Genomic DNA, 249,354 nt, shown 5'->3' on the forward strand with positions numbered 1-249,354 from the left:
AAAATGCAATACTAACTCTTTCTCTCTTAGGGTTAACATCTAGGATGTCATCCCTAATTATTCAATTAAGTATTTCGTAAACAAAATAATTCCTTAACACATAATTACCTATTTACTGTTATGCTTTGTAATGCCTATATACCATTGCAATTGGTAAATCTATCATATCTTCTTTTGTATTGATTTTACTAACTTGTGCACTTACATACATCATCCTAACATTGTTTAATGTCTATAACCAACTACGCATGTGCCAATAATGCCTTTTCTAACCATACACATCAAAACTATCTCTAATCTGTTGGATAACTAACTTGTACTTAGACAAATTTCCATGTCTAACTAAAAATATTAATTTGTATATAATGCCTTAAATGACTACACTTACTTTATTCCAACTTGTCCTACTTAGCCAAATTTCCAACAAAAAGGACCTGATCACATGTTGTCGAACTTGGTATGATGGCCTGACCTATTCCTTAGAACATCCCAATTTAGTACAAGATCTCCCATCATGAAATCTCTTGTCCTTGACTTATTGTCAAAATTCCTCTTAGTTAGGATCTACTATTATTTCATTCTCTTCATAACATTGTCTCTTTTTTCTTCCAACTCCTTTAGTTGAGTACATTTCAAGGTAAGAAGATCAATTTTCACAAACAAAACTGGTTGGCTAGCAATATATGAGGCTAGTAACTTAGTAGAAATAGGTATATTTACCTCCTTACCATACACTATTACATAATATGAGTTCCCAATCACCTTCTTAGGTCTAATCATGTCTGCCTATAGAATGATCTTCAAATTAGCATGGCAATTCATCTAATTACTTTGAGGTGTTCTTTTGATAATGTTAATCAGGTTCTTATTTATGGACTTTACAAGTCCATCACCCTAATGATAATAGTTTGACATTATGTTCAAGTAAATTTCATTCTTTAATGCCAAATCAACAACTTTCAAACCAACAAATGCAAGAGCATTATCAAAAATTATAGAGTCTGTGACCCAAATCTAGAAACAATATCTAAATAGAAACTTAGAGAACTATTTTTTCATTAGCTTCTTTGAAATGAAAAGCCTTTTTCAATCATGTAATTTATTATCTATATAATAAACTATTGACCTACACTTGAAGGCAGGTTAATTTCCCCTATCAAGTCAACTCCTCACTTTATAAAGGGTTATTTGGATTGGCTACAAAGGTAAAGAAGCAAGCTTCTCTTTCTCCAAAAACAAGGCACACTTGGAACATTTTCTAAAATATCTATGCATATCCTTAAATAGATTAGGCCAATAATAACCTACCCTTAGAATTTTATATGCTATGGTCCTTGCAACATAATCACCTCTAGAAAGTCCTTCATGGAATTTATGTAATACTTGATCAATTTGATCACTATCAACACACTTATGTAGCACTCTACTATAATCCTTCCTATACAACACATTATCAATCAAAATAAAAGGAATAGATTAAAGTCTAAAGTACCTTCTTTTAGTCTTTCTTAGATTAGGTGGGCATTCCCCAATTTTCAAAAAATGTAACATCTCTTGCAATTAGCTAGTATTCCCAGTGCTTGTTGTCCCAACATTCACTAGACCTAAATATTTTCCTTTCTCCACTATCAAAACTTATTCCTTAGCCAACTATTATCACAAGCCTTTTCTCATCACCAACTTGATAACATCAATATCTACATCATACTCCATTACTCATGTAATCCATTCAACCCACTTTTCATTCAAATCTTTGATTAGTAAAATCTCCTTAACGTTGGGATGTGCCCCTTGTAAATGGATTTTGTGTTTGAATTCTCTAAGGCTCTTTACAACAACCGACACATGATTTTCAACAAAGGAGTACCTTTTCTCATAATCTTCCAAACCCTTGCTGAAAAATGTAATGTGTTGTTCCAAACCTTTTGCATTCCTTTGTACCAATATTATTGAGATAACATCGAAGCTGCCAAAAGCATACAAGGTAAATCCTTGTTGAAATCAAGGTTAACTAATGTTGGATTTGATGCTAATGCCTCCTTAATTAGCTAAAATGTGTCATTTACTTCTCAAGTCCATTTAGACTATGTATTATTTTTTAACATAGCTATAATAGGCTTTAACAAGGTTTCTATATCAATGAGGAACCTTCTAACAAAATTAATGTTCTTAATAGAGCTCTGAAGTCCCTTCTTATGCTTAGGCAAAGGCAAATCCAAAATGGAAACAACTCTTTCAGGATCTAAAATGGTTCATTTCTTTGACACCACATAACCAAGAAGCTTACCTTCATGAACAAGGAATACAAATTTCTTGGGGTTCAATGAAATACCAAACTTCCAACAACACTCAAAAATGCCTCAAGTGACCAATGCGATATGCTAGCCTCTTGGAATAAACAATGATGTCATCAAAGAACTCTAAAACAAACCTATACATTAAATTACCAATATCCATGTCCATATCCCTTTGAGAGGTTTCTCAAACATTAGACAATCAAAATGGCATTTTCTTAGATGCCATTGTATCCCACTTTTTGGTGAATGCGGTCTTAAACCTATCTTCTTTTCTTACCAATATCTAGTTATAATTAACCATAATACCCATCCAATAAAGAAAAACATTTTGCACCTGATGTGCATTAAAGAATCTACTCCCTAGATGGAAGATGATTTTGTCTTTTAGGGAAGCCCTGTTCAAATCTCTTAAATCTACACATGATCTAGGATCTCCATTCTTCTTTCATAGAGGGATTAAATTTACAACCCAACTGTTATGCTTGATAAGAAAAACAATCCCACTCTTTATGAGTCTAAAAACTTATTTTTGTATTATTGGCTCCAACTTGGGATTAGTTGGCCTCTATTTCTACTTTATGGGTTTGGTTCTTAGTTCCAATTCTATTGTGTTTTCTATGAGCAATAGGTCAAACCCCTTCAAATATTTGTACTTTTGGACAAATACACCAATCAATTCTTTAAATAATTACAAAAATGACTACTATTCAGCAAAGGAATTTTTGTTCCCTATCCTGAGGCTCTTTTTCAAGTGTAATTTCTAAATCTTCATACTAGTTTTCTTGAACCAACAATTTGGCTTTACCACTTTTGGCTTGATTGTCTAAATTGAAAACACTTTCTAAGGTAACCAATCCCTTAGGTAATTTATTGTTCTTTATTCATTAAACTTGGTCTCCATACTTTTGTTTAACTCTTTCCTAGTTTGATGCTACAAACACATCCTCTTCAAGAAGAACTTGTACGATTTGTTCACCATTTTCAAGAACCTACCAATTAATATTATTTTCAAGCACTAAAGGTTTGATAATAACCTTGATGTGTTGTTGATCACACCCCTTCTTTGTTTGAAATATCAAATTGAGTTCTTACAACTACTAAGTTGTTAGCATGTTGATTCTTACTCCCTGGGACAGCAATAATATTGAAGGCTTCAAATTCTTCAAGGAGGTTCCAAACACTATGCTTTCACAAATTGAGAATATCATTTTTAATGACATTCATGCCCCTAACCTAATTTACTTTCAATTCACTATCCCCATGCACCTTGAGAGACTTGAGTCCACATTTCCTTTCCCAGTCAAACCCATGAATGGGACCTTCATACTTTGCTATGTTATTTATATATGAAAAACCAAATCTAAAAGTAGCATAATATCTATCACCCTTAGGAGAAACCAATATTATGCCCCCACTAGCATGATACCTACTTCTTAAACCATCAAAAATGAACTCTAAACTTCACTATGATGTTTACAATCAATTTTTAACTTTTAAACCAAATTAGGCATTACCAAACCAACTTCTTAAAACATGTATTTTCCCATACCAACATCCAACACCAAGTCATTTTTAGCATTAGGACTATGGTATATCACCAACTCATCTAAAATTAATATTAAGGATATCATTAATGGTAGTATGAGGATCAGGGATAGAAGCATGCTCATCTTGTTAAAAAACTATGCAATTGGGATTTATTGCACTAGATATATAAGGTTCCATATTGTATGTTGCAAGAAATTCATATTTAATAGTTACTTCAGTTCCTTACCTAGTATGGAACAACATGTGAGACCAATCAGATGAGAGATAACCTCCTGTCTTAGCTATGAACTCTCATGACAAGCATAATCCAAAATAAGAGGCAAATTGATCACATATAAATCTTGGGAGATAGAGAAATTTGGGCAAGCATGCAGTGTTAAGATAGCATCTTTAATAAGACCTACTGAATTCATGGATGAACCATTGAGATGAACCACCCCTTTCTATATGGGATCATATTTCAAACTTATTTTATCAAGTATTTTTTTAGGCATTATAAAACAAGTAGCCCCACTATACACCATACAACTATGAAATAATATTTTTTTCCAATGATCAATGGAACATAGAATAGAGGAGATCTTACATTCTTAGCTTGAAATGTGGAAAGTGGGTTTTTTTTTTTGCATCATTCATTTGATCAACATCGATCAACATGAATTTTCCAAGATCACCAACAACATTCACCTGTGTATCTTCTTCAGTCAAAGCCTTCTTCAACATATAATCATGTATGGGGATAGATAGGGAATACCACATAGTCATGGTCACATTCATCTTCTTCAAGTTATCCATTATGTTGTAAAGCACAACTGAATGCACCTTCTAGTGTATCTTAGAAACATACAACTTTATATTATTGTGAGATTGGTTACTAACTGGTAAGGAAAACGCTTTATTTTTCATGTTTGGTATGGGTGTTGATGATGGTTTGACAGTTTTAGACCCCTTTCCTTTATCATTTTTTTCCTCCACTTCTAGAGCTCTTTTCTTTTCTTGTGTATTAGCTGCAATTGCTAAATCACTATTTACACCACATAACTCTTTCCCTTGGTAAATTAAAAAGGTATTCTCATTAGGATGTTCATCTAGTTATTGTTCAAGTATGCTAGGAGGTACCTGTAGTTGTAAACTAACAACATTCTAGACCATAATTGTTTGATTAATCACTCCATTTGAACAAGTTGCCTAGTCATGTGCTTGATTACATGGATAACATCACACCTACTCTATTACAAGGTTATTCTGAGTTATAACTATATCCTTCATCATATTAACAACATTAAGGGGTGCTAGATTATATGGCCAAAATGATATTTGATTTACATTATGTCTCTACCCTTGATAAGCACCTTGATAGGCTTGCCTATTTTGATAATACTGATACCCTTGATTTTTATAAGGTTGACATACCCCTACCCCTTCTTATTCATTCTATTATTGAAAATTTAGTTTTGGCCCTTATCATTGCTTCTTTATGTTGATCCCCATGGTCTACAAAATGCACTCTATTTTTTGTTGACCGGATTTAATATCCTACTACCCATTTGATGGCCCAACTACTCTTACTTCCTAATTCATAATACTAGGAAATGTTGGAACAAAAAATAAAGGGGCTAAAGATAGCATTTTCAATGGCATGTTTGGTTGTATGTCAAGGAAATAGTGCATAGGAGGCCTAGGAGCTATCTTACCCGCCTGAATTAGATTATTTTCTTCCCCTATAGCTTTACCATAAGCCTTCAGTAATGATGCACCCCCCATGGAAAGTATCATGAATAATATATCTTTTTAAATAATATAAAAATGCATAGTCAACAAAAGGTATTACTATAATAGGTATTTTGTTCCACGTCTTTTCAAACCGGATATTGAAATCTACAATTTGCTCTTGTGGGGCTCTTTTAATGGTGATTAATTATTCTACCAATGAAAAATGACCAATTTTTTCTTCAAAGGATCTAGTAAATGAATCTCCAAGCTCATCCAATATAGAAATAGAGACCACAAGAAAACTTCTTAACCATACCAACACCTTCCTCTATTGAAAGATACAGCCAGCAAACTTATAGCCACATGTTCTTGTGTTACATGATGCACATTGTACAACATTTCTTTATCTTTGATATGCTCAAAAGGATTAATTTTCCCTTTTTCTTGTGAACTCTAGTTGTCCTTTTAAAGTAGCCAATGGAATATCATCATATTGTGCAACATTTAAAGGACTTCCCTAATTAAAATGTACAAAAGAAAAAGCTCTTGGTAGTGTCATTGAATCAAAATGTGTGGATATGATTGTTGAAACAAAACTTGAATTGGATGGTACTGAACTCAAAATTGATGAAAAGGTGCTTCTGCTTGATGAAAAAGTGCTTATACTTGCACAAATTTTTCTTGCAATAGGAGCACTTCCTTCAACAAAACTGCTATTTGTTGAAAAGTTGAAAGTCCCCAAAGAAGAGGTGGAAAGCTTTGTTCCAAAGGTAGGTGATGTTGAACATCTAACAAGAGGGTCTCTCATTATTCTCCTTCAGTATGACAACAATATTTTATCACAAGCACCAAGAGGTTTTGACTAAAACTCTAGAGGAAGGATCAGTCCTTTTGAGTGCTCTCTGGTTTCTTCTTGGAGGAGATAACTATAGAAACTCCACAAATGTTGAACTTACGATTTCTATTATTCTTCTATAAACAAATGCATTAATCCTTTTTCTCCACATAGAGTCACCAAATATGCTAGTAAAATAACCTCTACAAGACTATTAGCTCATTGTCAACACATCAAAATAGCAAGAATTAATAAAAACTTTGATTCTATCCCATTAGGCATACCAAAACTATTAGTTACCAAAATTATACACTTGATTCCAAACCATAAAAGCTCAACAATTCTAGTAAAATATTGGATTCACTTCTATGTGGGACACTTGGAATGAAGTCAAACCTCTGGATTCTAAGCAATCTCTTGTTTGATATAATCATTTGAATTTTCTTGAATCACTCTATAAACTTGAAGGTTGAAAAGGATAGAGAGAAATTTGAAGACAAATAACTAAATACTAAACTACTCAAGGTGATACATCAAAAATATGATAAGAACTTGACTCAACACACACCACAGTATGAACTAATAGTACCAAGTATATAAGAAACACAACTTTGTGGGTAAATAACTGAATAAAAATGCTTCACAAATAGGCAACACACTATTTTAGAACCTTATATTAGTAGGAAAAATGATATTTTCACAACTAACTAAACTCCAACTAACCAAAACTTCATAATTCTGCAACCTATTCTACTATGAGATCTTCACTTAAAATATGATTTGAAGACATCACAAAGTAGGATTAAAAGAAATCTCAAAATGAAACATCATGTTGAGATTAGAAGTACACAAAAGGGAGTCTCCATGGAGGTCCCAAAATGTTTTTATTATCAAAGTGATTGTAAGGGTATAATCAAAACACTATGTGTTACAACTACAAAAAAGACAAAAAAAAAATCTTCAAAGAACTCTCGAAAGTCTCTCCCCATAATGAAATATAACTAAACTCAAAATAAGCTTCAAAATTCATAAGTACATTCATCCATCACTCAAGGTTGGATCAAGGATAATAGACCTCAAGAACAAAGTCAGAACCACCCAAAAATAGGAGAAAATGGTTGAAAAATACTTTTCAACCCTATAGGTACATGACACCTTCCCAAAACTGCTTCCCACTCACTCAAAAGAGCCAAAAAAGAGTTTTCAACCCTATAGGTACATGACACCTACCCAAAACCACTTCTTACACACTGAAAATAGCTAAAATCTCTCTTAAATGGTCATAAAGAAGACCAAACCTATCTTTGACAGAAAATGATGCATCACCCCTATATCTTCTCCTAATTTCTTCTAACTTCTAAGAAGAAGTAAAAAATGGTTAAGGATCACTCAAGGGGCTTAAATACCCTTCTAGAAACAACAATAACTTCATATTTCTCCCCTTTACAACTTTAACAACTATGATTAATTAAAAGAAAATAATTAACCAAAGTTATTAAACTACCCTTACAAATAAACAAAGGGGAAATAAATCCTATGTACCCAGCATGATGAAATACCCAAAAATACATTGCATCTTATTTGATAGCTTAAAAAACCTCCAAAAATTCCATCAGACTTCAAAAGTTTTTCCAAAATATTTGAGGGCAGAAAAGATGTGATAAACTATAAGGTTCATCATTTGATTTCATTTTGTAAATTTAAAGAAGAAAATGTGGTTTTTGAACCATAACTGCCATCACATCTTGGATGCTCAATTATTAAAAACATAAACTACTATAAAATTCCCACCACAACTGGTAAATTTTATTTGCACTCCATTTGCAAGTTAAATTAACCATTTTTGCATAAAAACATCAAAACTTAGAAACTTTGTTAACTATTTTTGGCTGTCATTTGTTGTTGAGAATGAACATTGAAGATTTTTGGAAATCTCCCTTGCAGGTTGTAAGATGAAACCTTTTTCCATCTTCTTGTTGATCATCTTGTTAATCACTAAGCAAGCATTTTTTGTCATCGTATGTCTTCCATCTCTCAATTACAAACTCTACTTTTTCATGTTTACTTCCTTTTGATGATAAATGTTACACATAATTTTTGTTGGTATTTTTCTTTTTGTTGTTTAAAGTAAGCCATTGTTGAAGGATTTCTTCAAAAATACTTAATCTCCCCATTATCGTTCCTTACTTTTGTTACTAGATGTTCCTTTTATTGTAAAGGGTTCCATCATGATCTTTGATAAAGCTCTAATAATTCACTGAGGGTTTCTTAATTTTATTTATAGTTTTTTTTCAAGAGTTTGAAAAGGATATGGACTTCAATAGTTGTATTGAACATTCTTCGTAGGAATAAATGTTGTTTATTCTTTTTCATTCCTTAATGTTTCTCTATTTCCTTACTTGGAAATTGACAAGGTCATTTTTCATATTTTATAGAATTTTGTGTGTCAATTGATTTTGAATGTGATTTTGTTTTAAAAGAAAAATTTGGAACAACCGAGTTATGGCTTTACTTGTTATTCTACTTTCAAAAACCATTCATACATTTCCTCCTTGCTACAAATTTGGCACTTAAATCACCCTCAGATTTAACAAACTAATCATGAAATGTGTTCTTTCATTCAATTGAATCACTTTAATTAACATATTTACTATTTGTTTCCTTTTGATAAGGAGCATTGTTGACTTTAATAGCTTACTTCTCTTTAGATATAGAATAATTTGAAATTCTTGTTAAAAAGAATAGTGAAACTTCATGAATGGGCGCTCTTTCAGAATTTGAATTAGTTGGATCGCTTGCAGGTAGGAAACTGGCCGAGGAGAATCTAGCTAGCGGTATTGACCCTAGGGGAATGCCAGAGGATGCTGAGAAGTTTATGAGGTCAGAATCTTTGGTTGAGGTGGACAATGGAAAATCCTCGGGCGATACTGAACTTTTGTGTGGGGTCCGTGTCCCACCTTTGGGATCCCAGTCTACTTCTCATGTGTCAGGACAGGATCTCAAGAAGGAAAAAGAAAACGTTGTCTCTTTCAAGGAAAAGACATTTGGAGGAAAAAAACAAGGAGCCTCAGAAGGAAAATCCTAGTCATCCCTGTTTGGCAAGAAACCAACTGGAAAGTCTCTCTTCTCGTCGGTGACTGCGAAAACCTGCTAGGAGAAAGGTGAGTTTCAAGGTTTTATCCCAGACCCTTTCGTTGATTTTTTCGTGTCTTCCATGGATTTCACTTTAGTGGGCAAATTTTTAGGCGCTCGACCTGATCTTGAAACTCTTAGAAAGATGGTGAAAAGGAAATGGGCTATTAAAGGAGAGGTAGATGTTGCCCCCATGTTGAATGGCTTCTTTTCATTTATCTTCAACTATAAAGAAGACATGGATAGAGTTCTTTGTGGAGGGCTATGGTCTTTTGGCAAAAGTTCTCTTACCATTAAAAAATGGGAACCCAATATGGATCTTTCAGACTCATTCTTCTTAACCACTCCCATTTGGGCCAGACTCCCTAGACTCCCTCTTGAAATCTAGCATGAAGATATCTTTAAAGGTATCGCTAGTTCCTTTGGTGAACTAGTGGCTATGGATAATGCTACGGCTTCTAGATCCAAACTTCATTGTGCCAAACTTTTTGTTAAGGTGGCAAACTTGAATCACCTCCCAGAAAAGGTGGATCTTATCTCTAAGTTGGGTAAAAGAACTCAAGAAATACTTTTTGAATATTTTCCTAATTCATGTTATGCTTGTAAGAAGTAGGGGCATTTGGTTAAAAACTATCCCTCTAAAAGTAAAAATTAGGCTAGTAGTGGTTTGGAAAGGAAAAAGAACAAGATTCAGCACAAGAAAGTTTGGAAACCCAAAGAAGGCCAACGTCAAGAACAAAAGAGCAATGGAAAATTTCAAGCTCAACAGGCTGAGGTAGAGAAAGAGCTCGCTTCTAAGGAAGCCAACTCTAAGAAAGAAGGTCCCAGTTTACAATCTGAAACAAGTTTACCTAAAAAAGAATTAGAAAATTAGGCAAATATCTCTAAACAAATTGTTATTTACCAGAGGATAGAAGAACAATGGGGAGATATTGATGACAAAACTATGCTTGAGCATGGTGAAATCTTGGTTGATATTGGAAATTTACCTGAGGAAGGAGATCTTCCTTCTTCTTAATCTAGGGAGATTCAGATGCAAACCCAGGGAGAAAATGACCCTTCTATGGTGGAACCTCCTCCCCTGGATGATGTGAAAGAAAATGGCTCAATTCATAAACCAATCCAAAGGAAAAGGGCTGAAAAAAAGAACAATACCAAGGGGGTAGAAACTAGAAGTAGAAAAATAGATCAACATATCAAGGAAAAACCTCCTGTTTCTAATTCAAAAAAATTGGGAAAAGAACAGATCAACACACTAAGGTAAAATCGGATGTTGGATCCCTGGGTAATCCTGGAAGAAGATCTACGAATAAATCTAGAGTTAGAAAGTATGCAGAATATTGCTGATGGTAGGCAAGCAACTATTTTGGATTTTTTTCCTAAAAAATGAATATGAAGATCATAACCTGGAATATTAGGGGCTTGAACAGTACTCATAAACTAGACATTGTTAGGAATTTTGTTAGAGAACAAAAGCCTGATTTTCTCATGCTTCAAGAGACTAAGATGAATAAAGAGAAAGCAGAACAGATTAAAGCTTTTAAAAACTATTCTTTAAATGCTAGCAATTCAGAAGGGGCATCAGGGGGAACTTTGATGTTATGGAAGAAGAATTGTTTCTTTGGAACAATTTTATTTGCTAGTAAACACCTTATAATAGCCAAAATTTCTAGTTCAGACCAAAAGTTGTGAATATTTATGCTCCAAACTCAAAGCTTTCAAGGAAAAAGGTCTGGGATTTTGTTTCTAATTTTAAAAGAAAAAACTATTCTAGCCGATGGATCATTATGGGAGATTTTAATGTCCCTCTTTATGACCATGAGAAAATGGGAGGCAATGCTACTCAGTTGGAAGGAAGATTGGATCTAAGGGAATTCATAAATAATGAGGGCTTAATGGATTTGGACCTCTATGGTATCCAGTACATGTGGAGCAACAAGAGAGTTGGTAATGAATGTATTCAGGCTAGGCTTGACCATGCTTTTATTTCTCCTGATTGGTCTAAAGACTTCATTTGTAAACTGGAGCTTTGTCAGAAAATCGGATCGAATCATTTCCCTCTTAGATTCACTGTTGAGAAAATTAACCTCAAGAAGAATTTTCCTTTTAGATTTGAGAAGATCTGGATGCAGCACCCTTAGTTTGAAACTAAATTGAAAGAATGGTGGAATATAGAGTTTGAAGGCACTGTCCTCTTTAGAATTGCTTCCAAGCTCAAAAATGTCAAAAGGGAAGTCAAAAAATGGAACAAGAACAACTTTGGGAACATTTTTGACAACAAAACTGCTATTAAGGAGGAAATTCTTAATATACAGGAAAAAATACAGAAGGAAGGTTATACCTCTGATCTCCTCCTTGAAGAGAATGAAAAGCTTGTCCAATACCATTACATCATCAATAAAGAAGAAATCTTTTGGAGATAGAGATCTCGATTGTTATGGTTGAGAGAAGGAGATAAAAATACTAAGTTTTTCCATCTCTCCACTTTGAAGCCTAGGGCCAAAACTCGCATTTCATATCTTAAAATGGGTGATGTGAAAATTGTTGAATACAAGGCTATCATGAATGACATGGTGACTTTTTTATCTTCCCTTATGAAGGCTGATTCTAACATTAATGTGGAAAGTCAGGCTGAATTCCTCAAAGTGATTCCTCCACTGATTACTAAGGATCAAAATAAAATGTTATGCTCAATTCCTAAGGATGATGAAATTCTCAAGGCTGTTAGCTCTCTGGGAGGAGATAAAGCTCCTGTCCCTAATGGATTCCCCATGTTCTTCTTCCAGAAGCTTTGGAAAGTGGTTGGTAAAGATGTATGTGATGTTGTTAAGGAATTCTATGGGGCTAAACAATTGTTTAAATAAATCAACTCCACTTTTCCGTGCTTTATTCCTAAGAAAGTTGGGGTTGATTCTCCAGATCAGTTTCATCTGATCAACCTATGTAACTTGTTCTATAAAATTATTTCCAAGGTTCTCACTTCCAGACTTGTTCAGGTGATCCCATTGATTATTGCTTATCAACAGAATGGTTTTGTCCCTAGTAGACAAATCCTTAACTCTATCATCTCTACTCATGAGAATATTCATTCCTTGTCTTGTTCTAACAATCAGGGCTTCATTATGAAAGTGGACATTGCTAAGGCCTATGATAGAGTGGATTGGTCTTTCCTCTGTAATATTTTTCTTGCCTTTGGATTTGATCATAAGGTTGTGGGTCTGATTCGCCAATTGGTTTCTACTGTCTCTATTGTGGTCTTGGTTAATGGTAGCTCCTCTCCTTTCTTTTTTCCTTCTCAAGGGATGAGAAAAGGTGATCCTTTATCCCCCATCCTTTTTTTTATTATGGTTGATTGTTTGGGGAGATTCATTGGGGACTTGGTCCTAAGAGGTTTGCTCAAGGGCTTGCAACCTTCTTCTCAACCGTTAATGTTCTCTCATGGACAATTTGTTGATGATACCATCTTCATGGGTAAGGCTAAAGTAAAGGAAGCTAGGATTTTAAAGTAGGCTATTAACTTATATTCTGTTGCTTTCGGTCAAGGGATTAACTGGAGCAAAAGTGTTGTGTTCTTCATTAACACCCCTATCCAAAGACAAGTTAAAATTGCTAAAATCTTGGGATGTTCTATAGGATCTCTCTCATCCTCTTACTTGGGGCTCCCCCTAGGCTTGAAGGTCCCTGATGCTTTTTAGGAAGATCTTATTAACAAATTCAACAAAAAGTTAGCGAGATGGAAAGGAATTCTTGTAAGCCAATCTGGTAAGTTAACTCTTCCCAAAGCCTATCTCCAAAGCATTCCTACTTATGCATTAAGTCTTTTCAGAATTCCTTTTAAATTTTCTGAGTCGATTGATAAAATTCAAAGAAACTTCTTATGGACTAGCTCAGAGGATAAAAGGAGAATGCCTTTAATTTCTTGGGATCAAGTTTTTAAACCTCATAATGAAGGGAGATTAGGAATTTGGAAAATCAGTAGTTTGAATAAAGCCCTTCTAGCCAAACAGGGGTGGAGAGTGTACCATGACAATAAAGAGTGGAGTTCCATTTGGAAACATAAGTATCTCTTCAATGCTTATTCCCTTCCAAATTTCCTTGAATCTCCTGATGTTATTCACTCTTCCTCCATATGGGGAGCTGTTCAGGGGACCAAGAAAACTTTTTAAAAAGGATGTTCCTGGAAAGTTGGTAATGGACTTAAAGTGAAATTTTGGGAAGATATCTGGCTTATGGACCACCCTTTGATTGAAGATTTTAATGACAAGGTCTTAATTGATCGATGCAAGAAGAGATTTGGCCTTCTTGTTTGTCATTACTGGCAGAATGATTCATGGGTGAATTTAACTGATGTTAGTCATGGCTTCAGTAATATCCAATTATCCCTTAATGTTGTTTCTCTTTACCCTTATTTGGAGGATGAGATTATCTGGTATGCTAATCCTAGTGGGAAATTTAAAGTCTCTTCTATCTTTACTCCTAAGGATAAGAGTAATCAACCTCTCTGGTCTCAAGCTTGGATTAAGGGTCTCATTCCCAAAATTAACATTTTCTTTTGGACTCTTCTCCAAAACAAAATTCTGACTCTTGATAACTTGCAAAAAAGATGTATAAATTTGGTTAGCAGGTGTTCTTTATGCAAAAAGGGACTTGAAGATAGAGATCATATGTTTTTGAGTTGCATACCTAAGAAGTCTAGACTGAGATTTTGAAATTCTGGGGCATGACATGGGTCCATCAAAACAATGTGGATCTTTCTTTCAAGAGTTGGAGATGCCCCTCAAAGGATCCTGATGCTCAATTTCTTTAGAAACTAACCCTCCCCCACCTTTGGTGGGACATATTGAAAGAAAGAAATAATAGGATATTCAGAAATAAAGATCTTCCAGGATGGGTGCTTGGTCATAATATCATTAGAGCCTTCAAGGAGAATTTTATGTCCCAGAGGGAGTCTGCTCAAACCTTCCAACTTGACTACGCTTTAAGATCTCAAGGGTCTATGTTGAAAATCGATAATCCTAGATCGATTATAAAGTGACTTGTTCCTCCTAGTGGATGGATCAGAGGAAATTTTGACGCAGCAGCCAAGGGTAACCCGGGAAGAGCAGGATGTGGAGGTGTTCTTAGAGATCATATGGGAAATGTTATTGATGTTATTGCTATCCCTATTGGTCACTCGAATAATCATATTGTTGAAGCTACTACTACCCTTTATACCACTATTTTAGCTGTTGATTTGGGGTACTCCAAATTATGGTTGGAAGGTGATTCTTTGAATATTATAAATATTCTTAATAATAAAAATTCTATCTCTTGGTCTATAGAGGCAACGGTTATGAAAATCAAAACCTTATTTCAAAATTTTGAAAAGGTGGTCATTTCCCATACTTATAGAGAAGCCAATGGGGTCGCTGATTGGATAGAAAATCACATAGTTCAAATGGGGCAAAAAATGAGGTGGATCAATGATTTAAACAAACATGTGGATCTTAAAGCAATTATTAATTATGATGTTATTCATTCCAGAGTGGGAAAGATTTTCTTGGATTAGAAATTTAATGATCTGCGAGAGTGGCCTTACGACTATCAGATTATATTCCCAAGAAGGTACATTCATGTGAAGGCTATGTGTTATCTGCATGTATCCTCAAAAAGGCATCCTCGATATCATTTTACAAAAAACTGGTCCCACTTCTACCTCTCTGCTATTGATATCTGGGTGTCTCTGGTTTTTTGTTTGCTCTGCAATATGGGAGGTGAAATGAGGAAGCAAGGACCCAAAAAATGTGATGATTGGAAGGCTAGGCAGACGTTTGGAAGATTCTCTAGAAAGAGAAGCTGGTCAACTACCTGGAGTGGTTGCATGGATTCAAACCCCATGTCACCACTGCCTTCTTCAAAAACTAGGTGGATGACAAAGTTACTTTACATGGAGTGTCTGTAAAGCTTACTGAGGAATTCATTTCCGAGGTCATTGGTCTCCCCATGAAAGGTACCAAGTTTTCGAAGCAGACCAGTATTTCCAATGCGGCCTACAAAAAAATCTCGAAGACAGAAGAAGAGGAGATGCAATTGGAAAAGAATGGCGACTTCTTTGATGTGCAATAGATAAAAGGTATTTGGCGTGATGTGCTTGGTTGTATTCATGAGTATTTCATCCTTGATGGAAGAAATAAAAGGGTGCACAAATTCCACTTTGTCTTCCTTAACCGTTTTAGGTACAAGGATAGAATTTCCTTCCCTTTCTATTTGCAGTTTTCTTTGCTCCAAAGTTTGAATGCCCATAAAAAGAAACAATCTTGACCCATATTACATGAAGGTCTGATTTTACTCATTGAGGGTTTTTGTAAAAATAAGTCCATTGCTTCATCTCCGTCCACTAGCAAGCAAAAGATTCCTAAACCCTTAAAAGGTAAAATGGATGAGAGTGTTAAAGAGAAAATTAAGGCTAAACTGAAACCATCTACCTCTCGAAGAAAAATTGAGGAAGAGGATACAGAGGCAGAGAGCACTAAAGGCTCAGATAAGGATGCCCCTGAGGAAGAGGAGGGGATGGATGCTGGGGAGTTTAGCTCTAACTTGGATGGTTACTCGAATTTGAAAGACAAAAAGGAGGAAGGGAGAGAGGAAGATACTACTGAGGTGAATTTAGAATAGAGCAAGTTTGATAATGAGGATACTCATATCATGTTTGGGGGAGGAGATAAAGAGAAAGAAAATTTAATTGATGATCTAGCCATTTTGAGTTCCACTCCTATAAAGGAGATTGAGGGACATGATAAGGAGGGCCAAAGCCACCATATTCAAGTGAAGTCTGGTGAGGAGGAGCCGTTGGATGGGGGGATTCATATTGATAAAGTTAGTCCCTTACCACACACCACTGCTGATGACGCAGGTGACTCCTCGGTGAGGGAAACCAAACTTTCCTTCCTTCACTCTGCTAAACAAAAAGTTGACTCTTTCCTTCAGGTTGACTCCTAGTTATATAATGAAATAATGGGGCTGAAGAAGAAAGTGGATACCTTGCAACAAAACCAGAAGGCTGACTTGGCTATTATTCAAAACATGGAGGTGCAAATAGGAGATATCCCAAAAAAACTAAAGGATTATGAGCAGAATCTTAGAGTGCTCATCAGGGAAAGTGGAATAAAAATGGAGCAAGTAACCTCAAACATATGTGTAGCTGCAGTGACATTGGGCAAAAGAGTTAATGAAGGCACCATATCTTCAGAGGGCCCAAGCAAGAGGATAAGACAGAGTTCGAGGAAGAAAGCTTTGATTGTTGCTACTTCTTCGGCTGCTAACTCCATCCAGGACATGACTAAGATTGGTAAGGAGGCTGTGAGGATGATTATGAAACTACAATAGTTTCTTGGGTCTTCTTTTCTAGTCGGGTTCCTATTCAGGTCCTATTTGCTGGCTGTTACTTCTAGTTCCTATGTTTGGTCCTTTTTTCTGGCTTTTAGTATTTAATTTGTACTGACAGTTCCAAGTCCTTGTAAAAGTTGGATACTTTATTTGGATTTTATTAGTGGTTTCAGGTCCTTGTAAAACCTTATTTTGGTTCTACTTTTCAGTAGGTTTATGGGCTCTTTCCTGTTGGATGGCTTGTTTTTTCCTTTTTTGAGGATGTGAAAGGGTTTTGGGGTCCCTTCAAAACCTATTTTTACCTTAATCTAAAACAATGCCTTGAATTAAAAACATCTAAAGCATTCATCTTCTTCATGTTTAATATTTAGGATTACATTTTTCTACACTCATCCTTTTCAATACTTGAATTCTACCCAATGCTCACCATTACCTTAGGGTTATGATATTTAGAATTCCTAGGCCCTTCATTTGTAGACCTCTAAACAAGTGAATCGAAATAATTGCAATGAACCTAAAACCACGTTGTTCTTAATTGATAACAAAAAAAGAACTTCCTCATACAATTATTTTCCTCATCCAATCTATCAAAAAAATTTATTTTCATCCATTCATTCATGTTTGTTTTAAAGATAGAAGATGTAGGATGTTTTTGATTAAGTAAAATAGGTTTTACAAGGATCCTGAAACCCAAAATTTTTTCCATAATATGTGAAATAAAAATAATAAGTAAAGTCCAACTATTATGCATTTGCTTCTAAAAAGCCAAAACCAAAAGACAGGCCCGTGGCTAGGAAACAAAAGCCAGTAACCCTAGATGAGGATAAAACAAAAAAAGAAAACTAAAACTATTAGTTCTCCCTATCTAGAACCTGCAGAGTCTCTGCAACTTCATTGACCCTCTGGTTGTCCACACCCACTTGGTCCTAGTTTTGATCATCCACCAATCCCCTGGTCTCTTTCATTTCTCCCTCAGCTTGCCCAAAGTCCATACTGGCCTTATCTTCTTTTTCCCTGCCAAATCCAGCATTCTTCACTGATTCACCCAGACTATTGATATTACTTGTCTATTGTGAGGATCTTTATTCAAGGTCAATAGTTCTTCATTAGAATTTTCATTGATTGTTGTTGTAATGGTTATAATGAAAGAATTTTCATTAGCATGTACTTGCTTCTTTACTTAATCTCTATTGACCATACTACTAAATTGCTTTCTCAAAAAATATCATGCTAATGATATGCATATTGTGAATCTTTAAAAGATCATCATCATCATTTATTTTTTTCTCTATGTTGCACTATCAATTTACAGTTAGAAGTTTTTACATGTTGAATGTCACTTTAGAGCTTTACTATTGTATCTGGGAGAAAAATATGTTGTTGACTCGAAAAGCAATTGTTGTTATGATATTTTCAACCTTTTGTGCATTGTTACGTACCTCTTTTCTTGCAATTGTTTGTTATTCTAAATATTGAAAACTCGTGAGGAACTATTCTTTGTTCTTTATTTCTTGTACTATAGATATCTTCATATGAAATGTTTAAAGTCCACTTGAATTATATTTCCATGCTTCATGTTGTTACGTTACTCACTGGCAGTATACATATCTAGGACATATAATAATTTTTGTTAGGAAACTGGATAGTACATGAATTCTAATTGCATTCTATATTGATATTAAGGCTCATTGCATTATGTTTATGATCCACATACAAAATAATCCCAATTTGAAATACTTTGATTTTTTTTGTTCACTTAAGTCACTATGTGCTCCACAATGAAATTCTCCTCTTCTTTGAGCATAACTAACAATCCCTTTATAAACCTTTGCTAAAAAAATTTCTTAGCCAATTGTTTTGATGTCAAATCCACATCAGCATCTACCACATTATTACTACAGTAAAAAATCACTCTTTTGGTTCAACACTTCACACATGTTTTCATGATTTAGAAGGTGTTGATGTGGTTCTAACATTAGGAAGCTTTTCCTTATTTAGCATGAATCCTAATTTCATTTTAAGTATCATTATTTTTATTGCCACCATTATTATAACCTCAAAAAAAAAAAAAAACTTGATCACTCCTTGTTTCTTATGTGGCTATCCATTAAACTATAAGGTTTGAACCATAAAAATATTTTCAGCTTACTTTGACTGTGATTTACATTTCAATATAATAAAAAGTTTCATGTAATAAGTTAACATGTTCATTTAATATTATGTCTCTCTTGCTTTATGTATGATATATATTGATCAATATCACATTAGGCTTAAACCCATGTGAGATCAACCTTTACATCTATGTGTCATTATTTTTTTTTCCTTGAACATAACACAAAATGGTTAGAAAGATAAAACAATGTTTGGATTTTGATAATATGGATGCTTGTATGAGATGTAAAAATGATAGGTTGGTCATTAATATGACCCACCTAGATCTAACTCTAGTTTTTCTTGTCATTGTAGTATCTTGCACTTGGAGAGTGAGAACTGGGAGAAGTTGGAGCATGCATGGTCAAAGAAACAACAAGTTTGCTAGTCATTCAGGTAATGACTAACCCCTATAACTCTTATGCCTCAATTTTCTATTTTCACACATGTATGAAGCACTTTGAAATTCTTTGATGAATAAGATTCACATTTTCATAAAAGATATTGGATAGTGCATCAATTTATATAATGTTGTTTCTCTTTTCTTTAGAATACATAATATCTATACATGACTAGGATCAAATTAACTGTCTTCATACTATGGCATAATATACTTAATCATATTTTAAAATGACTACACTTTTGCAAGGATGGCTCTACTTGATTTGAACCTAGGTGAAAAATGGGTATCACTTTCATCAACAAGATTGCACCCTCAATCACAATTTGGGAGATTTGGAAAGAGAGTAATTCCAAAATTATCCAAGAGAAGAAATTTGAAGCTAAGAATCTAATCAACAAGATTAAAGAAAGTATAGTAGAAGTCACAAATAATTGTTTAAGACAGATGAAATCCTCATACAATACTTTCTCCCATTGGGATAATGAAATTAGAAATGTTTGGCATAACCTTAACATCCCACCACACTATGGTAAAGGAGGTAAGGACACTTTATCAACTAGACAAAAAAATTCAGTGGTCCCACGCTGAACTCAACTAGCATAAATTGAACTTTGATGGGACCTCAAGAGGCAATCTTAGTTAGGAGGGTATTGGTTGCATAATCCACAGCTAGAGTAAGAAAATATGTAAGAAGTTAGCTAAACCTAATAGAATTGCTACAAACAACATAGTTGAGCTAGAGGCCCTTATCAAGAGGTCTAAAAATATGCAAATACTTGAACATAAAAAAATTAGAAAGAGAGTGTGATTCTTAGATCATTATCAACTCCATCTAAACTAGCTCCACCCCAAATTGCTTAATAGATTCCAAACTGCAAAACACTTTAGGATTACTAAATTCTTCAATAACATCAGTATTAAACATATACAGAGAGAAGGTAATACTGAAGCAAACAAATCAGCCAATCGACGAGTAGATGGATCAAATATTTATGAAGTCATCTCTGCCCCCAAACTACAAAATAATTCCAACTTATAATTGAAACATCCTCTTTAATAACTGGCTAAATTGTGATTACTTATACATAAAACATTATAAGAGAAAATTTTGTATAATATAGACCAATATATAATCTAGTTGCAAGATAGCTATGAATGAATAATCATGTGATTAAAGTAAGATGGTTTTAGATATGATTATATGTTCATATCTATCTTAGAATAGATATAGATACTGACCTGAATATTAGACAATATATGTTCTTACTCTTATTTATGTATAATTAATCTTTGCATTCAGTTTAATCCTTAATTCATAGTTTTTTTTTAATACATTAATATAATTATAAACACATGCATACACGCACATACACACATACAAACTTAGAATAGGAATACATAATTACATTATTTTAAGTCAAATTGACATATAAATTTTCTTAACCTATTTTAATAGTAAGAGTCCCCTCATTGAGAAATGATGACTCCTATATCAAATATAAATTACATTAGGATTACTAGGATTAAGTATGAAAAATGGTTGCATTCATTTGAACATCATATAAGCATGTTCTAGATACTCTCAAGTTTGGAAACTTTAGAACTTGAGATTTAAACTTTTTATAGTATTGAACTTTGTGGTAGAATATAGATTATAGGCTCAAAGATTAAATTGTATACAAATCTATAAATACCAATCATTATGAAATCACAAAAGCTAATAAGTAGGGTTCCTCTTAGAATCTCTTTGTTTCAAATTAATATGTTATTTCTAACAAATATCAACAACACTACAACAATACATGGCTTTTCTAGGAAGTCATTGCAATTGTAAGATTTCAATTACCCTTTCAAGAGATCCACAAACATCATTCTGGTAACATGCTATTTTACTTTATGATTTTTCTCTAACATTCATAAATTTTTTGGTGTTAGTTGGTTCATATGTGAAGAATAGAGTGTCAAGATCCCCATAATCTTTTTATAAGTTAACGACATATACACAAGGATTACTATATTATTCAATGTTTCTAAATTATTGTATCAAGGGTATGCCCTTGCATGAGTATATGTAAAAGAGGAACATATCAAATGTAAATGTAACTAGGGTATGCCCATGTAACCCAATGTAAAATAGAAATAAGTGAGGAATGCCTAAAATAGTTAATGTACTAATGTGCTAGACAAAAGTCTCGAGAAATACTAGAGGTTGCTTGTATTTTTTCCTCTGGTGCCCACATTGAATGCAGAAACATTGTATCAATTATTTTATTAATAAAAGACTTAGCTATTCACTTATTAAAAAAATACATAAAATAAATCTTGAAAATAAAATTGATTGAAAACTTAAATTTTAACACAAATAAGAGGTTAAACAACTTACTTCTTTTATTGATTTTGTCCTCTCATTGTCGTAGAGGCATCTTTGATGTAAATTGGAAAATATAAATGCAATACAAGGTGTGTACACACGTTGGGAGGGTTGTTTTATCAAAAAAATAATGATGGTTGAAGTGAAAATGAGATTTTGGCTACGGACTTTGTGATTTTATGTTTTTTAAATAGCGCAAATACACTATGTTTTGAATTACTTGTGTCTGTGGCTCGAAAAATCCAAGCCAAAGATCATGTACACTATTACTTGGATGGAGAAAAAAAAAGTGGTGACTTTTTGGTCTCCCATCTTTCTCCACTTACCCAAGGTTTGTCACCTTAAATTATATGTTTCATTCATTCATATTATGTTTTTTTTGTACTAAAAGACTTTTCAAAATATTTATTCCACAATGTTCATTCCTTCCAATTCTACATATGATCTCTCTAAAATAAAACCTTATGCTAGCAAAGTACACTATTTAAGTTATTTCTTTGTAGATTTTTATATTAATTTTTAAAATATGACACTCTTTTTATAAACATGCTAGTTTGTTTGCATCCAACAAGAACCGTTTTCTTTCATTGCAAATCTGATGGCTTGAATTGAGTAATTTAAAAACAATAAGCATAATTAAGTTAATTTTGGTCCTATTTTGATGTAGGAGAATTCTTTAATTTGTTCCCTTAATTAACCTATATGCAGCCCTCCATTTATGTCCTTAAAACCTCCTACTTATTTCACTTTCTTAAAGCTTGATTCACTACCACATTCATCCAAGAGATAATTTTGCAATCCCTTATTTATGCCAAAAGCATTCATGGGTATGTGCGGGATCATGGTGTGCCAAAAAGTGGTGATATGTAAAATTATAGTTTTGAAACATTTAAAAGTGTTTCAAAATCCATTCTGACATTTTCCCCACCCATCCTGATACCAAACCAAAAAATTAAACTTCTTGTTACATCCCAAATTTTTCCCTGATTTTTAATTTGATCATAACTGTTGGTTTAACGAATTATTTCTTTTCATGATCATGTGAAATGAGTTAGTTATTTATATATGTTGTAATAACTGTTGATGATATGGACGGTAATAAATTATTCTTTTCATGATCATGTGAAATGAGTTATTTATTTATATACAATGTAATAACTGTTGATGATATGGCCAATAATGAATTATTCTTTTCATGATCATATAAAATGAGTTAGTTATTTATATGCATTGTACTAACTGTAGATGAAATGGTTAGTAACCTATAACTGTTATTAGATAATTAGCAGTTGTTGATTTAAATTAGCAACTAATATGTTCTATTTTGAATTAATATGGAATTAATATTTTGGCAAGAATGTTTTACATGGGTGATTGTAGGAGAAGATTGAAGAGAGGAAGAGCATTTCTAAACGGGATCAATGGATTGGGATGTCCATTTGGTATGACCTTAGACTTCCTTGGAAGGGATACGATGAATTGTCCACAGGTTACATTATGGGACCCGCATGAGCTATTAAGGAAACAATATAGGAAAAACATAAAATAATCTAAATTAAAACATAATACATACCTTAAGAGATTGTTTATTAATTTTCATCATATCATTATAATAAACACTTACATATGAACACATAAATATAAAAATGAAATGGCACCAAGAAATTATAATAATATAATCTAATGATGTCACCTCATTAATATACTTATGTGAACGTATATAAGAATGTATTATAATAATAAAATTAAAATTATAACTCTTCAACTCCTCCTTTTGCTTCCTTAATTGTTTTCCCTCTTTATTTTCTTCTTTGTCAAATCGAATTTATGTTTTTGAAATTGAATGGTCATCTTGGAAACTGATAGAAGTCGAGGAGTCTTAGATAGCCTTTAAGAAGCTGTCAATCAACCAAGGCAAACATCATCCCCTCTTCTTCTCTGATACATCTACTTTCAAGCCGAGTATAACCATTTTCAGCTAAAAACAATCTTTCTAATTTCACAAACCAATATTGCCTTGTTCTTTCCTTAATCTGCCAGTCTAAGAAATCTACAAGACAAGTCTCAGCTAGTGGGTGAAACAAATATCCAACTAGAGTTCCAACCAAGGATAGGAGGAGCCATGCCAGAGAAATCTCAAACCACTCTCAAGTCATGCTTTTGTGTTTCTTAATTCTTTTCTTTCCCAAGCTTAAAATTGACTATAGTCGGCTTCACATTATACACTATATGTTTCATATTCCTTCCTTTTTGAAGTTTAAGTCCAACTGCAGTAGGATATGCATTGCTAGGACTGTGAATAAGATAATACATGCATTTGTATATCTTGAATCTTCTTTTTTTGAGTAGAAGTTCAAATATAGCTAACTATACTTTGTTTAAAAACAAATACCTTGTTGTTAATCTCTTGCAATCCCATAGAGTCAATGGGGTCTTCTTAGTATTACCCCTATGAAATGTAATATCATTTACGAATTCAAATGGTAGCTATAGAAATTTAAATGATTATATGAACTAGCATCAAAAACCATGCTATCACAATTTCTGAACAAAGATTAGAATTCTATAGATTCTCTAACACCTAGGAATTCACTGGCAAAGATGTCATGAAATGGTGAAGAGGTGTAAAATAAATAGAATGATCATAATCTTTTAGGCACCTAGGATTCACCGGCAAAGAAGCCATAAAAATGGTGAAGAGGTGGAGTTAACCTAAAAGAACCTAAAAATGAAATCAGATATGTTTAACTAAGAAATGAAACACTTAATAGCTCATGCTTGTCCTAGAAATGGAATCTGTTGTCAAGTCAAGTGGTGGTGATCGGGTCCATGTACCCATTTTAAATCCTTGGCCAAGGTAGTTTATAGGCATATGTGCCATTCTATGATCACTTGATGTCTATAGACGTCAGTTATATAGGTATAACTAATTGGGCACTCCAAACCACCCAGGAACTTGGATGGTTGGATTGAAGAACATCCCAAGCCCAATCTCGAGGTAGGGACAATCATTCTAATATGTTAGAATGTGTGGGGATAAGTATGGTCTGAGGTTGGGAGGTTAAGCCTATGTCAATGCTTCTCCTCTTACCAATGCCAAAGCTTGTACAACCAAATAAAGGATCCTACAGTTAATCTTTTAGCATGAATATTAGATAGTCTTTTTATTTCAATTAGGGTAGTTAATTGCCACCTAAATTTGAATAATAAATTGTATATTTTCAATTAGGTATGAACTCAGTTAAGAAAGATAGTTGTTACTTTATTTTTTAGTTGAATATGATTTTAGTTAGGAACATGTTAAAATTGTATACATTGTATTTGTTTATTCATTGTTTTCTTTATTTCAGTTGAACATGAAATACAGTTAGATTAGTAATAGTTGCTTATCATAGTTATATTTTGTTAATGTCATTTGAAATGGAATCAATTACTTATTAAGTTAGGAGAGAATAGATCTTTAGGTGTCTTCAAATTGGTTATGAAAATTCAATTGTTAAATATGGTATCAGAGCACTAGATTCGACATTGAACCTAGGGCACACTACCTTCTATGTAAACCTAAAAGTTCTAGACTAATTGCACAGGATGCAAGTGCATAAAACACCCCACAAGAAGACTCGACATCCCATTTTTCCTTATTTAATTAAAAACATGCCTAAATATGACTATACCTATTGCTCCATACCCCAAGACAATGAAACTTTGAAGCAAGAAATACAACGGATGAAGAAAGAAAGAGTCAAATGGACTCCTGCTAGTAAGGAAACATATAGGAACAAGTTGATTCAAAACTGGAACACTTGACAGGGAAATTCTCTTTTATAGTTCCACAGATCCTAGATGGTGTGGGATATGCACCAATCTGAGCCAAAATTAAGTGCTATAAAGAAAGATTAAATATTTTGATGTAGATATCCTCAAAAGAGAAATTTTTTTGTAAATAAAGTTTCTCTAAGTGAAGCAACAAAACGTTTAGTTAATTAAATTATTAGTTCATGCATTTGCAAGCACTTTTCTTTTCTTTTTGTGGAAATTTTTAAAAACATGAATAAAATCCACTTAATTGACACAAATTTGTAAATTAACAGGTGAAAACAATAAACTTAAAATGAGTAGCAATGAGAACATTGTAGATCAAGGCATAATTCAAGAAATCACTCAATCTTATAATGACTTGTTACTTTAGATCTTGCAAGAAATGCAACTAAAGTTGGAAAACATGGAAAGAAGAATGAATGAAATGGCAACCAAAATGGGGTAGAATCACAAGGAAACTCAATCATCACCTCCTCCTAGAGCACAGACAAAAGTCTCCAGGCATAACAAAAAAACTCCTAACCCAAACAATCAGAAAAACAAAAGAAACAAGAAATAATGGTTGATCTATTAGCAGATATTAAGAAAATCAAACAACCCAAGTTTTTTGGTTTTGAATCCGAGGAGGAAGTAGAAGCTTGGTTAGCTGAAATGGAACAATATTTTGAGATTAGGAATTTCTTTGAAACCTCAAAAGTAGTTTGGGGATTATATCATTTCACTAGAGAAGCTGCAACCAGGTGGGGAAACACCAAAGTTGAACAGAACATAAAAACTATTGAGATTACTTGGGGAAAGTTTGTAACCATTTTTAGGAACCGCTAGCTATCCCAAACCTTTTATGATTAGAAACTTCTAGACTTCCAAAACTTGAAGCAAGGAGATATGTCGGTACATAAGTACTAAGAGAAATTCATCTGATTGTTAAAGTATGTACCATCGTATCAACAAGATAACAATTTAAAAGTGAGGAAATTATTTATGGGTTTGAAAAATAGAATATGTGGAGTAGTTGATGTTCTCACTCCTTGAACCATGAAGGAAGCTCTAGAGAAGGTTGTTTGGCAAGAGTACAAAATCAAGAGGGATGCTCCATTTGAGACAATAAGAGGAAAACACTTGGAATTCAAAGGATGTTTCCTTTGGACCCCAAAAAAGACAATTTAAGGACTTCAAGTACAACAAACCAAAGTTAAATGGAAATGGGGTTGAGGATGTTAAAATTAATTTCAATAAAAATAAGAATAATGAGAGGAAGGGACCATTTCATGGATGCTTCACTTGTGGAGGAGATTATTACGCTATTAAATGCCCCAAAAAACCTAACATCAATCAGCCACAATGACCACCTCTTCCACAATAACAACGAGGTTTTCAGTAGAGGATTCATGTAGCCCTAGATAATAGGCAAGTAGAATAGCAGATAGGCCCTATTGAAACTCTAGGTGCAAAAACCAGGGGTGGTAGAGGTAGGACCACTTAGAATATTCAAGGTGCATAATATACACTTACAAAATTAGGAGGTGACTCAATGCAAGGTCTAGTGGAACCAATATGCAGAAGATAATGCGACTTGGGAGGATTATCATGAAATTTCCCAAAAATACCCTCATCTTTTCTCTGAAACTAGAAACTTAACATTTATTTTCTTCCTGTATAAACTAATTAAGTATTGTTTTAAGTTTTGTTGTTATATTCATCAAGAACGATGAAAATTCTAAGGGGAGGGTATGTTACATCCCAAATTTTTCCCTAATTTTTAATTTGATCATAAATATTGGTTTAACAAATTATTTCTTTTCATGATCATGTGAAATGAGTTAGTTATTTATATACGTTGTAATAATTGTTGATGATATGTCTGGTAATAAATTATTATTTTCATGATCATGTGAAATGAGTTAGTTATTTATATACATTGTAATAATTGTTGATGATATGCTCGGCAATGAATTATTCTTTTCATGATCATGTGAAATGAGTTAGTTATTTATATATGTTGTACTAGTTGTTGATGAAATGGTCGGTAACCTATAATTGTTATTAGATGAATAGAAATTGTTGATTTAAATTAGTGGTTAATATGTTATATTTTGAATTACTATGGAATTAATATTTTGGAAAGAATGTTTTACATGGGTGATTGTAGGAGAAGATTGAAGAGAGGGGAAGCATTGCTAAACGGGATCATCGAAATGGGATGTTCATTTGGTTCAATCATCAGGATCAGCAGGTATGACCTTAGACTTTCTTAGAAGGTATATGATGACTTGTCCATAGGTTACATTATGGGACCCACATGAGCTATCAAGAAAAAAATATAGGAAAAAATAAAATAATCTAAATTAAAATATAATACATACCTTAAGAGATTTTTTATTAATTTTTATCATATCATTATAATAAACACTTACATACGAACACATAAATATAAAAATGAAATGGCACCAATAAATTATAATAATCTAATCTAATGATGTCACCTCATCAATATACTTATGTGAACGTATATAAGAACATATTATAATAACAAAATAAAAATAATAACTCTTCAACTCCTCCTTGTTGGGTATGTTCAGGATCATTCTGTACCAAAAAGTGGCGATGTGAAAAAAATAGAGTTTGAAAATGTCTAAAAGCGTTTCAAAATCCGCTCTGAGTTCTTTCCACCCATCCTAATATCAAAGCTAAAAAGTTGGGAACAAGCCTTATCAAGTATCTAATTTCATATCAGATACCTGTGACTTTGATTTTAAAAAAAAACCTGAGCATTGTTCACAGTATGTTTTTTTTTTCTCAGAGCTCTGTTATCCAATCAACGAAGGAATATACGATAGTAGTGAGTTTATTTTTTTTAATGTTTTCAATGAGTTTTATTATAAATTAGTTATTTTTAATTGAATTTGTTAAAAATTAGGTTTTTTTAATAGAAATTGTTGAAATTTAGGTTGTTTTTAATAGAAATTATGTTTTGTGAATTAATAAGTATGGCTAACTGAAATGATGATGCTGAGGCAAGAAATAATGTTCCTCATAACCCCCCCACCAAGTGATCTAGTGCCCCCTCAAAATTGTCCACCAAACAATCCCCTACCCCCTCAAAAACCTCCTTGAATTGAAGATTTGATATTTGAAAATCTCATTGAATTGAGCGCTTTGCAAACCACATATAATATTGTACCCGCATTGGCTCCTATGTTATCCACGTTAAACACGATAGTGGATAATATTGAAACACCTGCCAATGAACAAAATTTTGCTCTTTGTTGGTGTGACGAAATGCATGCCATGTTTAATGATGGGTTGGACTATGATGAGCTTGCAGCCCTCAATATAAGTAAAGATGATTTGGTTGCCCTTTTTGCGAACCCAAAAATTGGTTTACAAGTTGACCACAAAAAGTTGAAACTATCAATTAAATGGTGCACAAATGATATTATAAATGCAAACTTTTGGGATCGTTGGTGGATGGTTTTTGACATCCCTCCACACAGTAATTTAGAGGTGACATTTTATTTCCTTAGAAAATTGTATGTAGAATTTGTGTTTGGCCTCAAGGTGAACTATTGGAGCATGAAGCCCAAAATGGGTGTAGGAGGAGGAGCTCCTCGGGATAGACCCTTTGCCTAATGGAAGAAAGTTGGCATTTTTGTCCCCCCTATTGATGTCTCCCCCCCTCCTTGAGTTCAACATCCTGATATCATTGCAGAGGCTAGCTCTCAGACTATTAGAGCCATCCATAGATTGACTAGCCTATTGATATCCTAGACTAGGTCAGTGATGCCTCCCCGTGTTGATGATGCTAGTGTGATTTTATCATCAGCGAGCTCATCACATGTTTGTGTGCCCCATACTTGCATAACGTGCAAGAATATTTGTCAGAGTCCCATAGGTGATCTTTCTGAGTATCAATTCGTATTTGGCAAAGATACACCAGACGCGCATACAAAGGCTACAGACCCTGACATGAGAGAGGAGGGGCATACAGAGGCATGGACTCCTCTTATGTTAGTATGTGTATACATTTTTTTGTTACAACTTATGTGATTTATAGTTAATCTCTATAATAGAGTAATTTTAGTTTTTAAGCAATACTGACTTATACATGTATGTGATCTTCATTCATGTTTAGTTGATGACTGAGGAGGAGCTTAGACAAGTTGATGATGCCACGCTCTCCACTATTTCATTTGGCCTTGAGACATCTATGGTACATTATGTTGTGTTATCATTTTTTTTTCTATTTGATATTGTAGCGTATATGGTTTCTAATCTTTCTTTTTTCTTGCAAGTATCACCTGTCCCTAGGGGACAAAGTGCGGCAGATGAGGTAGGACCCATTAACAAGGGAAAGGTAATTAGGTGCTTTCTATTTGATTAAATATTTATACATTCTTTTAAAATGTTTGTGGTAATGAAAGTTAATTACATTATTTATTGTATAGGACGTGGCTACTGGTGATGAGCCCATGTAGATTCCATGTCGTAGACACTTTCCATTCACACTGAGAACCCCATTGTATGTATAAGTATCAGTTATTTTTTATTTTCCTTATTTTCATAGATAAATTCGGAACTAATTTATGTGATATTAACAACTAATATTTTGTATCTTATAGGAAACACCTAGTGCACACAAGGTTAGATGGTAGAGTTTTGTATCTTTGCTGATGCGGCCATTATATCCTGAAGAGGAGTCGACACAGGTAAGTTGTAGTTTGAATTCTTGATTATATTTTATAAATTTAGCATGTTATGAATTATAATGTTATAGTTTAAGTTGTAGATTCATCTGACAAACATATTTGAACATACACAAGGCACAATCAATGAGGTACAAGCATTGTCGAGGACATATGAGAGGACTCCTAACCAGCATAGGAGGTTGACAAGAGAGATATTTATGATGAAAGTTTAATACTATAAATCTTTATTAAAAAATATATCATTATGAATTTGAGTAATTCAATGTTAGATACAAAGAATCATATAAATTTAGTAGTCTAACTTTTTGCTTTCCTTTTTTGTTTATGTAGGAGGCATCTGATCCACATAGTGTAGCGAAGACGTGGCATTTTGATCATCCACCAATAGCCTAGGATAGTATAGTTGTCATAGGATGGGTCATGAGACATTTTGAGATGGCATATGTCAAATTATTTACATAAACATTGATATTATACACATTTCGATGGCATGATCAGCCACATTTTGTATATGGATATGTACATTTTGATATACATTTGTATAATTTGTCTATGGATACATGAACTTTGATATATATTTGTGTAATTTGTCTATGGATATGTATTTTGATATATATTTTTGTCATTTATGTGCACAATTATATACATATTAATTTAGTAAAGTATTGTTCAATTTATCGTGGATCATGTGTATTGTTCATGTTTATGGAATATCATTCATTTTGATCATGTTTGTTATATTTGATTCAAAAGCAATAATTTGTGAATAACATTTTAACAACCTTTATTACAAAATTTTGATGCAATTTTTAATTTGAAATTCTATCATATATGTTTAATTTGAAATAATCTTTGCAATCCACCTCCTTTACCCTGGTACATCAACTTTACAAAGAAAAATGAGAAAAAGTGGTATTATGAGACTTTACTACACATTTAGCTTACCAAGCCCACATGACATTTTGGTAACGCAAGAAAGAGTCAAGGCTTCTATCAGCATCATGACATTGATATGTATGAGTTTGGATCAACCAACAACTCTAAAATAACTAAAAATCAATATCTCAAACAAATTTCAACTAGATGTTGTTGTTAGCACATTAAAATCACAGTCATGGCAAGGCCATTTGACATCTTATATAGGTGTTTCTAACCTTGTATGGTCATGCTCAAATCCCTAACTAACTCTTTGCACTCATTTTCACTTTGCAAGAAAAAGTTGCAAAATTGCAAAATTGCAATTTTGAGCAATTTTTGCTATAACTTAAAATTCTTAATTAGACAAGTTCATCAAACTTGTTAAGGGGTCCTATTAGGTTGATTTAGACATTTCAAGATAGTTTTTGACCCTTGGTCAACTTTATTACTAATTTGGTCAACCTAACCCCTATTGAGCAACTTATGGGCATAACAACAACCTAGGAGCAAAAACCCACTTAGCAACTAAGTTAACCTTACCTAAGGACCTAATAGGTCTTATTAAACCACTAGAAATGTGGCTAGAATAACTACAAGCCAAAATGACAAGAAAGAAGCACTAGGTACAAACTAGACTACCTAGGTGCTCCTGCACTAAGGTGGTCACGGACGATGGAAGCTCTCCACGGCTAGAAAAAGGGTGTCAATTGGGTTCACCTACCCATACAGAGCTAATGGCACTGATGATCCAATATCAAGAATAGTGGTTTCAAAGTTACACTGTGATGCACCTATGAACTGAGGAACATTGCGAGTTTTGGCATCGAGCGAGATCGTTGTGTCAAACCCAAACGGAATGTGATCTCTCAAAAATGAGATAGGTTATTTCAGGCCATGGTATGACTATCATGTGGCATTTGAAATTTCATCGATATCCCTCACGAGCTTCGAGTTACAACTCTTGGAAGATCGACCTCAATACGCACTTAGAGCACCTTGGAGACTCTTCGGTACAAGGTGGTCACGGATGATGGATGCTCTCTGTGGCCAAAACATGAGTGTCACTAGGGTTCACTTGCCCATCTAGAGCTAATGGCACTGATGATTTGATGCCAAGATTAGCGATTTCAAAGTTATGTTGTAATGCACCTATGAACTGAGGCAAACTACAAGTTTTGGCATCGAGCGAGATCGTTGTGCCGAATCCAAAAAGAATGTGATCTCTCAAAAATGAGATAGGCTATTTTAGGCCTCAGGATGACTATCATGTAGCATTCAAAATTTCATCAATGGCCCTCACGACCTCTGAGTTACGATCCTCAGAAGATTGATCTTAATACGTACTTAGAGCACCTTGGAGACTCTTCAGTATGGGGTGGCCATAGATAATGGAGGCTCTCTGCAACCAAAACAAGGGTGTCACTACGGTTCACTCACCCATTTGGAGCTAATGGCACTAATGATTCGATGCCAAAATTAGGAGTTTCAAAGTTGCATTGTGATGCACCTATGAACTGACGCACGCTACAAGTTTTGGCATCGAGTGAGATCGCTGAGCTGAATCAAAACAGAATGTGATCTCTCAAAAATGAGATATGTTATTTTAGGCCTCACCATGACCGTCCTGTAGTATTCAATGTTTCATCGATAGCCCTCATGAGCTTTGAGTTACGACTCTCAGAAGATCGACCTCGATACGCACTTAGAGCACCTTGGAGACTCTTTGGTATAGAGTGGCCGCAGATGATGGAGGCTCTTCATGGCCAAAAAAAGGGTGTCATTAAGGTTCACCCACCCATCTAGAGCTAATGGTGTTGATGATTTGATGCCAAGATTAGCAGTTTCAAAGTTACGTTGTAATGCACCTATGAACTGAGGCACACTACGAGTTTTGGCATCAAACGAGATCATTGTGCTGAATCCAAACAGAATGTGATCTCTCAAAAATGAGATAGGTTATTTTAGGCCTTGGAATTACCATCATGTAGCATTTAACATTTCATCGATAGCCCTCATGAGCTCCAAGTTACGACCCTTGGAAAATCAACCTCGATAAGCACTTAGAGCACCTTGGAGACTCTTTAGTATAGGGTGGCCACAGATGACGGAGGCTCTCTGCAACTAGAAAAAGGGTGTCACTAGGGTTCACCTACCGATCCAAAGCTAATGGAACTAACAATTCGATGCCAAGATCAATGGTTTCAAAGTTACACTGTGATGCACCTATGAACTGAGGCACATTGTGAGTTTTGGCATCAAGCAAGATCATTGTGCCGAATCCAAACGAAATGTGATCTCTTAAAAATGAGATAGGTTATTTTAGGCCTCAACATGACCATCATGTAGCATTCAATGTTTCATTGATAGCCCTCATGAGCTCCAAGTTACAACCCTCAGAAGATCGACCTTGATACGCACTCAGAGCACCTTGGATACTCTTTAGTATGGGGTAGTCATGGACGATGGAGGCTCTCCAGGGCTAGAACAAGGATGTCACTAGGGTTCACTCACCCATTCATAGCTAATGGCATTGATGATTCAATGCCAAGATTAGCAGTTTCAAAGTTACGTTGTAATGCACCTATGAACTGAGGCACACTACAAGTTTTGACATCAAGTGAGATCGCTATGTCGAATCCAAATGGAATGTCATCTCTCAAAAATGAGATATTTTATTTTAGGCCTCACAATGATCATCTTGCAACCTTTAATGTTTCATCGATATCCTTCATGAGCTCTGAGTTACGACCTTTGGAAGATCAACCTTGATACGCACTTAGAGCACCTTGGAGACTCTTCAATACGAAGTGGCCACGGACAATGGAGGCTCTTCGTAGCCAAAACAAGGGTGTCATTAGGGTTCACCCACCCATCCAGAGCAAATGGTACTGACGATTTGGTACCAAGATTAGTGGTTTCAAAGTTTCATTGTGATGCACCTATGAATTGAGGCACACTACCAGTTTTAGCATCAAATGAGATCATTGTGCCGAATCCAAATGGAATTGATCTCTTGAAAATGAGATAGGTTATTTTAGGTATCACCATGACACTATAGTATTCAATGTTTCATCAATAGCCCTCACAAGCTCTGAGTTATGACCCTTAAAATATCAACTTCGATATGCAATTAAAGCACCTTGGAGATTCTTCAGTATAGGGTGGTTGCGGATGATGGAAGCTCTTCACAAATAGAAAAAGGGTGTCACTAGGGTTCACCTGCCCATCCAGAGCTAATGGTGCTGACAATTCAATGCCAAGATCAGTGGTTTCAAAGTTACATTGTGATACCACTATGAACTGAGGCACACTGCAAGTTTTGGCATCGAGCGAGATCATTGTGCCGAATCCAAACAGAATGTGATCTCTCAAAAATGAGATAGGTTACTTTAGGCCTTTCCATGACCATTCTGTAGCATTCAATGTTTCATCGATAGCCCCCACGAGCTCTAAGTTAAGACCTTCAAAAGATCGACCTCAACACACACTTAGAGCACCTTGGAGACTCCTCAGTACGAGGTGGCTACAAATGATGGATGCTCTTCGTGGCTGGAACAAGGGTGTCACTAGGGTTAATATTAAGAAAAAATATATTTTTTTACCTCTCTCAAGTTTTTGGTATTGGGCACAGTGCAGGTTTGGTGTTAGTATGTATTAAAATCAGCATTTTTTAGGTCCCTCCACATAAATTGTATTAAGTAAAATCATCTTTGTTTCTTACATTGAATCAACAAGTTTACATTTACAATATCTCAAGTGTTTCATCATTATTACATCAATACACAACCACCAAAAATCGTAGTGTCAAAAAGAGTAGTGTCAATAAAAGTATTGTCAAAAATCATAGTGTCAAAAATAGAATAGATTTTTCTTCATTCTGCTCCTTATTTAGTTTTTTATCTTCATGCATGGCTACTCTTCATGATGTACCTACATTCTAATATCATAAAAAATATTAATAACTTATTGTATTAAACAAGATAATCATCGGTTCACTGAATCATTATGAACAAAATAACATAAGAAGTAAATGTACCTAATCGAGTGTTCCAGGAGGGTCATTTCTTTGTTTTAGGGTCTCCAATAGGACTTCATGATCAATATTAGTAATAGTAAAAAGTTCTTTTACTTTTGGTCTTCTTTGATGCTTCAACAACTTTACATTTGTTGCTATAATAAGATGCGAATATATGAGAATTATTTTATGCTTCTAATAGTCTTTGAATGTAGGAATTTCATTCCTTCTAAGCATGTATGTCTGCAGCCATGTTCCAGTGACAACCACTAAACTAGTAGGATGTGTGAATCCATCATCATCTATGATTGATTGTGCAAGCTTATTTTTACCTCTTACACAACATGCTAACTAATAATCTAATTTCTCATCATTCTCTTGTGGTGCAACCAACGCAAAGGCATGTCCTAGCTGAAGAAATTCTGATAGATGGTTATGCTCAAGTGAACTTACCATTTCATCATTTCTAATAGAGGGTATGATAGACAATAGAGTAAGATAATGTGTAGCCCATGTGTCCACCCACTCACTCAACTCACAGTGATCCCAATCACACTAAAAATAACTAGGACAAAAGCAAGCTAGCTAACATGTCCAAATGGTCCATGTACTAGAATCAGAGCTCCTGAATGAATGCATTTTTGATGACTCTCACACTGTAGCACAATCTAATCTATCACCTATGGACCCTTCCTCAACCAAAAAAAAGAACCTGCGTACTACTGAATCAAGAGTCCCCCCCTGTGATAGTGTTGAACTACACCAATCAACAATGCTACGAGCACTAAGAAGCTTTGCTCTTGAAATCTTCAATTGCTCCTTAACTAGAGCTCTCTTCACACATGCCCCTACTCCATCATGTTCCTCTTTCCCATGGCTAGACTTAAAAAAACTCCAATATTGAGGCACCCCCCTCTCTACGTGCATCCTACACAATCAATAAAACATGCGAGCATTCTTGAATTGACCTATACAATTATCTGACCAAATCATATGTCTATCTATAGCAATTGCATGCTCCTATAAGAAATCAAAATAATTCTCAAAACAATGTTGCACAAACTCATGAGAGTGAGATTTATCATCACTCATATAAAAATGGTACCCTCTAATAATCTTCCAATTATCTTCTACACTATCAAGGGCATGTCTATATGCTATGTGGACAAAAATAGCAATCTGAATGGAGTTGTAATACTAAGATTGTGTCTCATTTTAAGACTGCAATGTATAGTTCTCAACAAAGTCAACAACTAATATAATAGTGCCAATAGGAAAAGTTTCCTTACACATTCTAAATTGTTGATCAAACCACTAAGGCCTGTGACTATGTTTTGCATACTTGTAAAAAAGATTTGTCTTGAAATTTGAAATACAACTAGCCACACTAATTTCTTTTGCAACCAATTCACATCTAGAGCCCTCACCTCCACTCTTCAATGTGTATTTCACTGTTTCATATACTTTTTTTTTACTATTATCTTCCCAAGATCTTGTTCGTACCCCTCATGGAAACATGTGTCAAACTTGGATAAGCCACCACATTCTAAACACTTTTCATTTAAGCAATCATTTCTATAAAAAAAAACAGCCATCAACTCTATGACATAAAAATTGATTTAGCAAGTCTCTTGATGATTTTGGAAGACCTCTAGCACCACAATTCTTCAAGATTTCTTTACTATGCAAAGTAGAACGGATGGAGTGTAATAGTTCATGGTGCATAGAAAACTCGACATGATATTTGTAACAACGTGTATTTAGAATTTTAAGTGGCACACAATAAAATGGCTTCAAAGATTCAAAAGCCCTTTGTGATATATGAAAACCTGGATGACTTTCTCTAAATTGTTTGAACAACATAGTTTGACTTACCTCCAAATAATGTTTAGGATGTGGTGTGCAGTCTCTAGGGTCAATTCTCAACTTTAACATGTCTTTAGCATTGGGTGATACTCTTGAGCTAGAGTGCCAAAATTGTGTAATTTTTCTTCACATCATCAGATAGCTTCTTATCAAAAAGTGGAAGTCTCCCACCAAAAGCTCATGTTTCATTTTGAAGAGGATCATCAATTCTCTCTCATCTACTAAGTGATCTTCTCAAAGTAGTATGATTTAGGTTCAAGTCAATACATGTTTGTCTCGTATATCTACCCTTTCTCAAATGATGACTTACCAAAGAGGTTGTAATAACCCTTCGAGCAGCTCTCTTATCCTTCTCCTTACTATTTTTCTTAATGCTATTGAGAGCACTAAAAAGATTCTTCACAATAAAGGCATTTCTGTCCAATTTTTTATCAACACAAATCTTCAATTTGGAAAGCATAGGTCTCATCTTTTGCATCTTTAATAAGTGCATAAAAAGTTGACATTGCTTCACCACTGTCTTGTTGAAAGACATCTTATATAGCCTTGAAGCCCATAACCAAATGGTTCTTTCTAAGTTTTTCCCTTCCAAATTAGTAATAATCATTTCATCAATTCCAATTATCCATTTTGGTGTTCTAGAACCTTCATGTCAATTATAATTAGGAGATATGTAAGGTTCTTGTGCATTATCATTTTGGACATGGTCAATCATGCAATTTACATTATGACCTGGTAGCATTTCATTCTCTAAATTTTTATTTTCTAAATTTTCAATTCCGGCATTATCGTTATCAATTGGTACATTTTCATTCTCCAACTACACATATTTATTATGTAACTACCAATAAATCGTCAACTTGACTCACATTTAACATAACTTGTCTCTTCCTTTGGTGATTTAGCTTGTCCCTTTCCCTATATACTACAATGTCTTCATTTGATACCTTCCTTTTGCGTTTAGCCTTTCAACGACTACTGCTCCCCATTCATATGACAATATCAGACACCTAATAATATATTATCGAACCTTTTTTGATCGTATAGGCCCCAAAAAGTTAGTTTACTTCAAATCCGTGAAAATGGCCCACAAAAAGATTGATTGTCAAATCTATAGTGATAGGAAATATGTTGGAAAAATCATGCCAGTATTATCGAGTACCCGATCTCATATCGAATATCCGATATCACATCAAATATCTAATATCAAATCGGGTACCCGAAATTGATTCTCAAATTTTGGAGGGAAGTGAACAAATTTTACAGGCCATGTAAACAAATTATATATATATACACACACACATACATACATACATACAATTTATATATGATTAATATTATATTATATTATTATGATTATTATATTATATTATTATTAAATATAATTTAGTAATTTATGTTATTATTATTATTATAACCTATATATATATATATATATATATGATTATTAGTTCCTGCCTTTGGTAGGAAACTAATGGAATCAACAATTTCCATATTAGTTCTATAATCTAAAATTTTCATTGATATACCAATGTTTGCAAAAGGTTTATTAATTTGCATATTTTTTTGAAATTGAAAAATACAAATTTTTTAAAACTTTATTGGTTCATGATGAAAAAGGCAATGAAAAAATTCATTTTTCTTCATAAAAATACAACTATTTTTTTCAACACCTCTATTAATGCAAGCATTAATTGCAACCTTATCTTTTCTTGTGACAAGTGGATAAGCTTTTTTTTTAAATAAATTTTTTTCTAACACCTCTATTAATGAATGCATTAATTTCAATTTTATCTTTTCCACATTTGTGACAAGTGCATAAACTTTTTTAAAAAAAGACTATTAGTTTTAATTGATGTTTATCTTTGTAATTTGTAAAATGTTATTCAACTATAGATATTTTAATCAAATATAGACATTTTAACTCTTTTAAATTGTCAATTTTCAAAAATTATTTTTTATATAGTTTAATTTCATATTTATTTTAATTTTAATTTGTATATAAGTTTAAAATAGAATTTAATTATTTTAATTTTTACATATCTAAACCAATGCTTTTAATACATTTTCTTTTATTTTTTATTTATATATATAATTTTATTAGATTATACATTTAGTTAACATATATAATTTTTAATTGACATTAGATTTCCATAATCCATTGATAATATTCTGGAGTTTTTATGGAATTTGATTGTGTAGCATTTTTTAGCATCAACGTTTCGGATCACTCACAGTGATCCATCATCAGGATGACCAGCTGGAGAATAGATCAACCAACTTATTGTTCTATTCTCCAGCTGTTCATCCTAATGATGGATCACTGTGTGTGATCCGAAACGTTGATGCTAAAAAATGCTACACAATCAAATTCCAGAAAAACTCCAGAATATATAATTTTACTATATTGATATTTTTAATTTATACTTTAAAATATATAATATTAATTTTGTATCAATTTTAATAAAGTTCAAATTATTTAGCTTGGTATATTATCAACTTTATTTATTATAAGTGTGTTTGGTTTTTTTAAAGCATAAATGTTATTTTTAAATTAATTTATGTTTTTTTTTTATGCATTATATTTAACCTTAAGAATATTGTCCAGCTTCTGTAATTGGATGAATTTATCAGTTGAACAAGATATATCAAACAATTTAATAATTGAAATTAATCAATTTAACTCTTTTTTAAAAAAAATTATACAATTTTATCTATATCTCATGTATAATTAGTTGATAAATATCTTTGGTATGATAAATGTTCTTTGGGATGTCATCTAATTTTAATTTAGCATGATACTATAATGTTTATTTATATATTCTTTTACTATTTTAATCAATATACATCATTGCAGTTATATAATTTAATAATATACTAACTATACTCGTAATTTAATTTAGTTTAGCACTATAATGTTATATTTTTTCATTACTATTTATTTGTTATTTTATTAAATTAAATACATTATATTTTAACCAAAATCTACTTCAATCAACCATAAAATCACGAAGGAAGGAACTTTGGCGCATGTGCCCCTTGTTATATTATATTATTATGAATTTTACTATTATTATGAAATATAATAACGTAATATATATTATTATTGTTATTATTATTATTATGAACTATAAATATAATACATTAATATATATGTATGATTATTTTATATATATATATATATATATATATATATATATATATATATATATATATATATATATATATATATATATATATATATATATAATTGTTATTATTACTATTGTGACCTATGATCCATTCGGTTGGTTTGAATGCATAGAGAGGGGTCATAGGTTAACCTATGACCCCTCTTTACGCATTTCATGACAACGTATGTCCCTAAGGGCCAAAGGGCCCCTAGGGACGCATTTGGTTGGTTCAAATGGGTTGAGAGGGTCATAGGTTATATATATATATATATATATATATATATATATATATATATATATATATATATATATATATATATATATATATATATATATATATATATATATATATATATAATTGTTATTATTACTATTGTGACCTATGATCCATTCGGTTGGTTTGAATGCATAGAGAGGGGTCATAGGTTAACCTATGACCCCTCTTGACGCATTTCATGACAACGTATGTCCCTAAGGGCCAAAGGGCCCCTAGGGACGCATTTGGTTGGTTCAAATGAGTTGAGAGGGTCATAGGTTAACCTATGACCCCTCTTGACACATTTTATGACAACATATGTCCTTAGGAACCTATGACCCCTCTCGATGCATTTCATGACAACATATGTCCCTAGGGGCCCTAGGACCCCTAGGGATGCATTTGGTTGGTTCGAATGCATCGAGAGGGGTCATAGGTTAACCTATGACCCCTCTTGATCTTTTCATGAAAATGTGCATTTGGTTGGTTCAAATGCATCGAGAGGATCATAGGTTAACCTATGAGCCCTCTCGACGCATTTCATGAAAACATATGTCCTTAGGGGCCCTAAGGCCCCTAGGGACCCATTTGGTCAGTTCAAATGCGTCAAAATGGGTCATAGGTTCTCAACATATTTTATAAAAACATATGTCCCTAGGGAAGAATTTGGTTGGTTCAAATGCGTCAAGAGGAATCATAGGTTAACCTATGACTCCTCTCAATGCATTTCATGACAACGTATGTCCCTAGGGGCCCTAGGGCCCCTAGGGATGCATTTGGTTGGTTCAAATGCGTCAAGAGGGGTCATAAGTTAATCTATGACCCCTCTCAATGCATTTCATGACAACATATGTCCCTAAGGGCCCTAGGGGCTCTAGGGACACATTTGGTTGGTTCAAATGCGTTGAGAGGGGTCATAGGTTAACATATGAACCCTCTCAATGCATTTTATTATAAGATATGTCCCTAGGGGCCCTAGAACCTCTAGGGATGCATTTGGTTGGTTCAAATGCATCGAGAGGGGTCATAGGTTAACCTATGAACCCTCTCGATGCATTTCATGACAACATATGTCCCTAGGTGACGTAGGGACCCATTTGGTTGGTTCAAATGCATTGAGAGGGGTAATAGGTTAACCTATGACCCATATCGATGCATTTCATGACAACATGTGTCCCTAGAGGCCCTAGGGATGCATTTGGTTGGTTCAAATGCATCAAGAGGGGTCATAGGTTCACCTGTGACCCCTCTCAATGCATTTCATGACAACATATGTCCCTAAGGGCCCTAGAGATGCATTTGATTGGTTCAAATGAATCGAGAGGAGCTATAGGTTAACATATGACCCCTCTCGATGTACTTTATGACAATGTATGTCCTTAGGGGCCCTAGGGCACCTTGGGACGCATTGGGTTGGTTCAAATGTGTTGAGAGGGGTCATAGGTTAACTTATGACCCCTCTCGATGCATTTCATGACAACGTATGTCTCTAGGGGCCCTAGGACCACTAGGGACGCATTTGGTTGGTTCAAGTGCATCGAGAGGGGTCATAGGTTAGGGCCCCTAGGGACATATATTGTCATGAAATGCATCGAGAGGGGTCATAGGTTACCCCTCTTAAACTATGACCCCCCTCAGTGCATTTTATGACAACATATTTCCCTAAGGGCCCTAGGGCCCCTAGAGACACATTTGGTTGGTTTTGAATGCAACGAGAGGGGTCATAGGTTCTGGTCGCATTTCATGGCAATGTATGTCCCTAGGGCCCCTAGGGATACATTTGGTTAGGTTGAATGCGTCAAGAGGGGTCATAGCTTAACCTATGACCCCTCTCGACAAATTTCATAACAACATATGTCGCTAGGAGCCCTATGGCCCCTAAGGATGCATTTGGTTAGTTTGAATGCGTCACAAGGGGTCATAGGTTAACCTATGACCCCTCTCGATGCATTTCATGACAACATATGTCCCTAGGGGCCCTATGGCCCCTAAGTACCCATTGGGAATGCGTCAAAAGGGGTCATTAGGGGCCCTAGGGACATATGTTGTCATGAAATACATTGAGAGGGGTCATAGGTTAACCTATGACCCCTTTCGATGCACTTCATGACAATATTATATTTTAAAATAATATAATACTATATATTTTAATATAATAATAATATAATACTATACATTTTAATGTAATAATAATATATTACTAGATTATATAACAATAATAATCATATAATATTACTATATATAATAGTAGTAATATAATATTATAATGTATAATAGTAAATATAATCATATATAACAATAATAGTTAATAATAATAATCATAATCATATGTAGTAATAATGCCCACACTTCTCAATTTTTCAAATTTCGTTTGCATTGGAACCAACCAAATCAATCATTAAGGGCCCTAGGGCCCCTAGGGACATATGTTGTCATGAAATGTGTCAAGAGGGGTCATAAATTAACCTGACCCCTCTCGATGCATTCAAACAAACCAAATGCATCCCTGGGGGCCCTATGGCCCCTAGGGACATATGTTGTCATAAAATGTGTCGAGAGGGGTCATAAGTTAACCTATGACCCCTCACAATGTATTCCAACCAACCAAATGGTTTACGTATGTCCCTAGGGGCCCAATGGGTTACATATGTCCCAATAGGTCAAACTATGACACCTCTGGATGCATTTGAACCAACCAAATGGGTTATGTATGTCCCTAGGGGCCTTAACGCATCTAGGGACCCATTTGGTTGGTTCGAATGTGTCGAGATATCCTATGACCCCTCTCGATGCATTTCATGACAATGTATGTCTCTAGGGGTCATAAGGCCCCCAGGGATGCATTTGGTTGGTTTGAATGCTTCGAGAGGGGTCATAGGTAAGTTTATGACCCCTCTCGATGCATTTTATGACAACATATAACCTTAGGGACCAATTTGGTTGGTTCCAATGCATCGAGAGGGGTTATAGGTTAACCTATGACCCCTCTCGATGCATTTCATGACAATGTATGTCCCTAGGGCCCCTCGGACCCCTAGGGATGCATTTTCTTGATTTGAATGTGTCGAGAGGGGTCATAGGTTAACCTGTGAGCTCTCTTGACACATTTCATGACAACGCATGTCCGTAGGAACCCTACGGCCCCTAAGGACCCATTTGGTTGGTTCGAATGCATCGAGAGGGGTAATAGATTAACCTATGAGCCCTCTTGACACATTTCATGACAACATATGTCCCTCGGAACCCATTTGGTTGCTTCAAATTCATCGAGAGCCTATGACCCCTCTCGACGCATTTAATGACAACGTATGTCCCTAGAGGCCTTAAGGCCCCTAGGGACGCATTTGGTTGGTTTGAATGTGTCGAGAGTCATAATAGTTTAACCTATGACCGCTTCTCGATGCATTTCATGACAAAATATATCCCTAGGGCCCCTAGGGACTGATTTGATTAGTTTCAATGTGTTGAGAGGGGTCATAAGTTAACCTATGACCCCTCGTGACACATTTCATTAAAACATATGTCCCTAAGGGGCCTAAGACTTCTAGGGATGCATTTGGATGGTTCGAATACGTCAAGAGGGGTCATAGGTTAACCTATGACCCCTCTCGACACATTTCATGACAACATATGTTCCTAGGGGCCTTAGGGGCCTTAGGGCCATAGGGCTCCTAGGGACGCATTTGGTTGGTTTGAATGCATTTAGAGGGGTCATAGGTTAACCTATGAGCCCTTTTAACGCATTTCATGACAACATATGTCCCTAGAGGCCCTAGGGCCCCTAGGAACCCATTTGCTTGGCTTGAATGTGTTGAGAAGGGTCATAGGTTAACCTATGAGCCCCCTCGACGCATTTCATGACAACATATGTCCCTCGGGACCTAGGGCCTCTAGGGATGCATTTGGTTGGTTCAAATGTGTTGAGAGGGGTCATAGGTTAACCCCTCTCGATGCATTTCATGACAACGTATGCCCCAAGGAGCCCTAGGGATGCATTTGGTTGGTCGAAATGTGTCGAGAGGGGTCATAGGTTAACCTATGACCCCTTTCGACACATTTCATGACAATGTATGTCCCTAGGGGCCCTAGGGCCTGTAGGGATGCATTTGGTTGGTTTAAATGTGTCGAGAGGGGTCACAGGTTAACTTATGACACCTCTCGATGCATTTCATGACAACATATATCCCCAGGGGCACTAGGGCCCCTAGGGATACATTTAGTTGGTTCGAATGCATCGAGAGGGGTCATAGACGTATTTCATGAAATAGTATGTCCCTAGGGGCCTTAAGGACCCTAGGGATGCATTTGGTTGGTTCCAATGCATCAAAAGGGGTCATAGCTTAACCTATGACCCCTCTCAATGCATTTTAACCTATGACCCCTCTAGACGCATTTCATGACAACATATGTCCCTAGGGGCCCCAGGCCCTTAACAATGCAAATGTTGGTTCCAATGCATTGAAAGGGGTGATAGGTTAACCTATGACCCCTCTCGATGCATTTCATAACAATGTATGTCCCTAGGGCCCCTAGTGATGCATTTGGGGTGTTCCAATGTGTCAAGAGAGGTCATAAGTTAACCTATGACCCCTTTCGATGCATTTCATGACAATGTATGTCCCTAGGGGCCCTAGGAACCCTAGGGATGCATTTGGTTGGTTAATGACAACGTATGTCCCTAGAGGCCCTAGGACCCCTAGGGAAACATATGGTTGGTTCAAATGCGGTGATAAGGGTCGTAGGTTAACTAATGACCCCTCTCAACACATTTCATGACAACATATGTCCCTATGGGCCCTAGGGTCCCTAGGGACCAATTTGGTTGGTTCTAATGTGTTGAGACCTATGACCCCTCTCAATGCATTTTCTGACAACATATGTCCCTAGGAGCCCTATTTTGTTGCTTTTAATGCGTTGAGAGAGGTCATAGACCTATGACCCCTCTCGACCTATTTCATGACAACATATGTCCCTAAGGGCCCTAAGACCCCTAGGAATGCATTTGGTTGGTTCGAATGTGTTGAGAAGGGTCATAGGTTAACCTATGACCCCTCTCGATAAATTTCATGACAACATATGTCCCTATGGGCCCTAGGGGACCTAGGGACACATTTGGTTGGTTCGAACACGTCAAGAGGGTCATAGGTTAACCTATGAGCCCTCTCGATGCATCTCATGACAACATATGTCCCTAGGGCCCCTAAGACCCCTAGTGACACATTTGGTTGGTTTGAATGTGTCGAGATGGGTCATAGGTTAACCTATGACCACTCTCTACACATTTTATGACAACATATGTGCCTAGGGAAGCATTTGATTGATTCAAATGCATCAAGAGGAATCATAGGTCAACCTATGACCCCTCTTGACGCATTTCATGACAACATATGTCCCTAAGGACCCCCCTAGGGATGGATTTGGTTGGTTCAAATGCATCAAGAGGGGTCATAGGTTAATATATGACCCCTCTCAATGCATTTTGTGACAACATATGTCCCTAGGGGCCCTAGGAACACATTTGGTTAGTTTAAATGCATCAAGAGGGGTCATAGGTTAACATATGGCCCCTCTCAACACATTTCATTACAACATGTGTCCCTAGGGGCCCTAGGACCCCTAAGGATGCATTTGGTTGGTTCAAATACGTCGAGAGGGGTCATAGGTTCTTGATGCATTTCATGACAATGTATGTCCCTAGGGGCCCTAGGGCCCCTAGGGACACATTTGCTTGGTTCGAATGCATCGAGACAGGTCATAGGTTAACCTATGTCTCGACACATTTCAGAACAACATATGTCCCTAGGGCCCCTAGGGACCCATTTGGTTGGTTTGAATGCATCTAGAAGGGTTATAGGTTAACCTATGAGCCCTCTCAACGCATTTCATGAGAACATATGTCCCTAGGTGCACTAGGGCCCATAGGGATGCATTTAGTTGGTTCCAATGCGTCAAGAAGAGTCATAGGTTAACCTATGACCCCTCTTGATGCATTTCATGACACCATATGTCCATAGGGGACCATATGTCCTTAGGGGCCCTAAGACCCTTAGGGATGTATTTGGTTGGTTTGAATGCGTCGAGAGGGCCCCTCTCGATGCATTTCATGATAACGTATGTCCCTAAGGGCCCTAGGTCCCCTAGGGATGCATTTGGGTGGTTTGAATGAGTTGAGAGGGGTGATAGGTAAACCTATGAGCCCTCTCGATGCATTTCATGACAACATATGTCCCTAGGTGCCCTAGGGACCCATTTGGTTGCTTCAAATGTGTCGAGAGGGGTAATAGGTTAGCCTATGACCCCTCTCGATGTATTTCATGACAACATATGTCCATAGGGGCCTAGGGACCCTAGGGATGCATATGGCTGGTTCAAATGCGTCGAGAGGGGTCATAGGTTAACCTATGACCCCTCTCGACACATTTCACAACAACGTATGTCTAGGGCCCTTAGGGATGCATTTGGTTTGTTTGAATGCATCAAGAGGAATTATAGGTTAACCTATGACCCCTCTTGATGTATTTCATGACAACGTATGTCCCTAGGGGCCTTAGGGCATCGTCGAATGCATTTGGTTGGTTCAAATGCATTGAGAGAGGTCATAGGCTAACCTATCACCCCTCTCAACGCATTTCATGGCAACTTATGTCCCTAGGGGCCCTAGGGCCCGTATGGACGCATTTGGTTGGTTCAAGTGCGTAACCTATGACTCCTTTCGACACATTTCATGATAACATATGTCCCTAGAGGCTCTAGTGCCCCTAGAGATGCATTTGGTTGGTTTGAATGCGTCAAGAAGGGTCATAGGTTAACCTATGACCCCTCTCAACACATTTTATGACAACATATTTCCCTAAGGGCCTTAGGGCCTCTAGAGACACATTTGGTTGGTTTTGAATGTGTCGAGAGGGGTCATAGGTTAACCTATGACCCCTCTCAAAGCATTTCATGACAAAGTATGTCCGTAGGCACCCTAGGCCCCTAGGGACACATTTGGTTGGTTTGAATGCATTAAGAGGGGTCATAGCTTAACCTATTATCCTTCTTGACACATTTCATGGCAATGTATGTCCCTAGGAGTCCTAGGCCCCCTAGGAATGCATTTGGTTGCTTCCAATGCGTCGAGAGAAGTCATAGGTTGACCTATGACCCCTCTCAATTCATTTCATGACAACATATGTCCCTAGGGACCGTAAGGCCCCTAAAGATGCATTTGGTTGGTTCACATGCATTGAGAGGGGTCATAGGTCCCTCTCGATGCATTTAATGACAACATATGTCCGTAGGGCCCGTAGGGATGCATTTGGTTGGTTTAAATACATCAAGAGAGGTCATAGGTTAACATATGGCCCCTCTCGACGCATTTCATGACAATGTATGGCCTTAAGGCCCCTAGGGACTTATTTAGTTGGTTCAAATTCATCCAGAGGGGTCATAGGTAAATATATGACCCTTCTTGTCGCATTTCATTACAATGTATGTCCCTAGGGTCCCTATGATGCATTTGGTTGGTTTGAATGCATCGAGAGGGGTCATAGGTCTCAATGCATTTCATGACATATGTCCCTAGGGGGCCTATGGATCCTAAGGACGTAATTGATTAGTTTGAATGCATCGAGATGGGTCATTGGTTAACCTATGACCCCTCTCGATGCATTTCATGACAACATATGTCCCTAGGGGCCCTAGGGGCCCAAGGTACCCATTGGGAATGCCTCAAAATGGGTCACTAGGGGCCCTAGGGACATATGTTGTCATGAAATGCATCGAGAGGGGTCATAGGTTAACCTATGATGCCTTTTGATGTATTTCATAACAATATTATATTTAATAATAATATAATAATATATATTTCAATATAATAATGTATATTTTAATGTAATAATAATATATTACTAGATTATATAACAATAATAATCATGTATATTAATAGATATTATAGTTAATAATAATAACTATATATATTATTATATATAATAATAATCATATAATATTACTATATATAATAGTAATATAATATTACTATGTATAATAGTAATTATAATCATATATAATAATAATAGTTAATAATAATAATCATAATAATATGTAATAATAATGCCCACACTTCCCAAATTTGCATTTCCCTCTAATATGGGTCATTTCAATCCAAAGTTTTGTTTGCATTGGAACTAGCCAAATTGGTCATTAGGGGCCCTAGGGCCCCTAGGGACATATGTTGTAATGAAATACGTTGAGAGGGGTCATAGGTTAACCTATGACCCTTCTCGATACATTTTATGACAACATAGGGCCCCTAGGGATGCATTTGGTTTGTTTGAATGCATCGAGAGGGGTAACCTATGATGCCTCTCGATGCATTCAAACCAACTAAATGGGTTACGTATGTCCCTAGGGGACCAATGGGTTACATAGCTCCCAATAGGTCAACCTATGACCCCTCTCGACGCATTTCATGACAATGTATGTCCTTAGGGGTCATAGGGCCCCTAGGGACGCATTTGGTTAGTTTGAATGCATCAAGAGGGGTCATAGGTTACCCTATGACCTCTCTCGATGCATTTCATGACAATATATGTCCCTAGGGGTGCTAGGGCCCCTAGGGACTGATTTGGATGGTTCCAATGCATCAAGAGGGGTCATAGGTTAACCTATGACCCCACTCGATGCATTTCATGACAAAGTATGTCCCTAAGGGCCCTAGGACCCCTAGGGACGCATTTTCTTGATTCAAATGCATCGAGAGGGGTCATAGACCTATAATGCCTCTCGACACATTTCATGACAATGTATGTCCGTAGGAGCCTTAGGGCCCCTAGGGACCCATTTGGTTGGTTCAAATGCATCGAGAGGGGTCATAGACCTATAATGCCTCTCGACACATTTCATGACAATGTATGTCCGTAGGAGCCTTAGGGCCCCTAGGGACCCATTTGGTTGGTTCAAATGCATCGAGAGGGGTCATAGATTAACCTATGAGCCCTCTCGATGCATTTCATGACAACATATGTCCCTTGGGGCCCTAAGGCCCCTAGGGACCCATTTGGTTGTTTCAAATGCATCGAGAGGGGTCATAGGCTAACTTATGAGCCCTCTCGATGCATTTAATGACAACGTATGCCTAGGGACGCATTTGGTTGGTTCAAATGCATCGAGAGGGGTAATAGTTTAACCTATGACCCCTGTCGACTCATTTCATGACAATATATGTCCCTACGAGCCCTAGGGCCCCTAGGGACTGATTTGGTGGGTTCCAATGCATTGAGAGGGGTCATAGGTTAACCTATGACCCCTCGTGACACATTTCATTACAACATATGTTCCTATGGGCTCTAGGAAACCTAGGGATGCATTTGGATGGTTCAAATGCATTGAACCTATGACCCCTTTCGACGCATTTCACGACAACGTATGTCCTTAGGGGCCCTAAGGCCCCTAGGGACACATTTGGTTGGTTCGAATGTGTCGAGAGGGGTCATAGGTTAACCTATGAGCCCTTTTGATGCATTTCATGACAACATATGTCCCTAAGGCCCCTAGGGACCCATTTTCTTGGTTTAGATGTGTCGAGAAGGGTCAGGTTAACCCATGAGCCTCCTTAGTGCATTTCATGACAACATGTCACTAGGGGCCCTAGGGCCTCTAGGGATGCATTTGGTTGGTTCAAATGCGTTGAGAGGGTTCATAGGTTAACCTATGACCCCTCTCGATGCATTTCATGACAATGTATGCCCCTAAGGGCCCTAGGAATGCATTTGGATGGTTTAAATGCATTGAGAGGGGTCATAGGTTAACCTATGACCCCTCTCGACACATTTCATGACAACATATGTTCCTACGGGCCCTAGGGACGCATTTGGTTAGTTCAAATGTGTCAAGAGGGGTCACAGGTTAACATATCATGCAAATAATTTTTTAGTGTTAGTTTCTATTTAACATGTTTTCATATTTGGATACCCATTTGGGTAAAGTAGAGATTCCAACTCTCATAGTTCCATTATTATTTTTTTGGGTTAGAGTTTTTGAGCACCTTGGGATATGTGCCAATGTAGAAAATAGTTTATTTTGTAATTGATCCATAATTATGATGAGTTAGAGTGTGTAAGTTGGATGGATGATTATAATTGTAATTTAAAGCACTCCAGAAAAAGAATCAGGGCAAAAGGCTTTATGGTTTGAAAGTTATTGTAGTTTTAAGTTGCTTGGAGAACCCTTAAGAGCACTTCAAAGTCAAATTTGAGGCATTAAATAGCCTTTTACAAGCCCTAAAAATGGGGGACAAGCAAAGTTGGTCCATAGGGCTATAGAGCGCTTGGAGAGCTTTCCGAAAATGTAAACAGTTTGTCAATCGAAGTCTCGGATCAAAAGTTATGCCTCCTAGAAGTTGGACTACCATTTTTGGATTCTTCTAATTTTACACCAACTTTTGACGAGTTTTCTAAAACCTTCTATTTTGGCGATGGATGCCAAATGGCATATTCTAAAATCTATTTCTAACGCTAAACCTAATTCGGGTTACTTAAGAACATTTTTGGCATTATAAATGTAGTTTTTGATGGAGTTTGGGAGAAGGTATTGGAGGAGGGTTTTTCTCTAGAATCAAAAAACATTGTAAGCCCTAGGGCATGTCATTGGGTTTGTTTTTATTGTACTGAATGTAATAGCATATCACTTCTGATAATAATATTCCCCTTTTCCTATTGTGTTCGTTTTGGTCTTGGATTGTGCCCTCGTCAAATATTTTATTGGGACAACCATACATGTATCAGTGCCATGAGGTGAATGAATCTAAGACAAGAAGTTTCATAATCAAAATGAATGAACAGAAGTATCGAATACCAGAGGTGAGTCATGCTCACTTCGCATCTCTGATTAGTGCAAAACAATGTAGAAGATTGATTTCCCAAATTAGTACATTTGTGTTATTAATGATTCATTCCGAGGATGAGAAAAGAATGGTATCCCATTCCCATACCACCATGTCCATCACAAAAAAACATCTTTGTACATGGGATGAAAGTCTTCCTTACGTACAACATAGCTACAAAAGGGCAATTGATAGTTCAATTGGTCATAGCCCCTTTGAAGTTTGTATTGGATATCAGCCATTGACACCAATAAATATTTATATCCCATCTATGTAGCTTGATTGGACCTCATGCTTGGATAAAGAGAAGGAAAAAGAGATTAATTTCATTGATGGAATTCACCATTTGCAACAACAAGTTCATGATATTTTGGAGTAGACCACTGAGAAGTATAAACAAAGGCATGAAGAACATTGAACTCTTCATAATTTTCAGGGTGGGGATAAGGTATGGTTGCATTTTTAAAAGAGATTGCAAGGACCTCATAAAAAGCTTCATCCCCTTTGTTATGGTCCATACAAGATTATCAAACAAGTTGGTAAAAATGGACTTGAACTTAATTTGCCACCATTCTTGGGTATTCACCCAATTTTTAATGTTGAACTCTTTGAAGCCTTATTTTCCTCCATTACTAGACACTACAAGTGTTGTTAAGGAGATCAACCATACATTATTAAATATAGAAGTGGCTAATCCACTCCAAACTAACCAAGTTGTGAAGAAGTCTATGAAGAACTTGAAGAATTAGAAGGCTATTTACTTGTATCTTGTGGTGAAAGCAAGTTAGTTAGTTTATCAGGGGAAGTGGCTTACATGTGAACAAATTCAGATTCACTTTCCACACCTAATGCAGAGTGTGGATGCAATGGGACCCATTGCCTCGCAAGGGGGGAAGGAATGATCATAATATGATCCATGATGATCCAGAGGAGGCCGACAAAAGAAGAAATGATTAAATATCGAAATCCATTTTTTCAGTATTTTCTATGTTCTAGTATTTTGCATTTTTGGAGGCCTTTGGGGTATTTTTAGGTTTCGACAGGGCCATACACTATATGTAGAACTTTAGAAGATATTTCCAGAAATTCTGATGGTTTGTCATTTTGAGCTATGATTAGACAATAATGACTTCTACAAGTAGACACAAATTTTAATGTAGATTTTTGTAATTTTCTATAGTTGTTAGAGTTTATTTTGCAATTAATTATGCTATGGACTCTTCATTTTCATTTCCAAGGGATAGTGATGACCCTTGAGATCCATCAGATTTGTATAAACTCTATTTTTGAATTGAATGGATCACTTTTTGGCTTGCAGAAACATCTACTATTGCATTTTAATTGCTTTCAATTTAGTCACAATACCATAGGTTCTACACTAGTTATTGTAGTCTGAATTCTTAATTCAAATCAAGGTGATAGGGTATCTTATGACCCCTAGTAACACATGTTATCGTGTAATAGGTCAAAAGGGATTATATGATATACAACATATGTTCCTAGGGGTCCTAGGACCCCTAGGGACATACATGTGTTCTAGTGGGTTGAAATGGGTCATAGGATTACTTGTGACCCCCTTTGACCCATTACACGATAGCATATGTTCTTAGGGGTATTACAACCCCTAGGGACATACATATTGTGTTCGAATGGGTAGAAAGGGGTTAGAGGGTATCTTATGACCCCTTTCTAGTTATTACATGATAAAATATGTTCTTAGGTGTCGTAGGACCCCTATGGACATATGTGTTGTGCTCCAATGAGTTGAAAGGGGTCATAGGGTATCCTATGACCCCTTTTAGCTCATTGGAACACAATACATATGTCCTATGACCCCTTTCAACTCATTGGAACAAGACACATATGTTCCTAGGGATCTTAGGACATATGTTTGGCCCCTTTTGACCTATTACATGACAACATATGTTCCTAGGGGCCATATGTTATCATGTGATGGGTCAAATGGGTTCATAAGGTACCCTATGACCTCATTTGACCCATTTGATGACATGGTATATGTCCCTAGGGATATTTAAGATCCTTACAAATATATTTTATCATCTAATGGGTTAAAAATGATCTTAAGGTACCTTATGACCCCTTTCAACCCATTTGAACACGTGAGATATATTCCTAAGGGTTCTAGGACCTTGGGGAACATTTGTTGTCATCTAATGGGTTGGAAGGGATCACAAGGTACCCTATGATCCCATTCGACTATTTGAAGATATGATGTATGTCCCTAAGCGTCCTAATACCCATAAGAACTAGGAATACATGTTTTCATCTAATGGGTTGAAAGGTGGAAAATAGTATCTTCTGATGCTTTTCAACCCATTCGAACATATAAGATATGTTCCTAGGAGTCTTAGGAACCCTAAGAATGTATGTTATCATCAAAAGGGATGTAGGGGACCCTATGACCCCTTGCCCTTTTCAACCCATTACACAAAAACATATGTTTACCCTAATGACCCCTTTCAACCCATTACATGTCAATACATGTTTTTTTTATTAAGTAAAACAAGTTTTTTATAGGGGTTCCTGAAACCCACCAGTTAACAACAATAAAACTACTAAAAGTCTAGAGCTAGCAACAAAGAAACAAAAAAATAGGCCAAACCAAGCCACCAGAACTAAACAAAATATAAACAACCAAAAGCAAGGGAACAGACCAAAAATTAGGAAACCATTATCAGGAAACCATTTCTTTGACCAACTACGCATTCTTGAGCTCCAGCTCTCCCATGGTCTTTACCTCATCAGTCTTCAAATGACTATCATCCAAAGATACCTCCTCTTCCCTCTTCCTCTTATTTGATCTCCTTCTTATGCATGGCTCTCAACTTCCAAGAAGTCATCTTCATCTGCAACCTTAGTTTCCTCTTTGTCCTTTTCCTCCTTCTCCTCTTTGCTTTCCTCCATCATCGAGTGCAACTGAATGATATTGTCATTTAGCCCTTTGATTATGTTGAGGCTCTAGTTAGCTAAGCTATCGAGAGAGATCTCCATTCTTTCCACTCTTTTTCCAATCTTAGTAACCCTCGCATCCAACTTGCTAATTTTGACACTCCCATCCTCCCCCTCCATCCTTTCCTGCCCCTGTATCTTGAACTTAATCTCTTCAATTTCATGAAAAATCCATTTAATGGACCAAAAATTGTCCACCATATTATTATGGTCATTATTCAGAAGGTTCATCCCCATTTTCCTCGCATTATCACTTAGAATCACCAAAGCTAGGTTGATTACTTCTTCCAACTGAATTTTGTCATCCCTACCCTCCAAAACCTTTAGGTGGATATGATCTCTTACCACACACATTTTTGTTGTGCTTGAATGGAAGTTCTTCCATGTAGTTTTCTTGTCTTAGCTCCAAGAGTAATAGTGGTTTTTGCCGAACCATATTTCTCTTTACTCTCTTCCTGAGCTTCAAGAATGGTCTCCTTACCCTTTCCATGAGCCTTCTTAGCTTCCTTCTCTCCACCCCTATTCCTTTTGGTTGGGCTGTCATCCTTCCTTCTTTCCTAAGAATTACTAATGCCCACCTCTTTCACATTGTCCTCCTCATTCATTTCCATCCCCTTTTCCTCTTCATTGTAATCCTTTGCTGAGTTGACCTCTTGCTTTATCCTTCTCTCCATTCCTTTCCCAAACTTCTCCTTCTTCCTATCCATATCCTTAATTATTTTAGCCACCTCCTCTTCATCATCCGAATGCAGACCAACACTATCCTCTGTATCAAAAGGGAGGTAAGATCTCTCAGTTTCCTCTGAGGACTCTGCCTTATGGGCTACAACTCTTCCATGGGTTTTAGCTTTAAAATTCCCATATATGAGTAATAAAAGACCCTCATGGAAGGCAAGGTTAGCATACACTTTCTTCTTAAAACCCATGATACTCTTATTTGTAGAGAAAAAAAGGTAGAAGGGGATGGAGATTTTTGTTCCATACTTGAAATGGTTTAGGATAACGAAATGGTGGTTACAGATCTTGTCATACCTAGTGTCAAGCATTGTGTAAGAGATAATCACCCTTAGGAAAAACCTCCAAAGTTTCTTTATAGATATAGGTTCATAGTAGGCACCAGTCTTCACTAAATTCTTCAATTCCTTGGCATCCTTTACAAAGTCTTTCACTACATTTAGGGGTATTTTCTTATCTCAGTAAAATTTTATGCCCTGATTAGGAGAATCAATGACCTCTGCTATGACCCTTTCATTGACCTAGAAATCAATATCATCTATCTTCACCTTCCCATATTTCCATGACTTAACCATAAGGTTACTTATCGTAGGATCTTAGTCATGAAGTTTTAATGAAGGATGAGATGTCACCTTCTCTCAACTTCTCCCACACCTTCGATAACTCAATGACATATGTTCCTAGGATATACATGTTGTGTTCTAATAGGTCAAAAGGGGTCATAGGCTATCATATGACCCCTTTCAACCCATTTCAGAACAAGATATGTTTTTAGGGGTCCTAGGACCCCTAGGGACATACATGTTATGTTCCAATGGGTCAAAAGGGGTCATATGATACCTTATGACCCCTTCCAACCCATTACATGATAACATATGTTCCTAGGGATCTTAGGACTCCTAGGGACATACATGTTGTGTTACAATGGGTAGAAGGGGTATCCTATGACCCCTATTGACCCATTAAATGATAAAATATGTTCCTAGGAGTATTAAGAACCCTAGGGACATACATGTTGTGTTCCAATGGGTAGAAAGGGGTCATAGGATATCCTATGACCCCTTTTGACCCATTACATGACAACATATGTTCCCAACGATACATGTTGTGTTCTTATGGGTTGAAAGGGGTCATAGGGTATCCTATGGCCCTTTCGATCCATTACATGACATCATATGTTCCTAGGCATCATAGTTTATCATATGGTGTGTTGAAAGGGTTCATAAGGTACCCTATGACCCCATTTGACCCATTTGATGAAATGATATATGTCCCTAGGGGCCCTAAGACCATTACAATGATATGTTATCAACTAATGGGTCGAAAACAATTATAAGGTACCCTATGACCCCTTTCAACCCATTGGAACATACAATATATATTCTTAAGGGTTATAGGACCCCTAAGAACATAGATTATCATCTAATGGGTCAAAAGGGGTCACAAGGTACCCTATGACCCCATTCAACCCATTTGATGACATAATGTATGTACCCTTGTGACCCCGTTTGACCCATTAGAACGTATAAGATATGTTCTTAGGGTTCCTAGGACCCCTAGGAACATATGATATCATCAAAAGGGTCATAACAGACCCTATGAACCCTTTGGATGCATTTGAGCATATGTTATCATCGAATAATGTTGTAGCCAATATCATAGGGTATCTTATGACCCCTTTCAACCCATTAGGTCATATTATCTATGTGGTTAGCGGTCCTAGGACCCCCTAATGACACTTAATGTCATTGAATGGGTCAAAAGGGGGCATATGGTATCTTATAACCTCTTTTAACCCACGAGCCACATTATTTATGTGTTTAGGGGTTCTACAATTGCTAAGCATACTTAATGATATTGAATGGGTGAAAAGGGGTCGTAGGATATCCTAGGACCCCTTTTGACCCATTAGTTCACATTATCTATGTGGTAAGGGGTCTTAGGACCCCTAAGCATACATATAGTGATTGAATGGGCAAAAGATCCCTTTTGACCCTTTAATGGAACCATGATATGTATTAAGGGTCCTCGAGCGTTTGAAGAAATAGATATTAAGGGTCCTCAAGAATTTGAAGAAATAGATATTAAGCGTACTATATATATATATATATATATATATATATGGAAAATTGGGTATCTAATATGTATTAGCTACCTGATATGTAACCGAGTACCCAATTAGGCCTGGTTTGGATACCAAACCTACATGGTCAACACAAAAATCATCCCAAAAACATGTTTTTGTCCTATTCTTGTGTGTTTCTAAATTCAAACATGTATTTGATGACTTTTTTCACTCAAACTTGATGAAACAAAAAGGGTTTCTTAAGAATGTTCTCAACTTTCCATTGATGTAATGTCTATCAAATTGCGAATTTAGTAAGTAATTATTACTTATTTTCTAATGGAGTTACCTATAAAATTTTGATTAACACACTCATTGAAAAAAAATTAAACATTCAAATGGTATAACATTTTTGAAATCCAAAAGATGTGTCACATTCTATGCTTCTTCTACTATAAGGAAAAAAAATAAAAACCTAAATTTGTAAAGTTTTGAATTGGTTAAGGTGGTTAGACATGGTAGTTTGTTTAATCTGAAAATGTTATAGTATAAAATTTATAATTAATTATTAATTAGGAATGCAAATTCCCAAAAATATGCATCAGATTTAGGCATGAGTCTATTTATATCTAGAATCATATTAAAAATATTATTATTTGATTTTGATTAAGGTGGTCAGACATACACCTACTTCTTATTTTTATACTGAAGTTTTTGTACTACTACATTAAAATCTAAATTTTTGACCAATCAAATTATTATTTTCAGATAAGGCCTAGTAGTTTAGAAACTACATTCAATTTCCTACATATTCTTTTCTTACAACATTTTGATAGAAAATTCATAACAAGTTCAAAATTGCAGATCATGTTGACATAGCCCTAATTTGTTGATTTTTCAATGCCACTTAAGGGCATAGTTTGGTTGACTATGATCCTGCAGATACCCTCCTAGTAGTGCATTTGTGTTTATTTTGATTGCTCAATTGAGTTTTGATGCTAGATGAAATTTATGATGAAAAGGTAAAGGGAGGGTTAGTAGTTGATCATCCTAATTTTTATGCTCCTCAAAATTAAATGTAATTTAATTATAAATCATTCCATTTTTTAAAATAATAGTTTATTTAGGAAGTCCTCTCTTATGATTAAGGTTTCAAGACCACATTTATCGAAAGAGATCCTTCAAAAAAGTGATACCAAGTTTTATGCATCAAGTTATTTTTTATCTAAGAGATCCTCCTAAAAAGTGATACCAATTTTTATGCATTAAGTCAAAGTGTTTACCCCTCTTTTTAAAAAACAAATCAACAAATAGTATAACAACTATTAAAACTTTCTCAACAAATAGATTATGTGTCAGTATGAGGCAACAAGTTTAATTTGGCTAGAAGTACATAGGACATTATATATATATATATATATATATATATATAGTTTAACATCCAATAGAGAAAACCCATAATAGTCAAGGTAAAAAAAATGATAATCAAGATGTGGGGAAGGTTATGTTGTATCTAATGTGACTATAAGTGGATAAAACACATAGTATTACTAGCACTTTCATCAAAAAGAGGTACAATAATTACATTGAAAGTATGATATGATTAAATAAATAATATATGTAAAAGCACAATTTCGTATCACCCAAATTAATTATTTAACATATTGAACAATAAATAAATAAATAATATAACAACTATTAAGAGTTTGAAAAAAATTAGGTTATGTGCTAGTTGAAAAGTAAAGAATTGACATTATTTTTTCATGATTCTCTTTATTCATTTCTATTAGACTACAATCTCTACTTAAATATTTGTCCACAATTGTACATCCTCGTGTAGGAAGGCTTACATGGATGGGGAGAACAAGGTTAAAACATTGTTAACAGATCCCCACTTCAATAGTACAAGTTGTAAAAAAATCAGTGTTGAACATTGACTAAATGTAAATTGAAAAGTCTCCTTCGTTCAATGCAAAGATACCACAAAAGGCTATCTTCATGGAAGTGATGCCAAGAACAAAGTGGGCATGTCAACAACCAATAAAACATATGTTTAAATTAATCAATTTTTACACTCTACAAATATTCTTGTATACTTCACTTCTCCAGATGAATATGCATTGATTCATATTTGAATTTTTATGTTCACCAACATATGTTACTATTGACGTAACCATTGAACCTCTTTTTGGTGCAAGTGCACATATAGTTTATTTGCATTTTAAGTTATAATTATTTTTAAATTTTTTTTATTATAAAATATTTAGTGTATAATTCAATTGATAGTATGATTATTTGTGATATATAGAGAGATCTACACACATAAAGGAGAGAAGGCATATGAGGATAGAATGAAGAGGGAGAGAGGGAGAGATAGATGCCACCATTCCTTTTCTATTGCAAACATAAAATAAGTATGTTGATTGTGTAGTCTAATTGTCTTCTTGATTAAGAATGTTTGTTTCAATTATCTTCTTGATCAAGAAGGTTTGTAATCAATGATATTTGTGATATTGATTGTGTAATTTTTTTAAATCAATACAAACATCATTGATTACTCTTATAATTTATGAAAAACTAATATTTTTAATTAACAAAGTTTATTTCAATTATCCTTCAATTCTTATTTGAAACTATTCCTTTGAGAATGATAACTTTGTTTTGTTGACTTTTGAGATCTATTCAATGCACCCAACAAAGTACAATGGCAAGTTAAATAATAAATTAATTGAAATTGAATTTAAATATTATACTTAATTCGAGTGCGTAGACAAAGAAATAGGCTATTATTTATATGGCTGGTTGTCTCAAAAGAATGATATATTCTTTGATAACTTCCCCACATCATACACTTACATAGTCAGAACACAAAAAGAGCATAGGTATGCGATTTTGAGCATTAGAAAGGGAAGCCATAATGTGAATTCACGGGAAAGCAAGGCAAGAGTAGGCCCCTAAATACATTTATTCTTGTACCACCCGGCGGGGCAAAACGACTTTTTTAAGTGTAGGATGAGTTCCTCATTTGAGGCGCCCACCGAATCAGGTAAAGCAATCGCTACCGAATCTTTGAAGCAATGTAAACCCGTGGGACCCAGCATAGCTATAATGAAATTCCAATGCCTTTCTTGCTTCCTTGTAAAACTGCTTATTCAAGCCTCCATGGGTATATGTCACGTCAACTGTTGCGGATTAGCTAGCTTTTCAAGCTCAGGAGGAAAAACCATATTAGTTGTTAAAAGTAGAGCCTACAGCCTACAAGTAGACACCAGAGCCTGCTGCTGCTTATAAAGATACAGAGCTTGTATAATTTCCATTCTCTGCCACTCCACTAGTCCACAATTCATTGTGTAATGGAGAGCGGAGACGTGGTGTTGAGTGTTTTCGACAGTCATGTAGGCTTCCACTTTCTCATTCCATTGGCCGTTTCCCGTTTGTTTGTTGTTCATAATTGCTTGGAAGTCGCAAATTTAACAGTGGTTTTGTACAGGTGGTATTGGACAATGGTGTTGTAAGGGTGACATTGTCGAAACCAGGAGGGAGCGTGACCGACATTCAATATGGCGGTATAAACAATTTAATGGAGACTCTCAATCTGGAATCGCACAGAGGGTAAACGAATTATTTCTTCTTCTTCTTCTTCTTCTTCCTGTATAACTTTACTGTGGGAAGGGGAGGAACATGACGAGTAATGGACTGCCATGCAGGTACTGGGATCTCAACTGGAACGAACCAGGAGGTTCACTGAAATCTGATTTGTAAGTTGAAGAATTAACCTTCTTGTCCATTGAAATCTCTGATTTGGAAGTTGAAGATTTGACCTTGTAGTCCTCTGAAGTCTGATTTCTGTGTCGAAGCTTAACCTTTCAGTCCACCGATATCTGATTTGTAAATTGAAGCTTTGACCTCTAAGTCCTTTGAAATTTGGTTTGTAAGATGAAGCTTTAAGCTTTAAAGTCCAGTGAAATCTAATTTGTAAGTTGAAGCTTTAAACTTTAAGCTCTGCCTCAATCGAGGTGAAAAGGTCCGAATTTTATCTTGATAAGTCCATTTCGTTTCATGCAGGATCCAGGGAAGAGAATTTAATGTGGCTGTGGAGACACCAGACCAGGTGGAGGTGTCGTTTGTTCGAAACTGGGACTCCGTCTCTTCACCGAACACAGATATTCCTCTGAACATTGACATAAGGTATCCCTCGCTTGTTGCATATGCATGAAATAAAACGACTACGCATTCTAATGTACTCTGAAATGAAACGAGTTATGCATTATCATGTTTGAGATGAAATGAATACCTGTATGTTTGTACGCTTGACAATGAAAAATTTGTGGAAATTTTTGATTTGTAAAGAAGCATTTTGTGCATTTTGTGTTTGACATAAAATGAACTGTGCATATGTTTGAAATAAAATGACCTGTGCATTCTTATGTCTGGAATGGAACGATTTGTGCATTATTATTATGTTTTAATGAAATCATCTGTGTATTCCTACGCTTGAAAAAACAGATTGTGCATTTTCTTGATTGAAGTGAAACGATTGTGCATGCTCATGTTTAAAACGGAATGATTTGTGCATTATTATGCTTGAAATGAAATGATCTGTCTATTCCTATGCTTGAAAATGAAACAAATTTTGCATTTTTGTTTTGTTTGAGGTGAAACAATTTGTGCATAGTAATATTTGAAATGAAACGATTCGCACATTTTTATGGATGATTAAATGAAATCATTTGGCAATTCTTATTTTTGAAATGATTTGGCAATTCTTATGTTTGAAATGATTAGCCATTAACTGGACATTTGTACGTTACGATTTGCCTGTTTAGGTATATTTTACGGAGAGGGAATTCAGGATTCTACGCGTACGCCATCTATCAACGGCCATCGGAATTTCCTGATTGCGATCTTGTACAGACTCGAATGGTGTTTAGACTGAGCAAGGGCAAGTAAGCCTCGGCATTTCTCTGAATCTCTGCCTAGTTCATCATTGAATTTAGTAGTAGTAAAATGTATGGTGGGGTGTATGTTTCAGGTTTCAGTACATGGCAATAGCAGACGACAAGCAGAGAGTAATGGCGATAGAAGACGATAGATCACCGGCGAGAAGCCAAACGCTTGCCTATCCAGAAGCAGTTCTGCTCACTAATCCAAAAAACCCAGCGCTCAAGGGCCAGGTATGTATCATACAATGCACCAGTACCTACCTTTTAATACTCTACTGTCAAAGTCACGGGTACCTATTATTTAATTGAATGGCACTACACCATTAAATATTGTTGGGTTGTAGTGGCTAAATTTGAAATCAAGTACCGTGAACTTTACTTTTTTTGTTTTGGGGTCCACCGCGAACGTATTGTCTAATACACGCATGCGCACCATATAACTTCTGTTTTATTACATAAGATTTTCGGCGGGAATGTACAAGGAAATAGAACAGCAAAATTCCACGGCAAATACAATTTTAAAAGAGCAAAGTTCACTTTCCAAGGTCGTTACCACTATCTTCTGTACATTCTCTAACACACTTTATCGAAGGGTCTAGTTTACTTTAGTTACTAGTGGGTGCTTGTCTTTCGTCTAGTGGGCATGGTCTAGTTTAAGATACCATGCCCTTCTTTCCTAGTTATAATTTATAGTTAATTTAATGATTAATAATATCTTTTATTATTTTTATTACTCTTCTATTTTAAATCACAATAAAAATGTTATTTTATTGATCTATATTATAAATAATATGTCAAAAATTAAAAAATTATTTTAAAAAAAAATGTATTGTCTAAATTTTTTAACTTTCTATAATACCTTTATAATCTTCATTTAGAATTTTTCCAAAAACGACATTTTTGTGGTGTAGTGTCTATGAGAATAGTACACCTAATTTTTTTCCAATTAATGTGACTTTTTGGTCATGTTTACCCCTCTATAACAACTATAAAGGAGCTCCAAAAATGATAACAAATGTACCAATCACATGTACTAATAGTCACATGTACTAATAGTCGATTATTTTTAATTCTTTTGGTTGGTGATTGACTTATTTGGGCACCACTATTGGAGCATTTCATAAAGACTAAAAACCATTTTTTGACTACTTGTTGTTTGACAGTCTATATAAGATCCGTGAATACCTAGAAGATGAAACTTTTTCTTTAAGCAATTAACTAACATATGGACTTGTACTGAAAAAATTGTTGAAATTGAACTTATGGTTTAGGATCTATAGGTGCACAAAGTTAGCCTTTGCAACTACAGAGCCACTTTCCCTCCTAGTATATATATGTTTTTAATATTATTTTAGTATTCTTTGCAATATTTTTAAGATGCATATTTATTTATGTATCAATTTAAATAATTTTTAAAACTATTTTAATTTTTTTTATCATTTACTCATTCAATTTTTTTAAAACTATCATATAAAAAAAAAAAAAAAACTATTAGTTGTTATATTTTGATTTGAGACTTGATAAATAAATTAATTAATTATGATCGGTGAATTTTTTTTTATGACTGCTATGAATCAATAGGACCACATTATAGAACCCCATCCATGTAATGATATTTGCTAATGCCAAAGGATTAACACTCGCTAGATTTGTTTCCGTTGTTGGCTGTACCCATTATATCTCCTTTTCCTCATTTCTCAAAAAACTTCTTATCACTCCAAAAGTACATCCCTATCATTCCTCATGTCCTTATCCCTTCACAAGTCCTTATCTTTGCTTGCTTGGATCATCATGACATCCTTCTTATATCTCTTCATCCCCTTATTTCTCTGGTAGGCTCTTCTATTCCAACGTCCTCTTACCTCTCCACCCTATTTATTGCTCTATTTATCTCCCAACGACCACCTATTTTTGCCTTTAATCTCTCTGTCATTGGAGTGAACATCCTTCTCTCGTTGACAATAGTGCGCAGGACCCACCATCGTAGTTGTCCAAACTTTACCTTGTACTTGTTGGGCAATGGTCAAGTCAATGCTGATGTAGATCTGCTAGTAGTATGTGTATAATCCTCTAACCATCTCCCTTGGCATTCGAGCAGTGGGTATGGAGTGATTCAAATTTGTGTTTATCCACCATCAACAGGGTCATCCTCTAGATTTAATTTATTTTATTTAGTATTTAATTAAAAAATAAGTTTAAAATTTACAATTATTTATGCTTCATATGAAAATACAAATAATAAGTTGAATTTATTTGAATTAATTTAATTTAAAATTATTTATCATGTTAATTTTTTTTATTGTAATTTAATAATTGTAATTGTAATATTTAACTTAATTTATAAAAATAAATAAATACCTATATCAATTGGGAAGAAATGATTTTGTGATTAAATTGTTAATCTAAGAATTCATTCAAGTTTTACTATGAAAGATTATATTGCTTTAAATTTTATTGTTAAATTGAATGAATGAATAGTGTTATGTTGATTTCAATTCATCCACACACACACACATATATATTTATTTATTTGACTTTTTTAAAATACTAAATTATTTTAATTATATTTTCACTCCTTTTTCTTAATATTTGTATGATTTTGTTGATGTATTTTATTTTTAGATTATAAACCTATAAAGTTAAAAGCTTGATTATTTTTTAATCTTTAGACTATTTGGAAAAAGTATTGTTTTCTAACAAATTAGTAGGTAATTGGGGTTATTTATTTTTTGGTCGGCTTTGCAAAATAGTGTAAATTAGGTTTGTCCTTTAGCGACACTAATAAAATCTTCAAACTACCACAAACCATAGATGGACTACTCGGAGAGTACTCTTCGAGTTGCAACTTGACCAGTTTTTATGACTTTTACTAGTGCAAAAAACTTGCAAAATTATTGGCAAGAATTTGTTGAATACTTGCTGATTTTTTGTTAAAAACTCGGTCATAGCTTTATAACAGCACTTAAAGACAAAAAACAGCCCAAACCAATTTCATTTCTCATTTCTTCACTTGCATTTTGCTGAGAGGGGAAAAGTCTTCCAAACACTTGCAAATTGATTTTGATCAATTTGAAGCGGACTTGAGGTGGGTTTGAAGCACATTTGTAGTGGGCTCAAAGTGGAGTTTTTGAAGAGGATGACATCAATGATTTGGAGAGGTAGGCTATGGAAGAAGGGGTGGATTTGGTTTCACACCAGATGACATTGAGTTAAATGAGTAGTCATTACTAGTGCTAGGAAAAGCTAGAGGCAGAGCTATATCTAGGATTGAGGACGAGCCAGAAACTACGTTAGACATACCAAGCAGAAAGGCAATCATGCCTAGTGCAGACTTCTAAGATTAGACCCTCTAGTTCTACCTCTCCCTTAGTTATTATTAGAATTGAGAAGAGGAAGATGTATTTAGTTTTAGTTTTACATAAAGTATTTACTATTTTGCTTCCAACCATCAGTATTCCTTAAGAGAATGCGATTTTGTACCCACTTTGTGTTTAAATCTATCTAGACTAAGCTTGTTTGTTTTGTGTTCTCATTTATTGACCCATTGGATGCATCTTCTCATTGAATTTTGCAACAAAATGCATTTCTAATTAAATTTAAGCAATTTTTTAAGTTGTCATGTTTTTGTTGAAAACTGGTTGAGTTTTCCCCAAATTTATTTTTTAGACCTTGGCAAGTTTTTGGCTTTGGCGAGTTTTCCAACTATGCCACAAAAAATCCCACTATTATTAGGAACTTGATGCATTGTGTCTCTTGTAAATCATATTTGCTTCAAATTTATATTATAATTCAAATGGACTTGGATTGCCATGTATTCTAAATTTTGGAGTTTGTCTATATTAATTTCGTTTGTGAGTCAAGGTTTTCCTATTTTGTTCAAACTTTTTCCTTTCATCTCATCTCTACTCATCTTTTATGGGTTCCAAATTTGGAGTTGACTTTCTGTAGTTCGATAAGAAGAGAGTCGAGCCTTGTGCATTGGGTAAAGGACTTTGTTTTACAAGTAACAATGCCTTTTTCATTTAGAGATTGAATTTCTTTGATCTATATTGCTTAGAGAAGGGAATTGTTTTGCATAATTATTTTATAGTTGAAATATGTAACTAATATAATTGATTAAATTATAAATTATTATTTATTAGAATTTTGACAAGTGATAAGTTAAATGAGTTACAAAGTGTTTAACTCTTTTGTTTAATGAATAGTGGATTTGGATACGTCATTGTCAAAAAGTGTTTGATGATTGAATTTAAGAATTGGTTATGCATTCAAGGGCATGTACTTTATGGTTTTAGTCTTGTTTTGTAGAAGGTGCAATTTCAAGGATATGGGGATGGGTTGAAAATATCCCATTGTCATCTTCGATCATTAAAATGTTTGAGAATATTTTTGAAACCCTTGGTTTTTTATGGCGAGTGACAAGGGATGACACAGACCTCCTAAATTCAAGCATTGAATGTTTCAAAAATGCTCAATCATTAAAAAAGTCCATCATTGTATGCTCATGTTTAATCACTATACTGAATCATTTGGCACATGCCATGAAGAATTCTTTGATACATTCTCTTAAGACACATTATCCCTTGTATTTGTTAAATTGAGGTGAAGTGAACTAAGGCGAAAACAATATTTATAGTAGTTCTTTGTCAAAGGGACGGGGGCACAACTCCTCAAATTTATATTTAATTTAATTTAATTTTTTTGCCTTCCATCTTGAAATCTCTTGAGACCATTCTACATAGCTTTTGATTCTCAAGCAAAGGATGCACCTTTGAGTGGTGTTGATGGGGAAAGGATAGAGTTTGATTAGTCAATATGAGTTTGTTGGTTTTTGTTGTGAAGGGTTGGATGTAGGATTTATGTAAGGGGCTGAAATTTCCAATTATAGACTTGATTTGTTTTAAGTTTGTCTAGCATAATTTGGTTTGGGTCTTAAGGGCCCAGTGTTGGAACCAGTTTTACTTTGCAAGGATTTATGTTTCTCGACTCTAGATAGTTTAATTTTCATCAAGAAGAATGTTGGAAGGTCGATCTTACTTGTTTTTCCCAAGTTTTAATGATTGCAATATGAGAGAAGACTAGATCTTAATTTTGTGCTTTGCATGAGGATCTTTCCTTTGTTCTCAAATAACTACTAACCCTCTTGGGTATAACCATGTTTTGTTGTTATCAAGTCATTGCGTTCATCATTGTTCTCACTATTGTTGACAAAATTATCATTATCATCATTAATATAGGGATTTTCAAATTGGTCTTTAATCAAGAGATTCATTGAATGTATTTTGATTGAAAGGGTTTCCACAATAGGGTCTTTGTTTTTGTGTAGCTTGCTACATTGTTTAAATGCCCTGAATTTTAATTCAGTTTTTTCTTTTTAATTGGTTTTCCCAAAAGGGGAAACAATTATATATATATATATATATATATATATAACAACCCATGCTAATCAAGTGGGTATTATGTAGTGACTAACAAATATCTTTTGATAATTATATGCAAAAAAAACCATGGTTAGGGGTGAAATGCAAGGGATTGCCCACCTTTTCTAAATGTGCAAATTGGAAGGAAGATGCTCGACTAGGCTTAAAGTTAGTTTCAAGCACTAAGTGGGACAATGGGTTTTCCTTCATTGATTACGATAAAGAATGAAATGGAGTTAGACAAATGACCTAGTAATGCAAGATAAAAGATCCAATAAGCAAATATAGGCAGCTTCAGGAAAGAATGACTTGCAAAAAAAAGACAAGAAGTTGTAGTGACCTGAAAAGGAACTAGTAAATTGTATTGACTTGAGATTTGAATCTAAGGTGATTTTCTAGATATAAAACTCCTTAGACATTTTGTTCCTTGGGAACAAGAAGCTTGGGGCATTTTGTTCTTTGGGATTTTCCCAAAATCCTAAATGGATGTTTGCCTGGTTTTATCTCAAAATAATTTTCAGGAAACATAAATAGATGAATGATGCAAGGTAAACCAACAACATAAAACTGGTAGATTCTCGTTGCCTCAGAATATGTTATTGCATTATACATCAGTAACACAATAACCAAATATCAAGTCCAATCTTAAATACAGAAATACAATTAGATTGGAAATATAAGAAAGAACCTGTAAGCACACGTGAGACACTTGGTGTGAAGTCTCCACGAACAATGGGGTTGCGTCCACTGTATATTGGCACAACGGTTTCCGTCCTTAAGTTGGATGAAAGCTGAAGTTTAATAAATAACTATTTCAAGAGAGAAACGTAAATCTGAATCATAAACCAAGCATGCTCAAAATGAATGAGACTTCCCCTTTTGATGCTCAACTATGATTCTTCATATTCCCATTCTGTCTTTTGTCTTATTGCACCTTTGTCACATTTGCCCCTTGTTAATTAAAAGAGACTTTTTAAGTTTTAATTTAACTCTAAGGTCACTTTTAATTATTTTATAAGTTGGGCTAGATAATGACCCTAAAAAGGGACATTATAGTCCTCCCTCCTTGTGATTGCTTGTCCTCAAGCAATCAGTACCAGGATCCCCTATAGATTTGCAAGTAGCTCTATAGTCCAATTTGGAAACACATTCTGCCATAGTGTAAACAAAGCAAGGTGTCAAAGTGCATCCATCAACTAGATCCTTGGATCCCATGTCAATTTGTGAAGTACCGCATTGTCTATAGGTTGTGTGCATCTGGTCATGATTGCATCAAAACTCAAATTGTGTAGTACTACAACGAAATCCTTAAAATGCCATGCAAACATCAGTTCAACACTTGAATCACAAACCTTCCTATCAATACGGTCCTAGGTGGAGTAATGGATGTATAACAACCTATTGTCCTAGATCAGCCAGTGGAACAAATAGATCACCCAACCAAACCCACGAAAATTCATGAAGTTCAACTCATAAGTATACCACATATCGTTGTCATAAACAAGATCAACCATATAGAAGATGATGATGCTCTCACCTTGCCCCTGCATTGGAAGGGTAACCATCTCATGAGGTATGTGTCTCAAGATGAGGTATCTCCACGAATCAACCTGTAACTCGCTAACCTTAGGAGACTGAACTAAATGTGGAAAAATAGTACTAGGCCAAACGTAGAGCCCACTAACATCCAGAGTGTGCATAAAGATAAATATAACCAGCTAGCAAATACATAGCTGCCATCTCATGAAAACTTCGTGATATTTCTCTGGATAAGCGGTAGAAACTATCAGTATCACCATAAGTACGAACACTCAATTTGACATCTCCATCAATGAAATGGTCACCATGAAGTGAAATCTCTAAATTATTTTCGTTTGCTTCGTATCTATTCACATGACACTGTGAAGATATACCATTGTTGTCATAAAAATCAGAGTTCTCATGGTTTACCTTTTGCTGGTCCTAAAGTCTTCATCATCATAATGAACCTCATATTGATAAGGTGAAATGCATATATTATGCTCCCCTTCATTCTCATTGAGGGTATGAATTCCTTCTATTATTTGTATGTCTCCTTGGCCTTAGGTTCTTGATCATTATTTTGGTGAGTGACTATCCTAGAAATTTGATTTTCAGCTTGATGTAATGAGTATTGTATCATATTAAGTGGAAGACATAGCTCATCTATCCCCTTCTCTTTATCTTCAATGTGTTTGATAGCCATATCCCTCTCTTTGAGCAACTTCAAGTAGTCTAATTTCATCCTTTCCAATGCCCTCTTAAGAGTGAGAAGGTATGCACTATTGATTCCACTCCTTATTTCCCTTTTCCTTTTTAACATTATTAGCCTCCCACATGGCTTCTTCGATGTTTTCATGGATTTGGTCAAAGTGCACTAAGGCTGCAATAACCATATCATTTGATACTTTCAGCTTATCGTCCAAATTATATGCTCCAAAATCATCAACCTGAAGTGAGATATCTGATTGGTCCTTCAAATCAATCCCTATAGTAACATCATCTTGCTCTAGATTTTGAATTCTAGATTCAATTTCAGTTGTACTATTCTTAGAGTTTCCTTCTATCTACATTTGTATTGTCTCACTCTCATCAACTATTATGTTATTGTTTTCAATTCATCCATCCTCATGGAGAGGTACCTTTTAATTTTTAGGCACATCATGCAGATAGACATTCTCATGAAAGTGCTTGTTAATAACCACTTCCAAATCACCAAATAAAATGCTAGAACAATGCTTACCATTAACCATAGAGGAACCCCTCTCATTGTCTTCATCATGTTGAAGTTGGACTAACAAGTCTTCAACTTCGTTAACGCTGATCTACACTTCTTGAGCGGACTCTTCTTTCTTGTTTTCCTAACAAGTGTGATCAAGCAACTAGATATGCTTGCAAGTAAAGCAAATCTGCTCTTTCCTCATTTGGTTTTTGCTCATTTTCTGAAATTCTACTTGTTGTAATTCCCTTGCCCTTAATTCTTCTTTAGCCCACTGCCGTTTATACCACTCAGTTTTTGGTTCACATTGTTTGAGCACCTTTTTGACCAACTTACAAGTAGCTTTTGAAGCCTTTTATTCCTTTATTTGAAATCGTTAACAACATTTGTAGAGGTGGCTGGAAATGAGCATCACTCTCATTAATTGTTGTAACCATAATGTCTTCTATAGGAACAACAACATTTGCATGGTGTTCTTCTTTGGTTGTGCCTAATAGACTTTGAAACCCCAATGTATTAAATCATACAATTTCATGTCAAGCATAAGATTGCATAATCTGATTTTTGCAAATGACTTCAGTATAGCAGCCCTTCTAGGGAAATGATGACTTCTCTCCTTTTTTCAAATAAAATCTCCTTAGTCCAACAATATCTACAAATAAGATAATTTTTACCAAAATATATTTGGTTGTATATGCTCATTGTAGTGGAAGGAAACAAAAGGGTCCTAACTCGAAGTAGTACAACTCATTAAAGCTTAGAAATCTAGTTGACCTAAAAAAAAGATACGGATAATGCAAGAGTACTTGCACGAAGTAGGAACCAAAGGACCATTGGCCTTAATCCAAAGGTATATTTTAGATTTTTACCATACATGGATTTATCTTTTGTTGTCACTTCTTTTTAAGTGTCTCCTTGAGGATTACCATTGAAATTTACAAGTTGCATGTACAAACAGGTAGATGACAAGTACCAATATTCATTGGATAATAAAGATGGAGGAGTTCATGGATGGATTAGCTTTGATCCCATGGTTGGGTTTTGGATTATTTTTCCAAGTCACGAGTTTCGAAATGGAGGGCCTACAAAGCAAAATTTGACACTACATGCAGGACCCATTTGCCTTGCTGTGAGTGTTCTTGACTTTTACTGCTATTGTTGTGATATCTCGGGCATATCATAAATGTTTAGATTTGTTTCTTCCTTCTCATTTTAGTCTTTGTCTTTCATACTTGAAACAAGATATCTAATTTTAAAATTTTTTTGTTTCTAATTTAATCATTAGTATCAGCAATTGAAATTTTTGTGAAAAGTCTATTCTCATTTCTCCAGTAGAGATTGATTGTTTAGTGGACTAGATTTATCTCTTATGATTATGATAAAAATCATATTTAAAATTTGTTATGTTTTCCTTTTCTAGGTTATATTGAATTTTGGAAGCATATTTCTATTCTTATTTCTCTATTATAGGTTGATTGTAATCCAGTCCAATGTGAAACAGAGACTATGGTGGGGGCCAGCGATTTACTATCCAACAGTGATAGTAAATTTTCAGAGCATCATTTTATTGGAGGAGACAATTTGGTAATTGTTAAATCAATCAAGTGATTAGTCAGCCGTAATTATGAGAGCATAAGAATAATCTATGCAAATGAAAGGGCATTGCACTATTCAGTTTACATCCTCAAAGTTTTTGATAGATGTTGATGTAGTTGCCTTGGCCAAAATTTGACAATTATATTATTCTCTAATGATAGAACTACAAAGAGCAATATGGAGATTAGAGATTCACTGCCTCAGAAAATATAAGAGCAAATAATGCATCAGTTGAGATGGCAAAGTATGATGATTAAAAGTCAAACACTCTTCATGAAGAGACACGATGCCTATAACAAATCAAATGGTTATGGAATGGTATGGCTACATATGAAGGGATGTGGAGGTATAAAGGCATTTCCCTAGAATGCAACCAATCCTTTCAGTCAACAAGATACAAGAAGGTTGTTGATCTCTCTCATTCAATCATGGAATTTGAAAACTTGTATAACGGATAACCTGAATCATTTATTGGATCTGTTCAATTGAACAAGTGCCTGATTGGTATAAAATTGGTTGCAAGTATACAATAGAAAATTAGAGTGGCACCACTGATTGCAAGTGTAGATATTATGTATCAGAAACAGCATCAACCATTTAGTTGCAAGTTATTATATCAGATCAGACATAGGAACAATATCGCTATAGGTGATATCTTCTACATTGCATGTTTTAAGGATCATATTAGATACATCATATTCAATATTGCTATAAGCAATATCCTATCTCATTGCATACTCATTGTAATACTTGACATAGCAGAGATCATTGCACTTAGTGCAAATCATATCAATTTTACTTTTGGCATATATATATTATTGTATATATCAGGCGTAGCAAGTGATATATTTCATATTCTCCATAACTTAGTTCAATTGGAAGAATTAGATAGAGCAAGTTTGAGGAATTGAAGTAGTAGTCCCAATATTCCAAGATATAAAACAATTGGGACATTACAGTAGTTTTTATTGATTTTCAGCAGTGCTGCCTATATTGTTCAGATTTTTTTACGATCTTCTGCTTGTGAACTTCTGCCGTCTATACCAACACAGTAATGCATTAACATGCATAGAGAATGGTCTAGTCTAATATGAAAGGCAAAATATCAGGGCTATTGCTAATATCCCTTAATAAGTCTACATTTGGTGCCAAAATTTTAGCATTCTTCTTTATGATTTTGTGGTAGTATCTTGCATGACCCAAGAAAGCTTTCAAATTCCCCTATGTCTTGAGTTCCTCTCGTGACATGATCATCACAACTTCTGTTGAATCTACCTTCCATGCATATGGCATGTTCCAATTTTTTTCCAAAACATGTTACAAAAATGGACTTCTTTAGGTTTAGTATTATTTGCATTTGGCAACACATCTCTACCATTACTCACAATTATGCAACATGATACTTTACCTAGCCCAATACTGTTCAGTTGTACTGAGCCTGAACTGGCTCACTCTGACAATGCTTATTGTTGTGAATAGTTTTATGATTTTTTTTGGTTATGTATATATAAATGTGGATAAAATCATAGCAACCAAACTAACAATTCACACATTTTGCAAATATGGGTGAATTACAATGTTTGGCTTGTTCAATTCACAGCTGCAAACACTATCAAGAATTATGATTAAAATGACATTGAACCTGGAATGACAAAGTATGAGCAGGTGTCCAGCCTCTCCAAACCAAATTGCAACCAAGTAGATAATCACAGCAGCCCAAGTAGATACCAATCTTGGCGTTTGGTTGCAGCAGAAAGAAAGCCCAAGTGTGGGGTTGAAACAGACTCACCGCAAGAAGATAACAGGGCCTCCTGGATGCAGCCTGATCCTTACCAGGTGAAACGCCAAGTGCAGTATGGACTGACTGTTGCAGATATAACCATCCAGATATGCAGGAAATTAAGACACCAAATGGACAGCTCAATTAGATACTTAGCAGCAGATGTTAAGTCGACCAACAGCATGAATTAACTAGGCACTCACGTAAGACTTTCAATCACCAACAACAGGCAGCAAAATGCCTTCAAAGAGAAAATTCTCCAACACCAGATTATGCAGGTGGGGCATGTCCAACAGTAGTGAGAGTTGGATGCCCAAATTTCAGTATTCAAGAGAACCGCTAAAGATGAGAATACTACAAGAAGGGATGCCAAAATCTGAGATAATTTGGTGGCCCTCTAGTCACAGGAAAAAAACAGTCAGAGGCTTCAGCAAATCCCTCACAAATTCAATTCCAAATGGATGCCCCAAATCAGAATTTCCAAACTCAGGAATCCTTTAGCAAACCAACACCTCTCAGCCACAGTAGGAAACAGTAGAGAAGGTATCCAGAATTTAGATCTCAAACAAACAGATCAATCACACTATACTTCAGCAGTGGATTGATGCACAAATTCGATCTTCAAAACCCTCAGCAAGAAATTTTAATACCAATAGACAAATGGATGGTTTTTGGCGACTCTGCCCCCCGGGGATGTGACGCACATTCAAGAATCTCATGCTTTCGTTTGAAGCATACCCATGCCCTTTTTCATTGTAATTTTATTTCTTGTAGTTGTTTCATGTGTTTACCAAGGACATGTAAATGGCCCAAGGTCCTTGGGGAAATGCATTTGGTCCAGTGAATTTAGCTCTACCTCTACATGCTCTTCCTGATGGCTCATGGAAGAATTTTCCCAAGTTCTTTGGTGATGGACAACAACATCTTGACAAACATATTGCTACTTTCTACATTGCATGTGGTGTTCATGGTGTTGAATATGAGGACGTGTCTATAAGGTTGTTTGTGGAAAGCGTGGCTGCTGATTGGTTTTATCACTTACAATCACGTACTGTCACAAGTTGGGCTACTCTCATAGCCAAGTTTGAAGAAAGATTCAAACCTCCTGAATATGCTCACGCACTGTTGGCTCAACTCACTCAGCTAAAGAAGGCATCTCACATGCCCATGTGTGAATTTGCTGCTTATGTCAACAAATTGACACAGAGAATTCCAGTTGTTGATCAACCTACAGCTGCAAATTTGAAGTGCTTCTTTGTCAATGCTCAAATTCCTGAAGTTAGTTTTCTATTAAGAAGAGCAGCCTCAACCACTCTTGCCACTGCACACACATTAACAATTGAAATTGAAGATGACTTTATTCTTGCTGGGAAGATAAGCATTGAGGCAAGTAAGTTTAGGAAAGCTATCTTCCTTCTAATTCATTTTCTTCCATCACAAGGATAGATCCCATAGTGCAAAGATTATTAGATGAGTTACTTGCCCTCAAAAAGAAAATTCTCAAGGCATGTTTTTTGTTCCTCACGAAGATGTACAAAGGAGGCCTCTTCCAATTGTTGCTCGTAGTTCTATTGTTGGGAATCAACAAAAAATTAGTTTCACCATCGAAAAAGCTTGCAATTGAGGCACCATCAGTAAAGGTAGCGACACAACATCCTGTATCCGAAGCTAGTTATCTTGCTATTCTCTTCCAAGAAAAGGAAGAAGACATAGTTGGCGACTCTCATATCTAGTTTGTGCAGTCTCAAAAGGGTGGTGGTCAAAAGTTGATGAAGGAAATTTTTTCTTCCAATATTCAAGATAATCACGTTGTAAAAGTGGACATTCAATCAAGTCTTTATCAGGCTGAAAATGATGTATTTGTGTCTCAAGGTCATGAACTTGGGTGCACTTTGCACGAATGCCCCACCCCATAGCTTGAAAAAGAACTTCTCATAAATAATCAAGACTTTCCCAAGTCTGGAGTTTGTGAGCAACATTTTTTTAGGTTCGCGATGCGGTCATGTCATTACTAGAAACACATGAGAAAGGTTTTCCCAATCAGCTTGAGGTACAAGTGATTGATGAATGCATCAAGCAAGTTACATTTGGCAAGAAGAGTCCATAATTTGTTCAATTAAGGGGATGTCCAATCCAATATCTAGCTTGGGACAAATGGAAAGTTAGACTTTTCACATGTACTTGAACATGAAGACACAATTGAAGAAGAAGCCAAAGAAGCATGTTCAGTTCAAGAAGAGCACTTTGAATTCATGGATCTAGCTTGCAGTAGCAATACATATGATTCATCTCAAAAAGGTGAATTTGTTCATCATCAAGTGTTGACATCACTGCTCTAGTTGTTTGCGTTCAATCTATGTGAAGTTTTCTATGAACATGCTAGGTACTCCAAGCTGCTGAAAAAGGTAGCTATTTTGTTGGCTATTTTTCTTTGTTTTTAGTAAGTGAGCTTGCACAAGTTTGTTTTAAACTAAGTTTGCTTTGTATTAGTTGCGTTTGAGTCTTTTTGCTTTTGATCACTTGACTCTATAGCCAATGGAATAGATAAAGGCACTTAGAGGTCTGGATTCTACATCCCTCTTTGTTTCTAAAAACAAATGAGACACATTCCCCAATTAGAGTTAGCTGTTGTCCTCAATTTTGGGTTCACAAAATCGAGGCAACCCTACAAATTTTTCTTATGGATTCATAGGTGCATCCTCTTTGTTTTAATGCAACAATAAAGTATCATAAAGACAATTCATTATCCTTGAATTGTACTTTATGTAGCTCTATCAATGCGTTCTTTTGAAGGTTTTGATCAAGTTGAATCCCAAATTGTTTGCTAGTAAGAGTTTTTCTTCTCTGACTACAAACACTCGATTTTTGGTACAATTTCACACCTTTTCATTGTTTTTCTTTGTGTTGTAAATAGTTTTAAGTATTATTTTTGCCTTAGGTGAACAACACTTGGAATTCCACTTGTTTCAAGGTAACTTAGGTCAAAATCGGAGTTGTATAGCTCAAGTTATAGGGGAAAAAGTGGGGGTTTTCACAACAACTGCATATCTCAATTAAAAGATCTCGTAAAAGTGGGCTTTTTATTGGTGAAAGCATAGTTTAAAAATTCGGTATTGGTAGTATCTCAACCAACCCAATTTTTTTGAAAATATTAGAATTGGCAAAAACTCAACGAAACATTCAGCAATGAATCGATACTTTTATCAACATTTGAAAATATACAATTTCTTAAAATATTCTTTAAAATGCATCCATACACACCGAATTTGTAGAACATATAATGATTCGAGATATCTACCTTATATCAAGAAGAGTTTTGAGTTAAACAGTAATTCATAGCAACTAAAACTTAGTAGATTATTATAGTACTAGAATCATAAACTGAAAAACAAGTATAACATCAAAATATAAATAAGTTCAACACATATTGTAGTCAAACTCCATGAAACTACAACTTCTGAGTACATTTTAAGTTCAAGTTTCAGTATCAATGAAAACTAAAAGTAGCAATCATAAATTGTGTCTACGAGTAAAACTCAAAATAGATCGCTCTTGTTGGGTGAGTGGTGTTGAAGTAGTAGTTGTGGCAACATCCTCAATAGGTGCCCTAGTAGGTGCCTCGCTCTCCATACAAGCCTCTGATGAATGACCAAGCTCATGTTCCTCTTCATGTGCTGCCACATCCGCATCCTAGTCATCTGCCTCTATCTCAAACTTAGCTAGCTATTCATCTGTCAATAAAGGTTCACCCACATCCACATCTGCATCCTCACCATCAGGAGGAGCAATCCAATCTGATGAATATAGATCAATGTCATCCAAGTCTAGTGCTTCATATGAAGCTTGCCCTTTCACCTTCTTGTCGTGCAAGAGAAGGTAGTACTTCACATAAACCAAGTCATTCAAACGCTTTTGAGTCAACCTATTATGTTTCTTTGTGTGTATGTTTTGAAAAAGTACTCCAATTTCTCTTGCAGCCAGAAGCACTACAAGACTGCGATAAAATTCGAATGGCAAGCTGTTGAAGATTAGGCATTGTGGCACCATAATCTTCCTACCACAGATTTGCAAAGATTAAAAAAGAATTTATCATGTGGTAAAACTTCCAATAAACTTCACGAGCGAAATAAATGGTATGATAAAACTAAACACATTCTTTTTTACCTAGCTACAAGGTGTTTCTCCTACGTTTGCAATCAGGAGAAGAAAACAAAGGCCCCTCTTCCTTCTTGTAGCTCTGCAACTCATCAAGTATGAGGTCTTAGAGGTTCGTATCAGCAACCAATCTTCAAATACATGCGTCCAAAAAAATTTGAACCTCTACATTTGCTTTAAAATTGTTGGAGAAATAGTGCTTGGGGTTCAAGAAGTAGGCAACTACATGAATGTGTTGGTGGAGTTGTTGGTTCCACCTATGATCAATTATTTTCCATATGGGTCTATATTTGGTCTCATTTGACCTATACAAGTGCTAAATGGCCTCTTTTGCCCTATCCATGGCCTCATATAGAAATCCCATGGGGTTTTTATCCCCATCCACAATTCATAGAACCTTCACCAATGGTTTTGACACCTGGACATAATAAAACATATAAAAATCAGCCAACGAAAAATATTTCATAATTAAATACTAAATCATCAACGAAGACTTGAAAACTTACTTTGAGGATCTCCTCCATTAACTTTTCAAAGCTAGCATCAAAGACAATCCTCACAATCTTCTCTGCTTTAGGCTTCCTGGCATAAGGACTCTCTAACCATTTCTTATCAAGAAACATGTGCCTGAGGTCTAACAATGCCTCAGATATGCTTTGCAAATTTAGAAAATTAGTAGCAAAGTGTGTGACCCCTACTTGTACAAGATCCTTACCACTAGTGTGCTCTTTCATAAGACTCAACACCCATATGTGATTGTAGATGTACTTTGCAATATTTCTTCTATCTTAAACCACCTTCTCCGCCCAGCTCAATTTCCCTAGATCCTCAAGAAGCAAGTCGAGACAATGGGCAAAACAAGGGCTCCAAAATAATGTGGGATGTCTCTCCATCAGAAGTCTATTGGCTAACACATAGGCAGCCGCATTATGAGTCACAATTTGGATGACATTAGCCATTCCCACTTCTATTACCACCTCATCCAACATGTTGCACAAATTTTCTACATTTTTTGCTTGATCAGAGGCATCAACTGATTTTAGAAATATCAATTGTCCCCCCGAAGCAACTATAAAGTTGATGAGCGTCCTATTCCTAGCATCTTTCCACCCATGAGATATAATAGTGCAACCTTTTTGTTCCCAAACTTTTCTTTGCTCTTCCACAAGCTGATGACTTTTTCTTACTTCATCATTTAACAACGATCCACTCACCTCATAAGGAGTTGGGGGCTTGAACCCCTTACTAGACAAAGAAATTGAAATTACCACTTGATTCCAATATGGACTACATAAAGCATTGAAGGGAGTATCATTGCTGATCCAAAATCATGTAATTGCCACCTTTGTCTTCTCATGCATCTCTAACTCAAAAGTCTACTAAAGATCCACTCCCACTTCTCGGTCCTCGTATCCGAGGTCCAATAGAAGAAGAAGCCATTTTTACCACTTTGTGACCTTATAGAACTAAAAGTCGCCATTGGGGCTGCCATGGCCTCAAATGTCCTCTTTTTTGCTGCCTTATTTTGTGCAAATTTTTTAAGGCTTGTCAAAGCCTTTCTTGTAGCCTCTTTTGGATATGTTTCACGCGATGTAATATCATTGCATGGAATCTTTGCAAGATGGTATTTCAATCGGCTCACGCCTGATGTCATATGTTTATGGCAAAAGATACATTCAACATGTCCTTTGACTTCTCCTAGGATCCCATATTTCCATAATGGGTCCTTCTCTCTGCCACCAACCATCCTGATTCTAGTAAAGAAATAAGTAGAGTTAGACTATAATTATATAATACTGCTATAAAATAAAATTGTTATATATAATTATATGATACTGTTTATATATAGTTATATATTAAATACTAAAATCATAAAAAATAAAATAGTAACTAAATTTTTCAATAGTTACAGACTTTACAAGTATAAAACAAAAATAGTATAAAAATATCAGTTAAAATAAAATAGTTATTTTTTAATATATAACTATAAAACATTATAAATTATAATCATATAATACTCATTAAAAAATTAAAAATTATAAAATATAAATCGCATTTAAACTTAAATTTTATATTGCCAAACAAAGCCGACAGTTTACAATCTATAATATATAATTTTAAAAAAATGTAATAAAGTATCAGAGCTGACACACAATCTATAAATTTTTAAATTATATAATATATAATATGGTGAGAGTCAAGACAAGTCACGAACCTACCTAGAATTTGGATAACCTGGTAGTCTTAGACCAGTCTCATACAGAGTCGTCGGTCGATGTCTGTGATAGAACTTGGAAGTTGAACTCGCAGTTTGGTATCCTACTTCGGTGTTGTCTTTGCATTTGCAATCGCTACCTAAATGCGAAGTCAAAGTTGGATTTAGGTTATGCAAACCCAAATGCGTAACCTGGGCTCACAGTTGTTTTTTTTCACGCGGTCATCGTTGACTTCTTCAAGGTTTTTTTCCCCTTTTATCCGCGCGATATGGTGATTTTTTTGTTTTATAACGCCGTGATTTTCAGTGAAATATTGATGCTGCATTATGGGGCGATTATATCAGTAGAGATAATACTTTACGATATATCGCAATTTTTTCTGATTACTAGCAGTTTTTTAGAACTATGGGTGAAAGCATGATTTAAAATTATATTCGATATTTAAAGTGGATTTTTTAGTCCATCTTAAAATTTCAACTCATTCTAAGTTGATTTGAATATAGTTTTTTTATGTTTTATGAAAATAGCTTATTCAAGACTATTTTTCATGTTTATTAAAAACTATAGTTAGATATCAAATTTAATTGCAAATGAAGAAGCTTGGTTGAATGGATGAAGAGAGAGATGGAGGTGCCCTAGCTTGGTTGCAGGTTTGCATGCGGGGGTTTTGTGGAAGCGTTTCAGCAGCAGAGTATTTTTTGTTTATTGCAGTGGGTTTTGTTTCTATTTGGCGTCTATAGGGACTTTTTCAGTTTGCTGGTAGCTGTTTTGGTTTTTGTTTGTTTTCTTGGCTTCAATCTTTGCATAGTAGAGATTTCTATGGCATTAGTTGTGGATCTTTCTTGCATGGACAAGGCTCATAATTGGTCCTCTTCAAGCATGCATGCACAACAAGTAGATACACTTTATACGAGTGCTGGCCCTAATATGAAGAAGATCAATGGGTGTCTTCCTAGAACCTAGGATTGTCCAATTTTGGTCATTCCTCTTGATTTGGTGGAAGATGTCTCATATTGGAGTAGACATGCTCTAATCTATAAGTTTCTTCGTATTTGTAGTCCTTTGTCCACTCCTGAGGCTTGGATCCGGTGTTCTTGGCAGATTGAAGGAGATATGGATATTATGCTTGCGACAAATAGCTATTTTATGGTTTTTTTTTCGAATATTGCTGATCACAATAGAGTTTTTGAAGGTGGCCCATATTTTTATAATCAGGTTGGATTATTTATTAAACGATGGCATGCAGGTTTCAATTCAGCTGAAGAGATGCCTTCTCGAGTTCTTGTTTGGTTTCGTCTACCTTGCTTCCCCCTAGAGTTTTGGCTGAAGACATTTTACATAAAATTGCTAGTTTCTTGGGAAAACTTGTGGCAGTTGCTACACAAACCCTTTAATAAAAAGGTGATTTCTTTTGCCTAGATTTGTGTTGAGATGGATCTAAATAATCCCATGTCGGATTCGATAGAAATTTGTTTGGAATTTTCATCATGGATTAAGCAATTAGATTATGAATCTCTACCTTTTTGATGTCGGTTTTGTCATGAGTATGGCCATCTCCTATGACATTGCCCTAAAGTTCATAAGGAAGCTCATTCCCCCTCTTTGGCACCTCCTCCTCTGGGTAAAGAGGACAAAGGGAAAGCTCCCATGATGGTTGAACCTCAAGGAAAGGACAATGAAGGATTTGTACTTGTTAAAACTAAGGCTAAAGGAGGAGGTTAGAGGAGGTCATTCAAGGATAGACAGACAGATGGAAGCTTAATAGGTTTGAGGTGTTGGAGAATTTAGCTTTGGAAGAAGGGGTCCTGCATGTGGTCACTTCTAATAGTGTTGGGGTTAGTATGGAGGTTGTACTAGCTCTTGAACTTGAACCAGTTCAAGCTATTTAGGGACAAGAAGTGGCTCAGGTGAATTTAAATAATTCCATAGAGGATGACATTGTTTTGGCAGATTTAGCTAGAGAAGTTTTAGTTTCATCTCAAAATAAGGGTCCATCTCATAGATCGCGAGTGCAACATCGACCCCTTAAGAAAAGTCTTGTTGATAGCTCCTCAAAAGGGCAGAAGACAGACCTCGAAAAGATAAAAATGACTGGAGATTTGTTGGTGGAATCTGGGTTTGTTAAACCTTTTGATGCTCACTTTTCTCAAACCCCTCAATGATCATTCTCTCTTGGAATGTGAGGGGTTTGAATAGCACTTGTCGTCAAAAAGGTATTCATGATTTGATTGCAATTCATTCTCCGGACATCTTTTGTGTTCGAGAGACTAAGGTTTTAATTGAGGTTATGCATCAGCATGCTCCATGCATTTGGTATGCTCGTCATTGTCAAAGTATTAGTTCACAAGGGAATTCTGGAGGTTTGGCTCTGTTCTGGGACCCTCGAAAGATTTCTCCCCTTTGGCGGATTTCTAGTCATTACTCAATCTCTATGGTGGCTATTGCCTTGGACTTTGGTGAGACTATTCTTGTGACAAATTTTTATGCCCTATTGACATTCGTGGGAAGATTCATCTTAGGGATCACATTAGGTATGTGTGTTCTTTTGCTCCTTATTTTCATTGGATTTTGGGAGGCAATTTTAGTTCTATTTTAAGTCTTAAGAAGAAAAGAGGAGGTTGGCCTAGGCTTGGCCCTACTTTTGATCTTTTTCAAGCCCAGGTGGATGTTCTTTCTGTTATTGATGTTAAGCCTTCAAATGGGGTTTTCACTTGGAACAATAGACGGAGTGCTCAAGAAGCTATCTCAGAATGTTTGGATAGGTTTCTTGTTTCATGTTATTGGGTTGGCGGTGGCCTAATTACGAGTTCTTAAATTCTTGATTGGAGAGGTTCTGATCATTGGCTGATTAAGTTTTCTTCTTCTCCTGTTGCACTCCCTACGAACTCTTCTTTTAGATTCCAGCTTATGTAGCTCTGAGACTTGTCCCTTTATGAGTTGGTGGCTAAGTGGTGGAGAGAGGGTGGCCCAGCTTGTGGCACGACTATGTTTGTCTTTGAGCAGAAACTTAAATATGTCAAATATCATCTTAAGAGATGGAATACTTCTTGCTTTGGAAACCTTCAATCTAGAAAGAGGAATGCTCTAGATCATCTTGCAGTGATTACTCGCAAAATTAGGTACTCTGGGCTTATAGAGGCTCTTGGCAGGGTTGAATCCCAGGCTATGCGTAATGTGGAAGAATGGGAACTTTGGGGAGAGATTTATTGGAAACAAAAGGCTCGCATTGATTGGTTGCAGGAAAGGGATAGAAATACTGCTTTTTTTCATCATTTTGTTCAAGCTCGTCGTAATAAAGGGCATATTTCTTCTCTTGTTATTACTGAAGGACCTAAGATTTCTTCTTAGTTTGTTATGACAAGGAAGCCCTTCAATTTTATTCTAACCTTTTTACTAAGGATTCTTAGCCTGCAACTGAGTAGGAGAACTTAATTCTTTCATGCATTCCTTCTCTTATCACTAATGCTATGAATGATTCTCTTCTTCGTCCAATTTTGATATCTGAACTTGAAGAGTTTGTGTTTGGGATGAATAAAGGTAAAGCTCTAAAGCTCTAGGCCCAGATGGCTTCCCTGTGGAATTCTTTTAGGAATTTGGGAAATTATTAATATGGATCTCTTGGAGGTGGTTAAGGAATCCCTTTAGAATAAGCAAATGCTTTGTGCATTGAACTGTACTTTATTGACTCTTATCCCTAAGAAAGAAGGTGCTGAAAATCTTGACTCCTTTCGTCCCATTGCTCTTTGTAATGTTGTGTACAAAATTATCACCGAATTGATTGCTAACAGACTCAAGATATGCCTTCCAATTGTGATTTTAGAGGAACAAGGTGGTTTTGTTGCTGGTAAGCAAATTCTTGATGGAATTGGTATTGCTTCTGAAGTTATTCATTTTATGCATACATCAAAAGAGAGAGCTATGTTCATTAAGTTGGATATGGCTAAGGCTTATGACAGAGTCAAATGGAGTTTTCTCCAAAAGATCCTCTTGGCCTTTGGTTTTTGCCAATAGTGGGTGAACTGGATTATGAGTTGTGTTACTTCAGCTTATTTTTCTATTCTAGTGAATGGTGTTCCTTCAGAACCTTTTGGTGCCTCTAGAGGACTTCGCCAAGGGGATCCTATTTCACCTTATCTCTTTATCATTCTAGCTGAGGGTTTGGGCTGCTTTCTTAAGCTTCGTGTTCACCAGGGATTGATTCATGGGTGGAAATGGGGTGCGGGCTTGCCTCCTATTTTGCATCTTCAGTTTGTGGATGATACTTCATTTATGGGATAGGCCCATCTTTAGGAAGCTACTTCTTTTTAGGCATGCTTTGGATGTTTATTTTGCAGCTTTGGGATAGAAAGTTAATGAGACCAAATCCTCCATTTTTTTCTTCAATACTCCCCAGGCTATTTAGAGGCGTATTGCTGCTATTTTGAGGTTTCAGATTGGGTCTCTTCCCTTTGTTTATTTGGGTATTCCTCTTATTGTTGGTAGACATCCTAGATATTCTTGGCAAGTTTTGCTTGATAAACTACGACAAAAGGTTAATCATTGGACTCATCGATGGCTATCAACTGCTGCTCGCTTGACTCTATTAAAATCAGTTATTCAAGCCCTTCCTATTTACAGGTGTTTTGTTCAGGCTGCTCCTATGTATTTTCTTCAGGAATTTGATGCTTTGTCCCATCAATTCCTTTGGAGTGGGAACCTTTCAACTTCTAAATGGAGTTGGGTTAAATGGGAAACAATGTGTACACCTCAGAAGGAGGGTGGCCTTGGCTTACGATCAGTTATTTTAAATGGATAGGTTCTCGCTGCAAAACTTTATTGGCATTGGTGTACTAACCAAATCAACTTTGGGCTTGTATTCTCACCCATAAGTATTTTCCAGATATTGATGTGGTTGAAGTTCACTGCTTTCCTCTAGAAGGGAGAGGATCCATGATTTGGAATATGCTAAAGTTTGGAGCTCAGTTGGTTAAAGATCGTCTCTTTTGGATTTGTCATTCAGGACCACAAGCTTTATTTTAGCTTGACTCTTGGGATGGGCACCCTCCTATTCTTACCACTCATCCTCAGCTATATGCCCTCTATCAAAATTTTAGTGTTGCTGGTTGGGACACAGTTGATTTTTATAAGATAAGGTGTGTTAGAGGTTTGGCTCCTTCCTTTCGTTGAAAACACCCTTTTGAATGGCCTCTAGGAGGATATGAGGAGGATAAAAAGGAGTTGTTTCAGATTTTGTAGTCTCGTGAGTGTACTACTTTGGTGGGTAATGATGTTGCTTGGGACAACGAAGATTTGTCTGGAAAATTTTTAGTGTCTGCAAGATATGTTGAGCTTCTTCAGTAGACATTGGGGGACATTCAGATGCCTTGGTGGAAGCAAGTCTGGTACAAGTTTTCTTGGCCCAAATGTTATTTTTTTATGTGGTTGGTGGTCCATAGCCAATGTCTTACGTGGGATAACTTATGCAAGCGTGGCTTCCAAGGACCTTCAATGTGTGTTCTATGCCGAACTAGTGAAGAAAATATCTCTATCTCTTTTTCCAATGCTCTTTCACTAGACATATTTGGCACTCTTGGTGGAATGTGTGGAATCAATCCTGTTGGCATGTTTCCTCACTGGCAGAATTCTTTTCTCGCTGGGGTAAGGCTCCTATCAAGACTTCATTTCTTCAAGTTGCCTAGACTCTTGGACCCTCCTTTGTTTTTTGGCATATCTGGTTGGAAAGGAACCATCATATCTTTAAGGATAAGTTTTTAGAGGTTCCTCACTTATGGTGGAAAATTCTCCATTCTTTGGAGGAAACTGTTTCTACAAAATGTGACACTTCTGAGGCCATGGAACCAGGGGAGGATATTTTCAATAATCGTCTGAATATTCCCCCTTCACATGGAAAACTGCTAAGAAAGATGTGTAGACATCCCTTGCGAAAGATAAATAGGGTGGGGAAGTGGAGTGCCCCTCCGCAGGGTATTCTTAAAATCAACACGGATGGATCTTCCAAAGGAAATCTAGGCCCTGCTAGCATTGGTGGTGTTGGTAGAGATAGTAAGGGGGATGTCCAGTTTGTGTTTTCTATTCATAAAGGTAATCACACTAACAACTTGATGGAGGCCATAGCTATTTTGTATGTTGTGAAGAATGCTTGTGGCCTTGGTTGGAGAAGGCTTATTTGTGAATCTGCCTCACAAGTGGTGATACATCTTTTGAATCAGCAACATTCTAAAGTTGTCAGTTGGAAGTTAGCTTTGATTGTGGACCATATTCATAATTTGTGTACTTCTTTGGAGTCTGTTACTTTTGCTCATATTCTCAAGGAATGGAATAGTGTTGTTGATTGATTGGTGAAGTGGGCTTCTAACCATATGTGTAATTGGAACATTGTTGATAAGACTCAACTTCCGATGGGCTTGTCTAATCAACTTGATCACTTGGTTGATCTTGACAAGGCTATTTGATGCCCTTTCTCTGTTTGTTCTTGTTTCTCTTTCAGCTTGAATAAATTTCCACCCCTCCTTTATTTCAAAAATTTAATTGCAAATGACACTTAAATGCACTTTAGTGAGATTTTTATTACATATTGCATATATCCACATGCAAATGACTATGTGAAAACTCCCTTCCAATAAATTATAAGTCCCAACATTAATTTAAATGGACTTTTTATATCCAATAGCATGTTATAATGTGTTAAGTGGGTTTTTAATAGGGTTTTACATATTTTTAAACTTATTTAACCAATGTAAGTGGGAAAACCTAACTCATTTACATATGTAGTTACATGTATAAGTTTATTTTAAAATTTATATATATTAATGCATTTAAACGGGTTTTTCTAACCCATTACATATAAATCTTTTAAAATTGCTACTTAATATTCTTTTTAAGTTATAATACATGTTTTAATAACATGTAAATGCACTAAGTGGCAATTTTGGACCCAATTGTGTGTGTATGTAATATTAAAAAACCCATTTCATTTAGTGTAAGCCAAAGTGGCGTTTTTTGGCCCAACTACATGCATTTTAAATTTGTTCTCATGTTTTAAAACCCCATCAAGGCAAAGTGATGATTTTCTGCCCAATTGCATGTCTTTGAAATAAATATAATTAGTCACCAAAAGTGCGTTTAAGTGACTTTTAAAACCTTATAACTCAAGGTGGCAATTTTTGGCTTTATTACATGTATTTTAAAACATGTAAATGATCTCCAAAAGTGCATTTTGCACTAAGCCTCTCATTAAAAGGATGGAGTGACGACTTCTTCCCTCATTGCATATCTTTTAAAATATGTTTTTGCTCTCCCAAAGCGCATCTAAAGGCAGTGTTTGAATGCAAGAGGCAAAGTGGCGATTTGGAAGCACATTGCATGCATTGTACTATATGCATTTGCACAAGGAAATACCGTTTCTAACTTGCAGCCTGAATTTGGAGGGTTTTTGGGAACATTTTTCACATGCAAACATTCCAAAAAAGGGTGTCTATGTATTGATAACATATTGGCACATGTAATCCAGCAAAAAAGTCCTCTTTTTGATATAAAAAAAGACGTTTCAGGGCATTTAAAATTGGTGGTGAATTTGGGAGTGAAAGCATGTTCTTCAACACATGCATTTGGCCAAAAACTACCTGTCTAGGGCACATTTTCTACCATAAACATTGCATTTCTTGGTGATTTTTGGTTTCCAATCACCCCAAGAATAAGTCTAAGGTATGTATTTCGATTTCTAGCTTATTCCTCATCATTTCCAAGCTTAAAATGATGCCTTAGATGCCATTTCTGAATGCATTTGCATATGGTATTGATTTGGTCAAAGTTTGTTGCAAGTTTTGGGCATTTAATCTCTCCAACTATCTCCACATGTCTGAATTCAAATCTTGACTATCTTTAATGTTTGAAATTTGAAAACTATATTAGTCTTGTGATATTAAACGAATCTTAATCTAAAATATCTTGGATTTATCTTCAAATTTGTCAAAGATTTGTAAAAGACTTGTTATTTCGTGATTGGTGAAGAGACGTATGTTTTCCCCTTATTTTTCTTAAGGCATTTTGGTCTTGTTGAATTTCTTATTGCAAGTCTTTCAATTTCCTTTTTTTAGATTTGCATGTTTTTGTATAAATGTTTTCTCTTCTTTTTCTTCCGTCTTCTTCTTCAAGTTGCATATGCAAGGTCCCTTTTACTTGCATATGTGGTCAGGGTAAAATCCTATTTTAATATTGAAGCAAGTCCCTTATTTTCTCTTATGAGAATGCAACTGTAATTCACACCAACATGCACCCCATGAACCTCCATATGGCTACCCCATGGTTGAAAAAGAATTTCCCACATGCTTGCCGGATACATAGCACGACTTATGCCTATTAAAACATGCTATGTTTCCATTTTATTATACTTTACTCCTCATTTGCATATTTTTAAAGCTTGCTGTCCACATATGCAATCCACTCTAAAAAATTTGTTTTTGGCTATTCTAGCCATTTTTGAGCCATTCCAAACTTGACCCATTTGCTCTTTCGCACTCTCCGATCATCTCATACGCTTTTTCTATTCATACTTTGCCCGAATCTGTGTTTTTACACAGCAAAAGCTTGCTATGGACTCCTCAAATGGTGATGTTCTTGCACTATGGAACTTTCATATAACAATTGCATAGGTACATCACTTTGCAATGCCAAAAGAGCTTGCATCAGCAAAAAAAAAAAGATAAGAAAAAGATGAAGTACCAGTATGACCAGTACCACAACTCCATCCACTGTCACAAGTAACTTCCTATAGTGATGAGATTCAAGATACAGATGAAGCACACATGAATATGGAAGATTTTCTCATAAGAGTCAATGTTGAAGCCATTGAGAATATAACTTAGATCAAACAAAGTCATATTCATTTGCTACCTACCTTTTATTGTGGCGGCTCATGAACCCAAGTTCATCCTTGCATGCGCTAGACATTTCGATGCAACCTCTAGAACTATCAAGGACTAAGACAACAATACCATCATTAATCTTGATCCAAAGACTATTGATCGGATTTCTCATGTTCCTCAAACTCCATTTGTCACAAGCATCACTAGACAAAAAGCCTTGGAGCAGTGGAGCGAAGATAGTTCTTACTACATCAAATTCATTAATGACAACTGGCTGATTCAAAGGAGGCCTAATCTTTCCCTAAAGGCATGCGGAGGTCCAAAAGAGATCAATGATCTTATTGTTACCAATTTAACATGCCTTCTAAATTGTTATGTTTCACGCTAAAGTGATTATGTGTTATCTGCTATCTAAGTATGTTTAGCAGTTGAGAGTATATAGTACAGAATTAAAAGAATGCAGTGAGCAAAGTATAGAAACCATACAAGTACTGAAAATAATACTTTTTACTCAAGTATTCAAAAATATTTTTATAAAGTGTTCATATTTACACAGTACTTGAATACAATGCATTCAGATATTACTAGTGCTCTCAGCCCCTAACATTAATATCTGAATTAAACACATTGTACAAACAGAAAAGTACTGAAAAAGATAGAAAGGAAAGGCATCCATTGCCTGAATAGAAGGTTGTTGCATTGAACGCTGAAGGGTTGATCCCACATCTCCATTCGAGAGTAAAACTTGCAAAAAAATAAGGAAAGAAATGGATCAGTTCATACGAACTGAGCAATGGAAGACTTTTCTATCATCTATACTTTGCTGTTTATACAAAATAATCATCCAGATAACTATGCTAAAAGGCAAGAAGGCAAGAACAATCCAAAGAAAATAAAACCTGTTTTTTACTAATAAGTTTGTTCCATATGCAGATACAGGTATGAAGACTTGAGGCTATGGAAGGATCGTGCGTACATTACATGCATGAAGCCTTTTGGCTGAGATTGTTCGGGCAAAGACAGAAGATATTGGGGAGGCTGTTGAGGGGGCATACATAAATTACAAGTATGGGACCTTCCGGTAGAACCAATGAAGTTGATTGAAGACTTTGAGGAGATCATTGAAGGAACACGCATACATTACAGGCGTGGAACCTTTTGGTTGAATCATGTAGTGGCAAAGGACGAGAGGAGGCCGTCGAGGGGGCATACATAAATTCAGGTATGGGACCTTCCGGTCAAATCATGGAGGATGTGTATAGTTTCAAAGTCTGAAGTTAAAGGGGTTTGATTATTTTTGCAAGTACATTTCAGCATATATCAAGAAAAGTACAGGTGGAATCAGTCACAAGGTCAATCAGAATTACTTGTCAGTGCCAAATAAAATAAGGAAAAAATAGGAGTATCAATATCAGAAAATCATTAACTCATAATGTTGAGCAGACTGGGAGGGCAACGGAAAACAGGCACAACAACATATGAAAGGTGGAAAAATGATCATAAGTTTTTGAAAGGTTTCAACATAAATATGTGAAGAAGGGAAGCAAGATGTGATAGGTTTTAAATTGAAACAAAAGGTGTTATTCACAATTATAAACTATCTGGTTTTAAACCGAAACAAAAGGTGTTATTCACAATTATAAACTATCTCAATATCATATTAGCAATGGATCAGTAGTCATGCTACTTATCACAGGATTATAACGAAGTAACTTCTCAACCAGTGTAACATCATAAATGGACACAAGGAAATAGTTGCCGAGTACATCAAGCAGCCAATTGAATGAAATGACAGAAGCTCATTCTAAAACAAATTGTGTAAATACTCTGATCTACATAAAACTAATAGAGTCCAGTTAAAGAATATGACTGCTTATGGAATTTCTCTAAGTCGAAAATATAGAGTACATAATGGCAAGGGGTTTACATTCATAAATACTGAATGGAAATACTAAGAATCATAATCAGCATAAGCATCAGACAGAAACAAAAAATACAGGCAATGAATGAGTTCCTGTGTAAGATGCCATTATTGTTATCAAAATCCCACAGCTAGAACAGAATTAAATCCTAACAGCAGATTTAAAAGGAGCATCCAAACCCAAGAAGAAAGTGAATGACTCAGGTGATCATATCAATTATGGGAATGTCAAAGAGAAAATATTAACTGCTACTGCAAAGAGGTAGAAAATAAGAGGAGCAGCTGTTCAAGTTATTGAATCTTCAAAAGAATGTATTGGCATATAAAATATTTAAGAAAATCTAAAGTCAAGTCCAAAGAAGTCTCAACGAAAAAAGAGAGATATTAGCTCTTCATATTGTGTGAATATATCAGATTCTACAGACCCTAATACAGAACTGTCGGAGATTCCAGGTGTAACCAAACAAAACAGGGATGGTATAAACACATGGGTTTTTTCTCAACATTCAGAAAAATGCCAAAGAAGATGCTTATGATAGCATGGAAGGAGTATCAAAGTCTGCAACAGTAAGAATATACAAGCTTATATGAAGATTGAAGAGTATTATTTCACATCTTTTCCATATGTATAAGACCCACGAAATAAGGTTATCATAGATCACTGTCAGCAAATAAACAATCTCGTGGAGAATATTATGCAAATTCATCAGAAGGAAACCATTATTTGACAAAATCAGTCAAAGATATGCAAACCCAGATAAGCAAATTTACTAGTATTATCTCAAATATTCTTTCATATTCATAACAAACTATGCAATAGCAAAGGCTCTTACTAGTAAAGAATGATGTTCATCAACATAGCTGCCGTCCAAGATCAAAATCTGATAGTCCTCAAGCAAATACAAGCACAGAATGAAACATGGCATTTTTTTTAAAAACTCAGATCTGCAAGTGAAAGGTCGTTCATGGCACAATAAAACCCATATAACTCAAGACAAAATGCCATCCAAGCTCATGTATAGGAGAAGATCGCTGCAGCCGTTCAACATTTAGCTCTAGCAAGCATAAAATGGCGTCCATAAGCAGAAATATGGAACCTCACAGCAAAATAGTAACACCCAAGAGGGAAGAAGGAAGAAAACGACTTCATCCAGCACATGGCAAACAGAAAGAAGAACCCGTGAGCTCTCAAGAACATGGCGTCTCAAACCAACAGGGTACCTTGTCAAAGCATGCCGTCTCCAAACAAAATCCGCATGGTAATAACCAGCAAATAGAGAAAATCGCAGCAAATTTCTTGCATGCGGCTAGGGTTTGTAGGAAACCCTTCATTTCTTCCTAAAACGTGAGTGAGCAAATAGTGAAATAAGACTAATGCCTTCCTCTTGGTCTTTGGACGTATTTTATTTTTTGCCTTTGCTATATTACATAAAATTTCGGGTCCAAACCACAATATAAAGGCATACGTTTTTAATAAAACACTATTAGTTTTGTATATATGAAATTGATAAGTTATATCAATTATAATTTCATGCATATAAAACTAATAGAGTTTTTTAGAATATTATATTTTTCTATTTTTATTATTATTAATATGTTTCAAATTTTAATTTACAAACACATATTAATATTAATAAAATAAAAATACTAATGCCCTTTATTATACTTAATATTAACGTGTTGGTAAATCCAAGTTTGAATGCATTAATATTAAATAGAATAAAAGAAATAATTGTAAAAAATGATAAATCAAGTGATTATAATTATAAAATCATTGATTTTATTATTTAAAAGGGAATTAAGTGGAGTTAATTGCCTAAATGCAAGGAGAGCTATATCTGGAAGGGGAAAAAGACGTTTAGTTAACACTTGGAGATGAGACTGTTTGATATTTTTAAGCAGCTTATGGGGCAGTTAAGATCAGTTATGCATCAAGTTCATGTAGAGGGCTTATTTTATGCATATATTGCATAATTTAAAGCAGTTTCACATGCTATTTTTATGGTTCTCTTAGTACATCTGAGTTGGAGTTTTTGTGCATGATTTTGGAGAGTTAAAGGCAGTTCCAAGTTATCCAACAGTTATGTAGGTGGTTGAGTGCAGTTTTCAGAGGCTCTTTCATTGTTTTCATCATTTTTGGGTGATTTTTCCTAGACATGACTTTAGAATCCGAGTTAGGGCTATTCTTCTATATATTGTACTTCATCCTCATTACAAAACACCTTCTTTCGGATTCAAATTGTTTGCAGATTGCAGATTTTGAGTTGATTGTAAGGGCACTTGTGACAGAGATTATTCATCCAGCATTGATTATAGAGATACAACGGTTCCTTATCATAGATTCTTGTGCAATTTTGTGAATTGCTTGCTTTAATGTTGTGTTCGCCTTCATTATAGCTACATTCCTAGTTGCAGATTTGAATCGTGATACATATAATTGCAGGTCTATGTTTGTGATTATTGTTTTCTTGCAGAAAGTTGGTGAAACTTAGGTATCCCTTTCAAAACAAGAGATCCCAATCCTTACATAGAAACACTTTTGTGATTACGTGATTGTCTGATATTGTGAACCAATTGTCTTTTCGTAGTTTGTGCTGAAGTAATCAAAATTACATTCATAACCATTGGTGTATCACCTCAATTAGATTAGTTTTAATCATTCATTCTTTCATTTCTTACCCTTATCTCGAGTACAATTTAGGATTAGGTGATCACAACTTAGGAACCGGCCTAGCTTCTGGAGATTCTTCTCTCGTTTTAGGACAACCCACCATCCGAGAGAGTTTCCGCTGTTTCACAGGATAGCTTGATTCTATATCTCGCTAAAGGCGCAAATCCTGATTGACACTTATCACATTGCTTAGCTACTTAGCTAGGCTTAAGGGTTCAAATTCTTCATATGCTTTAACTAGTTACTAAATAGCCGTAGGAAGATTACATGTAAGAGCAATTATGTTCTAAGTACAAGATAACAAGCACTTGTACAATCAACTCATGTAGTCAAGTCGCAATTCTATTAGGTATGCAACTTTGAATAAGTCAAATTAGTTAGTTAAAAATTTGTTAGTGAAGAAGTCAAAGTGGTTGAGGATTTCCCCTTTTCCCTCCACCTTTCCTCTCCTATTTTCCTATATAGAGGAGAGTGCTCATTGTAAATAATCATCTTTTGGCTAGGCAAGAAAATTCTATCGGTTTATATGTGCACTCTAAGACTTCGTGCTTGGATGTAAATCTACATCGCTATCAATAAAAGACAATTTGCTTTCAAACTTTGTATTGATTCAAGGTGTTATATGACAACATTTTTTGGAGCTTTGATCAAGAAGGATTTGAATTTAATCGTGCAAACTTTAAGTTGCCTATTGCATTCAAAACCAATTTGAACTTTTGAAGACTTTGTGCTGCAAGAGGAAAAATTGTAACAGGTAGTAGTGGTTATAATCACTTAGAGTTGAAGACTTTGGGCTTCAGTTGTAAGTGTTTTTATTGAACTTGAGGGTATCTAGTAAAAGACTTTGTGCCTTACTGGTTATTCTGCTTGAATCCTCATTCAAGACAAGCATAGGAGACTTTGGGTTCCTGTTTTTTTTCACCAAATATAAAAAGGTAAATTGCTGCCTTTGGTGTTGTTCTTAGGTCAATTCTAGGGTCACTAGTATTATTGTAGCAATAAGACACTTTTTGTTAAGTTGGAAAGTTGTAGTTGTATGCAAATCATTCCTGAAAAAAGAGGAATTGATTAAGAGAATCATCCTTTTTGTAATGTCAGTTAAGTTCTTGTTGAAGCCACCTACAGTAAGAAGGGAGCCTCATCTATTGTTCAGAGGAGAGAAACATCTCATGAAATGTTGCCTAAAGTCACAATTTTGTAAGTCGTAGTTAGTGATGTACAAAATTTTGAGCCAACAATGCTCTATTTGCTTCGTGGAGTCATCTTTTTATAATGCCACATGGCTTCACCAACACACCATTAATTAGAAGCTTCCATTTACTTCTTTTGAATAAATAACTTTCTTTAGCACATGACTTCATGAAGATGCTTTTCACTTAAGAGGCTTCAACTTCACAACACCAAATTATAACATAAAGTACTTTATAGAAATGAAGCCTCATTAATATTTTTATTAATATACACTTTAATAATATACTCAACCATATGCATATGACAACTAATTGCCAATGCCACCACTTCCCTACCAAATACAGTAATGACCGATAATAGACTTACTATAAATAACAAGTCCACCTCAGAGACCCTCTAAACTCACTGTCAGCTCACGAGGTTGCTCATTGTAAATAATCATCTTGTGACAAGGCAAGAAAATTCTATCGGTTTAAATGTGCACTCTAAGACTTTGTGCTTGGATATAAATCTACATTGCTATCAATAAAAGAGGCAATTTGCTTTCAAACTTTGAATTGATTCAAGGTGTTATGTGACAAAATTTTTTGTGGAGCTTTGATTAAGAGGGATTTGAATTTAGTTGTGCAGACTTTGAGCTGCCTATTGCATTCAAAACCAATTTGAACTTTTGAAGACTTTGTGCTGTAGGAGGACAAATTGTAACAGGTAGTAGTGGTTATAATCACTTAGAGTTGAAGACTTTGGGCTTCAGTTGTAAGTGTTTTTATTGAACTTGAGGGTATCCAGTAAGAGACTTTGTACCTTACTGGTTATTTTGCTTGAATCCTCATTCAAGACAAGCATAGGAGACTTTGGGTTCTTGTTTTTTTTTCACAAAATATAAAAGGTTAAACTGTTGCCATTGGTGTTGTTCTTAGGTCAATTCCAGGGTCACTAGTATTATCGTAGTAATAAGACACTTTTTGTTAAGTGTAGTTGTATGCAAATCATTCCTGAAAAAAGAGGAATTGATTAAGAGAATCATCCTTCTTGTAATGTAAGTTAAGTTCTTGTCGAAGCCACCTGCAGTAAGAAGGGTGCCTCATCTATTGCTGAGAGGAGAGAGAAATCTCATGACATGTTGCCTAAAGTCACAATTTTGTAAGTTGTAGTCAGTGACGTACAAAATTTTGAGCCAACAATGGTCTATTTGCTTCATGGAGTCATCTTTTTATAATGCCACTTAGCTTCACCAACACACCATTAATTAGAAGCTTCCATTTACTTCTTTTGAATAAATAACTTTTTCTAGCACATGGCTTCATTAAGATGCTTTTCATTTAAGAGGCTTCAACTTCACAACACCAAATTATAACATAAAGTACTTTATAAAAATGAAGCCTCATTAATATTTTTGTTAACATGCACTCCAATAATATACTCAACCATATGCAGATGACAACTAATTGCCAACGCCACCACTTCCCTACCAAATATAGTAACACCACTTCCCTACCAAATATAGTAATGACCCATAATAGACTTACTACAAATAACAAGTCCACCTCAGAGACCCTCTAAACTCATTGTCAGCTCACGAGGGTCACCATGATGAACTGACCTAGCCATTTGTAGGCACCTACTAAAAATGGGGGCATTACATCAGTAATCAATATGCCCATAAGAACTCGTGAAGTCTTAAAACACACCACAACAATTTGTGAGAAGAATGCTAGAAAGTTTTTTCAATGTAATGGGGATCACATCATCTTGCTGTTGCTATCAGAATTCTATTCACACTTATTGAAAATTTTCCTTTTCCTTTTCATAGTTAATCTTTAGTTCCGAATGCTTTTAAATTTTGTCATCTTTTAATAAAATCATTGCAAATAAGTGCACATCATTATATATCCTTATAGGGATTAGCGAGGGAATGCATCCCCTACAAATAAAAAGGGTTCTCTCAATCCAACTTCACCTTGTCAATTTCTCCATTACAAATTGAAATTTACCTCCTGAGTACAACAAACATGCAATTTAAAGGCATGTCATCAATGTCCACCACAATCATTCCTGTATTGTAAAATGCTTCATACGCATGGCCATAACAATAGGATGCTCTCTACCAGCCCATGAAACTTTGGCAATAAATACCTTGAAAATCGAAACTTAAATCTTAAAAATGTTATGAAAGGGTGATATCTGGTATCAGGCACTGTTAAACTGCTATGTTTAGAAAGTTTAATTTTGTTCTTCATTTTCCAATGAGTTGAAATCTACCTTGAAAGGTGTACTTGTGTAATTAAAGTCAAATTTCGCAATAACCTAAAATAGTTAGTACTGTTGATGACTTAGCAGATGTTTCACAGTGGTCATTATATTGGTGACAATTCTTGCAAGTTCCGCAATGGAGAGGCATGGATGAAGGTTCTTGGTCCATTTTATGTGCACTTGAATTCATCGTCAGAAATTGTAGATCCATTTTTACTTTGGAGTGATGCAAAGCAGCAGGTACAATTTGTTTACATGAGTCTATGAAGTGATAATCTAAGCAAGTGATGATTCTTAATTATGAATCAAACATATGTTCAAACTTCTAGATCTTTACCATCTAATTGTTAGGGTTTAGAAGTCAACACTATTTAATGACAATGCCTATTTTTTATGCATTGGAATTACACAGAGGCTTTATCAAGAACAAAGTTGGCCATACTCTTTTGCTGCTTCCCCTAATTATCTAAAGAAGGAGGAACGATGTTCTATCTCTGGAAGACTTTTGGTTGATGATAGGTAAGTAGTGTTTTCTATTTTAAGATCTTAATAATAGATTCTGCAATATAAAAAAAGGCGGAATGATGATGGTATAATTAAGGAAATGCAAAAATCATGAAGTGAGATTTCAGCTGATTACCAGGGTTGATATTTGTGTTAATAACATATACTGAGAGGCAAATTTATATCTTTATTCTCTCTCAATTAATCCATTCTTGATTCAATTATGAGAAACAGGGAATTTTATGTAATAATGTTGTCCCTGTATTTATGTTGAAAAAAGGATCACATCTATAGTCTCATAAGTATTATCATGTTTCATATTACCCTATTCATTTTCTGGACCTTTATGTTCCATGATCACCTGTTTTCTTTGCTTTATTAATGTGAAGTACATTATCTTCTATTTTTTTCCATTAATATTGACAGTCACATTCTTTTTATCACCATATTATCTAAAAAATTGAATAGTTTGGGTTTGATATTAATCAGATTCCATGACTCATGCACAGAAAACTGTTACTGTCATGGCATCATTCCAAGTCAAACCTCATCACTGTCTTCTTGGTCTCAAAATCCTATCACTGTGGTTTCACAACTTTTATTTCTTTATCACATCCTACACCATCTGAAAATGTTCTTTACCCCATATTTCTCTACTCATCTTGACTTCATGACCAATGCAACTTGTTTCAGGTCTGCCATTTATGCGCTATGGTCTTCTGGATTGGTTGATGTGGAATAACGCATATGAATCTTCAAGGCTTTCCTGTGACTGTCAAGGCAGATCACTCCCCTTTATCACTTTCATGCTCTCTGTTCTGTGTCATATTGACCTCTGTCTTGATCTTCATTCAACTTCTTGTGAAAACACATCTTAGTCAATATGTGGGTATTGCAAGGTTTCTTATACCAACATTGATATAAAACAAAGACAGTCATGCTATAAACATGGTATCAAAGTAAGTGCTGCTAAATGTGCTCGATGAAGTTGTGCAGCTTATATTCTGGATGATCATTGTAGTGGCCTATGTTTAGAAAGGTGTGAAGATTAAGATGCTATTAAGGAGTGGTAGACATGTCATTTTTATTACCTAAAAGCTCTTCTACATGTTCAAATCAACATCACAAGTCCTTAATGTGTGGGAGACAAAGTTATAGAAGTTAGGGTTATAATGGCAGTTTGAGAAGGTGAACCAAGGACATATTTGCAGTTTAAACAAGTTTTTGACCCAGTTTGAAGACATTTATAAAAGAATTGTGGACAGTTGTGCTTTTGGCAAGTATTTAGGAGCAGTTTGGGAGCAGATTTAAGAGCCGATTCAGAAAATGCTGTTAGAAAAAGTCAAAGGCCACCTTCCTTTCCAACATCAATGAAGATTTTTTGTGGAGTCAAAGGAAGGTTAGTTCTCAGTGCCAAGATGGAGTCAAACCAGTCAGCTTGAAGCAATGAAATGTTCTAGTGTTCTTTAAGTGAGGTCCTACTTTTCTATCACTTGGGGGAGTTATAGTACACATAGGGAGTGACTAGTTCTTATTTCTTTCTTTTTGTCAGCTATTTCATGAGCTCTTTCAAGCACATGTAGCATTGCAACTCAGAAGTATGGGCTAGATTTTGTATGGTGCTGTAACAAGTGTCTTTTGATCAATAAAAAATATTTTTAGCCTTCTCAAACTCTTCATTTTGAGCGAGATTGTGAGAGTGATACATGTGATTTCGTGATATTTGATAAGTACTCAATTTAATGCCTCATTCTCAATTATCTTCATGTAGAAATACATACGAGTGCAGGTTATTGTTGATGTTCTCAAGCTATGATTCTTGTACTTCAGAAAAATATCTGATTTTCTTCTAAAATCTTCAAAAACTTCACCATTACTATGAAACACTTATGCAATTATGCCTAATAGTGCTACATGTCACAAAAAAATTTCTTCATTGTCCATTAGATTATAGCTTCTGTTTTAAGTCTTTTATTTTCCTTTTCTCAGTGTAGAAATATAGGTGAAGGACTAAAAGAGGAACCAACATACTCTAGAGATTCACTCCAACCTATAGGAAACCTACAAACCCAAGAGTGTTTCCATGTGTTAATGTATAGCTAAGTGAAGCATTTGGCAAGGGTGCATATCTGAGTGATAAAAAATAGTAAGACAAGAAGTGCTCCTTAGAATGTCACAAAATAGCTAATCATTTCATGCCACATAGTACATTAAATATAATGACCTAACAAACTAGTGCAAGTTATGGACTTAGCACTTTTGAGGTATTTTAGGGCAAACCAACGAAAGAATTGTTGATGTGACACCATCTTTACAAACATAGGTTCTTAACTTGCCCAGTAAAATGATTTGACATTATTTGATTTACAATTAAGAACTTGGTATGTAAAGTTAGCCTTAACTACTATGACATGCTCTCCTTAGTACTTTTTGGTATCTAGTTGGAGAAATCATAATGAAGAATTTGGTGAGCATTCACCAACTTTTTACTTTGTGGAGTTACTCATGAATTATCTTGTCTGTCAAACTCACTCTATTTCTAGCAATACTCGCCAAAAACTTGATAAGCCTGACAAAAAAATTGCGAGATGCATTAACATGCAAAATATGGAAAAAAGAAAATAGATAAGATAATTTTATTAATGTCCAACGAAAGACCACAAGGGTCTATGGGATTGAGAAGCATACAAGAGAGAAGACTGCCAACTACAAGACACCAAACTGTGTTTGGGAAATAGAGAAAACAGGAAAAACTAGAAATAAAAGAAATACAAGAAGCAAAGAGCCTACAAATGAGGCAAGGGCTAAGGGTTCTTCCTTAGTAAAAAGAAGCCAAGCACTGAAGGGTATGGGCTAGGGCGAGCAAGTGCCCCAAATCGCCATTGAGAAGTACTAGGAGGGTGCCGCTGATGAGTATACTCACAAATCTGGAGTGATTGGTGGTGGTGGCACAGGAAAGGCCGCTTTGTCCCACGCATCAGAGACGAGGGGGAGAAGAAAACGATAATAAGCTAAATCGAAGCCACTCTGTGGGGAAATTGGATCTGTAATGTATGGTTGTGGAACTACATAGTCTCTTTGAGGTACAATGCAAGGCATCTCTAATCCGTGTAGCTGGAGAAGGCTGCAAGGGAACTGCACTCCCTGAATAAGCATAGAATCTCCCACGAATCTCATAATAGGCAGGATAGTGAAAGATGAAATGGATCTCCATCTCAGTTGTACCCAAGGTACACAAGTGACAAGTATTGTCGTCTCCATCTATGTGGTGATTTGTTTGGATACAAAGCCAATGGGAGCCAACCTTGAAGGAGCCCAAAGAGATACGTAAGGCATGACACCAACTCCGAGACAAGTAGCTACGGGGCACAATAATACCATCCTAGATGACAAGTACTCAGCATAAAAAGCCATCTTCAGGTGCAACCCACTAGTAGGGTTACACCATGTTGTACTGATATACCTTATGTAAATGTCAAGTCTAAATATGCCCATTCAACTCTTGTTGTGAGGGGAGGAGGTGGGCGGGAATATTCAATGAGAGCTGGAAGGGAGGGAGATGGTCAATATTGATCCCAAGCAAGCTCAACAGTGAAGAAGCCTACGCAAACCAACAACAAGCCTGTGAGGTCGGGTCGGAATCCCTCACACTAACAGAAGAACAATAAGCCAAGTAGGAGTATATATGCTAGTCGCTTGCAGAGTCAGCAAAACCACGAAGATGGTGAAGAAACCAAATTAGATCGAAAATGGTGACCAACCTCAATGGATGGGCCCCAAACTCAGCCAGAATAATACTGTGGGGGGTGAGCTGATGACATCTGATAATGCATCGGAGTAACAAGGTTTGGACACGCTTGATGGAGGCCCAATCAGAGTCAAGAAGGGAAGGCCCCCAAACCACTGAGCCATAAAGAGTCGTCGGTTTGACCAAAGAGTCCAGGATGGACAACTTGGATGGAGTGTCTTAGAAGTGTCGTCTAAAGCACTGTCTCTCGAGCATGGCAATGGAGCCCATACCTTTACTAACTCTAGGCTGGATGGCAAGTCCCAAACTAAAGCAAGGTCTAGAGAACTTGACCCCAAGGTACACATAGGATGTGGTGATCTCAATCTAATGACCATGGAAGTAAAAGTGCAGATGAGATGTCTTCAAACAATTGAAGACCATGACCCGAGTCTTACCCAGATTCATGGAGAGCTAGTGCGAGTCGCAAAAGGAGGCCAAGTCATCAAGAAGCTTCTGAAGAGTCTCCGGAGAGGAGGCCAAAAGGATCACATCATCAACAATCAAGAGAATGGAGATCAAGACTTGCTGTAGGTAGCAACCGTCGACAGGGAGTGAGGAGTCTTTGAGAAAGGTCTCCAGCTCATCAATGTAAATACCAAACAAGGTGGGGGAAGGGAGAAAGCAAAAGAAAAGTAAAAAAAGTCTATATTCTATGGGGACACGTTCCCCCATAATATGTAGTTTTTGAGAATTGGATGCCTTGGGGACTAGGGATGCCTCCTAATGTTTCTCCACCACATCTCTACCTTCGCTACATTTCTTTTATGGTTTGGAAATGTTTCCCATTTTTTGCACACAAAAAGCGAGCCTTCTTTTAGTGGGGGTGCTTGGATGTTTTAGAGACTCGCAAATGCCCCTTAACAAGGCAAGGGATTCGCAAAATTTTCCCCTAAAATGTCCAAGGAGAGTTAAACAGCCAGATGGAATGTAGAGCCAAAGGAGCCAACACAAATTGATGATGATGCTACAAAGACAAGTCTAGTTAGTATTGGTATGAGTGGGCTTGAGAATGTGGGGTGTGGCAGTTTGAGTGGTGAGGACATTGAAAAGTTAGGTAAGGAGCTTGGGATTATCAAAGTAGTGAGAGTTTGCTTCTAGAGTTTACACTTCTAGTATTTTATATTTATTATTTTTCTTTTGAAGTTTAAAGTTGAACAATGTTGATAATGTGATCAATTATTTGTAATTTTGATGAACATTGGATAATGATTAATATGATTACGCAATGAAATATTTAAATTTTTTTAAATTCTCATTGCAATGTTTATATTTGATATATTCAATTTTGACGATTGTCATTTGAATACTTCTAATAGGCTCGAGTTATTATGTTGTACGTCTTTATTTTTTAAAGCTATTTTTCAATTACTAATACTAATGTGTTATGTCAACACCACTTTGTTGTCATCCCCTTTGCATTCCCAAACTTAGGCCCCAAGTAGCCCTATCCTCAAAACTATTTCCCCCATCCCCTTAAAGAAATGCCCCCAAATCCCCTAGATCATTGTAATCTAGCCATGTAAATGCATGGATGCTCGTTAACATAACACTTGTTGAGAAAATTCTTCACAAAAAAAAATCGCCAAAGACCTGATTTCTTAATTGATAAATTTGTGAAGATGGTTTGAGACATGTGGTTTCAAATGCCTTAATTTGAGGTTTGTGTTGGGGGCACAAACCCTTGACACCACTTTGTATTACAATAGAGAATGCCCCTAGGGCATTGCCTCCAAACCCCATGAGGGGCACTATCCCTAGACTCCTTGAGGGTTACTATTTGTTGACCCTGTTGGGGGTGTTGCCTACATACTCTCATGGGAGGCATTGCCCCTTAAACCTGTTGGGACCATTGTCCCTGAACCCCTATGAGTGACATGTTTGTTTAATGTCCTCAAATTAGGAGAACTTGAATTTTGTCTTAGATTATAGCTTTTGTATAAAAGCAAGTAGGATTTTGGCCATGGGGTATCTTTATGCTTTGATTGAGATCCTACAAGAATGTTCAGAAACATTATAATCATAATTAGTAATTAGACATTTAGACATTCTTGAGTTAGAAATAAAGAATATCTTAATAGATTGCTTGAATCAATTTTAAAATGTCCCAACCATAGATGTAATAAGGTAGGGTGATTTGATGAGGTTCCCAAGAGACCCCTACCCTAAGCCCAAGAGCAGATATACAATCCCTCTTGGCCTTATGTGGCCCTTTCCATACAAATGAGGTGGCATACCTAGTGTTCTGTCGTATCACCATTCTCCTCATACTAGTCACTTCTACCTCATGTCTATTGGTTGAACATCCGTATGCATTGGTTCACCTTGATAGAGATCATGAGGATCATTCACAACAGGAAGCCCAAAATGTCCCTTCTTCCTAAGCCCAAAGGTAGTCCCCTTGCCCCCCCTTGGCCCCATAGGGCTCCTTAGTCGCATTGCATAGGGTGACATGCTTAGATGGTGGCCTCATCACCATTTTCCTTGATGTGACAACCTCATTTTCCCTACCATGGTTAATTGCAGTAGAAAGAAAACATACTTGATATTTCACACATAAATTCATATTCAAAATGCATACAAATTCTAAATAGAGATCAGTCATTAAAACATTCATTATGCAATAATTATTTCATGTGACACTCCTGCCAATAAATTGCTGTTTTGAACTTATTTTTAAAATCTGTTTTTGATGTCTTCCTTTCTTCTCTACCAATGATTGACTTATTGAATGCAAGTTTGATAGGGTGATGCTTATATTGATGTCATTGATTTCTGATTCCAAGATGTGAATTGGCTGAAGATTATTTGATTGCTTGTTTATTTGCTTTGTTGAATTGAGCTTTCTAGAGTGAAAGATATTTTATTTAACCTTTCTGATACATAGATTGCTAGATTGTGTGATGCATTGATGAGTAATGATGTATTGATGTTTCCTTGGAACTATCTCCCCTTTATAATTTACAAGTGAAAGGGTCACCACTTTTCATAAGATTTGAGTCACCACTTTTCATTGTTGCATTTAAAATAATATGTTATTCTCCCAATTGATCTCCCTTTTTGATGTCTTATTCAAATGGAGCTATCTCTTCTTTAATTTCTCCTTTGAGTGTAGGGAATCACATCCTTCCATTTGTTAATGCCCTTATGAAAGGGTCATGTTGTTTGGTTCTCAAATCTCTCTTTACTGTTCAAATCTATAAAATATTCCATTTTGTTGCCCTGCATTTTGTCACCACAAAATGTAGGTAACAGTATAGAACTTTTTTTAAACTAGTTTCACATTTCTCTAAGTTGAATTTATTATTCAATTGCTTAAATTTGATAGATCAAACAACTCCAATTCACATAGCAAATTCTTTTAAGAAACTCTTTCCTCAAATCCTTTCCTTTTTCTATTTCCCGGTCTATGCTTTATTTTTGAGGCCTTCATCCTCCTTTTCTTTGTTTTGAGTGTGTGTTTCTTGGTTTTTAGTCCTTTGGTTTTTCTCAAATCATTGCTGTTGGTTTTTCCTTCAATTTGATCTAACTTGGGGCTTAATCAAAGTTGTCAGTCAAAATGTATGACCAATTTAGATCCCAAAAAGTGGACCTTTTTGATGCAACTGCATGAATTAAAAATATCATGTTATATTTTTAATTTGACATTCACTTTTTGAAAAATATTACTTAAATTCACTTTATGTTATGTTTTTAAGTTACTTTATTGTTTCAATTTTCACTTAAAGTAACTATAGTGTACTTTATGTTATATTTTTAAGTTGAGTTGTTTTTTGATTTTTCACTTAAGTGACTATATGAACTGTATAGTTCAATTTAATTTTTGATATTTAAATCAAATGCTCTAGTAAATATTACTTATTAAATTATATTTATATTATTAATATGATAATGTAAATATAATTTGTCCCACTTAAGTAATATTTTATCAAAATTAAATTGACGAGCTTGAAAAAATCACTTAAATGTGTAAAATCACTTAAAAGTGGACCTTTTTGATGCTACTGCATGTAAACTCACTTAAAATGTGCAGTGACATCAAAAAGTTGAGTTACATGTGTTATATGCATACGCACCAAAAAGGTGAGCTTTTGCCTTGAGTTGTGCATATGCATGTAACTTAAACATGTCTTTACACCAAAAAGTGTGTTTTGCACCAAAGACATGTATTTGCACCTCCCAAACCCCTTTTTAGGCAAAAAACATGTTAAACATGCATATGCACCAAAAAGGTGTGTTTTTGCCTTGGGAGAGCCCATTAAACATGTAATGGCTAAAACATGTAATGGCCTCTAAAAGGTGCATTTTGCTCCATGTTGCATTTTTCATATATGCAAACACCTCCAAAAGGTGTGTTTTGCTCTCAAACACATGCATTTGATCTTCCTAAACCTGTTTTTGAAAAAATTTAATGTAGTTGCCCTCCAAAAACCCGTTTTTCAATCAAAAACTTGGATTTGATCATGGAATGACTTGAAAATCTCAAAGAGGAGAGGCATTTTTGCATTTTTTGGCATTTCCATGCTATGGATGTTTGATTTCATGCTAAAAACGTTCCGTTTATGATGATTTGCAGTCATGCTTTTCATCAAAAACGTCCATTTTAGAGTCCTTTTAATCACGTTTTTGCTTGGAGAAGGGTTGTTTTGGCATATTCGTTCATCTTCAATACACCAAAGGGCACGTTTTTGCTTTCAAAGGTAAAAAACGACTTGTGAAATGACAAATTTGAACCACGTTTTTACCCAAAAATGTCACATGAATTTGCATTTAACAAAAACGGTGGTAAGTTTGAGAGAGTTTAGGGCACGATTTGGCATTGTCCATCAAAAATGCCTCATTTGCTGCCCCTTGCAGATTTCTCTTGCAAAGTTTGAAAGGATCTAAGTTTGTTGGAGAATTTTTCAATATTGGAGCTTTTCTCTCCATTTTTGGCACATAATCATCATGTAAGTGGACATTTTCCTTCTTGTTAATAAATTTGTGCTTATCTTGCTGATTTTGTGCATATTTTAGCTTGATGTTTTCCACTTGTTGATTTTGTTGTCATGGAAAGTGTATTTTTCCTTTTAAAAATAATGAAATGGTTCATTTTCATGTTTTTGATTTTCGCAAACTCCAAATTCAAAATTGCATATTGAAGTGCTTTGCTTGTTGACATGTTTGAGTCATTTGCCAAAGGTACATTCTTCTTTTGAAGTTTGTTTTTTTGTTTAGTGTGTTTGCTTTTTGGTTTTTCTTCATTTTTGGAAAAGTTGCAAGTTCTTTCCCAAGAACTTGGTCTTGTTTCACTTCACTTCAACTTCCATTTCATGCAAGAGCATCATCACATTCCATTTCCATCTTTCGATGCCACAACACTTCGCATCTCATTCGTCAAATGCAATTATACGTATTTCATTCTATCCATCATTCACATGTACATGTAATCTTATTTTCCATTTCCATTTTCATTCATCTCACTTTCCACATCCAATCGCACGACACAATTACATGACAAGTTTTACATGTAAATGCATCTCTAAAATCCCGTTTTTGAGTAAAAGTCACTTTTTAAAAGATCAAAAATGTCATGTGCATGTTGTCCCATGTACCTCACCTTTCCACGAAGACAATTATAAATTTCACTTCGCCTCAAGTTACATTGCATTTTCATCTTTCCATATGCATTTACACCTCCATGAAAAAATACAAGTAATCCATTTTCCGTGTAATAACATCTTGAAAGCCCTAGTCACTTTGTAAAAGTCAAGAATCTCCATTCGCACGCATTCCCATGCGTTCCACCTTCACACATCTCCATCTCCTTCCATTTTCCACTTTCATAATTCTTTCACTCTACCTTCCATTTCTATCTATTGCATATGTATGATATCTCTTTTGAGATTATCTCATCGGGTCTACAAAGTATCAAATCCATATTCGAACCTTTGTTGCTGACCAAGAATCAACCTTTATGGTGATTTCCTCTGATGATGTGTTTATGTTTTGGAATTTTTGTGTTGCAGCACAAGCACAAGAGATTCCCTCACCATCTAAATCTAATGGCAACATGAAATTCCAGTTTGATAAAGAGTTGGCTCATGCAACTCCATCTCAAGTCACATCCATTCTTGACGTGTTAGACACGAAGATCAGACACGTGGACATTGCTGATTTTCTGCAGAGAATAGAAACTCTTGTTGGTCACGAGATGAAACATATCAAGAGAAGTCATATTCACTTGGTATTTACGTTTTCCATGGCTGCCATGGACCCTGAGTTTGTTCTCGGATGTGCAAAACATTCCAGCCCAAAGTCAAAGACAATCAAAGATGTTGATGGTAGAGTTATTATTAGTCTTGATCTAGGAGTTATTGAACAAATTTTCAAAGTGCCCCATAATGCAAAATATGTAGCTTTGACCAAAAAATCATCTTTGGAAATATGGAATGAGAAAAAGGGAGATTATCATAAATATGTAAATCAATATTGGTTGGATACTAAGAGAAACAACTTCTTGAGATGGTCAAAGACCATTCACAGCTCTAATTTCAAGCAGAACTACAAAGATCTTATCATTCTTTTCAGCGGGGTTTGTGGTCTTAAAGATTCCATCGATTTTGAACCATGGATGTACAAATTCATTTTCCATATCATGGAGAATAAAGAACATATCTTTTGGGGAGAACTAATTAGCATTGCACTCTATCAACAATTGCTCAGTGTAGGCACTTCAATGCCTTTTTACATGAATTCCTACCTTGTGTACATTGTTGCTGCTATGGGATCTTTTTTTGGACTCTCAACCAAAAGAGATTGTCTTCAGATTCTAGTTTAGGATTATTGTGATCAGATCACTGTGGTAGCTAATAGTAAGTTCCATTATAGAAGAGTTCAAGATGCTTTCTTTGGGCATTTCTGGTGTCTGTTTGATAGATAGTTATCCATCAAAAGGCTATCTGATGAAGCTTGGGAAAAGGTAAATCAGTATGGTTCTATATTTATCCAGTTTCCAACTTTTACTTACTTGAGAGTTGGATACTTTAAAGGTGAGCCATGTACCTTACCTAGGTATGCTACTAATAAGATCATTTTGATGGAATTGGCCTAACAACTCATGGAAGTTCAATCTGATCAACATGCTTTGCATAGATCTAGTTTTGGTATTTCTTTTGCCAAACCCTTGGTAATTGGTAATTATTTGATCAATTCCGTACATAAAGCAAAAAAATGGAAGCAAAACTACAGCTGATCACTTTGAAGAAATTCAAAGCCAAATTTGACTTTGATTATAGAGAAATGAATTCTCAAATTAAGAGAGCTTTTACACATGTTCATCGCATTGAGGATGTTTGGATTGACATGCAAACAGAATTGGATATAATGAAAATGGATTATTGCAGATTAACTTTGTAGCAAATCATTGATCTTAACATGCTTGAGATTCCATCAGATTTCCAAATTGAAGATGATAGCAATGTTCTTGATCCCGAATATCATCAAGCAAGTTTTGATAAAAGGTGCCCTTTTCCCATTCAATGGCAGTAGAAGGAAGGTACATCCATCTTTGATAGATTTCAATCCATTTTAGCAAACACCAACAAGTGGCTGAAAATTAAAGACCTAAAAATGGTTAATCCAAAATTGGGTTTGGATTGTGGAAGCTTTGGTCCTCTTGGAAGGAAGTCACAGCTAGAAATAACATTTAAAGATGGAGCTTCTTCTTCTGATGTGAATAAGTCTTTGTAATTCAAGTTAAAGGGCGGAAAGGGATCTAAATCATCTCAAATCCATGAACTAGTTCAAGAGTTAGAGGAGTCAGAGGAATAATCAGAGGAAGAAATAGATGAAGAAGATGAGAAAGAAGAAGGGGAAGTAATGATCATATCTCCCCCAAGACCTACACAAACTCATGCACCATCCATGCACGAAGCACCTTTTTCAGATGAGATGGATGATGATGTGGATTCATTTTCCACTGTTTTCACATCTATTCTGGCTTCAAAAGTCAACACATTGGCTCTTCTTATTTCTTCATTAGCTCCTCCCATTTAAACAAATGAACAATATGAACACTTGGGAAGTGTATTCGAAGATTTTCCAACTCTCACGGAGGGTCAAGTTTCTCAACTTGATACATCTCTGACATGTTTTGAGTTATTCATGAGAGAATCCTCTCACCATGCACCTATGAATTCAGTTGTGCAAATTGAGTCTTGCTCAATTACAATGGAGATACAATTAGGATCAATGCCAATGGTCTCCACTGTACCTACTTCCACAAATGAAAGTTAGCAAAGTGGTTGTACCCCTAGATAATCTCCCTATAAAGAAAATTTAGTCCATATCTTTGAAAGATAAGATTGTGTCAAGGATCTTAGTTGATTCGGAGAAAACCAAACTTGTAGAAGTTGTTGAGCCATTGGTGGACAAACCTATTGAAGAACTTATCCGTTTTAATTAAAAGTTCACCAAGGTAGAAATTCGGAAGCAATCATTTTTGAGTTGCTTGCAAGATGCTCAAGATACATTAGCTAATGTGTCAAAAAGAAATCATGAATTGTGGGAAAAGAAGAATCAACTCAAATAAGAGGTTACTCGTTCAAATGAAGTCATTCGGCAACAATCTTCTCAAAATATTGTTATGTCTCAGACATCCAAGGAAATAAAGTTAATTGAAGCAGCCAAGTCCTTGATAGAACTCATTTCTAAAGGAGTCCAAGCCATTATAGATATGGTTAAAATCCTTAGACATATCAAAGATATGATTGAAATGGAGCAAGGCTTGATTTCCTCTTTGAATCAAGAAGCGGATGAAAGAGATTCTCAATGAATGGGGTGAGATTGATAAATTTGATTTAGATGCCATTGTTTCATGTGACATTCTTTTGTCATGTGAAATGTTCTTTAGATATCAATGGCTTATGGGCTACAAAGAAGAAACATGGAGGAAACTAATAACAAAGTTGCAATCAACCCTTGGAGATTGTCAAGCAATAGAAACAGGGATCACATGTGACTTAGAGAAAATGGGATGTTAGATTCTTGATGAACACGGTAATTTGATTGTAGTTGAAAGAATGCCTTCAAAATATACAATCAGGGTCAATGTTGATATAGATTCTGAAAATTTTGGCTCTCACACAATGAACAAGTTTGCTTCACATAAATCTTTGGCAAAACACGTGCAAGTTTCTTTGTCAACAAATTCCAAGTTTGTGTAATCAGCATATGAAGATGCAGTAAGAATAGAAGCAATACCAAAGATAGTGGAGATTTCAGATTTTTCTACAGTGTGTGATGTTATCATCAAATTCAAGGCACTAAAGAACAATATTTAAGATTGTTGTTTTTTTTAAATTTCTGTTTGTAGATCAAAGAGGATGCATTACATGAAAAGATGTAATTACATGTAACGTGAGTTACATGTAACCCATAATTTCTCTTGTTAGTTAGACCAGGTCAAAGTTGGTTGAGTTGCTTCCACTTTTTTCTCCATTTTTTCCTCACCTTCTTTGCCTATATAAAGGAGTGCCCTCTAATTGTAAAATCATCTTTTATTTTGTATGCAAGAGAGCTCTGGAGAAATTGTGCCAGCAGAACTTTGTTTATGTAGCACTATTTTGATAGAAAAGTGAACACAAAGGAGCAATTGAGACTTAATTTTGATTGGGCGAGATTGTTACTTGTGCATATTAGAAGCTTTGTTTGTGATTTGCATATGTTATCTTTGATTCATATAATCTTGTGTTCTTGATAATTGAGTGCGAAAAGAGTTAAGAAGCAATTGGATCCGGAGCTTTGCCTAGGAGCAATTCTAGAGATATATAGTTAGAAGCTTTGTCTGTAACTTATTTGTTTCTTGATTCACAAAATAGTTAAGATATCTTTACTTTTGGAAGTCTTTGTGCCCTATTAGTAAAGCTTATTCATATAGAATTACAACCGGACTTAGAGCCAAATCGGTACACTTTTGGCTAGCCTTTGAGTTAGTGTTGGTTTATTGGTATCACTGTTCTCAGCTTTTAGATGGAAGTGTAGTTAGAGATTTCACCTTGCCCATTATTCGCTCCATGGGTAACTGGATTCTTTCCTGAAAGTTAAGAGGAAAGAATATTTGTAAAATCCTTTTATAAAAATATCTCAACTTCTTGCTTACCTTGAGTTAATCCAAGGAACGGTGAGAAGGGGGAGCCTTCCCTTTAAAGTAGGAGAGACTCTGTCTCACACACTGTGGCTGGTCATCCTATTTTGTGATTGGATTTTACTCAAAACTGTCGGTTGCAAAATATCCACCCAACACATTTAAGATTTGCATATCCTCTACTTCTAGTTCTACATAACTTGTTTTCTTCTTTCCTTCTCAATTCTTATTTCAAATTCTTCCTTATAGTATTGTTGTAAATGTACTCTAGATCTCTTCTACTCCCTTTACTTCATTCCATTTGATCCTTCTTCCCCTTACTATGTTTTGGGAAGAAGGGTCACACCTCTTCACCATGTCTTCCCTTTTCAATGTCACACCCTTTCGTAGTCTCCACCTTTTGAAGAGTTGCCTTTTGAAAGAGTCACAACCTTCATCTTTTAAAAGAGTTACTTCCTTATTATCTCCCCTCTCCTTCCTTCTTCCTTTAATCCATCCTTAGTTCTTATGCTCTCTCCACTTCTTCCCTCCATTTATACCTCAGATGAAGTTCTCTTGTCTCCCTTTTATAACTTATGTTTGAGGGAGACACAACTTTTGCATTCAAGCCTTTCGACCATTTTTTTAACTTGACTAAATTTAAATTATTTTTAATTTTATTCTTTTATATTTCAAATTTTATTATCATTGCATATTATTTAATCCCATTTCAACAAGGGAACATCACAATCCCCAAGCCTTTATGAGGGACATTACTCCTCAACCCTATTGGGGTCTCCACCCCTAGACCCTCACTAGTTATTGGGATCTCTTCTCACATAAGAAATTTGATTACAACAAGGAAGTTTCAAAGTGGAGACCTGAATTGACAACTTAGACAACCATCTTTATCACTATCGTAATACAGATTAATGATGAAGTGTACCATACAATAAATATCGATGATTCAAATGCCATTATAATTTTAAAGTACAACACAACCTTTAGCTTTCTATAATAAAGGTAGAAAAATTAGAGTTCATTGATTTGGTTGAGTCAAGGCTACAAACATAGCCTTTAATCTCGAGCGAGGAGTTGCAACAAAGTGCAAGGATAAGAACTTTTCCCCAAATTTTGACTAGACTAGGGAAGAGGAAGATGCAAAACATTTGCAACATGCACATTTTGAGTCACGGTGATTAATTTCAAAGGAAATCATCATAAATTAATAATAGTTGCTAGTGTGGGCTAAAGATTTTGTGCGTTGTTGACCACAACTCACAAAATTGTAACTTTATTCAACATTTCACAAGATTTCTCTCTCCTCTTAGCAATAGGAGAGGCTCCCTTCTTACTGTAGGTGGCTTCAATAAGAACTTAACTGAAATTACGAAAATGATTGCTCTCTTAATCAATTCCGCTTTTTTCAGGAATGATTTGCATACAACTACAACTTTCCAACTTAACAAAATGTGCCTTATTGCTACGATAATAACTGTAACTGTGGAATTGACATAAGAACAACACCGGAGTCAGTGGTGTACTTTTTCATATTTTGTGAAACATAGGAACCCAAATTCTCCTGCACTTAACTCAAATGAGGATTCATGTAGAATAACCACTAAGGCACAAAGTTTGTAATGTTTCTGTCATAAAATAAATAAATAATCAAAGCATTGTTTATGGGCTAATTGATTTAGTGTTGGGTCGATTGTCTTTGTAAACCCTTGGGAGTTCCTCTGAAGGGTATTTAAGCATCACATGTAGGTAATAGTTGGTATGTGATTTGAATTATTTCTTTTTACTGCAAATACTTGTTGGAGTTCTGGATTGTTCGCCATTTCGAAAGTGAAAGATCTTCTCTATTTGGCTATTTCCAATTTTGTTGGGATTCAACCCTCACCCTATTCCATCAGTGTACTACTTGGCTCAGATTTGGCAAATCAGAGCATTAATCTTGTTTACTAATATCATTGTCTTCTAGAGTATATCTTTAATCTTGTATACTTCGGGTCAATCAGTGTATATTAGGTGATTATATTGAACTCTGTGGTTAACAATTGATTGTAGTCTTTGGATCACACAAACTTACGTACCCCTACTCCCTTCACCCCTTCCGTACACCCTCCAACATTGTCGCAAGGCCTTCACCCTTCCGTACACCCTCCGGCATCATTGTACAACCAATTCAGTTGGTTAGTTTCTCCACCTTGCATACCATACAACCTAAGTACATCCGTACAATTGCCCTTGCCATCATACGGAACAGTACCTCCCATGATTGGCATCTCACCATATGACCATTAACTAGTCGGAGGACAACAATTGGCAAAAACTATGGCATCAGAAGGACTTGGACTTGTACAACAAGTTTATGAATTGGAAGAGGTACATCCCGATGAATGGTATCAGGACATAATCAACTATCTTTTAAATCACCGATGTCCTTCACATTTGAACCCAATGCAAAAGCGGGCACTAAGATTCAAGAGCATAAAATATATGCTACAGGGAGCAATTTTGTACAAACAGAATCATGAAGGGGTATATTTACGGTGCATCGGAAAGGAAGAAGCCAAGAACATTTTGGAACATTTTCACAACAAATGGGGAACAAAACATGGATCATATTTGGCCACAGCACATTGGATATTAAGAGCCGGATACTATTGGCTGACTTTGTTCAAGGACACTCATGAGCATCTGAAGACTTGTCATGTTTGCCAAATTGCAGCGAAGAGACAGAGGAAGCCAGCGATGCCTTTGCGGCCAATCATCGAGGTGAGACCTTTCGCGATGTGGGGACTTGACTTCATTGGTCCCATCAATCCACCTTCCTTAGCACAACACAGGTATATTCTAACCGCAATTGACTACTGTACTCGGTGGTCAGAAGCTCAAGCTTTCAAGAATTGCACTGTTGAGACTATCATTAAATTCTTAGAGGAAAAGATCACCGCCAAGTTTGGTTGTCCTTCTACTTTTGTATGTGATAATGGTTTTGCTTTTACTTCTCTAAAATTGCATACTTGGGCATTTGACCATGGGATAATTTTAAAATTTTCATCAGGATACTATCCCCAGGGAAATGGCCTAGTAGAATCTACAAATAAGAACCTTTTGACCATGATTGGAAAACTTTTAGATAGGAACCCAAAAGATTGGCACACACAACTGAGGTACGCTTTGTGGGTAGATAGAACAAGATTTAAAGAGTCCATAGGAATCACTCCTTTTCATATGATTTATGGACAAGACCTGGTATTCTCGATTCAATTAAAAATCCCAACTTTAAGGTTCATACAAGAATACTATGATGAGGACGAAGATAGAGTCCAAGTTAGGTTAACTCAACTGATGCGATTAGATGAGAAAAGAGATGAAGCCCTAGAAAAATTTGCAAAACATCAAGGGGTAGTGAAACGTTGGTTCGATAGAAGAGCGCAAAACAAGGCCTTCAGGATTTCTGACTTGGTCTTATATTGGGACAAAGCCCATTAAAAGAAAGGACAACATAATAAATTCGACAAACTTTGGAAAGGTCCTTTCCAAATTGCAGAGATCATTGGAGATAATGCGTTTAGACTCAAGACATTCACTGGAGGAGATGTCCCATTGCCTGTCAATGGGCAATTCCTCAAGCATTATTTCCAAGCCTAGGACTCTGTCCGGAGTCCCTTTGTACATAGTTAGAGTAGGTTTGCTTTCAGTTAGTAGTTAGTTTGCTTTCAGTTCTTTAGAGTAGAGTTTGTCTTGGACCATTTGGCCCAAGGGTTAGAGTAGTTTCCCTTTCTGTTTTTTAGAGTAGTTTTCTTTCAGTTGTTTCGTTTAGGTGTTGCGAGGGAGCTCGAGTCTAGTTTGCCTCAGGTGATTTGACTTTGGATCTTTTTGCTTCCCTCAGTCGGAGAGAGTTTTGGTTTTGGGCCTTTACAAGAGCAAAAGGGGGTCCATGTTATCATTCGTGGGCGAGGTGTGTAGATTTTACATTTTTGGGTGACAAAACGGAGTCCGTCTTGTTCATTTTTCGAATACATTTAGCAAGGTTCAGAGATTTAAGGATGTGCTTAGTCATTGGTCTATGGTAGGACTTGTACTAAATTTGGGTTTAACTCAATAGAGGTTCTTGAGTTATCTCTGGCATGGTTACAACATTTTACTCACACTTAATTGCTTTGAGTTCTTGATGTTTCGAAGTGAAATTGGACTTAGTAAAAATCATACACCTGCTTCAGTGCCGCTGTGGTCTTCCAAACCCTCCACAAGCTTCATTGCCTGCCAACCAAACAAAAGATTGAAAGGAAAAGAAGAAAATGAGAAAATATCATATAGGGGAAAAAGAAAAAAGAAAAAAGGTTGTATCAAAGTGAAAATAAAGATGAAATTTGGTTCAAGGGTGTGCAATCATCTCTACCGGTGCTATAAAAATAATCACTAAAGGTAGAACCGTGATTGTGGTGCCACAGTGATAACTCCGTCGGGGCTATAGACGCCTGACTGGCAACGGGGCTCTATTCCGGTTGCTTTTGAGGTAAAGATATTATAATAGCTAAGTTCAAAAGATTTGAGGAATTGTCAAGTTCTTGTCGAGCGGGGAATAAATCATTTGCACACACGTGAGTAACTTATGGTTAGGGCGCTTAGGTTCAACCTGAAAGTTCTTTCCCTCGTTGAGTGCTTGTCCTTAAGTAGGTTTTCGGATAAACCATCCTGAGATTTTTGTTCTAAGTTGTTTTATTCTTTAAACATTCAGGAACATTTCACCTGTGGAGTCGCCAGATGTTGTGAGGTTCTCACACCATCGCCCCAAATTCTCTGGGGACTCCCATTTTTTTAATCGCCTCAGCAAATTTTTGGATTGCCCAAAATTTGAGTTTTGAAAATTTCACGCCCTGGCACCTTTAGGACAAATGTGGGGGAGGCTTAGCTTATTTTCACCCGGTTTCAACTTGATTTTCTAGAGCAACCAATTTCATCCTTAGGCCGAACAAAATTTTAAAGAGCAATATTTGGCAGGATAAAATTGTAAATTTGTACTTAGACATTTTCCTTTGAAAACCCGGATATAATTGTGTAAATTTGAATAATCTTTCAAAAGAGAAAAAAATTGTTAGACTTAAGTTTTGGAAAATCTCAATTTTATTTTATTTTTTGGTGAAAATTTTAATTTTGGTGAAATAAAATTGCAAAAATCAATTTTTGGCCCTAGAAGAAACTTTATTTTATTTTTGTCAAATTTTTTTTTATTGGCATAATAAAATCGATTTGGGTAAAAACTGCAAAAATTGGTTTTAAATGGATTAATTTGCCTTGAAAACTTTTAGCCTTTAATGAAATTAGTAATTTAATATTGAAACATGGCTTTTGGCTAGCCAAAATCTAAGTTTAATGACATATTAATTACTAAATCTTCATTAAATGGAAATATTTAACACCTTTAAGGCATTATTTATTTTCTTTTTGCAATTTTGGTCCAAATGGCAATTTAAAAAGTTAATTTTCATCATGGCAAAATTAATTTTAGCTAAGTATTTAATTGTGAGCCATAATTTTGCATTAATTATTTGTTTTTCTTGCCCCTAGGGTCCAAGTTGATTAGCTTGGGGGTAGTAAGAAAGTTGGGTATAAGAGGAGGCCTCTCTCCCATTTCTTCCTCACTTCTCACTTCTCCTTCTCAAGGTGTTGGTGATTTTGCAAGAGCAGATCTGCACTTTTCTTGCTTGATGAAATTTGTGGAAGGTGAAATTTGTGGGAGCCGAAATTTGTGGGGGCCAAAATTTGTGGAAGGCGAATTTTGTGGGAGATAAAATTCTGATCTTTGCAAGAAGCTACGATTTTTGCCCTAGGTTGGGTAATTTTATTTGGAGGTGAATTACATGATAAACTTCTAATTTGCAAGTGGATATGAAGTTCTTGAGGTCTAGTCCTCATTCCGAAAAGTGGCTGTTTGATTATTGGTTAAGGTGAATTTTCATCATCTAGAGTTGCAAGGGGTCCTTAAGCTGAGATCTTTCTTTCGTTCTAGTCGTAGGATTGCGTCCTTTGGTTCTACTTGCCTTCTGGTCCACCACTTTACCATCCTGTAATAGGGCGACGAGCATGGAGGATGTTAGTGCAAGTAAGAATCCCAAGCGGACAAGACTAAGAAAGACAAAGAGGATATGATGCCCAAAACGCCCTTCTTCTCGAAAATGAAGAGAATAATCGACACCAATATCGATACAGTGGACATGATATGGATGAAGGAAAGACTGAAGGACAATCCCCCTTGGCAAAGAGGATATCAATGAGACAGATTTTGGATCGAGGTTGGATGAATTGGGAAAGGTTGCCATTAGGAAGAAGCATTTGGGCACCCTTTCCTCTCTCAATGCTTTTATTGGATTTGCGAAGGAATATGAGAAGGATCACGAAAGGATACTACAAGCAGCAAGCAGCATGCCGAAGTCAACGGAACTCAAGGCGAAGCACACACCTTGTCCTCCTATGGAAGAAGTTAATGAAGGGCTAGCTAAGTTCATTGCCTTAGCTAAGAAAATGAAAGAAAAAGGGAAGATTTATATTAGAAGATCATTTGATGTAAGCCCAAGTGGCAATTTCCCTTTCTTCTAGAATAGGACAAGTGTTTATTTTTGATTGGCCACCATTTTGGTGCCTCCTCATTGGTTGCCACTTTTTGCACTTTTTTCATTGGTCCATTGATGAGGTGGAAACTTCTCATTGGCCGATGGGGTGGCAACCCTAATTAGGGTTTTGAGGATCCAATCTGAATCGTTGATCTTGTTTTGATCTCCACCATCCGTTGTATTTTTGGCCCCTATAAAAGGCCATTTGCTCTCATTTGTAAAGTGTTGGAGAAATTGTTGCGAAGATAATACCAAAATTGCTCTCTTCTTCATTGTTGCGATTTGCATGTTGATTAAGTACATTTGGTGTTATTGCATGTTTTCTACTTCCACATAGTTAGATTTCTTTTAAGTTGTTGAAGTAAATTTCATTTCAAGTTGTTTAAGTTGTTTAAGTGAAAGTAAAGTAGGTGGATAGTTGTATGGTACCATTTGTAAATGTTTGATAGGGGTCAATACTAGACCACTAGCATCCTAGCGGCTGGTTGGGAAGCTTTGTGTGGTAAGCTAGTTTATTATTCCTTTGAATCATTGCACCTGTGGAAGTGAGGCCATTGGTCAGCTCTCATTAGGTTTGATCCCCGTCCATTTGCTAACCTTCCATTCATAGGAGTAGGAGTAGAATAGTGAGTAGCTGTGTAGTCGAAGCTTAGAGAAGCAAGTTAGAGGAGTAAGTTAAGTATCAGAACACATCCATTCACCTTCCACCACCATTGCTTTGCCACCAATATCATCCTTGGCAGATACATCCTCCATCATCACCACCATCAATATTATCTGCCCCCGCACATTTCACAAACTGAACCACCATCACTTTCATCCCACCAAAGCCCAAGTCATCCTTGAACGAATAGCGTAAGGCCGCCTACGTGATTACCAACAAATCACATCGATAAAATTGAGCGAGTATCCACAAGAGTAAGGAACATTGGAGTTATTCTCATATCCCATGAGCAATAACTTTTCAAGAGAGGAATTGTATGTTTGATACTCTATCAAATGTTCAATTGCTAATATGTTATGTAAGTGATACAAAACTCGCATCAACACCTTGCCATAAGATGATTATTTACAATGAGCTCCCTCCTTTATATAGAAAAACGAGAGAGAAAGACGGAGAGAAAAGGGGAAACCCTCAACCACCTTGACTTATTCAAAAACAAACTCTTACGTAACTTTGACTTATTCAAAATTGCATGCCCAATAAAGTTGCAACTTGATTACATGTTACAACTTTGCATGTGATACTATCACATGCAATTACATATTGTTTTTCCATTACATGTAATATGTCAATTACAAATATATTATACATGATGAAAATATTCTCAGTGCCTAGCAAGACATGACTTCTATTACATCATCCTCTTTCTATCTTCATGCTGCTATAGGATGCTCAATGGTTGATGTGCCTAGGTTTAGTGGAAGCATCTTGATCTAGAACATGAACTTGCATCCTTAATTGCTTTGTAGTGTAATGGTGGTTGTCTCTTGAAAAATATATTTGTTTCTTTCCATCTCTATCTTGAAAACATTTTATGCATGTAATCGTTCTCTCATCTCATGGTAGGCTCCATTTTGTGATCATTCTTGTTTCGTGTCCTTCAAAACTCTTTAAATGGGAGAAAAACTTTGAAACGGTTTTTTTGGAAGCATTGCATATGGAGCACGGATGGAAACTTTTGGGACAACGAATAGATAGATGTGTTTAAGCTCAAATTATGTGCTTAAGCCTTATATGATGGAAAAACCCAAAAACGGGTTTTTAGAGGGCAATAGCATATCCAAAAAGCAAGCTTTAAGCGTGAAAAATGAATGGAAAGATGTTTGTTTCTGACGAGATTTTGTATTTTTGTCATAAACAAATGTGTATGTGCATGCAAGGATTCACCATTATGGGTTTATATGACAGCAGTATGTAAGATATGAAAGAATCATATGCAAGAATATGGGGCTTTTTTGCAAGAAAAGTATATGGTAAATGTGCTTTCCTTGTGAGAGTTATTTTTAAGAATAGGGTTTTTAATCCCAATTGCAAGTGCAAGCAAGATGAAGTGCTTGCACATGCAACTTGAAGAATGTAGACGAAAAATAAGAGTGCATCATATATACATGCAAATCCAGAAATTGAAATGAAGATACTTGTATAAACAAGATAGCAAATACATACAACAAAGAAAACCTTATGAAAAATATCAAAGAATCATATCTTTTCATCAAGAGGCAAGAGAAGAAGTCTTTTTTAACACTTCAAAAAAAATCTGAAAATGCAATCAAAGAGATTTCTTGGATTTAGAAAGATTGCAAGATGAAGTGTTAAACAAACTTTGGAATTTTACTCAATCCTTGCAAGAAATGAGTCAAAATTCGTACCTTGCCAAGTGTAGAATGTTGAAGCAAGAAATTGCATCATTTTAGAAACCGTTTTGACCAAGCAATGTGCAACATGTAAAGGATTTGCAAAATGGCATCTAAAGCATATCAAGTGATTTAAAAGATTTGAATGTAATCTACGAAGGATAGGAAATGCTTTCAAACTTACTTTGATCCAAACACTTGTTGTTTTGATGGTGCAAATTGCTCAAAATTAAGGTATTTTTCAGCAAAAACATGCTTTAGATAGGTTGAGAAATGAAGAAAACACTCAACAAACTCCCTTTTTGAATAGACCAATGTGATCCTTGGGTGATTTTAGGCAAGAACAACCTATAGATCATCAAAAACGACCAAGTAATGCTCAAGATATGAGCATTTGAAGGCTGCAAAACCTGTTTTTGGAGAAAAACGCCCATGAAAATGGAGTTATGAGAGTTAAAAAACATGTGTTTTTGGGCTAAAAATTGCCACTTTTGGGTATTTGATAAAAAAATCCTTATATTATGAAGTAAAGACTCAGTTTTGGGTGGCAAAAGCATGTGCTTTTGGACAAAAAATCGCCACTTTACTCATAACCATGTATTTTTCATTATAGATGGATTTTTCGAAGCCAAAAGCATGTGCTTTTAGGTTAAAAATTGCTACCCTCAAGCCTTTTAGTTATAAAATCATTAAAGACACTTTTTAGTTGCAAAAGAACGCGCTTTTGGGTTGGATTCCCCACCTTACGTGATTTTGCTTAGAAATACATGTTTTAAAAAAGATGCGCTTCTAAATGACAAAAGCATGTGCCTTGGACATAAAAATCTCCACCTTTATGCATTATAACACCAGCATGAGGAATGAAGTGCTTTTAGAATTGAAAAGCTTGTGTTTGGAGTTTAAATATTCCACTATATGCATAAACATGTCAAAAAACTCCTCATAAAAAAGTAATGATGTATTTTTGAGGAATAAAAACACATGTTTTTGCAATTACATGTGCTTTTGAGTTGAAATTCCTTGCCTTGTTTCTTTTCATAACTAAAGTTATCAAACACATTAATAAACTTTAAAAATACAGTAAAACATGCTTTTGGGTTCAAATTCCCCACCTTAAGTGATTTAAATGATTAAAAAACATTTTTTTGTATTTAAAAAGCCCACTAATATGCATTTAGGACTTAAATTTATTGGCATGGGGTTTTAAGAAGTGTTTAGCACATTGATATATGCTTTACCTGACAAAAACCCCACCTTTATACATATTTAATGTCTTGTGTAATTAAATTTTATTAAAATGACTATGGTCTTCAATAAAGTAAGATGAAAATAGACTCAAAAAGGCTAATTTTCTTAAAACATTAAAAGCTATGGTCAAATCAACTCAGAATGATGGATCATGGAGTGTGATCCGAAACGTTGATGCTAAAAATACATATACAATCAAATCCAAAAAATTATGTAATATCAACTCAAATAGAGTTAAAATTTAAAAATGAATACCAAAATCCACTTTAAATATTAAATATGATTTAATTTTATGTTTTTTTCCAATAAAAAGCCTACTTTTGGAGGTTTTTTAAGCACGACGTGCTTTTTGCCTAACAACCTCACCTTTTCCTTCATAATTTGAGCTAGACAACTCTATTTGAGATCTAAGTTCGAGGTGGGTAGGCAAGGTCTATTAACATAACACAAAAGCATGTCTAAAAACTATTTACAACAAGAGAAAAAACAAACAAGAGAAGTGAAAATTAACCAAAAATCAAGTCTTTGCAATTAGAGAAGAAACTTGTTTTTGTAAACTTTGGGGATTAAACTTGACAGTAACTTTCAAAAGAAACACATTGACAAAGCTACATAGAGCGCAATTTGGGGATAACAAATTGCCTCAATGATGCTTTATTAATATGTTAAAAACAAAGAGGTTATACCTACGAATTCATGAGAAAATTGTGTAGGGTTCTCTCAATTTTGTGATGTCAAAATTGAGGACGACAGCTAGCAAACTATTGTATTAAGATTCTACATGTTTATGCAATTCTGTATTCCTTATGTATTCAAATAAATTTTAACTTCATAGAAAATGGAATGTGCTCATTTATCGACTCACTAGATCTATTTTATCATAAAATTTTGCAAAAAGATATTTTTAGGAGAAATATAAGTAATGTTTTAAGTTACCAAGGTTTTCAAAATTCTTCATCAAGTTGCAAGTTTTAGGTCTATAAGTCTTTGCCTAGTCCAAATTTGCCAACTTTGGGAGAAACAACATTCAATTTCTATGGTCTACTAGTTAAGCGGCAAGCCCTTCTTAAGCTACTATGTTTTTTCTCAATAAGTACATTAATGGTCTTTTGATGTTAATTTGTAGAAAGGGCAGCTTGTTCTCTATAAGGGTTGCCCTATTATCGGATTCATTCAATGCATATCATCACATTGTTTATTTTAAAAAATTAATTATGTTTCACTAAATTTTTAATTGACTATCCAAATTAAGGTGTGCGATATGTTTGTAAATATTGACTACAGCAATAGCAATAAGCAAAGAGTTAGTCAATAAAAGGAATTCATAGCTCAGTTGATATACATGATAATCACAGGTAGAGATTGATGGATTCGGTATCTTAGATTTATGGTTCAAGAAAAAAATATTAATTTTTAATGATTATTTTTATGGCATGGGAATATTAACCTCTAAAATGTTGCTTTTTGATGAATGGTATTTTATAGATTTATTTCAACACAAGTGTTTCCTGCTGATTCTGCATACGTTGGGTTGGCTGCTCCTGGTGAGGCTGGATCTTGGCAAAAGGAGAGTAAGGTAATTTGGTCAATATATTGCAGTCCAATTTTTTTCTTTTTTAAGTTGTGAAGCGTGTCATTATCCATTGTAAATAAGTTTTGTGATTAGCGATCTGATTACTTGGTGCTTCCATTGTAACATAATATGTCGTAATGGATCTCAAAAAAATCATTTGAAATAAAGAATGGGTGCTGAAAGATTATTACCCAAATTTAATTCTTATGAAATATTGTATTTCAGGGTTATCAGTTCTGGACGAAGACAGATCAAAATGGATATTTTCAAATTGATAATATCAATTCTGCCGAGTATAATATATATGGATGGGTACCAAATGTTGTTGGTGATTACAAGAATGAGATTGTCCTTCAACTGTCCCCAGGTTCTCATTTAATTTATCACATTCAATTTCTTCTATAACTAAAACTGATTTCATGCACTACCCGTACAAATCAAGCTATGGTCTTTATTGTTGCTATGGTATTTGTTTTTCTCTATTATTCTTAACAGTTATGTTTCATAATTAACAAAAAAATTGATTTCATTGTGTGAAGACAAAAAAAAACACTTCTTCAGATATGTAGGCTAAAAATGATTAAAGAGTCTAATTAAGAAATGATTAAGAATATATGAGCTTAGGAACTGAAACAAATTCAAATGATTTAAGTGGAAGCATATTTTGATATCAGAGAAAGGAAGATTAATTTGAGCAAGACAGATCATTTCTTGAGATTTGAGACTAGATTTGGATGGAGAGGCTGTCATGACTATATTTTGTGAAATCTGGAATTGTATGTGAACTTGGATCAAACCCACACCGATGGCCTTGACCAGTTTATGAGGTCATAACTCTAATAGATTAGGGATTTTGTTTCTAAAAAAAGTTTTAATCTATATCCCTGCTTGCATTTGGAAAACCTAGTGGTGGAACTTGTGAGGTTAGGGATGGGAATTGACCAACTTCTGTTCATTCACCTGAGTTAAGGCCATTTGTTGATTCAAAAGAGCTTTTGTAAAAAATGAATGACACATGAAGAAATTTATTCTATGGATGCTTAGGTGGATGATAATGATATGATAGAATGATGCTAAGTGTTTAGCGTATTGACACAATGAAGTACAATAGATGCTATCGCGACTTTATGACAGAACTAGGATTATTTTTATTTGTTGATGCAAGGGCTAATGGAATTGAGACAAGTGATGAAAAGATTGAGTGCCATCAAAGGTGTGGATGTGGATTAAACCTATTGATAGATAGATATGTGCAGGGGTTGCTCTAAATATGGTTGATTTGGATAATGCAACTGGATTGGCTGTGATGTAATTTTAGATCCAAAATTGGAACTCTTTTTTGCACAAAAACTAAAATAACTACTAGGCAGGATTCAGTCAGCTTAGGGCTATAATAAAACTTGAAATTGCAAATTAAGGTCAAAATTGCATGCATAAATGTGGATGATGCAAATGGCTTAGCTGTGATATCATTTATACACATTAGATGCACAATTGGAACTCTTTTCTGCACAAAGCTAGTTTAAAAATAGATCATAATTAAACTTAATATGCAAATTATGGTCATGATCACATGTGCAGCCTGAGCTATGAAGGCCACATATGTGCCCTTGAATGAGATAGAGGATATAGTTATTTAAGAACTAGGAATGTTCTAAGCAAAGAGGTACAGTAATGTTTTTTGAGTGTAAGATTGACTTTGTGGTCAATGATAATCCCGAACTAGGGAAAATCATCTGCTAGGAAGTTATGAAACCAATTTAGAGTGCTGTAAAATAAGAGGAAAGAGTGCATCTGGTGCACTTTGCACACTTTCATACTTGATGAACACAATATTTTAGAAAAATAAATTACTTGTGGCATTGACCTAGTTGTTTTCCTGCTCTTCTATTTCTTTCTATTTAATTTTTTATTAGAAATGGTGTTAAAAATATTTTATTTATAGCTTTTAAAGTGTTCTAGAAAGTAAAAATTGCAATTACTTTGGATGCACATTTTTAGGTATGGAGGAAACAGGCTAAAAATATTGGGTATTGCTTAGCAACAATTTCACTAGATTATTGAACCCTTTGCTTTCCCCCTTATAAACTCAATATTTGAAAGCCCAAACTTTTTCTCTACAATGATCTTTGTGGGGGCCCCAACTATGGTGATTACATTGTTCAAAAAAGAATTCTATTATTATTTTGTGATTCACTCATTGTAAGGATAACTTCTACCCATCTGGTGAAGTAATTTGTATCAATTAAAATTCACTTGAAACCACTGCTTGAGTTTACTAGTATCTAATTGTATGCAAAATTAGTGGCAAGCAGAATAGAGTATTATACAATTAAATCTAATCTAATTTAAAAGACCCAATGAAGAATTGCAAATAAATAAACCAAAAATGAGACTTTTAGCTCAACTTCCAAATGCAATGTGCTTCCATTGTCCTTCTAGCTCTGAGTTCTTAAATTTGTGATCTCTCAGATTTGAACCAGCTCCCTTCTTCAAGATGCTTCAAGCTTTCGGAGAATCATTAATTCCAATGCAATTCTATGGAGTTGAACGTACAAATGCTTCAAAAACTATATGAAATGATGGATGAACTAAGAACCTAATGAAGCCATGATAACGATGCTATGAAAATTATATGCTAAAGGATGCTCTAGTTTGCTCAAGATTGCTAGAATGTTTATTGCTCAATATTTGCTAATTAACTTGTGAGTAGACATGAGGGTTCCTTTTATAGAGTTTAGGGAGGCCCTAGCCTAGGTAGTGATGGAGCCCAAATTTTAACAAATTAAGGTTTCCATTCGAGCTTTATCTATCGTTATTTTTCTAAAAAATTGCCTAGTCTATGCAAGGTGGTGATACACTTACTCAACTATATCACAACTTTCATACTGAATTTCAAACAAAGATATTGATCCTATAGTTTATGCAAGAAAACATTGGACCTCCATTTGAGCATCTTCTTGTACCTGCAGATCAAGATGAATCTTCTAGTGAAACAAGGAACAACTCCTAAAGGAAAATGTTCAAGTGGTTACACTTGCCTCAACCTGAAACAAATTTAGTCAACATACATTTCCACGTCATTCAAAGATAGTTGAGCACTTGAATGAAATGATTACATGAGCAACTACTATAAACATAAATATTATATAGGCAACACCTGGTGGCAAAGCAATCATTTAATCGCTTGTCTCATGATGAATCCCAATCACTTTCTTCACAATAGGGTCTACTATTGTCAGAATCACTTGGAGATGATGAATCATCTAGCAGAAGCAAAATAACCTTAAGGAAAAGTATGATGCTTAGAGATTCTATGAAGCAGGTCAGAGTACACAACACTACAAGTGTTGTGAGTGTTTCTAAACTTTTGTCCCCTGGGCGTGGAGCCAATTGATGGGAATATGCTTCAGGAAAAAAGTCGGTTCTTTACCCAACTTATCATGTCCAATCATTGACCTTTAGAAGCTATCTATGTTCCACCATTGACAATGATTTGTTTTTTTGTGGTGAATGCGAAAGAAGCATCTTTCACAGTTTTAGACATGGAAGATGGTAAATCACAACATATGTTTAAGGTGAAGGTCTACCCGCCTGGGTGTAGCGGAGCCTAAAGTGCAGGGGAATCAATGTGATTCTCGTTCGTTGGCTAGAATTGATTGTGGAATCCTATTGGAGAAGTGGCAGGCTATTGGATTTCCAATATGTGGTTTTGGGAACCAACAGATTGGCGACTTTGTTGGGGAGAGTTGTTCGCAATAAGTATTGTGTAGTTACCTAGAATTTCAAATTTTGTAGACCAAAATCAGAAAGCAATTCTATCAATTTGTTTGGAAGTGTACTTTGCTGGAAGTAGGAACTCGTAAGATCAACGAAATCAAAAAGGAAATGATTTGATTACCTAACATGGAGAATATGTACTATGATCAAGAAGCGGATTTATGTTACACTGTGGAGGAAGCGCACACACACCCTTTGGATGCATTTTTCAATTTGGAAAGATATGAAGGTGAATTTGCTGCATATTTGTTCATAAGGATGGTGATTATTTTTCGGGAAGTACCTTCAGACATTATGCCTCTGTGCAAGGAATTGATAAGAAAATTTCGTGAGTTGGGAATCTCACCAAATGATCCTGATTTAGAGCTTCTCTTTCAAATATTAGCAAAAGATGATGAAAGTCCAAGTTATATATCTCCTCTGGAAGCATTTTCCTAGAAAAGAAAGAAGATGAATCTACAATACAATTCTGTATGAGCATGTTTAATGCCTATCAAGAAATACCTTCAGAATACAGACCTCCATCCTCTAATCTTCTCAACAAAATGTGAGAACTAGGTCTCTTATATGATCATCAGTTCTTTATCTTTCTCAAACTTATGGATAATGAATTGGTTGCAAAGGAGAATGATAGGACTGAAGTAGCATATGAGTCAAATAAAGTTTTAGACTTGAATGAAGAAGAAATTTGTGGATAGTCTAAGTAGGATTGCAATTATGATGATATTTGTATGACAATAGATGCCAGCAAATGTAGAAATGAAGAGGATGATTCTCTTAGTGTGGAAGAAATTTTAGCCTTGTTAGATCTGGAATATCATAAACATGTTGAGTGAAATGGTCCAATTATTTTTCGCAATTCATCATGGTGAGGAAGTTGATGGATCAGTGCATTCTCAAGGAATATTGGACGAAGGAGATAGTAATTCACAGGAATCATATAGTGAAGATGAAATAAAATTGCATATGGCGTGTTGATTTCTAATGTGTTGATTTCCAAAACCGCAGATTGGAAATCCAAGAGCCTGCCACTTCTCTAATAGGATTCCGCAATTAGTTCTAGCCAACAAACGAGAATCACCTTGATTCCTTTGCACTTCAAGCTTCGATACACCTAGGCGGGTAGACCACCTCCTCGAACTGGATCACTTGGTTCAAAGCTTTTCTAAAGAAATTTAAGCTTTGGAGTTCTTCGGCTGGCAATGTCCTTGAACTCAATTGATATGAAACTGAATGTTGAATGTTTGAATTGTATGAACTGTATAATATTTTTAAATAATGGATTTGATGCTTGTAGGAAGTTCTAGATTTTCTGATTTCAATAATAAAAAGACCAGTGCCTCTGCTCCTCCGGAAATTTTCCCGTACAACTTTATAAATTTCTTATGCACTTGAATTGTCAACAATTTAATAATCAAGATGCGACAGACCAAATATTATGCAATCTTAAATTAGTCTAGTATGATTTTTAACTCTTCTAGTAAGGAGACAAAATGGATATAGATCCAGAAACCATTATATATTTCACTATATCTATGATGTCAAAATTAAAATGCTAAATGACCATGTCCACTTATCTGACATTAAAATTGTTTTCAAAATTTTTAAACATAATTATAAAGGACGAATCCATTGCAGGTTAAATCTCCATCCATTTAGAAATAAACAAAAGATATTTTATTTTATTATTAAAATAAAATAAATGAATTTATAGTATAAATAAATAAATGCCTTTTTTCAGAATTTGAATGTTCGAATATGTTTCTTTTTTCAAATAAGAATATATCTTATTTATATCTCAATAACAAGCTTTAAGAGTGTGGCTTTTCAAATGGATGTGACTTCTCTTTAAATATTTTATAATACAACCTTTTATTAAACATAACCTTTCATTTTATTAGTTTATTCATTAATATCAAACCTTATGAGATTTTCGGCGATGACATTCTAACATTCCTGCATCCATAGGGGCATTTGTTTTCATACTATTGCAAATTCACTGTTATATCACATAAGCATATGGTCTTATGCTTTCATCGTTGTCGTCACTGGTCAATGAATCATTGTGCATCAAATCTTTGCATCAATAGTTTGGTCTAATGTAGAGTCCTTTATTAGCGTTCAGGGATTAACTATCATCAAGCCCATCATTAAAGTTGACACCGGTTCTTCTATTGTTTGAACAATATTGTTTCATGAATGACACATATTTCTTTAATCCCACTAGCCTGGAGTTGTCATTTTCCTCCAAATGTGGAACTATGCCTCAACACGAGATGACATCCTTGTATTTTTATTTTCTTTCCTCTTTACACGTTGATTATTGTTTCAGTTCAAAACTTCAATTTTGTCGAGCACCTTACCATTCGTTGCCATCACTTGTTATTGCTCTTTGTCAACGATAGGGCCTTCTAGTTGTAGCTTTGCTAGTGGGAGTCCTCATTGGATACTTCATAGCTTTTGATATCGGCTACTTATATTCCTTTGATGCGTTTATACTATTTGTACCTTAGCGTTTGATTTCAGAGTCTCCTTTAATCTTTGACGCATGAAAATATATGTTTTTCATAAAACGATTATATTCATTTCAACGAGCCAACACAATGAATAATTGGTCAACCTTTCATGTGTTAAACTTCTCTTGAATCTAGTTATTTACTGATGAAATGGGAATCAATTTGTTGCTTCTGAATGATCATTACTGTGTGTGGGCATTCTGGAGTCACATATATATTCTATTCGTACATTGCAACCATTGCATTTCGTAGGTGATAATATCTATAAGGCATTTGGTTATACAAGCATGTTTGTTCATCTGATAATTGTACTCCATCTCTAGACTTGGTAGTCATAGATTTTCTCTACAAGATCACTTCAAATTTTACACTTGCAAGTAGCCTAGGCCAATCTTGTATAATTTGAGAATTATCAACTGAATGATTGCAGTTGGGACAAGTAATGCTGGCATCACTCCTCCAATTCTATCCTTCCGTATATTGCACGAGATTGATTAAATTCATATCATATACCATCTTGAGGTGAAGATTATATAACTCATAGAAGGTAACATAAATGGAAAAAAAGGACAAACAAGGTTAGAAAGAGTGTTCAAAATGGAGGTCTTTATATGTAAAAATTAGAGCTCCATCACGGTGTATGAATAAGAGGAAGTTTCAGATGAAAGTTCCATTGTTTGAAGAGGAAACAAAAGGAGATATGCTAGAGTTCTCTATGTTCTTGAATCCATTATTTGAAGAAGATTTTCAATGCAATCAAGTTCGTTAGTATTATGATGAAGATATCAGTCCTAATTTTGAAGTCTATGAAATTCATGATATGCATTTAGAAGGTGAGACATCTTTCAGTTCATCCTATGAATAGGAGTTGTGTAATGAGATGGAACCAGCCAGGCATGATAGGGAAGATACATTGAATGATAGTTCTGATGATTGCTCATCTGATCATACCCTTGATATATGTGAAGTGACATCTTCTAAATGTGGATCATCTTCAAAGTCTTATTGTGGAAAGGCTATGCATTTTAAGTATCAAGATGGGAAGAATTGTACACAAGAGAGTAATCAAGCAATGAAGATTGATCTAGATGTTGATATGATTTATCAAATGCATAGCAATCCTCTATTCAACAAAGACCACAATGAACCTGAAGATTTCTTGAAGGCCAAACAAAAGTTGGATGCCAAAGATGACATTGATGAAGCAAAAACAAAAAGGTATACCATGACCAAAAGGAAGAAAGTGTTACATGATCAAAACTATGTGTTTGATAGAGGAAAGAATCAATATTCATTTTTGGGGGGCCTGGGGCCTCCCAATTTCACCATGCATCATATTTAGCATGGATGCCTAGTTTGCTTCTTTAGAGATAGTTGGAATTTCATTATGCCAACAAGGGGCATATGTCCCCAATAAGAGCCATTGATAGAGCCCAAATTTTAACAAATTAAGGTTTCCATTCGAGCTTCATCCACCATTATTTTTCTAAAAAGTTGCCTAGTCTATGCAAGGTGGGAATTCACTTATTGAGCTATATCACAACTTTAGTACCAAATTTGAAACAAAGATATTGATCCTATAGTTTATGCAAGAAAACATTGCCTCTCCATTTGAGCGTTTTCCTATATCTGTAGATCAAGATGAATCTTCTAGTGAAACAAGGAACAACTCCTAAAGGAAAATGTTGAAGTGGTTACACTTGCCTCAACTTGAAACAAATTCAATCAACATACATTTCCACGTCATTCAGAGATAGTTGAGCACTTGAATGAAATGGTTATGTGAGCAACTACTATGAACACAAATAATATATAGGCAACACTTGGTGGGAAAGCAATCATTCAATCGCTTGTCACATGATGAATCTCAGTCACTTTCTTCACAATACGACCTACTATTGACAGAATCACTTGGAGATGATGAATCATTTGGCAAGAGCAAAATAACCTGAAGACAAAGTATGATGCTTAGAGATTCTATGAAGTGGGTCAGAGAATGCAACATTGCTAGTGTTGTGAGTGTTTCTAAACTTTTGCCACTCGGGTGTGGAGCCAATTGATGGGAAAAATGCTTTAGGAAAGAAGTCGGTTCTTTACACCCGAGTGTGGAGCCAATTGATGGGAAAAATGCTTTAGGAAAGAAAGTCGGTTCTTTATATGAACTTATCATGTCCAATCATTGACCTTTAAAAGCAATCTATGTTCCACCATTCACAATGGTGTGTTTTTTGCCGTGAAAGCGAAAGAAGCATCTTTCATAGTTTCAAACATTGTAATAACCCCCAACCGGTTATAACTTCGACAAACACCAAATTCTTTAATAATTCAGTTGTTTGACATTTCGTTAATAATTCAGTTGTTTGACATTTCGTCAAACACTTCGCAATCAAGCTTTGATACTACTGTAATAACCTAACTGGCTCGCACAACTATAATGTTTGATAAGATTGTTTTTGTTTTGAAATGTCTTGCAATCTTGTGCTTTTTTAGAATATATGAGTGTTTTGGTGTATATCAAATATTGGAATATGCAAGTAAATAACTCAAAACTAATAATGCCAAATATCAAATTCTAAACAATCTTGCAATTAATGACTTGCAAGTTTATTGCTTCACAAATTGAAAATAAGAATTGAATATAAGGGGAACCTGAAATGTTTGATATAATTCCAATTTGCAGCAGACTGAACACATTCCACCTTGAGCTTTAAATGACACCAATCACAACCTATATAAGAAAGACCCACATCCTTCAGTAGTCAACAACAATGCCAACAATGGCTCCAATACTACAGCCCTTTAAATGCCCAAATAATAACATTAAAACCAGACTTCCAATCAGTTTCTAGATGCCCATAATTGTGATTGTAGCAGCTTGGGAAAGCGCCAATAATGACATCTAAAAGCTTGAATTTCCTTCACAAATTCAGCCAGCTAAACCCTCTCCTTAGAAATAGTAGCAACAATCAGGAGGAATGACAAACTGTATACCTCAGCACAATTTGCCAACCAATCTCGGAATAATTCTCAGAATTGAATCTACAGTACTTCAGTTGTACATCTCAAACCCTTATACTTCAAAAAGGGCACAAAAATTAGAACTTCAAAAATGTCACAAAGACAACAAAGAAAGATGAGATAATTAAATAATTGGATGCTTTACTCATCAAATAGGCTCATATTTATAATCTCCAAATGACCCAAAGTTTCCCAAATGCAACTTCTCTTAAGAACCTTCCTCAACACAATATTAAAATATAACAAAATGCCATATGATATAATTATTAATTACTTTTAGCTCCCAAAAATGACCTTTTCCACCATTACTTAATATTTTGACACTCAAGGCCATTGTTTCTTGTGCTCATGATTTAAAACTTTTCATCCTGGTTCCAACGAGCCATGATACTGAGGTGACCAACATTAAACATCAACAAAAACAACAACCTCAACGTATCTAGATGAATAATAATAATTCACCCGTCTTGCGAAAACAACTAAAGAAGCATTAAAATCGAAATTTGACAACACCAAAGTGATCTTGATGATGGAAGATGATAAAATGAACTTGACGGGTTGACTTACTATAAATAGATGCTACCCACAAGACTCTTGAAGCCCAAATTGGAAACCCAAAATAAAAACTAAGAGCATCACCCAACTCCTCTAACTCAACTGAGCTCATCGGAATCAACAGTGAAATAGAGCAAAAACACACTATAGGCTGTTGAAAAGCTTATAACCCCACAACTAAGACCCTCAAATCCCACTGTCAGCTCACGAGGGTCGCGATGGTGAACTGATCAAGCCAACTGCAGGAACCTAGTAAAAATGGGGACATTATAGACATGGAAGATGATAAATCACAATATATGTTTAGATAGACACGATAATAGTAAATATTTATCATCCTTTACAAAGCTCCGATGGGAGGGCACATGCTAACGATGTCCATGCAAGAGAAGTGCTCTACAGAAAATAAATCTTTGATGATTACGACTATTATCATTTTGATGTTGTGATGAAAATTTTGACTTAGCAATGCCTCAAAAGATGTGAAGTGTATTCCAAGCATGCCACAGTTGTGTTTGGTTGTTCGAAATCAAATGCACATATGGATTATCTCCTAATCTTCGTAGAAGATAAAAAACACATCAAAATAAATTCCCAGGCTACCTATTAAATGATTGATCAACTTTAAGGTCTTTCACTGTTTGATTTAAATATAATAAATAATGTGATATGGTAATTATTTAGCAATTCGCAGATTGAGTTGATATATGTTTTCTATGCATACCAAACAATTTGTTGTTTGTTAGTAAGAAGTACATCAATTGGTGGTTTCTATGCACCTTCTCATGCACTTATAAATAAGGGATGTAAAACATAACCAACAAGACATTCGATATAACATTTATATAGGTATTTGTTTGGAGGAAGGGCTAAAATATGACTTTGTAATATGGATTCAAATATTTTATTTTAATTAAAATGTCTTGTTTTGTTTATTTTTATTGGAGGCATGGAGATTTAAACTCTAGTTGATTCGTCCTTTATAATCATTTTAAAAAAATCTCTAAACAATTTATGTTAGATAAGTGGACAAGGTCATCTATGGCATTTTAAACTTGATCATCACAGAGATTATGAAATATTTCATTTTTTTTCAAATCTGTGTCTAGTCTGTCTCTTCGACCTTAGGAGTTAAATCACAATGTGGACTAGTTTAGAATTGTGTATATATATTTGATTTGTCGCATCTTGATTATTAATTTGTTTGTAGTTTAAGTGCATAGAACATTATAAAGTTGTACGTTATAATTTTCGTTGTAGTTGACTCTGTTGCTCGAATAAGCTAAAGAACAGGTCTTTTTATCATCGAAGTATTGGATTTATATTTGAAGTCAAAAAATTTGTAACATCCTTCTTACAAACCTCAAATCCAACCTCAAAACCTTATACAAAACATTCATTTCATACTATCACATAACTCCATATTAATTGATTTCAAAGACCTTGGTAGCTGAAGAACTCCAAAGCATAAATTCGTTATAGAAAAGCCTTGAACCAAGCCATCAGCGTTTCAGGTGAAGGTCTACCTGCCTAGGTGTAGCGGAGCCTAAAGTGTAGGGGAATCAACGTGATTCTCGTTCGTTGGCTAGAATTGATTGTAGAACCCTACTGGAGAAGTGGCAGGCTCTTGGATTTCCAATCTGCGGTTTTTGGAACACAAGTAGCACCATTGAATGGTGAAGAGTGAAAGATGGACAAGTGTAGGGTTAGGATTGAATTGGTTGAAAGGATTGAGAAAAAGGGGTAATTGGATGGAATGTGAGAGGAAGAATAAGAGACATGTTCCTCTCATCTTGACACAAAGGTGTTTCATAGGAAGAGGGAAGACACATGTCACTCGTCTCACAAAGACCATTGAGAGAAGGGTGTTGAGACCCTACTCTCCATGAGGACTCTTCTAACAAGTGACCTATGAGTCACTTTTGACCTATTAAAGTGGCTTAACCAACCACTAGAATGTAGGGGATGGGGCAAGGACTTTGTTACAAAAAGGCAAGTGTCCCTAGGACCAAGTCATGTGAGGGCAAGTGTCCCTATGACTCATTCTTTAGAGGACACATAGCCCTCTTTGACCCCTTAGGAATAGGACACATGGATGATGACAAATCAAGTTAAATAATAACTAATTATTTGCAAAAATGTGAGGTGTCATGTGACATGGCATAGAGTATGGACTAGGAGACTTAGTTGCCTAAACAAGTGTGTAATTATGTAATTTAATAAATCAGTTGATAGGACTAATTAGTGGACTTAGGATAATGAAGATAACTTGGGTGAATTAACTTAATAAATTAAATAATAAGCTAATAGAAGAATAATATTAAAGCATTTAATTATATGATTTGACTATTTTTAAGTGTATAACTAACAAATAAAATCCATGCCCCGATATTAAAATAGGAGTCAATCTAATAAGCCTACGAGGGAGAGTTCTAGAAGGACCAAAGATCCTCACCTCATTGGTCATATCACCAAAAAAGAGGCTGTAATATCCTACTCTAATGTCTTTTGAGTAGTAATTTTATTAGTTAAGTGTCTTTTGAATCTATACATAGAATTTATGGTACTCACAAATAATCCCTTTTTTGTTCTCTTTATTTACACATTTCATTAGAGTCCATTGAGGATATTTCCATTCAAAGCCATCTATTGGTAGGATATACATTACTGTAGGCAATTGAGGTTCTTCTTTGTGACTTATACATCGCTTTAGGGCATGAAAGTTTCTTTAAGTAATAAATGATGTCCTTATAGTGTGGACAATATTCCAATCCATATAAATCTAATTTTTGTTTGTTCCTTTGTTTAATTGATGTCCAAAAACTCCTAAGGGATTCATCATTGTTTTTCTACCCTTGACTTCTCATTGGATTCATTTTTTTGGATGTCCATGTCAAATTCCAATTTTTTTAACTATTTGCCTGCACCTTGTCCTCGATGTTTCATGTTGGGTGTATGTTCCTATAATAACACAGTTTTTGGAACATATAAAGCAAGTTTAATACTTATCATGTATTATAGTGTCCCCATTTTTTCGGTCCAAGCATTCAGAGAGGACATAATTAAATTAAGTTGTCCAAATTAATGTTTTGGGGCAACTTTTATTTAATAATTATATTTATAGGGTTGGGGGCCTAACTCAATTGGTGAGAGCTTCTTGTGGTAAAGAGCTAGTTCGTGAGGTTTGGTCTCCCTCCAACTCATGTGCTATTGAAAAATGTGTTGCACTAGCATCATTGGTCATGTTAACAAGTTTACTAGGCACACTGCAGTTTATATGGGGTGTCCAGTCCAAAAAATAATACTTATATTGTAAGGTGAATATTTTATTTTACTAAAGTAATTTAGAGGAGCAAAAATAGAAAATGAAATAATATAATGTCATTTTTGAGAGGAGAAGAAAATAATAATTTAACAGTGATTTTATAAATAATTTTTCGAAAGATGCCAAGAGTGATTTTAATAAAAGGATTGTTCAAATTCATTTCATACTTTGAATAGTTTAGTTTGAAGAAACCCTTTGTGGGAGTTTGACTGTTGGTTCAACTATTCAACCTAGAATAAAACCCTATGGCAGATATTGGTTTTGTGGATGAAATCCATTTAATCAGCTTTTGCCAAATTTTATACGAGGTGGTTCGCAAGTGTCTATATTGATTTAGGTTTTCATAGTGTACACTGTAGAGTGTATCGACTTATCTTTTAGATTCGCTAGAAAACCAGAACTTTTCATGAGGTTGTGCAATGGGAACAAAACTTATGAATAGTGTTGTGTGTGTGTGTGTGAAAAAGTATTTTAAATGAATATATTAATATCAATCGATGCTTACACTGATTGTACCGCATGAAGAACCAGAAGTGAGTCATACACCTCATTTGTACCATTAAACGGAGGAAGCAATACATTAAGGAATATATTATTCTTATCACTTACCAACCCAACCTACATGAGGTCCAGAGCAGCATATGTAGTGGTCAGCAAGGTCATGGTGAAGCAAGCAAATTATTGCATATTTCAAGTTTTCCTACAACCAACTTGGTGTCTTGCTTTCACATATGAGTTGTACTATTTTTTGGGAAATAATATCCCTAGTTGGATATTATCTCAAAACCCTTAATGGAATTTCAGAAATTTTTAAACAAATACATATTACAATGTATTTCAGATTTCACTAACAAAACCCCAATAAACAACCAGATAAAAGAAGCCCCATAAAATTATTACATTATATCTCCAACAAAAATACATTTTTAGACTACTGATAAAAAAATGCATCTTTAGAATTAATATTTCATTGAAGTTCTTTAGTAAAATAAGCTAGAAATCCAATTGTAGATACAAAAACTACAAGAAGATTGGATAATAGAAGAGATGAACCTAGAATGCAATGTGAAACACCTGCACAATGTCTCCAATCGACAATGGGTTTCCACCCATTGTCCAAGCCTTAGGCTTTCCATCCTCTCATCGCTAACAACTTAAGATTTCAAAAAAAATTCTCCAAGAGAGAAAATGAAAATCCGAATCACAAAACCAAGTATGCTAGAAATGAGCTCCCTCTTCCCTTTTAAGAGAAAACAAGTGACTTTGCATTCCCCTTTCTGTTTCTTTGTTACCTTTTTAAAATAATAACTTTTTGCTTACTTAAGAAAATAAAGTGCCCATAGATAACAAAGTGATATTAATAATATGAGCTTAAGTTATAATGTCGCTTTATAATAAATCATTTAAATCTTCAGGCATTAAATTCTCTAATTAAATGGACTCAAATATGTGTGTGATAGCTTGCGGAAAGGTCTTGACAAGATGCTCCTAGTCTAACCCTGAAATGTCAAGAATATCGAGCCTGCTAACTAAAATAACAAGTATTTAGAAACTCAACTGAAACAGCTATGATTGGTTTGCAACTAAAATCATCTAGGCCAAAAATTGCTTTGATCGTGTACTAAACCTGGTTCTCCCATGGAACCAAGGCAAAACGGGCTAATGGTGCAACAAAACTCACTTGCTAGAAGGGGCCATGACAGTCCTCCCTTCCCAAAGATTGCTTTCCCCCGAGCGATTTGCATCTATAAGCTAAAACCAAATGCTTGGATCCCAGATTTGTCTCAAAGTTGATACTGTGTCCAACCATTGTACAACTCTAGTGCAAACATCTCTAACCCTAGAGTCATAGAACAACTCAACATGAACCTGAACACCACTGAACTCGATCTCCAACATCCAAAACATCTCATGTGTTTACTCAATCGAAACAACCTAACATGCACTGCTATAAAATGAAATGCTCGTTACCCAATTGAGTACCTTACCCCAACTACATTTACAGAAACCTCTGATATCATGAAGTGGTGGAAGCTCAACAATTTACCAATCATCATCAAGAATGGAGTGCAACAAATCACTCCTCCCAACTCCTTGATCCATAACCACCCATGTGCACGTTCCACTAGGATCCTAAGTGCAGTACCATGTGATCTCCCTGATATTAAAATCTAGCTCCTGTAATACATGTGCTAATAAGGACAATAGTTCCTTCCCAACTGACACAATCACCAAGCCACCATGCTGGAAATGGTGGGGCAATCTAACAATAAATGACAAAAGAGTGAACATCTTATTAGAGAGCACCTCAGAAGGCCAACCTGTCATACTTCCCTCAAAAGAGCAGGTATATATGCCATACCCACTATCTAAATCTCGCACACATGATGGATCCATATAAATCAAAATAGGCCCAAGGTCATCATTGGACTCTTGTTGCTCAAATCTGACCTCTTTGCTATGCTAGGAGTGGTGAAAGCCATTAGCGGAACCCATCCATGCTATATTGCTAACTCTACCAATACTTGAGTCTCAAAACAAATTGCTACCACATCGGCCATAAGGAGATAGAAACCATTAAATGAACCCGCAACCTCGCAACTACATCCAATCTTTGCAAGACCCGTAGAGATGTGATGACTTTGCAAGTTACCTAGCTGGTCACAATTGACTCCATAATCACCTTGTAAACTTGTACCCGCATGAGACTTCTATGACATAGAAGTAACCAACCCTTTTGGATATACATCACTATAGTAGAAAATTGTCTAGTGCTCCTATAAATGATCTCTCTTCATCACTTGATTTAGATACTTGCAACCTCTAATCCCATCTTGTGGAGTAGGTAGACCTCCATCCCACAATGAATGATACCAACTCTAAGCCAATCCACATCTGTGTCTCATCAAATCCTCCACATGTGGATCAAATGAAAAATGGTGGACACTCCTTATTGTATAGTTAGAATGCATTACCTCAAACTTAGCCAATGACTCATCATAGGGTACTGCGTTCCCCCTGAATGTGGATGAAACATGTCCATGTTGATCAACCCTCTCGCTGTCATCATTGTCAACCTTGTCAATTCCTACTCCTAAATGTTGAGCCAAGGTAGAGCATGCAAAATTTAATTCCTGATTAAGCTCAACAATCTGATTTCTGTCTCATGAAATACTGCTAAGGAATCCTTTGAGATATTCTTCGCATTCGTGCGCTCACAAGAAAGGATGTTCACTTCTTCCTTCTTCCTTAATGCCTTAGAATAGATCTTTGTAAAGTTGAGAATATGGTCACGATCTGAAAGAAGATGTAGATATTCTGATTTCATTGTTTTCATCCCTTCCTTTATCACATGCAAATATGAGAACTCTTCAAGTCCCTTTTGTCTTCTCTCTAATTGATCCTTCCAAAAATACTTTTCAACCATCTCATATATGTTATCAACTTGTGATAGAGTTGCAACAATTTTATTTTTAGTCACTTTCATTTGACTCTCCAAATAAGGTGAACTAGTAGGTGTATGAGATAAGTCAAGTGTTCATAAGGTGGGGAAGGTGTTTCATCATGCATATCCACATCATAGATGTCATCTTTCTTACCCAATTGTGGATAGGAATTAGGGACAACATTATGTTCAAAAGCAAGCTTTTCACCAAAGGAATCCATACCATATGTAGAGACCATTAAGTCGGAATCAAAATGAGTATCAACACTCACAAAAGATGTTGAGTCCTCATCATTGGCTGATTGGATAGTCTTCTCCAATGCCTTATCATGTTGTTCATCAAGAATACTAGTGTAGGAAGCCCCACAAGAAACCTCTATCTACATACTACCAATCAATAGACCTGTACCAAATTTAATGTCTTCTACCTGATCATGAAAAGGCTGCAGATCAGTGGTAGTTGGTTGCTTTTCTTTTTCAAGGCCGCCTATAAGTTGATTTTGGTCTGCTGAAAACTCCTCATATAAATTTTGGACTTGTCTTTTGCAAGAATAACCTAGACCAATTAATAATACTTCCTTTTTTCCATATCATTCTTGCTTTGTAGCTTTGGATGAAGGTCCACATAATCAATGAAGGGTAAATCTTTTTGAACCGATGGTGGGAGTTTGTTATACTCTTCATACATGTTAAGTATTTTTGCTCTTATATCAGGTTGGAAATTCAAGGCCAATGGCTGCTGCAACTTAACAAGATCTTTCCGAATTTTTCCCAAGCCATATGTTTTTACCATGTCAGTTTAAGTGATTATCACAAGATCAACCTATGGACTCACCGAACCAAATTTTTCTCTGTTTTGTTTACACCATTGTGTAATTTGTCAAATAGTTTGCAGAGATAATAAATCAAGTGTGAGGCTAACAAGGTCAAATTAAAAAAACCCTCCTCATAGTGGAAGGGTGCTTTGTTGCAACATTATACAGTGCCCAAGAAGCCCTCATCAGTGGTGGAAGTTCCCTTTGGAGCTATTGATGATCATCAAGAAGGTGATATTGTCCCTTCTCCTAATCATTTGGTTGCTAGTCTTGGTCAGGTGGATGTTGCTACTGTGGACCCTCTTGCGGCTGGCTTTGATCGTGATGGCTTTGGAGTTACTTTTGTTGTTGCTGATCAAAATAATGTTGTTGGCTCTGCCCAGCATGAAGTTGAAGAGCCTATTGTTGTTGGAAATGACCAATGTATTAGTATTGTGGCTTCTAAGGGAAAGTCTATGGTGGCTGACGTTGTCCTAATTGATAATGGTGGATCTAGTGTTGTTGGCTATGAAACAGTTGGCCTTGTCATTACAGGGGTTGGGGTTGTTGGTTCTAACAACTCTTCCAATTTGTTGGCTTGACACTCTGTGGCTGCCAAGATTGAGAAGAGATGGATTACGGTTAAAGGCAAACATTCAAAGAGGTTTCCATCCATCTCTTCTCCTAAAGCCCACAAGTTGGGGGCTGAGGGGACATCTTAATTTTGTCGTATGTTTTCTTTTTGGTGGGTGGTTAATTTATTAATGACTTATTATTTGTTGACCACCACTCTATGAGAGTGGGGTTTTTTGTGTTATTTGTGTCCCATTATGTCTATGCCCAGTTTCTTTCTGAAGAGCTTATTCTATATCTTTCGGTTTAGTTTGTAGGTTGTCTTACTTTGCACCTGCTTTGTATATGGGTTTCAGGGTCCCTTCAAAACCTATTTTCTTAATATAAATCGTAGAAACCCGAGCAACTATAGTCTCTTGTGGAGTATAGAATTGCTAAATAACAATGCCATGACCTTTAATTTTTCCAAAATCTATCAAGTGAGTGTCAACTTAAGAATCTCATAATAATATGAATTGTCACTAATAATAGCCTTTATACAGTGATGTTTCATAAAAGATCAAATATTAATTAACTCCTTAATAATGTTTGTCGCACCCCATTGTATCTTAGCCTTTATATTTCATAAAAGTTTAAGCCCAAAGTTTAGAATAATCGTTGTTGCTTGCCCATGAATACTATTGTGGGTGGCTATAGAAATATTAGGTAAGGCTATCCCAATTAGAATGCCCAATGTCTTCAATGCTTGGTACTATAATATTTGGAAATATTAAGACAATCGCTGCCCCAAGTTATAATGTTCGTTCAAAATTTTCGAATGATTTGATTCATATTATTAACTTCGCTGAATTCTTGGACAATCATTTGCATCCTCAACACTTTGGAAAAATATTGGCCAACATTAAAATATGAGCACTTGCCTTCAACTTTTAATTATTATTGCCCAATATTAAACTCTGTGGCAATATAACCCTTTTGAGATTAATAGACATCCTCTTTTTCTTCATATTTTTGAATAGGCATATGGAAATCTCGGGCAAATTTAAGTTTTCTGTTCAGAGTAATGAGACAGTAAGGTCACCTCAAATAGACAAGTCAGGAGTATTTAACAGAAATATTCATAATAAAATATCTGCATTTCACTTTTTGATAATGATAAATATCACCACTCTTGAATAACTCTGATAAAAAATATATTAACTATGTAAAGATTTTTCTTGAGTAAAATTCTTAAAATTTTAGTTTTGTACAAACTCCAGAGGATGGAAAGATTGATATTCTGATACCATTGTAATATCTCTAACTAGATATTATCTCGAAAACCTTAATGAAAACTCAGAAATTTTCAAACAAATATATATTACAATATATTTCAGATCTTACCAGCAAAAACCCCAATAAACAACCAGATAAAATAAGTTTCAAAATATTATTGCATTAAATCTCCAACAAAAATACATATCTAGAATTAATATTTCATTGAAGTTCTTCGGTAAAATAAGCTTGAAATCCAATTGTAGATACAAAAACTACAACAAGATTGGAAAATAGAAGAGATGAACTTGGAATACAATGTGAAACACCTGCAAGATGTCTCCAACCAACAATGGATTTCCGTCTACTATCCAAGTTTGAAGATTTTCGTCCTCTCACCTTCTAAAAGCTGGAGCTTTCAAAATAACTCTCCAAAAGAGAAAATGAAAATATGAATCACAAAACCAAGTATGCTGGAAATGAGCTTCCTCTTCCATTTTTAAGAGCAAACATGTGACCCTTCACAATCCCCTTTCTATTTTTTATTTCCTTTCTAAAATTATATTTTTCCCACTCTTAAGAAAATTAGGTGCTCATAGATAATTAAGTGACATTAATAATATGAGCTTCAGTTATAAAGTCACTTTATAGTAAATTATTTAAATCTTCAGGCATTAAAATCTCTCATCCAATGGATTTGGATATGCATGTGTGATAGCTCGTCAGAAAGGTCCCAACAAGACACTCTTAGTCCTACCTTGGAATGCTAGGAATGTTGAGCCTGCTGACTTCCTAAAATTAATAAGTATCTGAAAACTCCACTGAAACAACTCCGATTAGCCCACAACTAAAATTGCTCAAGCCAAAAAACTGCTCTGATCATGTAGAAAACCTGGTTTGCCCATGGGACCAAGTCTAAAAAGGCTAATGGCCAACAAAATCATTGGCTAGAAAGGGGACATGACAAAAACAAGTAGGCATGGTTGCTGATTGAGCAACAATAACACTATTACAAAGGTGAAGATTGAATATTGATTCAATTGTATCTTCTATTTAGCTCTAAAATATCAATGCTTGTAATATAAAATCTAAGTTACCGATTCGGATGCGGATTCCGAAGCGGATTTCGGAAGCGGATACGGGATGCGAGGATTTTTTTTTTTTTTGGATGCGGATGCGGGAGGAAACGTATATATATATATTAACATATGCAACGAAATGCAAGAAAGATACAAAAACAAATCATTTGATAAAGCATAATATGACTATGAATCTATGATACTTAACAGTTATTTGAACCCTTAAACAAAATTCAAGATATTTCAAAATTCATATGATATTCATATATCAATATCAATATGTGCTTGTCCAACATTAGCGTTTAGTCTTGACTCTTAAACAATAAGTTCAAATAGGTCATGTTCAAGATTCCAACAAAATAAAATTTAAAAACATGGTAAATGATTGAAGTCTGAAGATTCAATCAATCAGAGTCTGGCTCTGAATCATATGGATTTGCAAGAAAATCCACATTCTCATTGTCATCTCCAACTGCTGAAAGATCATTTGAACCAAGCATGGTTCCACTTATGCTAGATGCACCACGTGCCACACTAACATCATCACCGTCTCCAACTGTAACAAGATCATGAAGTGTTGCATCCAAATCTGCACACTCAGGGGCTACATCCCAAAGCTTTGTTGCCCCTTCCTTGTAATGATCATTCTTACGTGACAAAAGACGCAAGTTGGTGTGGACAAAGACCAAGTCCTCAGCTTTCTTGGAGCCTAACCGGTTGCGCTTCACTGAATGGATAAAGGAGTATGTACTCCAATTCCTTTCAGCAGCAGAAGAACTAGCAACCTATATAGTTGTCACAAAACATACAAATGAAAAGCAAATTAATTTTATAGAATGTGTGAAACACTAAATTCTACAATGCAAGTGAAAACATAAAAATTTAAAACAAATTTACAAAACAAAATAAAAAACTTACTTGTGATAGGACTTTGATTGCAAGAGGTTGAAGATGCTTGAAAGGTTGACCATACATGTACCACCATGTGATAGCTCCCATTCTATTTTGGTCCTTTAGTGCAAATGGAGAATGCTTTAACCCCGAAGCAAACAACCCAAATTCTTCCCTCACTTTTTCATGCATTTCTTCCAGTGGGAAGAGTCTTGAAAGGGCTTTGTGGCACCCCTCAGCAACCTCCTCATCCGCAAATGGTGCAACTCTATCCGGCATACCAGCTATCTCCTCACTATAGTACCTAGGAGATAAGGCATATGCAAGGAGGTGCAATGGGGTAGTCATCTTATTCCAGCGATGGTTGATAATTGCTTGCACTTGTTTGCATAAGGCTTCACATTGTGTGGGGTCACTCTCATGTGCTTGTATAGAATGTTTTACCTTCTCAACCATGGTGTCCATGCCATCATACACATCCCCTAAGCAAGGTGTATCTGTATCAGCAAAACGGAGCATGGTCATGATGGGCTCGGTGAAATCCAATACATATGCCACACGAGCCCACCAACTCTCATTCAAGATCAAATTCCTGATCCTTTGTGCTCTTTCTGAATTTGAGATCTTCCATACACCCCATTGATGACCGATGACCATTTGACTTAATGCATCTTTTACCTTGAGGAGTCGTCTCATAACGATTGTATGAGATGCAAAACGGGTCTCAGCAACCTAAGCAAGTTAACAATATGTCAATTGACAATATAATTATAAATTTTAATTTTTAACTAAATTACAAAACCATGAAACTTAGTAATTTAAAAAAATTAATTTACCTTCAGCAACTCCAATTTGGAGTATGTTCTAAAAATGGATTGTGACATGTGGTGGTTGGTCACAAACATCTGTATGTCCTCCCCCTCTTCATATATTTTCTTCACCCAATCTACTTCAGTGCCAATCCTCTGCATGATCAAGTTAAGGGAGTGAACAGTGCACGGAGTCCAAAAAATATGGTCATACCGACTCTCAACTAAAGCACCTGCACCCTTGCAATTTTTGGCATTGTCAGTGACCACCTGTACCACATTCTCACTACCCACCATCTCAATGGCCTCAATGAGAATTCTAGAAATGAATTCCGAATCCTTCACTTGCCCTTCACAATCAATGGCCTTCAAAAACATTGCCCCTTTGGGGGAAATTGCAATCACATTAATCAGTGGCCGGTTTCTTGTATCCTTCCAACCATCTGACACAATAGTTAGACCCGAAGTTTTCCAAGATTTTTTTATTGGTTGAAGGTCTCTCTCTCTATATGTGCCCTCTCTTGTTGCAATAAAGTTGTACGCACCTTTTCATAGCCCGGGCTTGTGTAGTCAGCTGGTGATTCTTTGATTGCTGCCACCATTTCCTTCCAATATGGTGATCTCACCAAGTTGAAAGAAAGCCCATTCGCAGAGAGGCAACGTGCAATAGCTTCATCAGTGCGGTCTCTTGCCCCCATTTTAAATGCGGTGTCCAATGGGCCTCTTTTACGGGTTGAAATTTCCACTTCTTCCTCGTCCTCTTCTGGCACAGGTACCTGCAAGAATGGGTGTTGGGAGGATGCCATTGGTTCAGTGGGTGTCTTTGGCTTGCTCTTTGAGGAAGGACCTTGATAGTAGCTTTTTTTTGATCTATTTATCAATGCATCAGCAGCTTCTTGTTCTCTTACAAATGAAAGTATTTCCGCACTAGTCATCTCAGTACCATTTTTGCCTTTGCACATTCCAAATCCTTTGCCTGCAGGGCCCATAAAATGAAGCTTCACTCGAGAATATGAGCTATTGAAAGGTTTGCCTTTGTTACTTTGACAATAATTGCACTTCCAATAGTATGAGCCACCTCTTGAAACCTGTGATATCCGTGTTGTATGTCTCCACAAAGGAGAACCTACATCAATTTTAAAATTATTAGTCCCTTCCCCTCCTTGGCCCCCCACTGGACTTTGACTAGCACTACCACCGGTATCCATTCTTGTCTAGTTTTTTGCAACCTATTTTATAAGAAAATAAATAAATTTTAATTAGTTCCTAACAACGATGAACATCAATGATCATGCATACAAGTGGAAAGAAGTGAGAAAAACTACTAAAATAGATACCCAAAGTTGCTTCTACATATCTTTCAAAAAAAAAAATTTGAAAAAAAAATTCGAAAAAAATCTTCAAGAACTTAAAAAAATCATCAAAAACTCAAAAAAAATCATCTAAATACTCAAGAAAAGGATTGATCACTTACCTTGAATGGTTTAAACTTCTTTGAGAAAGCTATCTCTCCCTCTTCGATCGATCCTCTTTGAAAATGCTGAACTTAGCTTCACAATGAAGGAGTGGCTGTAGGTGCAAACAAAACTCTAAAATGACTCTTGTGAATGCTTCTATGTTGTCTTCTAGGGTCGTTTTAGGGTTTTATTGTGAAAAAATGCTTTAAAAAATGCTTTTAGTCACATGTTGTTTCATATTTTAAGTTAAAATATACTTTATTTCATGGTTACCAGGAGACCCGTCTCCCCCCTAAAAGTGGCGTCTCGGAGACTTTTCGCGTCTCCGGAGACCTCAAAAAAGGTTGGAGACTTCATGACGAAGTCTCCTGAAGTCTCCCCGTCTCCTAATCCAAAAAGTGAAGTCTCCTCGAAGTCTCCTGATAAAATATAAATGTAAAATATAATATTAAATAATCTTATATATTTTAGCCCTCATTTAAATGTTTTTAATGCAAAAATCTAAGGTACTATATGAATTCCGTAACAACTGCTTGGTGATGTACGTCACCTACAAGAACAGGATACAAGTCTAAGACAACATATTGGAAGCTGTACAAGATTGCAGTAAAGATCCCAAATCACATAAATTTATGCGGCTGAGGAATTAGGGTGCAAAAACTGTTGTTAGTGCATTAGAAGATAGTATTACGTATGTTACAGAAATCTGATATGCAAATGTTTGATAATAGTATTACTCCTCATGAAAACCAAGCATCTATTTGCTGATAAAGACTCAGCGATAACAGTGATAGACTAGAGGTTTTATGTATGTTAACATGAATGTATTTGGTCCCATATTTCTGTTTTTTCAAGAGGATATCATGTTTCAGTTTGATTTATAAGTCGTATTTGTTATTCGTACCTGTTTATCTGCTGTTGGCAATATCCTAGTACCAATATAGGAATCTTTGTTAGTTGAATCTGTGTAACTGGAAAAAAACACTATTACAAAATGATTTACTCCCTTTTAAACTAAGCAATCCTAACTCTTAGTTAGAAAATAGAAATCCTAAGTGTGTCTCTATGCATGCATCAATGTTGAATAATTCAATAATTTTCACAAATTTTTTGTAGCAATGCCAATTTGTCAGGTTTTAAAATCTATTTCAGTAATATACTTCTGTATTTGACCGCTTATTATTATTATAATCTTTGACAGTTTGACTCTATGAATCTATTTTAATTTTTAATGTGACAACACTAGTATTATTAATTTATTATTTACTTTAGTCTTTTAGTCTTACGGTATTACTATTTTGAAATTTTGAAATTTTGTATTTACTTTTAGTATTAGACTCTTTAAGTTTAAACTATTAAAAATTTATTTTTAAAAAAAAATAAATAAATAAAAATTGCCGTCTCCAAGTACCCCCGTCTCCTATTTGAAAAATTGCCGTACCGGTACCAGTACCAGTACCGGAGACCTCAAAGTCTCCCCGTCTCCCGGTGACCTTGCTTTATTTTATTAATTTTCCGCCTAACTCCCGCGGATGCGTCCGGATGCTCCCGGATTCCCTGCGGATGCTGCCCGGATGCCTGCGGGTGGCTTTCGGGCAGCACCCGCAGCGCATCCGGAGGCTTCCCGCATCCGTCCGCATCGGATGCGGAAGCCAGGCCCTATTGGCACGAATCGGTATCTGAGTATAAAATTACTCCAAACTTTATTTTGCATATTCAAAAAATTTAATTCAAAGTTATTTTTTAGTGTATTGGGAGATTCTACAAATGAATTTTTGTGGCAGCAAGTTGTGATAATTTTCTGAAACAACATTGCCTCCAAGTTGCTTGATGATCAATGAACAATATTATGATTTTAAATGGTTGCTGACTTCCTCATCCTGGCAAAAAGAGGCATCAAATTACTCTTTGAAACTGTTCTTGTAAACGTAGTAGAAATCTCCTTTGTGGCTCCGGCTCTACTTAAAACCAGTGATAGCACAACTAAACAGCCTTTCTATCATTCAACCTAATATTCATAGTAAAAGTCAAGTTGCATAGGTTTTTGTTCAAACCCTCTTTTCATTGAGTTATAATATTTTGTTAAGCGACATTAAAGTTTAAGATCTTTATACAATATGTGCCATTAAGATGTTGGATCTATTTTAACTGTGAATTTATATTAATGGAGCCTATATATAATTAAATTATACGTGTGTGTGTATATATATATTCCAAACTAATCTTATAAATGATCACATTGATAATCAATCATCAGAAAGGGAATGTCATTGATAGAAATGTAAACATACATAAACAAAATAATAAATTTAAGTAGAAAGAAATCTTAGTTTTTTTACATGATGCACAGGTAGAATATATGAATTTAATCATTCTCCATTATCTATTCATAATACATGGTCCTGTATTTATAGATTCAATATCATAACATTTCCTAAACAATAAACCAAATACATTAATAATATTCATTATCTCGTAGGCATTGTAAAAGCTTTCAATTACCGCGTTTAACACTTCCCCAGTATAAAGGATGCCATTAACGGAAACAAGACATCCAATAGATCAGCAGATACAAGGAAAATGAATATTGCATTCGAATGCGTGTAATCCATGAGACTCATTTGGATTATCAGACATGTATTTCTTTCTCTTTTCTCGCTAATCGTGCATTTTACTACAAGCTATTTGCTGTTTCTACAGCAAATGTCATGTGATTTTTGAAATCAGTTTTAGGCATAATATGAATCTGAATTTTTTGTTGAGCTTGTTTGTGTTGAGGATTTGAGAACCAAATTTGCAGGGCTAAAGACATATTTCAGAGGATGTTTGCAGAGGCTATTTTATTTTCTTTCTTTTTAAAGTTTTTTATAGGGCTTTTGTAGTTCAGTTGGGATTTGAACTTATATATTTTAATCAGTCTACCTTTCATCCAGATATGACATTATTCTCACAATGACATGAATATATCATGAATGTTATCAAATTTTAGCACTTTCATTTTCTGCAGATCAACAAAATGGGTGAGAAACATTTCTACAATATAAAATACAAAAAAAGAAATAAGAAAAAACATAAGTGCGCCTTTTCATTTATTGCTGAATTAATTTAGAATAATACAAAAATCTGAAAGTATATAAGATGAATTGGCTATCACATTTATGATGTACAACTAAGTCGCTATGGTTAAATAAATTTAATTTGTCTAAAAAATCTTTCAATGGGTCTTCCCAGACTTCAAAGTGTCTGCAGTCAGTTGGGGTACTCATTCTCATAAGGTCTCATTTGCACATCTATGTGGCAATTTTTAAATTGAAATTCAAACAATTTCAAATAGACATGATTATAATTTATACAAAAGTAGAAAACATAAAGGAATTTATTGAGCATTTAAGAATAGAATCCACATGGTCTTCATTTCTTGTGTTGTAGTTCTAAAAAAATCTTAAAAAGGAGATATATTTTTCTACCGTAATTTCTAATTTTTAGTATCAATTTTTGTGGGAATAAAGTTATTTTTTTGACATAAAAAATAACAAAAATTAAATCCTGAAATCTTCTTCAAAGTCCAAATATTTGTTACCCAATTGATACAACTAGTCTTCGCACATCGGTTGTTTTGATAATTAACTTCCTTATGCTTTCCACAATAGGCATGGATTCCTGCTATATCATAGCTATTGTTTAATAAAATAATTACCCATACTTAATCAAAACAATAAAGTGCGTATTACGGTCCCTTAACATCCTTGTGTACATGGACTAGCATATTGAGATAAATGATAGGCTAATCACACCATCACTGGGCTAAGCTAAGGAAGCGGGCATGACACACGACCAAGTGATTAGGCAATCTTTAGTTTAGAACAAAGAGTACAAAGGAGAAGATTATGAGAAACACTTGAGGAAAATCTTGTCTCATCATTCCCAACTGAGAGCCCTTCTTGATAATGAAGTAAAGATGAAGTGTTAGATAAATTTGTAGTTGGGATGATAGGAAACCATCTCACAAGGTACAAATCATAGATGGAGTGAGTAAGAGGGTATTGGTAGCGCTTACCACTCCCAAATGGAACATGTCTTGACCTTGCTGACCAATTAGACAACCCATCCATACAATCAATGTTGGGCGAGGAATACTAAGAAGGAAATCGTGAATTGAAATAAATGAATTTCCCCCACATGGAGAAATCTATTTCATCTCAGTAGAACCCAAGATTGGAGGATCTGAATCGACAACCCCCAGATAGTGGGAGCACAAGAATGAGTTAGAGCTTGAAAGTACCTAAGGTGTTGGGGACACTAGAGGTGGACTAGAACATAGTGGTTAGAATAGTGCCCAACTAGAAAAGGAGCAAGCAAGTAAGAAGATGGTAACTCCTCTAACAAGTTCAAATGTAGAACAATAGAAACTACCAAAGTTCATTGACAAAAATTGGCAAATTTTAGCAAAAATAAAAAAATTCCTTTTATGGCAATTTTAGTAGCTTTTCTAACTTGACTTTTATTTTTCTTGGTAACCTTGAATGCTTATCAACATAGCATATGATAGTTACCAATTATTTGAAACTAATTAAAGCAATGTCATTGTTTAATTTATATATATTGTATGTAAAAGTTTGAAACTAACTCAAAAACTCAACTTCGAAAAATCCCAAGCTTGCGCCAAGAAAACTTTTGGTCAAAAAATTATTGTCTCAGGAGTTCACTATAATAATTTTCATAGATTATATTAATAATGTGATGTCTATTGTATGAGATATCCATCCTAGTTAATAGATCAAGTGGCATAGGAGCAACTTTTTTCCTCTGTGGAAGTTGTGAATATTTTGTAGGTGTTACCATGGTAGTGATAAGTGGAAAACATATTATATAGCTTTGCATAGAGATTGAACCCCATAGGTGGAGAAATATGTTGAAAATCATGGCAATAGAAGATGAATTTGTGGATGATGAAACAAGGTTCTTCAAGATGGAAGTAATATAGCAATCCTTTATCACCCAATGGAGACTATGAAGGGCTGAATGTAGTCTTTCAAGGAAAGGTTAGACAAAAGCAAACCTTACTCCAATGAAGAGGAGTCTTCAAAAGGCGAGAAAGGTTCTCCAAGCAAACATCTATGCAAAGAAAAAGGCTAATATTGAGATTCTACAATTTGAAAAAAAATGCGGATGGGAAGAACCTTGAGCGTTGGCTAGCATAATTAGAACTATACTTCAAAAAAGCATATAAGACATGCAATGTTTTGGGTTTATTGGCAAGTATAAGTAGAATTTTATTGCCATGATTTTTAAGATTGTATGAGTTCTCTTAATTAGAAAAAGTGAGAAGATGCCTGAGTAGTTTTCTTAGTGGCACTCATGAAGTTAACATGTACAATTGGCTTTGATAGTTGATTCTTCCTTCACTTTCACACGATGGGTTTCTCTAGGGAAAATATATAATATTTTTGCATGTTGCTTTTTAACATTCACCAAACAGTTTACTAAATTTCAACAGCTGTTAGATTAAGTAGATATGAGAATGTTTCTTTCAACATTGATAAGTATATGATAATAATAAAGACTGATCATAGATGGTACAAAAATTAATATAACATAATCTTAAATATTGTTAAATTAAACTTAATACATGTGGGAAAGAAGGTGTATTTGCAAAGCTTCCAATGGAATATCCATTGAGTTTACCTAATTGAAAGCTCTAGTCCTTAATTTTTTTTATTTATCCCCAAGTGATGTAATTTATAAAATGTAAGAGATTCCTTAATGGTGGTATTCGAGATTGAGCATAAACTAATTTAATAGTGTGTAGCACGGTAAAGATAAGTTATGAAAAATCACAACAATCACCTAGCATTGGAATCTCTGAGGTATTGTTTCCTAATATGTTGACAATAGTGATTACCTAACCCCAACTAAATGAATGGAGGAGTGATTTTTTTACATGAATATGCTTTGTATTTTCTAATCATATTAATATTAAACCTTCTGTCAGTCCATTCTTCTTTACTAGAAATTTATTTTGAAATTCAAAAGAACTTGCATGTATTCATTGCTATTGGGGCAGAATCATATTTAAAACAAGTTTTGTTTACAGGTTCATCCACTAATCTTGGTGAATTGATATACAAACCACCAAGAAATGGACCAACTTTGTGGGAAATTGGCGTTGCTGATAGAACTGCTTTGGAATTCTATGTTCCAGATCCAATACCAAAGTTCATCAATAGCCTATATATAAATCACCGTGAAAAGTAAACCTCTCCACTCTTTAATTTTGCTAGTGTGATATTGTATTTGTGGGCGTAACATGGCTTTTTTTTCCTTGGCTGAACTTATATCTTTCTTTTCTCCTAATCATTTTCATATAGCTGCAAATTGTATAACATGCAGATTTACGTTTCTATTTTGTCATTTTCAAGGGAACAAAATCATGTATTTACACAAATGGAAACAGGAAATTTACAGCAGATAGTCATTAAATGTATAAGGAAAGTATATCCCAACAAAAACAATAAACTGAGAACGCCTGGGCTTGAACCCCAAGTGGTAGAGATTCCACATTGATATAAGAACAATACAGATTTCACATGTTAGGCCAAATCTGGCTTGAATTTTTTGGGTTCACAAAAAGAAGAAGGGAAGTGTGCTTCCATATAGACATCTTTCCATTGAAACACACCTATTATGATAGGATTAGAAGTAAGATTTTGTTTAGGGATGAATAAAAAAGGGTTACCAAATTAACAAACTATGGAGAATTTCGAAAAACAAGAGGGCAAAGACTGTGTAATCAACGAGGGAAAGGAAAGATGTCTTCTATCTGAGAAAATATTGTACAAACCTCCTAGTGTCTTTAATGAGCCAACTAACTCTTGTCTTTCCATGTTGCTATCGTCTTCTCGTGAAGATGATATCCCTTTTTACCATCAAAGAGGCCTATTGCAATGACCCCTCTATTATGTACCGGTTTATAGTTTTGGAATAATGGGTTTATGGTTTCCAATAATGAATAAAAATTCTCATTTGTACCAATGGCACAAGTGTTTGTCAATATGCAGATCTATATATTTATCTTATCAGCCAACAAATTTTTTTTTTTAACATATATCTCATTCAATAGAGAAAATTACAATTTGCAGGTACACTATATATCAGCAGCATTGATGGAATATTTCACTCAGATTGAAAAAAACTTGTGTTAAAACTGTTGTTCTAGACTATCAATTGTTCTTTCCCTTGTGGTATTGCAGATCATTTTTGATGTCCTTAGAAGCTCTTGAATCTTGTACAAATACATTTTTGTAAGGGACTCTCTTAATATACATTACCCTGCAGCAGTTTCTCTTCATTTCACTTGAAACAATTCCCAGATCACCATGTAAGCACCTAGGTAAACTTAAACTTCTATTGAGTAAACAACTCTTCAACTAAGTAGGGTGCGGAACCAAATACAAGGATTTTTGTCCTAAAAATGATTAATTTGACTTTCTCTGCTTCCCAAAATCCACCAAATTTCTCCCAAGAAGAGTCTAAAGGACCACTTTTTGCATTGTTTGTTCCCGATTGCCCAAACCCTCTGAGATGACCTGCTGAACAACTTGCCTTATTTTATTTTGCTTCACTTCGATTTACTTTAATTCATAACAAATATGTCTGATAACATGAAATAGTTTGCTTGCTTGTCGAACTCATGAATTCCTTCCACAAATAGCAACCATTTACCTATTCCTTTGTGTTTTGTTTATTGCCTTACAATTGTCACAAATTGTGACCATTCATCTATTCTTTTATATTTTGTTTATTGTCTTACAATCTTCACAAATCTTTATTTAACTTTAACAACCCTACTTTGAATCTCACGAATAAACTGGAAACATATATTGGGATAGCCCTTCAAAGTTGGTCTTCTGAACAAGGAAGCAGCAACCACATTTTTTTTCCTTGCACATAATGTCAAAGTCATAGGCCTATATTTTGATTTGCCATTTTTGTTGAGATTCATTCAGGTCCTGCTTATGGAAGTGTTTCAAGATGTTATGATCAGTTCTTGCTACAGACTTCCCTCCAACCAAATATTGTCTAAACTTAATTGGGCACGCATACTTATGAGCATCTCCTTGTCATAAGCTGAATAATGCTTTTCTGCATCCTTATGTTTTTGGCTTTCAAAAGCTATAGAGTGCTTGTTTAACACACACAAACTCATGTTTTCTCTCCCAATCCCACACAATAATACAAAGGGTGGAGAAATCTGGAAGTGCTAATACAGAAGAACTCATTATAACCTCATTAAGTCTGTCAAATGCTTGCTGAGCTGCATTTGTCCAAAAGAATGATCCTTTCTTTGTCAAATTTGTCAAGGCTCAACTGCAAATTATCCTTGACAATCCTCTCGTAGTAATTGCACACTTGAAGAAATCCTCTTACATATTTCAATTCAATGTCTTCGGTGTTGCCCAATAAAGGATGATTTGAATCTTCTCTTGCTCACTTTAGCCGCATTATTACTTATCACATGTTCAACTATTAGACTTCTCTCATTTTAAACTCATATTTAGAGGCCTTACCAAATAATGAATGTGCTTCCAAAATGTTTGATACCTGATCAATATGCCTGAGATAATCCTCCCATATCTTGCTATACGTCAGATGCCATCTAAGAAAGCAATTATAAACCTTGTGATTTCTTATTAAACACATTGTTGAAAGCAAGATCAAAATGTAGAAGCTGCATTGTTCAATTCAAAAGAATAACCAAAAACTCAAAGCGATCATAATGATATTTAAAAGCAATTTTATGTATATCCTCCTCACAAACTCTCTTCTAATGGTACCATATTAAGATTGATCATGAGAATCGAATGCCTATTCTTAGTTGTTTTGTTAAATGCGTAATAGTTGATGCACATCTTCATGGTCTTAACTTTCTTTTTGACCATGATTACTAAGAACTTGGTGAATGTACTCCATTTCTCTGATGACCTACTTGAGCTCCTTCTTGTGTTTTTTCAAATGATTGTAGGGAGTGGTGATCATAGGCTTGCTTCCCTCGTCTAGTTCAATAACATGCTCAAAACATTTCTTCCCTACTTTAGTTCAATAATGATGTCCACCATTTTGTCTTTTATATCAACTCTAATTGATATAATGAATCCTTTTACTAAAGGGTTTCATCAAGTCTTTTTAGTTTTTCATTTTGTTGAGTCTATGCTTGATTTTTTAAACCTTCAACGTCTTTTTTCGCACTTTTGAGTGCCTTCTTGTTAGCTTTTGGTCTTTTGGTTTTGCTCAAATCATTGCTTTCTATTTTTGCTTTGATTCGGTCTATCTTAGGGCTTAATCGAAGTTGGCAATCAAAAGATTCATCATTTTAGTGCCCAAAAAGTGTAATGTTCCAATCTGGTAATCACCTTAGAAATCGAGACTGATGGTCTCGAAGGTGAAAACATATTCGTGGGGCAAAGAAATGATACGGTCGTGCAGTGAAGAAGCACTAGGCTGTACAATAGGGTAGTACAGGCCGCACGGTGACAGAGCAAGTACACAGGAAGGTCGTATGGTGTCAAAGCAACACACATAAAGGTTGTATGGTAGGTAGAAGTACAGTAGCTAGCAGGTCATACGGTATGTAGTAGTTCGTATGGTGGTGGTGTAGAAGGACGTCTACCATATGGTGGAGACAACAAGGGTGGATAGTTATACGATAGTCCCAGATGACTATATGAAATGGTGAGGGCAAGTGTACGGTGATGTTGCTAAGCCATGGCGATGGATGGTGTGTGGATAGAAAGGGAATGCTAAGACCTATAACCAAAACACTTATAGATCCGAATTCACAAAACCAAACAAGAATGAAGATTGAACACATATAATCTTTCAATTAATATTTGCCAAAAGATGGTGCTCCGATTTGACAGATTCGAGCGAAATATTATAGGCGACAGAATAGTGTGAGGGTTGAATCCTACCGAAACCGAACAAGTCAAGTAGGGAAGATCTTTCACTTCCGAAATGGCAAAAAATAAAGAATCCTAATAGGAATTTGCAGTACAAAGAAATATAATTAAATCGCATACCTAATGACTACTTACAAGATGTGCTTAAATACCCGTTAGGGAAAACTTTCCGAGGGTGTACAAAGATAGCCAACAGCTACACAGACTACGGAAACAAAATAAAAATGGGTCTGAGATATATTAAATCAATCAACCCATAAACAATAGTTTGATTAACAATTTATTTTATAATGGGAACATGATAGTCCTCCTATCCCAAATTTTCTTGTCCTCAAGCAAATGCAATGCCGGATGCTGTAGAATGTGCTCGTATAATCTTTCAATTAATATTTGCCAAAAGATGGTGCTCCGATTTGACAGATTCGAGCGAAATATTATAGGCGACAGAATAGTGTGAGGGTTGAATCCTACCGAAACCGAACAAGTCAAGTAGGGAAGATCTTTCACTTCCGAAATGGCAAAAAATAAAGAATCCTAATAGGAATTTGCAGTACAAAGAAATATAATTAAATCGCATACCTAATGACTACTTACAAGATGTGCTTAAATACCCGTTAGGGAAAACTTTCCGAGGGTGTACAAAGATAGCCAACAGCTACACAGACTACGGAAACAAAATAAAAATGGGTCTGAGATATATTAAATCAATCAACCCATAAACAATAGTTTGATTAACAATTTATTTTATAATGGGAACATGATAGTCCTCCTATCCCAAATTTTCTTGTCCTCAAGCAAATGCAATGCCGGATGCTGTAGAATGTGCTCGGCCTCCCACGTTGCGTCGTCCAACGGCAAGTGTTTCCAACGTACCAAATATTCCTTCACCATACAGTTATGCAGAGTCTTCTCATGTACTTCAATGATCTCGATTGGTTCCAATACAAGCTTTCCTTTTTCATTGAGCGACGAAAGGTCTGCATCTATCGTGACGTTCTATCCCACAACTTTCATAAGGCAAGAGACATGAAAAACGTTATGAATACGTCTCCCCTTTGGAAATTCCAACTCATAGGCAACTTCATCGATGCCGCAAACTATCCGATAAGGACCATAAAATTGTGGCTTCAATTTTTCTTTTCCCTTTTCCTTCAATGAGGATTTCCGGTATGGTTGAAGTCTGACATAGACCAAGTCTCCCACTTCGAAACTTCTCTCAATTCGGTGTCTGTCAGCGTACATCTTTTGTTGATTTTGTGCCCGTTGTAAGTTTTCCTTCAAGCATCTCAGGATGTCATGTCCCTCTTGAAGCCAGTCCCTCACCCTTGGTGCGCGACTGTCACCCAGAACTCTGTCAATGAAGGAAAGGGGTTCATACCCATATAGTGCTTTGAAAGGTGCCATCTAGATGGACATGTGGTAAGTGGTATTGTAACAATATTCCCCTATGTTTATCTATTTGACCCACGCTTGTTGTGCCAAAACATAATTTCAAAGGTAGCCTTCAAGCCACTTGTTCACAATCTTCGTCTGTCCATCTATGTGAGAGTGGTAACTAATACTTAGCAACAATTTTGTTCCTACCAGTCGAAACAGTTCTATCCAGAAGATACTGATAAATCATCCATCCTGATCATTGAAAGTGTTTCGGGGTAACCTGTGTAGATGAAAGACTTCTCTGAAAAATAAATTAGCGACCTGTGCGGCCTGAAAGTTTGAGGGGATGGCAAAGAAAGGTGCGTGCTTTGTTAGTTTGTCAACTACCACGAAAATACAATCCTTTCCATTCACCTTGGGAAGTCCAGTAATGAAATCCATCGAGATACTTTCCCACTTATGTTCTAGAATTGGCAGAGGTTGCATTAACCCAACAGGTAGAGTATGTTTGGATTTGTTCTGCTGGCAAACTGCACACTCTCTTACATATTGCAATATGTCTCCTTTAAGACCTTTCCATGAAAACCTCCTTGAGACATTTGTAAGTTTTGAGGAAGCTCGGGTGTCCTGCCAAGGGTGAGTTGTGTACCTCCTTCAAGATTTTCTGCTTCAATTTGGATTCTGGCATTAAAAATATCCGATTCTTATAGTAAATGATATCATCCACCACTTTGTACCAATCATCCTAGTTGTTGCCATCCATTAGCTCACAGGCAAATGTGTTTTTGGAATATTCTACCAACAAATGTGTTTTCCAGTCAGCTGAAATCTGGGTCAGTAAGAAAATAGCGGGTTTCCTGGACAAAGCATTTGCAACCACATTGTTCTTTCCTTTCACATATTCAATGTCAAAATCAAAAGCCTGAACCTTGCTTACCCATTTTTGTTGCATCTCATTCAAGTCCTATTGCTTCAAAAAATATCTCAGACTATTGTGATTCGTATGAACGAAAAACTTGGCACCCACCAGATACTGCCAGAACTTGGTAAGTGCATTTACGATGGCCAACATCTCTTTTTCATAAATGGAATATAAGCATTTTGTTTGCATAAGCTTCCTGTTCTTATAGGCTATGGGGTGTCTATTTTGCATTAGTTCTGCACCAATGCCTTCTCTGGATGCATAGCACTCCAGAATGAATGATCAAGTGAAATCAAGTGATGTAAGTACAGGACAAGTGCTCATTGCTTCTTTCAACTTATCAAAAGTGAGTTGCGCCTTTTCATTCCACTAGAAGGACCCCCTTTCTTGTCAGATTTATTAATGGGGCACTGAGCTGAGAGAATCCTTTTACAAACCTTTGTTAATAACTGCATAGTCAAAAAAATCCTGACAAATATGTGAGTGATTTGGGGGAGGCCAATCAAGGATAGCCTGAATCTTCTCCTAATGAACTTGGACTCCATATTTATTGACAACATGCCACAGGTACACTATTTCTGTCATACCGAATTCACACTTGGATCGCTTGGTAAACAATGATGGATCCTTCATGATCCGTAAGACTTTATCTAGATGCTTTAGGTTATAAATAAGAATATCATCAAAAAATACTAGTAAGTAATTACACAATTGTTTGTTGAAGATGCGATTCATGCTTGATTGGAATGTAGCAAGTGCATTCATTAATCTGAACGGCATGACCAGGAACTCAATGCCCATAGAGACAATGAAAAGACATCTTTTCCACGTCTTCTTCCCTCATGCAGATTTAATGGTATCTGGAATGAAGATCTATTTCAAAAAATAGACTGTACCATGTACTTCATCAAGCAACTTATCTATACTTGGAATGAGATATCTGTTTTTAATTGTTTTTTTGTTCAATGTACAGTAGTCCACACACATGTGCATTGTCCTATCCTTTTTGTCCAATAAACTGATGATGCGAAAGGGCTAGATTTGGGACGGATCCATCCTTTCTCCAGCAGTTCTTGAATCATTTTTTCGATCTCATCTTTGAATTTCTTAGGATGGCAATAGGGTGTGGTTATCATCGGCTTGGCTCCTGCTTCCAACTCAATAGTATGTTCAAACCCTCGATGAGGCGGTATGCCAGGAGGAATGTCTATAAAAACTTTATCATGATCACTCAAGATATTCTAGAGATCATCATCCTGGTGAGCTGTCTGTTGCCCTTTTATAGGTTTTGCCAAGACAAAACAGTGTACAGCCCAAGCAACATCATCACTCCAAAAAATTGCCTCCATCCGATGTGCAGAAACTTCCTTCGGACTCTCATTTGCCATTCTGCAGAGAACAACCTTCTTTCCATCGACAACAAAAGTGAAGTCCATTCGTTTGAAGCTCTGAGTGTATTCATCAATGTCTCCATCCACTGTATGTCCAGAATAACTCCCATATCATCAAGGTCCACTATGAAGAAATCCTCCGTCACTGTGCGATTCGTCATTGTGATACTTAGTTGAGGAACAATGTGTGTGCAAGGCAAAAGAGTCCTTCCGACAATCTTGGCCTGGAATTTGGCATGCGTCTCCGTAGGTAGACCTCTTTGCTTCACTAGAGATGAGTTTATGAAGTTTAGAGTGGCCCTGCTATCGGGCATCACCATAACCCTTTGTCCTTGGAGGGTTCCTCGTACATGAAACACCATGCACCTCGAGCTACCAACTAGGGCAATAGTTCCTCCGCGCCATACCAATGCTGCAATTCTTTCTGTATGGTTCAAACTAATCATTTTGGTGTCCTCGTGGGGTTGATTACCTTTAGAGGGTATATCTTCCTATTCGTCCTCATCATCAAACACGAACTCAACATAGTGGATTTTTCCTTTCCTGAGGCATATGTGCGCAGGTTCCCATGGTCCCTTGTAATTGAAACATAGTTTCTTCCTTCGGAGCTCTTGTCTGGTAGCTTCGTCCAACAACAGCTTTCTCGGTGGAGGTTTGTTATCTTTGTCCCTCGGAAACACCGACGATTTGGAATGTGAGTAACTTCATAAAGATGACGCCGATGATGATGCCATACTCCTCGCCTTCTTAATGGCCTCTGACAGGGTGGCAGAATTGAACCCTTTTACCCAACCCTTTAGTGGTTCTATGATCTATCAGTCCGTCTATGAAAAATACTATCCGTCTTCTTTAAAAAATGTCTATGACCAAAATAGAGAGTTTCTAAAATTTCGCAATGTACTGGTTAATTGATCCAATTTGCCTTAGTTGTGCCAAATCTTTGAAATTGAGTTTTGGATTTTTACCATCAAATCGATCTATCAATCTTTCAGTAAATTCCATATAGGTATTTATTTGATCATGCCCTAGGGTGATGGTGTCGTGATGCCACAATTCATGCGCAACTCCCTCCAAGTGTAATGCTGCAAATTTAATTGCTTCTTCTTTTGGCATAGGATTAAGATGGAAGTATCAACCTTCATTACCCACACTTGCACAGATATGGATCTAGATTCATCAAATGGAGACAAATTTACTTTACTCATCTTCCTTTTGAGATCATTGTTAAAATATCCTCGGTTTTCGCCTCCGGAATATCTCATCCTCAGATCTACGTAATCTCTGTAGGATATATCTTCCTCCAAACTTGCATTTTTCCAGTCTTCTCTCAATTGTTCTTGCATTTCTTCAAAGGTCAGTTGCTTCCCTCCGTGTGGTGCCTCCATCCGTGGGGGAAAACACGACATGGAAGGGCAAGAGCATGTTGGATGAGGGTTTGCTTTTCTCGACATCGGGTCCATGCTGTGACCATTTTGTTCACCGGATATTTTATTGTCTGCCAACTTCTTGAGAGTTTCTTCCATGAGATGCTGAGTGTCATTGATCTGTGCCCGATTCCTCACAAGTTCTCTCAGTAGTGCTAGGAGTTTGGCAACTGTGGGTTCCAGTTCTGTAGCCATTCTATCAATGGAATGGGTTCTTCTTCTCTTTCGGCTATACACTCTCATTCACTATCCATAGGTTGGTAGGGTCGAAGCTCTAATACCACTGTAATGTTCTGATCTAGTAATCACCTTAGAAATTGAGTCTGATGGTCCTAGAGGTGAAAACGTATCCATTAGGCAAAGAAATGATACGATCGTGTGATGAAGAAGTACTAGGCCATATGGTAGGGTAGTACAGGCCACACGGTGATAGAGTAGGTACACAGGAAGGTTGTATGGTGTCAGAGCAGCACACAGAAAGGTCGTATAGTAGGTAGCAGTACAGTAGGTAGTAGGCCATTTGACGGTGGTGTAGAAGGATGTCTATCGTATGGTGGAGACAATAGGGGAGGATGGTCGTACGGTAGGCCTAGATGGCCGTACGGAATGGTGATGTTGCTAAGCCATAGTGACAGATGGTGTGTGGACAGAAAGGGAATGCTAAGACCTGTAACCAAAACACTTATAGATCCAAATTCATAAATCCAAACAAGAATGAAGATTGAACACATGTAATCCTTCAATTAATATTTGCCAAAAGATGGTGCTCCTATTTGCCAAATCCAAGCTAAGTATTACAGGCGACAGAATAGGGTGAGAGTTGAATCCCACCGAAACCGAGCAAGGCAAGTAGGGAATATCTTTCACTTCTGAAACAGCGAAGAACAGAGAATCCCAATAGTAATTCACAGTACAAAGAAATATAATCAAATCGCATACCTAATGGCTACCTACAAGCCATGCTTAAATACTCATCGAGGAAAACTTTCTGAGGGTGTACAAAGGTAGCCGACGAGTACACAAACTACAAAAAGAATACAAACATGGGTCTGAGATATATTAAATCAATTGGCCCATTAACAATAATTTGATTAATGATTTATTTTATAACGGGAACATTACAAAAAGTGGACTCTCCAGGTGCAGTTGCATGATTTAAAAAATCATGTTATATTTTAATGTTGACATTCCCTTTTTGAAAAATATTACTTAAAATCACTTTATGTTATGCATTCAAGTTACTTTATCATTTTAAATTATCACTTAAGGTAACTATAGAGCACTTTATGTTATGTTTTTAAGTGGAGTTACTTTTAAGTGACTTTATTAACTATATAGTTTGATCTATTTCGAGTAACTTTATGTTTTATTTAAATAACATATAAGTTTTAGATTAAGGCAATAAGTGGTTTTGAGGGGACCCGAAACCCCTTACAAAAACGAAAGATATACGGGAAGTATCACCAAGTTTTACAAGGACTTGAAACTTGAAGTTCACCACAACACATCAAAAAAACCGAGTTTTATAGGGACTTGAAATCAAAATTTAAACAAAGTACTGACCTAGGCATTACAAGGACCTGGAACATGGAGTAAAACTGTAAAAAGTTGGAGAAAACAGTAACAACAAAAAACAGAACCAACAACTGACCAAAGACTAGACACCTTCAAACCAAACCAGCGACTAGGCTAGCTCTTTAATGACCTTTGCTAATTCCTTGCCAGCCTCCACTGTACTCTGAATGATCTCTTTTGTAGTAGAATTGAGAACCTCTCTAGCCGCCTTCTTAGTACTTTGTCTAGTTCTTTTGCTTAGCTCATCAGGGATCTTTGCCACAACAACCTCAGGAGACAATCTCCTCATTGCTCTTTTTCCCTAAACTGACAGCTACGAAGCATAAGCTTGAAGTCACCATCTCCGTTTTTTTGCTTATTGTCTTTGATGAGCTATCGAAGTTTCGTTTCATACTCTTTCAGCTTCTCAGGAATATTCCCAACTTGATTTTCTAGTTGAGTTCTCTTAGTTCTTTCTTCTTCCAGATCTTTCTGCATTTTCGTTTCATACTATTTCAGCTTCTCAGGAATATTCCCAACTTGATTTTCCAGTTGGGTTCTCTTAGTTCTTTCTTCTTCTAGATCTTTTTGCATTTCACCCATTTTTCTCTTAAGCATAGTTATTTCATTATAGATCCAAGGGTCCACTTGGAGGGAAGCATCTGCTTTCATCTTGGCTTTGTGAAGGAAGGATAGTTTAATTTCATCTCTGATCTCTTCACTTGAATTTTTACTAGAATCATTGGTAATTTCCTAGTTTTCCTTGAGATAGATTTGGTTCTCAGAAATTGTTCCATTATCTCCTTTTGATTCTCTTTATTCAGGCCTTGATCTTTAATAACAAAGGCTTTACCTTCATTATTCTTCTCTATTTCTATATCCTCTAGACTTTGAGCAGAAACATCCTTTTTAGTGAGAGTGGGCTGAACATTCTGATTCCCCTCATTCTGTTCCGATGCTTTAGTAAAAGATTTTGAATCCACATTTCTATCTTTACTACTCTCCCCCTCAAGCTTAATCTCAGAAATAACCTTGCTACCAGAGTAACTATCCAGATTAGTGCTTAAATCCCCTGTTTCCATATTATCCTCTTCATCTCCAATTTTCTTAGACTCCATATTTTCCTCTATAATTTTCTTCTTTTTCTCCTTCTTAGAGCTCTTGCTATCACTAAAACCCTCCTTAGATTTAACCTTGATTTTCTTAGCACTCATCTTTTGATGAGGCTCATTTCCGAGCGATTTACGCTTCTTCTCTGTTAAAGGAGAGGGTTTTATAGCATTACACTTACAGTAATTTTCAATTAAAAGAATAAGCCCCTCATGGAGCATAGGTCTAAATTCCTTCTATGGGCTTGAAGATTATGAAGTAGAGAAAGCTTCAAATAAAAAGGGAAAGACATCCTATCTTTATACCGGAAATGGTTTAAAAATACGAAATGAAATTTATGTACCATTTTTGATCTTCTATCAAGGATGAAGTATTCATGAATGCAAGACAAGACATCTTGCCATATAGCCTTGAGTTGGTCCAAGTCATAGAAATCCCCATTCTTCACCAGGTCATAAAAATAATATAAGTTAAATATTACTTTTTGAAATGGTATTTGCTTATAATATGTTAATTTTATTATGCAAATGTTGTTTTTGACCCTTTTCAGTGATATTTGCTCAAAAATCAATTACACGTGTGCTTAATTGATCACTTAAGTTGTTCAATTACATGTCTTTCAACCCATTTACATGTAAATATGCAAATGTCTTTAGAGACCACAATTTTGCGCTAAAAAGGCTTGTTAAAACATTTTAAACATGTAAATGCATGCATTTTAAATATGCAATAGGTCTCCAAGAGTACGATTTTGCACTGAGCTTGTTTTTAACAAGTTTTAAAATATGCAATCTCCATCCTAGAATGTGATTTGCATAAAATCACCAATGCATGCATTTTAAAATATGCAATCTCCATTATAGAATGCAGTTTGCCTTTGGGATACATACAAATGCAAGAATAGAACCCAATTTTGGAGATTGAAGGGCAAAACTTCATGCTTTTCCTCCTCAAGAACACGTTTTTCTCCAAAAACTCTAGGTTTGCCCATCATATGTCATGGAATCTATGAGAACAAAGTTGTTTTTGCATTTTTTGGCATTATCATGCCCTAGATGTTTTTATCCATGCCAAAAATGTTGTATTTCATGGTCTTTTGTATCCATGTTTTAGCAAAAAAAGCCCAGATTTGGACTGTTAAAGCTCACGTTTTTGCTCAAGGAGATGTCATTTTGGGGTTTTCATCCGTATCATTGCTATTGGTGATCACATTTTTGCATTGTAAGAGCAAAAACGATTCATGTTCATGCATATCAAGAACACTTTTTTTTCCAAAAAACATCCAAAAGCATGGTTTTTGGTAAAAAAGATTTGTGTTTTGATGATTATTGAGCACATTTTTGGCATCCACATCATTCAATGCTCATCAATATCCACTACTTGCAAGATTGAAAGATTCAAGTTAGTTGTTTGTGGATTCGAATTTGGAGGAGAATTTGTCTTCAAACCGATCAATCTTCCTATTTTGGCTCTTTGATCTCTAAGTAGACATTTTCAACTTTGCTCATTAATTCATGGTTATCTTGGTATTTTGTTTCATATTATGGCTTTTTTTTTGCACATTTGTCCAAATATATGCCATGTAAAGTGCAACTTCTCTTTAAATAAGATGAAGACCTTCATTCTCACTTGCTTGGATTCTTCCCAAAATCCAAATTCGAATTTGCATAAAAGAGCAACTTGCTTGACATGTTTGAGTCTAAGATCAAAGGTATGTGTTTGCTTTCGTTGGTTGTTTGCTCACTCTTTCGTTTTTCTTGTTTTTGAAGAAGTTGCATCATTTCACTTCACATCCATTCCTTTCATATGCAATTACATTCCAAGAGAAATTACATGTAATTCCATTCTCCATTTGCATTTACATGTAATCTCATCCTTCATATGCGTTTACACATAATCTCATTCTTCAAACCTCATTGCATGATTACATCAAGTCCGGATTACATGTAAATCACTTTACATGTAATTACGTCTAGAGAACCCAATTTTGGCCAAAGGTCACTCTTTAAAAGTTAAAAGTTGTCATTTGCATGCATTCCCATGTGCTTAGCCTTCATTTCTCATAGCATTTACATAAGGACTCATCCTTTTCCCACATGCTTTCATCTCCTAGAATTGCATTTCAGCCTTTGCATATGCCTACCATTACATTCATAGGATCTTTGAGTATTTGATCCATACTCCAAGCATTTTGTCCTTCATAGATCCTTTGTTGCTGATCGAGAATCAACGTCTTTATGGAATTATATCCTCTGATGATGTGTTTACATTTTGGGATTCGCATATTGTAGCACAAGATATGCCCTCATCCTCGGAATCTAAAGGAAAGATGAAGTACCAATACGACAAAGAGTTAGCTCATGCAACTGCATCTCTAGTTTTATCACCTCTAGATAATGTTTCTGACACAGAGATTGGGGACGTCGACATGGCTGATTTCTCGCAAAGGATTAAAGCCCCTACGAATCATGAAATGAGACGTATTAAGAAGAGCAATATTCACTTGGTGTCTACTTTCGCTATGGCTTCTCTGGAATTAGAATTTGTTTTGGAATGTGCAAAGCGTTTCAGCCCAAAGTCCAAGACTATCAAAGATGCAAATGGGAAGGTTATCATTAGCCTTAATCCCAAGGTTATTGAACAGATCTTTAAGGTACCCTAGAGTGCATAATGTCTAGATCTGACAAACAAGAGATATGGAATGATAATAAAACAACTTATCAAAAATATATAAACCCCTATGGTTGGATTCTAAATGAAACAATTTCTCAAGATGGCCTAAAACCCTTCACATATCCAGCTTTAAGCCAGAATGCAAAGACTTGATTACTCTCCTCAGCAGAATATGTCATCTCAAGGGTTCCAATGATTTTGAACCATGGATGTACAAATTCATCTTTCAGATCTTCGACAATGAAGAACCTATCTTCTGGGGTGAGCTTATCAATACTGCTATTTGTGAGCAGTTGGTTAATGTGGGAACCTCAATGCCATTTTACATGAACTCCTACTTGGTCGACACAGCTGCATCCATGGGATCTTTGTCGGGTCTTTCCCCCAAAGGGGATCGGTTACAAGTTACTATCTGGGAATTCTATGATCAAATCACCTTGGTAAACATCAAATATCACTACAAGAGAGTCCAAGATGCATTGATGCATTGTTTGGATACTTTTGGTGTTTGATTGATAAACAACTGGTAATCAAGCGAGTGTTAGATGAAGCTTGGAATAGGGTTAATCAATTTGGTGCTATCTTTTTGCAGTTCCCAACTTCCACTAATTTGAGAGTTGGCTACTTCAAAGGAGAACCATATACTCTGCTGAGATATGTTACAGATAAGATACTGATGGAATTAGCCCAACAGCTTATGGAAGTACAAATATATCAGAATACTCATCATAGGCCAGGATTTGGTATCACTACAACCAAGCCCTTAGTAATTGGTCAATATATGATCAATTCAGTCTATAAGGCAAATAATATAGAGGCAAAACTTTAGCTTATCACATTGAAGAGGTTCAAGGCTAGGTATGATTTTGATTTTTGAGGAATGCACTCGATGATCAAAAGAGCATTCACCATGTCCATCACATAGAGGACATATGGATTGACCTTTGCACAGAGTTGGACATCATGAGGATGGACTAACTGCAGACTCACTTCGTAGCAGATCATAGATCTTATCGTGCTCAAAATCCATCCAATCTCCAGATTGAAGATGATGGCAATGTTCTTGATCCAATATACCATCATGTTGGTTTCGACAAGCAGTGTCCTTTTCCTATACAATGGCAGTAGAAAGAAGGCGTATCTATTTTTGATAGATTTCAGTCTATGTTGGCAAATACCAATAAATGGTTAAAGATCAAAGGTCTAAAGAGGGTGAATCCTAAGCTCGGGGTAGATTGTGGTAGTTTTGGACCACTTGGAAGGAGATCTCAGCTGGAAATTTCAAGCAAAGATGGTGCATCTTCCTCCATTTCAGCTAAATCTCTCAAGTTTAAATTGAAAGACGGAAAGGGATCTAAATCTTCTCCAGAGCCTTCACAAGGACCTATGCAAGCTCAACCTGATGAGGAGGATGAAGAGGAAGGAGAGGTTAGGATCGTATGTCCTCCACGACCAATAAATCAGCAAGGTCCATCCATTCAGGAAACACCTTTTCTGGGTGTCATAGATGATGGCGTCGATTCATTCTCCATTGTTTTCACACCTACCATCCCTACCTCAAAAGTAAACACATTGGCGCTTCCTATTTCTTTAGTGGCTCCTATTCTCACAACTAAGAAGTGTGAGAATTTTGAAGATTTCCCAACATTCACGAAAAGTCAAATTTCCCAATTTGATACTTCACTAATTGGTTTTGAAGCATTCATGACAAAATCTTCTCATTGGGTACATCTTGGTGCAACTGTACAAACTGAAGCATGCTCAGTCACCATGGAAATACAATCAAGATCAATGTCAATGATTGCTACTATCCCTGATTCAGCAGATGAAGGTTTTAGTTTGCCTGCATAGTTGGGCAAGATCACCATGAAAATAAGGAAGGTTGTGTTACCTCTAGATAATCTTTCTATCAAGAAAACCAAGTTTAAATCTTTGAAAGATAAGATTGTTTCAAGGATTTTAGTTGATTCCGATAAGACTAAGTTTGTAGAGCTTGTTGAACCATTAGTAGACAAACCGATTGAAGAACTTAACTGTTCATATTATAAGTTCTCCAAAATCGAACTTGGTAAGCAATCACGGTTGGGTTGTCTACAAGATGCTCATGATGCACTTTCAGATATATTAAAGAGCAATCGTGAGTTATGGGAGAAGAAGAATCAACTCAAGTAGGAGGTTGCTCGCCTAAATGAGTTTATTCAACAACAGTCTTCGCAAAATGCAGTCACTACATCTCAGATGCCTCAAGAGAAGTGGATAATGGAAGCAACAAAAACTTGATTTGGAGAAGTTGTCACTGAAGGAGTTCAGGCCATCATAGATGCGGTCAAAATCCTTAAACGTATTAGAGGTATTGAAGAGATGCTGCATGACCTGATTGCATCTCTGAATCAAGAAGCTAACACCTTCAAGGAAATTCTGTGTGTTTGGGTTGAAATCGCCAATTCTGATTTGGACAGCCTGGTTACATATGATGTTGTCCCATCTTGCAAAATGTTCTACAGGTGTCACAGACTCATGGGTTACGAGGAAGAGATGCTGAGGAAACTTGTAACAAAGTTGCAGGCAGCCTTAGAAAATTGTCAGTCAATTGAAACTGAGGTAATGTGCAACCTGGAACAAATGGGATGTCAAGTTCTTACTGAGCATGACAACTTGGTCGGAATAGAGGAAATGACTTCAAAATATACAATCAAAGTTAATGCTGATCTAGATTTTGAAGATTTTGGTTCTCACACAATGAAAAGGTTTGCTTTGTGCAAATTCTTAGCAAAGCACCTACACGATTCTCTTGCGGAAAATTGTAAAGTTGTAAAATCAGCATATGCTGACACAGTTAGAATAGAAGCTATATCAGAGACAATGGAAATCTCAAATCTTCCTACAGTGCGTAATGTCATCATCAAGTTTAAGGCACTTAAGAACAATCCTTAAAATTGTTTCACTTCTTTTCCATCTTCTTTCTTCTCTTTTTCTTGTTTGTAGATTGAAGAGGATGTATTGCATGAAATTTTGTAATCACATGTAATACAATTTGGATGTCTTCATGATGTGTAATCCAATAATTTCTCTTGTTAGTTAGACTAGGTCAAAGTTGGTTGAGTTGTTCCCACTTTTTCCTCTTTTTTCTCAACTCCTTTGCCTATATAAAGGAGTGCTCTCTCATTGTAAAAATCATCTTTTATTGTGTGCAAGAGAGCTCTGGAGAAATTGTGCAAGCATAACTTTGATTGTACAGTACTATTTTGAAAAAAAAGTGAACACAAAGAAACAATTGAAGTTGAACTTTGATTGAGTACAATTGTGACTTGTGCAAGTTGGAAGCTTTGACTATGATTTGCATTTGTTATCTTTGATTCATGTTTTTTTTGCGTTCTTGATAATTGAGTATAAAGAGTTAGGAAGCAGTAGGAGTCAAAGCTTTGATCAAGAGCAGTCGTGGTGATACATAGACTAGGAGCTTTGACTATAGCTTGTATCTCCTTAATTCACAAAAATAGTTAGAATTTTTTACTTCTGGGAGTCTTTGTGCCCCAATAGTAAAGTTCATTCTTAAAGCATAGATTAAGCCCAAACTTAGAGCCAAATTGGCATGCTTTCAGCTAGCCTTTGAGTTAGTATTGGTTTATTAGTATCAACATTTACACCTTTAGATAGAAGTGTACTTCGAGGTTTCATCTTGCCCATTACTTGCTCTGGGGGTAAGTAGATTCTTTCTTGAAAGTTAAGAGGAAAGAATATTGGTAATACCCTTTCAAATCTCTCAACTTCTTGCTTACCTTGAGTTGATCCAAGGAACAGTAAGAAGGGAGAGCCTTACCTTTGGGGTAGAAGAGACTTTGTCTCACACATTGTGGCTAGTCTACCTATTTTGTGACTGAATTGTACCCAAACCATTGGTTGTAAATTATCCACCCAAGAAATAACATGTTGAAGACCACACTCCGACAATCTACTTAGAGGAATGTCATTGAATACCATTGTGCTTATCCAATAAAGAATGTAGTAACCGCCCTATATATTCTATTTGAAATTTGAGCAAATTGGAAGTGAGAACAATAAAATCCATCACACATACATTGCTCAAAGGTTAGGACATGCTTTACATGAGCATTTCATAGGAAGCTTTAAAGTTTATGATATTATTTAGAAGTGTTATGGTAAATCGATGTTGTATTAAATAGAGGAGATGAAAGTTCCTTATAGAGATTTACAAAGATAGTGTTTCTAAAAGAAACAATCCTAAACCAAAGATGAAAATAGAAGCCACCTAAGATCATCATTAACGGAACATTGCAATATTCTAATACCCTCTCTTAATGGTCATCGTTTTACTACCCTAAAGAAGACTATACATGTCTTGTGGTCATTAATTCTTTAGAACATTCTACTTGTGTTGAGACCCTCCTTGGATCTACAAAAAGTCGATGATCAATAGTTGCCAAAAATTGTCCAAAGAAAATAGAGAAGGCTACCCCCTTATTTAGAATGCTCTACAAGAGAGACAAGACCTTGCCACTAATTCTGCCACCGAGATGAGTTTGCCACTAACACTCCCAAAATCTGCAAAGCTTCTAAATAGAAATCACCACAAAACATCCAACCCGATGTTGGATAGCATAGTTGTCCCTCCTTGTACCCAAAAGACACATGCCAAGAACAACTACCACGATTTTGAGGAAAAATTAACAAACCCTTCAAATTTGTGTAGAAGAGGACAACGTCCCATAATAGACTGCAAAAAGTCATGGTTTTTGAGGAAAAATATCAAACCCAAGATTACAAATCATCTCTTTTCTGAAAAAAATGGTTAAAACCCACAAAGAAATCCCACACAACTTTGTGAATTATAGGATCTAGAAATGACTTTTGAGGATAAAATCGATAAACCAAATAGGTAACTGGTATAAAATCTGAGGCATGAACAAGATGCAAAATATCATGCTAAAGGGGAAAAATTGTAAAACATCTTTAGAATCGAGCCCTTCCTAACATGAGAAAACCCTTAATTTTTGAGGAAAACATTATAAACCCAAAGTAAATTTTAGCAAGTGAGAATTATTAAAACCCACTAGAAATTTTTTGAAGGGCAAAATACTATGAAAACCATAACAAACAAAAAGTGAAGTGAAAGAATTATGAAAACGCATCATCATTTTTTTATGTGGGAAAAAAATATGAAAAACCAGTAGGATATTTTTAAGAGAAAAAACAATGAATACCTATTAAAATGTTTCAAGGGAAAAAATTACAAAAAACCATCAGAAATAATTAAGTCAAAAACTATGAAAATTCATCAGAAATTTTTTGAGGGAAAAAATATGAAAGCCCATTAGAGAAATCTTCTTGCACTTTGTGTGGTAAACAACACATGCAAGCAACATGCAACTCACAAAAAGCACATGCAAGAAACATGAAAGTAATTATGTAACCCTAAAAAATCAAACACTCTTGCTCAAACCAGGAAATCACATGAACAAAGCCCTCGTCCAGGCTTGCGTTTTCTAGCAAAAATCTTCAAAGATGAAACCAAAAAATTAACTACCTAATAAACTTAAGACTAAATAAGATGACTGTTAAAGAAACATTACAATACTCCAATAAGAAGGATATATCATTCACAATTGGATCTTATGTGAAATTTGATTGAAATGCAAGTTTTGACCTGCAAATGGATGTATTGCTGTACAAAGGCCAAAAGAATGAGACAAGTTCAAGGCAAAGAATTTCATCTCAAGAAAGATCAATTATCGACAATATTCCACAGTACACTGTTCATGAGAAGGTGAAATGGTCTTATTATTAATCAGAAAGGGATGCAGCTGATTACAAGTCTGCTACAGTCTTCTTTCTCAGAAAAAACAGAGTTATAATGTTTGAAAGCTCCTCTTAGTAGTGCTACAATAAAGTTTTTCTTCAATTTACATAAAAATCTGTCTGTCTTTACTAGTCATCTACCCGGCACATTTACAAGAAACAGAAATTATAGGACACCTACAATCAATGAACATGCTTGGCTTGACTATTTGACCATTTTGTTTGTGTGCTTGGAAAACTATTTTCGTTGTTTATCTCCTTGAAAAGTTTCTGCAAGGTGTTGGCAGAAGGGCTACTTGTTTCTTGAACTTCTTCACCTTTGGATGCTGCTAAAAATACTCCAAGATGCTGCTGCGTCCACTATCGTAGATGTTCGCAAACTGTTGATACTGTTTCTGCAGGTGTCTTTGACTGTTAACTTCCCCTTAACTGTTCTTTAATGCCTTGGCGCTTCCATTGAGGCATGTTTTTAGTGAGTTTGAACTGAACTAGTACTCCTTGAGGGCATTAAGATAAGGCACATGGGACGTGTTTTTAATGAGTTTGAGCCAGTGAAACTCGAGGACACATCCTCCCCACTAAACCCTCGAGTTCCCAGTATGAGGACGTCTTGGAGACTTGGGGAAGGGGACTTGGCATCCCCCACCACCACTCAATCTCTGCCGGAATGCAGGGACGGCCAGATATATAAATATTTTATTTTGGCTGATTGAAGGATGTTTTCAGATTATTATACGGGCAATTTATGAGGGTTTGTAGTTGCTATTGCACACATTATTGCCAATTATGCTGACTACCCTATATAAATTAAAATTATAATATCAGAAGTGGGGTTTCTATGTTTGTTATTTATGTGGTGCTACTGTCATATTTTTTATATTATATAAATCTTCTACTTGCCGATTTGACAATTTTATTTAGTATTCTAATTTTTAATAGTAATTAATAATTTGATATTCAATGTATAAAACTTCAGGTATCAAGGATACTGTAGTCTATATTTTGTATTTCAAATACTGTATTTGGCATTTGCAATTTTGCTATTTAACTTCTTATACTATTATCTATCTTTTCATTACTAGTATTTCAAATACTCACTATCATATATCTTTTCCTAACAAGCATTTCATGCTTCAACGTTGTTTTGTTGTCCCTTAGGCTAACATGTACACTGACCTTTGAAGGGTTCGAAGCTTTGGCTAACCATTTTATAACCTTCCCTGATCATGATTTTATTATCATTCCTTACTGTTATACGCTTACACCCCTTTGGGACTGTCACACATAGCTGCTACCTATGCTTGTCATTTACGATGTCTTGACTGTTCTTATGGTTCCTAACACTGCCATCTTTACCAAGCATTTGACAGTGTGTGTTTATGCTGCAATGATGCAGTGGAACCATATCACTGTTGATGTTTTAGCTTTCCATCTCACTGCCCATTATGTTAGGCATTCTCTTTCATTTTTTCTATTGACAATCTGTATGAAGGATCCTTCAAGGGCAGAAATGCCATAGCTCTTAAGTCTTAAATCACAATGAATGCTCTTCGGATAAAGTCTAAGACCAACTTGAAAATTCTAAAACTTCCCACACATTGATAAGAGGAGATAATTTTCACAGCAAGTCAAATTGTGATATTGCTATCAGGATTTAACTGTGTGATTTTTTAGTCAAACTCCGTAGTTAAGTGCGCTCAGGCTGGAGTACACTGGGATGGGTGACCTCCTGGGAAGTCCCGGTGCTTCACCCCTGTGAGCATCACCTAGATCCAATGAGTGCTAAGTGTTCCATTTATTCTCATGAGAGATGGATTCATGTTGAATCACTACTCATGAAACATGGGTCAATGAGTTTGACTCAAAAATCACACAGTTAACTCCTGATAGCAATATCACAACTTCCCACAGCATGATTTCCATTTTTTTGATTATTTACAATGGAAGCAGCACTCTTGGATTATGGTATGCAAAAAGACTTGTACCGTTACAGGAGGCTCCTTACGAGAAAGCATGGGGATGTCTTCCAAAGGATCATAGTTTAGTAGTTTATCAAATCTGTTTCCTTCTTTCGTTAAACTTTATGGACCTGGTGTATCAGGTGCCCCTTGAAATCCTTCAGAAGAAATAAATTGGTTTGACTCTACTGTTGTTGTTCCCTGTCCAAAAGAACACCAACTTGATTTCCTTGGAAGTTTCTGCTCTGACGCTGCTCACTTTGCCCGTGCATTCTCTATTCTAGCACAAACAAGCAGCCCCCAAAGAATGGTAACCTATGCATCAAGTTCCCTCAATTTTTATTTTTTTTTATATCCGTTTTCTATGCTTGTTAATCCTTGCACAGAAAAGTTGCATACAGCTGAACATACTTCTTACGAAGATGACAGAAAGGACAAATATTCTCCCGTGATAGGCTGTGCCAAATTTTGCTGTGTTGAGGTAAACCTAACCTGACAGACATAATGCCAACAAGCTTGAACAACTTTAGTCATCGAGACGAACGGACTGAAGAGTGAGACCATAAGAACAATCTCGTAAGTGATACTCAAAGTATGATTGCATCAAAGCAAAACTCCGAAGAATTCATAACATCGAATTTTTTTTTTATCAACATAGAAGAAATAAATACATTGAGTTTCATCAGATAAATAATCAACACGGCATTTGTAGATCTAATTAAGTATGATTGCATCAAAGCAAAACTCCGAAGAATTCATAACATCAAATTTTTTTTTTATCAACATAGAAGAAATAAATACATTGAGTTTCATCAGATAAATAATCAGCACGGCATTTGTAGATCTGTAGTTAGCAACCAAGATGCGTATTATGACTGGGCCTCGGAACCGTTGTTTTCCGTATAAACAAACCTCGGTTAGATGTACTCACATGAGAACTGCAATTGCTTTTTCATTCATTGCCTCTTCTACTAAAATCTATCGCATAACAGCCTTCTGTAATCACTTTTCTCATTGTAAACTCATGCTATGCGTTAGCACGAAGAAATAAGAATCGAAATGAGGCACCCGGCATCACAATTGGTTTTTATTTAATATTAAATAAATAAATAAATATTTCTTAAAGATCTTTCCATAATAATAATAAATAGACATAATAAAAAGTTACTACGTAACTGAACTGTTTGAAGAACTTAAGAAAGCTACTTATGTGACTTTTATATTAAAAATTAGACTATTATTCTAATACCCTTTCTAAATGATCATTCTAACATTGAATTTGTCCTAAAAATTTGAAAACTTGTGCTAGAAAGTATTGTATGATGAATTCTTTGGAGCAAATGCAAGATTCCAAGACTCGATATGTTGAGCATGCCCCAGTTGATGATGATGGATAATGAAGCCATATCTTTGCTATTATTAGACATAGAAAATGAGATAAAATCAGCTTCTCAAAACACATTAATTTTAGTTAGTAAAAAGTTGACAATAAACTCCAAAATGATGATTTAGCCTAAACATCATCAAAATGAATTGAAAGTAATTTTGTATAATTGTCAACTCTTTGATGCAATGGTGAACCTCCACACAATATTGTGAATTTTTTTTTCAAACACTCTATTACATTTGCAAGGAGACCATTCACTCTAGAAATTCTGTGTGCAATCCAAAACACTTCAAAAAACTACGATTTTATAAAATATTATCAAAAACATTTAGTTGGAAGAATTGTTAAAAAGTATATTTAACAAAAAACTGTCAAAAAATAGCAAATTCATGACAAAGGAAACCACAATTTTCAAAATTTTGTCTAAGGTTAGCAAGTCCACAAAGAAAACCATGATTTTCCAAAAAAAATAAAGCTTTTTTTTTTTGACAAAAGAAAAGTCTGATTTTGTAATAAAAAGAAATCATTCGAAATCCGCCATGTGAAACCCTCTTAGATTAAAAAAAAACCAACCACCTGCATATCTAAAAAACATAGTGATTGTGGTTAATAAATAATTAATAAATCTATATAAAATATGATTTTAGTTTTTAAAAATTGTCAAAAACTTAAAACCCTTGATATTTTTTTTTTAAAGAAAAAAATCTTTGAGAATGTTCAAGAAAGACCATGGATTTTAATCTATGAAAAAATGTGCCCAAAAAAACCCATGATTTTTATTTTTGAAAACGTAGCCAACTTTTTTTAGAAATTTCTTCAAATTTCTAGGTTATTAAATCATGAATTTTATTGATATTTTTTTCCAAAAACCAACCTCTTCCCTCATACCATGAAATAAGAATTGATTGATATTTAGGCAATTTTCAAAGTTGTCTATATTAGAATTAAAGACAAGGTGCTTAGGTAGAAGGAAAGAGCCTTGGAGACTGTGTATTGACAAATTTTTAGAAGGAAACAAGAGTGGAGTGGTGAAGGGATGGAAAGGACCAACGAAGATTGTAGGGTAAACCGTGTTCAACAATATCGAATTTCTGGAAGCCATTACAAAAGAGAAGGGCAAGGTGATGGGGAATTGCTCTCACTTAGAGCTTTTTTGGCTCTACCTAAGGCCTTCTCTTAGCATTGTTAGGGTTCCTTCTGATACCCTAACCTAGAGGATCTTTTCCTAATCCTCTTCAACCTAGGAACTTACCTATCAATTTCAAAATGCTCTCCTAACTCTTCAAACCTTAGTTGGGCAACCTTTGTGCTCAAGAAGCTACAACCTCATCCAAGGCCACCAATAAGGCAAAAGCATGTTTTAATTATTCTTCCTATGTTCTGGACACTTCACCAACCATTCTACACCAACTCTCCAGGTCAAAGTCTTCAAAATCATCAAATTGCTCTATTTGGCCTTGTAGCCCTAAGAGCCCCAATTAGATCTCCTACAAAAAAGGAAGCTGCAATAACTTCAAAAACCCCTTAACAAGTCATGTTGGTTTCTTCTTGACTTAGTGTCATAATCACCTAGACTCAAGGATTTCCTAGGCTTTAGACTCCCATGGCGTTCATACAGTACCTGTCTACAAAACCCTATTTTTTAGGGTTTTTAGGGCAATGGTAGCAAATACTTCACAATGCATTGAGTTCTCTTCCTCCAACCTCTTCTTGCTACATTGCCCCAATCTTGTTTTGCTCATCCCAATCGAGCACACACTTTGAAATACTCTTACAAGCTTCTTGTTTCCTAGCCAAACAACCTAGGCTTGCTTAGGGCTCTTTTGCAAAATTAGCAAACTTGCTCTTCCAACCTCCAAAATCCATATTTATAATATATACAGAGGCTACTTCTTGAATCCCAAAGGCAAATAGGTTTTAACCATGGGTATTCAAGTTATATCCATTTTAGTGCAAACTGCTATTTACAAACCAATAGGAAACACAAACCAAGATAATTAACTAAACCTATTGAAATGGATCCAAACTTCTCCAACAAGTACACACAGATTAGTCACATGGTATGAAGCAACTAATCCATGTAAAACAACAGAAGAATCAATTCAAATAGTAAGTCTTTCAACCCAAAAACATGTTTTATGTGTATTATCTTCCCTTTTCACAAGAACAGTCCATACAATCCAACTTACAACCTCCCAAGATTGGTTGAACTAACCTTATATACCTTATTACTAATTGTCCTCACCCTTAGTTCAAAGTCTAGACCCCTTTAGTGCCAATTCCTAAATTTTAGGAAAAGTTGTCATGACAGCTTTGCAAAATTGTCATGAGCAACTTTTGCAATATTTGCAAAAATGACCTTGCAACCCCTCAAACCTATCTAGTTGGACTCGTAACCATCCAAATTGATCCAAGAACACCTATGGACCACTTTTTAACCATAATTTCACGATTTTGAGGGATTTTGCAACTTTGACCAAGGTTGACCTTATTAGGGCCTTGTGACAATAACTAGGTCTTAACACTTAGAACATGACCCAAACCTGTTCACAACCTAATTGCTCACACTCCAACACACCTTAGGATTACATACCTTGTCCTTAGTTGGTCAATGGTTAGCTTAACCATTTACAAGCCAAAAATGACTATTAGGGTTTGCCTTCCCCTAAGGTGCTCCTACACCACAAGGGGCACTCAAAAGAAATAATTGTTAAGTGGTACCACCTAACATATATGAGTTGGAGTATTCATACTTGGTGAGGAACAAGAAAAGTGATCATGTTGATGGAAGAGGTGAGGAAAGACGAAACCCTTAACAAAATTTGAAGGGAAACAAAAAATGGGTGGATAGAAGGTAAGGTATTTGACCAATCCTAAACACAATACCAATATTTCCAACTCCTAGAGTTGGAAGGCGAATAAACCCTCCCCTTCCAACAAAATTTTGGTTGAGAATATTTTGGGAGATTTTTAATAAGAAGATGCTCTTTAGAATGGAAAGCACAATTAGAAAAATGAAACACAATAACAAAAAATATGACAGAGCAATGATCACATCATTGGGTAACGATAGAGAATTCCTAACAATGGGGTACATGGTCAAGATCTGCCCTTCCTCAAAACACAGATGAGTAAATTTTTTTAGGCTTAGTATACATTATAGTTATGCCAAAACAATTCAAAAAGATATGGATTGCAAAGGGTACAAAGGATTCATGGTTCCTTAACGTAAATGACATTGATGAATTTTTTTTGAACAAAATGATAAGTGAAAAGGAAAAGATGGTATAAGGGACATGATAATTCAAAGAGAGGTGGATCCTAGAAGATATGAGTCGACTGTGACTTTTTTGAAGAAATTGTGAAAAGATCAAATTGTTGGGTTTAACAAGTTACAATTTGTAAGTTTTTGGACTTACCCATTTTGCTCATTGATTTAAATAGTTGGATTAATGATAATTGAGAAGATGTAGATGAAGTGATTTTGTGGAATTATATAGTGATTTTCAAATCCAAAGAAAGTAGAGATAAAGTCTTTGGGCAGAAATGTTGGTTCTATAAGAAATCTAGATTGCATATACAATAATGGACACCAAATTTCAATGCAAAAAATCACGACATTAAGTTGATTCATATTTGAATTCAATCAGTTAATGTATTGGTAGAATATAGGAATTCAAATTGCTTAGAAGCCATTGGCAACAAAATTGGAATTTGTCTTAGATTTATTTTTCTATTTAATCTAAAAGTACTCAGCTATTTATATTGTAGGGTAAAGGAAATGAATTTTTACCCTCTTTCAAAGTAATGTTAAAATTTGGAAGTGAAATATTTTTTATTATCACGATGATAGTGCTTACAACAAACAATAATCAAAAGATAGATATTACTCGAAATAAAAAGGGAAAGATGACCCTTGTAGTGAGAAGGTCAATATCGTAGTCGAGAGTTCTAGAGTGGAAGAGGAATGGAGGACTTTAAAGAGAAGCCCTCCTACCTTATTTCCAAAAATTACAATTGGAAATATTGAAGAGGAGCGCTCTTATAGAGGGGATATAGAGAAGACAAGTGTTTCTCATACCGTATTAGAAAGCTAGAACCTTTATCAAGATATTTCAATATTTACATCCACACAATATATATATATATATAACTATAATCAAACACTGACAAACACCTTTATTGGTGTGTTTTAATCACAAGCAATTTTTAGCTTGTAATTAAAATATTCCTCTTGTAACTCCATAATTTCATTTATTGAAATAAGCTTCCTCCAATATAATGATTTTCAATTGATCATAAATTTTAAACTTTCAAATTACAATCACTCCATTCTCAAATTAAAACATAAGAAAATATTATAATCCCTTACAAAATTGTCATCTGATAAATATTTCATGAATTTTGCATGAGTGTGAACTTCGTCACGAATCCTTTCCCATATAAAAGAATTGAGTCTATGTCTAGCTCTCTTGTTAAATCCCTTATAGACAATTTCACAATATCAAAATCTATAAACCTAAACATATTCTGAATGATCCTCTTGAAATTCTCTAGGAATTGGTCTTTAATCAATTTTTTCTTGACATTTCATTTTTTTGTCTTTTTACCTTCATTTGAAATGGAATTTCTTTTATTTTATAATTCTAATTGACATAAAAAGTCAATTTAACATTAAATGGTTAAATTAAGTAGTCATTATGAACAACTTAAATTCATAATTATTTGAGTAATTTCTATGTCCTAAAAGAAACCACTACATTTAGTATATTCAATTAGACACATGTACAATTACATATATAATTTATTTAAAATATGGTAAACAAAAATTTGTCAAATTTGACGATGCAATTTCTTCTTAACAAGCTTACCAACTGTGCATTGTGCCTCTATGGTTGAAGATGAAGCTAAAGCTTTTGAATTGTGTAGATTAATGCGTAGATGTACAAGTGAAGATGAGAAGAGAATTTAGGAGCGAAAAGATGATGACAATCAAAACAACTCTCCATGTTGCAGCTATCAAATGACAAAGTATCCTTTATGGAATATTTTGTAGTTTTAAACAAAGATATTAGAAGTTAAAGATGCAGATGAGTGAGACCTTTCCCACATTGTGGTTGAAAGAAGCAGCCATGATGATCTTGAAGTCATTAATATGCTACTTCATTTTTGGGATGGAGGTGGGAAATTTGAGGAAGCACCACTACGACTGACAATTAGGGCTTGTTTGGCAGCGAGAATATGAGTGGAATAGGCATATGTAAATTCTCAAAATTTTGAATTCTTCGTTTGGGTGCCACCAAATCAGAATCAGGAATAAAAATATAATAGGAATATATATTCCAATTTTTGTCCAGAAATGAGCATTTGCAATTCCACCTAAATAGGTGGATTTGGGATACATATTCCTATTCCAATTATAGTTGAATCAAACATAAAATAGGAATATGTATCCCTATTTTCTATTCCAAGATAAAAAATTCCTATTCCCATAGCCAAACAGACACTTAGCTTTTGCACATCATACAGTTTAAGCATATCAACCTCACTCTTATCCCTTTCATAGGGCATCTTATTGGGTTGCTAGGTGGTCATGTGATCAACAGTCCCATGACAAGTAAGAAAGGGCACAACAACCTTTTCAAAATTCTCTTAAGAGTAAGCACAAACCTTATAAATCTCTCCCAAGGTTCTAATCATAGGTTATCCACATGCCGCCTAAGGCTTTGAAGTAATAATCTTTAGCTTCTCAGGTCCTTAATGATCTTCTTTGCCATCCATTTATCCACTTTCAATGTAGGTTAACCCCAATGCATCAAGACTATAACAATCTCCTAGAATATCCACTTGATGTCACTGCCATAGTCATGACTCATGCATATGATTCCTTTCAGCCAAGGTGCACCCTCCCATTCCCTTTATAAGGTCATTGATACCTAGGTAGAGATTTTCGCAAGGCATTCTAAAAAAATATTCTTGTACATTGCACGACAAAAAATGCAGAGGGTATAAATGAGGCCTTTAAAATAGACAAAGGAATAAGGGTAAAAAAAATATAAATAGAGGAAAGGATATAAAATTAAATAAGATGATAACATCTAGTGAAATTTTTTGTATGAAAAATAAATTTAACTGAAGAGGTTAACAATTTCTTGGCATGATTTTTTCTGAGGAGAAAAGCTCCCACAAATAGCCTATCAATTGTGTATCTACTATATTGGTTGTATTCATATCATAATAATATTACCAAGCATTGTATGACAACAAATTAAGGACCTCTCTCTCTCTCTCTCTCTCTCTCTCTCTCTCTCTCTCTCTCTCTCACACACACACACACACACACACACACACACACATAAGAGGAGAGGATTTTAAGCTATTGATGGTGTAGATTGCATCTCGATATCAATCTTCTACTGAACCTATCGGTTGTGCACCTGGAGGATCTAAAACTAGATATGCTCCTACCCATATCTTTATTGTTTTCTCTGTTGATGTCAATGGTTCATTAACAACAGCTGGTCTTTTTTCTTATGCTAGTGACTTGGGGTAAACAACTTATTCAACAAGTGTGAACCTTGTCTTTGCTACCTATGCCAATGCTCCTGCCTTGGATCTTGCTACTCTTTCCTCTACACCCGGATATTGCCTATATATCTATGGGCAGTTCAGAACTATGTCTTCAACCACTCAATCAATAGGTTCTGGTTCAAGCTCGACTACCCGGTCTCTATCACACCTATTACACCAATAGACCCACCTATTACTGCATCTAGGCACACCTATCAATCTGATATTCATCATTGCATCTATGTGTACTTAAAACACAACTAAGGGGGGTTGAATCAACTAAATGCCAAATATAATTCCAAATCATTAAAACAAATAACATGTCCAAAAGATAAACAATAATGCAATAACCATAACACATAACATAATAATACTAGATTTGTTCTTAACGAAACCCATTCGAAAAGCCCTGGTGGGAACCAAACCCATAAGATGAATGTATTATGCTAAAAGTATTGTCCAACTAAGAACAAAAGGAAAGCACTTGCATCCACATGCGTACAGCCTCATCTACACGCTCAACATTTAGAGCACATTTCTCACAATACAATCACATATATGATCCTCAGTCGGGTTCATTGATCCAATCTTGATAACAACAAAGTGGACATATTGTCCATTACAACCAAATTAACAAATGACATCTCTAATGCCAATATAGGTCCAATGATGTAAAACTTTTGCTTTATTCATAGAACACGTAAAATCTCTCTTCACATTATTTTGCACAACCCTTAGACACAATTAGAAAAAATGATATCTCATTTATACATATTACAAAGATTAAACATCAACTAGGTTGTCCAAAACTTATTACAATAAAAGTTAAACAATGTAGCTAATCTCCAAAGCAAGGCTTAGATAGGACTCCAATAATCAACCTCAAACATGCAATAGCATAGCCAAAGCAACATTGGACTGATTGATGACAAGTCCCCTACATTAATCTAGAGAAACGATATTATGATGATGTACTCAATTGATATCATCCGAAGCATATTAGTTTTGATTAGGAGGGGCTAACCCCAAGCTTATCTCTCAGATACTCAATTGATCTTTCGACAAAGGGTTAGTAAAGATAGATGCAATTTGTTCCTTTATTGACACATACTCCAATCTTACTTCCTTTTCATTGACTTTTTCTCCCAAGAAATGATATTTAATAGAAATGTGGTTTGTCCTTGCATATTGCACAAGAAATGATATATATATATATATATATATATATATATATATATATATATATATATATATATATATATATATATATATATATATAAAGAGAGAGAGAGAGAGAGAGAGAGAGAGAGAGAGAGAGAGAGAGAGCAGTAGAATTATCAAAATGAATAACAATAGGTTCATCAATGTTTATCCTCAAATCCTTCTGCATTTATTCCATCCAAACAATTTGAGTGCAATAGTTAGGAGTAACAACATACTAAGCTTGAATAGTAGATTGAGAAACACAATCTCATTTCTTACTTATCCGGGTTAGTAAAGATAGATGCAATTTGTTCCTTTATTGACACATACTCCAATCTTACTTCCTTTTCATTGACTTTTTCTCCCAAGAAATGATATTTAATAGAAATGTGGTTTGTCCTTGCATATTGCACAAGATTATTTGATATATATATATATATATATAAAGAGAGAGAGAGAGAGAGAGAGAGAGAGAGAGAGAGAGAGAGAGAGAGAGAGAGAGAGAGAGAGAGAGAGCAGTAGAATTATCAAAATGAATAACAATAGGTTCATCAATGTTTATCCTCAAATCCTTCTGCATTTATTCCATCCAAACAATTTGAGTGCAATAGTTAGGAGTAACAACATACTAAGCTTGAATAGTAGATTGAGAAACACAATCTCATTTCTTACTTATCCGAGAGATTAGTCTCTTGTCCAAAATAGAATGTATTGCCACTAGTACTATTATTATCATCCAAATTACCTACCCAATCAACACATGTATATGCACAAAGTGTGAAATAATTATCCTCATCGAACCATGATCTACAATCAATTATTGCTTTCAAATATATGAATATCCTTTTAATAGCAACAACATGTGATTCCTTTAGATCAACTTGAAATCTTGTCATTATAAACCTCATTTATTAAATCATGTCTAGTTAGAGTCAAGTAAAGAAATCCACTGATCATTTATTTGTATCTAGTTTGATTTGCACTAGGGGATTCAATATTTGTAGTCAACTTGCAACCGATAAGAATAGGAATATCAATAGGTTTTCAATCTACTATACCAAAATTCTTAAACAATTCTCTAACATACTTGGGCTACGTAATGCAAATTTCTTTATCTGACTATGTAATTTGCAATCCAAGAAAGAATTTCATCTCACCTATTTTAGACATCTCAATTTTATTTTGTATCTCATAAACAAAATCTTTACTTAAATCATCATCACGACCAAATATGGTATCATTAACAAAAAACTTTATTAATCAAGATATTGTTATCAATCACTTTCAAAAATAAATTATTGCCAACACTTCCTTTAATAATTCCAACTTTAATAAAAATACATATCCAATTTGTCATACTGGGTTCTAGGAGCTTGCTTCATTCCATACAATATTTTTTTCACAATTTTCAAACCATATATCATTCAATAGTTAGGGAAAATCCATCAAGTTGTTCAATGTAAACATGCTCCACTAACCCACCATTAACGAATGTAGTCTTAACATCCATATGATATACTTTTAAAAAAATTACAAGCTGCATAAGTAAGAAGTATTCTAACATCTTTAATCCTACCAACAAAGGCAAAAGTCTCATTAAAATAAGTACCTCCCATTTGTGAATATCCACTACATACCAATCTCGCTTTGTTTTGAATTACCTTACCATCTTCATTTAACTCATTTTTTAATACCCGTGTTGTTTTGATCACATTCTTGTTCATACAAGAATCCAAGTCTTTTTCTTCTCAGTTTGATCAATCTCTTCTTTCATTGCTTTCATGCATCTTTTACATCTTTAGGCTCATTCAAATAATAGACATTTTTCATCTCTAGCAATTTATCCTCTAGTTTGAACACCTATTTGTATCACCAATAATACCATCTTTAGAATGATTAGTGTCTACATATCATGGGGTCTGAAGTAGGATTTGTAGCAAACCCTTCAATATTGAAACTTCTACCTCATTAGTCACATGTTCAACTTGCTCTTATGGACCATTGTGCTCTTAAATATGATTTTGCGCTTATACAATTTGATTATCCTCTTTGTAGAATATCCTAGGAATCTACCTTCATCACTTCTAGGATCAAACTTTATGATTTCCTTGTCTCTCTTAATATAACATTTGCTTACAAAAATTCTTAAATACTCCATTGTAGGAATATGACCATGTCAAAGTTCATGAGTCATCTTATCGATTCATTTCTTTATCTGAACTCTCATTTCAAAGCATATTGTGTAGTGCTTATATTCTCTCTTAATAGACCTGCACAATATTTCTTTCAGTAATCATGGTTGTAGCTATGTCTACAACATGGATGTAGTTGAAAAGAACACAAAACAATTTATTTATAAGTAATCTCAAATTTAAAATTGTTGTTTTGTATGAGATTTTTTTTCTATGATTGGTTCTTTCCTTGGGAAGCATTACTGATTGTTAGATGGATCATACATGACCTAAAGTAAGTTCAAAGTACATGAGATACCATCATTGGCTTCTAGGCTATTTAGGGGGGAAGAGTTAACTAGAAGGAGAATACATAGAAAACATATTGACAAATGAATGAGGAAGTGTTACGGTAATATATAAAAAAAATTACCCATATAGTAATTAGAAAATAAAAGAAGTATCAAAATATTTTGAGGAATGCCATATGGACAAAATAACAAGGTGAAAAAAGGCTTAAACTATATCAAGAAAATTAGCTCGACACAGGATCCTGATGAAAAAGCATACAAAGGAGTAAATATTGAATCAAAAGAAAAAATGGTTATAAGCCAACTAAGGACTAGTTCACACCATCTTAGATGTTTGACTGAAATATGGATGATAATTAATGATTGGTAGGATAAGAGAATATATTGATTTTGCAAAGGTGGTGGAGACAAAATGACACTTTGTTAGGTATTGCTAAATGTACCATGACATGCATGTCAACTATGGAGACAATTGGAAAAAGATGAATCTAAGAATATTCTTTCAAAAAAAAGGTAGGAAAAATTTGTTAACTTGTTGATTAATATTTACTATAGAAGTTTTGATCTAGAGAGGAGTTTGCATACTCAATGAAGATTTTGTGTTGGTTTCATCATCTCTTGTATGTTATTGGTTGCTTTGGTTGCATGGTCATTATTAAGATTTTTTTATTTCTTAACCCAATTGATTAAGACAATTATTGGTTGTAGGGTTTCCTAGGAGAAGCAAGCCATTGACTATAAATCATTATGAAGGGTTTGGTGATCATTGTTATATGTCAAAGGTTTTTACACTTAGTCGAGTCATTGGCCTTGTACATAAGTTGATCAAAAGAAGAAAAACAGGAAAGGTCCTTCTATAGTATATGATGCCAAAGATTTGGTTTTGGGTCTACATATGGTGACAAAAATATGAGACTACCTTGTGCTCCTTTTCAAAGGCACCTTACTATGCTACAAGTGAGACACACATACCCTACCCCCTTGTGGATTTGAAATTGTGACCTCTCTTTAAAGAATACAAGTTCTTAACCCTTCTCTCTTCAAAAGGGATATCTTGTGCATCAATTGAGGTTGCATGCTCATGTAGAGATTGTCGTTTGCACTTTCTATGTGATGTCAAGGACAAAGTCTTAGTCTTGTGGATTCTTATAACTTATAACCTATATCTTGATCATCTTTCTCAAGTACAATAGGAAAGGTGAAATAATGTAAAAGAGATGGGAACATTACTTCCATCTTCAACAATTATACATCCAAGAGGAAGATGCCCCTAGTGGGCCTAAGAGGAGATTGAAATGCTAAATGGAGACAATGGTTCTTCACTGAATGATGTATTAATTTATTTGAAATGACTAATTATGAAAGATGCATAAAACTATGAATAACAAACAAAAATAGATAGTTATTGAGAAAAAAGTATAAATGTGGGAAACATAGCTGACTTGACTAATTTGTGGGTAAAATATGAGCCAAAAATGGTAGGGATAGGCCAAAACTCAGGTTGTACCTAGGGACAGATCACCAATGACATTTTGTAGTTGGCAATTTTTGTTGAAACTTTTTTAGGATCTTCAACTGTACTTGGTTTGGTTGGTTCTAATCCAATAACTTTATAACCTATACATGCACATACGAAAACATGGAAGAAGGTTGATAAAGGGGTTTGCCTTTGTCAAACCCTTTCTTAGGAATCAACCTTGAAATGAAATAAAACAAAGAAAATTGTGTTGTTATGTAGCAGAGGCTAGATATAGAAAATGAAGTACATCATACCTTGATAATACAAATGCTTCTTAGAATGAGATAAATATGTCAATGTAATAACTTTGATTAAACACAAAAATCCAACAAGAAATCATGAAAAGACAAAACCATATGGAATAGATGTTGAAATTTGCCACAATTTTTTATTAAGGAGAAGAAAGAGAATGATTGATTGAAACTACACAGAGGTGGATATCCTTTTTTGATAGAAAACTAATTTTCTTGGCCTCCAAGAAGGGAAGGAACTTGGATATATGGAAGTAAACACCTTGATTGCTTGAGAAGATTAAACGCTTGAACTTGATGGCTCTTGAATTTCTTGATTTGCTTCCTTCCACTTTATATCTTGATTTGACAATAATAGTTGCAATTGTGAAATCTTGATCACAAATGTTAACAATAGATTATGGTTCCCAAAATGAGGAGGGACAGAGGATTTATATACATGTTACATCCATGTTTGAAAGAGTTAGAATTTAAAAGGATGACCACATCACCCCCACCCCCCCTGAAAAAAAGACAAAAGCCTTTGGGTTAGATTCTTGGGCTAAAATTCTCGAGGAAAATAAGCCCATGTTTTAACAAAGTTCTAGAAAGATATGTTGTGCAAGATTTTTTATTATAACTAAATCTAAGGTCAGGATAGTTCATGCAAGCCAAAAATAAGGCTATAGGGCCTAGGTGATGAAATGAATTATGGGGTTGGATGCAAAAGGTAGAATTGCCCTTAGAAGTAAGGGCCAATGTTAGGGTTAAGAAATATTGAAAGGAATAGATGAGTTATATTTGAATTTATGTAACCATTAAGTGCCATATGAAGTCCTACCTTAGAAAAACACTAAAATGGGCACACAGTTATCCTTAATTTTGTATACGAATTAGGTGATTACAATCTAGGACTACACAATACTAATTTTATTTTTTTAATATATAGCATGTATTATTATGTTGGTCTTTGTTAATGTACAAAGTACCTTTATTTTTGTATACCAGTGATTTTATTGTATGCATTGATCTTCGTAATCTATAAGCATCGGATAAAGTACAACGACTCATTTTTATTTTTGTATACCAGTGATTTTACTGTATCCATTAATGTTCATAATCTATAACCATGGGATAAAGTACAATGAATCATTCTTAACGATGGTTAAAAAACATGATTGATTTTATTACACTTATGTTCCTAAGTTATCTTTATTGACTAGACACTAATATAGAACTAAATAAATCCAAAACACATGATTGGGTCATAAAACAACTTTGGTTTGGAATGATTTATTTCTATGAAAAATAAAAATGCAACCTAAAATATTATTTAACAATATTTTGATATCAAAACGATGTATTAGTGTCTTATGTATTAACAAGCTATGATTGTTTACCAAATGATTTAAATAGGTCAACACGATATCTCTGTAACTTACATTGTCCATTGATTAACATACAAACTTAAATTAAATGAATATTCAAAAGAATACAATATTTGTATCATCTAAAATACTATTTTTTTTGAAGTAGCGAACAATTATAACTTAATAACTTTAAAAATTAATTATGTAATCATAACATTCTAATGTATTCTTAATTTATTTAATAAATAGAACTATTGATTTTTATAATTATAATATTCTATAAAGAAATTTTTTTATTTTGGTTATGAAAAAAACTCATTAACATTTTTTATAAGATTTGTGATATATCATATGAATAAAGAAATCTTGATTGGTTTACTTGTATCTTAATTATTAAGTTCCATCCAAAATATAGATAACAAATATTTTACATAGTCAAAAACCAAAAACCAAAAACATATATTATACGATATTTAATACTTTAGATTAATACATGGAAAACATATTAAAAAATGTCCATGAGCTAGTTTGTTCAAGTTGCGACATTGCAAACTTGCATATCTTGGCCATGAATGATCTCATTTGCATATTCATATAAATTAACTCATTTTCAATGATTGTTACATTATTTTTTAAACCTTTTTGTAACATTGTTTGTGCTTTGAAATATTAAGATTATTTTCTTGTTAAAACAAAAAAATTAGATTACTTGTTCGCAATATATAAATGTGTATTAAATTAAGAATATAATTAATTCAATTTTTTGAGTCACTTATTATTGTTTGTGGGTTTTCTTAAAGGTTTCGTCAATATGGACTTTGGGAGAGATATGCAGAACTATATCCTAGAAATGATCTAGTATATACAATTGGAATTAGTGACTACACCAAAGATTGGTTTTTTGCTCATGTTACTAGGTATTTTTCATCTCTAGTATGATAAAATAATATATGAAATCTCTTATGATACTAATTTTAAATTGTAAATGTAAATAGTAAAGATATAAATTTAGACTAATGCAATTTTGTAAAGTCATGTTTATATTGTTGAAAAGTTTGATTCTTTATAAGAGAAATCTAATAATGACCAAGTTTTTATACCTAATGTTTGTTATGAAAATGATAACTTTTCAATTCAAAATTAAAGTTCGCTAAAGAATACATAAATGTAGTCATGATCATGACATTTTAGAAATACTTTTGATTGTAGTGGAACAAAGAACTTTAACAAGTGCTAAAGAATCTTTTTTGTTATTGTCATTTATTTTGTTTTCTTTAGAATGAAAGTTTACATTTAGAATGTTAGGCATATAGATGAAAATGGATTCTTAGAAGATTTTGTTTATATGTTTAGTCATCTAGTTTATTACTTTTGGTATATAATGAACTTTAATTGTTAGGAAGAGAATTGATGGGACATATCAACCAACAACATGGCAAATCAAATTTCAACTTACTAGATTGATTCAAACTGGATTTTATACATTGTTAATATCAATTGCATCTCCAACACGTTCTATTCTTCAGGTATTTATCTCTCCACATGTATTGTGTGTCCTTCAAATGTTTAATGTAATAATTCAAACATTTTTATATCTCATATTATACATTTTTCAATGTGCAAGGTGCGATGCAATGATCCAAAAGTAGATCCTCCTCATTTTGAGACTCCGCTAATTGGACAAGACAATGCAATTGCTCGACATGGAATTCATGGATTTTACCAATTATTTATAATACAAATAAATCCTTATTGGATGGTACATGGAGATAACACAATATTTCTCACACAGAGGGTAAATACAGGGCCTTTCAATGGCATTTTATATGATTATATACGATTAGAGGAGCCTGATGTGCCATATTGAGAAATCAATATCAAAGTTTATTGATGAAAATGAACATAATTATATGATTTTGATGTTTTTATAAGCTAAGTTGTTCGTGGGAATAAATGATCATTAAAAGTTTATCTCTTAATTTCTAATAATTTTATTTGTAAATGTTAAAATATTTTTTTTCATTTGAATCAATTGATAGTTTTTTGAAGTGTTGTGGCACATACCACCTCACTTCTTCCTAAAACAAATTAGCCAGAAAATTGTCTAGAAATAAATTGATTGTTGACTTACATTTTGTCATTAAATTAAGTATGTTTCGAGTTTGAAATTTGGTTTAAAAGGATAATGTTTGAGTTTTTTTGTTTGTTAATAGTATGAATTATGTGAGATTGTTTATAAGAGACAATTTTAAGATATGATTCTCAATAGTTCTCACTTAGAAGTGTACAAGAATATGTGACCACAATACCATCTAAGAACTTGCTTTAAGGCAAATAATGAAAATGCCAAGATCTAGAAGCTCAATTGATAGCACAAGAGAGACCAAATGATATGATCCTCAAATGATTTGATTCAACGATGATCAAAATAATAATGGGTAATCAGATAAATACATCATAAATATGCTTGAATATATAGGCAATGCATGATAACTAGGAGTGATGATAGAGATAAGCTATCAACTATGCAAGGTGTAATCACATATCCACTAAAGGTAGACCATCCTACATTATGTAAAAAAGTATGTACAACATGCGCAACAATGACAGAATGATAGTGTGATAAGAACACAAAGGTGGAGCTCAGAAACAATGAGATGTAAGACAACAACTTTGCGCAAGTCGATTTCTCCTGCAACATGTGCTCAAATAGAATGCAAACTCCTAGGTGTCTACATGACAACTAATATGAAAATGTATTATTCTAAGTAAATTTAAGTAAAGTGTAAATAGTAATGTTTAATTATACTAACAAAATTGATATTAAAAATAAATTATTATGGTTTAATTATATTTCATTCAATATTTGGTGTTTTAAATCTATCTTCCATAGTGTAAAATGATTCGTACAAGAGACAATAATGCAATAATGCATCAATGGTAGGATGAACATACTATAACATTGTAGCATGTTGAAGAAATGCCATAATTAAATATCTAATATTAGTTGAAGAAATCAATTATGTGATGCCCTGACAAGGAACCCTTGGCTTGAGGACAAAATACTCATTAAAACATGTGGAATAGTTGTTTAAATAAAAATTGAATAATTAACTATGTTAGATCAACCTACTCAAAATAATCCAATTTATCATTTCATAAAATTAAAAAAACTATATTAGATCAACCCACCCAAAATAATCCAATTTATTGTATCATTACAAAAACCAAGAGATTAAAGATTATACCTATTAGCATTATCAACAAATAATCATTATTTCATAGATGAGTTTTTCTTTCTTGTTTCTTCACCATCTATCATAATTTATGACTACACATGTTTGCACAACTAGATGCATTCCATAAGATGCATAAATATATTCCTAACAATATTTTATCTAGATGAACCAAAAATACTATAAGGAGTGAAATAATATCTTATAAATCTTGCAAGAAAAACATTAATGTGTGGAATTAAGCCTCAAGGCCTTAATACTAATGGCCTTGCCTATATTCATGTCTATATATTTCATAGTTGACTCTTGAATCTTGAACCATATCATATAGGGATCACCGTAACAAAGATATAAATTACATATGGTTATTAAATTATATGCTTTATGAAGCATATATGTTGGTGTATAACCCTTTCTAGGGTAGAGTCCTTAGACAATTTTCACAATCAACTAGCAACCACTTGGTGTAATATGTACAATACCTAACAACTTAATTGATGACTTCACAACAATTATAGTAAGCAATGTCCAGGGAGTCCAAAAATCATACAATTAATCATGGTGAAAATAAAATTAAATCAAGCCAAGTTATCTATAAACTATATTACTAAAACAACCCATACATCAAACTATCTTCTAAGAAACCTTGACATCTTAAAAAATTATATACTAAGAGATAAAATAATAAGCTTTAGTGAAAGCATCATCCAATGCATTACATGGCCTGATGTTTCCATGTTTGTTTATTTGCTCATTGAGGCCGTTTATTTTATGAACTCTTTAGTTAGTTCTACTCTGTTACTTTGTTAAAGGTTTCAGGTCCTTTATAACCTGTTTTTACGTAATCAAAACCAATGCATTACTTGATTTTTAATTAATCCTTAATATTAGTGAATTGTACATACTAACATTATTCCATATTGCCCAAAGGAGATTAAACTCATATTGATATTGTATGTGTTTTTGTAATTATTTATTTTGATTTTAGTTAGGCTTATTAGGACTATTAAGTCCTCTATATTCATTTGACACTTGTCTATGCTGTTATCTTTTAAGAGTCTAGTAGAGATGTGTCTAGCATATTACAAATATGTCAATTTCATTTTGACACATAATCCTTGTCTCTTGGTTGGTTTTTCCAACACTTTGATTCTTTCCTCCTTTCGTGGTTGTGCTTTGCTACACCCTCACATCTATATGTACTTCTCTTCTCTAATGAATCAATGATCAAATTTGGGTTCATTATGATATTGTGTATTATTTATCTCTTAGATCTTGGTAGAAATCAACAATAAGGATGCACATAACAACATTGAATGTATAAGAGTACATAAGTGGATATAAAAAAAAAATAGTGCATGTATATCCATTAAGATTGAAAATAACTCTAAGTTGGCTACTGTATAAATCAGCCTTATCCACAAGTTAGAAAGAAACTATAAGGAACATGCATGCCACCATTATTTACTTATGGAATCCTCAATTTGAGATATCAAGCACCTTGGAATGTCTATTGTTTCAATAATATAAAACATATCTTTCTAAGAAAAACTACATTTTAGACAATGTTTGACTCTATTCTTCTCTAAACACTAATTTTATTTTGGCTAAAGTGTATCCCTTCACCAAACACTTGCCTAAGACTTAATTAATCACCATATTTTAATGTCTCATCCATAAGATGGTTAAAATACATAAACTTAGGCGTATATTTCTTACCTTCATTTGGTTTAGTTTTATGGTTTGGATATAAAACATAATTGATTATGTATGAGAACATAATAACTTTCTTTGTTTTTAAATAATCATGTACTAAGATTCATATTTTTCTTTTTAGTGACTTAGAGCCACTACAAGTATTTTACATTACTTTTATTGAATTTTTAATTTATTTATATATAACAATTTCCTTGCTAGCATTAACATTCCTAATAGTACAACTTATTGGCATTTTTACCATTGTAACCATAGGAAGGACGACACTCAATTTGAAGTCTTAATTGATAGGTTGACTCAACTTCTAATTGTGTTATAATTTATATCTTAATATAAAAACAAAACAAAAGCGAAATTTGTGTGATAGAACATAATATATACTACTTTAGATCATTAAACAAGGCCATTAATATAACTATTACTATTGATAAATTAATCCTTACTAATAATCAAACAAGAGACGCATAGCGTCATAGTTCCTGGACCAATAGTGTAGTTGTGTAATGCCTTTAGAGTTACAATTAGCTAAAAATAGAGGATTGGTATAATTTTAAAGAATGTCAAAGACATGCTATAGTTTCTATAAACATGTTGACACTTTCATATTACAAGGCTAAATTTTAAAGAACATGTATTCTTAAAAATGACTAATAGGACAAGGGTTGTGCATTTTATATGGTGGATTCTATATTATGAATTGAATAAAATCTTGTCCTTTGCCAATTATTTCCAAAACTAGAATACAAAACTATTCAAACTCTTGTTTGAATCAATTGTTGGTACTTGAATTATGTTGATTGTTGTCCCTTGTCTCATAAGAAACTTGAAGATAGTGAGAGTGTGACAAAGAAGTGGGATGTAAACTAGAGTGTGTTGATTTAATGATAAAATTGAAAAGTGTGCCTAAGTATCCATAGATGGGGTAGTTTTTGCACTTGATAGGACTCGTGGGAGTAACAATCTAGTTGATTGTGGTTCAACTGAAATTGAACCAAATATTGGACTAAATGCAAAAGAAAATGAAGACTATCAATAATTAATTTGAATTTGAATTTTTATTGTGTAATGAAATTTAGCCAAATTATGAATGTAAAGCACTCAAATATTCTATTTGTTAGCAAATATAAGTAGGAGTGTTCTCCATGCTTAACAAAAGTAAACAAGTTTCATTACCCATACTTAAAACAACAACTTATTTTGAAGACATAGATATAATTTGTTTCCTCCTAGGAAATATAGATGATTTATTTGGAAATGTTTTTTGTTCAACTTTGTAGCATCCTAAGCTTCCATGGACATAAAAATAGTGTACACTTGATCGAAAGAAGAAAAAAATTATTGTCTTTGGGTTCACTATGACCAAAGGTCAAGTTCATAAATATAAAGATATAGATTATCATTTAGCTAATACCTCATACTATTTGATATTTCCTAAAGAAATTTGATTTTTGTAATTTCATATAAAATTTCTCAATTGGTGTCGATGATGTTTTAATAATATATAATCCATTCATATTGTGATGAGGAAATATCATAATTTTCTATGAGAATACAAATATGATTGAAAATATGTAAGAACCCTCATAGGTGATGATGGGACCATGTATTAGTATCTAGTTTTGATAGGTTTTTATGGTTATTTGGAAGGTTTTTACCCTTAAGTTCAAAAGACTTTTTATCATATATTATGTATAAACCTATTAATACTATGCTTTGCTATGGTTTTTGAAGAAATACTTGTTGATCTCTAAGCCCAAGTTGCCTATTAGTGCCTAGCACTTAGTCATCTCCAAGGCAGTGTTGGTCAATCATCACTCCAATTGAGCCACTAAGAGAAGGTCAAGTTACAAAGGACTTGTTAATATTTCATCATATGTCGAGCAAATCAAAGGTTGCCAAGAACCCCAGTAGAGACCAAGTACATGAAGTACATAAATCCCCATGCCCAAATGAGTTTCCTATATTCTTTTGTCAAAAAGAGTGGAAGCTAGTAGGTAAAGATGTTTGTGACACAGTTAAAGAATTCTTTGGAGCTAACAAATTGCTGGAGATTAATTCTAATTTTCATTGTCTCATACCAAAGAAGTATGGAGCTGATTGCCCTGATTAGTTTAGGCCTATTAGCCTTTGTAACTCAATTTACAAAATCATTTCAAAAGTTTTGACTTTGAGGTTACTGGGTATCCTTCCTGACCATATCTCTGAACAATAGAATGGTTTTATTCCTAGAAAGAAAATCTTGAATTCAATTATTTCAGTTCATGAAAATATCCATTCTTTATCTCCGTCTAACAAATAGGGTTTCATTATGAAAGTGGATATTGCTAAAGCTTATGATAGAGTAGAATGGAGTTTTCTTTAAAAGGTCTTATATTCTTTTGACTTTAATGATTCTGTCATGAAGCTAATTTTTTCAGCTTGTTTCTACCTCTTCTCTGGTTTTTTTAGTTAATGGGAGCTCTACTGATTTTTTTATTCCCTCTAGGGGTCTAAGGTGGGGTGATCCTATTTCTCCAATCCTCTTCACTATTATGGCTGATAGTTTGGGTAGGTATATTGGGAAAATGGTTTTGAGAGGGGAAATCCAAGGGATAATACCTACTTCTCATCCGCTTATTTTCTCTCATGAACAATTTGTGGATGACACTATTTTCTTAGGAAAAGATGATGTTAGGGAGGCTAGAAGTCTTTAAAAAGCTTTGAATCTTTATTCTTATATCTTTAAGAAATTGATAAATTGGGATAAGAGTTCTCTCTTTTTTGTCAACACTCCTAAGTATAGACAAAGGAAAATTTCTAATATTCTTGTGTGTTTTGTTGGTTCTTTTCCAAGCACTTACTTAGGCCTTCCCCTAGGACTTAGTCCTTTTGATAACTTTTGGGAGGGTCTAGTCAAGAAATTCAACAAGTAATTAGCTAAATGGAATGAAACATGTTGAGTCAAGCAAGTAAAGTTATTCTGCTAAAAGCTTATCTTCAAAGCCTCCCAACTTATGCTCTGAGTCTCTTTAAGATTCTAGCTAAATTTGTGGATGTTATCGATAAAATTCAAAGGAAATTTTTATGGTCTGGAATTGAGGATAACAAGATATTAGCCTTGATAGCATGGGAGAATGTCTGTAAACTTAAGATGGAAGGAGGATTGGGAATCATATCTATTAGAAGTATGAATAAATCTTTATTGGCCAAACAAGGACGGAGAGTGTACCATGATAATAAGGAATGAAGTTCTATTTGGAAATAAAAGTATCTTTATAATGCCCCCTCCATTTCTAATTTTTCATCCTACCTTATTATTCGAAGATCTTCTACAATCTAGGGTGTTTAAGTTGGTAATTGAAGTAAAATCACGAAGACTTAACTGTGTGGGGGATTGAACCTAGTGGACACTTCAAGGTATCTTCTGTGTTTCAAATTGAGGATAAGGTCAATTCCCCTATATGGGCTAAAGTTTGGATCAAGGATCTCACCCCTAAAATTAACATTTTCTTTTGGAATTTGCTTCAAAATAAAATTTTAACCCTGAATAATTTGCAAAAAAGATTTATTTATCTAGTGAATAGGTGTTGTCTTTGTAAGATGGATCTAGAAGAGAGAAATCACCTTTTTTTGAACTGTAGATATAGTCAAAACGTATGGGGATACCTTCTTCAATGTTGGAATACTTGGTGGGTTCAACCTGATAATATTTATGATAGTTTTAAGAATTGGAACTGTCTAATTAGAGGAGCTGAAATTGGATTTCTCTAGAAGATCTCTCTTCCCCATATTTGTTGGGGTATTTGGTAAGAAAGGAACCGTAGAATTTTCAAAAATAAAGAAACTCCTAAGTGGGTTGTGGGCCAACATATCATCAAAGCCATTAAAGAGAATTTTAGATCTTAGAACAAAAATAGTGATAAAGCCCAAATCAGAAATCCTATGAATGGTATTGGAACTAATACTAAAAAGGAAGACTAGAGACAATATGTGAAATGGAAATTTCCTCCTTTGGGTTTGTTGAAATCTTATTTTGATGGATCTGCTAAAGGGAACCTTGGAAGAGTGGGATGTGGTGGATTTTTTGCTATTCCTATTGGTAAAGCTAAGGCTATTGTGGATCTATACATTGTTAGGCTAACAATGAATTTTGGCTATAGGAATCTATGGTTGGAAGGGGATTCTCTTAATATTGTCAATACGTTGAATAACAGGAGTACGACCATGTGGAGTATTGATGGTAGCATTAAGGAAATTAAAGATCATATTAAAAAATTTGACAGTTATTATAAATCACATCTTCAGTGAAGACATTAAAATTTTTGACTGGATTGCAAATAAAGTAGTCCATAGGGGAAAAAAATGACTTGGTTTGCTTACCTCAACAAGGAGAGTGAGTTGGTGGAAACTATCAATAATGATATGACTAATGCCATTGAAGGAAAGATTACAAAAGATTGAGCAATTTATTATGATTACTGGTGGTTTAATAGTAGATTTTTTGCATATCTCAAGGAGGTACTATTGTATCATCATTACAATTACTTGGCATTTTTTAAGGGTAAAGAATTTTCTTGAGATTAAACATACCTTGTTCGCAGTTGATGTCACAGTTTCTTAGAAAAATTGCAGAGCATGTTAAGCGATGAGTGGAGAGCTGAGGAAACAAGAGCCTACGACATGCAAGGAGTGGAAGGAAAAATTTTGTGGTGTGGGGAATACTTTCAAAAGGCAAAGTGACAAAATATATCAAGAAGTTAGATGGCTACAAGCCCCATATCACTAGAGTATTTCTTTAAGAACTAGATAGAAGAAAGGGTTACGATGCATGGTGTTATAGTGAATTTGATAGAGGATTTCATAATGGAGATTATCGGTCTTCCTATGGGTGGGTTAAAATTTAGAAGGAAAACAAGTATTTCAAATGCACCTTTCAAGAAAATTCTAAAAATTAATGATGAGGAGAAAAGGCTGGTGAAGAATGGGGATTTCTATGACTTGGACCAACTCAAGGCTATATGGAAAGATGTCTTTCCTACATTCGTGAATACTTTATTCTTGATGGAAGATAAAAAAAGGGTAAATAAATTTCAATTCATATTGTAAAACTGTTTTTGGTATAAACATAGGATGTCTTTCCCTTTTTATTTGAAGTTCTCTCCACTTCATAGTCTTCAGGCCCATAGGAAGAAGTAATCTAGACCTATGCTCCATGAGGGGCTTATTCTATTAATTGAAAATTACAGTGAAAATAATGTTGTTAATCCCTCTCCTTTAATGGAGAAGAAGCGTAAATCGCTCGGTAATGAGTCTCATCAAAAGATGAGTGCTAAGAAAATTAAGGTTAAATCTGAGAAGGGTTTTAGTGATAGCAATAATTTTAAGAAGGAGATTAAGAGGGAGAAAAAGAAGAAAATTATTGGGGAAAATAAAGAGTTTGAGAAAACTAGAGATGAAGAGGATAATACAAAAATGAGGGATTTGAGCTCTAATTTGGATGGTTATTCTAGTAGTAGGGGTATATTTTTGGTTAAACATGATGGGGAGAGTAGTAAAGATAGGAATGTGGAGTCAAAATATTTCTTTGAAGCTTCAAAGTAGAATGAAGGGAACCAGAATGATCAACCTACTCCCACTAATAGGGATGTTTCTGAAGCTAAGAGTCTAAAGGATATAGAAACTGAGAAGAATAATAAAGGTAAAGCCCTTATCATTAATGACCAAGTCCTGAATAAAGAGAAATAGAAGGAGATAATGGAACAAAAGGGAACAATCTTTGAGAATCAAATCTATCTTAAGGAAAACTAGGAAATTACCAATGATTTTGGTAAAAAGTCTGGTGAAGAGATCATAGATGAAACCAACTCAGTCAAGCTATCCTTCCTTCATAAAGCCAAGATGAAAGTGTATGCCTCCCTCCAAGTTGATTCCTAGCTCTACAATGAAATAACCATTCTTAAAAGGAAAATGGTTGAAATGCATAAAGATCTGGAAGAAACCCAACTAGAAAATAAAGTTGGGAATATTCTTGAGAAACTGAAAGATTATGAAATAGAACTTCAGCAGCTAGTCAAAGATAATGGGAAAAAATGGAGATGGTAACTTCCAGCTTATGCACCATGATTTCCAGTTTAGGTAAAAAGAGAATTGAGGGGTTTATGTCCCCTAAGGTTATGGTGGCAAAGATCCTTGGTGGGTCGAGCAAAAGAACAAGATAGATTACTAAGAAGGCAATTGGAGAGGCTCCTGGTTTCACTACGGAAGAGATCCTTCAGAGTACAGCAGAGGCTAACAAGAAATTAGCAAAGATCATTAAAGAGGTAATCTAGTTGGTTTGGTTTTCTAGGTCAGTTTGCAGGTGTTTGGTCCCTTGTCGATTTGTTGGTTCTGTCTTTTGTTTCTATTATTTCCAGCTTTTTACATTTAGAATTCTAGGTTCTAAGTCCTTGTAAAACCTAGGTTGCTACTTTGTTTAAATTCTGCTTTTAGGTCCCTATAAAACCTAGTTTTTTGATGTGTTATTGTGAACTTTACGTTTTAGGTCCTTGTAAAACTTGGTGATACTTCTCGTATATCTTATATTTTTTTAAGGGGTTTTGAGTGGAACCTATTTTTGCATTAATTTAAAACACAGTAGAGACCAAGCATTGGTAAAGTTAATTAATGTTGAGTGAGTTAGTATATGTCGAGCGTATGGAAGCTAAGTGACAACATCAATGTTATTTATGACCAAGCATCAGAAGATTCAAGTGTCAAGTAAACGAGTTTTGACATATGACTTTATAATGACACAAACACTTATGTAAATCACTTTAGCTGACTTCTATATGACATTAAATATTGTAGAGATAGTTAAGGAGATTATTACTCATTTTTCAGAAGACATTAATCCCAAGAAAAATAAATTAACCAATAAGATAATTAGAAGTGTAAAATGACAAAAGGATGAAATATGGATCATTGATTAAGATTGAGAAATTTCTATGATTATCTATTTAAGAAGGGTTCTAACCTTAGTATCAGTGTGTGTGAATGGAAGTGAGTGTGAAGGAGCAAACAAGCTTAGAATAAAGCAAGGAAGGTTAAGTTCGATAAGAGATCAAATAGAGAAACGTAGCAGTGAAGGAAAAAATAGAGCATATGAGATAAGGAGACCAGTTTGAGACATTGAAGAGAGGAGATTTGTAAACACCTTTTAAAGAAAATATAAGGATCGGGTACTAAATCAATTTTGACAGATTGAGTCAGGGAAAATCTCTTAACATAGTGGTTTTAACAAACCTATTTAAATCTCCTAACAGAGTCCTTACTTCATTGTAAGTGTAAAATCCATTAATCAAGGTAAGACCTAACAATCTTGTAAAGCTTTTAACAGAGTAGACCCCTTATAGGGTAGATCATTAGACCTAATATGAAAATTTTATCATTTTAGTAGTAAAGATTTATGGATTTCATCCCCACCCCAATTTTACCTTCATCTTGAAGTATTTCTAGGTTATCAATTTCTTTGTGTTATGAGTTTATGTTTTGATGGATGTTATGCTTAGATAGATTTCATTTTAGCATTACAGGTTTATAAGTATATGGTATGAGATCTAAGATATGACATAGATTAGGTGTGAATACAATTAATTATTTTATCAGTGAAATTTTTTATAGATCCTAATACACCCCTCGCCCTGCTCTTAGTATCTTGTTCCCAATAAGACTTCCAACAATTTGTATTAGAGCCCATTTCTCTTGAAAGAAGTCTAACAACTTGAGAGTACAAATCTTAGAAATGGAGAAATAAAAATTGGGAAAGATCATTGAGAACCAGATGATTTAAATCCAAATCGTACTATAACAACTTAAAGGAGCAAAAGAAGAGTTAAGGAAATCCTTAAAGAAAAGGAAAAATATTGTTATTCAGTAGAATGAAACACTATATAAGGAATTTGATGTCAAAGAATTGGTTAATAGTGGAAATACTGTTGATATTGATATAGCAATAGCATATCTATTGGAGAAGAAGAACATTCTAGGTAAAGAAGTCAGAGAACTCAAAAGAGAGGAGGAAATTCAATCAATAAGACTATGTGAAGTAACTAAACAAAAGAAGAAAGATGAAGAAGAAAAAATCATGGCTGAAGAAGACAAAATACAAATGGCTACCAAACTTGAAGAAAGATCAAATGTTTGATATGCAGAAGCTTACAAACAATTAGTTGGATATGATGAATCATTTGTTACATGTAAATTTAGAGTTAAATAGAAAGGACATGGAGATTACAAATCTAAGATCATAGAGTGACCAACCAAGGAATGAGTTAAGATCTGAAAAAGAACTTATGGAAAGAATGAACAAACTAAGTGAAGCTATCATATACTTTGAAGAACTGATGAGACCACCAAGGTCATCAAGTGATACTTCTAGTCTAGGAGATATCAAGCACTCTTCATCTACTAAAGTGGGAGAGTCATCAAAGAGTAGTGAGAAAAGAAATGCAAATCCAAAGGCAAACCTACTTGTCATAATTATGGTAAACTTGGACACACAGCCAACATTTATAGAAACAAAATGGTATGCAAAACCCTAAACCTAAGTTTATTGGTAATTGTTTTAATTACAAGAAACAAAGACACCAAGAACATAAATGCAGGTCAAAGGCAAGTGCTACACCCACTACACCTACATTTGAAGAACATTGTTACAACTGTCATAAATATTGACATGGAGCTCAAGAATGCAAATCCAAAGCAAAATCCAACTAGATATCTGAAAGACAAACACATGCACCTAAGCATGCTTAAATAAAACCTAGTTTGTTTTAGTTGTCTCAAGGTTGGACATGTTAGTAAGAATTGCAGGACCTGAGAACCAACACCAAAGAATGAAAGAAACAAAGGAAAAGGGAAAGTTGAGATGAGTAAATCATGGAAAGAGATATTAGAAGCCGAAAGTAGTGGACGAGACAAAGTTGAGATCACCAAATCCAATGGATCAGGTGATCACACCATATCCAACTAAGAAAAGAAGGTATGTAAATGACTGTGTACTTAAATGATATATTATACATCAGTTCCTAATAAGAAAATTGAGTAAAACTTCATACCAGAATGAATAAAGATGCATTAGGAAAAATATGAGAGAAGAATTGGGTGATGCAATAAGTTAAACTATCAAGTGTCGAGCATCAACAATATAGTCTGTATTGACCAAGCATTGCAATATAGACCAAGAGCTTACATCGACCGAGATGATGTATTGACCGAACAAAGTAGTATTGGCCAATTCAAGTAATGGTGGCTGAGTATTTAAATGGAAAGAAGTACGGACACAACTTGTGAAGGTTGAGAAAACTATTGTGCACCTACTAGAGTACAATACATTTATTGCAGCCCTAAATAGACAAGATTAAAGGTATATATCAAATTTTGGTACATTTTTATTTTACCAAGAAATTTTTAGTGCACAGGCGATTCAAAGGTGATTATGGCAATTCCAATGACATAGAAAGTGAATCACAACATGCCATTGAAAAAAAATGGAAGAATGCAATAAGTAAAGTTTTCGTGATGAGTTAAGTTATTTTCAAATTTGTTGAAGCAATTTGATAAAACCCTAATTTAGAAATGACATCCATTGTACTTGCATCAACAAAGGAACTGTTGAGGGAGAGCAATGCACAAATTGTGAGGAATGATCAATGTACTCCACTAAAATTCAAGGAGTACCCTACTATTGCATTAATCAGTGATGAATTTGGTGCCCTGTTGTCAATTCCACCTAGAGTATTGATGGTTCATGATGTAAGCTCATGTTATATGTGTAAAGTGCAGAAATTAGAGATTATGAACTTCAAGCAACTTATGAGAAATTGTGTGACAATGGAGTGTTAAGAGATGAACATGAGATAGTTGTTGTAAAATGGTTGACCTGTGCCTCAGCCTTTTCAAAGGTTTTTAAGGTTGAATGGATAAAGATTTTGTTGAACCAATTTCATGACATGAAGATATGATGAGAGGGTAGACCAATTAAGATTAGCAAGGCAATCATTTGTTGAGTTACAGGTTACACTACCTTGGATAGACCAAAGACAATGAAAAATGTTAGAAGGGATGTTATCAAGCATCAAATAGAGGCAAAATGGAATGGTCATGGTATGTCGATTGATGGGATTATAGATCCTATTATTGAATTTTTAGTACGTGTGATTGGACACAAATTATACTAGTCGAGCCTATTGAATAGCATACCTTGCATTGTAGTGGACCTAGGATACAAGATTGTGAAGAAATATCATAGTTATGATCTTTCAAAGCTACAACTGCAACATTTATATGAGAATCTTAGAGTAATAAGGAAGACAAAGAATACTTCTTGCAATCTTGGATCCTTGTTTGTATATTTTTCTACTTACATAATTCATTCCCCATGGTAGGCAAAGTTTCATGGGACACGAATTGACCGTCAATTGAGTAGATAAGTGATCTAATCAATCAATTGGGAGAAAGTTTTGAATAAGTATTTAGCCTTTCTATATTGATTTATCCTTTTATTCTTAGAAACATACACTTCCCTCACTTGGGAAATAATCAGTTCTGAATCTCCTCTAACATGCAAACACCTTATATCATGCTTATGAGCTACCCTCAACCCTAACAGTAAGGCCTCATATTTCTCTATATTATTTGTACATGGAAAGTTCAAAGTAAATGAGAACTTATAATTATGGCCATGAAGAGAAATCAAAAGAATACTTGCTCCCAATCCTTCTATGCTACAGGATCTATCAAAATACATCATCCATAAGTCACCCTTTTATGATTCTAACTCAACTTCCATTGCAAGGTTCCCTAATTTTCTCTTTATTTAATACCAAAATTCAGCCCTAAAATCATTTACATTAGTGTCTAAAAAATGTGTCATATCATCTTCAACTTCTTGTTCAATCATGTATAGACTTTTAGGCTCTCTATTCACCTTTACCAATTTGTCATCAATTTGAAAAGTTGCATATGACAGATCAAATTGCAGACTTCCCCACATTGCTACACTCAATTTTCTAGACAATAACATGACATATTGGGGTGGGGTATCTACAACTAGCACACTTATGGTTTGTTCCTTTTTAGGATAAGCAAGTAATTTATAAGGCATTTCATTTATTGTTCCTATGACAATAACTTCCCTTTTTTCCATAGCACAATGCCTACCTTGAGGAGTATTCACTTTCATTACCTCAAAAGGAATTACTATATTAGATGCTCTAGAGTCAATCATACAATTCTTCAAAAAAATTCCATTGACAATAATGCTTAGGAAGAAAGGGTCCACACTTCCTAAGCACTGATTTACAAAATCATCTATATACATATGTGGAATTTGAGACACAATAACCTCAGTTTCTAATTTCTTCTCAGGTTCATTGGGGATTTGATTAGTATTGCAATCATGAGAGACCTTATTATCTATGCCATTGAACCATGCTATGGTTTTTCTCTTATGCTCATGGATTCTTAACAACTCTGACAGAGGAACTTTTACTGTGATTTGTGACAATAATGACAACATATCAATAGGAGTAACAATAGAATTATCAATTGACATACCTTTTATCTCTTTTTGCTAGATGCTTTTCTATTATAATTTGTTTGGAATTTTGCTAGATGCTTTTCTATTATTGATAAGGATCCTAGGTCTCTTCTCCCAAGCTTGCTAGATGCTTTTCTATTATTCTCTATATTGATGGCCATCTTATAAGCATCCCTCAAGGTCCTAGGATCCTTATCTCTCAATATGTATGCCATCTATTTGTTAAATGCATTGAAGTAAGTAGTAAGGCATACATCTTCACCAAGTCTCATTACTTGGAACAACTTATACATTCCTTTATGAAATCTCACATTGAATTCAAAGGTGGACTCATTCGGGTTCTTTTTTTATGTTGTGGAATTCATTCAACATAAAACCAGCATTGGTGTTCTCACCATACTGCTCTTTGAAGAGCTTCTCCAAATTATTCCATGAGCCAACACTATCATCAAGAAGTCTCCTAAACCAATTCCTAGCATCCTCAATTAATTAGTGTACAAACAAATTCATTACTACATCCTCATGGTCTACTTCATAACCATTAAGCATGTCAATAAACTTTCTAAGGTTCTCTTCACCAGTTATGGCATTGTTGCCTAAAACTTTTATGCCCTTATCTCTTAGATCATTTGAAATAGAATGGGGAAAGCTATGAATGCCCACAAATGACATTTGTTTATAATTTTCCACATAAATGGGTCTTCTCTGAAAGCCAACAACATTTGATGTGCTTTTTCTATCCCCTTGAGTTTGTATAAGGATTTAAGGTTGCTCAACAATAGATATTTAGCTAGTGGTAGTTAGTGAGGAGGGAGCAGGTGCTAACTAAGATGTATTTTGGTGAGTCATTACTGGTCCACAAGTTGGAACAGAGGGCATGACTTGTAAGGATAGATTTGGCCAAGATGCTAAGGTAGAATTGGATTTGATAAACTTTATTTTCCTTCTAATCTCAGTTGCCTGGGCCTCATTTTCAACTTTCTCAAGTTCTTTGGCCAACTCTTCTCTTTCCTTCTTAGCTTTCTCTAAGTCTAGATCTAGTTTAGGCATGACAAGGCTTGCAGCTTTATTAGGAAGAACTTGGGTCTTATTTATTTGTATCCCTACAACCATCTACTTTCCTTTATTAGGGTTTTTTTACAGTTAAGTCTATGGCTTCTAGTTTAATAGGCTTATAAGGTTGGACTTATGAAATGATAGGTCCTTCCTTCCCCTTTAAAAGATGTTCCTATTCTTAGACTTTGGATCTCAAATCTTCAACATCCCCAAATACATCTAAATGCATTTTAGAAGACCTTTCTTCCAACTTTTTGTTTTGCTCTTGCAAGGAATCCATTCTCCTAAGTAGGTTATCTCTTTCAATAAGAATATTCATAGTAATTTTTTACTTCTTCTTCTCTAAGTGTATGCATCTGGCCTCTTCTTCAACAACCCTTTTTATAAAACCTTCCACTTCAGTATGCAAATCATTAGGATCTGTGGTTGTTTCTTTTGATTCTATAGGGTCACTGAGATCAATAAGGTTTCTTTCAATGAAAGGAGCATGGCGAGGGTGAGATCTACCTAATTGAACACTTCTTGGTCTAGGGTGCTAATTTATTGTTCCTAAATCACTAGACCTAAAAGAAGTATCCCCCATGGATGATACCATTTTGTCTTGGTAGGGATGCTCTTCATGGAAAGGTGTAACAAAAAGATTACCTAGAAGTTTTCTATTCTCATATTTTGAGCAATGGGATAAGTCTTCTTTCTCAACTATAGGATGGAACTAAAAATTATCTCTGGGTTTCCATGCATGAATGTTTTCTCCTTTCTTCTTAGGCCAATTCTTCTTACCACCTTTTGGTAACTCTGTATACAAAGGGAAATTCCAGTTTTCCCTTATATATTTTCATGTATTCTTCCTTCTATCAACCATTTTTTACTTTAATACAAGCACTAGTTAACAAAACCTAAGACCGATTCACCACCCACTAGGGGGAAAAATATATAATGACTAAGAGACAAGAAACTTCATGGGAATATTTCTTCTAAAAGTAGATCTGATAGAGGGACCCAACCCAAATAATTTTAATATTGAATACTTTGGGAAATACAATCTTTATATGGAAAATAAGGCAATATGCAAGCCCACTCTACGTCACACAACTCCCGTGGTATTAGGAATTTTGTAGATTCTCAAGGTCTGTTGCTCAAAAGAAACCAATACCAAAATACAGGTTTACAAGATAACATGTATATGATTACAAATATGTGACTTACAATAGAGATTCCAACACTTCAAAGTTTATTTCTTTCATAGGCTTCCTAGTAGAATCACCATTTTATTATTGTTCTAAAACTTTAACTCAGAGGAAAGTTATTACAAATAAGCAATGACCAACAATTTAATTCTTCATTACAAAAAGTAAATATTGATTTTGATTTAAATGTGCTTTGTGTTACCAAATAATTACATCAATTTGCATCACAACTTATGACCAGTGCCTTATCCATTGCTATACAGATTTACACTAGTAAATAATTGACATATTTAATTGACTTGCAATTAAATTCATCAATTGTTAACCCTATACTCCATTCTTATGATATCCCTCTCATATGCCTAGAAGCCCTATCAATTTATGGAATCATTTACTTAATTCCTTGAATTAAAAGCAACAATAAATTGACATACAACCTATCCCAATTGCATTGAATTGTATGAACTTTGCTCATTCAATCCCAAAATAACAAGTATATGAAAAAGGAGACAAAACTCAGAGACACAAATACTTAGAACTCCCTCTTTGTATTAATATTCTTTGAAAATAATACATTATTGGCATAATACTCAGAATATAACTCAAAATATGACAAATTATGTCATTCACTCTTCATTATGGATTCAATATGCAAATTTGAAACAACATATACTTAACACAAAACTGGACCAACTATAAATAACATAAGCACTAAAATTGTATGAAACTTAGACCCTCACTCCACATCTTGAAAATCCTTTTCTAGGAAGGATTGTAACAAGCTTCAGATGGGAGGACAGATGTCAAAATTCTATTGGAAAGAAAATACAAAGATATTTCACGTGTTCTACAAACATTCTATGTAATTTAATCAAAATTAGAACTTAGTTACACAATTGGTAGGTGGCACTTTTTGTAGGAATCTTGAGCATATTTCTATTTGTCTTTAACTTCCTATCGCTTTCCTTGCCTTTTCATTACCTTTTCATCTCTTATGCCTCTAACTGCATCTTTGAACTATCTAATCACTTTCCCTGGATGGTAGGGCCTCTATATCTACTATGACCTCCCAAATAGCAATATCAATAGCCACATCAAGCTAGGTGACATCCCTAACTCCATTTAATTCTTCAAGGTGTTTGCTCCACTTTGCATCTGTTATGGCCTTGACCTCTGCAATTATCTTTGACATTTCAAATTCTAACTTGTATAACATATCTATCAAATCATATACTACCACCACACTTCCCTCATCATTGCAATATACCAGAAATATGGGATGATTCGGAATATTGTCAAAAGAAGATGACCATTCCATCTAATCCTTAATTCCTCCATCATTGTCCAAAATGGTGGGCACGAAATTGGTGTTCTTGTGGAAATTTCTTTCATTTTGTTTTGAATTAATTACAACTTGCCACCAAAGAAATTATTCAAGTCTTTTACCTTATTTATCATTTTCTTGACTTTGATAATCATTACCTTTGGAAAATATTTCTTTTATGTCAATAGAGGTACAAGATTATCAAAATATTAAGTGTAAAGACCCGATGTAGTTAAAAGAGGAGACAACAGAGCAACTGCCTCAGAACATTTGTATTCACTCCCATGCAAAACAAGATAATTACTATGCACATTTTGTGAAACAAGTTTAATGCATTTATCTTGTGAACCAACAAGCTCTTGATAGTTCTAATTTCAATCTCCTTGCTAGACTCCAAATATTATTCATCAACTACCATAGCTTGGCTTGTCACATCCTTTGTCTCATGATATTTGGCCCTCTTTTTGTATGCTCTGGTCTTTAATCTCTACAGTGGGCATAGTAGTGCTTTTCAAAGTCACTATTTCATTCTCCAACTAAAGGTTTCTCCATTCTAAGACATATGTCTTCTTCATTTCCTCTTCATAATGCCTCTTGGTTTTAATGTACCACTCATAGGCACCTTCTAACTATGCCTCAAGTACATCTATCGTATTTTTGCCCATCATTGCTGCTGAATTTTATAGTCCATAAATCAAGCTACTAGAAGTAGAGTGCAAATTCCAAAATATAACATTTCCCTTAGGGGAATATTTAATTTCCATAAGAGTAGGCTTCTATTTTTCTGGAGCTAGGCTTCATATTGTCATAGTTTGGGCGTCAATGTTATACCCCGAGCCTCTCAACTCTCTCATCAAATTCTCATCTTCAAAAGATATGGTTCTTTCTTGTCTTCTCATTTGATCCAATAAAAATGAAGAATTGATATCCCATCCTAGAAGCACAATCATACCACTTCTCCTCACTAGCTCTCTAGCTTCTTCAACGGTGAGGGTTTCACTAGCAAGGTCATACTCGTATAGCTTCTAAACCATCTCAACAACTACTTCATCTGAGTCACCTAGCTTCATTTGTGGGGATAACTCATTTTGTTTCAATTTGAATAGAAAACCTTTGAATTCCTTTGTTTTGATGAAGTTGTCATCACTCATGAATTCATTAGCCTCAATGGTCCTATCATCGAGCATTTGATCTTGGAGCTCCAATTTCTTGGCCCTTTTCTCATCTTCAATGGCTTGATTTATCAAGAAATTTCTTCTCACAATATCAAAATACTAGTTGCCCCTTGGAAGAATTTGTAAGGCTTTCTGTGTAGCCTTATGTGGGATCTACACCATTTTCTTCTTCTTGTTTCTCTATTAGGCTCATTCTAAACTTTCAGGTTGATCTTCTTCATCATCACTAGCTTCTACAACAATCTCTTGATCCAAAGACTCAAAATCTACTCTTTTCTAGATCTCCTTAGGTACTTGGGCTGAAATTTCATCAAAGTTCTCAATACATTCGCCCATTCAAGCCTAGTACTCCATCTCAGGATAAAATTCCTTGAAAGATGGATCTGCCTTCTTCATCTCTTGCTCAAAACTTACTACATCCTTGAATTAAATCATTCTTTCTCTACATACATTTTCATCCAATCTATCAACAATGACTTTCCTCCTACCATAGACATTTTGCTAGAGGTAAGTTATAACTCCTCATGTTCTTTAAGGTATTCCTAACTACATTGCAGGTGTCATAGATTCTAGCAGGGGCCATTGGAAATTTGTATTCTCTAAGGAAAGCACAAATTTCCTCAATTTCATTTGTCCCTATCTCAAAGTCTCCTACCTTGGTACATCTACATAGGAATGTGCCCTTCTTGACAATTTTCCCTAAGTATTTTCTAGTTCAATGAAATTAATTGCCAAAATATATCTACAATTCCTAACCTCTCTGGCATAAACTTTGGAAGAAGATGGGGGGGTTGAGGGAATCCAAAAACCTTAATAACATATAGTCTTAAAAAAGAAAAACACTACCCAAATTATGCTCTATCTATTTTCCTTCATCAAAACATAAATTTGGCTTAACTATCTTCTTCACATTATGTGGTATTCTTTCATTAACAACTCCTATCATTTTTAACATAAGGTGTACAAAGTCATTATAAAATAAAATAGCATTAATGTATGGGTAGAATCTTTGCCATACCCCTGTCCATCTTTTCACAAGTATTCTTTTTCCTCATTCCTCTGTGTACTCGAAGAAGCTCTAATCAGATAAATCCACATTTCTAAACAGGATCAGATGCATGAGCATGGAGTAGTGATAGAACCTAAAATTTTCCTATCTTCCCTCCTGTGCAACAATAATTTCATCATGAATTTTGGCAATGATGTACTCTAAAAAATAATATCCCACATTTGTGTTGGGATCCTGAATGTTCAATGCCATGATGTAGTGTGCACCAGTAGCATACATGGTTCCATTTGAACCTAGGGTTTTATTCAAGGAAAAAATAGTGTTCTTCATGTACCTTTGAAAAAACTCAAGAGGCATGGATTCATCCACTTCCTTTTTTTTTGGTATTTCCCCCTTCTCTTTTCTTGACAAAGGGATGTGCCTAGTCATAACCCTACCCATGTAGAAATTATTATGGCTTTTGAGATTTTCATTAAGTTTTTCTATGTCAATTGGCAATAACATAGGGCCTTCCAAGTCAAATGCTTCAATGAATGTCTCCTTATCCAATGCCAAGAAGATACTCTTATCCTTCCTATGAAATGACTTGCTAACTACATTGTAACATTTTATTAGTGCCTTTACTAGGTTGACATCCACAAAGACCTTTGGCATGATTAACTTTACCAGGTTCCTGGTCCAAGGGTTTCATATTGGGACCTTCTCTGTCTTATTTTTGTAAAAATACAAGAATAGTTCATTGTCATTCTATCAGGCACCTCTACATCTTTGTGGTATGCGTAGGGATCCTAGAAAGAATGGTCAATGCAGATTGTGCATTTGAAGAACCAAGTAGAATCTGCATCTATTCATCCATGAATGGGATAGGGCTTTTCCCTTTGAAGTGGATTCTTCAATTACAACTTGTGCTACCAATTCTCCTTCTTTCTGCACCATCTCCAAAAATAATCTTAACGATTATGATTGTTGGATGCTAGAAATCTACTCAACTTCACTCTGCAAATCTAATTCTACTATGAAAATTCAAACACTGGTGCAACTAGTAATGACAATCTTTGTTATTCTCATAATTTATCTATCTCTATAAAAGGGAGTGTGGCATTAATGGATTTAAAAACCCGCATGCTTGAAATCCTTGAAAAAATGGCAGTGTCTTCACTTTTTCATCATCCATGATTCTAGCTCATATTTCTTCTTCTAGCTTAGATATGGCCATTTTCAAATATGTTTTATGCTTTTAAAGCTGAGAGTTGCGACTATGCCATGACCTCTTTGTCACTGCTTCGTTGTGGTTTTCTTTCTCTCTTTATCTTTGGTTGTGATCATGTGAAGAGGGCTACCTTAAGCTATTTTGCAACTTTGTCACTTAAATCTACAAATGTTATATCAAGTCTGTGATGTGGTGCTTCCCTTTAATCACAACTTTGCAACCTCATTTCTTTATTGACTACATGGGCTTGTGAAATTGCGATTACTATATTTTATGCTTTATTATGTCTTTGTGACTGATCACCAGAGGTTAACCTTAACTCCTTGTAATGTTATGACTACTTAGACCTTAACTATCCTAATTTCTTTCCACACCTTCACAACTTAGCTTTTAAACTTAGCATCTAGTCCTATGAAGTTGCAATTAGGAGTTGTTCATTACTTCACAACTCAAATCATCACTGCAACTCAAACACTTGCGACAATGTGATACCTTATTTCTTTAACTATCAACTTCTTTTCATAGTTTTGAAACTCACAATCCTTGTTCATGCTTAACCCTGCAATGCTACAATCTATTAACTTTTGTTGTTTTGGTTCTTTATCATAGCTTCACAACTTGAAATATCTTCAATGCCTTCTAATATGTGACATTGCGATAACCATTTGATGTTAACTATTTCGTCCCATCATAACCTCACAACTTGAAACCTTAACACATATTTTAACCTTGCAAAACCATGATTACATGCTCTCACTGTTTCACAACCTTAACCCCAAGTTACTCTTAACGGATGCAATAACCTTAAAACTTAACTATTGTTTTTATCTTTCATACCTCATGAATTATATTTTAGGGTTTATCTAATTTCTTGCAATGGAGATAATGTTCAAATTTTGACTTCATTGTTCTTAGTCACTTCTTCACAACTTAAAATACCTTAAGATTGATATCGATTGCGACCTTGCGATCAATAGGTTTATCACCTCTTCACAACTTAAACTTAGCATTTAACCTTAATAGCTACAAAGTCACATTGACCGTGTTGAGGATTGTTTCATATCCTCACATCCTTTTCAACAGTTAATGATCACAAAGGAGTGATGTTGCAATTGAAACACTTTTACAACATCACAACTTAAAAGAACTAGGAGGTAAGAAAATAATGTAATAAAAGATCAAAATGACTTAGGGTCATAGAAAATAACATATAACAAAATATTTTATGTATCCCTTTTATGCGTGCATTTCAAATTATGAGAAATTTCAACAAAATACACGACATGACAATTTCCCTAGGGTTTTTTCATGAGGGAAAACAAATTTTCAAAAACCCTAAAAAATTGAAGCACAATTTCTTCCTAATTTTCACAAGATTTCACAAAATTCTTTGTTGGGTGAATAATTAAGCCATCAAACATGATGATAAAGTTTAAATATACACATACAGAATTAGGTGAAGGCATTCCTAAGGGTTTATACAATAAAGTAGATGCTAGGTGGAAGTGGGTGGTATCCACTGAAAGATGAATAAGGGAGACCACTTTAGCACAGATAATGTCTGATTTGGGAAAGACTCATATATCTATAGCACCAAAAGGTTTTGTAAAGAAATTCTTACCTAAAGAGAGGGCATTTTTTTTTGAAGAGTAAGGCTCGCAAAGTTGATAAAGAGAGAATTCTCATATAGAAGGAAGCATTTGGATTGCTTGTTCCATCAGCTAATGAAGAAGAAGAAGAAGAGATGAAGAAGAGCTAGAAGGTCAAGATGATGAAGAATTTTACAAGCTAGTACAAGAAATAAGGAAATTGGTAGAAGGGTGTGAACAATAAGATGTTGTCACCATTGAGGACATTTCTGATTCATTTCCAATGAATCAAAATGTGTTGATTAAGAGAAAGATTTGAAAATTTCTCAATCAAATTCCTCAAATACCCCTCTACAAAGCACCAATTTAGTTTTATTACAAATACAAGATTATCTAATGATTGAAAGTGAAAAGACTAATATTTTCAAGTTACATTAGTTACAATGGTTTCTAACATGAGTGACAAGCAACAAGGCAAGGCAATAATTGTGTTTCCATAATTTACTCATGTCATAGATGATAAACCAGATGAGACAAAGGCATAAGAAGAAAAAGAGATAGTAGAGATAGAGAAACCTAAAGAAAAAGAGGTTATTTAGGCTCTTATACAACTTTTGAGTGCCATGTCAATAAAGACATTAACTATTACACTAGTACAACATGTTAGATCAACTCCACAGGAGAAGACACCTCGATCAAGTGCAAAGGAAAAATAATTGCATGTATCACTACCTACTAATAGTACCCCTTGAATGTAGATAATGACACACAAAGATGAAACAATAGAGGAGACAGTGAGTTTAGATGAGGTAATTATATTGCCTACATATGACTTGATCAATATGACTCTAAAACAGATGCAAGAATTGCAAACCTTGCTGAGTTGCAAGACAAAGCAAGAACAATTGAAGAAAGAACACGCGAAGAAGTAGGTATTACATAATATTAAAGATATTTTTGTTGATTCTTTTGAGATTCATAACGTTAATGAGAAACATCAAATTTTGGATCAGCTCGTGTATATAGTTGACAAGGTTCAAACTAAAGATATTGGGACCAATGATAAATTGATAAGATGGTCTGAAAATAAATTTGAGCACAAAGTTTTGGAGAAAATCTCAGCAAAAATTACAATTAGGCAGGTTGAGCTTTCTAACCTTACCACTCAGTTGGAGGGAATTTTGAAAGTAATTCATTCTTTATACATGAAACTTTGTGATGTTGAGTTCTTCACATTTGAGAATCTATGTTCTATTGATCTGATATAGGTAGATATGAAGGAATGTACAATTGTTTTGAGCAAGAACTCAAGTTCAATCTCACCTTCATACAATAAGTTGACATTTGATAAGAAGAGATTAGCCGAGTCGATGGCTATAGACAGTGGCATAAGTAATAAATTAATTTCAATTAAATTCATGATACTATCCCATTTGGAGATAATTCAAAGGGAATTATCAATGGTTTAGAATCTTACAAGGAAAGATCCACATCTTTTAACAACAAAGAGCCTAATTGGTCTAGCTCATGCTTAGCTAGAAATTCACATTCAAGTCATGGAATCAACAAGAGACAGACAGAATAAAGGACTTCAAGAAATTTTAGCTAGTCATCAAACATTTTTGGATCTAGATACAAGCCAACCCCTACAAACCGCAAGCCATAAGTAACAAAAAAAAGGGGGAAATATCTTATGACACAAATTAAGGGGGAAATATACTTTTGATTGGAACAAGGAGTCAACAAAGAGGGAAATTTTATCCCCATGCAGGAACAAAGAGGGAAATGTCAGAATGCATGAGGAGGAAATAAGATCAAAAGATAAGGAAACAACATTATCAGATGAGTCAGCATTAGAGTTTACAGATATGTATATGTTGTATAACAAGGATAAGTTTTGAAGATTGAGTTATAGCCTCAAGGGGAGTGTTACATTTTTTATTCTGTACTGATTGCTAAGTCACGATGAAGTATTTTTGCCACTAATGTCAAAGGGGGAGATTGTTGATCTCCAAGCCCAAGTTGCCTATTAGTGTCCAACACTTAGTTATTTTCAAGGCAGTTTTGGTTGGTCATCACTACAACTGAGCTATCTAGAGAAGGTTGAGTTACAAAGGACTTGTTTATTTCATCATATGCCAAGAAAGTCAAAGAATGTCGAGCACCCTAGTAGAGACCGAGTTAGCATACATGTCGAGTAACACAATAAACATCGGACATTGGTAAAGTTAATCAATGTCAAGTGAGTCAATATATGTCGAGTGTATAGAAGTTGAGTGGCAACATGAATGTTAGTTATGACTAAGCGTCAAAACATTCAAATGTCGACTAAACTAGTTTTGACATATGAGTTTTTAATGGCACAAACACTTATGTAAATCATTTTAACCGACTTTTACATGGCATTGAAAGATTGTAGAGACAATTAAGGAGAAGATTACACATTTCGTCAAAAGTCATTAATCCCAAGAAAATAAAATTAACCTATCAAAAAATTAGAAGTGTAAAATAGAAAATGGATGAAATAAGGATCATTGATTAAGATCGAGAGCTCTCTACAATTATCTATTTAAGAAGGGTTCTAACCCTAAGATTAGTGTGTGTGAATGAAAGTGAGCGTGAAGGAGTGAACAAGCTTAGAATAGAGTAAGGAAGGTTAAATTTGATAAGAGATCAAACAGAGAAACCTAGTAGTGAAGGACAAAACATAGCATATCAAATAAGGAGACCAATTTGAGACATTGAAGAGAGGAGATTTGTAAATAACTTTTAGAGAAAATGAAGGATCGAGTAATGAATCTGTTTTGACAGATTGAGTCAGGGAAAATATCTTAACAAAGTTTTTTTAAAAGACCTATTTAAATCTCCTAACAGAGTCCTTACTTCATTGTAAGTGTAAAATCATTTAATCAAGGTAAGACCTAACAGTCTTGTAAATATTTTAACAGAGTAGACCCTCATAGGGTAGATCATTAGAAATGATCAAATTATAGCCCTAACAGACAAACTTTATTGTTGCAATAGTAAAATATTTGTGGGTTTCATCCCCATCCCAGTTTTACCTTCATCTTGAACAGTTTCTAGGTTATCAAAATCTTTGTGTTATGAATTTATGTTTTCATGGATGTTATGCTTAGATAGATTTCATTTCAGCATTACAAGTGTATAATTATATGGTACGAGATCTAAGATATGAGATGGATTAGGTGTAAATATAGTTGATTGTTTTATCAATAAAAAGTTTTATAGATCCAGATTCACCCTCCACCCACCCACCCACCCCCCCCCCCCCCCATCTCTCTCGGTATCTTGTTTCCCAATAAGACCTCCAAAAATACTATGGTTTTATAATTGTAACACTATAGTTAGAACTAATAGTTGATGAATGAAATCATGTTTGTGTATATTGATAGAAATGTTGTTTTCTTCATTTAAAGCTTTCATGTGGTAAGTTCTTGTAGCCATACGTCATGAGAAAAGATAAGTTGTACATGTACATTTAATGCTTTTTATAAGTTATTCACATGGATATATGTTTCAAAATTGTATATGTGTAGTAACCTCTTAGAAGAATAAGTGAAAGAGGAACTAAGGAGGCATGCTCAAGGGAGTTATGATAGATTCACACAACCATAATGCGATTGTAAACTACTCATGTGCAAATGCAAAGTCATGGCATGCTACATTTGAGGAAAACTTATTCAGCAGGAAGAACTTGTCCTATTTTGATCTATTTTCATTTAAGTTCTGCTAAATCCTTGTTGTTGAAAGATCCTAGATTTAGGTAAGTTTATTTTCCTTGGCTTCTTTAAATAAGTTCTTGTTCAAACTTATCATGGGTTTAGAAACTGATCATAATCTACGGTAACATTCAAATATACAGTTTTATATTTTTAGTTTATATATTTGATGGTTCCAATATCAATAAAATGACATTGCCAACTTTCAACACTTTATCTTGAGTATTTGTCCATTCTCTCATCCAAGGGGGCCCACTTGGTGAGTGAATTTTGTCAGTAGAAGTAGTTCTCCATTGCTCTTAGAATAGATAGAACTATGTTTCTCCTGTAGCTACACAGTAACTGAATTCTTGGTTTTCCCTTCAACATAGGAAAATAGAGAAGTATCCTATTTATATTTCAATTCCCGCACAATAGATTAGTTGTTCAATTTCACATTCGAGCTCAACATTTTCATTTTCATTAGCTCAACACTTCCATTTCAATAGATTAGTGATGGAAATTAGGATGGTTTTGAGCATATACTTTACAAATAATATTTCAAGTATACGTCCCTAGATAATAAATTAAATGAGTTTAATATGTTATTTGGTTACTACTTAAGGATGCCCAATCCATAAGTAATGGGTGAAAGCTCTAGTTTCCAAACCAATTAATTGACCAAGCAAGTGCTACATTAACCAAAATATTTGAAGGCATCTTGAAGGCATTAGGTCTTAATTAGGTGTAGAAGAAAAGAAAAATCAGTTCCAACAATTGATAATTTTAAGTAAATCTTTGCTTTAATTTGATAGCACTCACTCTAAGTACCAATTTTAACTAATTTTCCACATGATATCAAATGAAAGTGGCTTAGGATACCAATATTGGTGTACAGACTTGTAAGATATTTAAACATACAATGAAGGTCCATTAATAGGAGAGTGTGTGAGAAGCCAAAAAAATATTCATCACATATTTCTAGATATATCTGAAATGCAAAATGAAAGACATAGAATAACACGTCTAGTTGAAGATTTTTTTGTAAAAAGAGACATAAGAGTTGATATAAAATCAATGATACTTAGAATACATGAGAAAATAAAGATCAAAGGCTCAAGACTATAGTAAATAAAAATCAAGTCAAAGATTTCAGAGGTTTTTCCTCTGTAAGATGCACGCCTTTTCAAATTCCATAAAAATGTTAACTAAAGTTTTATTTGTCCTAAATTAGTGTAGAAGTTGTATGAAATTATGTGCACAGAATGAGAACCATCACTTGAATTTATGGTGGCTATGAGATAGAATGAGAACCACTATTTGAATCATTTGAATATATGTAGCTAGAGTATTTTAGACATGTCATTCATACAAATTGAACAATTGCAATTTCATTAGATGTAATTTATTTGTTGTTTCTTGACAAGAATGATTCACTTTTATCTTAAACTAGATAATGGAGACTCAAGTTGTAAGAAACACATCATTGTGGAATAATAGCATTTTCATGAAAGAGTGCTAAAAAAGGCCAAACTTCTTTGCAAAGAAATGATCATTAGAAGAAAAAGTTGAAAATTGAAAAAATATGAATTGTTTGTCAATTGATTAAAAAATAAATGCAAACTTGTTTAGTCTCAAAATTTGAATTATCAAAATGATTAATAAAAATTTCATGGAGTACTTGCAAATGAGGTTTCTTGGAATCCAATTTGCATTCATAAATAATACTAGGAGTAAGAAAGCTTCTAAAATTAACAAGAGTTGTGGGCAGTTGGAGTCCCTACCTTAGGTAGAGGAGTGATAGGAAGTGTTCATTTAGCTTAAGCATTGCACAAAATAATGATCAACATAGTTCAATTTAGGTGCCAACAATGTTATATTTGTAAAAATAGGCATGTGGTTGTTGGAAAGCCTATTTATCAAATGCAGTGCATGCAGTGCTAATAATAGAGGGCTTACATTTAGATTAGCAATTGCATTGAAAGAGTTGTGATAATCTAATAAACATTGCTTTCAATTAAGATAAATATTATATTGAATACATGTATGTGGTCTACCATTCTTATAGGGCCTACCATTCCTAAAGTTTTATTGAATACATGTCTGGGGTCTTCCATTCTTATAAGGTCTTCCATTCCTAAAGCATGTGAAGAGGATGAACTCTTTATGATAAAGAGTTAGTTGTCTTTTTATTTTACCCCTATATCTATATCATTCAAATTTTAAATCACGATGTGCCAAAATGTCAGTTCCTTCAATTTCAGGAGTATAAATGTTTTTGAATGGACACCCATGTTATCTTGGACACCCATCTTATCATCTGGAGGAAGTTGTTCACTCATTAACCTAGTGTTAGATGAATATTGAATCTGATACTAGATTATCCAATTGCTTTGGTTTATCTATATTGGTGGTTATATTTTTAACTTTATCTTGATAATTTACTCTTCCTTAAAATTGGTAGTGAGATTTGTACTTACCAATTACTATTTTAGCCATTGAATTATACCTTTTTAGGACCTTAGTGCTACCGATGACTCTGAATGCCATCACAGGGGTAGACTTCTTCTTGTGTCTAACTTCTATTTTGATAGCTCAGAGATGTAATAAATGTTTCATTGTGGTGAGACCTTCTTATTTGTTTGTAGTATGTATGGACTAAATGCAATCCAAATTGTTAGAATATTAAGGGAAAAATGTGCTAAAAAATAATTCAACAATGGTAAACAATATCATACACACAATGTCATCTTTTACAACCATAAATTCACTTTAAAAATAAGTTCTCTTACAAATTTAGTAATATAAAGAATTTAGATGCAATAGAATTGGAAACCTATAGGTACATGAAGTCAAGTAGAAGAATAGAGTGTTGCTAAATTGTGCCAACTATGTCAATTGTTTTAGGGTATTTACATGTTCATTTCCAAAATTGAAACAATGAAACATGATTCCTATAACATTTTTGCTATGTAGGTTTGTATTTTTGGACGAAGCCTACAAGTGTGAAGAAGTTAGAACACATTAGATCAAACTTTGGAGATTCACAATAATGGTCTTAATTTTTAAAACTGTAAGAGAAAAATTTATACTATTGCCTATCTAATAGCTTTAATGATGTCACAATCGCATGTTTTATAATGACTTAAATAAATTATTTAGAGAAGAGATATATCCTTGAAGAATAATCCATGCCTATGTGATTTATAAATATTCATTACCCAACAAATATTTAAAAAAAGAAAGAAAATAGAGTAACCCCGATAAAAAAAATTGTCAATATGGAACATACTAGTCTTCTCCACAGATTCAATGGCAATCCACCTCATCAAACTATTTCTTTTGGCAAGGCCTTCCCTTGACATAAAAAAGTGCAATATGAATGCTAAACAGATGAGAGATTAATATAAATAGTCATAGCCAGAAGATAGGGCTAATACAACATCTGTTGTTCCTTGATCTGTTAGACATTTTCAGACTAATCTCAAAAGAGAGGATTTTGCCTATGCTAAAATATGTATACATTTAGTAGCGTACCTAATAAGGGTAAGGGCTGAATATACTTAGTTCATATCAATCACAAGCGATGTAGCTTCTTATAGTGGGAAAACTTAGTGCTCCAAAATATTGATCCAAACCCCACTTACAAACAGTGCTGAGTGGAGTATTGAAAGGAAACAAAATAAAGAAAATTATATAGCTGCCCTGCACTTTGATGTCATATGTCATGTAGAGTTGCTGATAAATTACAACCACATGTACAGGAACACCCCTTAAATAACAAATCAATAGTTTCATTATTAGTTCCTGCCATAGGCAAGTTACTATAGCATTTATTGAATATTATTTTGTTTTTTCCCTCAACCAATCAAATCGCAAAATTTTTACAAATGTGTCTACATTTGTAATGTTTTTAATTTTCTTTTATATAATGAATTTTTTTTTAAAAAATTATTTATCTTCCTATTGGCTAGTACAATGAACAATGAAACGGTTCTAATATTTATTGATATCAAAATGAAATATTTTTCCATCAACATTAACTTTTTAAAAAGCTTTTCAAAAAAATCTAACATTGGTGGGTGGTTGTAATTAATGCAATTTCTACAAACATATAATCTTTGTGCAAAAAATTCTAGCCACGTTTTTTTTCCTTCCAACACATTCTTGGAAACATCTATTTTAATGCAATTTCTACAAACATCTAATCTTTGTCAAAAAAATCTGTCCACATGTTTTTTTACTTCCAAAACATTCTAGAAACATCTATTTTTGTCAAAAAAAAATCTATCCACATGTTATCTTCTCTTCCAAGACAGTCTAGAGAACATTCACAATCATGTTTTCAGATCAAGAAAATATTGTTAGAATTCACATGTTACATATATGTTGACTGAATAATCAAACACCATGGAACTTGTGTGTAGTGCATTAATTTCTTTCTTAAGCATTTGGTTGATTTAAGATAGAATGAGACAATCAAACTATTCATTTTGAATGCATACTTTTAAGCAAAATATCAATATGTTTCTATTGGTACTTTTTTCTAGTCGATGTCTTTGCCAGAAATCATCGGTGCATCACAGTGTTTACGAGGCAAGTTGCAAAGGTAATAGAGCACCATTTCTCACAATAGAGTTTAAATTTATCATTTAATTAAGCCAGCAGAAATCATGGTGATGTGCATGTACAATGCAGGCGCAAGTATTGGTGTTGGAGATGTAGATATGTTTTCAATTTTTAGCTTTATTTTTTGTATTATAAAATTCAGATTGCTTAGCTTTTAATTTAAGTTTCTCTTTTTCTTCATATCATATTTTTCTGAATTGAAATAATTTTGTAAGCTACACTGATTCTGTACAATCTTGTTGCCCTTCCTATGAATGTGTGGCTAAAGACATGAATGATCAGCAATTGGTCTCTGTCAATTCAAATTTTGTCTTTGGGGATCTTCTTCAAGGTTTGAAGGTAAATTTCATGGGCATTCCAATAAGAAGTTGTGATGTGTCTTTTTGCTATCATTTTGCTTTCCATAATGTGCAAACTGTAAAGTTATTTCTTTTGGTAATGTGTACATCGCTTTTGTTTGAGGAATGCTTAGACTATTGCCTTACTCTTACAACATTATGTGCTTGTTGCTTTGGTATTTAATATTTAATTCTCCATGGTAGTGTAGAGATGGCACATTGCAACTCTTCTTTCCTATTGGCGCAAATATGAGTGGGATTGGATACATTTGTTATGACAAAGAAATGAAATGTTTAAATTTGGAGGACCTAGATCATAGTAGACACATCTTTCCAATTTTTAACAGCTACCATACAATTTTGCAGGTGTATATGTTTTTTCTGTCTTCATTTTTTATGTTTCTTCTTATTTGTGGTGGATATCTTGTTGAAAAAATCATCTTTGTGTTTATGAGGCTCTTTATATCATGATCTGATTATTTTTCTTGTGACTCCTCAATGTGAGTGATTAACAAATCAACAGTCAAATCTCGTATTAAATTAAGTTTTCGACCATCAATTTTTCAGTTTCGTATTAACACTAGGTTATTTTCTAACAAAGTAAGTATTGAAAGGAGTTTTTCTAAGTTGCTGAAATATGTCTAATTTGGTTTGTATGAGCATTTATTTGTTGTTAAGTTTTTTCTGTTTATCTATTTCAGCAGGCCAAAGTCTATTGCTAAATTGAAAAAAAATCATCTTGTAGCTTGAAGCCTTGAACAACTTCCAGGTTTCTTTTTGTGTCATTTCTTATTTATGACAATGTCAAAGAATTTATATAGTTTAACCATTCAGAGTAAGGATAAAAGTAAAATGTATTTAATATTTTTCAAAAAGCTTATGTATTGGCCTTTGAACCAAATTTAATAACATCAACATTTGAGTATGTTGAGTGGTGCATTTACTACTTATTTAAAGCAGCCCTGTTTTCAATCAATCTACAAGGAGAAAAGATAAGTATTACCAAACCAAGGTAAAATAATGGCAAGTGAGGTGTGAAATAAATATGGAGAATATAATGTGGAGGACAAGCAATAGTGACAAGGATAGGGAGACAAAGATTAGTCCTAAAAAATGCAGCAAGGTCAAGGGCAGTTATTTACGACTCTGGAATCTATATAAAAGATCTTAAATTTTATCTCAGAGTGAGGTAGAGACTCAAAGCAAATTAAGAAAATTAAGCTCCTTAGCTATGAGACCTGGTTTTTCTACCTACCAATGCACAATAGACCCTTACCATTAGACTAGGCATATGGGTATCTTAAGACTTTATCAGACTAATTCATTACCTATGTTATTCATTTCAAAAGTTTTTGGGCCTGTGCAACTTGGGTTTGAACTATTTGCAGGTTTTTCTTTTAGGCTTGCAAGTTGCCTTTTGGTATTTTGCTCTTGTTACCATCTATATTGGTATCTTATTTGTGCCAATAATAATCAGGATTGATGAATTCTATCCATAATAATTGCTTTGTTTTGTATATGAAGTAGCAATTACAAATTTGTGTGAAATATGGATTGTGGAATTGAAACTTTTTTTTTTGATAAAATACATAAATATTTTTCAGAGAATGTTTAGCACACCATGTTTTGATTGGTGAGTTTAGTGGGTGTTGTCTAAATTATGAGTAAAAAATGTGGTCTATTTCATTTCTACATTAACAATTTTGTTAAGATTTTTTCAAATCATTTTGGACAAAAGAAATTTGATTTCTCATTGACATATTCAAGCATTAAAACACAATCTTGTTATCTCAATAGATTCACATTGATAAATGATTTTTCTTGTATATAATTTTAAAATTTTATACAAGAAGTTAATATATACTTGAAATTGTAATAAGTATCAAATGCTTATGCTTATTCCAAATTGATTCTATATCAATAGGTGTTGTAGTAATGGCTATGGGAGGGTCATAGAAGTCCTTGTTACAATTTTTCTAGTTTTGCCTAAAAAATAAGAACTCTTTGTCTAGTCATGTGCTTAAGCATATGGTGAGATCGTACTATATAAGGGGTGCCCCTTTGAAAGCTTGATCTAGATGCTCTCCTTACTAGGCAAATTATTGTGCATCGGTGAGGGCTAACATTTGGAATGAATGAAGCAGTGGAGATTGATAGGTGTATCTATCCGAGGAGCAAATCTCATCCAATACTAACAAACCCAGCCAAAACAGGTGTCAAAGGAAGCAACATTTAGAAGAAATGACAAAGCACTAACTTAATCTTTTGGGTCCTCGTCTCCAACTACTAGCTAGGCTGAAGTGCCAGATATTGCCAGGCATTATATACTTGATGCAAAGGACCGTAGGTGCAGGTAGAGCTAAGACTAACCTAAGGTGTACAAAATTCTTCAACAAGAATTATTTTTGTTGTAGCACTACATGATGGTTTAGTCTTAGTATTTGAGAAACCTATATGTATGGTAAAGGGAGTATCTTATAAATAGGGATTATAGATGATTATATGCATCAATGTTACATATTACATGGAGTATGTTGAGTTAGTTTTCAATATAAAAGTAGATGGATCTTTCATTTCAATGTCAAAGTTCATTCTTGAAGGCAACAAACTCATAGAATAGGTCTCTTGATAATGAGATTCACCCACATGATACATTTTAACACATAATAACTTTCTCAAAAAGTTCATTTTAACATGTGTTAAGGATACTTCTGTTGTAATGCAATTTGAAAGATTTACCTATTCTCTATTTTTCATAAATTTCAATTCTATTCATTATTAAAAATATATTTATAAATTCTATGAGCTCACAACTTGTAAAATAAAACATATATTTCATACACATTTTTCTTGATTATTTTCTAATGTTATGTTTTGATACACATTATTCTAATTTCATTTACAATTAATAATGGTCATTTCCAAGTGACAACATTTGTCCTCCTTAATAGGACAACAAATCATAAATTAATATTACTTCTTCCAACTGGATACAAAGTAAAACTAGATTACTATTGGCAGGAACCAGACGCAATGCATCCTTGTTATCAACATGATCTCGTGATGCAAGGGCATTAATGTTAGACTCTTCAATAATATCTTTCCAATATTTCAATTTTCTAATATCCACATGGAACAACTAATTTAAGATGAGATGGTAATGCGCATCAAAATCATCAATAACAAGATTAATAAAAAGTAACATGCCTTCCTTTTCTTTAATTTATTCATGTTGATGAGACATTCTAGTGATTTTGAAATAGCATACCATGTTCATCTATAGGTTTACAACCCTATCCAATGTACATAATCACATACTATCACAAATTAGGCATATAGTTTCATGAGGACCAATGTAAATCAACAAAAATATCAGTAACAATACATTCCTTTAAATTCTAAACTAAATGTTTCTTATAATGACTTCACAAAATTATAATTCTCTATATGTATCATATGTTTTCTTAATGAAACATCTTTACCATTACAAATAGAAATAAAATAAATAAATCTAGGTTAGTAAAGAAGAAAAGAATTTGAACATGAGGTTTCATTCAGACAAAGCAACAAGGTCACCATAAATTTCATACTGGAGAAGATTTTAAGAAATTGATGATGCAAAATACACACAATCTAGGGCCTCTTCAATCCATAAGAATATGTACGGGCTAAAGGAAAGAAAAACTAAAAGAGCATAAGGGCTATATAAGATCAGGTGCCTTTTGAGTTTCCATGAATATTTACAAGCTAAAGGAAAACTAAATTAAGAGATGATCTCATATAAGATCAAGTGGATCATTAAAAAATAAAAATATAAAATGAAGCATACTCTAAAACTTCTTCACTTCAATTATTGTAGTTTTGAAAATTCACTTAGAATTTTTAAATTCTTCCCAATATAAGGCATCCTCTAACTGATAAGTTCTAAAATGTGGTAATACACCTGATTATTTAGATTGATGTGTATTTCTATTACTTGATATGTCTCCTATCCTTTCTTGCAAAAGCAGAAAATTATGCAAATTTTGAGAAATATTTATGTCAAATACTAACAATTCAAAAACTAGAGCTCGTCCAAAAAAAGGTAACTTACATGGGAGAAGGAAAATGATTATAAAAGAAATTCCTATTATCTTGAGTTAATGCAATGGATGTGAACTTGACCCATTATTGGAAACACAATTAGCTTGTATTAACATAAAATACAAGAGAAAATTGAAGAAATAAATGATATTGTAGAGGAAAACACCATGGTCACCAATAATATAGAATTAGGATCCACACACTTATCTAGAACATGTGGTTTATAGTCACTTAATCACTTCACCTAGAGCTTAAGCCAACCACCACATATTCTCCCTTTTTACTCATAAATAAATTACTTGAAGTAATAGTTCCATCTTCCTTAAGTTTGTTTGGATCAGATGGGACCTTTGGTTACCCGATAAGGTCATCCTGAAATAAATAATTCCAGACAAGTGATGAAATTATGCAAGAAGTTAGTAACAATATTTAATTTCTCGTATTCAAATAAAATTTAAATAGTCACCTTCTAGTGTTGAGTTATATAAATGTATATGCTACTAGTTATGTGTTCCCTTAATAGCTAATCGGACCAAGAAAACTAATTCTCCCTAGATTTGTAACCTAGTTAGTCTAAAGGAAAATTTTAGGAAATAAATTCTTCATGTGACTATATCTGCCTTTCATATTTTTCTAATTTTCAACAAAATTTAGATAGAAGTTATTTATTCCAAGTGTAGCTAAGTTTATGATATTCTTGATCCTTGGTTTCTACAAATACAAGTAAAAGTTGAATATTATAAAGTGTTTATCTAGATTGTCAAATCATGCAAAAGTAGTGGTTTTTTAGTTTCTATTGTCAGTGTGTTTGCTCTAGAGAAACTTGCACTATTGTAGGAAGTGATAAGTAAAGAGATTCTATGAAATAGAAACTAAGGTTGAATAAAATATGCATTGGGTTTGGATTTAGTATGCTACCTGCTAGCTAATTTAGTGAGCCAAGTATATTTGGAAGAAAGAATAAATGAGGAAACATGAAGAAAGAGAAGATGCAAAAAATATTTGATAAACTAGTCAACATGGCTATTTTAAATAGATTTTTAGAAGATAATAGTTGCATATTGTCAAAAGTGTTTGAATTTTCTTTTGAACCTTGCAATAAAATAATATAGTTTGGTACTCAAGTTTTATAGAATCATGTAAGTGAACCATTACACAAAATAATCCAATGATCATAGGTAGATCCTCTAAGGAAAAAGGAGGAACCATTTTTCCAATAAAGTGGTGGATAATGCTTCTAAAGAAAATTCCAATGAAAGAGAATGAAAAGTGGAAAAATGTGATTTATCAGGCTTATATGTCATGGGATTCAAATATTTTGGCATGGACCTTTTATACCCACTATGTAGGCATTACCAACAAGCATGATAGGAGAAACCCCAAACTGCAGAGTAAAACACCATATACTTATGATTTCAAACAGGGTCCTAAATTTATGTTAATGAAAAAAAGGATAGGGTTATTCATTAAATTTCCTAAAATCTCCAATAATAGTGTAGAAAAAGAAAAGGAATGTTCTTCTTACAATACAAATAAGTCTAATTAAAATTAATTTGCAAAGAGGTATAGATAAGGGGGAAACTCCAAAAAGAGAAAACCATTTTTGAGATTAATGTAATAAAATCAAATGAAGAGTGAAGATACAAAGGCATCCTCTACACAACTTCATCTCCATCGTCATCTACCAAAGCATCTCTACTTGACACATTATTTTTGCTTCTTCCTCTCCACCTTTATGCTTGGAATGAATTATTGTGGAGTTGTCATTTTTGGTTGAATATTTTTAAGAGTTCAATTAAAAATTCCTACTTGAAGAGCTATAAACAAAAAGTTGGTTTCCCAAACAGAGTTTGAAGGAAAAAAAATTATGACTTGTAAGCTATAATTGTAGTTATAGCCTCACTATCTATGCAAACTCTAGCAAAGGAAAACAAAGACAATGAGAGTAGCTCAAAAGAAAGAAAGAAATCAAATATTTTAATGTGAACAAAATGATCTTTGTGCAAAAAAAAACTATTGGTGATAAAATCTATTCAATTTAAGTTTCAAAAGTACATCTTTCTCCTTACTATTTTAGCCAAAGTCAAAAAGAACTTAAATAGGTTATTTTAGTTTGATTTTATAAATATGTTAAAAAATTTACACTAGATAATATGTGTATAAGTTTTAAAAAATCTTTATATTTGATTAGTCAAATAAAAGGGATAATTACATCTAATGAATGCAATAAATACGTGCCTATGGAAAGAACTAATAATGAGCATACATTAATCTCATAATAAGAGAAAAAATGAAATAATATTATAACTTAAAAGTATCTAGCCAACAATACTAGAAAATGGCTACCTCTAATGACTAGGATTCCTCTTAGAAGTGCCACTAAACTCCAAGCCTAACACCATACAATAAGACAAATTCCATAACCTTCAAGTATGATTGCAAGGAAGTTGGATTGTGATGAAAGTGGAATCTTTAAAATATGGTATAAGAAATATTTTATGCATCTTATCCCTTCCCTTCTACCAAGTTCTCACCCACATGCATTATGTTGCAACTCCTCCCATTATGGCTTGACCATTTAGACCAGTTGTGATCTAAATTAAATTATACGTAAAGATTACATATGGGTTTCCAAATAGAATATGCACTAAGTATTTGTAGGTGTACAATATTTGGTACTAATACTAATGTATGTATGATACCAGATGTGCTAGTATCACAAGGGTGGACACCCATCAATAAAAAGGAAGGATCATAATGATGATGAAGAATACAATCTAGATCTAGAATAAAATATAAGGAAATAAATAATGTGATGAATAAATTGATAGGTTCTAATTTTTATATTGACCCCTTAACATTCCTTTACCCTCACATGCTCTTGATCTTCAATATTTTTTCTTGCAATTATCATTTACTCTTACTAGCAGAACTTATCTTCATGCCATCAATCCCTTTGCTTGAAAGTTTTTCAGTCCTTTTCGATGGATCCATTTTTTCTGTATTCTTCAATTTCCTTAGGCATTTATGGATTAGTGTCTCTTATTTTTATGCCCTTGGTTATTTGAGAATGTATTCCATTTGGGACAAATCATTAACCACTTCAAAGGGTTTAATTATGATTTTACATTTTTCATACATGTTAGGGTATGTGCAAGATCATGGTCAACCAAACTATAGTCTTAAGTGGCAATGAAAAACCAGCAAATCAGGATTATGTCAACTTGACACATAATTTTAAAGTGGTTCTGCACTTTATATCAAAAAGTTGTAAGAAAATAATCTTTAGGAAATTGAATGTAGTTTCTAAACAACTAGGCCTTATCTAGAGAAAAAAAAAAAATTGATTGGTCAAAAGTTTGGATTTAATTCAATACTATGAAAATTTCAGAGCGAAAAATAAAAAGTAGACTCATCCCCAAATGCAACGCATATTTTTGGGTATTTTTATTCCAAATAAATAATTAAATATGAATTTTCTACTATAACTTTTTCTAGAATAAAAAACTCATGTGTCTGACCAACTTAACTAATTGAAAACTTACCAAATTATTTTATTTTTCCTTATACTAGGTGAAGCATAGAATGTGACGCAACTTTTGGACTTCAAAGTTTGAAAGTTATAGCTATTTTTCAATCAGTATGTCAATCAACACTTTACAATCATCTTCATTAAAAATTAACTAATAAATACTTATCGAACTCAAAATTTGACAACAATTATATCAATGGAATCTTGAGAGTGTTACGAAAAAACCCTTTTCATTTCATTGAATTTTGATGAAAATAATATTGTCAAATGGCTACTCAAATTTTGAATGTTAATGAAACCCTTCTCAAACACATATTTTGAGTTGACCAAACAAGTTTGGTAAATACCAAGCCTAATCAGGTATCCGATTATAGATCGGATACCCAATATGAAATCGAGTACCCGAAAGGTATCAATTTTCAATTTCAAAAACTTTGGAGGCAAACCACCCACATTGGAAATTTTGGAGGGAAATGAAAATTTTAGAGGAAAACGAAAAATTTAGGAAGTGTGGGTATTATTATTATATATGATTATGATTATGTTTATTATTATTACATATGATTATGATTATTATTATTAACTATTATTATTATATGTGATTATAATTATTATTCTTATATATAGTAATATATTATTCTTATATATAGTAATATGTATGATTACAATGATTATTATTAAATATATATAGTAATATTATATGATTATTATTATTTTATATAGTAATATATATGGTCATTATTATTATTAAATATAATATAGTAATATTTATGATTATTATTGTTATATAATCTAGTAATATATTATTATTATATTAAAATATACAGCATTATATTATTATTATTAAATATAATATTGTCATCAAATGCATCGAAAGGGGTCATATGTTAACCTATGACCCGTTGTCATGAAATGCGTCGAGAGGGGTCATAGGTTAACCTATGACTCGTTGTCATGAGATGCATTGAGAGGGGTCATAGGTTAACCTATGACCCCTATAACCCCTTTTGATGTATTGGAACCAACCGAATGGGTCCCTAGGGGCCATATGTTGTCATGAAATGTGTCGATAGGGGTCATAGGTTAACCTATGACCTCTTTCGATACATTGGAACCAATTGCATGGGTCCTTAGGGGCCTTAGGGCCCATAGGGACATAAGTTGTCATGAAATGCGTCGATTCGAACCAACCGAATGGGTCCCTAGGGCCTGTAGGGCCATATGTTGTCATGAAATGCATCGAGAGGGGTCATAGGTTAACCTATGACCCCTTTTGATGCATTCAAACCAATTGAATGGATCTCTACGGGCCCTAGGGCCCATCAAGACATATGTTGTCATGAAATGTATCGAGAGGGGTCATAGGATAACCTATGACTCCTTTCAACGCATTGGAACCAACCTAATAGGTCCCTAGGGGCGCTAGGGACATATGTTGTCATGAAATGCATTGAGAGGGGTCATCGGTTAACCTATGACCCCTTTCGACGCATTGGAACCAACAAAATGGGTCCCTACGGGCCCTAGGGCCCCTAGGGACATATGTTGTCATGAAATGCGTTGAGAGTGGTCATTAGTTAACCTATGACCACTTTTGATGCATTGAAACCAACCAAATGGGTCCCTAGGGGCCCTAGGGACATATGTTGTCATGAAATGCATCGAGAGGGGTCATCAAATGGGTCCTTGGGGTCCTAGGGCCCCCAAGGACATGTTGTCATGAAATGTGTTGAGAGGGGTAATAGGTTAACCTATCACCCCTTTCGACACATTTGAATCAACTAAATGGGTCCCTAGGGGTCCTAGGGCCCCTAGGGAAATATGTTGTATGAGATGCATCGAGACGGGTCATAGGTTAACCTATGACCCCTTTCAATGCATTATAACCAACTAAATGGTTCCCTAGGGGCCCTCCCTATGACCCCTAGGGACATATGTTGTCATCAAATGCATCAAGAGGGGTCATAGGTTAACCTATGACCTCTTTCGATGCATTAGAACCAATTGAATGGGTCCCTAGGGCCCCTAGGGACACATGTCATCATTAAATGCATTGAGAGGGGTCATAGGTTAACCTATGACCCCTTTCAATGCATTAGAACCAATCGAATGGGTCCCTAGGGGCCCTAGGAACATATGTTGTCATCAAATGCATCAGAACTGACCAAATGGGTCACTAGGGGCCCTAGGGCCCCTAGGGACATATGTTGTCATGAAATGCGTGGAGAGGGGTCATTTGATGCATTGGAACCAACCGAATGGGTCCCTAGGGGCCCTAGGGACATATGTTGTTATGAAATGCATCGAGAGGGGTCATAAGTTGACCTATGACCCCTTTCGATGCATTGGAACCAACTAAATGGGTCCATAGGGGCCCTAGGCCCCTAGGGACCTATGTTATCATGAAATACATGCTTTTGACGCATTGAAACCAATTGAATGGGTCCCTAGAGACATATGTTGTCATGAAATGCGTTGAGAGGGGTCATAGGTTAACCTATAACCCCTTTTGAGGCAATGGAACCAACTGAATGGGTCCCTAGGGGTCCTAGGGCCCTTAGGGACATATGTTGTTATGAAATGCGTTGAGAGGGGTCATAGGTGTATCAGAACCAACTGAAGGGGTCCCTAGGGGTCCTAGGGCACCTAGGGACATATGTTGTCATGAAATGCATCAAGAAGGATCATAGGTTAACCTATGACCCCTTTCAACACATTGCAACCAACAAAATGTGTCCCTAGGTCATAAAATGCATAGAGAGGGTTCCTTTTGATGCATTGGAACCAACTGAATGGGTCCTTAGGGGTCCTAGGGCCCCTAGGGACATGAGTTATCATAAAATGCATCAAGAGGGGTCATAGGTTAACCTATGACCCCTTTCGATGCATTGAAACCTACCAAATGGGTCCCTAGGGGTCCTAGGGCTCCTAAGGACATAAGTTGACTTGAAATATGTCGTGAGGGGTCATAGGTTAACCTATGACCCCTTTCAACGCATTAGAACCAACCGAATGGGTGCCTAGGGAGATATGTTGTCATGAAATGCATTGAGAGGGGTCATAGATTAACCTATGATCCCTTTTGATGCATTAGAACCAACCAAATGGGTCCCTATGGACATATGTTGTCATGAAATGCATTGAGAGGAGTCATAGGTTAACCTATGACCCTTTTTGACAGATTGGAACCAACCAAATGGGTCCCTAGTGCCCCTAGGGACATATGTTGTCATAAAATGTGTTGAGAGGGGTCATAGGTTAACCTATGACCCTTTTTGACATATGGAACCAACTGAATGGGTCCCTAGGGGCCCTAGGGATATATGTTGTCATGAAATGTATCGAAAGGTGACCCCTTTTGACACATTGGAACTAATCAAATGGGTACCTAGGGACATATGTTGTCATGAAATGCATCGAGAGGGGTCATAGGTTAACCTATAACCCCTTTCGACGCATTGGAACCAACCAAATGGGTCCCTAGGGCCCCTAGGGACATATGTTGTCATCAAATGTGTCAAGAGTTCGACGCATTGGAACCAACCGAATGGGCCCTTAGGGTCCTAGGGCCCTAGGGACATATGTTGTCATGAAATGCATCGAGAGGGGTCATCAGTTAACCTATAACCCCTTTTGATGCATTAGAACCAACTGAATGGGTCCCTAGGGGTCCTAGGGCCCCTAGGGACATATGTTGTAAAGAAATGCATTGAGAGGGGTCATCAGTTAACCTATGATCACTTTCGACACATTGGAACCAACCGAATGGGTCCTTTGGGGTCCTAGGGCCCCTAGAGACATATGTTGTCATAAAATGCATTGAGAGGGGTAATAGGTTAACCTAAGACCCCTTTTGACACATTGTAACCAATCGAATGGGTTCTTAGGGGTCCTAGGGCCCCTAGGGACATATGTTGTTATGAAATGCATCGAGAGGGGTCATAGGTTAATCCATGACCTCTTTCGATGCATTGGAACCAACTAAATGGGTTCTGGCCCCTAGGGACATATGTTGTCATGAAATGCATCGAGAGGGGTCATAAGTTAATCTATGACCCCTTTCAACACATTGGAACCAACTGAATGGTTCCCTAGGGGCTTTAGGGCCCCTAGGGACATATGTTGTCATAAAATGTGTCAAGAGAGGTTATAAGTTAACCTATGACCCCTTTTGACGCATTGGAACCAACCAAATGAGTCCCTAGGGGTCCTAGGGCCCCTAGGGACATATGTCGTCATAAAATGCATTGAGAGGGGTCATAGATTAACCTATGACCCTTGTTGATGCATTCAAACCAACCCAATGGGTCCCTAGGCCCCTAGGGACATATGTTGTCATGAAATGCATCGAGAGGGGTCATAGGTTAAAACATTGCTCCACCACTATCTTGTTGTCAAAAAACATCTTATATAGTCTTGAAGCTCATAACTGAATGTTTCTTTTTTATTTTTTTCCTTCCAAATTGGAAATAATCGTTGCATCAATTTCAATCATTCATTTTGGTGTTCTAGAACCTTCATGTGTTTTATAATTAGGAGATATGTAATGTTCCTATGCATTGTCATTTTCGACATGGTCAATCATGCAATTTACATTATGACCTAGTAGCATTTCATTCTCCAAAATTTTATTCTCTAAATTATTAATCCCAACATTATCATTATTAATTGATATATTTTCTTTCCCCAACTACGCATATTCATTATCTAACTCTATGATTTCATCTTCGATCAATACATCATCAACTTGACTCACATTTAACATACCTTGTCTCTTCCTTTGGTGATTTAGCTTGTTACTTTTCCTATATATTGCAATGTCTTCATTCGATACCTTCCTTTTGTGTTTAGCCTTTCGACGACTACTACTCCCCATTTAGAAAATAATATTAGACACCTAATTATATATTATTAAATGTTTTTCGATTGTATGGCCCCCACAAAGTCAGTTTTCTCCAAATCTATGAAAATGGACTGCAAAAAAGTGATTGTTAGGTCTGAAGTGACAGGGAATATGCTGGGAAAAGCATCCCAATATTTCAGGTACCCGATCTCATATCGGGTATTCAATAACAGATCGGATACCCCATATGAAATCGGGTACCCAAAATTGATTCCCAAATTTTGGACGGAAGTGAACAAATTTTGTTGGCAATGTGAACAAATTTGATTATTATATATGTTTAATACATACGATTATTATATACGATTATTTAATCATATTATTATGATTTTTACCATTATTATTAAATATAATATAGTAATATATGTTATTATTGTTATTATGACCTATAAATTTTATATATATATATATGTATATATATGATTATTATATTATATTAGTATAATTTTTACTATAATTATTAAATATAGTATAGTAATATATTATTATTATTATTATTATTATTATTATGACCTAGGATCCTTTTGGTTGGTTCAAATGCGTTGAAACAGGTCACAGGTTAACCTTTAACCCCTCTTGACGCATTTCATGACAACATATGTCCCTAGGACCCCTAAGAACCGATTTGGTTGGTTTGAATGCATCGAAAGGGGTCATAGGTTAACCTATGACTTAACCTATGACCCCTCTCAATGCATTTCATGACAACATATGTCCCTAGGGCCCCTAGGGACACATTAGGTTGGTTCGAGTGCATCAAGAGGGGTCATAGAGAGAGTCATCCAAGATTTCATATATCACAAAGGGCTTTTGAATCTTTGAAGCCATTTTTTTGTGTGCCACTTAAAATTTGAAATACATGTTGTTGCAAATATCATGTCGAGTTTTCTATGCACCATGAACTATTATGTTCCATCTATTCTACTTTGCATGGTAAAGAAATGTTGGAGAATTGTAGTGCTACTGGTCTTCCAAAATCATCAAGAGACTTGCTAGATCAATTTTTATGTCGTAGAGTTGATGGTTGTTTCTCTTATAGAAATGCTTTCTTAAATGAGAAGTGTTCAGAATGTGGTGGCTTATCCAAGTTTGACACATGTGTTCTACGAGGGGTGCAAACAAGATCTTGGGAAGATAATAGTAAAAAAATGGTATATGAAATGGTGAAATACACATTGAAGAGTGGGGGTGAGGGCTCTAGATGTGATTTGGTTGCAAAAGAAATCAATGTGGCTATGACCCCTTTCGACGCATTCGAACCAACCTAATGTGTCCCTAGGGGCCCTAGGGACATATGTTGTCATGAAATGCGTTGAGAGGGGTCATAGGTTAAGTCATAGGTTAACCTATGACCCCTTTTGATGGATTCAAACCAACCAAATAAGTCCCCAGGGGTCTTAGGGACATATGTTGTCATGAAATGTGTCAAGAGAGGTTAGAGGTTAACCTGTGACTTGTTTCAATGCATTCGAACCAACCAAATGGATCATAGCTCATAATAATAATAATAATAACAATAATATATATATATATTACTATACTATATTTAATAATTATAGTAAAAATTATAATAATGTAATATAATAATCATATATATATATATTAATATATTATATTTGTAAGTCATAATAACAATAATAACATATATTACTATAGTATATTTAATAATAATTGTAAAAATCATAATAATATAATATAATAATCATATATATTAAACATATATAATAATCAAATTTGTTCACATTGCCCACAAAATTTGTTCACTTTCGTCTAAAATTTGGGAATCAATTTTGGGTACCCAATTTCATATGGGGTATCCAATCTGATATCAGATACCCGATATGAGATCGGGTACTTGAAATATTGGCATGTTTTTCCCAACATATTCCCTGTCACTTCAGACTCGACAATCATATTTTTTGTGGTCCATTTTCACGAATTTGGAGAAAACTGACTTTTTGGGGCCCATACAATCGAAAAGGTTCAATAATATATAATTAGGTGTCTAATATTATTTTTTGAATGGGGAGTAGTAGTCGTCAAAAGGCTAAACACAAAAGGAAGGTATCGAATGAAGACATTGCAACATATAGGGAAAGTGACAAGTTAATTCACCAAAGGAAGAGACAAGGTATGTTAAATGTGAGTCAAGCTGATGATGTATTGATTGAAGATGAAATCATAGAGTTAGATAATGAATATGCGCAGTTGGGAAAAAAAATATATCAATTAATAATGATAATTTTGGGATTGAAAATTTAGAGAATAAAATTTTGGAGAATGAAATGCTACTAGGTCATAATGTAAATTGCATGATTAATCATGTCGAAAATGAAAATGCACAGGAACATTACATATCTCCTAATTATAATCGACATGAAGGTTCTAGAACACCAAAATGAATGATTGAAATTGATGCAACAATTATTGCCAATTTGGAAGGGAAAAAATAAAAAAGAAACATTCGGTTATGGGCTTCAAAACTATATAAGATGTTTTTTTACAACAAGACAGTGGTGGAGCAATGCCAACTTTTTATGAACTTATTAAAGATGCAAAAGATGAGACCTATGCTTTCCAAATTGAAGATTTGTGTCAATAAAAAATTGGAAAGAAATGTCATTATTGTGAAGAATCTTTTCAATGCTCTCAATAGCATTGAAAAAAATAGCAAGGAGAATGATAAGAGAGTTGTTTGAAAGGTTATTACAACCTCTTTGGTAAGTCATCATTTGAGAAATGGTAGATATATGAGACAAAATTGTATTGACTTGAACCTAAATCACACTACTTTGAAAAGAGCACTTAGTAGACGAGAGAGAATTGATGATCCTCTTGAAAATGAAACATGAGCTTTTGGTGGGAGACTTTCACATTTTGATAAGAAGCTATCCAATAATGTGAAGGAAGAAATTACACAATTTTAGCACTCTAGCTCAAGAGTATCACCCAATGCTAAAGATGTGTTAAAGTTGAGAATTGGCATCAGAGATTGCATGCCATATCCTAAACATTATTTGGAGGTAAGTCAAACTATGTTTTTCAAATAATTTAGAGAGAGTCATCCAAGATTTCATTTATCACAAAGGCCTTTTGAATATTTGAAGCCATTTTATTGTGTGTCACTTAAAATTTGAAATACATGTTGTTGCAAATATCATGTTGGGTTTTTTATGCACTATGAACTATTACGTTCCATCCGTTCTACTTTGCATAGTAAAAAAATGTTGGAGAATTGTGGTGCTAGTGGTCTTCTAAAATCATCAAGAGACTTGCTAGATCGATTTTTATGTCATAGATTTGATGGTTGTTTCTTTTATAGAAATGCTTGCTTAAATGAGAAGTGTTCAGAATGTGGTGGCTTATCCAAGTTTGACACATGTGTTCTACGAGGGGTGCAAACAAGATCTTGGGAAGACAATACTTAAAAAATTGGTATATGAAATGGTGAAATACACATTGAAGAGTGGGGGTGAGGGCTCTAGATTTGATTTGGTTGCAAAAGAAATTAGTGTGGCTAGTTTTATTTTAGATTTCAAGACAAATATTTTCTACAAGTATGCATGACATAGTCACAAGTCTTGGATCAACAATTTAGAATGTGTATGAAAACTTTTCCCATTAGCACTGTTATATCACTTGTTGACTTTGCTGAGAACTACATATTGCAGCCTCAAAATGAGACACAATCTTAGTATTACAACTCCATTCAGATTGCTATTTTTGTCCACATAACATATAGACATGCCCTTGATAGTGCGAAAGATAAGTGGAAGATTATTAGAGAGTATCAATTTTATATGAGTGATGATAGATCTCACTCTCACGAGCTTGTGCAATATTGTTTCAAGAATTATTTTGATTTCTTATAGGAGCATGCAATTGCTATGGATAGACATATCATTTGGTCAGTTGTACATGTCAATTCAAGAATGTTCGCATGTTTTATTGGTTGTGTAGGATGCAGGTAGAGAGAGGGGTGCCTCATATTTGGAACTTTTTTTGAGTCCGATCATGGGAAGAGGGAACATAATGGAGCAAGGGCATGTGTAAATAGAGCTCTAGTTAAGGAGCAATTGAAGATTTCAGGAGTAGAGCTTCTTGATGCTCGTAGCATTGTTGATTGGTGTAGTTCAACATTATCATAGGGGGGACTCTTGATTCAGTACTATACAGGTTCTTTTGGTTGGTTGAGGAAGGGTCCATAGGTGATAGATCAGATTGTGTTACAATGAGAGATTAGTACATGGACCATTTGGACACGATAGCTAGCTTGTTTTTGTCCTAGTTGTTTTCAATATGATTGGGATCACTGTGAGTTGAGTGAGTAGGTGGACACATGGGCTCCACATTATCTTACTCCATTGTCTATCATACCCTCTATCAGAAATGATGACATGGAAAGTTCACTTGAGCACAACCATATATAAGATCTTCTTCATCCAAGACATGTCTTTGCATTTGTTGCACCATAGGGGAATGATGAGAAAGTAAGAGGTAAAAAAAAGCTTGCACAACTAATCATAGATGATGATGGATTCACATATCCTACTAGTTCAGTGGTTGTCATTAGAACATGGATACAAACATACATGCTTAGAAGGAATAAAATTCCTACATTCGAAGACTATCAGAAGCACAAAAAAATTCTCATATATTCGCATCTTATTATAACAACAAATGTAAAGTTATTGAAGCATCAAGGAAGACCAAAAGTAAAAGAATATTTTACCATTACTAATGCTGATCATGAAGCCCTATTGGAGACCCTAAAATAGAGAGAGGACCCTACTAGAACACTCAACTAGGTATATTTACTTCTTATGTTATTTTGTTCATAATGATTCGATGAACCGATGATTATCTTGTTTAATACAATAAGTTACTAATATTTTTTATGATATTGGAATGTAGGTACATCATGAAGAGTAGCCATGCATGAAGATAAAAAAACTAAATAAGGAGCAAAATGAAGAAAAATCTATTCTATTTTTGACACTATGATTTTTTACAATACTTTTATTGACACTATGATTTTTGACACTACAATTTTTGGTAGCTGTGTATTGATCTAATAATGATGAAACACTTGAGATATTGTAAATGTAAAGTTTTTGATTTAATGTAAGAAACAAAGATGATTTTAGTTAATGCAATTTATGTGGAGGGACCTAACAAATGACGATTTTAATACATACTAACACCAAACTTGCACTATGCCCAATGCCAAAAACTTGAGAGAGGTAAAAAATAATGTTTTTACTTAATACTAACCCTAGTGACACCCTTTTTTTGGTTGTGAAGAGCCTCCATCATCCATAGTCGCCCCGTACCGAAGAGTCTCCAAGGTTCTCTAAGTGCGTGTCAAGGCTGATCTTCTGAGGGTCGTAACTCAAAGCTCATGAGGGCTATCGATGAAACATCAAATGCCACATGATAGTCATGCTAAGGCCTAAAATAATCTATCTCATCTTTGAGAGATCACATTTTGTTTGGATTCAACACAATGATCTCACTCGATGACAAAACTCACAGTATGCCTCAATTCATAGGTGCATCACAACGTAACTTTGAAACCACTGATCTTGGTATCAAATCATCAGTGTCATTAGCTTCAGATGGGTGGGTGAACCCTAGTGACACCCTTTTTCTGGTTTCAAAGAGCCTCCATCATCCACCACCACTCCGTACCGAAGAGTCTCCAAGGTGCTTTAAGTGTGAGTCGAGGCTGATCTTCTGAGGGTCGTAACTCGGAGCTCGTGAGGGTTACAATGAAATGTCAAATTCTACATGATGGTCATGTTGAGGCCTAAAATAACCTATCTCATTTTTGAGAGATCACATTCTGTTTGGATTCGACACATCGATCTCGCTCGATGTCAAAACTCGTAGTGTGCCTCAATTCATAGGTGCATCATAGCATAACTTTAAAATTGCTGATCTTGGCATTGAATCGTCAGCCCCATTAGCTTTAGATGGGCAAGTGAACCCTACTGACACCCTTTTTCTGGCCACAGAGAGCCTCCATCGTTTGTGACCACCCTGTATCAAAGAGTTTCCAAGGTGCTCTAAGTGCATGTCGAGGCCGATTTTATGAGGGTCGTAACTTAGTGCTCATGAGGGCTATCAATGAAATGTCAAATGCTACATGACGATCATGCCGAGGCCTAAAATAACCTATCTCATTTTTTAGAGATCACATTTTTTTTGGATTCGACACAACGATCTCGCTCGATGCCAAAACTCGTAGTGTGCCTCAGTTCATAGGTGCATTATAGCATAACTTTGAAATCATTGATCTTGGCATCAAATCATTTGTGCCATTAGCTTTGGATGGTTAGGTTAACCCTAGTGACACCCTTTTTCTAGCTATGGAGAGCCTCCATCATTTGTGACCACTACATACCAAAGAGTCTCCAAGGTGCTCTATGTGTGTGTCGAGGTTGATCTTCTGAGGGTCTTAACTCGGAGCTTGTGAGGGCTATTGATGAAACGTTGAATGCTACATGATGGTCATACCAAGGCCTAAAATAACCTATCTCATTTTTTAGAGATCACATTTCATTTGGATTTGACACATCAATCTTGCTCAATGTCAAAACTTGCAGTGTGCTTCAATTCATAGGTGCATTAGAACATAACTTTGAAATTGCTGATCTTGGCATCAAATCATTAGCGCCATTAGCTCCAAATGGGTAGGTGAACCCTATTGACACCCTTGTTTTGGCCATGGAGAGCCTCTATCATCTGTGGCCACTCCGTACTGAAGAGTCTCCAAGGTGCTCTAAGTGTGTGTCGAGGCCGATCTTCTGAGGGTTGTAACTTAGAGCTCGTGAGGGCTATCAATGAAAAATTAAATGCTACATGATGGTCATGTCAAGGCCTAAAAAAACCTATCTCATTTTGTTTGGATTTGGCACAACAATATTGCTTGATGCTAAAACTCACAGTGTGCCTCAATTCATAGGTGCATCACAACGTAACTTTAAAACCATTGATCTTGGCATCAAATCATCAATTCCATTAGCTCTAGATGGGTAGATGAACCTTAGTGACACCCTTTTTTTGGCCGCGAAGAGCCTCCATCATATGTGACCACCCCATACCAAAGTCTCCAATGTGCTCTAAGTGTGTGTTGACGCTGATCTTCCAAGGGTCGTAACTCAAAGCTCATGAGGGTTATCAATGAAACATCAAATGCTACATGATGGTCATGCCAAGGCCTAAAATAACCTATCTCATTTTTGAGAGATCACATTCCATTTGGATTTGGCATAGCGATCTTGCTTGATGCCAAAACTTGCAGTGTGCCTTAGTTCATAGGTGCATCACAACGTAACTTTGAAACCGCTAATCTTGGCATTGAATCGTCAGCACCATTAGCTCTAGATGGGTGGGTGAACCCTAGTGACACCCTTGTTCTAGCCACAAAGAGCATCCATCATCCACAGCCACCCTATACCGAAGAGTCTCCAAGGTGCTCTATGTGTGTGGTGTTGAGGCCGATCTTCCAAGGGTCGTAACTCGGAGCTCATGAAGGCTATTGATAAAATTTGAATGCTACATGATGGTATGCCAAGACCTAAAATAACCTATCTCATTTTCAAGAGATCACATTCCGTTTGGATTCGGTACAATGATCTCGCTCGATGTCAAAACTCATAGTGTGCCACAATTCATAGGTGCATCATAGCGCAACTTAGAAACTGTTGATCTTGGCATCGAATTTTCCACCCCATTATCTCTAAATGTGTGGGTGAACCCTAGTGATGCCCTTGTTCTGGCCGCATAGAGCCTCCATCATCCGCGGCCACCCCGTACCGAAGAGTCTCTAAGGTGCTCTGAGTGTGTGTCGAGGTCGATCTTCCGAGGGTCATAACTCGGAGCTTGTGAGGGCTACTAATGAAATGTTGAATGTTACATGATGATCATGCCAAGGCCTAAAATAATCTATCTTATTTTTGAGAGATCACATTCTATTTGGATTCGGCACAATAATCTTGATCGATAACAAAACTCGCAGTGTGCCTTAGTTCATAGGTGCATCACAACGTAACTTTGAAACCACTGATCTTGGCATTGAATCATTAGTGTCATTAGCTCTGGATGGGTAGGTGAACCCTAGTGACACCTTTGTTCTTACCGCGGAGAGCCTCCATCGTCCACGACCACCTTGTATCAAAGAGTCTCCAAGGTGCTCAAAGTGCGTATCGAGGCCGATATTTTGAGGGTCATAACTCGGAGCTCATGAGGGCTATCGATGAAACATCAAATGCTACATGATGATCATGTCGAGGCATATAATAACCTATCTCATTTTCAAGATATCACATTCTGTTTGGATTCAGCACAATGATCTTGCTCGATGCCTAAACTCCTAGTGTGCCTTAGATCATAAGTGCATCACAATGTAACTTTGAAACCATTGATCTTGGAATTGAATCATCAGCACCATTAACTTCAGATGGGTAGGTGAACCCTACTGACACCCTTGTTCCAGCTACGGAGAGCCTCCATTGCCTGTGACCACCTTGTATCGAAGAGTCTCCAAGGTGCTCTAAATGCGTGTCGAGGCCGATATTTCGAGGGTTGTAACTCGAAGCTCATGAGGGTTATCGATGAAATGTTGAATGCTACATGACGGTTATGCCGAGGCCTAAAATAACCCATCTCATTTTTGAAAGATCACATTTCGTTTGGATTCAGCACAACAATCTCACTCAATGCCAAAACTTACAGTGTGCCTCAGTTCATAGGTGCATCAAAGTGTAACTTTGAAATTGTTGATCTTGGCATCAAATAATTAGCGCCATTAGCTCCGGATGGGTAGGTGAACCTACTGACACTCTTGTTCCAGCCATGGAGAGTGTCCATCATCCATGGCCACCCAAGTGTAAGAGCACCTAGGTAGTCTAGTTTGTACCTAGTGTTTCTTTCTTGTCATTTTGGCTTGTAGTTATGCTAGCCACATCACTAGTAGTTTAATAATATCTATTAGGTCCTTAGGCAAGGTTAACTTAGTTGCTAAGTGGGTTTTTGCTCCTAGGTTGTTGTTATGCCTATAAGTTGCTCAATAGGGGTTAGGTTGACCAAAGTGGTAGAAAAGTTGACCAAGGGTCAAAAACCATCTTGGAATGTCTAAATCAACCTAATAGGACCCAATTTTGCAACTTTTTCTTGCAAAGTTGAAAATGAGTGCAAAGAGTTAGTTAGGGGTTTGAGCATGACCATACAAGGTTGGAAACACCTATATAAGGTGTGAAATGACCTTGCTATGACTGTGATTTCAATGTGCTAACAACATCTAGTTGAAGTTTGTTTGAGATATTGATTTTTAGTTATTGTAAAGCTGTTGGTTGATCCAAACTCATACATATCAATGTCATGATGCTGATGGAAGCCTTGAATCTTTCTTGCATTGCCAAAATGTCATGTGGGCTTGGTAAGCCAAATGTGTAGTAAAGTCTCATAATAGCAGTTGTTCTCATTTTTCTTTGTAAAGTTGATGTACCACGGTGAAGGAGGTGGATTGCAGAGATTATTTCAAATTAAACATATATGATAGCATTTCAAATTAAACATTGCATCAAAATTTGATAATAAAGGTTGTTAAAATGTTATTCACAAATTATTGCATTTTAATCGAATATAACAAACTTGATCAAAATGAATGATATTCCATAAACATGAACAATACACATGATCCATGATAAATTGAACAATACTACACTAAATTAATATGTATATCATTGTGCACATAAATGACAAAAATATATATCAAAATATATGTATCCATAGACAAATTACACAAATATATATCAAAGTTAATGCATCCATAGACAAATTGCACAAATATATATCAAAATACATAGATCGATATACAAAATGGGGTTGATCATGCCATTAGAATGTGTATAATATCAATGTTTTTGTAAACAATGTGGCATATGCCATCTCAAAATGTCTCATGACACATCCTATGACAACTATACTATCCAAGGCTACTAGTGGATGATCAAAATGTAGCCTCTTCGCTGCACTAGGTGGATCGGATGCCTCCTACATAAACAAAAAAAGAAAACCCAAAGTTAGACTACTAAATTTATATGATTCTATGTATCTAACATTGAATTACTCAAATGCATAATGATCTTTTTTTTATGAAGATTTATAGTATTAAACTTTCATCATAAATACTTCTCTCGTCAACCTCCTGTGCTGATTAGGAGTCCTCTTAAATGTCCTCGACAATGATTGAACCTCACTGATTGTGGCCTATGATGTTCAAGTATGTTTGTTAGATGAATCTACAACTTAAACTATAACATTATAATTCATAGCATGATAAATTTATAACACATAATCAAGAATTCAAACTACAAATTACCTATGTCGACGACTCCTTAGGATATAATGGCTACGTCAGAAAAGATACAAAACTATGTCGTCCAACCTCCTGTGCACTAGGTGTTTCCTATGAGATACAAAATACTAGTTGTTAATATCATGGAAATCAACTTTGAATTTATTTATAAAAATAAGGGAAAAAAAAATGATACTTATACATACGATGGGGCTCTTAGTGCGAATGGAAATGCCAGAGTGTCTACAACGTGGAATCTGCATGGACTCATCACTAGTAGCAATGCCCTATACAATAAAGAATGTAATTAAATTACATTACCACAAACATTTTACAAGAATGCATCAATATTTAATCAAATAGAAAGAACCTAATTACCTTTCCCTTGTCAATGGGTCTCACCTCATCCCTCGCACTTTGTCCCCCATTGACAGGTGATATCTGCACGAAAAAACAAAGATGAGAAACTATATATGCTACAATATCAAATAGAAAAAATAGTGAGAACACAACATAATGTACTATAGATGTCTCAAGGCCAAATGAAATAACCATGAGCATGACATTATCAACCTGTCCGAGCTCCTCCTCAGTCATCAACTAAACATGAATGAAGATCACATACATGTATAAGTCACTATGAGTGAAAAATTAAAATTACTCTATTATAAAGATTAAATTTAAATCACATATGTCATAACAAAAAAATGTATACACATACCGACACAGAAGGAGTCCATGCCTTTGCATGCCGCTCCTCTCTCACGTCATGGTGTGTAGCCTCTATACATGCGTCTGGTGTATCCTCATCAAATACAAACTGATACTTAGAAAGATAATCTATGGGACCTAGACAAATATTCTTGCACGTTATGCAAGTATGGGGCACACAAACATGTGATGAGCTCGTTGATGATGAACTCACGCCAATATCATCAACACGAGGAGGCAACACTAACCTAGCCGAGGATATCAATAGGCTACTCAATCTATGGATGACTCTAATAGTCTGAAAATAGCTTCTATAATGATATCAGGATGTTGCACTCAAGGAGGGAGGGAGGCATTAGTAGGGGGGACAAAAGTGCTGGCTTTCTTCTGCTAGGCAAAAGGTCTATCTTGAGGAGCTCCTCCTCCTACACCCATGTTGGGCTTCATGCTCCAACAGTTTACCTTGAGGCCCAACACAAATTTTGCATACAATTTTCCAAGGAAATAAAATGACACCTCAAAATTGTTGTGTGGAGGGATGTCAAAAACCATCCACCAATGATCTCAAAAGTTCACATGTATAACATCATTTGTGCACCATTTAATTGATAGTTTGGGCTTTGTGTGGTCAACTTGTTTACCGATTTTTGGGTTTGCAAAAAGGGCAACCAAATCATCTTTACTTATATTTAGGGCCACAACCTCATCATAGTCCAACCCATCATCAAACATGGCATGCATTTCGTCAAGCCAACAAAGAGTAGCATTTTGTTCATTGGTAAGTGTTTCAATATTATCCACTATGGTGTTTAACATGGATAACATAGGAGCCAATACGGGTATAGTATTATATGTGGTTCGCAAAATCCTCAATTTAGTGAGATTTTCAAATATCAAATCTTTAATTCGAGGAGGGTTTTAAGGGGGTAGAGGATTGTTTGGTGGACAGTTTTGAGAGGGCACTAGATTGTTTGATGGAGGGTTACGAGGAACATTATTTCTTTCCTCAGTACCATCATTTCAGTCAGCCATACCTATTAATTTGCAAAACATAATTTCTATTAAAAACAACCGAGATTTCAACAATTTCTATTTTAAAAAACCTAATTTTAACACATTCAATTAAAAATAACTAATTTATAATAAGATTCATTCAAAACATTTTAAAAAAACAAAAAATGCTTACTAATATCATATACCCCTTCTGAGATTGGATACCGGAAAGAGGGAGCTCACACACACACACACACAAAACACAATATGAAAACAACGCTCAAGTTTTTTTTTTCTTAAATCAATGTTACAGGTATCAGGTATTTGATATGAAATCGAATACTCGATAAGGCTTGGTCCTAACTTTTTAGCTTTGGTATCAGAATGGGTGGAAAAAAGTTAGAGCGGATTTTGAAATGCTTTTAGATGTTTTCAAACTCTATTTTTTTCACATCGCCACTTCTTGGCACACCATGATCCTGCACATACCCCCAAGTCACCCACAACCCTATTTTCTCTTAGACCCTAGTTTTTAGGCTATCTTTTAGGCCTCTGGACCAGTTTCCACAAAATATCTCATAGAAATCTTCAAACTTCATACTAACCCCTACAACCACTTGTTTCTTCAAGGGGACATTCTAGGGCTTCTAACCATACCATTGGGTTGGCCATATCAAATCACGAGTGTGCTCTTCAAACACATCTTCTTGCTGTCTTAGCTCATGTACTCCAAGCAGTCAATCTAGGGCATCATTCAACAACTAGAAGATCAATTGCAAAAATAAAAAGGAAAGAAAAAAAACTATGTATAAGGCCTAACCTATCATTCCACAAATTTTCATGCATTTTCAACCATGGATGATTAGGTCAAGGCCATTTTTGTTCTAGCAACTTTGTGAATAGAAATCACAGTCCAGTCACCTAGAAACCATTGTAACTCTTCAACCCGACAACTTGAAACCAAACATGGATATGCAAAAGAAAGCTAAGACCAAACACTATACTTCCATGAAGTCATATCATGCACCCTAGTATGTACACAACCGTACAAGAATACAAAAGCTTTGCAAATACAAGGAAAAACTCAAAAAAAGTCTGTATAGTTTGCTCACATGTGTGGTCTGCAACTAAAATTCATTCTAATCTCCAAAAATCTTCATCTCATGCTCAATTACTCGAGCATGGGTGGTTACAACCGCTCATTCCTTCATTTGCAACTTTCTTGCAAAAATTGCAAAAGTTGCTCAAGTAGCTTTGAGCAATTTTACAACTTTTTAGCAATTTTTTTTTTTTTGCATGTTTTGAGCAAGTGGGTGCCCCTAGACCTATCTTAGGGCCTTAGTTAGGACCCTTAGGACCCTATATGGGACCAAGAACCTTAGTTGCTCAATCTTAGCAACTTTTAACCCACTTGACAACATTTGACAACTTTTGGACT

At 34.9% G+C, this 249,354-nt stretch overlaps 2 protein-coding genes across 3 annotated transcripts; one reads left to right on the forward strand and one right to left on the reverse strand.

The window, feature by feature from the left end:
- Window positions 1-60,400: 60,400 nt before the first annotated feature.
- Window positions 60,401-191,517, forward strand: LOC149535019 (uncharacterized). Of its 2 annotated transcripts, none has more exons than XM_089807151.1 (15): window positions 60,401-60,597; window positions 60,693-60,814; window positions 60,910-60,960; window positions 61,268-61,390; window positions 62,029-62,148; window positions 62,235-62,376; window positions 71,261-71,431; window positions 97,037-97,189; window positions 97,362-97,468; window positions 123,060-123,150; window positions 123,373-123,514; window positions 152,738-152,894; window positions 190,387-190,503; window positions 190,986-191,112; window positions 191,211-191,517. In XM_089807151.1, the coding sequence occupies exons 1-15, from the start codon at window positions 60,556-60,558 to the stop codon at window positions 191,451-191,453; spliced, it is 1,908 nt and encodes a 635-aa protein (XP_089663277.1). In that variant the 5' UTR covers window positions 60,401-60,555; the 3' UTR covers window positions 191,454-191,517. The 2 variants fall into 2 exon arrangements, with proteins under 2 accessions (XP_089663277.1, XP_089663276.1); XM_089807150.1 differs by having other exon boundaries at window positions 60,444-60,597; window positions 97,034-97,189.
- Window positions 141,331-145,041, reverse strand: LOC149535020 (uncharacterized). Its single transcript, XM_089807152.1, has 2 exons — window positions 144,405-145,041; window positions 141,331-144,271 (listed from the first exon to the last, which is right to left on the reverse strand). Exons 1-2 carry the CDS (start codon window positions 145,032-145,034, stop codon window positions 143,891-143,893), a joined length of 1,011 nt encoding a protein of 336 aa, XP_089663278.1. The 5' UTR covers window positions 145,035-145,041; the 3' UTR covers window positions 141,331-143,890.
- Window positions 191,518-249,354: the final 57,837 nt, after the last annotated feature.

Source organism: Cupressus sempervirens, chromosome 10, assembly GCF_028749045.1.
Source record: "Cupressus sempervirens isolate cs-2001-9-10 chromosome 10, ASM2874904v1, whole genome shotgun sequence".
Classification (NCBI taxonomy): domain Eukaryota; kingdom Viridiplantae; phylum Streptophyta; class Pinopsida; order Cupressales; family Cupressaceae; genus Cupressus; species Cupressus sempervirens.

Bases quoted from the DNA above. Each gene is read 5' to 3' on its own strand.
- LOC149535020 (XM_089807152.1), bottom strand. From the start codon at position 145,034: ATGGTCATCGGTCATCAATGGGGTGTATGGAAGATCTCAAATTCAGAA. The intron at 144,272-144,404 runs GTAAGTTTTTTA...ACAACTATATAG, and splicing joins CAATCAAAGTCCTATCACAA to GTTGCTAGTTCTTCTGCTGC.
- LOC149535019 (XM_089807150.1), top strand. From the start codon at position 60,556: ATGGAGAGCGGAGACGTGGTGTTGAGTGTTTTCGACAGTCAT. The intron at 71,432-97,033 runs GTGAGTGTTCTT...TTGATGACTTAG, and splicing joins CAGGACCCATTTGCCTTGCT to CAGATGTTTCACAGTGGTCA. The intron at 152,895-190,386 runs GTAAACCTCTCC...GTTTTCTTAAAG, and splicing joins TATATAAATCACCGTGAAAA to GTTTCGTCAATATGGACTTT.